The sequence below is a fragment of the Bufo bufo genome, chromosome 7 (genome assembly GCF_905171765.1).
Source record: "Bufo bufo chromosome 7, aBufBuf1.1, whole genome shotgun sequence".
In the NCBI taxonomy this organism is placed as follows: domain Eukaryota; kingdom Metazoa; phylum Chordata; class Amphibia; order Anura; family Bufonidae; genus Bufo; species Bufo bufo.
In genome coordinates this window covers 46300345-46548653 of record NC_053395.1, presented here as the reverse complement: position 1 = coordinate 46548653, position 248309 = coordinate 46300345, and the positions used below count along the sequence as shown (strand labels likewise).

General features: G+C 46.1%; 5 protein-coding genes and 1 non-coding gene across 10 annotated transcripts; 2 read left to right on the top strand and 4 right to left on the bottom strand.

Moving 5' to 3' along the window:
* Positions 1–27652: 27652 nt before the first annotated feature.
* Positions 27653–65017, bottom strand: METTL9 (methyltransferase like 9). The gene is made up of 5 exons (XM_040440459.1): positions 64704–65017; positions 58858–59048; positions 57357–57566; positions 52244–52428; positions 27653–28307 (listed from the first exon to the last, which is right to left on the bottom strand). The coding sequence occupies exons 1-5, from the start codon at positions 64860–64862 to the stop codon at positions 28105–28107; spliced, it is 948 nt and encodes a 315-aa protein (XP_040296393.1). The 5' UTR covers positions 64863–65017; the 3' UTR covers positions 27653–28104.
* Positions 32746–50101, top strand: IGSF6 (immunoglobulin superfamily member 6). 2 transcript variants are annotated; one of them, XM_040440460.1, is made up of 6 exons: positions 32746–33088; positions 37035–37361; positions 40414–40517; positions 45020–45079; positions 45389–45469; positions 49963–50101. In XM_040440460.1, exons 1-6 carry the CDS (start codon positions 32965–32967, stop codon positions 50035–50037), a joined length of 771 nt encoding a protein of 256 aa, XP_040296394.1. In that variant the 5' UTR covers positions 32746–32964; the 3' UTR covers positions 50038–50101. The 2 variants fall into 2 exon arrangements, with proteins under 2 accessions (XP_040296394.1, XP_040296396.1); XM_040440462.1 differs by having other exon boundaries at positions 32761–33088; positions 49972–50101.
* An 11322-nt stretch (positions 65018–76339) lies between the features above and the next one.
* Positions 76340–112383, bottom strand: LOC121007783 (transmembrane protein 180-like). 3 transcript variants are annotated; one of them, XM_040439985.1, is made up of 7 exons: positions 112251–112383; positions 101959–102124; positions 94457–95185; positions 93076–93230; positions 86915–86998; positions 79923–80066; positions 76340–77394 (listed from the first exon to the last, which is right to left on the bottom strand). In XM_040439985.1, exons 2-7 carry the CDS (start codon positions 102109–102111, stop codon positions 77265–77267), a joined length of 1395 nt encoding a protein of 464 aa, XP_040295919.1. In that variant the 5' UTR covers positions 102112–102124; positions 112251–112383; the 3' UTR covers positions 76340–77264. The 3 variants fall into 3 exon arrangements, with proteins under 3 accessions (XP_040295919.1, XP_040295921.1, XP_040295920.1); XM_040439987.1 differs by having other exon boundaries at positions 112224–112365; XM_040439986.1 differs by having other exon boundaries at positions 112228–112365.
* A 241-nt stretch (positions 112384–112624) lies between these two features.
* On the top strand, positions 112625–132441 carry CDR2 (cerebellar degeneration related protein 2). 2 transcript variants are annotated; one of them, XM_040439989.1, is made up of 6 exons: positions 112625–112816; positions 118007–118010; positions 124815–124927; positions 129082–129230; positions 130403–130567; positions 131315–132441. In XM_040439989.1, the coding sequence occupies exons 1-6, from the start codon at positions 112742–112744 to the stop codon at positions 132144–132146; spliced, it is 1338 nt and encodes a 445-aa protein (XP_040295923.1). In that variant the 5' UTR covers positions 112625–112741; the 3' UTR covers positions 132147–132441. The 2 variants fall into 2 exon arrangements, with proteins under 2 accessions (XP_040295923.1, XP_040295922.1); XM_040439988.1 differs by lacking the exon at positions 118007–118010 and having other exon boundaries at positions 112625–112821.
* A 6456-nt stretch (positions 132442–138897) lies between these two features.
* Positions 138898–239924, bottom strand: POLR3E (RNA polymerase III subunit E). The gene is given in 26 exon segments (XM_040440308.1): positions 138898–140721; positions 143225–143350; positions 143439–143516; positions 163838–163953; positions 163956–164235; positions 164237–164313; positions 171410–171474; positions 182090–182247; positions 182563–182622; positions 183622–183703; positions 184392–184512; positions 185622–185713; positions 186810–186854; positions 205986–206071; positions 211049–211168; positions 220609–220658; positions 220777–220884; positions 222237–222319; positions 224449–224468; positions 224470–224567; positions 224663–224686; positions 224689–224738; positions 225180–225181; positions 225273–225323; positions 225986–226084; positions 239819–239924. Coding segments are annotated over 25 exon segments (2085 nt in total). The 5' UTR covers positions 226022–226084; positions 239819–239924; the 3' UTR covers positions 138898–140664.
* A 97-nt stretch (positions 239925–240021) lies between these two features.
* On the bottom strand, positions 240022–240103 carry TRNAL-AAG. Its single transcript has one exon. It is a non-coding gene; the product is annotated as a tRNA-Leu (tRNA).
* Positions 240104–248309: the final 8206 nt, after the last annotated feature.

Here is a 248309-nt window from a genome sequence, read left to right as displayed (position 1 = left end):
GTATAAGAAAAAAAATGCAAAGTGAATTTCTTTACTGAACTTTATCTGTCGCACCTGACTTGTCTGACTTGTCTGGAAACACAGCTCTCCTTGTCCGCTGGACCGTTTGGGAATACACCGCTCCATGTGACACGTGACGAAATCAAATCTTCTCAGCGCTGAACAGGGTAATACAATATATCCATTGTACTCATTGAATACCTCAGGAACACCGCCAAATCCAGCTCCCTCTACATGGAGGTTCCTTGTCGTTTTCTTCTGCTGTACCTGTTCCCTTTCACAGGATGCACCATTTAACTGTTATACATCATATTAGCCGTTTGGGACTTTCCTGCTGGTCAGGTATATTTGTAGATGTTTGCAGAAGAGCTGTCAATGATGAGACTTATTAATAGTGGCGCGGTGTACGAATGGTGCAGCCATCAAAGCAGGTTGAACCATGGTGTGAGGAGCTTTTAGCTTCCATCGCCGTTCCCATGTGAAATTTGTGGAGGTAACATTGACCAGCCTTCAGTATGTCCAGGACTTTGTGGAACCAGTTTTACTGCCAAAAAAGACCCAGGAGATGTGGTATTCCAACAAGATAATCCCTGCTCTACACAATGTGCTCTTCAGGGTATCCAACAGCTTCTCTGGCCAGCTCCATCGCCAGAACTCTCCCTCATCGGGAATGTCTGGGACTGGATAGGGCGACAGATTTTCCATGCACAGCAGCCAACAACCACCTTGGTTGAACTATGGGTCCAAGTTGAAAAACCTTGGAATCAGATACTACAGGAGGATATCCATCTGTATGACCGTCACCATGCCAGAGTGGCTGCCTGTATCTCAGCAAGGGGAGATACCACCCAGTATTAATGTGACCCTGCCTCATCATATAGCCTGCTGCAGAACCCAAAATAAAGGGGGCACCACCTTGTGTGTGATTATTGACCAAGCACCACTAGCAGTTTATACTTTGTCAGTCTCAGCTCAATTGCATTATGTTTTCCAGTTTTTTTTCTCCAATTTCCCAAACCCAATTTGTATAATTAAATTCTATGAAACCACAATTATGGGCAGATTCCGCTCTGTTCCTGCTTTACTCTTCACCCACAATATAACTGCTCCAGTACTTGCTCTGTTCATCACATCTTATCACAACTTGTCAGATCTCTTCGAGCAGGACATCAAACCTACACGTTGACAGCACTTTGTTGTTTCTCGTTATTTCAAGGTCTCATTCTTTACAGGTCCCTTGGGAAGAGCTCAGAAATTTGAAGACGTCATAAGACTGAAGATTCTAGAAATCTTCTTATCAAAGGATTTATAAAACAGAAGAGAGGAACTCTCTGAATTCTAAGTAGATGTTATATTTTATATGGTTGGGTTGTAACTAAAAACTATGGAAAGTGTTTGGCTCTGGCAGCATAATAGTAAGTCATAGAAATTAATCAATTCTATAGTATGGGCTGTAAAGAAATTAATATAAAAGAGACTCTGTCAACTCCAAACCCCAATAAAGTACCGTAATCAGCAAATATAAATTATGGACACCTTTGGGGCAATTTTTGTATGATTGCCTTTTACTCACTTTGGGCTAAAACTAATTTTTCATTTGGTCTTTATTTAAATTTTTTAGCCATTTGTCAGATACAAATCCGCCTGTTTGCAGAGTATTACTTATAAGTCCAGTCCGCTGATGGCTCATGTGAAGCCTTATCTCTGATATCCTGACCTCATAAACACTCATTTAAGGCACATTCTTATCAGTCTGATAAGAGTTTAGCTATAATGAATGATTATGAGGTCAGGAGATCAGAGATAAGGCTTCACATGAGCCGTCGGCTGAGGAGACTGAGAAGTAATACTCTGGAAACAGACTGAAGAGAGAAGAGACAGGAAGAGTGAAGGGAGACGGCACGCGCGCACTGCGCATCCCTTCCCTTCATACATCTGATAGGCAGGGGTCCCGGGTGTCGAACCCCCGCCGATTTGATATTGATGACTGAGGATAGGTCATCATTTATTAAAAGCCTGGAAATCCCCTTTAACTCTGAGCATCAGTACAAAGTAACGCTATTTGGATGCCACATGCAATGGATGTAAGTTAACAAGTGACATTATGTTGCATCAGGTGGCATATATACTATCATGGTAGATACAATCCAATAGATAAATGAATGCATAGATACTAACCTCAGATCGTAGTCTTCCCAGCCGCAGAGAAGTGTTAGCCCAACAGATTGGAGGCTCTATAGCAGCAGAAAACCTCCACTCTCTGTATAATAAGGTCAGTGCCGTCAGCAGTGGGATCGTAATATGGGCCGGGGAAGTTATGTTCACAATACAACTCCAGATCTGATTACAGTCTGACCGTGAAATCGGATGACACAGGTGTTATTGTGGCTGCAGCGATACCTTGAGCCCACAAAGGTCCCTGTTCCTCTTGTTAGATGTTTCTGCATCGATTTATTTTCTAGCATTGTTGGATCGTTGTATATTTTAGAATTATTTTTCTGCTACCAGGGTTTGTGTTCAGGTGTTTTAAGGCTTCATCAAAGGTTTTTCTTTTCCCCTGTACTGGAATAAAATCGAATTTTGGGCAAAACTAAGGGAAAATAATTAGAGGGCAACGTAGACATCAGATTACCCCAAAAAGATCCAACTACGCTCATTGGCAAAAAAAAAACGCACCAAGGAAGAGTTATTGGAATGAAGAAACTTTCTATGTGTGAATGTAATGATGATACATGTAAATCAGGGATGCCCAACCTGCGGCCCTCCGGCTGTAGCAAAACTGCAACTCCCAACATGACCTTATATCTGTAGGCTGTCCGAGCATGCTGGGAGTTGTAGTTTTGCAACAGCTGGATGGCCGCAGATTGGGCATCCCTGATGTAAATGATAATGATTTGTTGGGCTGCTGGTAGCCTGGATACAAGATAAGATAAGTTTGGGTATGGAGGGATTCAGGTTCTGTATGGTATCCTGCGGCACATTTGCCCACAGGTGTTACAACTGGGCCTGTAGATCCTGCTCACTCACTGAAGCTGGCGTTCTAGCCGGTCCCAGGGTTGCCAACCAGAGTTTTTCTTTTTACTGGACAACTTATCCCAAAATCATGGATATTGAAAGTTTTTTTACGGACAAACTGGAAAACCATAATGAATGATGTAGATTATAAGTAATACCGTTCCTTAACTCAATTTACTGATAAGAACTCATTACCAAAAAATGATGAAAATTACCACCAAAATAATCTAGTCAAATACCACCAGCCTCAAAAAAATCGATTGTTTTTTACAGACACAGGAAAAAAATGGCCTATTTTTACAGACTATCCAGAAATTTCTGGCAACCCTGGCCGGTGCCATAAATGCGCAATACACATGCTATGTGTGGGTGAGTGTTATCCTGCTGAAAAAATGCCAGTCGGAGGCCTTGACATGAGAGGAACACATGTGGCCACAGGATGTCCTGCACATATCACTGAGCTGTCAGAGTCCCTCGTATCACTACTAGAGGTGCCCGACTGTCGTATGCGATGGCTCCCCAGATCATCACATGTCACCACATCTCAGCAAAGGCAGGATTGAATCGCTCTCCACGAGGACTACATCCTCAAACCTGACCATCATAGGAACCCAAAGAGAACCTGGAATCACTGCTAAAGATGATACGGTTCCAGTGCATAGCAGTCCAAGTTAGGCGACAGTGGCTGGTTGTCAATGGCAGGACACATAATAGCTACAATGGCACCCAAATTTCCTTTTACTAAGCGCCTGGAAATGGTTCAGGCAGAGAGAGAGGTATGAAATGAAGGTGCCACCTGTGTCTGGATGGTGAACAATGAAACTGTGGTCGCTGCTCGTACTTGTCTATCAAATCATCCTCTCTACTGGGGGTCTGTCTAGGCCATCTGGAGCCTGTTAGTTCTCCTAACAGCTAGGTCAGAATGGCCTACATGGCCAGCAATTTGTCTAGATGACCATCAGGCTTCTCTCAGTTCAATGATGTGCCCCTGTAAAAGGGAATAATAATTATTAATATTTTGAGTTAATATCAATAACTAATATTCATAAATAGGCGTGAATTGTCTATTGATAACTCCGCCTATTTATACTATAAATACAAACTACTTGTTGCTATACCTTTCTGTGAACTACGTGCAATGGATTATTACGGCGGCGACCAAATTTATAACAATAACAAGTCTGCAGTCTATTAAATCTACTATATCTATATATATTTATATCACTGGTTACATAAATATATATACATATAGACACACACCGCAATACACTCACAACACTATACAAATACACCTAACTACACTAACAAACACAATCCACTCTCAATTCCACCCCACAATCTATCAAGACATACACTTAGATACACACACTATTAGCAACACCCACCCACACCTGGCTATAAACTGTCCCTACGGGGTAACAAGGGGTTAATTACAATAGGTGGGAAATGGGAATATACCCAAGGGTATACGGTGGCAGGGTCAGGGGTTAATAATCGTATTTTCATTCTGCTTCCGTTCCGTTTTTTTGCGGACTGTATGCGGAACCATTAATTTCAATGGGTCCGCAAAAACAACGGAAGGTACTCCATGTGCATTCCATTTCCGTATTCCGTTCCGCAAAAAAAGTAGTGCATGTCCTATTATTGTCCGCAAATCACGGTCTGAGGCCCCATTCAAGTCAATGGGTCCGCAAAAAATACGGAATGCACACAGAATGCTATGCCCAGCCCATATTGCTCATGTGTTTGGTGATTAATAAGTTACTGTTTCCGTTTCCGATCCGCAAAAAAATGATCAAATACGGAAACCATACGGATATGTTTTGTGCAATAACAGAACGGAAGAGGACTTAATTAATCAGAGAAAAAAAACAACTCAGATACGGAACAACGGATCCGTGAAAAACGGACCGCAAAACAACAACGGTCGTATGCATGAGCCCTTACTTAAGGGTTAATCAGGTCCAGCCAGTGTCGGACTGGGGTACTTAGGGCCCACCAGTAAAATTTATTTTGGGGGCCCACCGTACAGATTCAAATATAATAAATAATCTAACACGTTTTTTATATGAACATAGGCTGGTTGAGGTGCTGTACATTGAATATATGTATGTAGTGCAGTAAATCCACTGTGTTATGTGCCACTTGTGCAGGGGGTGGGAGACGAGGGGCCCACCTTGCTCAGGGGCCCACCGGGGGATTCCCCTGTACCCCTGTGGGCCAGTCCGAGCCTGGGTCCAGCCCTAGCTTTAGTTAGCCAGCTCCCTTGTCTGACTCTGCGGTATGGCTGAGGCGTCTGACTTTTGTGTCTGATTTGGGATTAGCTTCCCTTCGATACAGACTTTACTTCCACTGACCATATTTCAGTGTTCTGGTCTAGACTGACCTTGCTCTCACTGAGCTAAACTCCACTCCACACCCTTGCACTTCCTGCAACCTCTTCTATATATATTTAGCACCAGCACCACCTAGGGGTGACTGGGTGTGTCTACATGTAAGGTGTAAGCAGCCTGTTAAAAGGAATTACAGCAATATACATACATGTTGCACAATGTACAAAATGCAAATACCCTTATGTATACAGAGCCCCACTACTTCTATGGAGTGGGACACTGCACCATATGCTTATCTGGGTGCCCTATTTTTTTGTCAATGAGTGATGTATTGATGGAAGTGCTCATTGCTTCTGTGTTCGGGCACTTCCTGAGAGCCACTGGGGAGTGCTGCTGAGACAAGCATAAAGTAGAGGAATAGCTGGCCCGCTCCCTTGCAAGCCGCATATATAGACAGAGGAGAGTAATTGCTGGCCGGACCGCTCCTTTGCGAGATGCATATAAAGATGCAAGGAGCCGTATGCGGCTCGCGAGCCGTGGGTTGGGCACCCCTGGTTTATGCTGAATGTCAGACTGCACACTGTGTGAATGTGTATGAAGACAGAACAGTAAAACAGATGCTAGTCACCAGCGATAGTGGATCTGACTATACGAAGCTGCCATCAGCCACGCGATCCTGCGTACACGATTGCAGCGGCTGCCATACAGTCACAAGAAGTGAGAGTGCAGCCCCCAGCAAGCGCAGCACGATCCAGACCATGCTGAAGTCCGTTCCTACCTAGACTGAGTCCACACAGAGACATTAAGCAGCCAGCAAACAGGCACACAATGCCCCCTACCCAGGCATCATCATTCAGGACCAGGTCATGAGCAAGCCGCTCTAGCAAGTCCTCAATAAAAGAAATGGCTGCTCTCACCCGTGCAGAAGCTGAGGCTGCAAAAGGAAGGTCTTCCTTTGCTGCAAAAGAGATGCAACTAAAGAAAGACACAGCATGCCTGCAAGCATCACTGCAAGAGTCACTGGAAAAGGAGAGAGCATGCCTGCAAGTGACACTGCAAGCATCACTGGAAAAGGAGAGAGCATGCCTGCAAGCGTCACTGGAAAAACTCACAGCAGAGAAAGAAGCGGCAGCCGCAATAGCCAAAGCAGAGTTCCTAGAACCCATGGAGTTCCCCGGATCCGAGAAACACAGCGAAGTACTTGGGCCAGACCTAGATCAACAAGATCCAGCACAGAGCATCTCAGAATATGTCCATCAGCATCCCAAGACAGATGACAACTATGATCCAGTATATCATCCAGCTTATACAGAGTGTCAAAGATCCTACTTTGAACCACAGTACCTCCAGCAGGACGGTATGCGACAATACTATGCTGACAACAACTACCGCCCTGCAGAACGAAAGCTACAACCTTCGCTTTGACTTAAAGGGACAACCTTTGCATCAGAACAGTATTATACAGACTTCCCTAAGTCAGAAACCCCTAAACGGTATGGTGATACACCACGAGAATTATAGGGCATGGCGAGCCTCCTTCCAGAACGCCATAAGGGACTTAGATCTTTCCTATAGTGAGGAGTTATATCTCTTGGTAAAGTGGCTTGGAAGCGAGTCTGCTGAACACGTCAAAAGAATCAGAGACATTAACATAAACTATTCGGGCAAAGGCCTAAAGATGGTGTAGGAAAGACTTGATGAGAGTCAATAGAAGCTATAGGAAATGCTTTATATAAAAGAATTGATAATTTTCCCAGAATAGTGGGTAGGGGTTATCAGAAGCTCAGGGAACTCAGTGACTTGTTAATAGAGGTACAGGTTGCTCAGGCAGAAGGAGATCTGCCAGGGCTAGCATTCCTGGACACTGCAAGAGGTGTCAACCAGATTGTCCCAAAACTCCCTTATAACCTACAGGAGAAGTGGATCACGCATGGTTCCCATTATAAACAGTTTCATAATGTACCATTTCCCCCCTTCGTGGTGTTTGTAGACTTTGTTGCTCAACAAGCAAGGATCAGAAACGATCCCAGTTTTGACTTTACATTGTCATGTCCCACTACCTCTGGTGTCAAACCTCATAAAACACCAGTGGCAGGCCACAAAACTAACGTTGCCTCCACAGGTTCTCCTTACAGGCAGTTTAAGTCTTCTCAAGAAGAGAACATACCCAAAGATCTTACCAAACAACGCCCTTGCACAAGAAACCACATTCTCTACTAAAATGCAGAGCATTCAGGGAGAATGTCTTTAGAGGACCGCAAAGAATTCCTCAAAGAAAACAACATCTGCTTCAGGTGCTGCGCTACAACATCGCAATTCGCCAGGATGTAGTAGCACAGAACACAACACTGCTTTACACCCTGGACCACTCATTCAAGTATCATCCCAAGCAGAGGAGCATGACGGAAAGCAGATAGACACCGACACAGATACCCAGGTAGAAACTCCTTAATGTACAGAGATCTGTAAAGGACTCGCAGGAGGGAAGTCCTACTAAAAAATCTGCCTTGTCAGAGTTTATCCGGTCGGTCACCGAGATAAGGCGATCAAGGTATATGCAATCTTAGATGATCAAAGCAACCGGTCTTTAGCTAAATCCACCTTCTTCAACACCTTCAACATCATAGGGCCTGGTTCTCCCTACTCCTTAAGGACATGTGCAGGTACAGTTGAGACGGTGGGGAGGAAAGCAACTGGGTACAAGGTAGAGTCCATGGATGGTCAGACCTGCTTGTCACTGCCAACCATACTGGAGTGCAATCACATACCTGACAACTGGTCTGAGATACCTACACCAGAGGTAGCAGCATACCACCCCCACCTGAGGTGTATAGCTCACCTGATACCAGAACTGGATCCAGAAGCCCTGATAGTCTTACTCCTTGGAAGAGACATACTACAAATTCATAAGGCTAGAGGACACATTAACGGTCCCAAATGCTCCATACGCCCAGAGACTTGACTTAGAATGGGTCATCATAGGAGACGTCTGTCTAGGAGGAGCACACAAGCCGACCTCATTCAACAGTATGCTCACCAACACACTTGAAAATGGACGTCCTTCCCTATTCCAGCCATGTCACAGTAGTTTCCTGATAAAAAAATTGCCACACAGCGCTCCTGTGCCTTGTCCTTTCGCAGATCGCTCCTGTGAAGACCACGCCTGCGATGGTGAGCAAGATCACTTAGGGTGCACAGTCTTCCACAGGACAAGAGATGACAACAGGGTCGCAATGTCCATAGAAGACAGGCTGTTCTTGGATATCATGGATCAAAGAATAGTAAAAGACAAGTCAAAAAGCTGGGTCACACCGTTACCGTTTAAACCCCACAGACAACGTTTACCTAACAACAAAGAACTTGTCTACAGTCGATTTATCTCCCTCAAACATAAACTTCAGAGGACACCAGAGACGAAAGAACATTTCTTTACCTTCATGGAAAGAATATTCCAGAATAACCAGCGCTTATTACCACAGCAGCATAGCCGCAAACTACACTGCACCTTTTTTATCTTTTCTTCCAAAGCGGCATTAGTCTAAAGAAGGCCATTAGGCTGAAACATATCCCCTTTTCAAACTCCACCATCCTTGTAAAAGCATATCTGGTGAGAGATCTACCTTTGTTTCAGGGACATGCTATGCAGAGCTGTTCAGCTGGTTATAATTGTTACTTAGGGAGTTATAACTGTTAGATAGGTATGCAATCCTATGTATAGGCAGCCATTTTACCATGTGCTTCAGTGTTAATGTAATGTTATAGTACATGCTATCATATGCTTTATACTTATACATGTTATTTGTATTCTTGTAGTTTTACCAAATACTCCTGTTTTACCAATCAATCAAACAATCAATCCTTTTTGCCGATCAACAATCCTGTTTTAACAATAAACAAGTTAGACTACAAAGAACAGTCCTTTTATTTGGAAGACTGGAATGGTTTATGCTGAATGTCAGACTGCACACTGTGTGAACGTGTATGAAGACAGAACAATGACAAAAAGTCAGCATCAGACTTAAGGCCCACCCTCTGTGTATGTAGGACCTTAAAGGGGTTGTCCGGGTTCAGAGCATTCACCCAGGCAGCCCCTGACTTGAGCATCGGGCATGGATGGATAGACAGATGGATGGAGAGATGGATGGATGAATGGATAAATAGATGGATGGATAGATAGATATGTAGACAGATGTTAATGAACCCCTTACGGACACATGACGTACCGGTACGGCATGTTTCCCGAGTCCTTAAGAAAACATGACGTGCCGGTACGTCATGTGTTGTTCTGATCACCGCCGCCCGGCGGGCGGTGATTGGAACAAGATGCCTGCTCAAATCATTAAGCAGGCACCTCGGCTAAATGCGCAGGGGGGTCCCCCGAGTCGGTGATCGCTGCAAACCGCAGGTCAATTCAGACCTGCGGTTTGCGGCTTTTACCTAGTGCGGCGGTGGTGCCATCGGGTCCCCATGGGGCTGTGGGGGGGACTCGATGGCATGGAAGGCAGCGCGTGAAGAGCCTGTGAGATTCAGCCCCCTGGATCTCACAGGCCCCGGAAGCTGTATGAGTAATACACACAGCCAATGCATTCCAATACAGAAGTATTGGAATGCATTGTAAAGGAATGCATTGTAAAGGAATATACTGCCAAAAGTTCAAGTCCCAAAGTGGGACAAAAAATAAAGTGAAAAAAAGGTTGAAAAATTAAGTTTTCCCCCCAAAAAATTAAAAGTTTCAAGTAAAAATAAACAAAAACGTCATTTTCCCCAAATAAAGTAAAAAAAAATTGGTAAAAAATAGGGGAAAAAAAAGTATACATATTAGGTATCGCCGCGTCCGTATCGACCGGCTCTATAAACATATCACATGACCTAACCCCTCAGATCAACACCGTAAAAAAAAAATAAAATAGTACCAATCTAACCGTCACCTCATCCCGCAAAAAATGAGCCCCTACCTGAGACAATCGCCCAAAAAATTTAAAAACTATGGCTCAGAATATGGAGACACTAAAACATCATTTGTTTTGTTTGAAAAAAGCTGTTATTGTGTAAAACTTACATAAATAAAAAAAAGGTATAAATATATGGTATCTCTGCATTCGTATCAACCGGCTCTATAAAAATATCACATGACCTAACCTCTCAGATGAACACCGTAAAAAAAACTGTGCTAAATAAACCATTTTTTGTCACCTTACATCACAAAAAGTGTAATAGCAAGCGATCAAAAAGTCATATGCACCCCCAAAATAGTGCCAATCAAACCGTCATCTCATCCCGCCAAAAATTAGACCCTACCTAAGATAATCGCCCAAAAACTGAAAAAACTATGGCTCTCAGAATATGGAGACACTAAAACATGATTGTTTCAAAAATTATATTATTGTGTAAAACTTACATAAATAAAAAAAAGTATACATATTAGGTATCGCCGTGTCCGTATCGACCGGCTCTATAAAAATATCACATGACCTAACCCCTCAGATGAACACCGTAAAAATTTTTAAATAAAAACTGTGCTAAATAAACAATTTTTGGTCACCTTACATCACAAAAAGTGTAATAGCAAGCGATCAAAAAGTCACACGCACCCCAAAATAGTGCCAATAAAACCGTCATCTCATCCCGCAAAAATCATACCCTACCCAAGGTAATCGCCCAAAAACTGAAAAAATTATGGCTCTCAGACTATGGAAACACTAAAACATGATTTTTTTTTTGCTTTAAAAATGAAATCATTGTGTAAAACTTACATAAATAAAAGAAAAGTATACATATTAGGTATCGCCGCATCCGTGACAACCTGGTCTATAAAAATATCACATGATCTAACCTGTCAGATGAATGTTGTAAATAACAAAAAATAAAAATCATATGTACCCTAAACTAGTACCAACAATACTGCCACCCTATCACGTAGTTTCTAAAATTGGGCCACTTTTTTGAAGTTTCTACTCTAGGGGTGCATCAGGGGGGCTTCAAATGGGACATGGTGTCAAAAAAACCAGTCCAGCAAAATCTGCCTTCCAAAAACCGTATGGCATTCCTTTCCTTCTGGGCCCTGCCGTGTGCCCGTACAGCTGTTTACGACCACATATGGGGTGTTTCTGTAAACTACAAAATCAGGGCCATAAATATTGAGTTTTGTTTGGCTGTTAACCCTTGCTTTGTTACTGGAAAAAATGGATTAAAATGGAAAATTTGCCCAAAAATTTAAATTCTGAAATTTCATCTCCATTTGCCAATAACTCTTGTGGAACACCTAAAGGGTTAACGGCGTTTGTAAAATCTGTTTTGAATACCTTGAAGGGTGTAGTTTCTTAGATGGGGTCACTTTTATGGAGTTTCTACTCTAGGGTTGCATCAGGGGGGCTTCAAATGGGACATGGTGTCAAAAAAAACAGTCCAGCAAAACCTGCCTTCCAAAAACCGTATGGCATTCCTTTCCTTCTGCGCCCTGCCGTGTGCCCGTACAGCGGTTTACGACCACATATGGGGTGTTTCTGTAAACTACAGAATCAGTGCCATAAATATTGAGTTTGGTTTGGCTGTTAACCCTTGCTTTGTAACCGGAAAAAAATTATTAAAATGGAAAATTTTCCAAAAAAGTGAAATTTTGAAATTGTATCTCTATTTTACATTAATTCTTGTGGAACACCTAAAGGGTTAACGACGTTTGTAAAATCTGTTTTGAATACCTTGAGGGGTGTAGTTTCTTAGATGGGGTCACTTTTATGGAGTTTCTACTCTAGGGGTGCATCAGGGGGCTTCAAATGGGACATGGTGTCAAAAAAAACAGTCTAGCAAAACCTGCCTTCCAAAAACCGTATGGCATTTCTTTCCTTCTGCGCCCTGCCGTGTGCCCGTACAGCGGTTTACGACCACATATGGGGTGTTTCTGTAAACTACAGAATCAGGGCCATAAATATTGAGTTTGGTTTGGCTGTTAACCCTTGCTTTGTAACTGGAAAAAATTATTAAAATGGAAAATCTGCCAAAAAAGTGAAATTTCTAAATTGTATCTCTATTTTCCATTAATTCTTGTGGAACACCTAAAGGGTTAACAAAGTTTGTAAAATCATTTTTGAATACCTTGAGGGGTGTAGTTTATAGAATGGGGTCATTTTTTGGTGGTTTCTATTATGTAAGCCTCGCAAAGTGACTTCAGACCTGAACTGGTCCCTAAAAATTGGGTTTTTGAAAATTTCTTAAAAATTTCAAGATTTGCTTCTAAACTTCTAACCCTTGTAACATCCCCAAAAAATAAAATATCATTCCCAAAATGATCCAAACATGAAGAAGACATATGGGGAATGTAAAGTAATAACTATTTTTGGAGGTATTACTATGTATTATAGAAGTAGAGAAATTGAAACTTGGAAATTTGCAATTTTTTACAAATTTTGGGTAAATTTGGTATTTTTATTATAAATAAAAAAAAAAAATTTTGACTTCATTTTACTAGTGTCATGAAGTACAATATGTGACGAAAAAACAATCTCAGAACGGCCTGAATAAGTCAAAGTGTTTTAAAGTTATCAGCACTTAAAGTGACACTGGTCAGATTTGCAAAAAATGGCCTGGTCCTTAAGGTGAAATAGGGCTGAGTCCTTAAGGGGTTAAATCCAGAAGGTATTTTCTAGAAATGCTATTTTAGTGCTGCAGCGTTTGCATAGTTTCATCTTATCAAAAGTCTTACAACCTTCGGCGTCATGCACACGACCGTATTTTGTTTCCGTGTCCGATCCGTTTTTTTTGCGGCTAGGATGCGGACCCATTCATTTCAATGGGTCTGCAAAAAACATGGACAGCACACCGTGTGCTTCAGTTGTGTTTCCTTGTGTCTTCCTTTTTTTTTGTCTGACAGGGGAAAAAAAAGGAAGGTTAATGAAAAGTGTAATTTTATTGCACCAAGGTCTTGTAGAAAAATACGGACATGGACGCGGACACGAATGACATACCAGTTGTGCATCTGTTTTTTTTGACGGACCCATTGACTTGAATAGAAATAATTGGGACCTCCGCTAAACTGTGAAAAATGACGGAACGGACGCGGATGCACACAACGGTCGTGTGCATGAGGCCTTAGGACTCATGCACACGACAGTGCCGTTTTTTTCGGTCCGCAAATTGCGGATCCGCAAAAAAACAGATGCTTCCGCAATTTGCGGAACGGAACAGGAGGCCCATTATAGAAATGCCTATTCTTGTCCGCAAAACGGACAAGAATAGGACATGCCTCATAATTTTTGCGGGGCCACAGAACGGAGCAACGGATGCCAACAGCGAATGGTTCCGTATACGGACCGTATACGGAATCAAAGTACGGACCGTATACGGAACGCAAAAAACATTTGTGCGCATGAGCCCTTAGGGTCCATTCACACATCTGCAAATTGCGGAACGGGTGCGGACCCATTCATTCTCTATGGGGCAGAAATGGATGCGGACAGCACACAGTGTGCTGTCCGCATCCGCATTTCCGGGGCGCGTCCCCGATCTTCCGGTCGGCGGCTCCGGAAAAAAAAAAGAACATGTCCTATTCTTGTCCGCAATTGTGGACAAGAATAGGCAGTTCTATGGGGTGCTGGCTGGGTGTATTGCGGATCCGCAATGCACTACGCACGTGTGAATGGACCCTTACACCCAGAAATCTGTTTTTTTACCAGATGGTGTTGTACATTCTTATACGCACACAGGAGACGCGCAATCATAATTAAACACAGCAAGCCAGCCGGTAAAGATCACTATTATTCTTTGTAGATTCAGAAGCGTGGTTGGAAAGAACAAACGCTCACTGATTTCTTCTTCTAGTAAACACTTTGTGCTCTGTTGACGATAATACGGCTGCCTACAACATTTACGTAAATCTCAAGTGTCTACTTTTTCCAAAGGTTCTTAAAAAAGGAAGAAAAAAACCCACAAATTGAATGATTAGTAAAAGGCTACGAAGGAAATGAGAAGGAAGAAATCTAGGCCCACATGCATCAGTATTGTTCGCATGCCATAGAACGTTTACAGATTTATACCGGAGATGTTTTTGGTTCAGTTTTGTGGCTCCTCTAGAAGCAATGATTTAAAAGTGTCGAATATTTCTGTAAAACGACAAGCAATCAGCATCTGCCTGAGGTCCCTTGGGCCCACCAGAGAAAAGCATTCTGAGGGTCCACCCTTTGTGTATTCAGGACCTTAAGGGCAGGACCTTACTGGGGATCCATATCGTCAGAGCTTGGGCCCACCAGAGGATCATCTGGGACTTTGGTGGGCCAGTTCGACGATGCAGGCAATAGCTTTCGATGGTACAGTTTCTCCTTGCGGAGATTGTCAATAGGTGTTTGGAGTCTTTCAGGCACAATGCTTCCTGGGAAAAGGTATGCAAATTAGCTCTCCTCCGTAAGAAAAAAAACTGTCTTGGCGGCAGCTACCCTAAGAATCAATGTCCGACCCATTAAAGGGGTTATTTGAGGTAAAAAAATTTAAAAAAAAAGAACGATAGAAAGGTAGAAAACTGTATAAATATAAAGAAAAAACACACCCACCTGTTGAAAGTCCTACCGTTCCAGCACCACCGTTTTCAGGTGCAGCCAATCACTGGCCTCAGCAGGGATGTATGACCACATAGCCTCAGCAGTCAAGTGCCGTATGTGCACCCGTCACCGCTGACCACATGGCCATGGATGGAACATCTTCACATTTGGTCTAACCAGAAATGGCAGGTCTCTGGAATGGCTAACTTTCAAAAACAATGTTTATCCTTATTTTTACACTGTTTTCTGTCTCTCTTTTATTTTTGTAGGTCAGACAATCCCATTAAACAACCTTGAAACAGGGTGGTGACGCAAAAAAAGCGTTACTACAAAAGGAAACTAAGTGGCTTACTTTGCTAGATACAGTGGTTCCAGGTGGTTTAAATGAGTATAATAGCTTCAAATCCTTTTTATAAGACGTGAATTTTATATATGGGCATATAAGCTTTTTATATGTGTTTCTAATTTTCATGTTCTGCTTAGATTTAAGATGGAGGGGGATTGGACGGTGTGACAACCACTAACCACGAGCAAGTCTGCCAACTGTATGACGTGAATGAAAGGGAGACACGGGTTGTGTCCTCATGATGGACCTTCATCCAGTACTATCTATGGGACTGTCATCTATTTTTAAGTGAAGAAGCATTTCTTAGAACTTTAGTGCACCAGTGGTGGGATGGTAGCGATATTTTAGGGATTTTTAGTTTTCACACGATAGAAGATATTCTTTCACCACATGATTATGGTGACAGTTGAAATCATGTTAATTTTGATGAGAGTATATTAATCATGGATGCTCTCATAAATCACCAGTCAGCACATCCTATATGGGAAAGCTGCCGCTCTTTCAGGGGTGGTTCAGTCCGCCCTTGGGTGGACAGCTGACCCATTCACGTTTATTATTTTCATGGGCGGCGCCCACCCTCCACTGGGGGCGGCGGACGGGTCGACACCCAAGACTTGGGGTCGGCTCCTCTGCTGTGGTCCACTGGGGGTGGGGTCGTCTGTATCAATTGTTATTGTATTCAGCACCTCAAAGGGGTTTAATCACTAGGTACGCTGTCCACCTGACGGGGGACTGGGCCACCCATACAGGGTGTTCCGCTCCATCTTCATCTGGACATCTGATCCTTACTCGTTTGTAGTTGGGGCGGAACTGACTTGCCACTGGCGGTTGCGGAGTGGTTGACTTCCGGTTGCGGGCGGTTGCGGGATCATGACATCATGATCAATTGACAGTTGGCATGCACAGGGTCCGTGAGAGTGCGTATGAGCGCTCAGGACCTTTGGATAGTGTAGCTTGGGCTGAAGGACCTGGGAGGCGGTCATCTGCTCATGACGTCAAGACCAGGTGACGGTTCAGCGATCATGTGGTTGGGGGATGACGCGGCCGGCGCATGCGCTGTATGGCTGCTACCCGGAAGTGCTCCAACTAGGTCGCGAATCAGGCGACTAGGAAACGCTGAAGGAGGCATCCATGCAACATGGGCGGTAGCGCGCCGGAATGCCCCCGATGCAGATGATCGTGGTTAGTGGTAATTGATCCCTCCTCTTCGGTCTATATATGCCCAATTTTGTCTTAGTCTGTATGTACCTCCTGACGAAGCCTACGTGGCGAGACACGTGTCGAGGTTGAGGCGTTTGGGGATTTGTGTCACCAGCAAACAGCAGCAATATGGGTATGTAACACCATACTCTGTGTAGGGTTGGACGGGCGGCATTAGTTATTGTGTATACCAGTCATCAATTATGTCAGTATTCTACCGTTGTCCTAATTCCAATAGAGTCTATATGTTAGAAGCTTAGACCAATAGGAAGGTAGTTGTTATTAACTGGGGAATAGCATCCTGCACCCGCAACCACTCCTGTGTCTTTAGCTTCTGCAATATTGTTGTGTGATCTGCTGTTCATGGTTACACTCACCCCCAAGTGTGATTCTCCGCATTGTTGAGCCCCATAGAGGCTCAGTCTTCATGTCCTGTCCCTTTTTGACTCTACCTGTACTGATTATGCTACTGATTTGAATAAAAATGAGATTTTTTATCATTATACTGTACATCCTCGCTCTTTTTTGGCATAATGTTTAAAGGGATTTTTAGCCAAGTAGGGAAATCTGGCTAAAATAAAATATAGGGATTTTTATCATTAGACAACTCTAAGGCTGGGTTCACACGAGCGGATGCCGTGCGTGGCATCCGCTCCGTGAAAGAGTGCCAAGACCCGATGCAGAGGCACGGAGCATTAACATGACTGATAATGCTCCGTGCCTCTCTGTGATCTCTTTACTACGAAATCACAGTGACAACTTTATCTCCCTGTGATTTCGTAGTAAAGAGGTCACAGAGAGGCACGGAGCATTATCAATCATGTTAACACTCCGTGCTTCTGCAGTCTGCATCGGGTCTTGGCTGTCATTCACGGAGCGGATGTCACGCACGGCATCCGCTCGTGTGAACCCAGCCTAAGGCCCCTTTCACACGAGCATCAATTCTGCGTTGCGTGAAAAACGCAGCATGTTCTATATTCTGCTTTTTTCACGCAGCCCTGGCCCCATAGAAGTGAATGGGGCTTCAGTGAAAAACGCATCGCATCCGGAAGCAAGTGCGGGTGCGATGCATTTTCCACTGATGGTTGCTAAGAGATGTTGTTTTTAAGCCTTCAGTTTTTTATCACGCGGGTGAAAAACGCATCAAAACACATTGCACTCGCGCGGAAAAACTGAACAACGTAACGCAATCGCAGACAAAACTGAATGGATTTGCTTGCAAAATGGTGTGAGTTTCACTGAGCGCACCCTGAACGCATCCGGAGCCAATCCGTCACACTTGTGTGAAAGGGGCCTAAAAGGAATTTTTCTGCCTTGTGGAGGAGAGCTAATATGCATGTCTTTTCTCCCAAAGAATTGTGCTTCTAAGAGTCCTTAAGGTTGCCCGTACAGAGTTCGGATTATGGCTTATTGCCGAGATGCACCTGTACTTGATGTGATTTAAGTTTCAAGTACGGGGGACAGGCTGGTAGTTAGCGGTGGTCTGTATGTGGTTATCTCAGTCGGAACGCACAGTGTATGGTCACACTAAGCCAGCTGGCAGTCTCTGTAGGAAGAAACAGTACCCTTCACAAAAGCAAAGGCTTCCTGCTCACCGATGAGGGGCAGGAATCCTCAAACAGCTGTCTACAGATGGTTAGCTCTTTTTCTTGGAGGAGCCTCTGGAATAGCTAAAAATCCCTAGTTAAAGGGGTTGGCCTGCCATTTATATTGATGACCTATCATCAGGATAGGTCATCAATATCTGATCAGTAGGGATCCGACACCCGTCCCCTGCTGATCAGCTGTTGGATGAGGAGGCGGCGCTCCATGTTAGCGTGGCTTCCTCTTCATTACACTGCGCTTGAAGTGCGGTGTAAAGGCGAGTACTCGCTACATTGACTTGAATAGAGTGAGCACTTGTAATTACACTATGGAGACAATGTGTAGTGTAATGACCAGGAAGCACCGGCTCCTCGTCCAACAGCTGATCGAAGGTTGGTGTCGGAACCCCTCTGATCAGATATTGATGACCTACCTTATAAATGGCAGGACAACCCCTTTACGTTTCAAGGCTCTTTAACCACCTCAGCCCCCAGTGCTTAAACACCCTGAAAGACCAGGCCACTTTTTACACTTCTGACCTACACTACTTTCACCGTTTATTGCTCGGTCATGCAACTTACCACCCAAATGAATTTTACCTCCTTTTCTTCTCACTAATAGAGCTTTCATTTGGTGGTATTTCATTGCTGCTGACATTTTTACTTTTTTTGTTATTAATCGAAATTTAACGATTTTTTTGCAAAAAAATGACATTTTTCACTTTCAGTTGTAAAATTTTGCAAAAAAAACTACATCCATATATAAATTTTGCTCTAAATTTATTGTTCTACATGTCTTTGATAAAAAAAAAATGTTTGGGTAAAAAAAAAATGGTTTGGGTAAAAGTTATAGCGTTTACAAACTATGGTACAAAAATGTGAATTTCCGCTTTTTGAAGCAGCTCTGACTTTCTGAGCACCTGTCATGTTTCCTGAGGTTCTACAATGGCCAGACAGTACAAACACCCCACAAATGACCCCATTTAGGAAAGTACACACCCTAAGGTATTCGCTGATGGGCATAGTGAGTTCATAGAACTTTTTATTTTTTGTCACAAGTTAGCGGAAAATTATGATATATATATATTTTTTTTCTTACAAAGTCTCATATTCCACTAACTTGTGACAAAAAATAAAAAGTTCTATGAACTCACTATGCCAATCAGCGAATACCTTGGGGTCTCTTCTTTCCAAAATGGGGTCACTTGTGGGGTAGTTATACTGCCCTGGCATTCTAGGGGCCCAAATGTGTGGTAAGGAGTTTGAAATCAAATTCTGTAAAAAATGACCTGTGAAATCCGAAAGGTGCTCTTTGGAATATGGGCCCCTTTGCCCACCTAGGCTGCAAAAAAGTGTCACACATCTGGTATCTCTGTATTCAGGAGAAGTTGAGGAATGTGGTTTGGGGTGTCTTTTTACACATACCCATGCTGGGTGAGATAAATACCTTGGTCAAATGCCAACTTTGTATAAAAAAATGGGAAAAGTTGTCTTTTGCCAAGATATTTCTCTCACCCAGCATGGGTATATGTAAAATGACACCCCAAAACACATTCCCCAGCTTCTCCTGAGTACGGAGATACCAGATGTGTGACACATTTTTGCAGCCTAGGTGGGCAAAGGGGCCCATATTCCAAAGAGCACCTTTCGGATTTCACAGGTCATTTTTTACAGAATTTGATTTCAAACTCCTTACCACATATTTGGGCCCCTAGAATGCCAGGGCAGTATAACTACCCCACAGGTGACCCCATTTTGGAAAGAAGAGACCCCAAGGTATTCGCTGATGGGCATAGTGAGTTCATGGAAGTTTTTATTTTTTGTCACAAGTTAGTGGAATATGAGACTTTGTATGAAAAAAAAAAATAAAAAAAAAATCAGCATTTTCCACTAACTTGTGACAAAAAATAAAAAAATTCTAGGAACTCGCCATGCCCCTCACGGAATACCTTGGGGTGTCTTCTTTCCAAAATGGGGTCACTTGTGGGGTAGTTATACTGCCCTGGCATTTTCCAGGGGCCCTAATGTGTGGTAAGTAGGTAAATGACCTGTGAAATCCTAAAGGTGCTCTTTGGAATATGGGCCCCTTTGCCCACCTAGGCTGCAAAAAAGTGTCACACATGTGGTATCGCCGTATTCAGGAGAAGTTGGGGAATGTGTTTTGGGGTGTCATTTTACATATACCCTTGCTGGGTGAGAGAAATATCTTGGCAAAAGACAACTTTTCCCATTTTTTTATACAAAGTTGGCATTTGACCAAGATATTTATCTCACCCAGCATGGGTATATGTAAAATGACACCCCAAAACACATTCCCCAACTTCTCCTGAGTACGGCGATACCAGATGTGTGACACTTTTTTGCAGCCTAGATGCGCAAAGGTGCCCAAATTCCTTTTAGGAGGGCATTTTTAGACATTTGGACACCAGACTTCTTCTCACGCTTTGGGGCCCCTAGAATGCCAGGGCAGTATAAATACCCCACATGTGACCCCATTTTGGAAAGAAGACACCCCAAGGTATTCAATGAGGGGCATGGCGAGTTCATAGAAATTTATTTTTTTTGGCACAAGTTAGCGGAAATTGATATTTTTAATTTTTTTCTCACAAAGTCTCCCGTTCCGCTAACTTGGGACAAAAATTTCAATCTTTCATGGACTCAATATGCCCCTCACGGAATACCTGGGGGTGTCTTCTTTCCGAAATGGGGTCACATGTGGGGTATTTATACTGCCCTGGCATTCTAGGGGCCCTAAAGCGTGAGAAGAAGTCTGGAATATAAATGTCTAAAAAATTTTACGCATTTGGATTCCGTGAGGGGTATGGTGAGTTCATGTGAGATTTTATTTTTTGACACAAGTTAGTGGAATATGAGACTTTGTAAGAAAAAAAAAAAATAATTCCGCTAACTTGGGCCAAAAAAATGTCTGGAGCCTTACAGAGGGGTGATCAATGACAGGGGGGGTGATCAATGACAGGGGGGTGATCAGGGAGTCTATATGGGGTGATAACCACAGTCATTGATCATGCCCCTGTAAGGCTTCATTCAGACGTCCGTATGCGTTTTGCGGATCCGATCCATCTATCAGTGCATCCGTAAAAATCATGCGGACATCTGAATGGAGCTTTACAGGGGGGTAATCAATGACAGGGGGGGTGATCAATGACAGGGGGGTGATCAGGGAGTCTATATGGGGTGATAACCACAGTCATTGATCATGCCCCTGTAAGGCTTCATTCAGACGTCCGGATGCGTTTTGCGGATCCGATCCATCTATCAGTGGATCCGTAAAAATCATGCGGACATCTGAATGGAGCTTTACAGGGGGGTAATCAATGACAGGGGGGTGATCAGGGAGTCTATATGGGTTGATCACTACAGTCATTGATCACGCCCGTGCAAGGCTTCATTCAGACGTCCGGATGCGTTTTGCGGATCCGATCCATCTATCAGTGGATCCGTAAAAATCATGCGGACGTCTGAATGGAGCTTTACAGGGGGTTGATCAATGACAGGGGGGTAATCAATGACAGGGGGGTAATCAATGACAGGGGGGTGATCAGGGAGTCTATATGGGGTGATCAGGGGCTAATAAGGGGTTAATAAGTGACGGGGGGGGTGTGGTGTAGTGTAGTGTAGTGGTGCTTGGTGCTACTTTACTGAGCTACCTGTGTCCTCTGGTGGTCGATCCAAACAAAGGGGACCACCAGAGGACCAGGTAGCAGGTATATTAGACGCTGTTATCAAAACAGCGTCTAATATACCTGTTAGGGGTTAAAAAAAAACACATCTCCAGCCTGCCAGCGAACGATCGCCGCTGGCAGGCTGGAGATCAACTCTCTTACCTTCCGTTCCTGTGTGCGCGCGTTCACAGGAAATCTCGTGTCTCGCGAGATGACGCATATATGCGTGACTCTGCGCAGGGCTGCCACCTCCGGAACGCGATCCTGCGTTAGGCGGTCCGGAGGTGGTTAATGGGTCAGACATTGACTCACAAGGTAGTTACTCCCAATAGGTGGAAGGATAGCTAATTTGCATGACATGCACTAGAACTTTTCACTAATTTTACCTCCATTGCATTAGGTATAACTGCATGTATTGTTATCAAAGCTCTTGGTGGTGTTCGGTGGCAGGTAATCGTTGGGAGAAAAAAATAAATAAAGTAGAAGCAACATACAAATAAATGATTTTTTCTCAACCATAAAGTTTCTGTATCTGTGTTCAGTCTTATCACGTACCGTATATAATCCTAGTGCGCCATCTGCTGACCAAGACGCTTGCTGCTTATCACAAAACATGTAAAACACATCCACAGCAGGCCATGCTCTCAAGAACTCAAAGTGTAGCTACACCAGATTTCAACATGAGTGCGAAAGATGAATTTGTGTGTGTTTTCCAAGGAATTGCTGCTATGTGTAGAGCCTGTAATGTGACATATTTTGGAATAATGACAGCCTTTCCTATAAAGGACCCCTCCCCCCTGCCGAACTAAGAACACAAGGTGCTGTGCACTGTTTACATGTCCTTATGGTCACTCTATGGATCCGCTGCATACGCTGGTAATGCAATGCCTATAGGCTAGTATTACGACAGCACAGAATTTGGTTTAGAAATTCACTTAGAATCTAAATGACAGAATTATAAAAATGCACTCGTCTGAATAAAAGTTCCCTCACACCTTTTAAAAACCTAAAGGAGGGACGATAACAGCATAGCGTGCCACGGCAAAATTGCTTTACACTAAGCCACTTCTCTAATTCCACCCTATGTCTATCTACACACGCCCAATCCTGCCTAGCCCCCTTAGTGTATGTTCTTTTAGTGCCCCCGCACAGTAGAATGCCCCTTTGATGTTAATAGAACAAAAAAGTAATACTCACCTAGCCACGTTCCCCTGATGAGCGGAGCACGTCATGCTCTTCCCAGAAGCAGGTGTGGTGCAGTAACGTCATTGCGCCTGCTGAGCTGAGTAGGAGAGCGCACAGGCTGGATACAGGCCAGGAGATAAACCTTGACCCATGCAACCTCCTCCACAGCTCAGCAGACACGATGATGTCACTGCACTGCTCCTGCTGCTGGGCAGAGCAATGGTGGAGCAAGGAGCTGAGGGCTTCCTGCGTCACAATTGTATTCAAGTGTATCTACATCCTCAGGACGCAGATACAGTTGAATTCAGGACTTGGCCATCCCAGGAGAGTGGGACAGCCGCCAAAAATCCAGGACTGTCCGACTATATCCGGGAGGGTTGACAGGTATGCCTTAGGACAAATTCACAAGGGCCAGATTTTACTTGGAGCCTGTAGACAATTTACATCCCATGCATGTGAATGAATGAAAATTGCCCGTTAACAAGGTGTCCAGATACTGGGATTCCCAGCGGCAGCGAGCAACTGTAATCCAGCAGAAAGTGTTTGATTCCCCTGCAGCGCCACCACTGGGGAAAGAAAGATTTACATTGTTCCCATTGAAATTAAAGGGGTTGTTCAGGGAAAAAAAAAAACATGGCTAACTAAGCTCCTGCCCTAATATTATACAGTCATGTGAAAAAATTAGGACACCCTTTGAAAGCATGTGGTTTTTTGTAACATTTTTAATAAATGGTTATTTCATCTCCGTTTCAACAATACAGAGAGATTAAAGTAATCCAACTAAACAAAGAAAACTGAAGAAAAGTCTTTTCAAGATCTTCTGTAAATGTCATTCTACAAAAATGCCTATTCTAACTGAGGAAAAAGATAGGACACCCTCACATGTATTCCCTCTTAAATTGGCTCAGATCTCACACAGGTATATCACACCAGGTGCACATAATTAGTAGATCGTTACTCTGCATGTTGAATGAGGCTTGCCCTATTTAAACCTCAGACATTTAGTTTGGTGTGCTCCTGACTGTTGAAGTGAGAGTGAGCACCATGGTGAGAGCAAAAGAGCTGTCAGAGGACTTCAGAAAAAAGATTGTAGCAGCCTATGAGTCTGGGAAGGGATTTAAAAAGATCTCAAAAGATTTTGAAATCAGCCATTCCACTGTCCGGAAGATAGTCTACAAGTGGAGGGCTTTCAAAACAACTGCCAACATGCCCAGGACTGGTCGCCCCAGCAAGTTCACCCCAAGAGCAGACCGCAAGATGCTAAAAGAGGTATCCAAAAACCCTAAAGTGTCATCTCGAGAACTACAGCAGGCTCTGGCTACTGTTGATGTAGAAGTACATGCCTCTACAATCAGAAAGAGACTGTACAAGTTTAACTTGCATGGGAGGTGTGCAAGGAGGAAACCTTTGCTTTCCAAGAGAAACATCGAGGCCAGACTGACATTTGCCAGCGATAAAGTTGACAAAGACCAGGACTTCTGGAATAATGTTCTTTGGACAGATGAGTCCAAAATTGAATTATTTGGACACAACAGCAGAGGACATGTTTGGCGTAAACCAAACACAGCATTCCAAGAAAAGAACCTCATACCAACTGTGAAGCATGGAGGTGGAAGTGTCATGGTTTGGGGCTGCTTTGCTGCAGCAGGACCTGGTCAGCTCACCATCATAGAATCCACGATGAATTCTACTGTGTATCAGAAGGTGCTTGAAGAACATGTGAGACCATCAGTTAGAAAATTAAAGCTGAAGCGGAACTGGACCATGCAACATGACAATGACCCAAAACATACTAGTAAATCAACCAAAGATTGGCTGAAAAAGAAGAAATGGAGAGTCCTGGGATGGCCAAGTCAAAGTCCAGATTTGAATCCCATTGAGATGCTGTGGGGTGACTTGAAAAGGGCTGTACGTGCAAGAAACCCCTCAAACATCTCACAGCTGAAAAAGTTCTGCATTGAGGAGTGGGGTAAAATTTCCTCAGACCGATGTCGAAGACTGGTAGATGGCTACAAGAACCGTCTCACTGCAGTTATTTCAGCCAAAGGAGGTAACACTCGCTATTAGGGGCAAGGGTGTCCTATCTTTTTCCTCAGTTAGAATAGGCATTTTTGTAGAATGACATTTACAGAAGATCTTGAAAAGACTTTTCTTCAGTTTTCTTTGTTTAGTCGGATTACTTTAATCTCTCTGTATTGTTGAAACGGAGATGAAATAACCATTTATTAAAAATGTTACAAAAAACCACATGCTTTCAAAGGGTGTCCTAATTTTTTCACATGACTGTATTTGAAAACAGGTATTATTCACCAGCACAATAATTATTGACCAGGAACTGATGTACAGCAGATAAATAAGCAACCCCTGCCAACCTAGTGGGCAGACTGATCTGTAAAGCTCTGACATGAACAATGTACAAAAAGATGTGAGAAGGAGAATGCATATTGCATCACACTGCATTTCCTCATATAAACTGTACGTTTTTTTTATATAAAAGGAAGTACAATGTGCAACTTCCTTATTTTTTAACACATTTTTTGATCAGTATCGGTAAAGTAAAAAAAGTGTTAAAAAGCTGAATCATAGGGATTAAAATACTGCATACTTACTGGCATCAACAGGCTGTAGTTAAAAAGAGTCTTCCGGTTATGCAAAAAATAAAATTAAAAAAATACTAGTATTGAACCTTCCAGCATATTTGCAATCTGTGACCCAAACCCTGTGTTTACATCCCACCACAAGACTCACGGTAAGTGTCAGTATCAGGTCTTTGCCTCCCCTCCAACATCCCAGATCCAAGCCTTGCCTGCAGCCTCACTAGTATTCACTTCAGTACAGTGAGTACTAATGAAGCTGTGTTGGATATGAGTTGGCAGAGTGGCCCTCTTCCAGCATATAGACTTTTACTAAAGAAATTTAACAGGTTTGAACCACAGACCATCTGTATGGCAGGCAAAAGAGTTGCCATTACACTATAGACCCGTTGGAAGGGCTGAAGTTTCTGAGCTTAAAAAGCTATTTACCTCACAGTCATAACACTAAATAAATAGTATGTTACTGAAATTAAGTCAATGGGGACGGATCCGCTTGAAGATGACACCATATGGCTCAATCTTCAAGCGGATCCGTTCCCCATTGACTTACAATGTAAAGTCTGAACGGATCCGCTCAGGCTACTTTCATACTTAGAAATTTTTCTAAGTTTTAATGCAGACGGATCCGTTCTGAACGGATTCAAACGTCTGCATTATCGGAGCGGATCCGTCTGATGAAACATCAGACGGATCCGCTCCGAACGCTAGTGTGAAAGTAAAATTGCACCATTTACCAATCACCATAAATAAAGTATTCCCTATATTGTACAGCCTAATATGATTACAGGGATACCGAACACTGTTTAGTGCTATTTTATACTAAGTATGTTACAAACATGTTAATGGATTTTGCTTCATTATTTTTAATAACAATAAATTTGCAAATAATTTTACCATAAAATAAAAAAGCTGAAAATTTCTGCCATAACTATATCTTTTTTTTTACAGGTCTCAGGGTGGTTTGAATCGCAGACCTCCTGTACAGTAAACAGCTGCCTTACCCACTCCTCTATGGAAAATCTTTGTTCTAAAGATGGGATTTTTTTATGCCTTATAGTTTAACAGTTTTTTATTTTATTTTTATATCACAAAACAGTGTTTGGTATCCCTGTAATCATAACCCATACAATACAGTCAACATACAGTATTTATGGTGATTGGTAAACAGTATGATTAAAAATGGGGAGGTGGACACACGGTCTACTGTATAGAGCACCGAAAAATTCCTGATGGCAGCTCTAGATCCAAGCCTGCTTAAAGCCCTGCTGGAAAAACCCTGCCTTAAGAGTCCAGGAGAATGAGCAGAACACACTGATGATATTATATCTACAGGACAGTGCGTTGCAAGCCTTGACATGCCTCAGATGTAAACGTGATGCCATCAGGATAAGGAACCAACACAGTGGAAAATGTGACCACGATGGAGTATAATAAAATGGGGCATTACAGATAAACAATTACCTTGTTTCCTGTCAACTGATGCTGAAAACGGCAAAACCGGAACACCCCTTTAATTTAATTGTTTCTACTTTCAGATACAAATCTCAACATTGTCACCTCTCTCAAGCATCTTAGTTAAAGAGGTTGTCCAGCTTTTAGATACCGATGACCTATCCTCTGGATATGCCATCAACATCAGAACAGATCACTAGGGGTCCAACACCCGGGAACTGAGCTACAGTAGCCCGGCAGGGCCACTACACAGTGGTGGGAGCCTTTCGCTTCCCCCTGTGCCCACTTTTTTGTTTCCGGCAATACCAAAAACAGCCGATTATGGGGGGTGCTTGGTGTCAGAAACCCAATGATCTGAAATGTAAAAAATGGTCTGGTAGGCTTAAAGGGAAGGTCAATATTGTTTTAGGACTCATGCACACGATGGTGGTTTGGGACCCAGTCACTTCAATGAGGCCGCAAAAGATATGGACATCACACCGAGTGCTGTCTGCATCCGCACGTCCGTAAAATGATAGAACATATCCTATTGTTGTCTGCATACCGGACAACAGCTGGAGGGCCGCAGGTTGAGCATCCCTACCCTAGACAATCCCTTTTAAGGGCTGTTCTAATAGTCTGCAAAATTGCAGTCGATAAATGATCAGTCCAGACCACGTTTTTCGATACTGCTGGTCCAACTGGGAACGGACATCGAGTCAGTTTCAAATCAGGAAAATAAGAGCGGCACAAACAAGAGTCTTTGGACGCTTTATTGACATAGTTAAAAAAAGACATGTGCTTTTGGCTTGTAGATCATACAGGTTTCTCACGCGGGAGAGTCTGACATCTCATGTTCGATATTTTATTGCAAGAGTTGTTGTTTTTTTCCATATTAGACATGAAAATTCTCACAAGGAACAACGTATTACATTTCATCGATGCAGCAAACGGTTGTTCTGTCACATAAAAATATGTTCACTTGCTGGAAAAAAGCTAGCACAGTTGAGTCAATTAAAAAAAGATTCCTATTGGAGATTCTGTACATGTACAAACACATACACTCACATATAAAGTTATACAGTATATACGTTCATGTACACATGGCATTGTAGGAGATACAATTTGATTTTGGCCTTGAGGGTTATTGATTTGCCTTGGGCAAGCTATTCTTCTTGGTCCACGTGGGAGAAAGACGCTCAAATTCCTACATCGGCCGGAGAACAAAAACTGCATCGTCCAAAACATAATAGTCATTGTACATGTCGCCTTCACATAAATAGGGGAGTCTGGTGAACGCCTCCACAACAAACCCTGCTTCCTGGAACACGGCAGCCAGGCTGTTCACTTGTTCCTCCCAGAAGGTCCCGTTTACTTCCATGATTTCCGATGGCTTCTCCCATTTGCCTCCTATGAATAGACATAAGGGTAATTAATTAGCATTGGGCAAGATCAATCTGCTTCTGTATCTGAGAAAAATGAAGTTGTGATATAGGCAAATGAGCCTCTAGGAGCGACAGGGGCGCTGCCATTACACCTAGAGGCTCCGCTCTCGCTGCACTTTAACGGACAATGAAAAAGTCATCACGCCTGCCTGGCCCTGTCAATCTTAGGTCTCTGCATGGACCGACCATAAGGTTGCCCTCACACATGGTGGAAATTTCCACCAGAAAATTCACAGGTGCAGATTTTTACAAAATTTGCCTTTTTTTTTTTTTTTTTGGTGTAAATCATGGTGCAAATTTTGTTGCAGTTTTCCTGTATGAGAATCTCTCTATTCAATTCAATGAAAAATTGATTCTGCTGTTCCGCCTGGATTTTGTGGCAGATTTTTCTGCAGCGTTTTTCACGGAAGAATCAATTTCCCATTGGATTGAATGTAGAGATTCTCATGCAGGAAATCCGTAACACAACATTCTTTACTCTGCGGAAAGTAAATTCAGCAGAAGAACACAACGCAGGGTCAGGTGCCGTCACCTGGATGTGAGCCTCGCTGGTCTCAATGAGCCAAAAGGATTTTAGTTGATTGTTTCGGATTGATAAATGACCCCTATGGTAAAAAAAAGTCTTGAACAGGGGTGCCCAACCTGTGGCCCTCCAGCTGTGGCAAAACTATAACTCCCAGCATGCCTGGACAGCCTACAGCAGAGCATGATGGGAGTTGTAGTTTTACAACAGCTGGAGGGCCGCAGGTTGAGCATCCCTGTTCTAGAATATATACTGATCAGACCTCTTCATTAACCTCTTCCCGACTGCCCACTGTGTATATAGTCAGGTCCATAAATATTGGGACATCAACACAATTGTAACATTTTTGGCTCTATACATCACCACAATGGATTTGAAATGAAACGAACAAGATGTGCTTTAACTGCACACTGTCAGCTTTAATTTGAGGGCATTTATATCCAAATCAGGTGAACGGTGTAGGAATTACAACAGTTTGCATATGTGCCTCCCACTTGTTAAGGAACCAAAAGTAATGGGACAATTGGCTTCTCAGCTGTTCCATGGCCAGGTGTGTGTTATTCCCTCATTATCCCAATTACAATGAGCAGATAAAAGGTCCAGAGTTCATTTCCAGTCTGCTATTTGCATTTGGAATCTGTTGCTGTCAACTCAAGATGAGATCCAAAGAGCTGTCACTATCAGTGAAGCAAGCCATCATTAGGCTGAAAAACACAACAAAACCATCAGAGAGATAGCAAAAACATTAGGCGTGGCCAAAACAACTGTTTGGAACATTCTTAAAAAGAAGGAACGCACCGGTGAGCTCAGCAACACCAAAAGACCCGGAAGACCACGGAAAACAACTGTGGTGGATGACCGAAGAATTATTTCCCTGGTGAAGAAAACACCCTTCACAACAGTTGGCCAGATCAAGAACACTCTCCAGGAGGTAGGTGTATGTGTGTCAAAGTCAACAATCAAGAGAAGACTTCACCAGAGTGAATACAGAGGATTCACCACAAAATGTAAACCATTGGTGAGCCTCAAAAACAGGAAGGGCAGATTAGAGTTTGCCAAACGACATCTAAAAAAGCCTTCACAGTTCTGGAACAACATCCTATGAACAGATAAGACCAAGATCAACTTGTACCAGAGCGATGGGAAGAGAAGAGTATGGAGAAGGAAAGGAACTGCTCATGATCCTAAGCATACCACCTCATCAGTGAAGCATGGTGGTGGTAGTGTCATGGCGTGGGCATGTATGGCTGCCAATGGAACTGGTTCTCTTGTATTTATTGAGGATGTGACTGCTGACAAAAGCAGCAGGATGAATTCTGAAGTGTTTCGGGCAATATTATCTGCTCATATTCAGCCAAATGCTTCAGAACTCATTGGACGGCTCTTCACAGTGCAGATGGACAATGACCCAAAGCATACTGCAAAAGCAACCAAAGAGTTTTTTAAGGGAAAGAAGTGGAATGTTATGCAATGGCCAAATCAAACACCTGACCTGAATCCGACTGAGCAAGTGGGAGGCACATCATGCAAACTGTTGTAATTCCTGCACCGTTCTCCTGATTTGGATGTAAATACCCTCAAATTAAAGCTGAAAGTCTGCAGTTAAAGCACATCTTGTTCGTTTCATTTCAAATCCATTGTGGTGGTGTATAGAGCCAAAAATGTTGGAATTGTATCGATGTCACAATATTTATGGACCTGACTGTACGTCCTATCTGCACATGCCTCGTGCAGGCAGCGCTGGGATTAAGGCTAGGTCTACACGACGACATTTGTCGCGCGACATTTTGTTGCACTAATGTCACGCAACAATTTTTATAATGGCAGTCTATGGTGTCGCACTGCAACATGCTGCGACGCAACAGTCGCAGAAAATCCAGTTGAGATGGATTTTTCTGCGACTGTTGCGTCGCAGTATGTTGCAGTGCGACACCATAGACTGCCATTATAAAAATTGTTGCGAGACATTAGTGCAACAAAATGTTGCGCTACAAATGTTGCAGTGTAGTTGTGCCCTATCTTTCGCGCAACTTATTGTCTTCGTGTAGACGTACCCTAAAGCTTTGTCGTCGTGTAGACGTAGCCTTCTAGCTGTGCTTTACCCGCATGACGCTGATCTTTTTATGTGAATAAAGCTGCAAAGAGTGTTCATGGTGAGTGCCGCATTCTTTTTTTCTTTCCGTTTGTAAATGCCACAGGTCTTCATGCTGAGCACCACCGTTACTCACATTTGACCAGTGCAGCACCAAATTAAATTCCACACCTTTAGCAGTGCAGACCATACTCTCTACACTTTACCTTATAAAAAAATGCGCTTCTTGACTAAGTAGTTTGTCACAAAGCGGATATATACACTCACCTAAAGAATTATTAGGAACACCTGTTCTATTTCTCATTAATGCAATTATCTAGTCAACCAATCACATGGCAGTTGCTTCAATGCATTTAGGGGGGTGGTCCTGGTCAAGACAATCTCCTGAACTCCAAACTGAATGTCAGAATGGGAAAGAAAGGTGATTTAAGCAATTTTGAGCGTGGCATGGTTGTTGGTGCCAGACGGGCCGGTCTGAGTATTTCACAATCTGCTCAGTTACTGGGATTTTCACGCACAACCATTTCTAGGGTTTACAAAGAATGGTGTGAAAAGGGAAAAACATCCAGTATGCGGCAGTCCTGTGGGCGAAAATGCCTTGTGGATGCTAGAGGTCAGAGGAGAATGGGCCGACTGATTCAAGCTGATAGAAGAGCAACGTTGACTGAAATAACCACTCGTTACAACCGAGGTATGCAGCAAAGCATTTGTGAAGCCACAAACGCACAACCTTGAGGCGGATGGGCTACAACAGCAGAAGACCCCACCGGGTACCACTCATCTCCACTACAAATAGGAAAAAGAGGCTACAATTTGCACGAGCTCACCAAAATTGGACTGTTGAAGACTGGAAAAATGTTGCCTGGTCTGATGAGTCTCGATTTCTGTTGAGACATTCAAATGGTAGAGTCAGAATTTGCCGTAAACAGAATGAGAACATGTATCCATCCTCTGATGGCTACTTCCAGCAGGATAATGCACCATGTCACAAAGCTCGAATCATTTCAAATTGGTTTCTTGAACATAACAATGAGTTCACTGTACTAAAATGGCCCCCACAGTCACCAGATCTCAACCCAATAGAGCATTTTTGGGATGTGGTGGAACGGGAGCTTCGTGCCCTGGATGTGCATCCCTCAAATCTCCATCAACTGCAAGATGCTATCCTATCAATATGGGCCAACATTTCTAAAGAATGCTATCAGCACCTTGTTGAATCAATGCCACGTAGAACTAAGGCAGTTCTCAAGGCAAAAGGGGGTCCAACACCGTATTAGTATGGTGTTCCTAATAATTCTTTAGGTGAGTGTATTTTCTTTTTTTTTTATTTGATGAAGCAGCCGAATCGAATATTACAAAACTTCGCTCATTTCTAGTACATACTAAGGGCCAGTTCACACGACTGATTTTGAAAAACACGCTTTAACAAAAATAAAATAAAATCTGCGCGGAATCCATGTGTCATTTTTCAGCATGAAATTAAAAAATGTGTGTTTTTTCGTGCGGTTTTTGACGCATCTTTTTTTCAACAAAGTGAATTTTCAGCTTGAGGTTTTTGAAGCAGATATGGACTTTTTTTTCTGCTTCCCATTCATTTCAATGGGAGATTCAGCGCGGACTCTGCCCCAAGATAGGGCACACTGCTTCTTTTTTCCACATGTAAAAAAAGTGTTGCTTCCCATTGAAATGAATGGGAGGCTGTTTTGGGGTGTTTTTTGGACCAGATTTTGAGGCAGAAACGCTCCTAAATCAGCACCAAAAACGCTGTGTGAACTGTCCCTAATAAATCCGTCTTCTCTAAACCCATTCATCGCAGTCTGCAGGTTTCTGATGCAGCAAGCTGCCACCCATAGCACCACAAAATCTACTGCACCCATATGAAAAATAAATAAATAAATGACTAAAAACTGTAGCTGAGTCGTGGAAGGGTAAAGCAAAGGACGTCAAATAGAAAAAATATATATCTGTATCGAGGAAGTTACCCAACACTATGTGCGGTCTCCGACAATGTATTGCTACCAGGGTTCAGTTCCCTTTTCAGTAAAGCAATTAACCAAGAGACAAGAAATGGACACAAACTGCTTCGGAGGATGTATTTTTCTTCAGCTCCTGCTTCTACATTATCACCGAGGTAAGTGGAATACTCTACCATCTATAAAAGATCACAGGCTCAGATTTACTAGAAGAGCAGCCTTAAAGGGAGTCTTTCACCTAATCTGAGCGTTTTAGACTGCTCAGATCAGGTTATAGACTCTTTGACCCTCATTACAATGTTACCTTTGTTTTCTGTGACCCTCGTCCAGATATTGAAAAAAACACTTTTTAAAAGTATGCAAATGAGCTTCTGAAGGTGCCCAGGGGCGGCGTTACTGGGCGATGTGCCCAGAAAAACACACCTCTTTCAGCCCTCTGGCCCGCCCTTCTGTCCTATTATTACCTCCTCCTCTGCCTCCAGCCGGCGGACGTCACGAGCGGCAAGAGAAGAAGTCAGGCTGGGAACTGGCCCGCACCTGCGCACTGCTCTTCCCATTATGGGCAGAGGAACAGCTTTTCATATTGCGCATGCGCCGGCCAACTAAAGACAGCAGACCGGCGCATGCGCAATATGAAAAGCTGTTCCTCTGCCCATAATGGGAAGAGCAGTGCGCAGGTGCGGACCAGTTCCCAGCCTGACTTCTTCTCTTGCCGCTCGTGACGTCCGCCGGCTGGAGGCAGAGGAGGAGGTAATAATAGGACAGATTTTGCAGTTTGTAGACATAATACTGCAGCAATGCCTTTTATACCAAAACTAGGTATTACTAGGTACGCTATAAATTCTATTCATTACAGCTGAGGAGAGCAGTGGCTGCACCATCAGTCATATGCAGTGAAATGGTGTCGCTTCAGTAGGGAGTAATGCTGACAAAATCTGCAATTATTTTTGCCATACAGAAACCTGCTTCAATCTACAGCATTGGACTCTGACAGCATGATGGGAGTTGTAGTTTCAGCTGGAGAGCCAAACACGTATGGCATACACTGTGTAACACCTGCCCATAGACTGTGTTCCAGGTTTTCCCTGAGGATTTCTTTCACCCTAGCATCATTTATTTTTTAACTTTTGTAGAAAATGTCCTATCCTTGTCCGCAAAACAGACAAGAATAGGACATGTTCTATTTTATTTTATTTTATTTTTTTGCGGGGCCGCGGAACGGTCGTGCGGTTGCGGACAGCGCATTGGGGTGCTGTGCGTATCTTTTGTGACCTCACTGAAATGAGTGGGTCCATGTCCGACCCACATTCCACAAACAATCATCATCAGTCCAAATGGTCAAAGTTGACAATTTTATTGGACATTTATCTAGATCGTATTGGCAGCTTTAGAAGCAGGACATTCGTCAGTACCGATTTCTTTTCTTTATCCTTGGATTTACACGGTTGAAGTACTGATTTGTGTCAGGATACAATAGATGTCCATAAAGTCACAGGCTATTATAGTGAATTCTATGGTTTGTGGGACACCCTATGTGTCCCCAATACTGCAGGACCTAATGCTAGATAGGCCCAGGCTCTCGGTCCTCAAAGCCCACCGTTCCGAGAGCAGGGGGCACATTGGAAATAATTAATCTCGCCTCTGTTTGCACAGACACAACAAATGTGTCCAGCAGGGGGCAGTATCACACAGTGATGCTACCTCCTGCTCATCAAGAGACATGCTCAAGAAGACTGGAGTAGGGGAGTATTCTATGTGGGGGGTGGGTACATGAGGATGAGGTAGGAATTTTGTATGTTGGGGCATATAACAAGCACTTTATTCGAGAGTCTTGCTGAGTATAATGTAGAGGCTTTCATTTAAACTGCCCATACACATAAGATAACTGATGGCCAAAGCGGTGGATTTTGACCCTTTCGGCTAACCATGGCTCGAAAATAATACACAAATGTTCAAAATGACTGATGAATGCTGTCTAACAAAAATGTGATGTGTGGTGTTGGATTTTTTTTTAGCTGTGGCTTGCTGGAAATACAATAGTACTGCAGTTTAGCTAGTATCCTGTAGATGGCGTCATTGAGAGGGCTCCTATGGGTGGTGCCCCTCTTCTGTATGATTCAGAGTTGGAAAGTATTAGGCCTCTTTCACACGGGCGTTGCGGAAAAATATGCGGGTGCGTTGCGGGAACACCCGCGATTTTTCCGCGCGTGTGCAAAACATTGTAATGCATTTTGCACTCGCGTGAGAAAAATCGTGCGTGTTTGGTACCCAAACCCGAACTTCTTCACAGAAGTTCGGGCTTGGGATCGGTGTTCTGTAAATAGTATTATTTTCCCTTATAACATGGTTATAAGGGAAAATAATAGCATTCTGAATACAGAATGCTAAGTAAAACAGGGCTGGAGGGGGTTAAAAAAAAATAAAAAATCATTTAACTCACCTTAATCCACTTGCACGCGATGCCGGGCATCTCCGTCTGACTCTTTTACTGTATAGGACCTGTGGAGAGCGTTAACTATAGTTTAAGGACCTGGGATGACGTCACTATGGTCATCACATGGTACGTCACATGATCTTTTACCATGGTGAATCACCATGGTAAAAGATCATGTGACGTACCATGTGATGACCGGAGTGACGTCATCCCAGGTCCTTAAACTATAGTTAATGCTCTCCACAGGTCCTATACAGTAAAAGAGTCAGACGGAGATGCCCGGCATCGCGTGCAAGTGGATTAAGGTGAGTTAAATGATTTTTTATTTTTTTTAACCCCCTCCAGCCCTGTTTTACTTAGCATTCTGTATTCAGAATGCTATTATTTTCCCTTATAACCATGTTATAAGGGAAAATAATAAGGTTCGGGTCTCCATCCCGATAGTCTCCTAGCAACCGTGCGTGAAAATCGCACCGCATCCGCACTTGCTTGCGGATGCTTGCGATTTTCACGCAACCCCATTCATTTCTATGGGGCCTGCGTTACGTGAAAAACGCACAAAGAGGAGCATGCTGCGATTTTCACGCAACGCAAAAGTGATGCGTGAAAATCACCGCTCGTGTGCACAGCCCCATAGAAATGAATGGGTCAGTATTCAGTGCGGGTGCAATGCGTTCACCTCCCGCATCGCATCCGCGCGGAATACTCGCTCGTGTGAAAGGGGCCTTAAGGTATGTGCAGTATGTGTGAGGTTGAAATCAAACCTTTGCGGAACCAAATACAAATGCAGGAAAGAACTTCATAACAAGCAATTCTGTAACATGTCAATGGTCAATGCACTTTAAACAAACTATGCATAAATCAACAGTACAAGCTAATACATATAACTTTGTAATATATCAGACCCACATGAATGCTGTAATTATTGGTAAGTTTTCTATCTCAACCGAAGTGCTTTATTCACATCAATACTACTCAGTGCTTCTCTGAAAATGTCCTATGTGGTGCTCCTGCTGCTTCCGAGAGCTCATGCACACGACTATATGCACTTTGTGGTGCGCAAATGGCGAATCCGCAAAATAAGGATGTGTTCCGTGTCGCAACTGCATTTTTTATTTTTTTTAAAGTCAATAGGTCCGCATTTGGCACTTTTGTGGAACGGACCACTAACCTGTTGAAAACAATGGGTCCACAAATAAAAATGAGGACGACACACAGACCGCATCTATATTTTGTGGACCGTAAAATGGACACGATCATGTGCATGGGGCCTTAGGGAGTAGAATCTACTGTTTTCTCCAAGAGCAGCGAATGGGGAGATATCATTACAGCTAGTCTCCATCCAATAGCTTAAGGATAATTACAGATGGAGCCTGCATATGGGAAACGGGTAAAAAATGCCATATGTAGTGTTATTCCGCACGTACACACGACAACTTATAGAAAAATGTCATCTTAAAATCTAGGTACTGTTTAATACTGGAATCCATTTTTTATTTTATTTTTACAAGCGAGGGCACCGCCACTGTAGTAAGGAACAAAAGAAGATACAATGGCTACTGGTGGGACTGGCAATTTACTAACACTTTTTGGCCTCCTTGGATTATCACATGAAAATAACGCCATGGAAGAGCCATCAGTCTCAATATCACCATTTGCTTGTCCTCTAGGTGTCAGAAGTTGTACGGTGGAAGTGAAACAGGATAAGTTTTGTGAAGCATTACTGGACCAGAAAACTGCCAATGTATCGTGCTACTATAAGACCAGCAACTGTACCGGCAATGAGAAGATATCCTGGTTTCGATATCTTGTTTCTACAGCAGAAGAACTACAATTGAAAGGAAGTCGGTTTAAAGTTTTGGATAATAAGATCACCCTGAAGATTGAGAACATCGAAATCCAGGATAGTGGAATATACGTTTGTGGCGTAGCATTTGAAAAATATTCAAACCCCACTTCAAAGGTCACAGGACCAGGAACGATACTAACAGTACGAGGTAAAACTGGACACCTGCTGCCCCTGCCATAATGGACCATATATGGTGGGTGTGTCCCACATTTATACAAGATCTACACAAATTAGATACCTAGAGATACTGAGATGGATTTGTGGATTGAGGCAAAAAGAATTCAGCCTTTTAGAGAAGCTTAGAGATGCTTCAGGTAAAGGGTGGCACTAGAGCGTCTGATTGCCAGACATTGTGGCCTCAGTAGGACCCAAGATGTGACTGTCACTTTTCTAACCCAATTATTCGAATTGGTAAACTCCAATAAGAAAAATCTTTTTATTGTTTGTGTGCTCTATAAGGGTCCATTCACACGTCCGCAAAATGGGTCCGCATCCGTTCCGCAATTTTGCGGAACAGGTGCGGAACCATTAATTTTCAATGGGGCCGGAATGTGCTGTCTGCACTTCCGGATCTGCAACAAAAAAATAATAGAACATGTCCTATTCTTGTCCGCAATTGCGGACAAGAAAAAGCATTTTCTATGAGAGTGCCGGCGATGTGCGGTCCGCAAAACACATAAGGACGTGTGAATGGACCCATAGGCATCTTTCTGGTTTGCATCAACATTCTTTACAATAATCATTTATTAAGGTCGCTGTAATTTTCTAATTTTCTTTATTATTCCGGGCTGTGGTCACATGACCATGCAGCTCTTTCCTCTTTCTTATTTCCTGTGATGTCATGTCCATGGGTGGGGCTGTGATAGGGGAGGGTCTATGTAACTAGCTGGATGGGAGGAGCTATAACCTAAATGGGTTTTGTGGCAGGGAAAGGAGAAGTGCATCATGGTTTTGGTTGGATACAGGAACAGGAAGTGCTACATACAGGATGGAAACAAACCAGTGCGATTGGTTTACATGGTGAAAATGGGTCAGGAGAGTCCAAATTGAAAAAAAATAAAAAGTACATGAGCATATGTGTTAAAAACCAGAGTAATTCCGGCAAACGCTTGGCAGCTGAAGGCATCTGTGTTGGTCCCATGTTCATATGTGCCCACATTGCTGAGAAAAATGATGTTTTAATACATGCAAATGAGACTCTAGGAGCAACGGGGGCGTGGTCGTTACACCTAGAGGCTCTGCTCTCTCTGCAACTGGCGCCCTTTCCACTTTGATTGGCAGGGCTAGGTGTGATGACGTTTTTAGTGCCTAACCCTGTCAATCAAAGTGCAGAGAGCAGTTGCAGACTCCTGTTCCTCCATTACTGGGATGAACAGGTCGTCTCTTCCCTGCTCCTTGGTGAGGGATTACCAGGGCGACTTAGGGTTTCTAGGTATCCTGAGTATGAGTCGTCCTACCATCGGGGTCTGCTCATATGATGAGGAGTCAGGGAGAGGATTAGGGATGTTGTAGTTGCAGAGAGCAGAGCCTTTAGGTGTAACGGCCACGCCCCCGTTGCTCCTAGAGGCTTATTTTGTCACGGTCGACGGTGTACGCTGTGACACTGTTGCCACACTTGCGGTTGCCCGCGGCAACGTGTTGCTGTGAGAGCATGCGGTGGCAGTGTCTCGGCCTTCTGGGCGATTGCCGTGACATGGTTGCCACGCATGCTGTTGCCGGTGGTTACGTGGTTTAGTATGCTTGTGTGTGCACTTCCCCTTTAAGTTGCAGCCTCCCTCTGTCTGGTGCTGTAAGGGTTAACTCCCTGACTGGGTGTGGTCACTTGGCTTATACCTCCTGTGGCTTCCTGGCTGGAGTCAGTGGTACTTCAGCTGTTGTTGGTGCTGGAGCTCTGCTCCAGTCCAGGGTGTTCCATCTGTCCAGTGAAGGCCACCTTTGTGGTCATCAATGTTATCCCGATGTCTCCTTCCCTTTCTGTCCCTATTTGTATGGAGTGGGTTATGTTCAGGGTGTTTGTATGTCTAGTTTGGTGTTACATGTCTGGTGGTGTTTGGTGTCATGTTTACTAGACATTCCCCTGTCTCATGTTATTGCAGCTATGGGTGTCCTGGGTTCCTGTGTGGTTTGTGTCCTTTAATGTTGGTGTGGACAGCAGCACTTGTGCACGGGTTCCAGTCAGTGTGTCTGTGGCAGGTAAGTGTGTTATTGGTTTCGCTTACCGGCCATCTCCATATGCTGTATGTGTTCCCCTCTCCTTGCAGCCTGGCCTCAGAAAGAGACTCCTGTTCCCCCATGACTGGGATGAACAGGTCATCTCTTCCCTGCTCCTTGGTGAGAGATTACCAGGGCGACTTAGGGTCTCTAGGAATCCTGAGTATGAGACGTACTACCATTGGGGTCCGCTCATATGGTGAGGAGTCAGGGAGAGGATTAGGGACGCTGTAGGAGGTGACCTGCTCCCTTATTACTCCTTTTGGCCAGGCTGATTCCCTTTTACCCTTTGACGGCGCACGGTGGGGGGGTTTCCCCCACTCCCCATCATGACAGTATGACCACAACGGCTCCTTGCTTAGAGCCTTTGGAAGAGGGTCCAGCATGTGTTGCCTGCCATTTTCTGGCGCACATGCTTATCCCCCGGAGGGAGGGTAAAGGGGAGACGCTGTTAACAGTTCGGTTCCCTGTGACAGTTGGTTGCAATTGGTGTGATCCGTCACTGGTTTGCATTTCTCCTCGTCCATTTCTCAGTGGTTCAGGTTGCTTGTGTTGCGTGCCAGATGCATTCCTTTTGTGTACTGGCTGGGGATTGCTGGCAGTGACCAGCGGGGTCCGCTCATACGATGAGGAGTCAGGGAGAGGATTAGGGACGCTGTAGGAGGTGACCTGCTCCCTTATTACTCCTTTTGGCCAGGCTGATCCCCTTTTACAGCGCACGGTGGGGGGTTTCCCCCACTCCCCGCCGTGACACATTTGCATATATGAAAGCATCATTTTTCTCAACAATGCGGGCACATATGAACATGGGACCAACACAGATGCCAAGTGCCCATGTAACAGGTCAGCCAGTGTCATAGGTACAAACCTGCTGACAGATGCCCTTCTAAGTGATCAAACATATATCCCACTTGCCTCTCACAGAGATCATTCCTGACATAAGTACAAAGAGTAAAATCTCAGTAACTGGCATCCTTCTTCCATTGCAGAAAAGCCTGATGTGGTGGTTACACCAACCAATACTGCCTTAATAGTCCTGTGTGTGCTGCTTTTTATATATTTTATAGCAGTACTTTCTTTTTACCTGTTTAAGGTAAGTCCTCACATATCCTTGATCTATAACCTATACTAATATATATAATAATTATGCACTTTTCTGCTAATGTGATTCATTGAGGTTTATGAAAGACAAATCCCCAGATCATTAGATTCAGTATATTTGGGTTAGTTACCCGGCAATCAGCTTTATAGTTTCTTATAATTTATAATAATCATTATATCCTGATGGATCTATACACAACAATGTGAAAAAGTAATATTGTAGTGTAATTCATTGCTGGGATAGAGCGGCAGCCTTCACCTCTGGAGACACACGAGGTGGATGTCATTACACATGGTTACTGGGGTGACTGATTAGAACTGTGACTGAATTAAGCATTACCCAAAAGAGAATATAGGGGGGTCAATTACTAACTGACATACACCAGTTTTCTGCGGCGCAATCTGTGACTTTTCCCCGCTCACGCCAGGTCTAAAAAAGAGGGAGTGGGGTAGAAAATGTTCTAAATCTACGCCAGCAAGAAAGCTGTGGATGTGCCGAAGTTATGTAGAGGCCGGCGCCTCTACATAACTTCTGCGAATCCACCACCAGCGCAGGGGTTATTAAGACCGGTGTCTAAAATACCGGTCTTAAAAGGGGTTCGCCGGGCTTTTAATATTGATGACAGCATGTGCACACTGCGCGCACTTTCCCTTCATATAGCTGATCGGCCTGGGTGTTGGACCACCACCAATCGGATATTGATGACCTATCTTGAGAACAGGTCATCAATAATGTTGAGCGAACTTGTGTTTTAAGTTCGGGATCGGGTTATCAAAGAATCCCGTTATGGGTTCCGAATCCCATTATGGTCCGTGGTAGCGGAATCCATAACAGGATTCTTCGATAACCCAACAACGAACTTAAAACACAAGTTCGCTCAACACTAGTCATTAAAAGAGCGGAGAATCGCTTTAATAAATGACCCCCATCGTTTTTAACACCGTAAAAGGAAGCAGGGGCGTAACTACCAAAGCGGCAGACCATGAGACTGCTATAGGGCCCAGGGCAAGAGGGGGCCCAGTCTTAGTTGGGTATATCTCCTCTTCTACTGGAGGTAAAAACTTGGTCAGGACTCTACCCTCTAAAGCAGCGGTGGGGAACCATTTTGCTGCCAAGGGCCATTTGGATATTTGTAACATCATTCGGGGGCCATACAAAATTCTCAATAAAAATTTTTTACTGCTGTATTTGGTCAAACATATAATTGACTTAGGGATAAGTTACAGAAATTGCACTTCAATTAAAATAATCTAGAGGGCTGTATTTTTGCAGCACAAAATAGCGCCTGCACTATATATATACAGTATATTACATACAATACAGGCGCCATATTGACCACACATAGCAGTCTAATTTTTAAGTTCAGAATGTTACTTATTTGACATTAATGGCAGGAAGCTAAACCCAGGGGGTCCAGAGAGGGGTTCACCCAGCTTTCACTCTCCCTGCCTCTTTCTTCGCAACTGTCCCTGCCTTTGTCCCTTTCTCAGCAAAATATCTGCCCCCACCTCCATCAGCCTGAAATCAGCCTCCTATCAGACCCCCCAGGCCTACATCAGCCTCAGATCAGACTCCCATCAGACCTCTAAGCCTCAGATTAGACCCCAATCAGACCCTTCCTAGCTTCAGATCAGACTCCCATCAGACCCCCAGCCTCAGACCAGACCCGGATCAGACGCCCAGCCTCAGATCAGCCCCCATCAGACCCCCCAGGGTCAGATCAGCCCCTATAAGACCCCCCAGCCTCAGATCAGACCTTCATAATACCCTCCCTAGCCTCAGATCAGCCCCCATCAGACCCTCCCCAGCCTCAGATCAGCCCCCATCAGCCCCCCTAGTCTCAGATCAGACCCCTATCAAACCCCAGCCTCAGATCAGACACCCCCAGCCTCAGATCAGACCCTCCCAAGCCTCAGATCAGACCCCCATCAGACCCTCCCCACCCTCCTTTAGCCTCAGATCAGCCCCAATCAGACATCAGATCAGATACTGTATTTAAGATAAACAAATAAACTTACCTCTCCAGCTCCGTACGGCGCTGCCTCTTGGCAGATTCACTTACCCTCCCTGTTCTTCTTCCTGCCGCACTATATTGTCACCTCACACCGCACAGCGTCAGGTCATAGTGCACGTCTACGTGCACTGCGTCCTGACGCTGGATGTGTCAGGACACAGTGTGGGGCTAAAAGAAGACCAGGGAAGGTGAGGACAGCCAGTGCAGTGCTGTTCTCACCTTCCTGTGCCTCCCGTATGCTAATGACCGCTTCCATAATGGAAGGGGTCATAAGCATTTTCACATTATGTTCTGGCAGGGGGCCGGGGGCCACATGAAATGATACCGTGGGCCGCATACGGCCCTCGGGCCGGAGGTTCCCCACCCCTGCTCTAAAGGAACAACTTTTAGCAAATGAGGCGGTGGAAAAATGTCCCAAGGGTCATTGAAAGGGGTTTAGGCAGAAACCCTTCTGTCCTGTGTGGGGGGGCCTGGTTAGATCCTTGCTATGGGGCCCTTACTTCTCTATGTACGCCACTGACAGGAAGCTCTATTTAAAGCAGGGATACTCAATCTGTGGCTTTCCAGTTGTTGCAAAACTACAAGTCCCAGCATGCTCTAATAGCTGTAGGCTGTCCAGGCATGCTGAGAGTTGTAGTTTTGCAACAACTGGAGGGCAGCAGGTTGGGCATCCCTGATTTAAAGCAACTGTCCAGTCATAAGCTCAAATAAGATATGTAGGGACGATTACCTGCAATTTATTTTCCTCAGATCCTGTAGCGTGGCTGCGTTTTTAGCTCCTCAACGAAACGAATCCGGACCCATTAATTCTCTATGGGGCCAGAAGAGATGCGGACAGCACACAGTGTGCTGTCCGCATCCGCATTTCCGGTCCGCGGCTCCCGAAAAAATAAAACGTTCAATTCTTGTCAGGGGAATAGGCAGTTCTATGGGGGTGCCGGCCGGGAGTATTGCGGATCCGCAATACACTACGGACGTGTGAATGGACCCTTAGTGTAGAGCTGTGATCTGTGACTACAGCTGTTACAGTGCTTTCAGGGAGTCTGAGGTAGTCTTAGACACGCCTCCTGTCACATCATTGGTCCTGCTCTGTCCCTCCCCCTACAGCTCTGCCTCCTCAGACTGGCTGATGTCTATGGCAGTCTCACCAAGTCAGTGCAAAGAGGGAAGATTTCTATTACAACAAGGGAAAAATGCTTATAATGTACAGATTACTAAATCACCAGTGAGATTGGCAAGTAACAGCTTAACATGCACTGTGGGGAATGAGCCTTAGGATGGGAGAGAATGGAGGGTCTAATTCTGATAATCCAAAGCCTTCAGAGGGTTTCTGAAGTGCTTCTACTGCTTTGCTGTAGTGAATAAAGAGGGTCTCAGGGCCAGGACCTCCAATCAATATAAACTAATACAAAAAAACTAATTGCAAAGATAGAAACACTTTAAAGGCTGTGTACACCTTTGGGGGCAATTTTTTTTTAATATTATTGCATTGTACTTATTTTGACCAAAAAAAAATATATATATAAAAAAAAAATTGGAACCACTGTCTTTGTGCAGCTAGAAGGATCTGACTTTTCACTCTGTTCCGTCAGGCAGCTCAGCTGACGGCTCCTTATCTCTGACCTTATAAACAAGTGTTTATGACCTTTTAGTAATTTAGAGATAAGGGTTTATTAGATGACCGGCCCAAACTGAAAGTAAAAAGTAATAGTCACAACAGCTCGAAACACAACACTTGGTGACCGATTGGCTCAATATTTTTAATAAAGACCAATTAAAAAAATAATTTAGCCCAAAATGAGTAAAATGCAAATCATAAAAAAAATTTTCCCCCGAAGGTGTACAATACATAGCCTTTATAAGGAGCAATTTGCGATATTAAAGGTTTTCTGAGGCTTAGATATTGATCGCAACTCCTTAGGATATGTCATCAGTACCCGATCAATAGGGGTCCGACCTCCCCACTGATTTGCTGTTTTTCACTTGATTGAGCGTTAAGATGCAGTACCCCAGTATGGCCACTACACAGAGGATGGAACCTTGTGCTTCCAGTTCCGTACACTGTATAGTTTCCGGCCCAAGTTAGCAGCAACAGCTGATCAGTGGAGGGTGCTGGGTATCAAACCTCAACCAATCTGATATTGATGACCTACCCCGAGGATAGGCCATCAATGTCTAACACCCCCAAAAAAAAACTTTTAATACTCTTTAAGGTGGATCCAAAGGGACTGTACAGCATGCATTAGAAATACATGGCTGCTTTCTTCTACAGACAGTGCAGCTCGATCCAATCCACGTAAACGGGGCAGAGCTACAATACTGCACATAGCCCATATCTCTGGAGGAGACAGCCACGTCTTTTAAAATCTCACACAACCCCTTTAAATTACTGTAAAACACGATCACTTTTTTTTTTTGTCTCATTTGCCTCTTCTCGTTTAAAAGCTAATTATTAACCAAAATTCTAAAACTTTTCTAGTCAAAATGGAAAATCCCAAAATTCATACGAAAAAAACGTGGCTTCATCGTGGAAAAAGACGTAAGTGATCACATATTTGTTCTACATAATTCAGGAATTAAAAGGGGGCTGCCTGGGCAATAACATTGTAGACTAGTGTTAAAAATTAATGAAACAAGTAAAAATAAGAAATAATAATTAGAAAGGAAAAAAAATATATAAATGTTCTCAACTCACCCCCATTGGAGGTAGAAGTAGAGACCGATAGGGAAAGGGGAAGCATCAGAACAGGGGCGGAGGAGTGATTGGAGAGGGTAGTAGGATTTTCTTTTTGTTTTTACACCAATATTTTAACATATTGTGATCTAAAATATTTCTTCCTTCTTATAGAAAACTCACCGGCCAAGAAGTGTTTTTCAGACAATTGTAGCAGAATATCACAAGAGATACGATGAGAAAATCAGAAAACAAGTAAGTCATCTACATCTAGCCTAACTACAATGACAAACACTTGGATTTGCGAAAGTTGTCCCTTTGATAAGAAGTTGTTTTATGAAGAAAATCTCTGTCCTTGTGCCCCATTAGGGCACATTGATGACTTAAGCTGCCCATACACGCAAGATAAAAGTTGGCGAAATTTTTGGCCAACAACGTATGAAAACCTAATGCAAACTATTGCTGGCGACGGCCAGTGGCAATCTGCTCTCCTAATAGGTGATCTGCTCTGTGGAAAAGCTCACCTGTGGTCGGGCAAAAATACAAGTGTATTCCATAATCAGCCAAATTCGGCCGAACATTTGCCGTATTGTAAAAGCCCAGTGTCGTCTTCTCTCTCTCACTGGCTCCGTGATCGGCCAGTTTACCATTAGTAGATACAGCTATATTTGGTGTTATCTACCAAGAATCTCATGTTTTTTTTTGAGGGCCATACACATAGGATTTATTGGAAATGCTTCCACAATAAGCTGGGTCTGCAGATAAATACTTTGGGGTTTATTTATCAAGCAGAAATACGCCTAAATTAGGTGTATTTCAGGCTCTGATTTCTCTCCGCTCACGCTACGTCTAAAAATGGTGGGCGTAGAAAAAGGTCTAAATGTAAGACAGCTTGGAAGCCGTCTTAGATCCGGCAGGGTTCAACAAAAACGCTTCCGTTACTGATAATACAACTGTCTGCATCCGTTATGAACGGATCCGGTTGTATTATCTTTAACACAGCCAAGACTGATCAGTCATTAACTCCACTGAAAGTCAATGGGGGACGGATCCGTTTTCTATTGTGGCAGAGAAAACTGATCCGTCCCCATTGACTTGCATTGTGGGTAATCAGTCTTGCTCCGCATCCCAGGACAGAAAGCAAAATACAACATGTTGCGGTTTGCTCTCCTGTCTGGGAAAGCAACTAAACGGAACGGAATGTATTTTGGAGCATTCCGTTTCGTTCAGTTCAGTTTTGTCTCCATTGACAATGAATGGGGACAAAACGGAAGTGTTTTTTTTTCCAGTACTGAGCCCTTATGACGGAACTCAATACTGGAGAACTTAAACGCTAGTGTGAAGGTACCCTTAGAAACAGCACTGGATACACTGGCACCTCTACATAACTTCAGCAGATCCACTGCTGGGTATAGGGCGTATTAAGACTGGGGTCTAAATCGCCGGTCTTAATAAATGTACCTCTTTATTTCTATGGCTTGCTTCCAGGTGCCCATCCACATAAAACAGCTTTCATTGAACGCATAATTGTCAAATATCCTGAATTCGCCAGGTGCGTCCCTAATTTCAGAGACAGTCCGGCAAATTCGGGCTGTCCCAGGTCCAAAATGGGTGTTCCTGTGTAGAGTCGGGGAGTTCCTGGGGCAAGGTTTTGAATGACCCAATTTTACCAACCTAAGTGTTGGTAAGTACGCTCTTCTGTATGGGCCGGCTTTCATCTAACATGTATGGGGATGCCCCGAGTCTCCCCAATGGTGGCGGCCTATCTTACCTAAAACAATGGATTGGACAGTTAAATCCCAACTGCCTGATCTATATACCCCCCCCCCCCCCCCCAACATCTGCATTCAGGGGACCATCATACAGATTAGATGGTCAGCTGGTCCTGCCGAAATCTGCAGGATTAGAGTGCATTCACACAACCGTACGTATTCTGCAGTCCGCTAAACACAGATCAGCAGAAAATAGGGATGTTGTCTGTGTGACATCCATGTTTCCTCCGTATTTTTGGAGGATCCATTGCAACAATGCCTATTCTTGTCTGCAAAGGGACAAGAATAGGACATGTTCTATCTTTTTTGCAAGCACGGACATACAGATGCGGACGGCACATTTTCTGCGGCCCCAATGAAATGAATGGGTATACATCCAATCCGCAAAAAAGAGGATCGGATGTGGACCAAAAGTACAGTCATGTGAATGAGGCCTTAGCCAACAATAATCTAATGTGTATGGTCAGCTTAATCCCAGGTGAACAGCTGTTCTTGTGAGAGGCAACACATTTCCCAAAGTAGTGGTCAGCACCCATAAAAAACAAAATGGCCACCATGTAATACATGGTTACAGTAGCTTATACAGAGGGAGACGCTTTTTTCCCTAGCTCTACAACCTGACAAAGCAGGGGATCTCAAGGAGAGGACAAGCTCTACGATGTCCATGTGCTGGAAGGGTGCCCACATATGATGCAGCCTGGCCGCAGGATCCACAAGTGGATTATCGCTAATTGCTGGGCTGCTCCTATAATAGCTATTAATCCACCCGTGGGTCCTGTGGCCGCACTGCACCGTGTTAGGCATCTGCTCTCACAGAAATGTCAGAACGTACAGTTAGGTCCATAAATATTGGGAAATCTACACAATTCTAAGATTTTTGGCTCTATACACCACCACCATGGATTTGAAATGAAACGAACAAGATGTCCTAACTGCAGACTGTCAGCTTTAATTTGAGGCTATTTACATCCAAATCAGGTGAACGGTGCAGGAATTACAGCAGTTTGCATATGTGCCTCCCACTTGTTAAGGGACCAAAAGTAATGGGACAGAATAATAATCATAAATCAAACTTTCACTTTTTAATACTTGGTTGCAAATCCTTTGCAGTCAATTACAGCGGGAAGTCTGGAACGCATAGACATCAGAAGACGCTGGGTCTCATCCCTGGTGATGCTCTGCCAGGCCTCTACTGCAACTGTCTTCATTTCCTGCTTGTTCTTGGGGCATTTTCCCTTCAGTTTTGTCTTCAGCAAGTGAAATGCTCAATCAGATTCAGGTCAGGTGATTGACTTGGCCATTGCATAACATTCCACTTCTTTCCCTTAAAAAAAAACTCTTTGGTTGCTTTTGCAGTATGCTTTGGGTCATTGTCCATCTGCACTGTGAAGTGCCGTCCAATGAGTTCTGAAGCATTTGGCTGAATATGAGCAGATAATATTGCCCGAAACACTTCAGAATTCATCCTGCTGCTTTTGTCAGCAGTCACATCATCAATAAATACAAGAGAACCAGTTCCATTGGCAGCCATACATGCCCACGCCATGACACTACCACCACCATGCTTCACTGATGAGGTGGTATGCTTAGGATCATGAGCAGTTCCTTTCCTTCTCCATACTCTTCTCATCACTCTGGTAGAAGGTGATCTTGGTCTCATCTGTCCACACGATGTTGTTCCAGAACTGTGAAGGCTTTTTTAGATGTCGTTTGGCAAACTCTAATCTGGCCTTCCTGTTTTTGAGGCTCACCAATGGTTTACATCTTGTGGCGAACCCTCTGTATTCACTCTGGTGAAGTCTTCTCTTGATTGTTGACTTTGACACACATACACCTACCTCCTGGAGAGTGTTCTTGATCCAGCCAACTGTTGTGAAGGGTGTTTTCTTCACCAGGGAAAGAATTCTTCGGTCATCCACCACAGTTGTTTTCCGTGGTCTTCCGAATCTTTTGGTGTTGCTGAGCTCACCGGTGCGTTCCTTCTTTTTAAGAATGTTCTAACCAGTTGTTTTGGCCACACCTAATGTTTTTGCTATCTCTCTGATGGGTTTGTTGTGTTTCAGCCTAATGATGGCTTGCTTCACTGTTAATGACAGCTCTTTGGATCTCATCTTGAGAGTTGACAGCAACAGATTCCAAATGCAAATAGCACACTTGAAATGACCTCTGGACCTTTTATCTGCTCATTGTAATTGGGATAATGAGGGAATAACACACACCTGGCCATGGAACAGCTGAGAAGCCAATTGTCCCATTACTTTTGGTCCCTTAACAAGCAGGAGGCACATATGCAAACTGTTGTAATTCCTACACCGTTCACCTGATTTGGAGGTAAATACCCTCAAATTAAAGCTGACAGTCTGCAGGTAAAGCACATCTTGTTAGTTTCATTTCAAATCCATTGTGGTGGCGTATAGAGCCAAAAATGTTAGAATTGTGTCAATATTTATGGACCTGACTGTAGCAACAGACTATGTGAGCCATGTTGGGCCAACATTTATCTAATGTCCAGCTTAAAGGGGTTGTCAGAGTGGGGGGGGGAAAATTCACCTTTCTGAGCTACTGCTGACACTCTCAACCAGGCTGCAGCTGTGACTTGCCATATACCGCATGTCACTGCTGCAGCCAGTCCATGGCACACATCTTTTGAAAATCTCCTGCCACGTACGCTAAAACATACACTAACTTAGTCTCTGTCTGGATGCCAGCTAGTTTCCTGGCAGCCTCCCCTTCCGTAGGGCCAATCCCCCACACGCATACACTGTATTGGACATTTATTAAGACCGGAGTATTACACGCGGGTCTTAATCTGCCCAACCATGGCGTATACCAAATTTTCAGACCCTGACACCAGTTTTCTTATGTACAGGGGATGATAAATGCCCCCAATGTGTTGCTCCCGTTACAGCCCAGGATGACAGGTGAGTAAATGTTCTAGTTTCCTCCAAATCTCTTACTCCTTCTTAACCAAACCAGGTCATACAGGACGACAGCATCTACCAGAACACGCAAGATTTACACTCAAGCACAAGGCAGGAATGTATTGACTAAACGGCGAGATCAGAAGACCAAAAATCTGTAAAAAGTTATTAAAATATTTTAGTAATAAAACTTTACAAACGGTAGCTGCTCAGTGACTTTGTGTGAAAAGGATTAGAAGGATCATCAAGAAAGACATGTATAAGTGCCCCCAGAATGCTATTATTGCCGCATATGTGGGAGCCAAGCTTCAGAGCCATGTAGTCAGGTTTGTAGATTATATTCCCCAATACCCCCATTTTTATTTATTCCTTAGCATCCCCGGCTTCCACATGCATTTAGAAGTTACTCACCAGGCTCTTCATACAGTGAATACTATGGAGGCAATGAATGGAGAAGTGTCTACTGTGATCGATGGGGGTGCCACATATCGGATATGATAACCTATGCTCAGAATAGGGCATCGTTATCAATAGGGATGAGTGAATTGACTTCGGAAGAAACATCCAAAGTCGATTCACATAAAACTTTGTTTGAATACTGAACGGAGTGAGGGCTCCGTACAGCATTAGAATGTATTTGTTCAGATGAGCCGAAGTTTTTACTTCGCAAAGTCTCGCAAGACCTCTGGTAATAACTTCGCTCCGTACAGTATTCAAACAAACTTTTATCCAAATAGACTTTGGATGTTTCGTCCGAAGTCGATTCGCTCATCCTTAGTAGGGATGAGCGAATTTCATGTTATGAAATTCGTTTGTGCTTCGTTTGGTGGTAAAAGCAGCATTGCGTTATGGATTCCGTTACCACGGACCATAACGCAATTCTATGACGGAATGCTTTTAGTGGCATTCCGTTATTTATTCCGTCATAATAGAAGTCTATGGCCTGCATAACTGATCCGTCCCATTTCTGTTTTGCAGTAGAGGACTCCCCTGTATGACGGAAACGGGACGGATCCGTTCTGCAGCCCATAGACTTCTATTATGACGAAATGAATAACGGAATGCCTCTAAAGGCATTCCGTTTTACATTCAGTCATAGAATTGCGTCATGGTCCGTGGTAACGGAATCAATAATGCAATGCTGCTTTTACCACCAAATGAAGCTCAAACAAATTTCAAAATATGAAAATCGCTCATCCCTAATCCCTAGTTATCAATATCTACAGACTGTAATCCCCCTTTAATGGTGGTTACATCGTTTTTTTAAAAAATGATAGAATTTCCTTGTGTTTTTAGAAGCCAACAAAAGCCCTTCCTCCTACCGCAAAGAAGAACCATGTGTGAAAGCACCCTTAAAATAGCAATACCATTTGCCACAGAAGTTTAGGTGGCATAATATTGCTGACAGGTTCCCTTAAACTGGGCAATCTGGGAAAAACGTATATGGAAATAGAGTCATACTACTGACAAACCAATCACTGGTTAGGTATGGCACAGCAGAGTAAAAGATTCAGTAATAAACCCATTTACCTACTCTCCTCCACCATATTAAAGGGGTTGTCTCATCATGGACTATGGGGGCATATCGCTAGGATATGCCCCCATTGTCTTATAGGTGCGGGTCCCACAACTATATCGAGAATGGAGCCCCGAAAGTGAAAGAGGCTCGGCTATTTCCATCAGCCCCATAGAAATGAATGAGAGCGAGGGCCATGCTTGCACGGTATGCTCCCATTCATTTCTATGGGGAGCCGGCTTGGTGGTGGCCGGACCAGAGTCCTCCAGCCACCACCTTGAGGGCTCCGTTCTCAATATAGGTCCTAGCGATATGCCTCCATTGTCTATAATTAGACAACCCCTTTAACCGGGGAATTTTATATTGATTGCCTATTCTCAAGATAGGTCATCAATATCAGATTGGAGAGGGTCCAACCCCCAGGACCCCTACCGATCAGCTGTTCAAAGAGGCCGCGGCGTTCCATGAGTGCCTAGGCCTCTTTCTAGGCCAGTGACGTCACTGTACATTGGTCACATGACCTAAGAGCAACTCAGTCCCATTCAAGTGAATGGAGCTGAGCTGCGATACCAAGGACAAACGCTATACAATGTATGGCGCCGTGCTTGGTGAGCTGTGAAGAGACCGCAGCTCTCCGGTGAGCGCAGCGGCTTCTTCAAACAGCTGATCAGCAGGGGTGCCGGGAGTTGGACCCCTATCAATCTGATATTGATGACCTGTCCTGAGGATAGGCAATCAATATCAAATTCCCGGATAACCCCTTTAACAGAAAATACCTTCCCTCACCAATGAAGATAAGGCACGTTGTGAGGCTACTTACCATTTTCTACATAAGGATGAAATGGCAGGACCAAGGCTAATATGACCCGACCTCGTGTTGGCTCAAGGACACTTCTCATTTCCTTCAGTAAGGTCACAGGCTGGTGGCAGCGATCAAGGAGGTTTAGGCAGCTAATGACATCATACTGGAAACCAGTACCCTGCCATTCGTCAATGTTAAGTACTCTAAAAATATGAAAGAAAAAAAAAGACGTTCTCATGTTAGTGGTAAAAAAAAAAATAGGAATTCGACTTACCAGTAATTCGGTTTCCAGAGATTCCCTCATGAAAGCACAACAGGAGGTTGTTCCTTTTGACCTTCTTGGGACAGAAAGCAGGGAGGTTAAAATGTCCTTCCCACCTCCACCGACCAGTGTTTTTCCAGATTACTACACCAGGATGGATGCAACCGATTTATTAAAATCATGAGAAAATCTTATATGCAATATTTACATAGTAGTTAGTAAGGGAGGGATTGTACGGGTGCTGTCATGAGGGAATCTCTGGAAACCGAATTACCGGTAAGTCTAATTCCTATTTTCCAGTTCATCCCTCATGACAGCACAACAGGAGATGTACCAAATTATAATTTAGGGGGGGGACCAAGTCTAAGGATAACATCGCTCAGATATTTATCATTAGATAAAAATACAATTTCATAGAATCAGGAATAAACCTGAGACAGAAACTTTTTGATTCTGCCAGAAAACTAAATCTTGATGACAGAATTTGTGAACCCAGTCGTATCTCTGGATGTCTCTATCTGCATCCTTGACCAACAGACCTACCTCTGTTTATAGACTTAAATGCTTAATTAGAGGAAGATTAAATTGTCTTATTAGACATCGGCCATAAAAAGGATGCCCTTTACGTCTAAATGGTAAGTACTAGGCTGCACGATATATATCGAAAAAATAATCGAATCGCGATAAATCGCCAAATGCGATTTGGCCGACCCGAAAATAATGCGATTATATATGAAGGGGCCCCGCGCACATAACTGGCTTTGTGTGTAAAGTATTTTACTACTGTCTGAAACAATCTCTCTCCTATTGATAAAATGGCCAGCCTCTGTACTCAATTTCACTATGAATGCACTGCAGCAAGCTGGCCGGCCGGCGCCTGACTGATGTCACTTAGTAACGCTCCTCCCACTTCAGGAAGCAGGAGCGTGACTAAGTGACGTCAGTCACGCGCCGGCCGGCCCGCTCGCTGCAGTAAATTCATAGTGAAAATGAGTACAGAGGCTGGCCATTTTATCAATAGGAGAGAGCTTGTTTCAGACAGTAGTAAAATACTTTACACACAAAGCCAGTTATGTGCGCAGTTTAGGACACATGAGGGGACACATAGGGCCATGAGGAGGACCAGCATAAGATGCTATGTGTGTCATAGCACACATCCCCCACATAACAGCGTCCTCCACAGATCCCCCACATAACAGCGTCCTCCACAGATCCCCCACATAACAGCATCCTGCACAGATCCCCCACATAACCGCGTCCTCCACAGATCCCCCACATAACCGCGTCCTCCACAGATCCCCCACATAACAGCGTCCTCCACAGATCCCCCACATAACAGCGTCCTCCACAGATCCCCCACATAACAGCGTCCTCCACAGATCCCCCACATAACAGCGCCCTCCACAGATCCCCCATAACAGTGCATCATCCACAGATCCCCCATAACAGTGCATCATCCACAGATCCCCCATAACTATGTCAGACCCAGCCGCGTCAGCGGCTCATATGGGAAAATCCAAGCAAATAGACCTCTAGCAAAATTCCCTTAAAATATCGCATATCTTTATCGCAATTTTTAGGGCCCTAATCACAATCGCACAAAATTCCCATATTGTGCAGCCCTAGTAAGTACCATTGCGTAAAAGCGACTTGCTCTAAAACCATTGTAACATCATATATTACCACTACACAGAGTAAAAATTTACTGTAGACCCCCATTACTGTAGACCCCCTATTGCAGTTCATTCCCAAGAGCCTAATTGTTATAATATGATAAACAACTAACTCTGGATGTCTATAAGGTATATGCAAGAAACCGAGCCAAGCTGACAGCACTAGCACACGGCAGGCATGGACATCAACCATGAGGTAACCAAACTGGACCATTAACTTCATACCGGTCCAGGACAAGCTTGGGATCCTGTACCAGGAGGTGTTGGTATGAACTCAAGGAAGAAGAAAGGAGAAAGAACCCTCCCGACTAAACCAGGCCAACCGAGAACCCACCTGCCCGCCTAGCTTCAAGGTCAGAGGCAGTCTTAAGGGTTTCACAAGATCTTTACATGGCACTAGCCAGGAGACACAGGGACTGAGGAGTGGCAAAAGGTTACAGGACCTGTGCAGCGCACATAGCCGCAGCTTATATGTGTGAACATGGCTGTAAGTGTGAATGTGGACAGAGAAATGCACAGTCTCTATTGCCGTTTTGCAGCTCCCTGGGTTGGCGTGCAGTGAGGGGAGTCTCCTTCCCAGAGGTGCCCTTGAGGTTATGGGTATTAGGTGCAATGAAGGTAGGGTCCCCAATGTTCGTGACATCAGCACCCTTAGGTGCAAATAGATAGAATAACACAGAAGAGTTTAGTTGGGCATAAGTTGACATTTACTGAAAATCACTTGTATTGAGGTAGGTATACCAATTTATTGCCATAGAAGGAATAGCTATAATCCATACAAGACGAATTCCCAGCCAGGATGGTGCTGCCTCCCAGTATAACAGGTCTGGGTAGGATCTTTACTAAGTTTCAGTGCTCTGGTCATACTCATGTTCCTTTAACTTCAGGCTGACTCATACTATCTCCAGGTGTAGAGTATACTATAGCCTATAAATCACATGGCCCGTACACATATATGTCTTGCATTCCTTGAATTACATACAATTTCCATTAATATTGTCCACATTGTCCATGGAGGAATGTGGCTCCAAATACAGCTTTGCGCTAAATTGTAGATGGTGAATAGGCACTATAGGCTACTCCACTCCCCAAATGATAGTAGAGTGCATAGATTGAACTACCGCTCATCTCCACTAGGCTTTCCCTAATCTTTCTGTCGCACTGGGTCCTTACCTGAGGTCTTTACCTTAGGACCCCTTTAGCTTTAACTTAACTTCCTTGTTACTTTTATGTGGCAGCAGGCAAGGCCCAGAGGCGCGCACACGCCAGGCGGCCCAGAGGCCATGAGGCGCGCACACGCCAGGCAGCCCAGAGGCCATGAGGCGCGCACACGCCAGGCGGCCCAGAGGCCATGAGGCGCGCACACGCCAGGCGGCCCAGAGGCATTTTTCCTAGATAAAGGATTCAAGTCAGACCTGAAAGATTTAAGTCTGCGACCTTGTCAATTGAATAAAGCCTGAAAATTTTAAATCCACATTCAGTCGTCATTAAAGAAACAGGCGATGCTACTATCGCCTGAGTTCTCATTTAGATCCACACACAGATTCTCAATTAAAGTAATTAGAACTGTTGAGGCAATCCGGCTGGTTAAACACATGCATGGTTTACTTACCAATCTTGGAGTATGTGCTGCCAAAGCAAGCACCAATAATGTCATGCAGCTTCTGCCAACACTTGCATACGGCGCGTTGGTAAGGAGAAAATAAAAGGCCCCATTCCAGCTGCTGACTGTTCCAGGCGCACTGAGGTGTGATCCTGCTGAACTCCATTAAGGAACAGCGGATCTAAGATCCATGAACCCATAGCCGTCCATAGTGAGGTAACCACCAGCTGCATTACCCACTTCATCAGGCTTAGGAGCAAGCCAGGGGACCTCCACATAAGAGGTACTGGCACGGCCACTTACAGGGTAGGAAGGATGAGGATGAACCCAACGATCGAACCCCAGGCCATCAGAGAACCCACCTATAGGCTCGGACTCTGCCAGGTGGGTTCCGGGCTGCTAAGGGACCTCTATCCCGAGAGGTGTTAGCAAGGCTATTCGAGACCTGGAAGGAGAGGCCGGACACCCTCCAATCCTAGTCCCAGCCTTAGGCCCTAAAAGTTCTTGTAGAATCTCTTCAACCCTAAAACAGGGAACCTCTCTGCGTCTGTCCCCTGTAGGGACAGGAAGAACACTGGTGGGTGGAGGTGGGAGGGACTTTAACTTCTCTGTTTCCTGTCCCAAGAAGGTCAAAGGGGAACAACCTCCTGTTGTGCTGTCATGCGAGATGAACTGGAAATATGTAATTTTCCAGGTACTGGGTGAATCCTAGGCTCCTACCGGCAGGTTTAAAGGGGCCCTACAACTTAACAACTTACTGCTGGTATGTGCAGGCCTGTTTTATATTGGAAATCACACGCTCCTAGTGCACAGAGCCCGTCCACCCATTACCAGCTAGCCTTGGGCTGCCTTCACATGCTGCAGATATTTCTGCAACTGAAAATCTGTTCCATTCGCCTGAATGGGGCTTGCAGAAATCCATGTGCTCGCCGCCCCATTCAAATGAATGGAACCGATTTTCAGTCGTGGAAATTTCTGCAACACAATCGGCTGCATGTGAAGGCTCCCATACACTTACATAGAAGGCGGCCATACATATTCAATAGATCGTTTGGCCAACAGCCATCGCTCCCAACTCCCCCATACGTGTGCGGTTCGGCCAAACATGTATATGTATTGAGTGGGGAGACATGAGAAAGCAACAGTCAGACATTTTTGTTAGCCTGATCCTTCTCTATCTGGACATCATCTGTCGGGGTAGATTCGGGAGCTCCCCATACACATTAGACCAGTGATGGCTAACCTCCGGCACTCCAGCGGTGGTAAAACTACAACTCCCATTCATTTCTATGGAGTGCTGAGAACAGCCAAGTGTACATTTAGGGAGTAGTAGTTTTACCACAGCTGGAGTGCCAAAGGCTAGCCATCACAGCATTAGACTGTCGACCAAACCCGTCATTCTCGTCAGGTTCAGCTGCCAATACACTAGTGTGTATGGGGCCTTAGGACAGCGCCAGACATGTTAGGTTAGAGGTCTCGAGGCTGGTGCTCAGAAGAGTCCCTGGGTCCCTTCATTCCAGGATTGGTAAAAGGTTTTGACTCTCTATCTCCCACTAGTGGAAAAACTGGATATAAACATGTGAAAAAAAATACCTGTACTTTTTCTTCTGAAGTTGCCATATCATAGTCTGGGACATCTCTGTGACATAAATCTCCTCAAAATGTGGACTCATAACCCTTGTCACTTCCCCGTCTCCGGCTCCTAGATCCAGTAATCTATGAGATTTCCAATCCGGCCCGACTTTGAGAAGTCTCTGGAACTGCTCTGGCGAAAAGACAAACATCGACCCCCTCCCGAGGAGCCTGAGGACAAAAGGGAGAATGGCAGACGTGGTTAGAGCTTCCCTCAAACTACAGCTTTGGATGCGTCGCTGACCCTGGTTCACAGTCATAAACCTGCCAGATCATAGTTTATAGATTACCGTAGTGGACCCCTTTTTGCTTTGGTTCACGAGGCATCCACAGCCGCAGCTTCTTTGTTACAAAAAAACAACAACCATCATCACATAAAAACCCGAAATGAGTCCAGAAGAAATGACTGACAATCAGATGCAGGCCCATCATTGTGGACACGGAGTGCTTGTTATAGGGGCTGTAGGGGATTAGAAGAACACAACTGCTTTTTCAAAAACAGCACCACGCCGGTTCACAGGCTGTGTGCGGTATTGCAGCTCAGCTCCATTAACGTCAAAGGCTCGTGGGCAGGTGTTCCGTGCCGGAGGCCGCCATGGTTTTTTTAAACTTGTACGTCATAAGTCGGATATGTAAACATGGCGGTCATTTAGAAGCTGAGCGAGCGCCATAGCCGCGGAATGCCTGCTCTTTTATACAGCAGACACCCGAAGAAATATCTGTGATCAGTGATAAGGTATATCATGGACATTTAACCCCTCAACATCAACCACGGCACCAGAGAGGTCTTTCCCTGGGAGCTATGTTCCTAGCAGCAGCTCCATAGGAACATAGTGAATCTCCCCTACACTGGTAATTCATTGCAGTTGATGAGAGAAGTGAAGTGATCTGAGGATGACATGTTAAAGCCCCCTATGGGGGAAAAGAAAAAAAAAAGTGAAAAAACTAAAGTTTTGAAAAATATAAAAATTATATATATATTCATATCACTTCCTCCTTTGGCCATATTAAAATAAAAAATATAAATCAGTAGCGCTGCTGCATCTCAAAAATGCCTTGTACTATTAAAACATACCGTAAATGCATTTAATATGTATGCAATGCAAGGTAAAAAAAATTCATTTTGCCAAAAGTTTTTTTATTTTTTATTTAACCACACGAAAAGCTATATTGCTGTAATCGTATTGACCCAGAGAATTAAAGTAATAGGTACGTTTTGTCATATAGGGAACACCGTAAAAACAAAACCCATAAATCTATGGCTGAATTGCATTTTTTTTTTCAGTGTCCCACTACATCATATGCAATATTAATTAGTGCCATTAGAAAGTGCCACTTGTCCTGCAAAAAACAAGTCCTCGTGCAACTATGTGAATGGAAAAAAACCAAAAATAAATAAATACAAATTGGGGTTAATACCAGGAAGAGTACAATGGGCTCTACTGGAGGCAATACAACTCACCCATTAATGGACGTCCTGGACATAAACATGCTGAAGACGGAGGACATGAAGGAGTGGTAGAGCTGTATAGACAACCAGCCCGACTTCTCGATGCTCCTGTTCAGGAAGGTCTGCGTTCCGTGATCCAAGAAACTCTGGACAAATATTGGTTGAAGTTCATCACTTAATTTCTCTTTGTCACACAAATACCACTGAGGAAGGAAGACAGAAGGTAAAGTATGGCGCCCGACTCCAACTTCCAACACAGCCTAGAAATAAACACATGTACTGCACCCCTGGCTCCACCAAAGATTAAAGGGGGTTTCCCATCAACAACATTTATCTAGCTGTGCAGATGATAGGTGATACATGATCACTGGGACCCCCGCCAATCACAGGAGCGAGGGGCCCCGAGCAATAGATGGCATATAGAACCTCTGCTCCATTCACTGGCGGATATAGCTGAAAGCTGTACTCCTTGACCTCAGAAGGGTGGCTTCAAAAAGTTGCAAGTTGTGTGTTTGTGACTTTTTAAATGCAACTTTTTTTTTTTTTTCTAAAACAAAAAGGGGGCACGACAAGAGTTGGAAAGGGGCACGACAAATTTATCTTCATTTACTTCAGTTTTCTGGTGCAAATGAAGCTAGAAATCGACGGCAGCTCGGAGCATGGATTGCCGGAGGATGTGCCTAATATATGACGAGGCCTGTGCAAATCTGTGAGTAAGGCTAGGTCTACACAACGACAATAAGTCACGCGACACATAGGGCACAACTACACGGCAACATATGTCACGCGACAATTTTTATAATGGTAGTCTATGGTGTCGCACTGAATGTTTGAATCTTGAATGTTTTTTTTTGCGACTGTCGTGTCCCAGTCGCAGCATGTCGCAGTGCAACACCACAGACTACCATTATAAAGACTGTTGCGCGGCATTGGTGCGACAAAATGTCGTCGTGTAGACCTAGCCTAAGGCCTCACGCACACGACCATATGTCCGATCTGCATACAATTAGCTTTTTTATTTTGTGGATCGGATGCAGACACATTAATTTCAACGGGGCCGCAAATGATGTGGAGAGCAGACCGAGTACTGTCCGCATCCGTGTAACTGTTTCACGGCCCTGCCAAAAAGATAGGGCGTGTCCTATTCTTGTCCGTTTTGCAGAGAAGAAGAACAAATTTCTAGAGGATTTTGAAAAAAAAATATAAAAAATGATGGCATGCACAAGGCTGGGATTCATGTTTTGTGGATCCACAATTTGCGGACCGCAAAACAAATATAGTAGTGTGCATGAGGCCTTTCACGCAACCATGTCCGTTCCGTGGCCTGCAAAAAAGATAGAACGTGTCCTATTCTTGTCCAGAGTAGGCATTGTTACAAAGGGTCAGCAAAAAAGGATGCAACACAGACACCATCCGTATTTACTGGATTTGCGTTTTGCGAAGCACAAAATACATATGGTTGTGTGGATGCATCCAAACATAAGAGGATTTGGTGTAAAAACGCAGAGAAATCTAAATCCATGTGGAAATTCTGTTTGTAAACCCGCACTCGTGTGCAGGTACCGCTACGTAGACTTCATCCACGCCCCATTTCTGGCCTATCCGAAGACACATACTGTACCCGACATACCCCAAAAGACTGGCAGCTGTAACTGCGGTGAAAGATGGTCCTGCAAAGTACTGACTCGGGGAGGCCGAGTACCAATGCACGCCAGACTTTGCAGATTTTTATTTATAAAAAAAATTTGAAAACCATGTATCATTTTCTTTTCACGTCGCACATATTTGCTACTTTGTGTTGGTCTGTCATATAAAATCCCAATAAAATACATTAGGTTTGTGGGTGTAACGTGCAAAAGTTCAAGGGGTGCGAATACTTTTTCAAGGCACTGTAGCCAGCCTAGGGCCGAGCAGCGAAACGGCACAGAATTGTATTATGGCGTTTATTATATACGGTATATATATCACAGAAAGGGTTGGAGTAAAATTAATTCTGTGGGGGAAGGGGCACAAACAAAGGCTATATATATATATATGTGCCGGACGACTAATATTAAGGGCTCATGCACACAAACGTATTTTCTTTCCACTTCTGTCCTGTTTTTTTTCTGGACCGTATGCGGAACCATTGACTTCAATGGGGCTGTAGAAAATACAGAAGTTCCTCCGTGTGTATTCAGTTTCCAATTCTCCGCATGGCCGTTCCGCAAAAAAGTAGTGCCTGTCCTATTATTGTCCGCAAATCACAGTCCGAGGCCCCATTCAAGTCAATGGGTCTGCAAAAAACGCACAAGGAACACATCCGTATGTCATCCGTATTTTGCGGATCCCTACTGCAGAAATGCTGTGCCCAGCCCATATTGCTCATGTGTTTGGTGATTAATAAGTTACTGTTTCTGTATACGATCTGCAAAAAAACGGATCAAATATGGAAACCATACAGATATGTTTTGTGCAATGACGGAAACGGAAGAGGACTTAAATCAGAGAGAAAAAAAAAAACTTAGATATGGAACAATGGATCAAAAAAGGACTGCAAAACAATAACGGTCGTGTGCATGAGCCCTAACCCTGTAAGATATTCACAGCGATGTAGAGATGCTACTTATTGAGACAATGAATGCTAATAAGAACGTGCCCGGAGGTGCGAGCAAGCGGCGTTCATGCCCCTTGTGGCCTGACGGTGAGAAGTGCATGTCCGTGAGGAGCAGACGGCGCCGCTCTGCCAGACAATGAGCAGGAGGAAGTCACACAATGTCCTGACGAACAATGACAAGTCACTCACTGCCGGCTGATGTCTAGTTGCCTCCTGCGTTCCATCACATCAGGTCCTCCACACCTTCTGTGATCATACATCGAGCAATGATCAGGGATGCAGACGGGCAAGTGCAAACAAAGAGGACGGGCTTGAGGCAATGGAAACTTAGACACATGAATGAAGGATCCCGGGATCCACTAAGTCTACACTCCCCCCCCCCCCCCCCCTACAGGATCTGCCAGAATAAGGCCTCACAGAACCGTATGCATTTAGCGGTCCGAAAAATCGGATCCACAAAAAATACGGATGACCTTGTGCATTCCGTTTTTTGCGGAACGGAACAGCCGGCCCCTAATAGAACAGTCCTATCCTTGTCCGTAATGCAGACAATAATAGGACAGGTTCTATTTTTTTGGCGGAACGGAAATACGGACATACGGAAACGGAATGCACACGGAGTAACTTCAGTTTTTTTTTGCTGACCCATTGAAGTAAATGGTTCCGCATACGGTCCGCAAAAAAACTGAATGGACATGGAAAGAAAATACGTTTGTGTGCATGAGCCCTAAGGGGGAATTTACAAGAGGCAGACATGTCCCGTTCGGCTTAAAGCGAACCTGTCACCATGATTTTGCGCATAGAGCTGGGGACATGGGCTGCTAGATGGCCGCTAGCTCATCTGCAGTACCCAGGTCCCACAGCTCTCCGCGCTTTTATGGTGTTAAAAAACAGTTTCGAGTGATATGCAAATTACGTGATATGAGTCCTGTAGCCGGAGAGGAGTCAAGCGGAAAGGAGCCCAGCACCGCCCCGCGTCCTCCGAATCTCCTCCTTGCCGGCTGACGTCACAGAGCTGGAGCGCCGAAATCTCGCGATGCGCGAGCTGGCGCATGCGTAGTTCGTTCCCTGTGCTGATGCCAGCACAGGGAATGAACATGATGCCGACACTGCGCATGCGCTAGCTCGCGCATCGCGAGATTTCGGCGCTCCAGCTCTGTGACATCAGCCGGCAAGGAGGAGATTCGGAGGACGCGGGGCGGTGCTGGGCTCCTTGACGCTTGACTCATCTCCGGCTACAGGACTCATATCACGTAATTTGCATATCACTCAAAACTGTTTTTTAACACAATAAAAGCGCGGAGAGCTGTGGGACCTGGGTACTGCAGATGAGCTAGTGGCCATCTAGCAGCCCATGTCCCCAGCTCTATGCGCAAAATCATGGTGACAGGTTCGCTTTAAGGCCGCAGAACGCGTAGGTGAGCGGTCCGTGGTATCCCGGCCTGACATCCTGCTGACAGCAGGAGCGCACGGCGTCATTGGAGCTATGACGCTGTGCGCTTCATGCCGCCGCACTACAGTAATACACTCATATAGATCATGCCTTTTGGACGCACATGAGCCGTTATCAGTATAATCTTGCTCAGGCTGAGGAGTATGTGTCATTTCTGCTCCTTATCAGGAGACATCAATACAAGCAGCCAACCATGGATTAAAGGGATCCCCTGCCAAAAGCACTGATATGAAACGCCTTCTGATGGATTAAAGGGGTATTCCGCTTGTTACAAGTTGTCCACGGGATAGGGGATAACTGTTAGATCGATCACCAGTACAAGGACTCCCCCCAAAAAAAAAAAAATGAATGGCACAGCAGGTCAGGCATGTGCAGTGCTGCTCCATTCATCTCTACAGGAGATCTACAGCCAGCGAGAGCTCAGATATTTCCAGAACTCCTATAGAGATGAATAGAGCAGAAGTGCGCATGCGCGACCTGCTGCGCCGTTCATTTTGGGGCTTCCCATTCAAGTGATCATGGGGGTAACCCAGCGGTAGGACCCCCCCCCCCCCCCCCCCGATCTAAGGGTACTTTCACACTAGCGTTTTCACAAATGCATTGCAAGAACGGATCGGAGGACGGATCCGGCACTAATACATTTCAATGTAAATTAATGCCGGACCCGGCATTCCGGCAACTGATCCGGAATTTTGGACAGAGAAAAAAACACTGCAGCATGCTGCGGTATTATCTCCGTCCTGAAAAGTCTAAAAGAATTCGTCCTGAATTGAAGACATCCTGAACGGATTGTTCTCCATTCAGAATGCATGGGGATATAAAACTGATCAGTTCTTTTCTGGTATAGAGCCCCTAGGACGGAACTCGGTGCCGGAAAAGAGAACTGATCAGTTTTATCCTAATGCATTCTGAATGGAGAGCAATCCGTTCAGGATGCATCAGTTCAGTCCCTCTTACATTTTTTGGCCGGAGAAAATACTGCGGCATTATTTTCCATTGAAAAGTATTAGTGCCGGATCCGGTATTAAGCGTTCCGGCAAAACGGAACCTTTAAAAATGTAAAAAAAATAAAATAATTATAAATACTGGATCCGTTCGTTTTTCCAGATGACACGGGAGAGACGGATCCGGTATTTTAATGCATTTGTCAGACGGATCCGCATCCGGATCCGTCTGACAAATGCCATTCATTTGCATCAGGATTGCGGTATCCGGCAGGCAGTTCCGGCGACGGAACTGCCTGCCGCAAGTGTGAACGTACCCCGATAGTTATCCCATATCCTGTACATAGGGGATAACTTGTAACAGGAATACCCCTTTAAGGGGCTAGAGCGCCACACAACGCACAACAGAGGCTCCTCCTCCTTGTGCTGCACAACAGCGCCACTCCTGGTCAGTGGCAGAAGTGTGTCTGTAAAGAAACAAAAAGGAAAGGCTACAGCCCATTAAAGGGGTTGTACAGGATTTAATAAACATGGGGGCTTTCTTCCAGAATGAGCGCCACCCTTGTCCATGGGATGCTCAGCGTGCTGCAATACCTGGTGCAACCTGCGGACAGGTGTGGCGCTGATTTTGGAAGAAAGCAGCCATGTTCTTCCAATCCTTGACACCCCCCTTAATACTTTGGATGGGAGGAAGTCCCCGGTAGTCAGACCCCCTCTCCATTTGCCACATGGATGAGGATCTCACAGAATGTGGCTGAATGTGGCAGACAATACACAGGCACCTATGGCCAGGCTATAGGCTGCAGCACAATGGACGTGTCCTCCCAGCACCTGTCACCCGCACCCCCCATCCCTGTGCACACACCTGGTGGCTCACTTCCCAGTAAGGGGCCTGGTTTTGGCTCAGCATGTTCATATACAGGGATCTACTCAGGTGACTCCTCAGGTACCGGCTGCTCCACATCTTCTTCACCACGGCCAGGCAGAGCACGTAGGTGAGTACCCAGCCGATGAACAGTTTCATCTGAGCAGCCTCGGCTGATGTCCTCCGGAACCGAGCCCGTCCATGGCCCACATCGGCCCGAGGAGGCGAGTGATGGGTGGGAGGAGAGCAACCGTGCTGAGAAGGAGGGGTAAACGAGACTGGAAGAGGGGAGGAACCCTAGTCATCAGTCTCCGTTTCCACACGGACGTTTTTCAGGTGATCACACCACACACAGAGACTGCAGAGGGGTCGCTCTCAGCGTCCAGGAGCCTAGCTGTACCGCTGAAGCCTCTCTCTATGGTACCTACTTCCGCTGTACACGTCTAGAATAGCTCGGATCAGGATGATGTGGAAGTCACGTGCTACGTACTCAGGGCACTGCTGGCAGGAAACGTTGTATGATAGAGTTTTGATCTAACATTTTAAAGAGGCTGTCCCACGGGAAATATTCTACAGTTTAACCAGCACCTGGATCTAAATACTTCTGTAATTAAAAATTTGGTATAGCAACTGTATAGCGCCACCTGCTGTTTCCCTTACGTCCTAACCAGTGGCACAGATGGGGTATTCCGCAAAGCCCCCTCCCCCCTCTTCTAATTACCCTTGCGGTTTTGTTTGAAGCAGTTTCTTTGTTTTTCTGGGTAAAAGCCTATTTGCTTGGATTTCCTTTCCTCCTTCCAGACTCAACAGTTAATTCTGTTTGTTTCTTGCAGCCATGTCGTCTACAGGGGACGGTGATCGGGACCCTGGCAGGAAGAATTCTGGCAAGAGACGCCATCTTCAATGCCACGACTGTCAAATTGTCCTGGAGGACAATTCTTTATTTTCTCGATGTCCGCCCTGTAGAGCTAAGGGCTCTTTCACACTTGCGGCAGGACGGATCCGACATGCTGTTCACCCTGTCGGATCCGTCCTGCCGCCGCTCCGTCCCCATTGACTAAAATGGGGGCGGAGCTAGGTGCACGCCGAAAGCCGCCGGACTAAAAAGTCGGACATGCAGGACTTTTTAGTCCGACGGCTTTCGCCATGCACCGCCGGAGCTCCGCCCCCGTCCCCATTATAGTCAATGGGGACAGAGCGGCGGTCCGGCGAAATAGCGGCAGGACGGATCCGACATGGTGAACAGCATGTCTGATCCGTCCTGCCGCAAGTGTGAAAGAGCCCTTAGCTTCTTCCCCAGAAAGAACATACGGTTCATGATGTAGTTGACTGGGTGAAGAGCTACATGGAGTCCAACATGAATCAGGTGAACTCCTCTATAGAGGAGCTGAAGCAGGCTCTTATATCTAAGCGCCAAAGACCTTCCTCTCCTCATCGGGCCATGGAGGTATCTGGGGCTCAGGATGCTAGAGGGGGATCTATCTCCTCCTCTTCCGAAGATGAGGATGGGTTTTCCTATTTCTCCCCTCCAGAGAAAGCCCAGCGGCTGCAGAGATCCATCCGGTCAAGAGACCAGGATGTTGATCAGGGCGAAGCCTCAACGTCCGCCTCTAAGTGACCCAGGGCCTTTAAAGCGGACGATTCCCTCCTGTCATTAATAAAGACTGAGTGGAAGAAACCAGAAAAAGGTCCCGTGCTGACCAAAAGATTTAAGTCTGTCTTCCCGTTAAGAGAAGATCAATTGTCCTCTTGGGGGCCAGTACCAAAGGTGGATATGGCCATTTCCAAGAGTACCATCGGACGACGGACCAAGTCTCCAGGATCCGATGGACCGCAAGGCTGATTGCGCCTTTAGGCGTACTTATTGCTGTGCATCGGCTTCTGCCTCGGTCGCAATAGCGTCCTCTGAAGTGGCGAACTAAGTTCGTGTGCATGAGCCCTTAGGCCTAGGCTGCCAAGACATCGCCATCCCGCAATGTAATTTGCAGGCTGCCAATGGGAGAGTGTAGAGAGTGTATCAGCGGAGGTGCAGCTACTTCTGTTCTACAGTAAACTGAATGTCAGGATAGGGGCTCATGCACACGACCATATGTATTTTGCACGTCTGTGCACATTCCGCATTTTGCGGAATGGAACAGCTGGCCCCTAACAGAACAGTCCTATCCTTGTCCGTTATGCGTACAATAATAGGACATGGTCTATTTTTTTTGCGGAACGGACATACTGACAGGGAATGCACATGGAGTCATTTCCGTTTTTTGCAGCCCTGTTGAAGTGAATAGTTCAACATACGGGCCGCAAAAAAAAACCTGAACGGACACGGAAACAAAATGAGTTCGTGTGCATGAGCCCTAATGCTTCTCAAGTCTATCTGATCAAGATTTTTTATCTTTTCACCGGATGGGTTTACATGAGAAGTAAGAGCACCGATCAGCGACACGTCCTACACAAGTCCGGTCTCGCCATTCCTGTGCAGAGAGATGTTGTTAGTATCTGTGCAGGAAATTATTTGCCTCCCATGAAATGTATTTATCCTCAATCCACAGCACAGGATTGTGGTAGAGGAGACTGGGATCCCCACCGATCGTGAGAATGATTGGTGCCCGAGTCTCCTCGTAGGTCAGCTAATAGTTGGATTACGACTACTGTCAATTAAAGGTAAGCTGTCACCAGGACAGACCCTCCGAAAAACGAGCCTGCAGCTGACGAGTTACCAATGAAGTCCTAGGCTACTTTCACACTTCTTGTGTGAAACTCCGGCGCGCTGTTCCGACAGACAAACTGAGAATCGTCCGGATAGAAATCACAGCATGCATCGGTTTTTTGTCCAGCCGAGTCTCTGCTTGTGTGCTGGAACAGGGTACGGGTCACCGCCGGACCCGGCTGGCGGGCATTCCGTTTGTATCTGGCAGCTCCAGATTCAGAGGATTCCGGTAGGCGGTTCTCTGCCGGAACAGCATGCCGGAATTCACAATGGAGACTGAAAGTAGCCTTAGGGCTCATGCACACGACTGTTGTCCGGTGCCCATATTGCTGCCCGCAAACAGCAGGTCCGCAATATACCGCCACCGACTGTTTGTGCACCGCATGACGGAGCCATGGGTTTTTTGTCTGTACCTCCGCACTGCAAACAAATAGAACTTGTTCTAATTTTCTTTTGCGGTGCAGACGGATCACGAACCCATTTAAGTTGAATGGGTCTGCATCCGTCTGCGCTAGCCACATGGGCCCGTAAATTGGGAACCACAATTTGTCCGTGTGCATAAACCCCTACTTATGAATGTCTTGCAAGTCATAAGTTGGCATGGTAGATTTAAACCCCACGAAAAAGCATGCTATATACAGAAGCTATCAGGGCATATCAGTATATATATATATATGAGAGAGAGAAAAATAATCGATCAGCACAGAATTTTGGATATAAAACCCCACAAATGATGCACAAAATGCTTTAATTTAAAATTTAGAGAAGATAAGACACACAGAATTGATATAATTTTTCACCAACTTTTACTGCACAATGGAGTAAGGCCTCATACACACGACCATATGTATTTTGCAAAAAAACGGATCCGCAAAAAATACAGATGACGTCCATGTGCATTCCGTATTTTGTGGAATGGAACAGCTGGCCCCTGATAGAACAATACTATCCTTGTCCGTAATGGAGACAATAATAGGACATGTTCTATTTTTTTCCGGTACGGAAATACAGACATTGAATGTAACTTCCGTTTTTCTTGCTGACCCATTGAAATGAATGGTTCCGTATACGGTCCGCAAAAAACCCTGGAACGGACACGGAAAGAATATACGTTCGTGTGTAGGAGGCCTAATACAAATGCCCAAATTACCATCCTAGACATAAAAAAAAAAAAAAAAAAAATCACTGCCCATCACAAAAAACATTAATAAACAAAATCTAAGATTTTACAGATATAGCAGCAAAGTAATACGACTACAACCCTGCCTCCAGGCTAAGTGCAAATATATAGAAGAGAATGCACTCCCTAAACCTACACACGAGATCACTATGACGCGTCTTAGGCTACGGCCACACAGTTTCTTTGGACGAGGTTATGAGGCAGAACTGCCTGCAGGATCCACCAAGAAGGAGACGTATAATTTATATTTCCAATTCCTTTAGAATCCACTTCTGGCTTTGGCTAAAAACTCTACAGGCAGATCTGCCTCATTACTGCATCCAAAAAACTGTGTGTGAACTTACCCTTACGTATAGCCACTCGGTCGGGTTTCCTGATGCAGTTTTAGAAGCAAAAATCAGGAGTGGATCATAAAGGAGAGAAAGTGTAAAGGGCAGATACGACTTCTTTTTGAATTCACACCTGGTTTTGGCTTCCAAAACTGCATCAGGAAACCTGAATGTGTCACCGTACCCTAAGGCCCCTTTCACACGGGCGAGTATTCCGCGCGGATGCGATGCGTGAGGTGAACGCATTGCACCCGCACTGAATACCGACCCATTCATTTCTATGGGGCTGTGCACGAGCGGTGATTTTCACGCATCACTTGTGCGTTGCGTGAAAATCGCAGCATGCTCTATATAGTGTGATTTTCACGCAACGCAGGCCACATAGAAATGAATGGGGTTGCGTGAAAATCGCAAGCATCCGCAAGCAAGTGCGGATGCGGTGTGATTTTCACTCATGGTTGCTAGGTGACAGTCTATTCACTGTATTATTTTCCCTTATAACATGGTTATAAGGGAAAATAATAGCATTCTGAATACAGAATGCATAGTAGGTGATTAATTGAGGGTTAAAAAAATAAATAAAAATTAACTCACCTTCTCCTCTTGTTCGCGTAGTTCCCGGTCTCTTCTTTACTTCTTAAAAGATGAAAATACCGGCTAGGACCTGTGGTGACGTCAGATCACATGCTCCAATCACATGGTCCATGTGATTGGAGCATGTGATCTGACGTCACCAAAGGTCCTTTAGCCCACAGCTCATCATTAAAGAAGTAAAGAAGAGACCGGGAACTACGCGAACAAGAGGAGAAGGTGAGTTAATTATTATTTTTTTTTTTAACCCTCAATTGATCACCTACTATACATTCTGTATTCAGAATGCTATTATTTTCCCTTATAACCATGTTATAAGGGGAAATAATACAATCTACAGAACACCGATCCCAAGCACGAACTTCTGTGAAGAAGTTGGGGTTTGGGTACCAAACATGCGTGATTTTTCTTACGCGAGTGCAAAACGCATTACAATGTTTTGCACTCGCGCGGAAAAATCGTGGGTGTTCCCGCAACGCAACCGCACATTTTCCCGCAACGCCCGTGTGAAAGGGGCCTAAGGGTACCTGCACACAATGCGAATTGGCTACGTTTCTTCTGCGTGGATTTTCATGCGAAAAAACGCAGTGTAATATGGTACAAGCAAAGTGAATGGGATCTGACCAATCTCATGCACACTTAGTTTTTACTTCTGTGCGGACATTGACCTGCCGTGCGGATTTTAAAAAACCTCAGCATTGCAACAGTTTTTGAGCATTCCGCACTTTTTGTGGAGTGATTTTCCCCCGTAGACTTTAATGGGTATGGGTTATTAACATAAACAGAAAATCCGCACCAAAAACACGAATTTGTGTGCGTTTTTTTTGCGTTTTTGTGCACACAAATCGGCACCATGCGCAGCCACCCTAAAGCCTCTTTTACACGAGCGTGATGGATTGGCTCAGGATGCGTTCAGTGAAACTCGCACCATTTTGCAAGCAAGTTTAGTCCGTTTTTTCTGCGATTGCGTTCAGTTTTTTCCGTGCGGGTGCAACGTGTTTTGATGCGTTTTTCACACGTGTGATAAAAACTGAAGGTTTACAAACAACATCTCCTAGCAACCATCAGTGAAAAACGCATCGCATCCGCACTTGCTTGCTTTACTGAAGCCCCATTCACTTCTATGGGGCCAGGGCTGCATGAAAAAAAAACGCAGAATATAGAACATGCTGCGTTTTTCACGCAACGCGGAACTGATGCGTGAAAAAAAATGCTCATGCACACAGACCCGTTGAAATAAATGGGTCAGGATTCAGTGCGGGTGCTATGCGTTTACATCACGCATTGCACCCGCGCGGAAAACTCGCTCGTGTGAAAGGGGCCTAAGGCCACCTGCACACAGGTGCAAGAACATAAGATCCGCACAAACAGCGGTTTTTGCTGTGGAATTGCTGCGCTCTTGCCGCAGATCTCACCCTTCATTGGAAAGGGTCAAATCCACAGCTAAAACCGCAAACCTAATTGACATGCTGCAGATTTTGAAATCCACACTGCAGGTCAATTTCCATACAGAAAAAAAAAATCTGTAAAAGTGTACATGAGATTTGTGTAATTTCATACACTTTCCTGATACTGTACTACGCTGCGGTTTTTCTGCACGGGAATTCGCACGTATACCGCAACGTGTGCAGGAGGCCTAAATGTGGACAACATAAGATACCATCTTACGACAGTAACCACGCGTGGAAATCTCCCCACCGCACTAGAATTCTACCTCTATCCCAACAATTATACATTCTGGTGTGCAATTATTCATAGTAAATTAAAGGGTATTCCGGATGGAAATCATCTCCTGATAGGGCATAACTGCTAGATTGGTGGGGATCACAGCAGACAGACCCCCTACTGATCACCAAAACGGGAGTCCTGTGTTTGAGTGGTGGTCGAGCATGCACGTTGGCTCTCCATTCACAGTGTCTATCTCTAGCAGTCCCATAGAAATGAATGGAGTTGCAATGTGCATGCTCGACCGCTGCGCCATTCATGTAGGACCCTTGTTTTTGTTAGGGGTCGCAGCAGTTGGGAACCCACCATTCCGTTATCCTCTATCCATTGGACAGGGTATAATTATTACTGGAATAGCCCTTTAAAGGGAACCTGTCAGTTTGTTTGTTTTTGTCCCTAAACAACCACCACGACCTGTTACTTCACATCTTTTGCATTCTAAGATATCCTAATATGTAATAGTAGGAGCAGGATTGTTAAAAAAATCCTTTTGCATTATGTAAATTACCTTTTTGAAGTCAAGGAGGTTGAGCCTGGCAGGAGAAGAGTGTCACGGATGTAGTGGGGGAGAACACCAAAAGACAACAAGAAGGAAGGGGAAAGACACTAGGCCTCACCGCCAGGGAAGGAAAAGGGTCACCACCTATAAAACCCTGCTCCTGGCCCTAACTCCTATCCGTATGGGCACCTCTCGAAGGTAGAGATACCCATACACAGGAACCTAGAAAACCCTGGTGACCCTCAGATGCCCTAAAGATAATGACAGGGCAGAGACCACCCGTTCCTTCCCTGGTGAAGGAACTAGTGTCTCACTGAGGCCTAGTAAACAACCGGGGGGGGGGGGGGGAAGAAATACAAAAACAACCAGCGGAACACTTAACTTCTGAGGATGATGGATGAACAGGACTCCAACTAGAACCACACTCCAGCTCTTCCAAAACCAAATGAAGCTATCCCAAGCAAGAAGTGATGGGTAAAGTCAGACTAAATAGGGCGAGGTAAAGGTCACATGATCCACACCTGAACAGGAGGTGTGGACATACCAGCAACACACAGACAAAGTGAAACCAAAAGAGGCTGTTAGATCACTAATGCGTAGATAATCTTTCAGACCTTCTGAGACCTGTCACAGATGTGACAGAGTCAAGGATGAGCCCCCAGCTTATTAGAAGAGGATTCATGTGCAGCTACACTCAACTTGAAGTTACATTCACACGACCGGTCCACAAAATACTGATACCGTCCGTGTTGCATCTGAAATTTTTGCGGACCTGTTAACTTCAACAGGTTCGTGGTCTGTATTTCGTGGCCAAGTATAGGACATGTTCTATCTCTCTGCAGAAGGGACATACAATGCGTAAAGCACGTGGATCATCCATGCGCTTCTTGCTCCCGTATGTCTGTTTCGCAAAAACATAGAATATGTCAGCAAAATGCGGACCACTGATGTCAATGGGTCCGCAAAAAGAATGTGGACAGCACAAGGACCGCTTCCATATTTTGCGGATCTGAGATTTGCAGATACCGCTACGTGCATGAGGCCTTGCTGTACATGCGTCATGACCAGAAGACAGTGGGCGCCGGTGTGAGATTTCAGACAGACAGACTTGAGATGACGTACCAGAGCAGAATGAGCGGGATTTGAGCATGGCCGTCCTTGACTCTTCTCCTAAGTGGCTCCACCTCCTTGACTTCAGAACGGTAAATTACATATGGCGGAACCAGGAATTAGACCCTTTTTTAATCAATCCTGCCCCTAACTAGTGATGAGTGGCAGGGGTCATATTCGAATTCGCAATATTTCGCAAATATTTTGTAGAATATTCGTCGAAAATTCGCGAATTCGAATATTCGTCATATTCTACTTTTTTTTTATTTACTCGAAAAATCGGCAAGGTAATGATCGCGTAATATGCGAATATTACGCGATTAATACAGGCATGGGTCAAAAACGAATATATAGCACTATAGAATTTAGTGCTATATATTCGTTTTTTTTTAATATTCGTCATTTTTTTCCAATCTGAACTTCAAATGAGAAAAAAATTACAACCATTAGACAAAGAAGATTATAGCACTATATTAGCTAAATTGCTCTACATTATTTTTTTTTTTCGAATATTCGCTATATTGCTATATATTCTTGTTTTAGAATATTATGAATAGTCTAAAAAACGAATACATAGCACTATATCGAATATATTAGTTTTTTAGAATATTCGTCTTTTTAAAAAAAAAAAATCTGTACAGTTGTTCCACTTCGGCATACTCCTCCCCGACAAGCGTCCCCATCACCATGGGAACGCCTGGGGGTTAGAATATACAATCGGATCTGAGTTTTCACGATCTCAGTGAGATTGTGAAAACTCGGATGCAATGGTATATTCTAACCCCCAGGCGTTCCCATGGCGACGGGGACGCTTGTCGGGGAGGAGTATGCTGAAGTAAAAAAAAAGTCGAATATTCTAAAAAACAAATATATTCGATATAGTGCTATATATTTGTTTTTTAGAATATTCGTCATTTTTCCCATCTAAAGTCATGATTCCTCCCTGCTTAAGTTGCTTGTGGGCCAATGACTCATTGGCCAAGACGCAGGGAGGAATCATGTGTTCAGATGTTAAAAAAATGACGAATATTCGATATAGCGAATATATAGCACTATATTCAAAATATTCGCAAATTCTCGAAGTTGCGTTATTTGAGATAAATATTCGTAATTCGAATATTCGCACTCAACACTACCCCTAACATTACAAAGGAGGGCACCTAGAAAGCAAAAGAGGTAAAATAAAGCTAGTGACGGTGGTTTAGGGACAAAAATCAGTTTACGGGTTTTGCTATAACTAAGGCTATGTGCGTTTCTTATGCTACCAACAGCAGTAACTATACTGGTAGTGTTTCAGGAGTCGCAGTTCATTCCGTGGAGACTGTTCTGTATGTCGGAGGGGTCCCTGCTCCCCAGCTGTAGACAGACGGTGCTGACAGAGGGACACCCTTTCCAGGAACGGTATAATGTAGTGTTCTAGTGAAAGCCGCTCCAGAACTGTAAGTTCATGGGGAAGACAGCGATTTACTAAGACAGTCATGTGGGAGCAGTGACTGGTCCTATGTCAGCTGGTAGCAGGGCTTATGGAGTTTTATCTAAATATGCACTAAGAACGTCAAATTTATTACAGCACCTCCATTTATGACCACCGTCATATAAATGCATATGTATGTATTATTACTTTATATACAATACAAAAGAAAGCCAGGTCTCTTACCCATTTCCAGGAGAACCATGGGACCATAAAAAATTGTGCTTTAATTTGCCGTGCATAGGCGTGGTAGAATCTGTGCCGCAAACCTGCACGCGCCCTAAATCTACATTTACACGACCGTGCTGCGGACCGGGCACTGGCTGTATGACCTCCACTTTGTGGTGCGCACCCATTGACTTCAATGCACTGACCCGGAAGCCCACGGAAACACACGGAAGCCCTTCCATGGGCTTCCGGCTCTGTGCCTCCTCGCACATGTCCTATCTTTTGCCGCCTCTTGTGGATCGCTGAACCATTGAAGTCAATGGGTCCGCACCACAATGCTGAGTTCACGCGGCTGGTGCCCGTTTTTTTTGCGTACCCACGGTCCACAACACAGGCATGGCGGCACCATGGCAGTGTGAATGTACCCTAGGGGCCGTTCACATGAACGTACTCCAGACGTATTGTCAGTATGCCCTACTGCCGTGAGTCATGGCCCACAAGTTTAACCGAGCTAGACTTACATCATCATAAGATGCTATGAGTCGGGTCAGCTAAACCCACGGTCGGACTGTGACGCGTACAAGTATTATTGACAGATAAAGCCTCATTCACACGTCGGTGTCGGTGCTCAAATCCGTGAGAAGGTGGTCAGTGATGCATCCGTGAAGCTGTCCGTGAAGGATCCGTGGGTCAGTTTTTTGCTGTCCGTGTTGCATCCTAAAATAATTTTGAAAGCATCTCTTCTTAATGATCCGTGAAATAAGGATGCAACACGGATGGCATCCGTGTTTTTCACGGACCCATAGAATATAATGGGCGTGAGGTAGGGATCGACCGATATTGATTTTTTAGGGCCGATACCGATAATTTGTGAACTTTCAGGCCGATAACCGATAATTTATACCGATATTCTGGGAATTTTCATTTTTGAGAAAAAAAAAATTTCCTACACAAATCTGCTGAAAATTAATATGTTTATTGTTAACGTGTATTTTTTATTTTTTTTTTGTAAATCTTTTTCATTTATACTTAATATTTTTGTGTTTTTTTTGTTGTGGTTTTGTTTTACTAACTTTTAGCCCCCTTAGGGACTAGAACCCTTGTCCTATTCACCCTGATAGATCTCTATCAGGGTGAATAGGAGCTCACACTGTCCCTGCTGCTCTGTGCTCTGTACACACAAGCAGCATGGAGCTTACCATGGCAGCCAGGGCTTCAGTAGCGTCCTGGCTGCCATGGTAACCGATCGGAGCCCCAGGATTACACTGCTGGGGCTCCGATCGGAGGAGGAGGGGAGAGGGGATCCTGTGGCCACTGCCACCAATGATTAATACTGGGTGGGGGGGCGCACTGCGCCACCAATGTTTTTACTATTGGCATGGGGGTGGGGGGCGCACTGCGCCACCAATGATTCATACTGGGGGGCTTGGGGGGTGGGGGGCGCACTGCGCCACCAATGAAGATAAGTCTCTCAGTCATTCATATACAGGAGGCGGGAGCTGGCTGCAGAATCACATAGCCGGCTCCCGACCTCTATGAGCGTTAGCTGCGATCTGCGGCACCTAAGGGGTTAACTATCGCGGACCGCAGCTATCGCTCATAGAGGTCGGGAGCCGGCTATGTGATTCTGCAGCTCCCGCCACCTGTATATGAATAAATGAAAGACTCATCTTCATTGGTGGCGCAGCGGACACAGCCCCTCCCCTTCTCTTGTCTTCTCCCCTCTCATTGGCGCGTTCTGTGTTCCCAATACGTTATCGGTATATCGGCAAAATAGATGCCGATACGGATAACGGTCAAAATCCTCAATATCGGCCGATAATATCGGTAAAAGGGATAATCGGTCGATCCCTAGCGTGAGGGATCCGGGAACACGGACCAAGATAGGACATGCATCCGTGCTGAAAACACGGACCCACGGACCGTGCTAAAACACTGATGTGTGAATACACACATTCAAATGAATGGGGACATGTGCTGTCCGCGGAGAACACGTACGTGAAACACTGACGTGCGAATGAGGCTTAATACACACAAAATACGAGATGTTTCACTATAGATAAGCCCTCAGGCATTTTCCCGGCTAAACATTACAGGGGTTTCTTTCGGCAGTCCTCTGGAAAGGCCAGCAATATCAGATCGGTGGGGGTCCGATCAGCTATTTGAAGGGGCAGCGGTACTTGTGTCAGCACTGTAGCCTCTTCAATGTTTACTTCAGTCCATGTACCTGCGCGTCCTACGTAAGGTAGCCGTGGTGAAGGCGATTGCAGCTTTGTCCCATTTAAGTGAATAGGGTGACGTTGCCAGAGCCTGCACTGCCACCAAGTAGACGGGGAGCAGGTGGACGGATGGAGGTAAACACTCAGGAGGCGGCACTGTTTGCACAAGCGCCACAGTCCATTCAAACAGCATGGTGTGCATGGGTGCTAAGAGGAGGACCCCCACAGGCCCGTGGATCGGTTACCAATATGCTGATCCCAGAAAAACCCCTTTAAATGGCCATCCATGTACTACATGGGAGCTCCAAGGTTGCTAGCTTGATTGGGAGAGGGACCCCCAACAAGCCCTTTAAATTTCATAGCTGCCTATAATAGATTTTCTGGAAAAGCGGAACAAGGAGCAGGTTCCAGGTCTGCTCCATACGTACAAAGAGCGACAGTTTTACGGTCAGAAATTCACTAAAATAAAGGTAAAGAAGGAGTCCTCCATAATTGTCAGATGTCGAATAAGGATTGACACCAACTATAAGGCACCGGTGAGAAAAGTCACTGCATATTCAGCTGCTCAGTTTGCGTTGGCCACGTGACTGGTCCGAATGGAGTATGGCTTCCATATGATAATCTGTATGACGGCTATACACAGAGGGACGATGCAGGTCAGGTAGAACATGGCGTCATGGAGGCCTAAAAACAAACTGAATTGAAAAGGTAATTTTATTTAAAAATGTGCAGACAGGTTTCCTCCAACCATTTCTGACCAATGTCATAGAAATACATACGATATCAATATAACATAGTATATACTGAATACAGAGACATTGGACAAAAACATAGCCTCCTCCCCCAGTGACGGACCGCTGTGGTCACGCGATGTGATGTCCTTATAGAAGACAAATTATTGCATACGGATCTAGGAGCCAAGTAGTACTTCAAAGGCAAGTATATTACACCATCTCACCAGCAGATGGCACCAAATCACCATTATGTGATGGCTCTAAACAGCAATCAATCATAACATTTAAAGGGGTCCTTTTATATTGTTGGCCTATCCTCAGGAGGGGTCCGACATTGGCACACCCTGCCGATCAGCCGCTTTGGAGTTTCGATGGGACTACAGCTCCATCCATTGTACGCAGCACTGCTCCCACTGAAGTGAGCCAAGATTGTAAAACCACTTAAAACATGTACGATCCCGATGCGCTATTGAAAAAGGTATGGACAGGGGCTGTCAACCTCTTTAATTAGAGAACATTAAAGGGATCTTGTAGGAAAAAAGAAATTAAGGTCTAAGGCCTCAAAACGGGTAAATAACTCTCAATAAACTTACCATAGGGATTCCTCTCCTTTCCAGTGATGCTGCTGCACGTACTGACGATACATAACCTGCCAGGATGGTCAACAGATGCCCGCAGCAGCACCGCCGCTGTACATCACACGGTGACGTGATATCGTGTATAGGAGTTCAGTGGTGCAGAAAAAGAGACAAATCTTGTGTTTCTTTAACCTTTTAGTTTTTGCGTTTACATTTTTTACTCCTTGCCTTTCTGGGGCCATAACTTAATTTTTTTTTCCGCAACAGTTTTATGGGTTTTGTTTTTATGGCGTTCCCTATACAGTAAAACTGACCAGTTACTTTCATTCTTCAGAGCACTACGATTACGGCGATACCACATATGTATAGTTTTTCTTGCGTTTCTATACTGAAAAAATAAAACCTTGGAATTTTTTTTTATTTTTGTCACAATGTTCTGACCCCTATAACCTTTTTGCAGTTATGTTTATGGCTATGTGAAGGCTCATTTTTTTGCGGGATGATCTGTACTTTTCATACCATTTTGGGGTGTGTACGACTTTGTGGTCACTTTTTATTTCATTTTTTTGTGGGAGGAGAAGCGAATTGGCCATTTTGACTTTCTTTCTGTTTCGCCATTTTCCATATGGAATAAATATTTGTATATTTTATTAGTGTGGGCATTTTCGTTCGTGGCGATGCCCATGATGTGTATTGTTTTTTATTTTTTGTTTTTTTATTTTCATTTTAGGGAAAAGGGGATGATTTTAATTTTTATACTGTATTTATTTTTACAATTTATTTTTTTTTTTTTATAGTTCCTATAGGGAACTATAACAAAATTGCTTCTCTCATAGACTCCAATGCATTAGCATTGGAGTCCATGGGGATTATACTATGTTCCTATGGAGCTCTGCCACAGGGAGAGGCTCCCTAGGAACTAATGTGCAGCAGCCTCCTGTCACGTAGGAGCTGCTGCACACACACTCCGGCTCCCCCGATCCTGCCAGCGTGCGCATTCGGGTTTTAGCGCGTACACATACCGTAGTCACATTAAATATTAGCCCATTTCTATGGTAGTCCCATAGAAGTAAACAGAGCGGTGGCTGTGCGTGCGCAGTGCTCTTTCCATTTGTTTCTATGGGACTTCTGGAAATAGCCTTTGGGGGCCCTGTTCTAGATACAGGTGCGGATTTCAGAGGTGGGACCTGCACCTATCTGACGTTGGTGGCAAAGCAATAATGTCTAAGGTGACACAACCCTTTTAAATCAATAAATGCAAAGTTGTACTCCTCCTGCTCTATAACAGGCTGCCTGCAGATCAGACTTTAAATCACCACCAAAACTGCTGAAACTTTGCAATATTCTTGTCCTACACGTGTGATCCCCATGCTGTGATAGCAATGACTGCTGTTTTGGTGTATGTATAGCAGATCCCTTGCATAGAATGGGGGACTGGACACAGCACATCAACCCCGATGGGGTCACCGCCATCTTTTTAGTGCCAAGTATATTGCAGTCCAGGATTTACCAGTTAGGCCTCTTTCACACATGAGTGAATCACAGACGCATCTATTGACTCTAATGTGTGTATTCACAAATCAGTGGGCCTGTGGAGACACCACGGAATCGCGCCCAATTTTGTCCGCGATTACGAATCGCTCACAAACATTGTAGTCCATACACAACATGGATGCCGTCTGTGTTTGGTCCGTGGTCATGGACCATTGGTAGGAGAGGCTCTGGAAACTAATTTTCAGCCTAGCAATGTCCATGGAATAAGGATGACACACGGAGGGCAAAAACGGACCCAACACAGATCCTTCAAGGATGAACCACTGGCCATCTTGTCATGGATGTCAACATGGACATGTGAATGAGGCCTTAGAATGTACATAGGCAACGCAGGCATATCAGCAGCGCGCAGCTCACCTGGGGTCCGGCTGATCCCCTTTGCTAGTTAATTGTTCATATCCATACTGATTCAGAATAATGACAACAAACATGGGTGCCAGGGACTGGGCAGGCTTTGTGAAGAGGGCATTTGTCCCAAAAACCATCGAGGATAGCGGAGACCTAAGGAAATTTAAGAAAAAAAAAAAAACAAACTGTATTCCTGTTTATGTAATAGAAAGTGATGGGTACAAAGAAAAATTAACAAACTCCTGATAAGAATACACTTTTTGTGCAGATGGTGCCTGGAGACCAGAATACTAAGCAACTTCATATTTTCTGTTCATTTAAAGGGGTTTTCCAAGATCTTTTTACTTATGACCTATCCTCTGGATAGGTCATCAACATCTGATCGGTGGGGGTCCAATGCCGGGGACCCCCTCCAATCAGCTGTTTCTGAAGGCACCGGCTCTTACAGTAGCACCGCGGCTACAATCGGTCACATGGCCTAGGGAGCAGTTCGGCCCCATAGAAGTGAATGAGGCTGAGCGCGATACCAAGCGACACTGCTACTGTGGGCAACACTGCTTCTCAAACAGCTGATCGGCAGGGGTCCCGGGTGTCGGACCCCCAGCGATCATATCCAGAGGATAGGTCATCAGTAAAATGATCTTGGAGAACCCTTTTAAATATTCGTTTACCAAAAAAAAAAACTGAAGAGGTTAAAGGGGTTGTCTCATCTGAGACAATGGGGGACATATTGCTAGGTTATGCCCCCATTGTCCAATAGGTGCGGGTCCCACCTCTGGGAAAGGAGCGGGCCAAAGTGGTGGCTGGAGGAATCCGTTCCGGCCACCACCAAGCGCTCTCCCCATAGACGTGAATGGGAGCGCACCGCGCATGACCGCATTCACTTCTATGAGCCCGACGGAAATAGCCGAGCCAGCACCCGACTATTTTCGGTGGCCTCATAGAAATGAATGGAGGGCTGCTGCGCATGCGCAGTGCAGCCTCCACCACTTTCAGGGCTCTGTTTAGGAGATAGGGGCGGATCCCAGCGATATGCCCCCATTGTCTCAGATGAGACAACCCCTTTAATATAGTCACGCTGATTTATGTGTACACAGATGGCACCAATATATGATGCAACAAAGACATAGGACTCTTCTCATGAGAATTTGGATATGGTATTGTAATGATATGATGCGGTCTGCCGGGGGTGTTCCCCTCACCATACCAACGCTGACTGGACCGCTAGTGCTGTATCGGGGACTCACTTCTGAGACCCTGCGATGCGGCTGAAAATTAGTGGCAGGCCGCAACTGGCAGACATGAAGAGGAGCTGCCCAGGGGTGGCCCTGCTATGATGTGACATTATGTAGGCAGTAAAAATCAGTGGCCGTCACCATGCGTCAGTGTCCCCGTCACATCTGGTAAACAGCAGGGCTCAATCTCCTGGAAATATGCGACTCCAATTACATTCACTGCACTTAGATCGATCATATGTCACGTCGATCGGAGCTCGTTTAACTCCTCGTCATTGCGTATGGCCAAGCAATGGTTAATTCGATCATTCCTTCACATACGGTTTTTTATTATTGCCGGCGCCACATCCCTGATTTACAGCTGGAAAACGATGATTTTAATGTTCACATAAAAGATACGATCAAAAACACATGCGCGTTCCATCGGGTGTCAGCTGACATATTTACAGGTGTCAACGATTGCCATTGAGCGTTCGAAAGCGCGATTGCCTGATCTTTGCCCATGTAAAGGGACCTTCAGAAGCGAGGTGTGCGGTCTTATGTCTGACAGAGGAGAAAAGCACTAAACCGCTTTGGGGCACATTTACGATGACCAGCGTTTTCACGCTGGTCTTCGTTTCGCCGAGTACTATCCTAATTTATAACGAGGCACGTACCGCACCCGAAATATTACGCCAGCCCCATTTTCGCCAACAGGCACACCAAACGTTTCCAGGCGTACATGTTAGTAAATTTGCCAGGGTCCCGTCCCCTATTATTATAGTCGCAAAAATAGTCGCAAGTCCCTTGAAAAATGAATTGTGTTCTACATGTGGCCAGCAGAATTTTGGAATGGAATGGAAGAACCCCAACATGGCCTCATAGGGAGGGGGGGGGTTTCACCACTGAGATGGGGTAGGGGAAAAGTGTCTGATCCTACTGCTGGGACCCCCGTTGATCAGGCGCTCTGCCACTGCATTCAGCTCTAGGGGGCTGCCGGAGATAGGCGAGCGCTTGTACTCTGCCATCTCCCACAGAGTTGAACGGAGCGGCAAATACGTATCCATGTCTGCAGCTGCGGTCAAGCAGGGTGCACGGGCCCCCATTCTCGTGACCGGTGGGGCCCCCACTGATCAGGCACTTATGCTTAAGTCGTCTTAATGGGACAACCCCTTTAAAACGGATACAAAAACTGGAAAAAGAAAGTACTCACAAAGCTTTTGCTGAGCTTTTTATATACACTGTGAAAATAGGTAAAACGGAGGAAATTTGCTGGATGTAACACAAAGCGGATGTGCCTTCGTGTTTTACTCTCTACACAGTGACCTTGGAGATGAAGAATACCAAAAGCAGTCTCGCAGGAGAGAGGGGGGAGCACCGCTGCTAGAATTCTTCACATACTTCCCAGAATTCTTAGGACAGTGTTCAAGGAGCAGAGCGGGACAATGAGGACAGGAGATGGTGGCAGTTTAGGCTTGTGGTCTGCAAATCGTGGATCTGCGAGATACACATTTTTGTCAATGGGTCAGTGATCCGCATTTTGCAGACGTATGGCGGGTCATTTTATTAAGACTGGCGTTTTAGACGCCAGTCTTTATAAAGCCCCTGCTCTAGCGGTGGATCCCCGAAGTTATGGAAAGGCACCGGCTTCCTTGCCGTCTTACACTTAGACCATTTTCTACGCCTAAACCAGGCATAGAAAATAACGAATGCCCTTCCCCACCACGCCCACTTTTTTTTAGACCGGGCGTGAGGGGGGGGGAGAAGTTGCAGATTAAGGCGCAACTAACCGTTGTGTCGCAATCTGCGCCTGAAATACACCTAAGGGTCCATTCACACGTTCGTTGTTTCTTTCCTGATCTGTTCCGTTTTTTGCGGAACAGATCTGGACCAGTTCTGTACCCATTCATTTTCAATGGGTCCTGAAAAAAAAATCAGACATTGAGCTGTCCGATTTTTTTCAGGACCCATTGAAAATGAATGGGTACAGAACTGGTCCAGATCTGTTCTGCAAAAAACGGAACAGATCAGGAAAGAAACAACGGACGTGTGAATGGACCCTAATATAGGCGTATTTCAGGTTTATAAATGACCCCCATTGTCTTTTTGCGGAACTGACATACGGATGCGGCATTCGTGTGTCCATTTCGGCAAAAGGATAAAATGTGTCCTATACTTGCCCGCAAAATGTGGACCACCCACCTACTGAAGTCAAAGGGGCCCAATATAAAATGCGGATGCAACACGGACGGTATCCATATTTTACGGATACCTGCAATTTTCGGTTGTGCGCCATTGTGACCTATGAAGAGGGCCAAGAAAGGTCTGTATATCCTTGTGGTACAAATAAATAAACTAAGATATGAATTCTGAACTGAAATCATTGGGTGACCATGTAATTCATGCAAAATAGCTCTCCTGCATAATATTTTTTTGGGGGGCGAATACATATGTATCCATAGGCCCCCATTTACCCATGGCCAAAAGTGTGTCCTATTGGGCTTGCATGCTTCCATATGTCTTTTTTTCTGCTGCATGGAATAGCCGTCGGCTGCACTGTTTGATATAGAAGCATGCAGTATAACTTTCTGGATAGGTTTTCATTTTTACAATGGGATCCTATGGGTGACGGATGTCACTGTATGTCTATACAATGGCAGTCATCGGAAGCATCCATTGAACGTATCTGTTGGTAAATTCTCCTGCCTTAGACCTCTGGGTCTGTGCGGCCGCACCACAAAAGATAGCACATGTCCTATTCTTTGCTGCATTTTGCGGATCACAGACCCATTGAAATCAATGGGTCCGCAACCGCGATGCGGAGTGCATGCGGCCAGTGTCCTTCTTTGGCGGATCAGTAGTTTGCGGTCTGCAAATCGGACGCGGTTGTATGAATGGACCCTTAAAGGGAACCTGTCGTTAAGGGCTCCTAACTGAGGGTAGCATAAACTGGTGACAGATAACCTGATCAAAATGCTGGGTCACTTTCTTGACCTGACCCAGTCATTTCGCTAAAATCTTCACTGAGCAGCTCCAGTGTGAGCCAAAAGATGGATTCCTACTTTACAGTTGTGCTGCAGATTTTTGAGGATCCTGCATAAATCATTGACATTTATTCAAGTTGTCCCTTGAAGACAACTTATCCCCTACCCACGTGATAAGTGTCTGATCGGCAGGTGTCCAACCACTGGGACTATCTCCGGCAGTCCTATACAGCTGAATGGATGGCGGACTTGCATGAGCGTCTACCGCTCCATTCACACAGTGGTCGGCCCCCCTGACGATCAGACACATAAGTTGTCTTCATGGGACAACCCAACCCCTTTAAGCAGTATTCATTTAACATGCGTCACTAGCTTAAAGGGGTCTTCAGCAAATAGCATTTTTTTTTGTTACAGTGGAAGTTAATACAAGCCACTTACTAATGTATTGTTATTATCCATATTGCTTCCTTTGCCGTCTGGAATAATTTTTCCATCACATTATACACTGCTCGTTTCCATGGTTACAGACCACCCTGCAATCCATCAGCGGTGGCCGTGCTTGCACACTATAAGAAAAAGCACCAGCCTATGTGCGCTTCCACAGTCCCGGCCACCAGAGAGGCCAATGCTTTTTCATATGGTGTGCAAGCACGACCACCACTGATGGATTGCAGGGTGGTCGTAACCATGGAAACGGGCAGTGTATAATGTGATGGAAAAATGATTCCAGCCAGCAAAGGAGGCAATATGGACAATCACAATACATTAGTAAGTGGCTTGTATTAACTTCCTCTACATGATAAATGCCACTTACTGAAGTGAGAGAAAACCCTTTAAGGCTGGTAGCAGCATCCGCACTCGGATTATTGCTAATTGCTGGGCCGCGCCTCTACTTTCTGACCGGCACCTGTCCATGCCAGTTGTTTAAAAAAAGCGTGTATAGGTGTGGCCCAGCAATTAGTAGTGAGCCGCACCGTGTATGGCCAGCCTTATGTTGGGCTACACCTAGACTTTTTGTAAAACTTTTAATTGAGCTACAGTTGTATCCGAATCAGTAAACGGACTTGTTTGCAAACTTCTGCCCTGCAATTGTCATTTGTTAAAATCAATGAAAAGTTCTACAAAAAGTGAAGGCGCAGCCCCATCTGTAGCGTCCCTTTAAACATGATGGGGTTAATCTGGATCTAGAAAAAAAACATTTGCACAGTTACACAGAGCGGCAGGTGACACTGGAGAAAAACAAAGCAGCAAGGGGACCTTGAACTTATGAAAATCGCACCGTCAGATGGCGATGCCAAAGGGATGAGCCGAGCTAAATATTTGCAGTGAAACTGCCTAAAGATAAAATAACAAGAAGGCTCCGTTCACTCTTCACTTTTGCTTTACACTGCAGGTATACATTAAGACTCTTATGACGCCAACATTTTGGCGCAGATTCCATGCAAAAAAAGGCAGAGGCAAAAAAAAAAAAAAAAAGGGACACGTCCTTTCTTGGACAGACTTGTGGTTTAGCTTCATTAAGAGGGGCTAAACTGTGAGCCGGTCTGCGGCATTCAAACTGAAAAACCGTGGCAGTAACCACTGGGCCACGTATTATCTCCTCTGTAATAAGTGGACTAACGATCTATGTTTGGGTAGCCTGAATGTGTCACAGACGGAGAGGACGGATCTCAAGGAATAACAGGTCAGATAATTATGACAAGTTTTGCAAGATGTGTCAGGTCAGCCATAACAAAGCATATCAAATAGTCGGAATCTCTCTTCCTCAATTAAAGGGATTGTGTCCCCTGGATCATTTTTTTTATTTTATAATCAAATACATAGTAACATAGTACATAAGGGCGAAAAAAGACATTTGTCCATCCAGTTCGGCCTGTTGATCCAGAGGAAGGCAAAAAACCCCTGAGGGTTTTTTTTCTTTATTTTTGTAATATCCCCTTTTCTATTATTATTTTTTTCATATTTCCCAGCACTGACCAAGAGAAGAAGCAAGTCAAGCAACCCGTAAAGCCTTATTCACCTGTCCGTGATGAGATGGTCAGTGAAGATTTCCATGAAGAATCAGGAGTTTGGTCCATGTGTCCGTTTTTTGCTCTCCATGTGTGATCTGCGTTCGACGGACACTGCACAGCTGAAAAGTAATTTTCAGGTGCATCTCCTACCAATGGTCCGTGAAACACGGATGGAGTCAGTGTTGGGTCTGTGTTTTTCACGGACCTCTAGATTATAATGAGCGTGATTGAGCCGTAAATGTGAACAAATATAAGGCGTGCTTCTGTGCTAAAAGCATGGACCGTGCTAAAACACGGATGCCTGAGTACACACATTAGAATGAATGGATTACGTGTGCTGTATGCGGAGAACATGGACAGCACACGTCTGTGAATCACAAACATGTGAATAAGGCCTAAAACAGATGCTGTCAATTTGGCCTCACCCCTCTCTCCGCAAGTTACTTGACACCTTCCCCTACCCTTGTGACTACCCAGCAGTAAACACAGCTGAAGCCACCCAAACATAGACGATCGGGTCCCCTGCCGTCCCTACTTTCCTATGCCCTGTGTGGACAGTATGTCATCTGCGTATGTGTCATGCAGAGAGACACACGACACGGATGCTATTTCACATGGCGCCTCCCTGTAGAACAAATAACTAATCAACAAACAAACAAATTTTTTTTTTAAATTAAACTACTTTTTTAAAGTATTATTAAAAAACAAAACAAAATAATAATAATAATAATAAAAAAATGCCTTCAAAGGGTTGTACACTCCATTTATTTGACACCACATGCATCACTTACTTGCGTTTGTACTTTGCAAGATCCGCATCTACAATGTCAGCCAGGGGTAGATTAAATATGCTAAATGATGCTTGAACTAACACCCTGCGGAGAAAAGAATGGAAAAATAAATGTAGCTAGATCTATAATTCAATATGAAAACATTAGACAGAAATCACCAATAAAAAAGGAATTAAAGGGAATCTGTCACCTATTTTGAGCAAATAAAACCGTTACCATAGCAATGTTCAATAAACTACCTTCATTCCTGCATGTGTCTTCTTTCTTTTATTCAACTTTTCATTTAGATGAAAAAGCAATTTTTCTGATATGCAAATTAACCTTCAAGGTGCCCATAGGGGCGTTATTCCTCTGCTCTAGTGCCCAGTCACGCCCCTCCTGCAGTGCCCAGCCCGCCTTTCTTCGAAGCCCAGCACGCCTCCTAAGAAATAAATTTACTCCCACATCCTTGCCGAACGGCGCCGCCCCCTCCGCTACGTCATGTCATTTATTCACCCCCACCATCCTTGCGTCCTCCTTTCTTGGCCTCCGAAATCTCGCGCAGCCGCAGTATGCGCCTTTACGATGCTCCGGCTCCTGAGGCAACAGCGCACTGATTACGTCACTGGGGGCTCGGCACATGCCCAGTGACACTATTGAGGCTGTTGCCCTTTAGGAGCCAGAGTATCGTACAGGCGCAAGGCAGTCAGCGATACTGCGGCTGCTGCGCGAGATTTCGGAGGCCAAGAAAGGAGGACGCAGGGATGGTGGGGTGAATAAATTACATGACGTAGCGGAGGGGGCGGCGCCGTTCGGCTCCGATGTGGGAGTAAATTAATTTATGAGGAGGCGTGCTGGGCTTGGAAGAAAGGCGGGCTGGGCACTGCGGGGGGGGGGCGTTACTGGGCACTAGAGGAGAGGAATAACGCCCCTCTGGGCACCTTGAAGGTTCATTTGCATATCAGAAAAATCGCTTTTTCATCTAAATGAAAAGTTGAATAAAAGAAAGAGGACCCTTGCTGGAATGAAGGTAGTTTAGTGAACATTGCTATGGTAACGGTTTTATAGGCTGAAAATAGGTGACAGATCCCCTTTAATAATGCTAACATGGCTGTTTTATAAAATGCAGGTTATTGCAATTAAAAATAATAATACATTGCACATTCCCTGTGTCTCCATGGTTACAGACTACAATCAAATTCTGTGTAGTCAGATCCTGCCGTCAGATCTTATACTCTCTGCCCACTGATGATAGTATAACAAAATCTGCTTAAAAGGGTTTTCTGAGATTTTTATACTAATGACTCGGGGTGAGCGAATCGAGCTTCGCATCCAAGATCCAAAGTCGATTCCTTCCTAAAACTTCGGTACAGAAGCCGAGTTCGGATTCCGGTTTTAAAATGTTTTTAAAGTTGTAGAATCGAAGCCCGAAGTTATTCATAAAAGTCTTGCGCGACTTCGGACTTAACAAATTTTGCCACGCCACAGCACATATATTTTAACGCTGTACGGAGACAGATCTCCGTACACCATTAAAACAAAGTTTAGGACTGAATCGACATCTTGGATCCAAAGCTCGATTCACTCACCCCTACTGATCAGTGGGGGTCCAACAGCGCTACGGGACAACTAATGGTCTCAACGGCGAAGCACGAGGTTTTGTTTTTGTTTTTTTATTTTAGACTGTGTCCGAAATCCATGGAAATTACTTTCCACCGCTGGACAACCCCTTTATGTATGTTCACACATGAACCCACGGTAGGAATCCAAGGCTAAAGCTTGGACTTCTCCTGTAGACGTTGCCAGCGGATCCGCATTCAGATTAGGGTCATTGTACTTCAATGGGGCTTCTCTGCGGCCTTTTGGTTCAGCCATAATGAACATGATGTGGATTTTAAAGTCCACAATGGGTTCATTACTACACAAAAAAAAATTCTGCAACACGTGAACGGGGTATAAAATATTTGATGGACTTTCATTATGTCAGGGTATTGTCTGGATTCTAATCTGCTCCTGAATGTGTGAACGTGGCCTTATAGGCATCTCTCACATAAGGGAGGACGCGGAAAAGTGAATGCGAATGATAAGCGGAATCCATCAATGTTAATTCTGTAATTGCAATATACTGAATAGGAATAGCACATGGGCATTATTCGGGTTCAGCATTTCTATGAATACAATTATACATTCCAGAGGATAAAATCATTTTTACCCAGTGGTCAGGGAGTTTATTTTGAGCAGCCACAACATTAAAAACTGTTCCAACAAGACCTAGTGGCTTGGAACATGGAACCCATGCTGGAATTAAAGGGCATCTGTCAGCAGATCTGTACCTACGACACTGGCTGACCTGTTACATGTGCGCTTGGCAGCTGAAGGCATCTGTGTTGGTCCCATGTTCATATGTGCCCGCATTGCTGAGAAAAATGACGTTTTAATATATGCAAATGAGCCTCTAGGAGCAACGGGGGTGTTACCATTACACCTAGAGGCTCTGCTCTCTCGGCAACTGGCGCACCCTCTGCTCTTTGATTGACAGAGTTAGGTAGTGAAAACATCATCACTCCTGGTCCTGTCAAACAAAGTACAGAGGGGCGGCAGTTGCAGAGAAAGCAGAGCCTGTAGGTGTAACGGCAACGCCCCCGTTGCTCCTAGAGGCTCATTTGCATATAATAAAACTTCATTTTTCTCAGCAATGCGGGCACATAGGAACATGGGACCAACACAGACGCCTTCAGCTGCCAAGCGCACATGTAACAGGTCAGCCAGTGTCGTAGGGACAAATCTGCTGACAGATGACCCCTTAAAACCAATATATGCCTGCTTAAAATATACAATGAAGTTCTGACCTAATACGTGAGGGATTATTAACTATTCTGGATTACCGGACAGTCACACAAATGTTTAAAAAACTTAAAAGGATATTTCCAGGACACGGCAAACCCTGCAAACCCAGCTTAGATACTCAGATTTTGCCTGTGCAAGAAAGATTGTAATATACTTACGGTCTCGAAGTTGCATAGATCGGACGCTCGTGAACCCGGTCACCTCAATCTCGTCAAGATCATGTCCCCCATCTGATGGATGGGGGCGTCACCTCTGCTGTGGACACAGCCAGAACTATTCCAATCCCTGGCGCATGCTCAGATGAGATGGATTCAAGAGTTTGCTCATGCACCAGGGAGAGGAATGGTTCCAGCACTGTCAACATTGGAACGGACCACCCCATCCTCCACTGGCCAGACTGGTAAAAGACATGATGTCGGCAGAAGCAGAGGAGGAGCATCATGTGCCGGGTTACTGAGCAGATGATCCAAGCTACTTTGAGACTGTAAGTATATGATAATATTTCTTCCACAGGCAAGAGATGAGTAATTAAAGGGGTTGTGCAGTGCAAAGATATTGATAACCTACATTCAGGAAGGGTCATCAATATCAGTAATTATACTGTGCCCCTTTAAAAAGCTTATCGGCTGGGGGGCTGAGAGATCTGATATGGATAACCTGTCCTGAGAATAGGTCAGCAATATCTTTGCATTGCACAACCCCTTTAAAAGGGGTCCTGGAAAATTCCTTTAATAGTAAGATTGAAGCAAGGCTTCACTTGGATATCTCTGGCAGTCAGTTCTCTTAGGGGTGAATAGAGTGGTGGTCACACATGTACACCCCCCACTCCATTCACACAGGGGACTCAGGGATCGGTGTGGGTCCCAATGGTTGGACTCCGATGATCATACATCCATCACCCATCCTGTGGAATGGGAAAAACCCTTTATGCTCCTTTCAGACGAGCAAGTTCCACACTCCAAACTTGCAGCGTGAGTAGGCGGCAGCTCCCGTCCTGACCCCCCAGCACTGCCAGGGTCACATAGCATTATATTGATTTATGATGCTATGTAACCCTAACAGTTCTGGAATGTATTGTATAACACTGACAGCATTATGCCAGTGTTATCCAATACATTCCAGAACAGTAAGGGTTACATAGCATCATGAATCAATATAATGCTATGCGACCCTGGCAGTGCTGGGAGGTCAGTACGGGAGCTGCCGCCTACTCACGCTGCAAGTTTGGAGTGTGGAACTCGCTTGTCTGAAAGGGGCCTTAGGGTGGTGTCACATGTTTTTTTTTTTTCTGGCTTTTTTGAGAAGTTTTGTGTTTGCCAGCTCTATGTGAAATCTTAAACGTAGGACAAACAAGCATTTTTTTGTAGTTAAATTTTTCACTCTTGTGGTGTGTTCACAGGGTGCTCTGGGTCTGGCAGTTTTCCTTCATTGTCTGATATTTTTTTCCCATAGACCTCCATTATTTTTTTGCAACTTTACAGAAAAGCTATTTTGTATTTTCTTTATGCTGTTCTATAATGGAGGTGCCATTGCAGGGTAATATATACTTTCCTTTAAAAAAAACAAAAAAAAAAAAACACACACTATGTAGGCAAAAACACCTAAAAAAAACCTTAAAGACGCTAAGGCAATATTCGCATCTGTGGCAAGAGGATCATGCACAAATGCCGACCTGACCCCAAAAAACGATGCCTGCAACAGTTTTTGTATGGCTGAAACCTGGCATTTATTCCAGAAAGAGGCCGAATCCCATTATAATCAATAGCGATCCAGCGGTGATCTGTCGAATATGGCACCGCCGGATCCAGTAAACTCCGCCAGGCTGTTCTCTGTCGGAAGAGCCTGTTGGAAACATTCACCGGAGATGTGAACGTGGCCTTAATAAGTCAAGGATTTTTGAGGAACCCCCCCCCTCCCAAAAAACTGAAAACTGTGTGGCGATACTCTAAACTTATTTTGTGGTCATGGTGCCTTTTCTGTGATTTATTAGTCGGTCAGGCAGCAATTACCAGAGAAATGTTAGTTTTCTGCAGAGCCAGATAATTGGGGTAAAGGAAATTACAGGGCAGACATAGGATTGATGGGGTAATAATAACAATATTCCTATAACGTGCAGGCATTAATACAGTAATGGAGACCCCAATGTACTTGATGCCTACTGTGTAGAGTGAGATCTCTGCATTAACACTTTACACCCCATAGTATAGAAATCATTCCGATGTACCCATATATTATTTCATACTCCCGGTTGGATGCACACTGGTACTTTGTTGCACCCCTGTCTTCAAGTGCAGTACCATAGATATAACTGAATTAAATTCCAACACTAGCAAGAAGCATAGCCTCTGCGCTTGCGCTGCTACTAGGAGCGGAGGCGCAGGCTTGAGAGTGTCGGGGCTGAGCGAGATGTCCAGCCCCGTCAATCGCTATGATATGCTCCTATCTCGTAAACGCAGCCGGCAAAAGTCCCGGAGGGTGCACCGCGCACGCGTGGCTGCCCTCCATTCATTTCTGTGGGGCCGCTGAAAATAGCCAAGTGCTGACTGAAAGTCCCGGAGGGCGCAGCGTGCATTTGGTGGGGAGACCCCTTCACATGAGTAGATAATGGTTTAAATTTTAAAAAAAATAATAAAACAAAAGTACCGTAATCAATTATCGATTAGTGTAAAAGCATTGACCGATCGATGGACAAGCGATAATGGATTAGTTTGTCGTTCGGTTCGCTCCCATTCACATCTATGGGGAGAGCGCTTGGTGGTGGCCGGAACCGGGGAAAACCAGGGTCCTCCAGCCAACACTTTCCCTGTTCCGTTCTCAATATAGGTGCGGTCTCACCGGTGGGACCCACCCCTATCAGACAATGGGGACATATTCTAGTGGTGTGCCCCCATTGTCTCAGATGGGAATACCCCTTTAAGAGACCATTTACACAGGCAGATAAAATGCCTCTAATAAGCACCGATCGGCGCTCATCTACTGGCATTTATATGGAAGAATAATTGTAGGGTTTGTTGCGCCTTTTTTTTTTTTTTAGAACCCCTGTAAAAAATGTAATTGTCATATGGATTTTTTTACTATACTTATTTACTCTTCTACTCCCTGATGTGTATTCAGTAGGTTCTACTACTTGTAGGCTTACAATCATGGAGAGCCGTCACTGAACGGGCTCTGAAATAACCTGGTCTTTCATTCAGTGACAATAATCCACATCTATTCAGATACAGGAATATTTATCCTTTATTAAAGGCAAATGACATCTGAGAAAAAACAGAGAGGATGAAAGCCGTGCTACACCCGACAGTGACGGAAAGCAGGAGCGGGAGCGGTTTACTTACATGTTGGTGGTGAGGAACACGGCCAGGATGTAGTAATGCAGAGGTCCTATTACCAGCATCAGAACAGCTGAAATGGCTTCTATGTAGAAGGCGTAGAGGATAACCTTATAATAACCGATACTTGACAACAGGGAGTGATTGATCAGCACGAGAAACTGAAAAGAGAAATTAAAAGTGGGATTAAAAGAGGACCTGTCCCCGCTCCTCACATCTATGTCTTAGGAAACGCTTGGATTTCTCATGAAATAATTCTGAGAAGTCTTTTTCTCATAAGGGTAGGGTCACACCTCCGTTAACTGATCCGGCAGCCGGAGCTCACCGGATCCGGCCTAGCCGAATAGCGCCGTTCACCACCGGAGCATAACGGGATCTGGCCGTTTTCCAGCATGAGTGCAAGCTTTTGGATGGACAAAAACATGCATGCTTCAGTTTCTGTACGGCCGAAACCCGGCACTGATGCCAGAAAGTGGCCGGATGCCATTACAGTCAATGGAGTCCAGAGGTAAATGGCCGGATCTGGCTAGGCTGGATCAGTGTGAACCTACCCATACCCTACGTCAGGCATCCTCAAACTGCGGCCCTCCAGCTGTTGTAAAACTACAACTCCCACAATGCCCTGCTGTAGGCTGATACCTGTAGGCTGTTCGGGCATGCTGGGAGTTGTAGTTTTGCAACAGCTGGAGGGCCGCAGTTTGAGGATGCCTGCTCTACGTTGTGATGTTCCTCTGTTAATCCTTCTACAAGTATAGGATTAAAAGGATAATTGGGTGTTACCAGTTGGGGGGGTGTGGTTACACAGTGTCAGAGTGTACAGGGACACCCCCCACTGAGGTTGTCAATTTAGTTAAAAATGTGGACTTTAAAATACAACGTAAAGGGAACCTGTTGGCTCCCCTGACATATCTGTTTTAATAAGTACCGGAATTCCCTATAAAATAACAGTATTAGATCTCTGCACTGTCCTATTCCTATGTTATTCCTCCTGGAAATGTATACATAAATTGACCGCTGGTTGTCGCCATTCAACAGGGCGTGTCCTTACACAGTCTGACACTCTTGGCATTGATCGGACATGCCTCTCTGAAAAAAAATGGCAATGCCCAGTTGTCAACGGGTTCATGCATTTCCAGAAAGAGTAACAGAGGAATGACAAAATGTTAGTTAACGGTTGCCTAATTGCTAAAACAGTCAGGAGAGATTACAATAGTTGATCGTGTGATGCTGGGAGTCAGATCCTCCTAAATTTTGATCACCTGATTTTGAGGTAAGGCCATCAATATCGAAATCATGGACAACCCCTTTAAAATCTCATTTCTAACGAAAGGGTGAGAAGTTGGTCCCAATGTCCACAAAACGTCATTTAGAACGTAGTAGAACCTACCTGTGGAAATATGAAGCCAGCGCCATACATGACGCTCCTCGCAAAGGAGGGGAGCTCATCTTTGGGAATGAGGTTATCAGCAAATATGATCATGAAGTTGCTGCAAAAAGTAGCGTGAAAAACTTGAAAAAAGTTCATGAACACAAAGAGCAGAAAGTTCCTTTGGGTCAGGATCTGTTTGGTAAGAGCCAGCACGGCGGCCCAGGAGAGGGCCGCCTCGGACTTTCCGCTGATCTCCGGTGACTTCTCCCGCTGTTCGTACTGGCTTATACCAAACACCCCGGTGTAACACATGCAGGCCGTGGACAGGACCGCCACGATGACCGTGAACGTCTGAAAGCTGGGGAAGTCCTCCATGTTGTCAGACACCAGCCCGCAGAAGAGAATGCTGGACGATCCCAGCAGTGACGCCACTTGGTTGTATTTAATGAGTTGAAGGCGATTTTCGTGCTTGGTTGAAATCTCTGCAAAGAGGGCGCACTGGGCGAGCAAAACGAAGGTAAGCAGGCCATCAAAGATACAGAGGGCGATCACGAGGTGGACGCCACTAAGCCATTCACCCTCTGAGTAATCTTTCCAGGGGAACCAAGGAAGCAGGAAAGCGAGGGCATAAAACGGAGCTCCGTATAATATGGAATGGCGGCGTATAGAGCAAAAGCCGGTTTTGGAATTATCTTGTATGTAACCAAATAAGGGGTCGTTTATGGCATTCCAGATCATAAAAACCACCTGCAGAAAATAAAAAGAGCGCAAGTAATAGACAGAAGACGTATAGAGCAGTTTTATGCCCTGCGTGCCAGTAACGCAGTAATATCACGTAAGGTTCCCTTTCTTAAAGAGGACCTCTCCCCTCTCCTGACAGGTCTCTTTTAGTAACTACTTGCATTCCCCATGTAATAACAATTCTGAAGCATCTATTCTTATGACTCTATGTTGTGCCAGTCCTTTATTATTCCTGCTAGAAGTTTATAAATGAATGACCAGCAGCTTGCAGTAAAGGTACAGCTGGGTGTTACCAGTTGGGGATGTGTCCAGGGCCGTCTTTGCCGCAGGGCAAAAGGGGCAGCTGCCCCGGGCCCAGTTGCTCCTGGGGGCCCAAGGGAGCTCCGTTTCCCGACTCCCATTCACTAATCACTAGGTTAAAACATTCGGGGCCTGGGCCCCTGATGTTTTGTCCCAGGCCCCGAATGTCCTGCCTGCCTGCTAGATACAACTGTATTGCCGTACACAGAACGGCAATACAATTGTATACACTGTCTGGGAAGAGGTGAAGGACCTGTGGTGACATCACAGGTCATGTGATCAGCAAAACAGGCTGTGATAGGATGACCTGGATGATGTCACCATCATGTGACCAGTGCAGGATTAGACCGGAGTGAAGAGGAGAAGGAGCCTAATGGTGATGTCTGTACATGAGGAGAGGTAAGTGAAGGGAGAGGCAGAGCAATGCTGGGAGTTGTAGTTATTTAACTAGGATGTATGTTAGGGCTGAAGGGAGGGATGTTATTGACATGGAACTGTGTGCTTGAGGTGGCTGGGGGAGGGAGTGATGTTATTTACATGGGACTGTATGTTGAATGTGGATGGTGGGGGGGAATGATGTTTATGTACATGGGACTTAATGTTTAGGCTACGTTCACACTTGGGTTTAGGGATCCGCTTGTGAGATCCGTTTCAAGGCTCTCACAAGCAGCCCCAAATGCATCAGTTTAACCCCAATGCATTCTGAATGGATGTGGATCCATTCAGAATGCATTCGTTCGGCTCCGTACGGCCCCCCGTTCCATTTTGGAGGCGGACCCCAAAATGCTGCAAGCAGCGTTTTTGTGTCCGCATGGCCTTGCGGAGCCAAACGGATCTGTCCTGACTTACAATGTAAGTAAATGGGGACGGGTCCCTTTGCATTGACACAAAATGGTGCAATTGTAAACGGATCCGTCCCCCATTGACTTTCAATGTAAGTCAGGACGGATCTGTATTGGGACTTAGAAATTAAAATCTAATACAAACGAATCGGTCCTGAACGGATGCATTCAGGACAGATCCGCACGAACGCAAGTGTGAAAGTAGCCTTAGGGGGTGATGTTTACATGGGATTGTGCGTTGGAGGCGGCTGGGGAGGAGGTGATGTTATTTACATGGGACTGTATGGTGGAGGGAGGATTATAACTGCAGGGGGCACTGCAGATCCAGGGGACATTATAGGTCGTCTTATTACTACTGGGGGCTCTATAGGAGGGTCTTATAGATCCACCTTTTTTCTACTAAGCGCACTATGGGGGCCTTATTACTACTGAGGGGTCTGTAGGGAGCTTTATTACCACTGGGGGAACAATAGGGGGCCTTATTTCTACTGGGGACTCTGTGAGGGTATTATTAATATGGGAGGGCTCTTCTAATAATGGGGGCATTGTTGAGGAGCATTATCACGGTTGGGGCAGTGTTACTATTGAGGGCATTCTAGAAGGGAATTACTATTAGTGGGACTATGAGGAGCACTATTACTATGGGGGGCAGTAATGTTTCTTCAGGATATTATTTGGGGGTATTGGGGGGCGGGGCAGAGGCGTAACTAAAGGCTCGTGGGCTCCGGTGCAAGAGTTCAGCTTGGGCCCCCCTTCCCTCAGTGCTTTGTGTGTCTTCTTATGCGGCTCCTGGGCCCGGTACCTCTGCACCCCCTATAGCTACACCCCTGGGGGGGGGGGGTACAGCAAGCAGCAGGATAACACTGTGGGGACTCCAGTAGGGGGATAATGATAGAATGTGAGGAAGCTAAGATGTCTGTGTGTCACACTCTGCAGAGACGAGGCGGCTGAGGGAAGTTGTCCAGACCGAGTGGAGAAGATGATGAGAGAGAAGATCTACAGAGAAGATGATGACAGAGAGGGGACGTCACCTGGAGGCCCTGGATGTGACAGGTAAGTGCTGCTGTATAGCAAGTACAGCAAAGTGCGGGGGTGGGGGGGGGGTGGGATCCAGGGGGCCCAAGTAAATTCTTGCCCAGGGTCCAATCAATATTAAAGACGGCCCTGGATGTGTCATTGCACAGTCTGACACCAGCAGCACTATTTGGACACACCCGCTACTGGTAACACCCAGCAGTACCTTTACTGCAGACTGCTGGCAATAATAATTAATTATTAGTAAACTTCTAACAGGAGTAATACAGGAACGGCACAACATAGAGCCATGAGAATAAAGGCTCCAGAATTGTTATACATGGGAATGCAAGTAGTTACTATAACTGACATGTCAGGAGAGGGGAGAGGTCCTATTTAAAGGAGTTCTCTGGTTTGGACAATCCCTACTTGCAGTAAGTGTTCAATTTCCCTGCAGCGCCACCACAGGACAAATGAAACATTACACAGCGCTCAATCAAATCAGGACAACCGTTTGCCAAAGACATATAAAACCTGAATTGTCAAATAAAAATAAAAAAATCACGATTATTCCCCCCAATACTTAAAAATTTTCTGGGAATAGACACTTGGAACACTGTAAATGTCACGGGGGGGGGGGGGGGGGGTCGGATCCAGGGGGCCCAAGTAAATTCTTGCCCAGGGTCCAATCAATATTAAAGACGGCCCTGGATGTGTCATTGCACAGTCTGACACCAGCAGCACTATTTGGACACACCCGCTACTGGTAACACCCAGCAGTACCTTTACTGCAGACTGCTGGCAATAATAATTAATTATTAGTAAACTTCTAACAGGAGTAATACAGGAACGGCACAACATAGAGCCATGAGAATAAAGGCTCCAGAATTGTTATACATGGGAATGCAAGTAGTTACTATAACTGACATGTCAGGAGAGGGGAGAGGTCCTATTTAAAGGAGTTCTCTGGTTTGGACAATCCCTACTTGCAGTAAGTGTTCAATTTCCCTGCAGCGCCACCACAGGACAAATGAAACATTACACAGCGCTCAATCAAATCAGGACAACCGTTTGCCAAAGACATATAAAACCTGAATTGTCAAATAAAAATAAAAAAATCACGATTATTCCCCCCAATACTTAAAAATTTTCTGGGAATAGACACTTGGAACACTGTAAATGTCACCCAGGACTTTACAATCACGGGCGCCTTCGTGCATTTTTAAATCAAATCATAATGTTTTGCAACAAAAAAAAAAAGAAGTATGGCAAAATTCTACATGTAGCTAAAAGTCTGATCCAAGCAGAGCCTGAGACACAAAGCACATGCAGAGATCATACATGTCACTTGCCCAATGTGTACATGCACATACCTGTGATCCGGATACCTTACGAATGACCTGATTATTGTGATGCCGGTGGACCGTGCCTACCAGCATCTACTCTTACTCAGCGGGCCCGGTAGCTGGAGTATTCACCCTTCTTGCTTCTCCACCCAGTCATCCCCCCTGCTTCTTGCAGTTCGCTCCATTAGGGCGCACGCTCTCCTTGGCTCTTAAAGGGCCAGCGCACACATGGACAAATTTGTCCCTATCCAATGGCATTGTTCCATGTGGTATATAAAGCACCTTCCTCTAGGGCAGGGACGCCCAACCTGCGGCCCTCCAGCTGTTGCAAAACTACAACTCCCAGCATGCCTGGACAGCCTACAGCTATTAGGGCATGCTGGGAGTTGTAGTTCTGCTACAGCTGGAGGGCTGCAGGTTGAGCATCCCTGCTCTAGGGGACGGTGCCTGATCTATAGGGTCCTAGCTTGTCTAATCCGGTGAAGGTGTGTGTCATTGTATTGTTCTGACCGAGAAGAAGGTCCCCAACTTCTGCCTGTTTACTGTATTGACTGCCTGCCTAAACTATATATTGACCAGGGCCACCAGTCCTGACTACCATATTGTATGAATTCTACCGGTCCTGACCTCAACTTGTCCACTGACTATGCTTTTGCCACGCAACAATGTCTCTTGACCGGCCTTGGCCAGCAGCCTCTGAACTGAGACTACTCCTAGAGGTAGCGACTTGGTGGTCCCTACAGTGAAGTCCACATCCCTGTACAGGGCTGAAAAGGTGAACACCAGGGGTCCACCTTGACAATGCCGTGGGGAGTAACCCCCAAGCCAAATCTATTCAGGGGATGATTGCATATGGAACAGCTCATGTTCCCAGTCTTTAGTAGAAACATCCCAAATCTTTCCATGCTGACCCCCTACTTAAAATCAGTTCTGCGACTAATATTGCACCAATAGTAGCTTAAAGAGGACCTTTCACCGGTCCTGACATTACCATATAAGTCCCTGGCAGCAGTGATGGCCAGTTCGCAGTGTTCGCCAACGAACACATGCGAGCTGCCATCTTGACTCACAAGTCCGGCGAGGCACAGGTAAGCCCTTACCTGTGCCGCGAGCCGGTCTGAAATCAAATGCGGTCACCGGGAGCAGGCAGTTTCGAGAACAGCCGCCGGGGGCCTTCATCGGGCTGTTCTCGGAACTGCCTGCTCCCGGTGACCGCATTTGATTTCAGACCGGCTCGCGGCACAGGCACAGGTAAGGGCTTACCTGTGCATCGCCGGACTTGTGAGTCAAGATGGCAGCCCGCATGTGTTCACTGGCCATCACTGCCTGGCACTGTAGGGCATACTGATGACATCTGATATAGATTATTTTTCTATGCGTTCACCTGCTGTGCCCCCCGTTCTGGTTTCCTGCCCTGTATGTAAATCCATTCCATCAGTACAGGGAGGAGGAGACGGCCGTGTTTCTCAAGGGGCGCAGGGGCGAATTGGTCATAGACCCTACAGGGAAATTTTTCTCTCTTACACAGATGCAGGTGCCCTCCTGAATTCAACTGCATCGACGTCCTCAGGACAGCGATACAGTTGAATATTGTGGTGCAGAGGCATTTTGTGCTGCACTGTGGTATTTGCTTCAGCTTGGGCGGTGTGTTGTTCTGAACTATGGTATTGCTGGACCTGCCTACTTCTGTTGTCCCTGCCTAATTATGTTGCCCCACATTCTATCAATTTGGTCCCACTTTTAACTTTTTTTTCCAGGGCCACTTTTAGTCCCCAGTCGGTCCTGGAAGAGGAGTTTCCTTCTCCCTGGCTGTGAGCGTCCAATCGCAGCGGAGAGAGTCACAGCCAGGGAGAAAAAAAACTCACCGACTGGACCGCGCTACAGCCAGGGAGAATCAGATGCCCCTTGAGAAATATGGCCGTCACCTCCTCCCTGTACCGATGGTATGGATTTACATGTAGGGCGGGAAACCGGAACAGGGGGCACAGCGGGGTAACGGAGCAGCACGTAGGAAAAAAAGAAGAAAAAAAAGAAAGCGATCACATTCACATGTCATCAATATGCCCTACACTGCCAGGTATTTATATGGTAATGTCAGGACCGGTGAAAGGTCCTCTTTAAAAGGGTTTTCCAAGATGTTTTTTACTGATGACCTATCTTCAGGATAGGTCATCAGTATCTGATCGGTGGGGGTCTGAAGACCCAAAACCCCCACAATCAGCTTTTTCGAGAAGGCAGCGGCATTCATGTGAGCTCCGTGGATTTCTCAGTGGTTACTAAGCACCGCGCCATACATTGTATTGCTGCTCTTGGTATCGCGCTTAGCCCCATTCACTTCTATGGGGCTGAGCTGCTCCTAGCCACGTGATGAACGTGTCGTCACTTGGCCTAGCAAAAGAGGCACCACTGCCTTCTCAAACAGCTGATTGGCAGGGGTCCCAGGTGTCGGACCCCCACTGATCAGATACTGATGATCTATCCTGAGGAGTGTTAAAGTCTTGGAAAACCCCTCTAAGTAAGACGGCTAACCTACGGCTCATATTGATGATTTCAGGTTTGGGTGTAGACACATATCTCCACACATTCATTGTTTGGTATGCTTAACAAAGGCTGAAAATTAAAGAGATTCTTCTAAAAAGCTGGACCTATGTATGCCATCACGTTCACATTGTCAGTGTTCACATATGGGCCTTAAAGGGGTTGTCCTGGATTTTGATATTGATGGCTTATCCTTGGGATAGGCCATCAATATCAGATTGGCAGGGATCCGACTCCCAGCACCTCCACTGATCATCCGGCGACGGAAGTCGGTCAGCTACCAGCTCCGTCCAATACACAATGGACTGAGCTGTTTGGTTCCGGCACCAAAGCTACAAGGTAACAGCTGATTGGCTGGGGTGTGCGGTGTAGGGCCCTGAGGATAGGCCATCAAAATACTGGACAGCCCCTTTAAGATTTCTGTTAGGCTTCTGGTATTTCTGGCAGAACTCCTGATGGAAATGTGAACAAACCAAATCAAACCACAGCCAATTCCCTCATGTTTCAAATAAAAATAAATTTGCACAGCATGCAGCGTTAGTTTTTATGGTAAAATAAGGGAAACCAGGACAGAACCTGATGGACTCCATTCTAAGACAAAGAGGTCCACCAGGTGCTGTTGGTGTCCTTCATGTCACAGATCCATCACAGCACTGAATTCTGTTTTTCTGATCCTAACGCAGATGTGAACACGGCCAAACTTCCGAAATCCTGAGCCCGATCTGGAACTGCCTGTTACCTGTGCTTGGTGAAAGGCGCCTTCCGATATCTTGTAACGGTTAAGAAACAGCTTCACGTAGTAGAAGTTAAATATGCTGTTCATCATTCCAGCACCTAATGTGGTCATGGAGTAGGCCAGGGCCGGCCTGTGGATGCCAAAGGATAACTTCATGTTCAGAGTTCACCTAAGGAAACGTAAACAGGAACAGAACTCCATGAAAACCTACTGCCAGGCGTAATAAAAAAGCATAAAAGATCAACAGAGCTTAAAAGGGAAATGTATCAAAGGCTGTACGACAGGTTTCTGGAGAACAATTGTAACATCCTGAAGTATGTCACTAAACTTCTGTTCCCCTGCTTCATAATGTTAGGTATATGCATAATGTCATCTGGTAAAAGTTTGCATAATTTCCTCTACAATGTGTATTTTCCAGGTCTGTTGCATTGTATTAATGCTGTAATATTCATGTATACCAGCAGGTGGCAGCAGTATGTAGCAGAACCAAAGCTAGTTAGTATATCTAGACTGGAATAGACCATTCCAGGCTAGCTTCCCCCTATCTGAGGAGGAGTGGAATGTTCCCACATCCTACTTCAGAGGGAGGACAGAAAGTTCTAGGCAGTGTTCCAGCCACCCCCGGTTGGGGTAGGCTGTGTGAATAGGAGCTCCCAGAAACAGGGATCCCAACTAAGGATTCAGGCCTAACCTAAGGCCCAAAGCAACATTCCCAGCCTGAGTTCCTTACCTCAGCTGGATGACCAAGAAAGCAGCAACTTCAGAACTACTAGATCTCCAGGAAGAAACCACCATTCCCTGCGAGCAGTCCTGCAAGTACAGATTCCAAATACAAGGAGAAGATAAGTACCTCCATAGCTAGTCAGGCCCAAACAAAGCAGACCATAGAGAGAGCAGAAGACAGATACCTGCCAGATTCTTAAAAGGTGTATGTACTAGATGCAGAAGATATATATAATTCCTGCCACATATTGCCAATACCTGCTGGGACCCTAGACTATTGCTGTAACATTGTATGGATCTAGAGCTGCATAAGATAACCTCAAGTAAAGACAAGTTGGACCCTATTCTCTGTGTGGAATTCCATCATTCCTCCATTACTCCTATTTACAGCACTCAATTTGTTGCATGTGAGCCAGGATACAGGAGTCCAGCCGTACTACAGGTAGGAGACACCGTTGACACAATACAGAGACAATATCCCCCTTTGGCATTCCTAACCTAGTACATGAGCTATACCATCTTGAAGGGCCCTTTTGCAGTACCTGCGCAAGCTGCAACTGGCGTCACGAACTTAGTTACACCTAAATCTGACCCACTGCATAGCAGCCCCAATGACCCAGTGTCCTGCTCGTTGCATCAAGTGGCGTCACGAACAGGATAGGATTGTATTGTGTGTCCATCCATAAACAGCAGAACCGCATCTAATTGCGCCAAAAAACGGACTTAAACCGCATGCTGCACAGTATAACAATCAGGGCTGAAGATTGTACCAAAACCGCTTAAAAAGTGACTTGTCTTACTTGCATTGCTGTGCCAAAGAGAGCGCTACAGGTGCGCTGCTGCACACAAAGTGTTAATTCGGCATTGTGGAGATTTGCCATATTCGTTCCAAGATGGTGCTGCATCTTCATGCTGAAAGACAAAGAAATCCAGAAACGCCCTCCCAGGAGCGCGAAAATGAGGAATACGCCCCCCAGAAGCGGGAAAATATGACTACACCCCCTCAGGAAAAGCGCAAAGATATCGAATATGCCCCTTCAGGAGCGGGAAGCTTGGAGAACGCCCTCTATGGACTTATCTATGATCAGGCCAGAGGTGATAAAAACTCCGCCCTCTGTGCCCCTCCTTTAGGGTTAGCAATCAGCGTGTGCCGGAGCACAGTGAAGATGGCCTATCCACGTCCCAAATGGAATGCCATGGCCATTGATGGGGAGGACGTATACCCCGCACAACCTATGGAGATCCGGTTCTCTCAGCTAATACAGAGACGCGGACCCTCAGCTCTTGCTGCCTGACAGGAGGCCGTGGATACCCCTGCGCTCCAGACCCCTGCTGCACTCTAGCCTACCTGAGCTACCAGAGATGCCTGAGTTGATCGATGAAGTCCCGGTTCCGGATAGCGGTGTTCCAGATCTGGTAATCGAATACTAGGAGGCCGTGGATCCCTCCGCTGTGTACAGTGCACCCGCGGAAGCCGACGAACCTGCCCAGATGGATGTAGACATTGTACCCGCTCCCGCAGAGGCCGTCGCTGATGTCACTCCACCAGCAAAGAAGAAGGCCGTGATCCAGATGGCGCCTGAATCCGGAGAGGACCAGCGGAGGACACTGGAACCGGCCGCCCGGCCACGACATCAGGTAGGAGCTACCCCGCTCCCTGAGGCCCAGGCCCAGTCCATGTCCGCTCCACCGCCACGTCCACAGACCCCATCACCGCCTATCAACCTGAGGCCTACCAAACCACAGCCACATACTGGTGCGGTGGAGGCGGCCAGGGATTCCACTCCACCGCCCAGCTACAGTCAACTCAGTAGCCTCAACCCAGAGGTGCCCCACGAGATCACCGCCTTTGCCCAGACGGCCTGGGAATACAAGTCGGCCGTAGAAGAATGGGTGAAGGAGGTATTAGACAGCCCCCAGTCCGGAGATCCCGTCCTGACCAGGCGTACAGGAACAGTCCTATGGTTCTCTATAGAAAGGGGCGTGGGTTTCCTCCAAGATAACCATTCGGGCACAGAAGTATTTGTAGGCCGCAGATCAGTAAAACGCCACTACTTGCCCCAGGAGAGGCACAACTTGTACATTGGGGACCAAGTTGAATACACCCCCATGCGGTCCATGCAAGGACTATTTGCAGCCGGAGTCACCCTGCTCCAGAAACCTCTCTCCCCTGCCATCACCCCAGAGACCTGGCAGGAAGATCCAGGCTCTGCGGCAAAGACCAGATGTCTGCAGGAGACCCCAGATGGCCGCCTGGTATTTAAAGAAAAAGAACAACCAGCCCCTGCACCTTTAATTCCTGATCTTTCACCGCCACCAACCCTGAGGGTAGGACAAATTAATAACTCAGTGTCACCTTCAATCCCAAGGTCCAGCCCTGCTTCGTGCCACCCTACGTGCTCCCATGGAAGCAGCCCCAGACAACTGCTCCAGCACTCCCTGAGCCATTGAAGCCAGAGGTTTTACCCCTTCCTGCACCGGCTGTGGATCCCGGTCTGCAGCAAGCAACGGCTACATTCTCCAGGTTGGCTGTCCAACCAATACCTACAGTGACAGGTAGAGGCCGCTGGCGTACCACCATCAATACTACCCTCAGCCACCAGCAGAGGCAGGAGTTACCTCTGATGAGGTTCAGCAGCTCCAGTAGTGACGAGGAGCTGGACACCTATTTGTAAGGTGTCCTCACTATCAGAAATATACCAGTGACATTGTTTGGGAGCCACGCCATGGACTGATTGCCTGACGGGTGAGGACCTGTTGGCATGTTGTGCTTTTAACCGTTTTTGTTCCAGGTTGCCATTGTTTGTCCTCATCCAGATGGTCATGTCAGTTAGGACTCCCCCCAACAGCACTTTAACCCCTTACTCCCAAATTGAAAGTTTTATCCCCTGTCTCAGGTTAGGCCTCTTTCACACTTGCGTTGTCCGGATCCGGCGTGTACTCCACTTGCCGGAATTACACTCCGGATCCGGAAAAACGCAAGTGTACTGAAAGCATTTGAAGACGGAACCGTCTTCCAAATGCTTTCAGTGTTACTATGGCACCCAGGACGCTATTAAAGTCCTGGTTGCCATAGTAGGAGCGGGGAGCGGGGGAGCGGTATACTTACAGTCCGTGCGGCTCCCCGGGCGCTCCAGAATGACGTCAGAGCGCCCCATGCGCATGGATGACGTGATCCATGTGATCACATGATCCATGCGCTTGGGGCGCCCTGACGTCACTCTGGAGCGCCCGGGGAGCCGCACGGACGGTAAGTACACTGCTCCCCCGCTCCCCGCTACACTTACCATGGCTGTCAGGACTTTAGCGTCCCGGCAGCCATGGTAACCACTCTGAAAAAGCTAAATGTCGGCTCCGGCAATGCGCCGAAACGACGTTTTAGCTTAAGGCCGGATCCGGATCAATGCCTTCCAATGGGCATTAATTCCGGATCCGGCCTTGCGGCAAGTGTTCCGGATTTTTGGCCGGAGCAAAAAGCGCAGCATGCTGCGGTATTTTCTCCGGCCAACAAACGTTCCGTACCGGAACTGAAGACATCCTGATGCATCCTGAACGGATTACTCTCCATTCAGAATGCATTAGGATAATCCTGATCAGGATTCTTCCGGCATAGAGCCCCGACGACGGAACTCTATGCCGGAAGACAATAACGCAGGTGTGAAAGAGCCCTTACTTGATAGCCTGCTGCTATTTTATGACATTTTAATCCTTTCTATTACAATTGACTTTTGCCCTGTGGATTGCAAGAGAACTTTTATCAGTTTCCAGAGGATTCTACTTCAAGCACTTCCAGGAATACGGACTCAAGTTATTGTTGAGCCTATCCTTGCACTTATAAAATTTGCACTATTTTATAAAATGTTTGCAACATAAAAGCTTGCATTTAATTGTCATGCTATTTAATAATTTATGTCATTGTAACCAGTTTACAAATGTTATGTAACGTTCAAGATATCCTGCCCATTGTGTGTATTATCTCTCCAGGATCCACAATGTGAATTTATGCACTGATCAAAATGATTGCACTTACCATTGCCCTTAACAAAAAAATGTAGCAACTTACTTAAGTGTGCCTTTTTACAGCTCTTGTTCTCTTCCCCTTTATACGGACTGTCAACATACGGACGTTGTACACCAATGGCCTACACCCGGTGATGTATACCCATAGGTACCCAGGGTAGGACCAAATGGTAAGCCCTGACAGGTCTAGTTACTTCACAGGTACCCCTGCTGCTTCGGGAATCGTTAGAAGCCCTAGGCTGCTCCTTCCCGCTTGTTTAATGTTCCGGATTGTTCCCATCCGGAGGTGTCTCATTTCCAGGAGATCCATGGGAACGTACTGCCCTCCTCCTGTGACTTGCCAGAAGACACGGAGACGATAAATACCTCCCCTTCTGAGCTTTTGCCTAAGGTAAGGCGCCTCAAACCTTAGAGCCACAACTTAGCTTCCTCTTAGACATCATAGTGATCGTGTTGCAGGGAAGGGAATACAGGATAAAGCCACCCTTTAATTTGCGGGCATTCCATTACATAATGGTGGGATTACGGAGTAAAGACACCCCCATGCTTTCTTTGATGTTTGAAGGATCCAGAACATACAAAGTCAGTCAGTAAAGGTTTTGCTTTGTGCAGTTATAGGTTACCTGGTTATACCAAGATAAGGAAACTGTGTGTTGGACACCTTATGCTAGCGGGCAGGAACCTCGAGGAAACCGTTAAATGTTTTGTCTTTGTAATGTCATTATATGTGAATTCATGCAGCACTTTGTATTAATTGGGTACCCAGAGCTCACTCCTCACCCGCCTATCTTGCGCCGAGGACGGCTTCACTTAAAGTAACGGGGTATGTAACATCCTGAAGTATGTCACTAAACTTCTGTTCCCCTGCTTCATAATGTTAGGTATATGCATAATGTCATCTGGTAAAAGTTTGCATCATTTCTTCTACAATGTGTATTTTCCAGGTCTGTTGCATTGTATTTATGCTGTAATATTCATGTACACCATCAGGTGGCAGCAGTATGTAGCAGAACCAAAGCTAGTTAGTATATCTAGACTGGAATAGACCATTCCAGGCTAACTTCCCCCTATCTGAGGAGGAGTGGAATGTTCCCACATCCTACTTCAGAGGGAGGACAGAAAGTTCTAGGCAGTGTTCCAGCCACCCCCGGTTGGGGTAGGCTGTGTGAATAGGAGCTCCCAGAAACAGGGATCCCAACCAAGGATTCAGGCCTAACCTGAGGCCCAAAGCAACATTCCCAGCCTGAGTTCCTTACCTCAGCTGGATGACCAAGAAAGCAGCAACTTCAGAACTACTAGATCTCCAGGAAGAAACCACCATTCCCTGCGAGCAGTCCTGTAAGTACAGATTCCAAATACAAGGAGAAGATAAGTTCTTCCATAGCTAGTCAGGCCCAAACAAAGCAGACCATAGACAGAGCAGAAGACAGATACCTGCCAGATTCTTAAAGGTGTATGTACTAGATGCAGAAGATATATATAATTCCTGCCACATATTGCCAATACCTGCTGGGACCCTAGACTATTGCTGTAACATTGTATGGATCTAGAGCTGCATAAGATAACCTCAAGTAAAGACAAGTTGGACCCTACTCTCTGTGTGGAATTCCATCATTCCTCCATTACTCCTATTTACAGCACTCAATTTGTTGCATGTGAGCCAGGATACAGGAGTCCAGCCGTACTACAGGTAGGAGACACCGTTGACACAATACAGAGACAATATCCCCCTCTGGCATTCCTAACCTAGTACATGAGCTATACCATCTTAAAGGGCCCTTTTACAGTACCTGCGCAAGCTGCAACTGGCGTCACAAACTTAGTTACACCTAAATCTGACCCACTGCATAGCAGCCCCAATGACCCAGTGTCCTGCTCGTTGCACAATAGTCAAATATTTTTGCAAAATCGACTTGTTTCCATTTTATGCCGCTCTCAAAAAAAGTGGATGGGGATTAGAGGGGGAGGGTACGGCCTCCCACAACCAGACGGATTCACTACAATTTATGTTCATAGCTGGCCTAGGTTTCTTTTTCTCTGCCAGTAGATGCGCCAAATTTATTTAGCGATCTGCATGTCTTAAAAAATTTGGTACGTTTTACTCCATCCTACTGGGGCGTGAAACAGCTCTCCTAAAAAATTCCCCCACAGTGTTTGATAAAAATGTATACCCGTAGCTGATATTATTTTGTCTTAGCCACATTACCTGCCTTAAAAGGAGTCTGTCACCACATTTGAGCCTATTAGACAGATCCAATAGCGTTAATAGTGCCACCCAGAAGTTTAAAACGGTACCTTTGTTGCATATACCGGAGTCTTGTTTGAGCCAAAAATGAACTTTGTAGGTTCTGTAAATGCGCCGTCTCAAGTGCCCAGGGCGGCGTCTCAATCTTCCGAGCCCAAGACCGGACCTCCCCAACGGCTCATAACCCCGCCCTCCGTGTGCCTCTGCCCGCCCGTTTACACTCCTCCTCTCTCCTGCGGCGCAGTGGAAAAGGAGAGAGGAGGAGTGTAAACGGGCGGGCAGAGGCACAAGGAGGGCGGGGTTATGAGCCGTTGGGGAGGTCCGGTCTTGGGCTCGGAAGATTGAGACGCCGCCCTGGGCACTTGAGACGGCGCATTTACAGAACCTACAAAGTTCATTTTTGGCTCAAACAGGACTCCGGTATATGCAACAAAGGTACCGTTTTAAACTTCTGGGTGGCACTATTAACGCTATTGGATCTGTCTAATAGGCTCAAATGTGGTGACAGACTCCCTTTAAAGGGGTTATGCCATAATTGATGTAAAAAATTTAAATCAGACATCATATAGTACATGAGTGGTGTGCTGCACGGCAGGGGTGGGGGGCGGCGGTGCTGGGTGCCAGTCCGCCCCAGGTGGCAGCTGTCAGGGTGGTGACCGATGCAATGAGAGATTCTATCAATGCAGATGGAGCGTTCATTGCTACAGCCGGGGAGCTGGCGGTCTTTTGGGTTACTGACCGCTCAGCTCGCCACGCTCCTTCCGTCCTCTAGTCGTCTGCTCCCTGTTTCACCATTCAGCCCTGCAGGCCCAGATTGCGCTGCCGGACTGTGTAGGAGGAGCCTGGGAATCTGCCTGTGCACTCCTCCCACACAGCGCTGCAGCGCAATCTGTGCCTGGGAGTGCTGGAGGTGATCTGTTCATCAGACCCGGGACAAGGAGAGTATGTACTGTTTTTTAAAACTTTATTAACACTGAGAGGGGCACAGACAGGTCATTACTACTGTGAAGGGGGCATAACAACTGTTACTAGGGCACAGAGAGGGATATCTACTGTCGGTGGGGCACAATAAGAGCATAACTACAGTAAGGGGGGCACAATAAGGGCATAACTACTGTGAGGAGGCACAGTGAGGGCATAACTACTGGGAGAGGGCACAAAGAGGGCATAGCTACTGTGAAGGGGGCATGACGAAAGGATAACTACTGTGAGGGGCACAATGTGGGCAAAACTACTATGAGGGGGTGCACAATGTGGGCAAAACTACTATGAGAGGGGAATAACTACTGCGAGGTGGCAAAATGTGGGCATAACTACTGTGAGGTGGCACAGTGTGGACATAACTATTGTGAGGGGGCAATATGTGGGCATAACTACTATGAGGTGGGCATAACTACTGTGAAGGGGCACAATGTGGACATAGCTACTGTGAGGGGGCAGAGTGTGGGCATAACTACTATGAGGGAGGCACAGTGTGGGCATAACTATTGTGAGGGGGCACAATGTAGACATAGCTACTGTGAGGGGGGCACAACTACTGTGAGGGGGGCAAAACTTCTGAGAGAGCGCACAATGTGGGCATTACTACTGTGAGAGGGAAAAATGAAGGCATAACAACTGTAATGGAGCACAAGGCTATTTTCGGCAGTTCTATATAAATAAATGGAGGGTGGCAGTGCGTACGGGGGTTGCCTCATCTTAGACATTGGTGGCTGCTGGTTCTGCAGCAGTGACATAACATGCATTGTTCACATGACCACTGCAGCCAATCACTGGCCTCAGAAGTCACATGTGCATGAATGGCATGTAACTGCTGAGGCCAGTGACTAGCAGCAGGGCCACATGAACAATGGACGTGTCATCATGCCTGCAGAACCACCAGGGAACGCAATAGCAGGCCACTCATAGGGAAGTTTTTTGTTTTTTAAAAAATCTGGGCAAAGTCCTTTTTTTGCATTTAGGAAGCAAATAGCCAAACCAAAACAAAAAACTAGCGCTGTAGGTCTCCGTAGCCTTTAAATGTTAAAGTGGCATTCTGATTTTACGTAAATATAACAGAATTATTCTATACTAATAAGTAAAGGTGACGCTGCTACAAAATAGTAGGTGTATCTCTCGCCAAATTTTCGGAGTTCTTGACTGGAGGGAAAACAATACAGGGAAACCGTCACCAGGACATTCACAGTTAATCCGGGCACACTGCCTTGTAGGGCTACCTCAGCTGAATGAATACATTTTAGTTGGTAAATTTGGGTCATCTAAGCCAGAAATGTCCAGCCCCGCCTGGGAACGCCCACTAATGACAGGCTTGATTTTAGAACAGGCATGCCAAAACCTGCGGCCCTCCAGCTGTCGCAAAACTACAACTCCCAGCAAGCTTGGACAGCCTACAGCTATTAGGGCATGCTGGGAGTTGTAGTTTTGCGACAGCTGGAGGGCCGCAGGTTGAGCATCCCTGTATTAGAATTTGCTGGGACTGTCTTTGCAAACCAGGGACAGTCCCTGCAAATTCAGAACAGTTGGCAACTATAGTAACGATACCTTTCCACCGCTTCATTCTGGAGAAAACCTACTTTTAATCCCTATGCAAATGAGCTGTTAAGTGCACCGAGGGCGGACCCTTGCTCTTCCTGCTTCCTCAGCCAGCCCCTCCCTCTCCTTTGTAATTGACAGGGCCAGGCAAGACACCTATTTAGGACCCTGGTGGTCCTGTCAATCCAGGAGAGGGAGGGGCTGGCAGAGGAAGCAGGAAGAGCAAGGGTGCACAGAGTGGCTTGGATCCGCCCTCAGTGCACTTAAAGGGGTTCTCCGAGCTTTTAATATTGATGACCTATCCTAGCCCGGAGAACCCCTTTAACTGCTCATTTTGCATATGGATTAAAAGTACTTTTACTGCAGATTGAAGCAATAGATCCATAAGTGAAATGTATTATTACATTCAGCCGCCCTATCCCTAGCGGGCATTGGGAACTGGTTTCATAGTGGCGGACTCCCTTTAAATCCTGGGTTACCAATCACCATTCTGACAGAATTAGTAAATCTACCCCTCTGTGTTATAAACCCTTAGCATTTTCAAGATCTGCTTGCCGTCACTGAATGTAAATTGCATCAGGAGAGGTTTTCATCCCCTTGGGCATAAACAAGTCAGGTTTCCATTCACTGACATCAAACAGGGAGCTTGATAATGGTGAGAAACTGAATGCAATCAGAGATCAGAGCTCGGCACAAGAACCGCATCACGATACTACCGCACATCCACTATCACTGTCTACACGTTCACCTACTATAGAGCATGCACAGATACTACCAGGCAGCGAGGACCAGGGCTCATGGATGACGAGGATCACACAAAGGTCAGCACAATCTCCGACCCGCCTGTTGCCCCTCGCAACCTGCACGCCTCCTGCGGCTCAGCAGCACCCAGCAGCAAAATACGGAAGTGTCAAAACAGAGATGGTGGGCGTGTTTGCAATTAACCAATCACAGGACAGCAGCGCGCCTTGACGGACAGCTGATTGGTTCGACGGTAGCCGCTGTCACTTCATCCCGCCCTTCTATTGGTTCGTTTGTAAACAACCCCTCCCACGTGTCAATGAGACGTCACACACTCCGAATGCCACGTTGCGGCGCTGTTCGGAAACGTTCGGCTTTTTCCGGAAAGAGGGAGATGGAAGCGGGAGGGGCAACTATAGAGAGTAGAGACTGAGAGCCGCTTCTTGAGCTGTCAGCATCCTCCGCCGCCGCCGCCTGCAGCAGCCTGGGGTCCCGGGGGAGCGGAGCTCTATCCGTCCTGCCATCATGTTGACCGATAGCAATGTGGAGGAGTTTGAGATCAAGGAGGATGAGCCGTGGTACGATCACCAGGACCTGCAGGCAAGGTGAGTGATCATCGGGCCAGTCCCATGTGCATCCAGCGTCTGTGATCCACCCTTCCTCCAGGACTCTGCTCATTGTCTGAGCAGTCACATTGCTGGATCTTCAAGGATCACCATGGAAAGTGCAGAACTGATGAGATGCCATTACTGCTAATTGCTGTGTTTTGTGCCTTTTATACCTTGACTTGCACTGCTGTCTCCAGATCAGCCACGATCCTTACATTTTTGTGCCTAATTTTTGGAAGCAATCAGTTATGAGCATCTGAGATCCACAGTTGAGTCAGGAATCAATTTGAAAGGGGGTGGACATGAAGGTTTGTCCTTGATTTAGGATGGATAGATTCGACATGTCTGTGTATGGATAATTTGGAACAAGTACCATAAACGCGATCATTATTTGCGATCATTGATTACCATGACATTTATAGCCAGATCATCAGATCGCACCTTCTTCGTGTGCAGAGGACTCAGAGGTTATGTTGTGTGCATTCTCCGGTGGATGTGGTGTGTTTTATGCTGTCCCTTTAAATGCCAGTGAATGTCACCCTGTGTCAGCGCCGTGGGGGAGTGTGGGTCTGATTGTCGGAACTAAGGGCCCCGTGGCGCTCTTCCGAAGGCTGCTTTCAGATCGGTGCCATACGAATGCATGTTGGCCACAGTTCCTGCTCCTCTGCGGACGAGGGGTGGCCATTGACTCCGCAGAGAAAAAACCCAGTGGGACAGACGTCATGAAGCTGGCCACCGTAATATGGGGTGTTGTGTTCTACTACTGTAGTGGTGCGTTTGTAAAAATAGTGCTCCATATGGGGATTTACAGTTATGGTGCTCCTTGTCTCACTATAGGGCTATATACTGGGAACCAAGTATCACTATATGGCGGTATATAAAAAATGATGAGCTGCATGTAAGGATAGGGGATCGCCGTCCTATTGTCGTAAAGGGGTTATTCACCCCTGGGGATCTTTTCTGCAGACCAGCCCACCACCACCACCACCAGACCCCTGTGGGTGGGAATCATACTTGCCTGGTCCCTAGTACTGGGTTCCAGCTCCTCCGCAGCACCGGTTTGACATGTATCACGTAGCGCTGCAGCCAATGATTGTGTCACCCTTGCATCATGGTTCTTGGTCATGTTATGCACGGGTGGCTCGTGTCTGCAGTGGCCATGTGACCTGCGTCAAACCGGGTGTTGACACGGGGGGACCTACGAGCGAACGTGTTAGACCCCAGCAGCGGGGACCAGGTGATCATGATTCCCAATTTTCGGTCTGGCCACTCTGGGGGGGGGGGGGGGGGGGGTCTGCAGAAAAACTCCCTAGGGCTAAACAACCCCTTTAAAGGGGTATTCCATGGTATTTTTCTCTTTAGCTCCACCTGCCACCAATGTGGCTGATGGTTTGCCGACTTCCCCCTACCTGCTGCCAAGATAGACCCACCTACTATATGGGGCGACTTTTTGATCTTTTTTTTTTTCAGGGTCACTTGTCCGTCCCTCGGTGGGTCTCATGACCCCAACAAACGATCATCCTAGATCACTAGGGGTACAGAACTAACCCCAGTAACGCTCCTCTAAAACCTGAGACGTGAAAAGTAACATGTCCCGTTAAGAAGGTTTAATGGTGAGCCTGTGCTATGCCGTATGTCTACCTAACCCAGACTATTCTATCGCACACGCTTTATTCAACTGGGAAGTTGCCCCTTCACATGGTTTGATGAAGGTATGCTAAAGCGTAAAGTCCCCCGTAATAAATCAGTCCGAGTTCCTCTCACTCCAGTAGAATGAATGAAGTGTGACCAAAGGCCGGTGTACACACAGCAATAATTGTGTGAAAGATAAGGAGCAGCGCGGGTTCGGCAACTGAGGTGAGGAAATTTCAAAATGGCGGAAAGTTTGGAAGTCCTGTACAGTTTCTGGCGCCTGCGTCGGATGGGAGCTGAGCTGCATTACACGGCGTGACAGTGGGGGTATCAGGTGTTGGACCCCCACAGATCTAAACGAAGGACTAAGGGCGAAAATACACATTGGCGTGTAATCCACAAAGGAAATCCAAGCCTGATAAGCCGCTTTCTGACGTGGATTTTGCAGTCTGCGATGCCACGGATTAGCCCCATTCACTATTGCTCGCTAACTTGCGGTTTCTGCACAGATTTCGTGTCAGGAGATGACCTAATCGCTGTAATGCGCTGTGGAATATGTTTGGCGCTATATAAATAAAGATCATCGTTATCATTCCTTGATGTGCCTTTAAAATCTATGTGCGATTCCTATCAGAAACATTGGGGCGCAGACGGTGGTGGCGTTCACGTCGATTTAGACCATGTGAACATCTCCTCTTTTCTGATCCAGACACAAAGGGGGAGATTTATCAAGCTGGTGTAAAGTAGAACTGGCTTAGTTGCCCATAGCAACCGATCAGATTCCTATTTTTATTTTGGACAGCTCCTTTGGAAAATGAAAGGTGGAATCTGATTGGTTGCTATGGGCAACTAAGCCAGTTCTACTTACACCAGTTTGATAATTACCCCCAAAATCCATATGGCTAATTGTCAGTCTCTTTTAGTAGAATGTATGGAAGTGCGCGGTCACATGTAGCAATACGAGCCAGGTTTTTTTTAATTTTATTTTTTGCCACAAAATGGGTCTGAAGTTTGGTAACAAACCCCCCCCCCCCCCTTTCGCTGCCCAAAATCCCATATGGGCACTAACTACAGAGCTTCAAATGCCCAGCTTCCAATGACACAGGCCTCATTCACACGACCGTGTCAGATTTGCGGATCTGCAAAATACAGATACCTTCCGTGTGTATTGCGCATCTTTTCTCCCCTCCTACCATTAGAAGGGTCTATTCTTTTCTGAAATACCGGCATGTTTCTATATAGACACACATATGACATCTGTTCATAGATAGAGATATATCTATCTCTCTCTAAATTTTTTAAATATATATTTTTTGTCTGCTTGAATCCACCACTAGGGGGAGCTTATTGCATATGGATATATACATCACTGCTGAACTCCACTATCTGCATAGGCTCTGATGGCTGTACCTCCGCACTGCCCTGATTTGGGGCCTGGAGCACTGCAAGTCCCTGCAAAAAAAAGGAGAAAAACTAGAGAGATTGGACACTAAGGGGAAACCTAGTTTAAAAAAAAAACAAAAAACTCTAACGATAAGAGATATTAATATCTCAGTTTTATGTAATCCTTTGTCGGTGCAGATTGTGCTGAGATCAGGTGTCTGCACCTGGGAGCAGTGGATTATGCAATAGGGGATGTGATCTGCTCCTCCGCGTGGACTCTGGGACGGACTGCTTCCACGCTGTTCACTTGGCCGATGATCAGACTGTCAGGTTAAACCATTTGATAATTTACTTTTTGTTAATTATCCGTCCATAAACATCCCAGGTGGCTGCATGAGAGCATTGCTTGTAGGGTAGAGAATCTGGCAATTAGTGGAGCGCCATAGGGCGGCACAGTGGCCCACATTTGCTAAGGAGGGTGGCCCTAGGCATTTTCAGAATGCCTAAAATTGGTCTTGGAGCCTTTTTGTTTTAGAGACCTCCACTGCACCTAGACCAAAAAAAAGGGTTGTGACTTAAATGGGTTTTTCCATCACAGACAATGGGGGCATATCGCTAGGATACACCCACATTGTCTGATAGGTGCAGGTCACACTTCTGGGACCCGCACCTACGGTGAGAGCGGGGAAGGTGGCGGAGGGTGCTCTGCGCATGCGCAGCCGCCCTCCATTCATTTCTATGGGGCCGTGGAAAATAGCCGAGGGCTGGCTCGGCTATTTGCGGCGGCCCAGTAGAAATGAATGGGAGCTGTGGGCCGCGCAAAGCGCAGTGCACTCCTGTTCACTTGTATGTGGAGAGCACTTGGCTGTGGCCAGACCCCGGGAAACCCGAAGTTCTCCAGCCACATCTCTTCCCGCTCTGTTTTCAGTGTAGCGATGTGCCCCCATTGTCTGTGATGGGAATACCCCTTAAACTGATCAGGGGGGGGGTGTGTGACTTAACTGATCAGGGGGGGTGTGTGACTTAACTGATCAGGGGGGGTGTGTGACTTAACTGATCAGGGGTGTGTGTGACTTAACTGATCAGGGGTGTGTGTGACTTAACTGATCAGGGGGGGGTGTGACTTAACTGATCAGGGGGGGGGGGTGTGACTTAACTGATCAGGGGGGGGGGGGGTGTGACTTAACTGATCAGGGGGGTGTGTGACTTAACTGATCAGGGGGGGTGTGTGACTTAACTGATCAGGGGGTGTGTGTGACTTAACTGATCAGGGGGGGGGGGGGGGTGACTTAATTGATCAGGGGGGGGGGGTGTGGTGACTTAAACTGATCAGGGGGGGTGTGTGACTTAACTGATCAGGGGGGGTGTGTGACTTAACTGAGAAAAGTGTCTATCCCTGCACCACATTGATCTTCGAGTCCATGTGATAAATCTGGTGCAGGTCTTGACAGCCTGCCTAAGCTTCCGCCATCTACAGGATTAGTAAATCCGCCCCATTGAGCCTGTACTATGGAGCTGTAGGTTCCGTTCCTTTGACCCGTGGTGTCTGGTATTGATATCTACACATCCATGCACCCGTATTACGTTCGTCCATATGGTTTTACTGCTAGCACAGATGAAGTCCACAGGTCACGCTGACTACGGAGGAGACGTCATGGCCAGAGATGAGTGAATTTCATATTTTGAAATGCGTTCACACTTCGTTTGGTGGTAAAAGGTGAATTGCGTTATGGATTCCGTTACCTCGGACCATAACGCAATTTTATAACGGAATGCCTTTAGAGCCCATAGACTTCTATTATGACGGAATGTCTCTAAAGGCATTCCGTTATGCCTTCCGTCATAGAATTGCGTTATGGTCCGTGGTAACGGAATCCATAACGCAATTCACCTTTTACCACCAAACGAAGTGTGAACGAATTTCATAAGCGCAAATTCGCTCCTCTCTAGTCTCGGCCATCACTTGGTAGACTATGACTCTACCAGGGCAGGAAGTTGCATTATCAGCTGCGTAACACCCTCTCTATGTTGCTTCAGATGCCTTTCCTTCTCTTTGTTATGTCTTTTATGCCTCTTTTGTGTATTCATACATTCCTCTAGTTGAATATTTTCCTCTGAGAATCCCAAGCACGTTGCTCATGAGCGATATCCCCACCCCGACGAATAGCAGGGTCACGTCCTTCATCTACATCCAGAAAGGATTTCTCTGCTTTCCATTGCCTTGAACTGGTCATAGAGGTGAAGATTGGAAGGAAAGTACCTTGGGATCTTATGTCTATGTGGGAACGTTTGTTGTGCATTGTGGATGGATTATTTTTCACGTCTTTCTGGAGATTGACGGGATTAGAAAAAGGATCTGATTGTCGTTTTTTATGTTCTTTTGGCTAGAAACAGCACCACCTTTGTCTATTGGACGTGTCTGGTACTGCAGTTATTCCCATTCACTTGAATATGGATAAGCTGCTATATCGTAACCGCCCACTGACAAGAGTGGCGCTGTGTCTGGGAAAGAAAAATGACCTCGTTTCCCTAATCTCAATTAGGGGTTAGAGCATGAAAAACATTTATCACCTGTCTACAGGATAGATATAGATGATAAATGTACAATCGCTAGGGCCCCCTTTATTATTAGGAGGGGGATCCTGGGCCCCCATGCTGGAGGAGTTTGTGTGGAGTGGTAGTCGCACAAGCAAGCTATATTGATGGGGCCCCCCTGTATCTCTACATGACACATTAGGGCCCCCCCCTGTCTCTCTACATGACACATTAGGGCCCCCCCCCCCTGTCTCTCTACATTACACATTAGGGCCCCCCCCTGTCTCTCTACATGACACATTAGGGCCCCCCCTGTCTCTCTACATGACACATTAGGGCCCCCCCCTGTCTCTCTACATGACACATTAGGGCCCCCCCCCCTGTCTCTCTACATGACACATTAGGGCCCCCCCTGTCTCTCTACATGACACATTAGGGCCCCCCCCTGTCTCTCTACATGACACATTAGGGCCCCCATTAGGGCCCCCCCCCCCCGTCTCTCTACATGACACATTAGGGCCCCCCCCCCCACATTAGGGCCCCTGTCACATTAGGGCCCCCCCTGTCTCTCTACATGACACATTAGGGCCCCCCCCTGTCTCCTACATGACACATTAGGGCCCCCCCACTGTCCTCTCTACATGACACATAGGGCCCCCCCCTGTCTCTCTACATCCCCCCCCCCCCCCTACATGACACGTTAGGGCCCCCCCCCCCCCCCCTGTCTCTCTACATGACACGTTAGGGCCCCCCCCGTCTCTCTACATGACACATTTTGGCAGTTGTGAATGGTGTATCTATGGTATTGAGTCAGTTTCTGAAGTGTGATGATTTGCATAGCCCCCCTCCCTCGCTGTCACGTTTGTGAATGACCCCTCTGTGTCCCGTGCAGCTGCGCCCTGCTCGCTCTGTTTAGTCACGGATGACTCTTTAATTCTCACTGCTGTGTGGAAATCCACCCTGGGTTAGCAGCTGGCATCTTGAAATGTGGCAGCGTTTTGTTTTTTTAAGGGTCATTTAGCAGTTTGCATCGGTATACAGGGCATCCTCCCTGATGAATTTATCAAGTACGTGTTAAATTCTTCCAGGTTACAAGTGCTCTGAATCCTGGATCTCATAGGCTATATGTATTGATCTGCTTGCATCGGGCCTGGAAAAAAAAGGTTGGCGGGCGGCACTGGCATACTTTACGGGTACTCAATCTCCAAGCCTGGCATTAATGAGGACCTGTCACCTCTCCTGACTTGTCAGTTTTAGTAACTACTTGCATTCCCCCTGTAATAATTCCGGAGCATTTATTTTTATGGCTCTATGTTGTGCTGTCCCTTTATTATTCCTACTAGAATTTATGAATCCATTGCTAGCAGCTTGCAGCAAAGGTACAAAGGGGTGTTACCAGTTGGGGGTATATCCACACCCGCTACAGGTAACAATATATTTGTAAACTTCTAGCAGGAATAATACAGGGGGAATGCAAGTAGTTACTAAAACAAACAAGTCAGGAGAGGGGACAGCTCAAGTTCATGGTTACAGCTCCCCCCCGCCAGTAAAAAAAATAACGTTCCATGCCCACTCACCCCCGGGAGTCAGAGCGCCCCCCTCCACTTCCTCAGCATGCCGTAACAACTAGTCATCCTCAATGTACTCGCCTTCTGCACGCTCTCACAGTGCACCCTGGGAACCTGTTGCCGGCTACTGTGTGCACCTTCCTGTGACCGTCCGGTTTAGTTGGTCCTGTCTGACTTCTACTTAGTTGGGATAGATCCATACGGAGAATTTATGTAAAAAAGGGCAAATTTTTGCACATGGCACGTTTTGCGCAATAATTTTGAACTTTTCCCCCTTATAACCGTGGCACTTTTCAGAACACTGTCGTTACGGACGGCCCCTGTGCAGCCAACAGATTCAGGCCTCATGCACACGACAGTAGTTTTAGCATCCACAAAAAAAAAAAAATATATATTGTCCATTTATTATTATTATTATTTTTTTGGCCAAGAATAGACATTTGTAACATACTGTGGGATCTGCGGAAGGGGAAAATGCGGGATGCACACGGCCGGTATCCGAAATGTGATTTGCAGACCTCAGAAACGAGTACGGTCATGTGCAGGAGGCCTTAGGATAATTTACCCCAGCTCCTGGTGCATGAACCACCCATTATGCACCACAATTGTTAAGAGGCGTGCGTATCGTAATCAAGCGTACTTTGTGCGGAAACGGCGTAATGAATTCATCGCGATGGGAGTTTTTGAAATCCGTTTACAATTTGAGTCAAAATTATGAATAACTGATCTATAAATTCCATGGACGGTTTATCCTATTCCACCAGACAAGAAAAAACATACAACTATAACCGTATCCATAATCCCAATTTACGTCGATGTCAAATTTTAAGGGTTAACCGGCGCTGATTTACTGCAGCCAGAGCGCCGGCGTAGATGTGAAGATTATTGCTTCATCCACCAGGTTGCAGAGACTTCAAGTAATAGGTGAAGGGATCTAGTGCAGAAGGTCAGAGGATTGCTCAGTGCTGGTGACGGGCAGAGTAAGTAACGCTCTGTCATTCATGTCGGGCAGGAATGTCATCACTGGTGGCGACCACTATTGTGTGACTATTGGACGTTCCATCAAAATGACAGACCTCAGGATAGAAGCTGACTGAGCCCATTAGAAGTCGTTGCAGACCATCGGACGCCACTGGGACAGATCCAGCAGAGTATTTAAGTTCTGTCCATTATAAACTAAAATGACATCCCAGTGTCGGATCCATCACACAGTGGACACAAACGGCGTATGATGGGCCCTAATTGAGTCGGGAGGCCCCCATACATATTAGATGGTTGGCAGGTTCAGCCAGTATAATGTATGGGCAGCTTTAATCTTGCACAGATAGGGCTCTATTACACCGACAGATTGTCTGACCAATCATTGGTCAGATGGCCAATTACACACCCAGATGTTTTGTTATACACACTGACTATTGGTCAGATAATGTGTTTGTCTAATACAGCCCTTAGTCAATGTAAACAGATTGACCTGGCCTGGGCTTTCCATTTAAGTCTGGGTCCTCGATCTTTGTCCTACAAACGGTTTTAAAGACTATGTACACATTTGGAGGCAATTTTTGTTTATGATTGCATTTTACTCATTTTTGGTTAAAAATCATATTTTCAATTGACCTTTATTAAAAATATTGAGCCATTCTGTTGCCAAGGGTTAACTGTTTCTCTGTGTGGCCAGTATTTTCACTTGGGTCATCTAATAAACCTTATCTTTAAATTACTAAAAGGTCATTAACACTTAAGCCACATTCTTATTGAGCTTTGAGTGTTTTTATAAGGTCTGAGAGCAAAGATAAGGAGTCAGTTTGCTCCCTAGTTGACGGAAAAGACAAAAATCCACAGGCTTCTACTGCAGCTTCTCGGCTTTGTACACAAAAAAGGACTCCATATTTTTAATAAAGACCTGTTGAAAAGGGCTCTTTTGTTTACAATCACACACTGCCGGGCGGAAGCTTCCGCCCGGCAGTGTGTTCGGTGACGTCACTGGCTGTGATGGGTGTGCTTTAGTGCTGCCCTAGCCATTTTACTGGCTAGGGCAGTGCTAAAGCCCGCCCATCAGTGCCGGTGACGTCACCAGATCTCCAAAAAATGCCGGATCTCCAAAAGCAAAGCATGGGAGCATGAACTGCTCCGATGCTCAAGTCAGGGGGGCTGCCTGGGTGAAAATGGAGGTATGTCCGGGTCCAGCTCTGAACCCGGACAACCCCTTTAAGCTTTTAGATCCCTTTCCATGGACTGACTATCGGGACGATTCTCAGGAGTCTCATTCCTGTTATTAGCACGTATAAAGGTGGCGCCGATCACCCGATGAATGCACAAATGTTTGGGTGAAATCATCACTGCTGCGCACACCAAAATGATTGCTTCTGTGTAAACAGCTATCTGCTGTCCAAAAACAATGATCCTCTATAGGGGGATCAACAACTTCTGGCACCAACTCCTAGAATCCTTCTTTCACTTCTGTGGTAGTTACATGAACAGCCAAGTAAGAGTGCATGCTGGGAGTTGTAGTTTTTATGATGGCAGCAGTGCCGAAGGTTGCCAATCCCTGCTCTATAGGAACTATTGATCACAGTAGTGATCATTCATCCCCCTACAGAGGAGATGATTGCTGCATGTAACTGCTCCTCTGATCTCCGCTCATGATCGGACAGTTATCGGAAAGGAACAACTTTTGTCTAATAAACCCAATATAACATTAAAATAAGATCAGATAAAAATTGCACACATCCGGACCATTTGTTGTGGGTTTTTTTTGGGTGGTTTTGGTGCAGATTTTCTGTACATTTTAACAACCCCATTGAAATCTTTGGGGTAAACCACATCCTTTACGGATCTGCACAAACAATTGACATGCTGTGGATTTTAAAAGCCGCACCACAAGTCAAATTCCTTGCGTTCAAAAAAACTTGCAGTGTGCGTGAGGTTTGTCAGATCTCATTAACTTTGCTGGTAACTGTATTAGGCCGTATTCACACGTCAGGGAATCACGGATATGCACTGTCCATGTTCTCCACGGAGAGCTCACGTACCTATTGATTTTAATCTGTGAATTTTCACGGTCAACAGGGCCGTGGCTACTTCACAGATCCCTCACTCCTATTATAGTTTATGGGTCCGTGAAAAAACACAGGCACAACACGGATGGCGTCCGTGGTTCACGCGGACCAAACAAGGACGCGAACATCTTCACCACTGCCATCTTGTCACTGCGGACACAAATGTATGAATGAGGCCTTAGGCTACTTTTCACACTGGCGTTTTGGCTTTCCGTTCAGGGCTCTCACCAGCGGTCCAAAACAGATCCGTTTTGCCCTAATGCATTCTGAATGGAAAAGGATCCGCTCAGAATGCATCAGTTTGCCCAGTCCGTTCAGTCACCATTCCACTTTGGTGTCCGTCTGACAAAACCTGAGCCAAAACGGATCCGTCCTGACACACAATGTAAGTCAATGGGGACGGATCCGTTTTCTATGACACAATCTGGCACAATAGAAAACCGATCCGTCCTCCATTGACTTTCAATGGTGTGAAGACGGATCCATCTTGTCTTTAACATAGATAATACAAACGGATCCGCACCAAACACGAGTGTGAAAGTAGCCTTCTGCTGTGGATGATAGAAGGGCTTTTGCGGCTTATATTCACTTCTCTCAAACCTGCCTCTGACAACTAGGGGGCGCCTCAGCAGAGAGGTGAGAATCACGGAGATGCACCTGGGCCTGGTGGCGCCTCCATTTTCGGGTCACCATAAGGTGGATGTATTGTAAATGCGCTGTAAATCCATGAATGCTGACTCCGCACAGGTGCCGTGTACACGGCGCTCCGTAATCTTGTTCTTTACAGGATATTTGCTTTTTCCAGTCTGATAATTGCTATTTGAACTCGGCCCAGATTAGGTAACAATACCGTGTGGCTTTTTACAGGGCAGTAACTTTTCAAGTAATTTTATGTTTGTTTTTGCAAACAATGGTTAAAAGCTTTTATGTTTGTAATGCCAGAATGATTTTTGTATGTGTGTGCATACATATATACTGCGCATACATATAGATAGGTATAAATATTATTTACGGTGTGTGTATATAGTACAGTAGTTTTAGGCAGGTAAGTAAGAATGCTAAGAAGTGTTAATAGTTTATTTTTATCAATTAAAGGGGTTTTCCTACTCTTTCTAGATAGGTCATCAGGATCTGATCGGTAGAGGTCCAACACCCGGGGCCCCGCCAATCAGCACTGCTTCTCCTCTGAGCGCCACAGCCTTCTCCCTGCTCACCAAGCACAGCACTGTACATTGTATAGCGGCTGCGCTTGGTATTGCACTCAGTCCCATTCACTTGAATGGGACTGGGCAGCGCCTAGGACACGAGACACATGAACTTGACCTCTCACGGCCTTGGCAAAGCTGAAAGAAGGTCACTGGGCTCACAGGAGCGCCAGTACCTTCTCAAACAGCTGATCGTTTGGGGTCCCGGGTGTTGGATCCCCACCAATCGCATACTGATGACCTATCCAGAAACCAATCGGACACTAATGATCTATCAGAGGATAGGTCTTCAGTAAAAATGTGTCAGAAAACCCCTTTAGCAAAATGCACAAAAGACAAATCTAAATCCAATCAATATTTGGTGTGACCACCCTTTTTGCCTTCAGCATCAGTTCTTCTAGGTACACTTGCAAACAATTTTTAGAAGGAACTGAGCGGGGAGGTAGTTCCAAATATCTTGAAAAACTAATCGCAGATCTTCTGCTGAAGATTTGCTCAGATCCTTCTGTCTCTTCATGTAATCTCAGACAGACTTGATGATGTTGATATCAGGGTATATATCTTGATCCTTCACGTTTCCAGTTTATATGATCTGTCATGTCCGTCTCCAGATCTACAGCTTGCAGCTGAACTTGGTAAGACATTACTGGACCGCAACACAGAACTTGAGGAGTCTCTGCAGCAGATGTATGCCACCAACCAGGAACAGATCCAGGAAATTGAGGTACAAAGCTTTTCCTGTCTCTTGCTGCTTCCCATTGTGTATTCATACTGCTGTGCAGAGATTGAGGTCACTTCAGTGTGATGTCTTCACGCTTCATATGCTTAACATGTCTGATGAGTATATATGTATTTGTTCTATCCAGAGCTGTACTCAGAATTCTGCTGCCTTCCTTTTGGCTCTCAGGAGCTCCTGTCCCAGGAGACTCTGTTGGTTGCATGTTTGGTTTGTCATGGGAGAGTCTGATATTGCCTTGTAGGAGCCAAGCTTGGCTGTAGGTTGTGCCCAGAATCTGTACATGAGGCTGGTACAATTTGGCTGCACAGAACTGTTCATTGTTGTGGCTGCATTTTGCATACAGCTCTGCAGAATGTATGGAAATTAGATGAGCACAACTTTCCATGTGAATGTGCATTGCATTGTCAATGCACCATTAGAAATTATTTTATATCTAGGACATTGCCAGTCCCTTGTACTTTCTGCCTGTCCCATAGGAAGGTGCTAATCTGAAATAGGTCATATCGAAGCACTTCAGGTTAATCCATACTTTGGAACAAATCCCCTGCCGTATGAAGCAGCTGCGGAATACCAGAGGACTGTCTGTCTAAGCTCTGTCTGTGTAATTATATTCAGAGACCTGGGGACGAGAGTATTAATAAAATGTCTAATAATCTGGACTAGATTAGAATATCAGAAATATTAAAGCAGAGCAGAATGGGAAATTAGGTTTAAAGGGCATCTGTCAGCAGATTTGTACCTATGACACTGGCTGACCTGTTACATGTGCACTTGGCAGCTGAAGGCATCTGTGTTGGTCCCATGTTCATACATGTCCGTATTGCTGAGAAAACTGATCTTTTAATAGATGCAAATGAGCCTCTAAGAGCAACGGGGGCATTGACGTTGCACCTAGAGACTCTGCTCTCTCTGTAACTGCCACCACCTCTGCACTTTGTCAGGTCCAGACAGTGTAGATGTCATCACTCCTTCTTTGCAATGGCAGAGAGAGCAGAGCCTCTAGGTGGTAACGGCAACGCCCCCGTTGCTCTTAGAGGCTCATTTGCATCTATTAAAACATCATTGTTCTCAGCAATGCGGGCACATATGAACATGGGACCAACACAGATGCCTTCAGCTGCCAAGTGCACATGTAACAGGTCAGCCAGTGTCATAGGTACAAACCTGCTGACAGATGCCCTTTAAAAAAAGATTTAAATATAGATTACTACCTATTAGGCCCAGCACATATCGGGTAAGAAGATTACCACTGCAGGTCCGGGTACGCTGGAGGGGGGGTCTGTAGAAAAGGTCCTCAGGGGGGAAACAACCGCTTTAAGATGGCAAAGTAGGTTCCTATGCTTTGGATCCTCTTCCATGAGCCTGAGTTGAAACCCGCTGTGGTGACTGGGCCCGTGCCTAGTGGCCAACAGTCCCAAATTCTTGTCACATTTGCCTCGTTTCAGGCTGAAAACAGGTGGTGCTTTCATTGAAAACCCATCCCATAAGGGGGCATTATCAAATGGATTTGGGGTGTGCCCGGGGGTAATATTTAAAGGCCCCAATTTAGTAGGAAAATTAAGCTGTAATGCTGCCGTCTGTCAGTCAGGGTCGGGCTTGTGCATAGTTGCCAACAGTCTCTCTAATTTGCTATGATTGTCCTGAATGTTGGCATCTTGGCAAATTCAACTTATTCTGGGCCAAAACTGGGTAGCGCTTAAATAAACCTCACCCAGAAGTGGGTGGCCAGGTCTGGGTGTGACGAGGCTTAAAAGGGTATTCCTATATCTGATACTGATGGCATAGCCTAGGGATGTCAGCTATGTGTGGGTCCCACTTCTGAGACCTGCACCTATCTCCAGAAGGGGGCCCCCGAAGTCAAGAGAGGGCATCCACCCTCCATTCACTGCTGTGAAAGATCCCAAAATCTCTGCGCGCACTTGCTTTTCTATTTTCAGACGTCCCATAGCAAGCTGCACATGCTCAGTTTGCTCTTCTTTTCTTTAGGGGACCCTGTTCTGGAGATGTACCTATCTGACATTGATGGCATACCCCCTTTAAATGCCCCAAATTTACAGACTGCATTGTTAGCAAGTGTAGATGTGTACAGTCGTGGCCAAAAGTTTTGAGAATGACACAAATATTAGTTTTCACAAAGTTTGCTGCTAAACTGCTTTTAGATCTTTGTTTCAGATGTTTCTGATGTAGTGAAATATAATTACACGCACTTCATACGTTTCAAAGGCTTTTATCGACAATTACATGACATTTATGCAAAGAGTCAGTATTTGCAGTGTTGGCCCTTCTTTTTCAGGACCTCTGCAATTCGACTGGGCATGCTCTCAATCAACTTCTGGGCCAATTCCGGACTGATAGCAACCCATTCTTTCATAATCACTTCTTGCAGTTTGTCCGAATTAGTGGGTTTTTGTTTGTCCACCCGCCTCTTGAGGATTGACCACAAGTTCTCAATGGGATTAAGATCTGGGGAGTTTCCAGGACATGGACCCAAAATGTCAACGTTTTGGTCCTCGAGCCACTTAGTTATCACTTTTGCATTATGGCACGGTGCTCCATCGTGCTGGAAAATGCATTGTTCTTCACCAAACTGTTGGAAGAAGTTGCTGTTGGAGGGTGTTTTGGTACCATTCTTTATTCATGGCTGTGTTTTTGGGCAAAATTGTGAGTGAGCCCACTCCCTTGGATGAGAAGCAACCCCACACATGAATGGTCTCAGGATGCTTTACTGTTGGCATGACACAGGACTGATGGTAGCGCTCACCTTTTCTTCTCCGGACAAGCCTTTTTCCAGATGCCCCAAACAATCGGAAAGAGGCTTCATCGGAGAATATGACTTTGCCCCAGTCCTCAGCAGTCCATTCACCAAACTTTCTGCAGAAGATCAATCTGTCCCTGATGTTTTTTTTGGAGAGAAGTGGCTTCTTTGCTGCCCTTCTTGACACCAGGCCATCTTCCAAAAGTCTTCACCTCACTGTGCGTGCAGATGCGCTCACACCTGCCTGCTGCCATTCCTGAGCAAGCTCTGCACTGGTGGCACTCCAATACCGCAGCTGAATCCTCTTTAGGAGACGATCCTGGCGCTTGCTGGACTTTCTTGGACGCCCTGAAGCCTTCTTAACAAGAATTGAACCTCTTTCCTTGAAGTTCTTGATGATCCTATAAATTGTTGATTGAGGTGCAATCTTAGTAGCCACAATATCCTTGCCTGTGAAGCCATTTTTATGCAATGCAATGATGGCTGCACGCGTTTCTTTGCAGGTCACCATGGTTAACAATGGAAGAACAATGATTTCAAGCATCACCCTCCTTTTAACATGTCAAGTCTGCCATTTTAACCTAATCAGCCTGACATAATGATCTCCAGCCTTGTGCTCGTCAACATTCTCACCTGAGTTAACAAGACGATTACTGAAATGATCTCAGTAGGTCCTTTAATGACAGCAATGAAATGCAGTGGAAAGGTTTTTTGGGGATTAAGTTAATTTTCATGGCAAAGAAGGACTATGCAATTCATCTGATCACTCTTCATTACATTCTGGAGTATATGCAAATTGCTATTATAAAAACTTAAGCCGCAACTTTTCCAATTTCAAATATTTATGTAATTCTCAAAACTTTTGGCCACGACTGTACATACTGGGCCTGAAACACGAACAGAGGAGATTTATCAAGACTGGTGCAAAGGAAAGTTGGCTAAGTTGCCCATAGCAACCAATCAGATTGATACTTTCATTTTCCATAGAGCACTGAAAAACAAAAGGTGGAATCTGATTGGTTGCTATGGGCAACTAAGCCAGTTTTGATAAATCTCCACCATTACAGGTTGTGTCCATAGTGGTGTAAAGTGGCCTCGTTGTCACTGAGGCCTGGTGTGTACACGGGCCTAGCTTAGGCATGAGGAGAATTTTTATCTATTGTCTTTTATTTTGAAGTAAAGAAGGCCAATTAGCTGCACATTTGTAGAGGCCTCCTGCGCTCATTCACACCCATCAGCTGGGAAGAGTCCATTAGTGTTGTCTGAAGCATTTTACTGTATTGTTGTGGTAGAAATTGTTAGATGGGTGCGTGAAATGTCAGCTTACTATAATAAAAAAGGTGCCTTTTTTTTAAACAAAATTATTTTATTTTATTCCTGCCAGTACCTGACAAAGCAGGTGGAACTTCTGAGACGCATGAACGAGCAGCACGCCAAGGTGTATGAGCAGCTGGACGTCACCGCCAGAGAGCTAGAAGATGCCAATCAGAAGCTGGTGCTGGAGAGCCGATCCTCACAGCAAAAGATTGTAAGGTAGGTGGCCTTGTGTGGACTCCTGTTCTGAACTACAACCTAAGCTGCCATATACACGAGATAACAAATGCTCAGCGGACAGCGGTCGCTCCCGATCCTCCCATACGTGGGCTGAGCATGCCTATACTCTCTCCGGCAGTCCCGTAGGGATGGAGAATGGAGTGGCAGGTCGCATGCTCAACCTAGTCTTGTGATCGGTGGGGGTCTCAGTGGTCAGCCCCCCCACCAATCTAGTAGTTAGTCCCTATCCTGTGTGATAACTTGATGTAACCAGAATATTCCTTTAACTTAGACGACCCCTTTTAAGGGCGGGTTCGCATTGGCATTATTGAATTACGTTATAGGTTCCAGAGTTATTACGGAATTCTTGGACGGAAGGCAAAACGAAAGCCTTTAAGAGGCATTCTGTTTTGCTCCGTCCTAATACATGTCTATTGGGACACATAACGGTTCTGTTATCCTGTCGACTGGACTATTTTTTTCGTTATGTATAACGGAACCCGTTATGTGCCCCCATAGACATGTATTAGGACGGAGTAACACAGAATGCCTCTTTAAAGGCTTCCGTTTTGCATTCCGTCCAAGAATTCGGTTATAATGGACCACCAAAAAACATGGAGGGTTCAGTTTCCGATACAGAGGCAAATAATGCCATAAACAAACAGTGGGCTTTTTTCTTTTGCTGTTTTTGCTGAGTGGGCTTATTCAGGCAAATATGGCACAGTATTCTTAAAATCCACAAAACTGTCTAACATTGATATTGATTGCTATCAGTATCAGATATTCAGGGGTCTAATAGCCCCCCCCTCCAAATCAGCTGTTTAGTTATAGCTCTAGAAGTTGGTTTTGGAACTTTAAGTAGGCTGTCAATTTTACCTCACAGGGTTTTTTTTTTTTTTTGCCTTCCTCTGGATCAACTTGCAGGATAACAGGCTGAGCTGGATGGACAGATGTCTTTTTTTCAGCCTTATAAACTATGTTTCTTCCTTGTACATGAACATTTCTTCCATGCAGAATAGTCATCCTATAAAATTCGTCCATCTCTAATAAGCTATTAAAATGCCAATATCTTTCTTTCTAAATACGCCCTTTTATGACCAATAATCCTTTGTGAATTGCATCTGGGGGGGGGAGGGCGATGTTCTTTGTAGTAATCCGTTTTTTCTGTTTAGTTTGACAGACACTATTGAAAGTTTACAAATTCACATTGATGATCTCCAGAAACAAATGGAAGATCTGAAGAAGCCAGGGCATGTGCGTCGTAGTCGTGAGGGATTTGACCAGTCTAGATCAACACACAGCTTCTCCTGTCTGAAGGAACTCTATGACCTGCGCAAGTAAGTTTTACACATATTGATGCGTTCAAGACATTGTGGCTGTGAGTGATAGTCTCTAACATAAAAACAAAAATGGATAAAAGTCCCTTCTGTCACTCCAATAAACTCTTTTTTTTTTTTTTGTCTCCTTAAAATCCTTATGCTGCGGTTTCTCAATATATAGGGCTATTACTCAGTTTGGTTCAGTAGTTATATAAAAAAACGGACTTTTATAATACTTACTTTTATAATACTTACCGTCCGTGCGGCTCCCCGGGCGCTTCAGAGTGACGTCAGGGCGCCCCAAGCGCATGGATCACGTGATCGCATGGATCACGTCATCCATGCGCATGGGGCGCTCTGACGTCATTCTGGAGCGCCCGGGGAGCCGCACGGACTGTAAGTATACCGCTCCCCCGGTCCCCGCTCCTACTATGGCAACCAGGACTTTAATAGCGTCCTGGGTGCCATAGTAACACTGAAAGCATTTGGAAGACGGTTCCGTCTTCAAATGCTTTCAGTACACTTGCGTTGTTACGGATCCGGCAGGCACCTCCGGCAACGGAAGTGCATGCCGGATCCCAACAACGCAAGTGTGAAAGAGGCCTTAAAGTGATATGTGCTACTCTTGGCAAGCAATGTTCTCAAGAGTGGTCACCATATTCCTTCCTTCACCTGACAGTGAAGGGATAAATGGTTTGCTTGCCTGGATCCAAGAGGTTTTTCCTGCACAAAATATTTTATAAACAGTCATTTCCATTTTTGCAGGTATTTTGTTTATGATCACGTCTTTGCCGAGAAGATCACCTCTCTGAACACGCAACCTGGTCCTCTTGAGGAGGAAAATGAGCATCTCAAGAAAACCTTGGCTGTTCTGGAGGCACAGCTCAGCCTAGAACGTAAGAAGAGGGAAACCTTAGAGGACGAATTTAATCAGGTCTTGAAAGAAAATTCAGAGTTAGAACAGATTCTTAAAGCTAGAGATTCCTATCATGCCCGAGCAGAAGAGCTGGAAGCTGAGGTGGCTGAAATGCGTCAGATATGTCGGTCAGATAGTGTATTCTCCAGCAGTGTTGAAAAGCTGATTCCAGAGTCCATCTTCATCTCATTTAAAGAGACTGCAGAAAAGGACTTGGAGTCTGAACCGGTTATACTAGAAGTAGGAAAAAAGCCTTTAAAAAGGAGCAGCAGTGAGATGGTCCTTCCCACTGCTGCTGCAGAATCCATTTGTAATGGTCATGAGGAGACCTGTATCAGGAGGACGGAGGCTGTGAAGCAAAGGGGAATTTCTCTGCTCAACGAGGTGGACTCTCAGTACAGTGCTCTTAAAGTTAAATACGAGGAGCTTCTTCAGCGCTGTGAGATGGAGGATGACTTCTTCAGTCACAAGGCTGTCCAGACCTCAAAGCTGTCCAACATGTCAGACAACTCGCCACCAAATACCCTACATTCCACCAATCACCACCCCATCTCGCCTGCGTCCCAGCCGGAGTATAAAGTTCTTTTTCAGGAAATATTTAGCTGCATAAACAAAACCAAAGAAGAGATCAGCGAGCATCGAACAAAATACAAACTTATCTCCAACTCCCAGAGCAGCTAGAATCTTCGTCTCCATGTGTTTTTCTTCTGTACCCACTACTTAAACTTAATATGTTCATATGTATATTTCCTTCTAAATTATTTTTAAGGCTTGATCATAAAGATGTCTTATGGCTACCTCATTAGCCAATTACAGTGTCCAACAAGATGACTTAGATCGGTGATAAACTGTAAGAAGTGTAATCCACTCTCAGATGTTCACCTTGTTGTATCTTACAAGCTTTAACCATCTTTGCCTACCGTGCTCACCAGGAGAAGACCTTAAAGAGTTGTCCAGGATCGGAAAAACATGGCCACTTTTTTCCAAAAATAGTACCCCCGTCTATGGGTTCTCTGGTATCTCAGCTCCATGAAAGTGAATGAGGCAGAGCTGCAGTAGCACAGATAACCCTGTGGACTCGTGTGGAGCTGTTTTTTGGAAGAAAGCATGTTTTTGTAAACCCATCAACTCCTTTTTGATATAGCTGGTCAAGTTTCTAAACTCAACCAGCAGCATTTTAGTGTGACAGCGTGTTGTCACCTTTGTATTACGTGCTTGTCTACTTTGTAGAGAAAGGCACAACATAAATGGTCTATTTTATGCATGGCAGCCGTGTAGGAGCTGAGCTGTGGAAACGTAGTTGTATGATATTTTTGGTATTATTTTTATATAAAAGCTGAGGGAGGGATGGGGCTCTATAATTGGTCCCATTCGGAGATAACCTTTCGTATCCTACTGTGATGTAGTATTCCAGAACACTAATATATTGCACTTATTTCTAGCTGTAAATCATTTCTCGTAAATGTTTGTTTTAGATATTGTTTTAATATATTTTCCATTGTTTTGTTCCCAATGTTCTTTTATGCCTCTTGCCAAAAAGCAGAGGCAGAGCTGCCATTTTGGTTGCTTAATGCAAGTGGTTTACTAAAAAGTGGTGGCAACTTACTGAAGCAAAGAGGATATTGTTCACATGTAATGGATTTCTGGAATTGTCCATTATTTAGTGCCTCTTTTTGGTAACGTTTTTTTTTCTTTTATACAAACCCGTTTCAGGTACTGAATAAAAAGCATTCCCATAGACTGTAGACACTGCTGTGAATAAAACTCAAAGTTGGGAGTACACATTAGATAGTGGTGGGCCGAATGCTTATTTGGTTGACAGCTATGCTTCCTGATCCCCTATATACATGCATGCATGCATGTATGTCTGGCTAGGTGTGCATGTGTTCTGAATGGGGAGATAGAAGCAAGCTACTGCTGGACGGCTGTGGTGGCTCCACGTGATCTCCCCGAGAGTGAAAGGATTGGGCATATTGGAACCCAACTGCCCTATTCTTCCGCCATGACATCTTGTCAGGGGAGATTCAAGAATCCCCTTTGTACATTAGATGGTCAGCTGCTCTCACCAAAATATGATAGTTTGGCCAACATTAATGTGCATTGCAAGGTACTGACCTAGATCATCAATATCAGACCAGTGGGGCTCTGACTGCCACCACCCAGCTGTTTGGGGCTGCCACAGTACCAACAGAAGACTTGTACATTGTGTCGTTTCCAGGCCCTGCATACTGAATCTCGGCTCCCATTCACGTGCATGGGAGCGGAGCGACACTGCCTCTACGTCAGTCTACAGAGCTGCCTCCCTCCAAGAGCTGATCAGTGGGGGTGTCAAGTGCTGGGCCCCCACTAATCTGATATTGATGACCGGTCATCAATTTCTGTAGCCTGGAGAAGCCCTTTATCTCTTCTGTATGTAATGACTGGAGTTTTCCCAAACTTTTCACATTAAACGACTACTTGGACTTACTCCACAGATTGTCTCCACCCTCTGTTGCACGTCTGAGCAGCCAATATCATTTTAAAGGGAAGAAAAGAAAAAGGTGGTGTGTGTGTAGGGGATGACTTTCTATACTTAACAGTAAGGGTTTATTTACACTTTGTGGTTGTGTTGCATGTTTTGTCACTTTTTTTCTATTTTTCCTTAAAGCGGTTGTCTCATTTCAGCAAATAGCATTTATTATGTAGAGGAAGTTACTACAAGGCACTTACTAATGTATTGTGATTGTCCATATTTCTTCCTTTGCTGGCTGGATTCATTTTTTCATCACATTATACACTGCTCGTTTCCATAGTTGCGACTAGAGATGAGCGAATTTCATATTTAGAAATTTGTTCACGCTTCGTTTGGTGGTAAAAGCAGAATTGCGCAATTCTATAACGGAATGTCTTTAGAGGCATTCTGTCATAATAGAATAACTGATCCGTTCCGTTATGCAGGGGAGTCCTCTCCTGCATAACGGGACAGATCCATTATGCCGGCCATAGACTTCTATTATGACGGAATGCCTCTAAAGGCATTGCGTCATAGAATTGCGTTATGGTCCGTGGTAACTAAATCCATAACGCAATTCAGCTTTTACCACCAAACGAAGCGTGAACGAATTTCAAAATATGAAATTCGCTCATCTCTAGTTCTGACCACCCTGCAATCCATCAGTGGTGGTTGTGCTTGCATACTACAGGAAAAAGTACTACCATATATGTTCTCCCATGGTCCCGGCCACCAGAGGCACCGACTGTTTTTCCTATAGTGCACAAGCACCACTGATGGATTGCAGGGTGGTCGTAATCATGGAAATGAGCAGTGTATAATGGGATGGAAAAATGAATCCAGCCAGCAAAGGAAGCAATATGGACAATCAAATACTTTAGTAAGTGGCTTATATTAACTTCCTCTACATGATAAATGCTATTTGCTAAAGTGAGACAAACCCTTTAATTTTGCTGCGATTTAGAAAAAATAATGACACAGAATTCTACATGATCCTAAAGGGTCACTCGGGGCAGAAGTAACAGTTGTTAAACCTGTTGCAGGGCCAGAGAGGGCGATGCATGGCGCAGGGGTTCAGAGAACTCCAGGTGCAGAATCCCCATCAGGCTCTACCTCTATCACTTCTGTCTGGGGCATCCCTTTGTGTCTTAATACCCTATTGTTTCCTTAGGGAAATTTTTGCAACAAAAACAAGCAAATGCTGCAAGTTTTTTTTAATTTTTTCTACTTTGTTATTATTTATTTTAACCTACTAAAACGTTTGCCTAATCGATTAATATGATATTGACTGCTCTGTATTGTGCTTTATTTGCATCAAGAGATGAAGAAAGCTGTACAGAATATGGACCACTGTAAGACCCGCTTCACGCCTCATTTTTAGTGTCAGTTTTTATGAGGCTGTTTAAGTATAATACATAGGAATAATGGACATCTCCAACCTATGGCTCCAGATGCAAAACTACAATGCGAGGGTAGAATGGCAGTTGTAGTTCAGCAAAAGCTGGAGAGCCACGGAAAAAAATTTCAGGGGAAAAGTGGCAATATTGTCTTGCAGCCACCAGCGTGCCTTTGATTTTCTAGGCTGGACTGGGGAAAGATGCACACAGGCTGATTTGACTCTTCAGAACCCGTTTCAAGATGATCGCTGTGGCCCACTACATGCAGCGGTGTGTATACCAAGGTGCTGCTCAGATGGCCATGGCAGATCTTAAAATGAGTAGATTTTATTATTTTCCATTATAACAGAAAATAGCATTCTTTAATACAGTTGGAAAATAGCATTCTGTATTAAAGAATGCTAAGTAAAATGACCATTGAGGGTTAAAAATTAAAAAAAAACTACTCACCTCATCCACTTGATCGCGCAGCCGGCATAGTCTTCTTTCTGGACCTGCGCTGACGTCATCGCAGGTCCTGAAAGAAGACTATTCTGGCTGCGAGATCAAGTGGATGAGGTGAGTAATTTTTTATTTGTTTTTAACCCTCAATGGTCATTTTACTTAGCATTCTGTATTCAAGAATGCTATTTTCCATTAGAACCATGTATAATGGAAAATTAATAAAGTAAATGGACTTTAATGGGGTCCCAGGGCTCATGCCTATTTATTCACATCATCTCCTTAGCAACCATCCTTGAAAATCGCATTGCATCTGCACTTGCTTGTGGATGCAATGCGATTTTCACGCGGCCCCATTCACTTCTATGGGGCCTGCGTTGTGTGAAAAATGCAAAATATATAACATGCTGCGATTTTCACACAACGCACAAGTGATGCGTGAAAAACATTGCTCATGTACACGGCCCTATTGAAAGGAATGGGCCAGGATTCAGTGCGGTTGCAATGCGTTCACGTCACACATTGCACCCGCGCGAAAAAACTTGCCCGTGTGAAAGGGGCCTTACACTAGCACTGAAACAGTATACTGTGCCCGAGTTATATAAATGATCCACAAAATGGATCAGATGTAGTTCAGCCTTCATAAAGCAGAATTCAACAAAAAAAGTAAGAATAAATTAGTGATCTGCTAAGCGCGTTTATGGCTAGTTCCATCGTGGGATATAATAGTTTAGGCCTATCCCATACGTAGGTGTTTCTAGGAATAATACAGTCAGGTTAATGTTGGTATGAAGGGAAGTAGCGGTGGGTGGCAAGGAGGCTTTACGGCATGTCAGGTGGAGTCAGGCATGGCAGTATTACGGTATTAATATGAAATACACAAGTTCATGCAACAAAGTATACCAGAATATAAGATGTCTAAAGAATTGTTCTAGAGTCAGCAACCTCTTGCACTCCTGCTATTGCAAAACTACTACTCCCAGCATGCTCCATACACTTCTGTGGGAGGTCTAAGACCAGCCCTAGTAAGTTTGCATGCTGGGAGTTGTAGTTTGACAACAGATGGAGTGCTGGAGGTTGCTGATCCCTGTTCTAGAAGTTGGCAGAAAGCAGTGTTACTATAGAAAGTCTATGTATGTTTATCTATTCCTAGTAGGAGGAAAAACTGCTTTATTACAAATGGTCACTTTTTGTATAGGCCGTTGAGTACGGAATTTTTATCCTTCGCTCGGTCTGATCAGCAGAATAAAGACATTCCTTACATGTTTGTGTGTTGTCTGTCATTTTACATGAGCCTCCTCCAGCACCTATCATGATTACTTAAATAGGGAGATGGAAATATAAGATGTACCAATGAAAGCCAAGTGGCATTTAAAAAAAAATTAAATATAAATCATAACCTCTACAAAAATGTTGGGGTTGCCCCAAGTTTCTCCACTATCCCACTAGCCGATTGCTGGGGGCCTGACAAGCGGTGTACTCAGATATCTCCAGAGCTCCCATAGAGAATGAACAGAGCAGTACTGCACATGCACAAATGCCGCTCCATCACAACGGGACCCCCATTCTCATGTTCCAGTGGTTAGACCGTAAGCTGTATGCTAGTTATCCAAGAGCAGGGTGGAACAAGCATGAGGTGTCTTGAGCTTCCGATGCACAGTGTCTATCAGGTAGTCGGAGAAGTGGTGCGGTCATCTTGGGCAGCAGAAGGGGAGCATGGGAATTGCAGATCTGCAGTATGGTGCCTTTCAGTGCTGGGGTCCTGGGTTCAAATCCGACCAAGGACCATATCTGCTCTCCGTGTTAGGCCTCATGCACACGACAGTAGAGCTGCTGTGTCCGCTTTATGGACTGCTTCAGCCATGTCTTATCTTTTGCCACATCTTGCATATCATGGCCCATTGAAGTCAATGGGTCTGCAGTGCACCGTGATGCGGAGTGCACAATGTTTTGCGGTCCACAAAACAGGCAGGGCGGCCCCACGGTTATGTGCATGAGTCCCTTGTGTGAGTTTCTTCTATTTTTAAAAAAAACTGGTTCGCCATGTAAGTGTTCTGTTTGCTCCCCAGTTCGTGTAAAATAAATTTTCTTGAACCGGAGGATCACTTTAAAGGGAACCTGTCACCTCTCCTCTGCTGCCCTCACTTCTGGGCTACCATACAGTACTGACAGAGTCTGTGTGCAGGCAGCCTCCACCTACACCCAAATGATGAGGGAGCCGCCCAGCAGATACTTCTCCACTTGTTTTTAAAACTTGGCTGCATTCCAATATTCTAGTGTTCAATAGTTGCAAGCTTTTGCACAAAAATCAGCAACTTTTGACATTTTCTGCCACTCGCGATAAGTTAAAAAGGCGGGTGGGCCTTGTTAAAGGGGTGCATGGTTTGCCACTAGCAGCAGTGATTGGACAACATCAAACTGTGCAGGGGCAAACCCCCCCCCCCCCCCCCCCTAACTGGTAACCCGTTGGCAACTCATAAACCGCTAGTGGGAATAATAGAGCAATGGCACAACATAGTCATAAGAATAGATGCTCCGGAATGATCATTTCATAGTTATGTGCAAAAACAGACACGGCAGATAGCACAATCAAAAGGAATTTCATTACCTCTAATCCAAATATCATTCGAACAGTAATAACTAAAGCAGACATGCAGCAAATTTGTCATGTACCAACTTTTATTACTTTGTACAATTTACAGCAATATCAAGCCTTCCTGGCTCTCCTTTAAATTCCAGTATAACAAATGTAAGGCCATTCTTTACATCTATTCCCTATCAGCAGAAGTGCAGCAGATTTCTGCACAACATTGTGTTAAAGGGAAGGAAAAAGTGTAGAATATAAATAGTTTTAGTAATTTTCCATTATTCTTGACAGTCTCCATGTTATCAAATCCTGATTCAAGATGTAGGTTTTCACATTTTATATAAATAAAGCATAATTCATGTGGAAATTGACATTTTCAAGATATTAGTTTGCTGAAGTGGATACAGTTCTATCCAGTCTCTGGACTGCAGACTGAATGAACAAAAAGTACATTAGAAAGTTGAAGTATACAGTGTTTTTTTTTTTTTAAAGAAAAACACCAGTTTTTCATGTATATTTTTGAGTTAAAGAGGATTCAAAAGGAGCAGGAAACATGAAGGAAGAACTCATACCTTTCCTTCCTGCTTAAACCACTTCTGCCTTGGGCTTAACAACTTCTGCCCCTCATATTAATGAAAGGTGGAGGTATCGGGACACAAACCCCAGCGATCAAAACTTCTGACATGTTTAAAGTTTTGTGAACCTGCACTTAGATTTTATCAATTTTTTTTATTTTGTTTTAATTGAATTTCCAACTGAAATTTATTAAAGCGGTTTTCTGGGATTTACATATTGAGTACCTATCTTTAGGATAGGTCATCGATACGAGATCGGCAGAGGTTTCCCCATGAGCGCTATGGCCTCCTTGCCGCTTACCAAGCACAGCGCTGTACATTGTATAGTGGCTGTGCTTGGTATTGCAGCTCAGCCCCATTCACTTGAATGGCGTTAAGCTGTGCCTAAGCCATGTGACTGATGAACGTGACTCCACATGGCCTAGGAAGAGTCCGAAGCACTCATGGAACGCCTCATCCTCTTTTCCACAGCTGATCAGCAGGCGTCCCGGGAGTCAGACCCCTGCCGATCTCATATTGATGACCTATCCTGAGAATAAGTCATCAATAAATCCCAGAGAACCCCTTTAAGTTCTAGATGATTGCTAGAAATGCATAAATGAATAAATAATTTAATGAATGTACAATCCTGACAGCTTTATTAACAGAAGGTAACAATTTACACAAATCCTTTCATGTAAAACAGAATTACTCAGATGATTTATTTTTTATATGCCTCCATTTTGATACCATTAGGGCTCTTTCAGACGAGCGTGTCCTGTGTGGGAATCACGCTCCGTGTCTGTACGCGATTCCCCGTTATGGACACTGCTTGTTTCTCAGAAGCGCAGGGCATTATACTGATTTATAATGCTGTGAGTCTCTGCAAGAGACACACAGCGCTATAAGTCGGTATAATGCTGTGCGCTCCTGCTTGTCTGAAACTAGCCTTAAAATGCAATTATAAAAAGAACCGGAAAAAAAAATAAGTGCACTAAAGGAGGCTCCATACACCGCATCCAACAACTGCCGCCCTGCTCCTGGCAGTCCACACACCCTACATGGGATAATTAAATTAATTTAGTACGTGAAACTTAAAAATTAGCAATCAATATAACATTCAAGTGGAAATAGGACTTAATGTGGGGGAAAACTTCAAGAAAATAAAACCAGCGGAGATCGTCCGGCCTAGTCACCTTAATTTTATTATTGTGTGCTTACCAATACACATATCACGAGGAGCCAGTGACATCACTCGGTACCTCATTCCCCAGTGATGTCACTTGTTCCATTTCTATATTGGTTTTGCCACTTCCACCGCCAGCATATGAGCCCCACAACGGCTGGTGACAGCAGGGCATCCAGTCATCACCAGGGATCCGTCACAGTTCATCCTTGATTCGGTCTCTTATTGCAATCAAATTTTTGTATTCAGATGTTGGCACGTGTGTAAACCCAAAATTCACCCATCTTTTCCTTAACTGGGTGTGCAGATTCATGTGAGGTTAGAGAACAAAAGAATTAAAAGCAAAAACGTAAAGAACTCAAAAGAGCAGCTTTCTTCCTAGAAACAGTCCCCCCCTCCACAGACCACATAGTCTACTGCGTCCCGTGCCTTTGGTAACGGTTGTGTGATGGTGCAAGGGCCCAGAAGGGCATCATCCGGAACAGACATGATCTGTGCTTACGTCACTGTGTTCTTTCATCTAGTGCCAGCTTTCTGCAATCATCAGGATTGTACTGTTCCTTTAAGATACCACATACCGCCATAGCACACGCAACAGTCCTACAAAGAGCAAAGCACAGCAAATGTCACATACATGTACAAAAAATTACGCTGAGCCAGAGTCATCGCCAAAGCATATCTTTCTGGTTATTAGAGGTAATCTTAAAATGTGTGGGCAGCACAGTGGCTCAGTGGTTGCACTACTGGGGCCCTTGCATCAAATCAGACCAGGAGCAACATCTGGAGAATCCATGCTGCCCGTTGTTTGCGTGGGTTTCCTCCTACACCCCAAATACACAGGTAGGTAGGTTGTGTGTGTTCTCGTGAAGCAGGGCCTAGCGTGTGTCTAAGGTGTAAATGCTGCGGCCGCTCCGTAACAGACCTGAGTGTAGAAAATACACAGCATTTAGGGTATCCGCACACGGGTGCAGGTTTACAAAACAGTAAATCGGCACAGATTTACGTGTGGTTTTATGTGCGTTTCCGCACCAAAACCAGATGTGTTATTTGCAGTTTCTGGTGCGGATATGATGGGGTTTTGCCACAGATCTCACCCTTCCATTGAAAAGGGTAAAATCTGCACCAAAAATTGCAAAAATTATTGACATGCTGGGGATTTAAAAAAAACTGCACAGCGGGACAATTTCCGCAAAGTGTACGTGAGATTTGTCTAGATCTGTATTATACTTCTTACTGCCTTTTTGCCAGCATGAAAATCCATGCTGAAAAACCGCATGTAATCCATATTATCTGCTTTACAGTACCAGCAAAGAGGATGAGATTTCAGAAATCACATCCACAAGATGCGGCGAAAACCCAAAATGTAAACTGAATTGTGCTGTGGATTTTCAATCTGCAGCATGTTAATTCATGCTGTGGAATTTACCTGCTGCTTTTTAACATTTGCAGTGTAATTTTGCCGCAAAAAAAGGCAATTTTTTGTCAGTGGATTTAAACCATTGCGGATTTTCCTCTGCGGATCCACCATCTGGCAGTACACCGTTTACACCGCCCGAGCATTGGGTAGATAGTCGCTAACTAGCGTTCGTACACGCATTCATCAGGTAGCAAGATCGTTTGTCCAGTCACCTAAATCAACATTTGCAGGCAGCAGATCATACGGTCTAAATAGCACTCTGCTGCTGGCAAACAATGAGTCTGTAGGGGATCACTTCTCCCTATACTGGGGAGGAGATCGCTGCAGTTAAATGTCTCCCTCACTGATGAGTAGGTGATGGCCAGGAAGGAACGCTTCCTTCCCGACAATCGTTTGCTCAGCTGAGCAGTGTAAAGGGGCCTTTAGAGTGGAAGATTAGATTGTGAGCCGCACCGAAGACAAGGACTGATGTGAATAGCGACTCACAGCGGAATATGTTGCCGATATAAGTTTAAAGCAGGCCACAGACTGCTCAAAATTGTCTGATCAGGCCTTGCCGTGGGGGCATTAATGAGTCCCCCTAATAAGCAAAAGCACAAATTCCTGCTCGAAAGCTATGTAAGCGTGAGCTTCTGCTTCAAGGGGAATGAGCTGTAATACCAGATACAACCTGTGGATAAGAGTGGTGCTGTTTCAAAGTAAAAAAATAAAAAAAAAGCCAAGACTTTTTCAAAATTCCTGACAACCCCTTTAAACAGCAGGAGTTCCCAGCATGGGTAGATGGGTCATTGTGGGTGACATACACTAGACTGTATAAGGCCTCATGCACACGACCGGTGTGTTTTGCGGTCCGCAAATTGCGGATCCGCAAAAACATGGATGGCGTCCGTGTGTGTTTTCAAATTGGCAGAAATGGCGCGGACAGCCATTAATATAACTGCCTATTCTTGTCCGGAAAACAGAGAATAATAGGACAGGTTATAAATTTAAATTTTTTTGGAGGACCACAGAACGGAGCAACGGATGCGGAAAACACGCGGAGTGCTGTCCGCATCTTTTGCGGCCCCATTGAAGTGAATGGGTCCGCATCCTAGCCGCAAATACTGCGACTCGGATGCGGACCAAAACAACGGTCGTGTGCATGAGGCCTAACAGTAATGGAAAATAACTAGGAATGAGCGGATTTCATATTCTGAAATTCGTTTTCGGTTCGTGTTGTGGTATAATGTGAATTGCGTTATGGATTCAGTTACCTTTAGGAGGCATTCCGTTATTCATGCCGTCATAATAGAAGTTTATGGCCTGAATAGCGAATCCGTCCGGTTTCCGTCATGCTGGAGTCCTCTCCTGTATAACTGAAACCAGACGGATCCGTTATGCAGCCCATAGACTTCTATTATCACGGAATGAAAAACGGAATGCCTCTAAAGGCATTGCGTTTTGGTCCGTGGTAACGGAATCCATAACGCAATTCACATTATACCACAACACGAACCGAAAACGAATTTCGAAATATGAAATTCGCTCATCCCTAAAAATAACACTGAGATGTTCATTGCGAGAGGCCTCTTGGCACCAGGAGGAGATCACTGCTGGTAAACACACACAACTGAGCCATTAAGCCAATTAATGCGGTTTGTGTGGACAGCGCTTACAAAGAGGTTTAACTCCTCTCACACTTCATACCTTCAGCACCTTGTCCAGCTGCTGCTTACTGAGGTCTTCTCCAAACTCCTGGCTCATGCGCGCTTGGATCATGTTCCTGCGCAACCTGTGGCCCTTGGAGAACATTTCCAGCAGCGTTTGTCTTTCCTGTGGCACAAACACGCAATGGTTCTCATTAGCCAGCAATGACCAGTTCATTTATCAAGAGGATCTCTGCCCATCACCCGAGACTTACCTTGTCATAAGCGTCCCCACAGGTCCAGAGTGCAAACACTTTTTGTTCCTCGGGTGTAGCAGTGCTCTGAGGAGGAAACTAGTAACAAGAATGATAATAGTCAGTGTAAATGGTCAAAAAGTTTACAAAAACTCATGTAAATCAGTCAGAATAATTATCGCCCCGAGCATTTCAGGTTCAGACGGTCATAAACATTAGAATAAGGTCGGCCAAACCTGCCCATTGTGTGTCCTCCCGACATTTCCAAGGCAGACATCGAGGAAAGGAAAATGATAGGGCAGCTGGCTTTCAACATGTCCAATCCTTTGTTGGTAAGAAAGATGAGCAGGCGCCACCGCTGTCTGGTATTGGCTTACTCCCCTCTGCCTATTGAGACCACAGGCACGGCCGGTGAACAGAGCAGGCATTTGTATTGAAGGGATGCGAGAAGTAGCTGTCGGCCCAGTGACTGTTCATCCAACAGCTATTGAAGGTGTATGGCTTTAAAGGGGTCGTGCCACAAACTACTTTTAGTAAATTTTCATCCTTGGATTTTTTTTAAAATTGACCTCATTTTCAGTTTTCTCTTATCCTCCGTGTTTAAATCCTACTTCCTGGTTTGTCATGTGACTGCCGTCCAATCATGCCTTAGGGCAGTGAGAGGTGTCCCCATATCAGTAGATCATGTGACAATAACCCCGCCCCTTGTTCTTACCAATGAGGCTTCCTATGTCCTACATTACACGGCTCCACTACAGGACGTAACCAAAAAGCTTTTTCGTTTAAAGAAAACACGTTTGTGAACGAATGATCTTAACTTGAAAGAATGTCCCCAGAAAGATCTTTCATCCATCCCCCAGTTTCATCACGTGGGTACGGGCAGTGTGAACAACTGTAATGGCCGATATGGCCTAAAGTGCGTATTCCCAGGTCTGCAAAACAGATGTTTGCTCATCCAAATTCTATCTAATGTGTATAGCTACCAAAAGTAGCACTCCGATAAAAGGTTTTATTCTCTGACCTGTTAGAAAGGTACATGATGTGAACTGTAGTAAAGGTAATTTTCTTAACGGTGACTGTATTTGTGAGTTATAACCTCCCTTCGGATCCTCAGCTGTATCATGTGATCGACACTCTGATCTCCAACTGACACAGGACAGGAAGTCAGTTACTTCTCTATGCATTCCTATAAGACTGACTTTGAGGCTCCCATAGGAATACATAGAGAAACTGGCTTCCTGTCCACACATAAGATGCTATGTTATTTGGAGAGTGTTGGTCACATGACACAGCTGAGGATCAGAGGTTAGGTTATAACTCACAAATCAAAACTCAGTCACTGGTAAGATAATTACCTTCACTACAGTTTACATCAAGTACCTTTCTAACAGGTCAGAGATTAAAAAATTTTGTGGGAGTGCTTCGGCCTCTTCCTAGACCAGTGACGTCACTTTCAACAGTCACATGGCTTAGGCGCAGCTCAGTCCCATTCAAGTGAAAGGGGCTGAGGTGCAATACCAAGCACAGCCGCTATCAAAGAGACAGTGCTGTTTTTGGTAAGCTACAGGAGGCCTCAGTGCTCACTGAAGGACAGCTGATCGTGGGGGTCCTGGGTGTCAGACCCCCGCTGATCTCATATTGATGACCTATCCTGAGGATAGGCCATCGATATGAAAATCTTGGGAAAAAGCCCTTTAACGTGCCATTAGCTGCTCGCTCACATTTCTGCCCTCATTACCTCTACCTGGCTGAAAACTCTCAGCCTCTTAAATTCAGCTCCCACACCTCGCTGAGGCTGCAGAACAATAGACTGGCAGCCGCACCCTGAGGATTTTAAGTACGATTTCCACACAGAAAACATGCGGCAAATGACAGCACAATACATGTGGATTTGGTTCTTAAAAAAAAACACAACACACATTCACATGTAGTGGAAATAAGGCCCCATTCACACAATTGTATTTTTGCTCAGCATCCAATCGTCATTTTTGCAGATCGGATGCAGAGTGCAGACCCATTCATATCAATGGGGCCGGAAAAAAATGCGGACAGCACAACATAAGAATGTTCCACGACCCCGCAAAAGAGAGAGAACATGTCCTATTCTTGTCCGTTTTGCAGAGAAGAATAGGCAATGTTACAACGGGTCTTTAAGTAAACAGATTCAACACGGACGTCATCTGTATTTTTTGCGGATCTGCATTTTGCGGACCACAAAACACATACGGTCGTGCGAATGCACCCTAAGGGCTCATGTACACAAATGTATTTGGTTTTTGTGTCCGTTTTTTTGCGACCAGTATGCGGAACCATTCACTTTAATGGCGCCGCAAGAAAATGACAATTACTCAGTGTGCATTCCGTTTCCGTATGTCCGTTCCGCAAAAAAATTAAATTATTAGTATTACGGACAAGGATAGGACAGGTCTAATAGGGGCTAGCTGTTCTGTTCCGCAAAATACGGAATGCACATGGACGTCATCCATTTTTTTTTGCTGATCTGTGTTCACATTCATATGGTCGTGTGCATTAGCCCTAAATCAGTGCAGATTTTAGATCCCGAATTTCGAGTCTGCAGCTAATTATTTTCATGGGGATTTTACACTTTAAAATGCAAAAGGTGAAATCCACCACAAAATCAGTATGTAATACACGTGGATTTTTCAGGCCACATCTACACCGACCTTCGGCCTACTTGCTGCCTGTCGAGAGATTTAACAAAAACGGCGCACAGTGGAGTAGTTGGTCATATATATAGGCTTGAGGAAATCGAGCTTCAGATCATAGATCCAAAGTCGTTGCGTTTAAAACCTTAGTTTTTAATGTCGTTGCCGTACAGTATTAAACTGTATTGGCTCCGTGCGGGCAAAGTTCGTATTGGTCCAAGTCGCACCAGACTACTGTACTCACATGTGCATACTGAAAAACAATTAAAAATAGAAATCCGAAGTGGGTTTGGTACTGGCTGGTACCTCGGAACCAAAGCCCACTTCGGATTCTTATTTTAAAATGCTTTAAAATACGCAAATATGAATACAGTAGTCTTGCGCGACTTCAAGCGATATGAACTTTGCCTACACAGAGCCAATACATTAATACTGTACGGAAATGTCATTCAAAACGAAGGTTTTGAACGAATCAACTTCGGATCTATGATCCAAAAGTCGATTTGTTCAAGCCTAGTCCTATTAGCCAAAGGGCCTTTGAAAAATGAAAACTGTAGGAAACTCCTCATCCCATATGTATTCAGCATGTCCATACAGCCACCATAAGCGAGCAGAAAGTAAAACGCTCTACGCCACCCCCCCCCATACTAAAGAGGAGCTGTCACCTCTCCTGACATGTGTCTTCTTCCATATAACTTGTGCCGTTCCTCTATTATTCCTGCTAGACATTTCATGAATGAATTGCCGTAGTGTTTTTTTGTTTTTTTTTACCAGTTGGGGATATGTCCCTACTGGACAGTGTCTGACTGGGTAGTGACAACCCCCAAATGGTAACACCCAGTTGTACATTTATCCGTAAGCTTGCAGCAGAAATAATAAAGGAATTGTACAACACCGAGTCATAAGAATAGATGCTCCAGAAGGGTTATTACGAGGGGGGCACCAGTTATTGCTAAAACAGACAAATGTCAGGAGAGGGGACAAGATTAAGGAGAGGTGACAGGATTATTAAATTCTATGGCTTTTTAAAATATTGTAATTACACGTAATTGGGAGCGGAGGGTGGGGGAGATTTCCTGTGGTTTTACGGCATTACAATGCGCATCTGTTACCTAAATCTTCATGAACATAAAGGATTAACCGGTAACACGATAAAGCAATTCTTCAGGAATCAATGAGATGTGAAGGTGACTGTTCAATGTATTCTTTTGTGTCGCTGACCTAAATAAATGCCCGGATCACAGCGGTCGCCCGGATTATCTGAGAAGGTGCGCGGTTAAAGGGAGGGACAATGAGAGCTTCTGAAAGAAACGCATTCCAGCGCTCACGTGATCCCGGATTCTGTTTCCCTTTTTATCATGGCAGGTTACCCCCTACCAGGGGCTGGTCCACTTCTCGGGCTATTCACTCTGCAGGACCGATAAACAAACAGGTGGTGTAACCCAGCACTGGACAATCCCAGGAGCCTGGCTAGTGGGGGTCATTTACAAAGACCAGCATTTTACACTGGTCTCCGTTTCCCTCCCTGCATGCAGTTGCCAGTCCGTGCGGCTTGAGTAAAAACTAATCCAGCCCCTGACTGGAGCAGCTTTCACTTCTCTTTTACCCCCGTTTCCAGGTGTAAAAGATAGTAAATGAGTCGGGGCTGAAGTCCCGGCCCCCGCCACACCTTCGTCGCTCCCTTGGTGCAATATGTTGTCGCACAGGGTCTTGGCACTCTTTTTATTCCAAAAGCTGGAGTAAAAATACTCGTAAGTGACACCCATTGTTCCTAATCTTTCCAGTGACTTTATTGAGGTCTATGACGGTTCTTATTGGCCAGCTACTAAAGTAATCAGACGCTGGGATATTAAGAGTATGCCGATATCCGCAGGAAACCATGTGTATTGCATGTCACATTGATCCTCAATGGGAATTTGTGCCTCCGTTCTTACGGCTGCGGACTTCAAAACAGCCTCGAGAAAGAACATGTGTCCGCACGCAGAATAGCCCTATCAAATGGGGCAGATCCGCTGTTATAGCCCAGTGTGAACCCTGGATTTCTGGCCCGGTTTCAGTGGCAAATACAGTGGGGGAAATAATTATTTGACCCCTCACTGATTTTGTAAGTTTGTCCAATGACAAAGAAATGAAAAGTCTCAGAACAGTATCATTTCAATGGTAGGTTTATTGTAACAGTGGCAGATAGCACATCAAAAGGAAAATCGAAAAAATAACTTTAAATAAAAGATAGCAACTGATTTGCATTTCATTGAGTGAAATAAGTATTTGAACCCTCTAACAAAAAAAGACTTAATACTTGGTGGAAAAACCCTTGTTTGCAAGCACAGAGGTCAAACGTTTCTTGTAATTGATGACCAAGTTTGCGCACATTTTAGGAGGAATGTTGGTCCACTCCTCTTTGCAGATCATCTCTAAATCCCTAAGGTTTCGAGGCTGTCTCTGTGCAACTCTGAGCTTGAGCTCCCTCCATAGGTTTTCGATTGGATTAAGGTTCGGAGACTGACTAGGCCACTCCATGACCTTAATGTGCTTCTTCTTGAGCCACTCCTTTGTTGCCTTTGCTGTATGTTTTGGGTCATTGTCGTGCTGGAACACCCATCCACGACCCATTTTCAGTTTCCTGGCAGAGGGAAGGAGGTTGTCGCTCAGGATTTCACGATACATGGCTCCGTCCATTTTCCCGTTTATGCGAATAAGTTGTCCTGTGCCCTTAGCAGAAAAACACCCCCAAAGCAAAATGTTTCCACCCCCATGCTTGACGGTGGGGACGGTGTTTTGGGGGTCATAGGCAGCATTTTTCTTCCTCCAAACACAGCGAGTTGAGTTAATGCCAAAGAGCTCTATTTTGGTCTCATCAGACCACAGCACCTTCTCCCAGTCACTCTCTGAATCATTCAGGTGTTCATTGGCAAACTTCAGACGGGCCTGCACATGTGCCTTCCTGAGCAGGGGGACCTTGCGAGCCCTGCAGGATTTTAATCCATTGCGGTGTAATGTGTTTCCAATGGTTTTCTTGGTGACTGTGGTCCCTGCTAATTTGAGGTCATTAACTAACTCCTCCCGTGTAGTTCTAGGATGCTTTTTCACCTTTCTCAGAACCATTGACACCCCACGAGGTGAGATCTTGCGTGGAGCCCCAGAGCGAGGTCGATTGATGGTCATTTTGTGCTCCTTCCATTTTCGAACAATCGCACCAACAGTTGTCACCTTCTCTCCCAGCTTCTTGCTAATGGTTTTGTAGCCCATTCCAGCCTTGTGCAGGTCTACAATTTTGTCTCTGACATCCTTGGACAGCTCTTTGGTCTTTCCCATGTTGGAGAGTTTGGAGTCTGCTTGATTGATTGATTCTGTGGACAGGTGTCTTTTATACAGGTGACTAGTTAAGACAGGTGTCCTTAAAGGGTTTCTATCACTTCGTTTCACCTATTTAGCTTTCAGACACTAGCGATCCGCTAGTGTCTGCTTTATCTAACCATCCTAATATAAGAGCTTATTGTCCTGCCGTTTAGCTAAAAAAATAACTTATATAGATATGCAAATGAGCCTCTAGGTGCTATGGGGGCGTCATTAGCACCTAGAGGCTCCGTCTACCTTAACAAACTGCCGCCGCCCAGCGCGTCCCTCCAGCCCGCCCATCTCCAGCTGAAGCGATCCTCTCCGTGCGCGTCTCTGTTCTGCGCATGCGCAGTGAATGTCTGATCGCTTCCCTGCTCAGACATCTCCACTGCGCCTGTTCCTCGGAGCACTATGACGTCATCGGCGCAGGCGCAGTGGAGATGTCTGAGCAGGGAAGCGATCAGATATTCACTGCGCATGCGCAGAATACGAGGAGCATCGCATTCCGGAGGAGATGGGCGGGCTGGAGGGACGCGCTGGGCGGCGGCAGTTTGTTAAGGTAGACGGAGCCTCTAGGTGCTAATCACGCCCCCATAGCACCTAGAGGCTCATTTGCATATCTATATAAGTTATTTTTTTAGCTAAACGGCAGGACAATAAGCTCTTATATTAGGATGGTTAGATAAAGCAGACACTAGCGGATCGCTAGTGTCTGAAAGCTAAATAGGTGAAACGAAGTGATAGAAACCCTTTAATGAGGGTGACTAATTGAGTAGAAGTGTCTAACCACTCTGTGGGAGCCAGAACTCTTAATGGTTGGTAGGGGTTCAAATACTTATTTCACTCAATGAAATGCAAATCAGTTGCTATCTTTTATTTAAAGTTATTTTTTCGATTTTCCTTTTGATGTGCTATCTGCCACTGTTACAATAAACCTACCATTGAAATGATACTGTTCTGAGACTTTTCATTTCTTTGTCATTGGACAAACTTACAAAATCAGTGAGGGGTCAAATAATTATTTCCCCCACTGTATATCACACTATTCCAACGTGTATTTCCGTGATGTGAATACACATTTAAGATGGTCATACGTTTGTTCGGCCACCAGTTATTCTCTCCAATCCACCCCCCGGACACATGCATGCTCAGCTCGGCGTTCTCATCGAGAGGCCCCTTTCAGACGAGCGAGTTCCACACATCGGACTAGCAGCGCGAGTATGTTGCAGCTCCCATACTGACGGGGAAGCATATCATTATATTGATATGATGCTATGCAACCCTTAGAGGTCTGGAATGCATTGGATAACACTGACATAATGCGGTCAGTATTATCCAATACACTCCAGAAGTGTAAGGGTTACAGCATCATAAATTAACATCATGCTACGCGATCCAGTGAGTGCTGGGAGGTCAGGACAGGAGCTGCAGCATACTCACGTTGCGAGTCCGATGCATGAAACTCGCTCATCTGAAAGGGGCCAGAGGGAGGGGAATAGATTGTGGAACCAGCATATCTGCCCTGAGAACAAAAGGACTGGGCAGCTGAAAAATTGGATTTTTTGTACTCACCGTAAAATCCTTTTCTCGTAGTAGGCATTGGGGGACACAGCACCATGGGTATATGTCCAACTACCACTAGGAGGCACTAGACACAAAAAGTGTTGGCTCCTCCCCGTTGGGCTATACCCTCTCCACAGGCACAAGGCTATTCAGTTTGTACAAAAAGCAGTAGGAGAGAGAAAAAAAGCAAGGAACCAACAACTCCCGTACCGGGAAAGATCAAGAGACCAGCCCGGAAAATCGGAAGTAAAAACATAGGGTGGGATCTGTGTCCCCCAATGCCTACTACGAGAAAAGGATTTTACGGTGAGTACAAAAAATCCAATTTTCTCGTGCATGGCATTGGGGGACACAGCACCATGGGACGTCCCAAAGCAGTCCCCGAGGGTGGGAAAAGAACAGCCATGCCACCGGTTGGGTATACAGGTGCAGGAGAACCATGTGACCCAACAGTAGAAAACACGGAATGGGCAAGAGGTTCCATAACAAGGAAGAAGCCTCAAGGAAGAATCAGAGAAGACTGTCAGCAGCCCAGGAAAAATGCCTGGAAGAAAATCCCAAATGCAAGAAGGCGGCAAAAGGGAACACCGAGCTCAGCCAAGGGCTGGAGAAAAAATTAGGACAGCACCGCGTGTTGGGACTACCTAACGCTCTAAATTGTCTCAGACCCAAAGAGCGAAAAAACCTGTGGTCAACCCCTGACAGGCCAGGGGAGAAAGGAAACAAGGAAGTACTGGAAGCCAAACGAGTGAGTGAAGCCGTAGCAAGGCTCACTGTGAAGGGAGCAGGTCTCCCCTCACCACAAGGCAGATAATGAAGTTATGCGCCCTATTTAAAAGGCGAAAACCCAAGGCTGCTAGAGGAAACCGCCAACCCTTGGAGAAGGAGGGGGTTGTAGGTAAAAGCCAGGAAAAAAGAGTAAGACCTGCGTCCCAAAAACAGGAGATGAGGCCCGAGCCTCGGAAAACAAGATATCACTGTGAAGCGTAAGACCAGAGGAAACTCTGGGCATGTGAAGCATCAGGGGAAAAAAGGAACCAGATACAGGCCCAGGAAATCTCAGCAGGACACACTGGACTGAAAGACATGGAAGTAGAAGGAGAGTACTCCAACCGCCGAAGGAGGAAAGGTTCTACAACAGGAGGAGGTCCCTCCCGAAGGAGACCATACGGCGGAATTGCAAACCGTTGTGCTAAACCACTCAATACCAGGTACTTGACGTGGGAGGATGGGAAAAGAGACACGAATCCCAAGAAGACCACAAGGCTATTGGAACCCAAAAAGGGAACAATCAACCCAGGCCCCGATCCCCCCAAAAAAACGATTGCCATGCAGAACCTGAGTGGTCAAATAAACGGGGACCAGGGACTCCAGAAGGAGTACCCGGGGTGGGCTCACAAGGAACCAGGAGCTGAACCACCAGAAGACAACGCAAGCCAGAATATCCAGGAAAGGAGAGGTGAAACTACCATAGGGGAAGGGACATTGGCCATGGACAACTACCCGTTCCAAGAACAGTGACTAGCAAACTGTATACATTGTCCCAGAGAGGACAAGTACAGCAGCTCGGGATGTACCACTAAATTGACAGACATCCATATGCATAAGGAATGCAGAAGTCGCCATGAAAAAGCCGGGTGAGACTACACAGAAATGTAGAAACCAGCCGCGACCGGCGTACTGAAAACTCCCAGGGGGGAGAAAGTACCTGACAGGTGCAAACGACGGCAAGGTCCAAGGGGACTGCCCCTCTGTCATGTAGTACAACTAAGCAGAGAATATAAGGGAATACAGAGAACACCTGGACCCAGAAGGAACTACGGGACCCTGTCCGATGCCAGAGCAACCAGCTGAAAAATTACCTACCAGGCAGGTGTGTGGCGCTCAGTGGTCCTGTCCCTGACCCGTCAGGGAGGACGTCCAGCGATGAAAAATGCTGATGACCCCAGAATGATTCCGTGTGGCGGAGGACATCCAGCGATGACCGAAAACTGCTGCAGCGGCCGATGCACACCAGCTACGTGCCCCAACAAGGTAGAAGATCCAGTGGAGATCCCTGTACTCCACCAGGAATGGGCCACTCTGTAATAGGAAACAACGCGAGTCTCCTCTATAACATGGGGTAACGCGAAGCGCAGCAAACCGTAGTACCTTATAGAGATGGCAAGAGCAACCCTAGCACAAAGGCCAACAACCACCTGGCCATGGTGTAGGGAGCATGGTTGAATGTGGACCACCCGCCAGATCAGAACAGATCAGCCATATACTGGAGCTACAATAAGTAGCACTAGACCGACAAGGTGGGGGTTGGGCTGGCCCACCCCTGCCAGATATGGTAACCATGCACATGCAGAACCAGGATGGCCTGTTGTAGACAGTGCCCTGAGAAGTACAAGGAGACCATTGAGTACGACAGAAACGGAGTGGAGATGTATGGAAGAACCAAAAGGGTGAAACCAACATCCGCAGCACAGATTAGAACCTGGGGGCAGAAAGCACCCTGTAATACAGAAACTGTATGGGCCACAGATTGCACCATAGGGCCCAGCACCTTGAGTAATACAACCACACGCTTAAAATATAGGGAAAGTGACTGCATGTCTAAGGAGAGTGGAAACATAGCCACAGAATCTGGGAATGCTACTGCATTTGGAGGGTACAGGTACTCAACCTGTAAAGTAGAAATATGGCTGCGTAGTGCAGAAAACGACCAGAAAGGTGTAATGGGTACAGCATCTGGAGATGGTAGAGGTACTACCTTTAAGATCGGAGCAATGTGGCCACATGGTGCACCCTAGAACCAGAGAGGTGCAACGGCTACCGCGTTAGCAATGGTACCTATATTCCGCCCGGGAAGGGGAAAATAGGGCCGCACGGTACCACAAAGAACAAGACAGGTGCACACTACAATCAGGTAGGTGCAATGGCCTGAAGGAGGCCCTCTATTTCGCCTGAAAAAAAGGGAAACAGGGCCGCATAGTACACCATAGAGCCAGACAGGTGTAACGGCTGCAGCATCAGAGACGGTGCAGGAACTCTACCTATGAAGGGAGTAAGATGGCCGTTTGGTGCACACTATGATGAGGTAGGTGCAATGACCACGGCAATTGGAGGAGGCCTCAATATCTCGTCCGGTAAGGGAGAGAAAATGCCACATGGTACACCATAAAGCCACACAGGAGCAACAGCTACAGCATCAGGAGATGGTGTAGGTACTCTACCTATGAAGGGACCAAGGTGGCAGCTTGGTGCCGACTAGAACCAGACAGAGGCAATTCTACGGCAATTGAAAGTGGCCTCTATATCTCGCCCGTAGGGAGAAATGTTGCCGCATAGAACACAATAGAGCCCGCCAGGGGTATTGGCTACAGCATCGGAGATGGTGTAGGTACTCTACCTAAGAAAGGGAGCAAAAAAGTCTGGGGACAGACAGGAGCAATTGCAACGGCAATTGAAGGAGGCCTGTATATCCCGCCCAGAAGGGAGAAATAGTGCCGCATGGAACACCATAGCGCCAGCCAGATGTATCGGCTACAGCATCAGGAGATGGTGTAGGTACTCTACCTAAGAAAGGAGCACAGTGGCTGGGAACAGACAGGTGCAATTGCCAAGGCAATTGAAGGCGGCCTGTGTATCTCGCCCGGAAGGGAGAAATAGTGCCGCATGGAACACCATAGAGCCAGCCAGGAGTAATGGCTTCAGCATCTGGAGTAGGTGTAGGTACTCTACCTATGAAAAGGAGCAAGGCGGATGGAAACAGACATATATAATTGCTTTTCCTTACCAACCAACAGGAGGCGCTTGCCAAGAACAGGGACCCCCGTTATGAGGTAGAGTGGCGAACACCAGCACCAGGATGGGGACCCGGTGGAAACACTCTCAAATGTGTAGAGCATAGCCCCTGGTATAGGGGAACCAGGAAGGCTTGTCAGGTACAGCCTATGGCAGTGGTGCAGGTACCCCCCTGTTAAGGAGAAGGCGTACGTACCAGAGACACCAAGTAGGTGACTCATTATGCTAAACACGGGGACGGCTGCCTTACCTGTGCGGTTGAATACCTGTGCAGTCAGGGGAGCGCCATCCGAAAATCCACTAGAGGGGATACCAACCCTGGGTAGGAGAGGTTCCTCTGTGCACGTTAGTCTTGACCTCCCAGAGGCTTCTGTATGGAGGAAGACCGCCTGATGCTCTGTTCCGAGGGAATCGGTGCAGAGGTGTCCCCCGAGGCAACGGATGGGGTGACGGGAAAGGATTCGTCACCAGCCTCAGGCCTGTCCTGGGGAGGACCCGAGGATGCCGAGGAGGGGTGGAATCCTGTTGAGACCACCCGAGGTTGTACTGTGAGCTACCCCTTGCCGGACCCGGTATCTGAGCATGCCTCATCTGCAGGGAGGACCCTGGGAGGGCATAGGTGGCCGCAATTGGATAGGTAGCGGTCCAGCGACTCCGCCAGGGATTGGGAGAGTCGGACAAGGTTCCCATGGCTATGAGAAAGAGGGAGACCATTCAGAAGGGACCTACCCAAAAGGATTTGGTCAGGGGACACAATGGGGTCTGGAAAGAGGTACTTCACACAAGCAGGGACAGGCCGACCGCATGGCAGCCTTCGTAGACAGCGGACGCACGTGAAAAGACGTGGCGATCCGAGGAGAGGCTGGGAGAGGAGACCCTCATAGAGCAGCCAGCAGAGGCTGTCATATCTGGACCCGGATGCCATGTTCCCCAAAGAGGTGCTGCAGCAGCTATAGAGGCTGCAGGAGAAATGAAGCAATTGAGGAGGGGTGGGGGGGGGGAACGACTTGAGTGATCCCTATGTACAGCATTAGCTGCCTTCACACAGTACATAGGACAATGACCTAAAGGGGGTCTGCAGTTCTTTTAAACTGAGGATCTATCCACTGGATAGATAACCCACGTTAGATCCAGTAAAGGGAGGAGAGAGATAGCCCCTCCCGAGGGCCGGGCGGGGTCTGAAAAGCCCGGGAAGCAAGGAGGAGGGGCCGGGAAGATCGCGGCCTAGCAGGCCCAAAAGCCGGGGCCTCGATTTATGAGGCGGCCGGGAATGGAGCGAGGGGGGCGGGACGAATCGCGGCCGACCGAGGGGCCTCCGGACCCACAAAACTAGGTGAGGAGGGTGGGGGGGGGCGACGCCTGGGGGTGGGCGGAACAGGGCAAACAGAGCACCTGGGAGCCGGGAACGGGCCATGGAAGATGAGGCCTAGTCCCTGCAAAAACCGGGGACTAAAGTAGCGGGGAAGGCCCAGAAGAAGCGACGCCTGGACTGTGTGGCCAGGGAGGAGAGAAAAAACCAACCAAGGGGGAAGAGAAAGGTGGAGGAAGATGGAAGCTTCTCAGGACCCCCAGCTAAGGTGGATCCCACCCCCCTGGCCACAGGAGGGAACCTAACCCTGGGGCAGGGACAGGGGAATATACTCACTATACTCACCATCTGATGTCTTCGGGCGCCGCAGGGTCACCCCTTCGGCAGACTCAACACGGGGCCGTGGGAATGCCGGCAAGCCACTGCGGATGCAGTCTGTGGGGACTGGGTGACCGGCGATGGTACAGAAGTACGCGCCCGCAGGGGGGGCAACTAAAGTGGAACACGATGGAGCCCCAGCCTGCAGCAGGTATAACGGTGGAGATCACCGAGACCTGCAGAAGAGAGAAAAAAAGAATAAAAAATAAAATAAAAAATAAACAGCAGGACCTGCAAAAAAGCAGACAGGTCTGCCTCCTACGGACTCTAGACAAAAACTGAATAGCCTTGTGCCTGTGGAGAGGGTATAGCCCAACGGGAGGAGCCAACACTTTTGTGTCTAGTGCCCTCCTAGTGTAGTTGGACATATACCCATGGTCTGTGTCCCCCAATGCCATGCACGAGAAATTCCAACATGCACACCCTTCCTTGAATCTGCTGAAAGAGGGGAATTCGGCAACATGGCCATACTCAGTAGATGGTTGGGCGGCCCTTCCCATATCAATAGACCCCCTGACAGTGTTTGACAGTAGTTTGGGCAAATCTAAATCAACTGACGTGTTCTCTGTGTCTCCTGCATGATTATGTGTCCATCTTGTGCAGTGCAGTGATTTAGACACTGGAAATAATGCAATCTGCTTATTTATCTACACCGCCCATTTGAAATTCGCACCATGTATGACTAATAACGGTGTTATACCTAAGTGCAGGATGTGAGGGGCGGGGTGCATGAAACAAGACGTTTTAGAAAGGGATGTCGAAGTATAGTCTCCCACCGAATCTGACATCATGGAATATGCAACTGCACGCTGTTGGCAGAGTGCCAACGCAGCCACCCATGAATGTGTCCACCCAGCATGCAGTGGGTCTCTCTGACTGGTCAGAACTGGGAGAAGAGTATTCCTGGACAAAATGAATCCAGTGTCATACACGACCCATATAGTTTATCCACATCCGATCCGCATATATATATATTTTTTTTTTACAGACTGGATGCAGACCTTATTCATTTCAGAGCAGCAAAATAATATGCCAGCCCACAAAAAAAAGAAAGAACATGTCCAATTCTTGTCCATTTTGCATACAAGAATAGGACATTCAACAGAAGCTAAAAAAAAAAATAAAAAATGGCGACATGAACACGGCCGGTATCTTTTGCAGATCTGCGGTTTGCGACTGCAAAACACATACGGTCGTGTGCATAAGGATCTGCGCAGTGAATCGGCTTTACCTAGGGCATGTAGGTATCACTTTAAAGGGGTTTTCCATCACAAAATTTACAGTAGAACCGCAGGACAAAAAGGTGGCTGTACACCTTAGTCCCCTGTCCACTAAACACTTGTTCGATTGACATCTATTCCTCCAAACCCCAATGCACATGGACGCTCGCTGAGTGTGCATGTGTTCTGAATGGGGAGAGGGGAATAAGCTGCAGACAGACCCTGTGATAGCAACTTATCTCCCCATGAACAAAAGGATCGGTTTCAGGTTTGGTTAAAGGCAGTGCCTCCAGACTAAAAAAATACCTAGTAGCCATTGGCTCCTGAACTGAAAAATTTAGGAGCCAAATTAAATTTTTAGTCGCCAAATCGAAACCGAATCAAAATTTTTTGTATCGTTACATCGCTAGCCGATCAGATCGGCGTAGGGTTGTTTCAATAACCAAAATTTTGATTCGGTTTCGTCACCGTAAAAAAGTATTGCGATACTCAATACCACGCAAAAAAAAAAAAAAAAAAAACACCACCAAAAAACCCCGCGTGCATTTCGCATTTTATGAAACGTTCGGCCCATAATAGAACAGTCCTATCCTATTTTTTTTGGGGGGGCGGGACAAGGTGACTAAGAAATTGCAAATCGCATGGTTTTTATTAGGGCTGCACGATAAAATCGAAAAAATAATCGAATCGCGATAATTGGCAAATGCGATATGGCGATTTGGCCGACCCGAAAATGCCACGATTATATATGAAGGGGCCCCGCGCACATAACTGGCTTTGTGTGTAAAGTATTTTACTAGTGTCTGAAACAAGCTCTCTCCTATTGATAACAGGTCCGGCCTCTGTATTCACTTTCACTATGAATGCACTGCAGCGAGCGGCAACGAGCGGGCCGGCCGGCGCGTGACTGACGTCACTTAGTCACGCTTCTGCTTCCTGAAGTGGGAGGAGCGTTACTAAGTGACGTCAGTCACGCGCCGGCCGGTCAGCTCGCTGCTGCTCGCTGTAGTGCATTCATAGTGACAGTGAATACAGAGGCTGTAAAGTAGTAAAATACTTTACACACAAAGCCAGTTATGTGCGCAGTTTAGGACACATGAGGGGACACATGAGGGGACACATAGGGGCCTAGGGCCATGAGGGGGACCAGCATAAGATGCTATATGTCTTATGCTGCCCCCCCTCATGGCCCTATGTGTCATAGCACACATCCCCCATAAACATCGACCTCCACAGATCCCCCATAACAGCGTCTCTCCACAGATCCCCCATAACAGCGTCCTCCACAGATCCCCCCATAACAGCGTCCTCCACAGATCCCCCCATAACAGCGTCCTCCACAGATCCCCCCCATAACAGCGTCCTCCACAGATCCACCCCAAAACAGCGTCCTCCACAGATCCACCCCATAACAGCGTCCTCCACAGATCCACCCCATAACACGTCTCCACAATCCCCCCATAACAGCGTCCTCCACAGATCCCCCACATAACACGTCCTCCACAGATCCCCACATAACAGCGTCCACCACAGATCCCCCACATAACAGCGTCCTCCACAGATCCCCCACAACACAGCGTCCTCCACAAGATCCCCCCAACCACAGCGTCCTCCACAGATCCCCCACATAACAGGCGTCCTCCACAGATCCCCCACATAACAGCGTCCTCCACAGATCCCCACATAACAGCGTCCTCCAGCAGATCCCCCACATAACACGTCCTCCACAGATCCCCCACATAACAGCGTCCTCCACAGATCCCCCACATAACAGCGTCCTCCACAGATCCCCCACATAACAGCGTCCTCCACAGATCCCCCACAACCAGCGTCCTCCACAGATCCCCCACATAACAGCGTCCTCCACAGATCCCCCACATAACAGCGTCCTCCACAGATCCCCCACATAACAGCGTCCTCCACAGATCCCCCACATAACAGCGTCCTCCACAGATCCCCCACATAACAGCGTCCTCCACAGATCCCCCACATAACAGCGTCCTCCACAGATCCCCCACATAACAGCGTCCTCCACAGATCCCCCACATAACAGCGTCCTCCACAGATCCCCCACAACACACGTCCTCCACAGATCCCCCACATAACAGCGTCCTCCGACAGATCCCCCACAACACAAGCGTCCCTCCACAGATCCCCCACATAACAGTGTCCTCCACAGATCCCCCACATTAACAGCGTCCTCCACAGATCCCCCCCAATACAGCGTCCTCCACAGATCCCCCACATAACAGCGTCCTCCACAGATCCCCCACATAACAGCGTCCTCCACAGATCCCCCACAACACAGCGTCCTCCACAGATCCCCCACAACACAGCGTCATCCACAGATCCCCCACATAACATTGTCCTCCACAGATCCCCCACATAACAGTGGTCCTCCACAGATCCCCCACATAACAGCGTCCTCCACAGATCCCCCACATAACAGCGTCCTCCACAGATCCCCCACATAACAGCGTCCTCCACAGATCCCCCACATAACAGCGTCCTCCACAGATCCCCCCATAACAGCGTCCTCCACAGATCCCCCACATAACAGCGTCCTCCACAGATCCCCCACAACACAGCGTCATCCACAGATCCCCCACATAACAGCGTCCTCCACAGATCCCCCACAACACAGCGTCCTCCACAGATCCCCCACAACACAGCGTCATCCACATATCCCCCACATAACAGTGTCCTCCACAGATCCCCCACATAACAGCGTCCTCCACAGATCCCCCACAACACAGCGTCATCCACAGATCCCCCACAACACAGCGTCATCCACAGATCCCCCATAACAGTGCATCATCCACAGATCCCCCATAACAGTGCATCATCCACAGATCCCCCATAACAGTGCCATCCACAGATCCCCTATAACTATGTCATACCCAGCCGTGTCCAGCGGCTCATATGGAAAATCCAAGCAAATAGACCTCTAGCATCAATTCCCTTAAAAATCGCATCGCATATCGTTATCGCAATTTTTAGGGCCCTAATCGCAATCGCACAAAATTCCCATATCGTGCAGCCCTAGTTTTTATTTATGTCTGTTACGGCGCTCACCGCATAGGAGATATTTTTTAATAATTTAATAGTTTGGACTTTTCGGACGCAGCGCTATGTAATATGTTTATTTATTTATTGTTTATATATTTTATATGTAAAATTGGGAAAGGGGGGATTTAAACTTAATATTTTGGGGTACTTTCACACTAGCATTTTTCATTTCCGGCATAGAGTTCCATCACAGGGGCACTTTACCGGAAAAGAACTGATCAGGCATATCTCCATGCATTCTGAATGGAGAGTAATCCGTTCAGGATGCATCAGGATGTCTTCAGTTCAGTCATTTTGACTGATCAGGAAAAAGATAAAACCGTAGCATGCTACGGTTTTATCTCCGGCGAAAAAAAACCTGAAGACTTGCCTGAATGCCGGATCCGGCATTTTTCCCCATAGGAATGTATTAGTTCAAAATACCGGAATCCCGGATCCCTCCTTCCGCTCTGCGCATGCGCAGACTGGTAAAAATGTGTAAAAAGATACAAGACGGATCCGTCTGTCCGCATGAGAAGCGGAGAGACGGATCCGTCCTTGCAATGCATTTGTGAGATGGATCCGCATCACAAATGCTTTCAGTCACATCCAGATCGGCGGATCCGGCAGGCAGTTCAGACGACGGAACTGCTTGCCGGATCACACTGCCGCAAGTGTGAAAGTAGCCTTAGTGTTTTTTTTTTGTTTTTTTTTACTATTAGCCCCCTTAGGGGCTGGAACCCTTGTCCTATTCACCCTTAGGCCCCTTTCACATGGGCGAGATTTCTGCGCGGGTGCAATGCGTGAGGTGAACGCATTGCACCCGCACTGAATCTGGACCCATTCTTTTCTATGGGGTTGTGCACATGAGTGGTGATTTTCACGCATCATGTGGATGAAAGTCTATTCACTGTATTATTTTCCCTTATAACCTGGTTATAAGGAAAAATAATAGAATTCTTTAATACAGAATGCATAGTAGAAGGTCAATTGAGGGTTAAAAAAAAATAATAATTATTAACTCACCTCCTCCAATTGATCGCGTAGCTGCCGGTCCTCCTGTTCTTTCTTCAGGACCTGTCAAAGGACCTCTGGTGACATCACATGGTACATCACATGAACCATCACCATAGTAATGGACCATGATATGAGCTCAGTGATGTCACCACAGGTCCTGAAGAAAGAACAGAGACCGGCAACTGCGCGATCAGTTTAGAGGAGGTGAGTTAATTTATTTTTTAACCCTCTTGGCAATGCTGTTATTATACTGGGGTGGGGGGCGCACTGCGCCACCAAGTTTTATTATACTGGGGAAGGGGGCGCACTGCGCCACCATGAAGATAACTGAGCTGTTAATACAAATACAGGAGGCGGGTGCCGGAATCAAATAGCCGGCACCCGACCTCTATGACAGCGAGCTGCGATCCGCTGCAGTTAACCCCTCAGGTACCCGCACCTGAAGGGTTAACTACCGCTGATCGCAGCTCCCTGTCATAGAGGTCGTGGGCCGCTATTGATTCCGCACCCGCCTCCTGTATTTGTATAACAAGTCGTTATCTTCATTGGTGGCGCAGTGACCACAGCCCTCCGCTCCTCCTCCTGTCTCTCTTCTTATTGGCGGCGGCAGCACAGGGGGAGGGAAAGACTCCTCCACTGCGCTGCTGAGAAGAACATCGGTGGCGGGGCAGAGAACTATGAGCTCCTGTGCCCCGCCGCTGTATTCAGAGCTGCGGCGCGGGTCTAGTTTGCAAATGGCGACAAGACTAAAAAGTCTTGTCGCCATTTGTAAATTCTAATCCATTTTGGGTCGCCATCTGGAGCCCTGGTTAAAGGGCTTGTTTACACGGGCCAACAATTAAACAGATCATCCAACGCTAACCAATGTTACTAATAGCGCTCGTTAGCAATGATCTGGCGGAGTAAATGCACTGCCGATTACCTATCTTTTGTGCAGCTCAATATCATCGTTTCCCTGTGGCAGATGGTGCTGTGTAATCACTATCTGTTGCCGGGAAAAAGCGATACAGTATGGGGAAGAGAGATGGCAAGAGATCCCTGCATGTAAATTAACCGGTCTCCTCCGCTAGCGATCAGCAGATTGTCAGGAAGGAACGCTTCCTTCCTGACAATCTGCAAGATCGTTGTCCCGTGTAAAGGGACTACGGATGAGCGAATTTCATGTTATGAAATTTGTTTGCGCTTTCGTTTGGTGGTAAAAGCAGAATTGTGGTTATGGATTCCGTTACCATGGACCATGGCGCAATTCTATGACAGAATGTCCTCTAAAGGCATTCCGTTATTCATTCCGTCATAATAGAAGTCTATGGCCTGCATAACGGATTCCGTCCAGAGAGGACTCCCCTGCATAATGGAACGGAGAGGATCCGTTATGCAGGCCATAGACTTCTATTGTGATGGAATGAATAAAGATATGCCTCTAAAGGCATTCAGTTATACATTCCGTCAAAGAATTGCGTTATGGTCCGTGGAACTGGAATCCATAACGCAATTCTGCTTTTACCACCAAACGAAGCGCAAACGAATTTCAAAATATGAAATTCGCTCTTCTCTAAAAGGGACCATAACATTCACATCTAATTTGTACAGCCACCTTAATTATTCAGTCAACAACATCTCAACAAAGACATTGGTGGAAACTTAGCCTCGTTTGCCACCAACGAGCGTTTTCTGGCATCAAAGAGCTGTAAATTGTGGTGCATTCCTCGCTTGTGCGTTTTTTTTTTTTTTTTTACTATTTTATGGCACCATGCTTGTCACTTCTACAATAGGTGGGTGCACGGCGTGACAGATATTAAGTCCTGCATATAAAATGTCTCCTGTTTACAGCCACTGGGGTGATTTTCAAAACTGACAGCAGCCAATCAGATTCCACCTTTCATTTTTCAGAGCTCCTTTGGAAATGAAAGGTGGAATCTAATTGGTTTGCTATGGGCAACTAAGGCCAGTTCTACTTTATACCAGTTTGATAAATCTCCCCTACTACGTTTACGGCAAGTTGAATATTACTGAAGCTAACCAAAAGAACGTACATCAAAACAGAGAAATCTAGAAGAAGGTTTGGCCGCCGGGGACCTGCATACTTACAGGCACCATGAGCTGCTTACAGCCAGAGCTTAAAACCGTTTCCTGCAGCATTTTGTCGGAGATGCCACTGAATAGGATATGTCCTGGAGGAAGACTGGCTAAATGAAGATTAAATATCGTTTAAGTTCGTTCATGGTCAACACATACTGTCTCCTAAATGTCGACTCCACAAACTCCAATAGTTCTTTTGCAACAGGATCTTCATCCCCGTTCATGGACTCTTCGGAGTTCCCTCGCTCGTGTACACCGTTGACCACCCCATTATTGAAGCTTTCGTAAGTAGAGGTGTCCATGCTTTCATCGTTGCTCATAGGCTCCTCTTTGATGTGGACGTCCGCCACAACAGTCACGCTGGAGGCCAGCCTGGTCTGTTCTTTCTTCCTTTGCAAGTCCCTGTCCCAACCGTGCCTGGTTCTCCTTGGCTTTGGATCTGGCTATGGTTAACACTTGGTCCCCGGTCATCACAACGGATGAAGCTGATAAACACAAAGCAAATGTAAGAGCAAAATCAAGGGATTGCTCTACAAGAAAGAATGCAGAGTACTCTTAAAGAAAAAGTGGCGGCTAAGGGCTTATTCACACCTGCGTTCTTTTCTTCCGGCATAGAGTTCCGTCGTCGGGGCTCTATGCCGGAAGAATCCTGATCAGGATTATCCCAATGCATTCTGAATAGAGAGGAATCCGTTCAGGATGCATCATGATGTCCTCAGTTCCGGAACGGAACGTTTTTGGCCGGAGAAAATACTGCAGCATGCTGCGCTTTTTGCTCCGGCCAAAAATCCTGAACACTTGCCGCAAGGCCGGATCCGGAATTAATTGCCCAGTGAAAGGCATTGATCCGGCCTTAAGCTAAACGTCGTTTCGGCGCATTGCCGGACCCGACGTTTAGCTTTTTTCTGAATGGTTACCATGGCTGCCGGGACGCTAAAGTCCTGGCAGCCATGGTAAAGTGTAGCGGGGAGCGGGGGAGCAGCATACTTACCGTCCGTGCGGCTCCCGGGGCGCTCCAGAGTGACGTCAGGGCGCCCCAAGCGCATGTATCACGTGATCGCATGGATCACGTCATCCATGCGCATGGGGCGCTCTGACGTCATTCTGGAGCGCCCCGGGAGCCGCGCGGACTGTAAGTATACCGCTCCCCCGCTCCTACTATGGCAACCAGGACTTTAATAGCGTCCTGGCTGCCATAGTAACACTGAAAGCATTTTGAAGACGGCTCCGTCTTCAAATGCTTTCAGTACACTTGCGTTTTTCCGGATCTGGCGTGTAATTCCGGCAAGTGGAGTACACACGCCGGATCCGGACAACGCAAGTGTGAAAGAGGCCTTAGAAGTGTATTTTTTGGTTTTGTTTTAATTCAAAAATATATATCCAAAATTGAAACCATAATTCTAACATACATACAAAAAAAGGGGGTATGGAAGGCATGGTCTGACCATCTATAGTCTATGAGCGGGTTTCACAACTCTACCTTGACAGTAAATGTTGGAGGAAAGATAAACTGTCTGGGCACATCGAATTTCAACAGGTCCAATCCTTTGCTCTCATTGGAGATAAGCCAGAGGGGTCTAGCAGCTTATTCTTCTCTCCCCATGGTGTAGCGGGGTCGGGAAGAATAGCGGTTGTTCAAAAGGTGCAGCTTAAAAGTAATGGTGAACGCAATACATATAAGGTCTGGTCACATCTGTATGGTGGTTTCGGTTATAAACTGTACCGGATCAGTCCCTCCAATCACACCCAACGCAACCCACTGAATTATAATGCAAAATGCCATTGTTTTGATGGGAATGACAGCGCAGCATGCCGTGCTATCTATGTGTGACGGAAGCTTCTGACACAGATGTGACCGTAGCCTCTAGCTGGATTCACATGTCCAGTTTTCAGACGTATGTCCTGGCCCGACAATGAGTTTAAAGACCCAAACTCACAGCCTTGTAGATCCCTACGATGCTGTGAATTTGAGGCAGTAAATCCGGACATGTGAATCCTTCCTAAATCATAGACACACCAAACATGAGTTAATAAAGTGAGATCACACACTGAAAAGCAAATCCTCAATTAAGCCTGCGCATATCCTCTTAACCGGTTTATAACAGGACAAAAAAATGCTGGGACAGGAAAATGATTCTATAGAAAGGAGATAAATTGCAGCACAAAAGGATATGACAGGGATCAGTAGAAGAAACCTGTAAATTTGCTGGCTTAAGTCATGTAAAAAAAACATCAGTCATCAAAGCCACACAGGATTTGCTTGTAGCTTAGGCCATAGATGAACACTAGACTGAGTTCTCACCAAAGGCTAGGGCTACACAATGAACAATTTACAACTACACAATTTATTAGCAAGTCCTAATTTAGTACTTAGTGTGTTACAAGTCACCGTGCAAAAAAACTCCCAATCCCTTTTTTTCCTTTCTGTTAATGGGAATCTGACACCATGAAAATGCAATGTAAGCTAATGGCGGCATGTTATAGAGCAAGAGGAGCTGAGCAGATTGGTATAAAGTTGTGTGGGTAAAGATTCAGTAGAACCAGTATTTTATTCATTTCATTTCCTGCTCATTCTGGGCTTTGAAGTCAAGGAGGCGGCCCTATCAGTGACTGACAGCCTTCTCTCTATGAGGAGGCGGCCCAATCAGTGACTGACAGCCTTCTCTCTATGAGGAGGAGGTCCTATCAGTGAGTGACAGCCTTCCCTCTATGAGGAGGCGGTCCTATCAGTGAGTGACAGCCTTCCCTCTATGAGGAGGCGGTCCTATCAGTGATTGACAGCCTTCCCTCTATAAGGAGGAGGTCCTATTAGTGACTGACAGCCTTCCCTCTATGAGGAGGAGGTCCTATCAGTGACTGACAGCCTTCCCTCTATGAGGAGGAGGTCCTATCAGTGACTGACAGCCTTCTCTCTATGAGGAGGAGGTCCTATCAGTGACTGACAGCCTTCCCTCTATGAGGAGGAGGTCCTATCAGTGACTGACAGCCTTCCCTCTATGAGGAGGAGGTCCCATCAGTGACTGACAGCCTTCCCTCTCTGAGGAGGCGGTCCTATCAGTGACTGACAGCCTTCCCTCTATGAGGAGGAGGTCCTCTCAGTGACTGACAGCCTTCCCTCTATGAGGAGGAGGTCCTATCAGTGACTGACAGCCTTCCTCTATGAGGAGGAGGTCCTATCAGTGACTGACAGCCTTCCCTCTATGAGGAGGAGGTCCTATCAGTGACTGACAGCCTTCCCTCTATGAGGAGGTGGTCGTATCAGTGACTGACAGCCTTCCCTCTATGAGGAGGAGGTCCTATCAGTGACTGACAGCCTTCCCTCTATGAGGAGGAGGTCCTATCAGTGACTGACAGCCTTCCCTCTATGAGGAGGAGGTCCTATCAGTGATTGACAGCCTTCCCCTCTCTGAGGAGGAGGTCCTATCAGTGACTGACAGCCTTCCCTCTCTGAGGAGGCGGTCCTATCAGTGACTGACAGCCTTCCCTCTATGAGGAGGCGGTCCTATCAGTGACTGACAGCCTTCCCTCTATGAGGAGGCGGTCCTATCAGTGACTGACAGCCTTCCCTCTATGAGGAGGCGGTCCTATCAGTGACTGACAGCCTCTATGAGGAGGTGGTCCTATCAGTGACTGACAGCCTTCCCTCTATGAGGAGGCGGTCCTATCAGTGACTGACAGCCTTCCCTCTATGAGGAGGAGGTCCTATCAGTGATTGACAGCCTTCCCTCTATGAGGAGGAGGTCCTATCAGTGATTGACAGCCTTCCCTCTATGAGAAGTCGGTTATACAGTCCTGATCAAAAGTTTAAGACCACTTGAAAAATGGCAAAAAAATCATATTTTACATTGTTGGATCTTAACAAGGTTCCAAGTAGAGCTTCAACATGCAACAAGAAGAAATAAGAGCAAGACAAAACATTTTTTGAGCATTCAATTAATTGAAAATAACGATTAAACTGAAACAGGCTGTTTTTTAGCTGATCCAAATTTTAGGACCACATGCCTTTAAAAAGGCCAAATCTGTGCAAAGATGTGGATTCATTGTCATTTTCTGTCAGGTAGTCACACGTTGTGATGGCAAAGGCAAAAAAAAAAACTCCCTTTTTGAACGTGGTCGGGTGGTTGAACTGCATAAGCAGGGTCTCTCACAGCGCGCCATCGCTGCTGAGGTGGGACGCAGTAAGACAGTCATTTGGAATTTCTTAAATGATCCTGAGGGTTATAGAACAAAAAAGTTAGGTGGAAGACCCAAAAAAATTCATCAGCACTGAGCCAGAGGATCCAATTGGCTGTCCGTCAAGACACTGGACGATCCTCAACCCAAATTAAGGCCCTTACTGGTGCTGACTGCAGCCCCAGAACCATCAGACGGCATCTGAGACTGAAGGGCTTCAAAAACAAAAAACGTCTTCAAAGACCTCGTCTCCTTGAACGCCACAGAACTGCTCGTTTGGACTTTGCAAGAGAGCACCAAACATGGGACATTCAAAGGTGGAAGAAAGTTTTATTCTCTGATGAGATAAAATTTAACCTTGATGGTCCTGATGTTTTCCAACGTTACTGGCATGAGAAGCAGATCCCACCTGAGATGTTTTCTACGCGCCACAGTGGGGGGGGCGCCATAATGGTCTGGGGTGCTTTTTCCTTCAGTGGAACAATGGAGCTTCAGGAAGTGCAGGGGCGTCAAACGGCCGCTGACTATGTCCAGATGTTGCAGAGAGCATTCCTCATGACTGAGGGCCCTCGTCTGTGTGGTAACGACTGGGTTTTTCAACAGGACAACGCTACAATACACAATGCCCGCAGGACAAGGGACTTCTTCCAGGAAAATAACATCACTCTTTTGGCCCATCCTGCATGTTCCCCTGATCTAAATCCAATTGAGAACCTTTGGGGATGGATGGCAAGGGAAGTTTACAAAAATGGACAACAGTTCCAGACAGTAGATGGCCATCGTGCGGCCGTCTTCACCACTTGGAGAAATGTTCCCACTCACCTCATGGAAACGCTTGCATCAAGCATGCCGAAACTAATTTTGGAAGTGATAAACAATAACGGCGGAGCTACTCATTACTGAGTTCATGTTGGAAGTTGGATTTCTGTTTTTGGGGGGGGGGTTTTTTTTGGAGGTGTGGTCCTAAACTTTTGATCAGCTGAAAAACAGCCTGTTTCAGTTTATTCGTTGTTTTCATAAAATTGAATGCTCAAAAAATGTTTTGTCTCACTCCCATTTCTTCTTGTTGCATGTTGAAGCTCTACTTGGAACCTTGTTTAGCCATGCTAAATATGATTTTTTTGCCATTTTTCAAGTGGTCTTAAACTTTTGATCAGGACTGTATCAGTGATTGACAGCCTTCCCTCTATGAGGAGGCGGTCCTATCAGTGATTGACAGCTATGCCTGTATACACAGTCATAGAGGGAAGGCTGTCAATCCCATGCATATATGGCTTAGCCCAGGGATGCCCAACCTGTGGCCATCCAGCTGTTGCAAAACTCCAACTCCCGGAATGCCCAGACAACCTACAGTAGGGAATGGTGGGAATTGTAGTTTTACAACAGCCGGAGGGCCGCAGGTTGAGCATCCCTGGCTTCGTCAATCAAGCTTGCTATTTCCATCTAACTTTTCAGAACCTTGTTTCCAGATTAACATTCTGAGCAAGTTCTCAAGTGTCCATACACTTTATCCCTCCCGAACCCCTATACACACGTCCATGCTCAGCACGGCCGACTCTGCATGTGGTCTCAGGTAGGGAGTGGCCAGAGGCCGCTGCCAGGTACCTCTGCCAATGGCTTATCTCCTTTGAGAACAAAAGATTGGGCATGTTGAAATCCAACAGGTCTGATCCTTCCTTCCCCTAACATTTGTGATCGTTAGAGTCAGGACACCCCCAATACACATTAGAACCTGCCAAATTTGGTGGGACTGGTCAACGTTCATCGTACATGTAGGAGCACCTTAAAGAGAAATACTAGTAATTACTTGCATTCTCCTTGTAATGACAATTCTGGAGCATCTATCTTTATGACTATGTTGTACCATTCATGTATTCCCGCTAGAAGGTAGGAATGAATTACTAGCAGTTTGCAATGAAGGTCCAGATGGGTGTTACCAGTTGGTGGTGTGTCTCTGCACAGTCTGACACTAACCATTCAGTGCTGCCAGTGTCAGACTGTGCAGAGACACACCCCCAACTGGTAGCACCCTGCTCGACCTTCATTGCAAACTGCTGGCGATTCAAAACTTCTAGCAGGAATAATAGTTATGGCACAACATACAGTCATAAGAATAAATGCATCAGAATTGCTATTACATGGGGGATGCAGGTACTTATTAAAACAGACATGTCAGGAGAGGTGATGGGTCCTCTTTAAAGGCTATGTACACCTTTGGGGGAATTTATTTTATTATTGCATTGTACTCATTTTGAGCTAAAAAAAAATCATCATCTTTATTAAAAGAAATTGAACTACTGTCATTTTGAAGCCTTGAGTTTCTCTAGTAGCAGGATCTGAATTTTCACTCTGTTCGGTCAGACAGCACAGCTGACGGCTCCCTATGGCTCAGTTCCTATCTTACCGATACTAATGTGGCTTAAATAAATGTTAATGACCTTTTAGTAATTTAGAGATAAGGTTTTTTAGATGACCGGCACAAAGTGAAAGTAATAGGATTCACACAGCTAGACACTTAAAGGGAACCTGTCACCGGGATTTTTTGTATAGACCTGAGGACATGGGTTGCTAGATCACCGCTAGCACATCTGCAATACCCAGTCCCCATAGCTCTGTGTGCTTTTATTGTGTAAAAAAAAAAAAAAAAAAAAAAAACATATGCAAATTAACCTGAGATGTGTCCTGTACGTGAGATGAGTCCAGAGTGAAGGAGCCCAGCGCCGCCCCACATCCTCAGAATCTCCTCCGTGCTCCCCGACGCCAGACAGCCAGAGCGCCGTAATCTCGCGATGCGCGAGCATGCGCATGCGCAGTTCCTTCCCTGAGGGTGATGCCAGCACAGGGAAGGAACACTATGACGACACTGTGCATGCTCTAGCTCGCGCAGTTCCTTCCCTGAGGCTGATGCCAGCACAGGGAAGGAACACTATGACGACACTGCGCATGCTCTAGCTCACGCATCGTTAGATTACGGCGCTCTGGCTGTCTGACGTCGGGGAGCAAGGAGGAGATTCTGAGGATGCGGGGCGGTGCTGGGCTCCTTCACACTGGACTCATCTCACGTACAGGACACATCTCAGAGTAATTTGCATATGGATCAAATCGTTGTTTTAACACAATAAAAGCACACAGAGCTATGGGGACTGGATATTGTGGATGGGCTGACAGAACAGCTTTTTAATAAAGACCAACTGAAAAAAAAATAATGTTTTGCCCAAAATGAGTAAAATGCAATCAGGTGTACATAGCTTTTAATGTATGTGGCATTTAGGAAACATCCGGAAAATAAAGTTTTCCCCGTATCAAAAGAGCCTGCTCATCAGGTGCAGCTAAGAGATGGTGGTAAACATCCATTTAGGATCTATATATCCAAAGGAAAAACCTTTAAGTGACACTTTGTATAATTACCTGAAGACATATCTGTCTTTTTAGACATCAGATCTTCCTTTGACAAGCTAAACACCTTCTCTAACCTGCAAAAGAAATAGATGTCAAAATGTAAATTAAAACCAGTCCAGCTTCTACAGGACCTCTATATGGTCAGAAAAAAATACCACCGGCCTTTGGCTTTGAAAATTGTTATATACATCTGCAGGGCCAGATCCATTTTGTATGTTGGATCTCAGGACCTACCACTGCTGGCATTGTCAACATCATACTTTTTGATCACGTACACAATTTATATTACATTGTATAAATGTAGAAACTATGTAACAACCCTCCTAATAATAGTGAACAATTTTCTACACGGTACTAATCTGCGGTGAAATTCTATATAGAATACAGGAAGAGGAAAACGGAATTGGCAGACCCAGCCTATGGATCCCACTGACTAATGGGGACAGATGAGCTTCCATCATGGATCCATTATTAGAGCAGTTAAAGGGACTGAATGATGGGTAAAAGCAGAACAGCTTCCATTTCTACACTCCATTGATAAAAAATAAAAAAAATAAAAAAGGAGAAAAAACTGCTCCGTTCCATCACTAACTGAGCAAAAATGATGCTCAAAAGAACCCATTGAATCAAACGGGGATTTAAGCGGACGTGTTTTTGTTCCATTTGTCGGCTCCTGGCTGATGGAATAGAATAACGAAAATTCAATGCACATGTTAACGCAGCCTAAGCATGTTGATAAGAACACTCATTTATAACTAAAAGCACCCCCAGTTTACTAGTATTAGTAAAGCAACAGTGTAAATTATAATGGAGCTCCTTAATGGGGACCTGTCATGTGGATATTTGATTATAATCTAACTAATTATATACAATCATGAACTACTAAAAAGTGCCTTAGATGTATTCACTTACTGGTGGGACAGATGGTTACCTCATAATATACACACAAAGATGCCGCATGCTAATGAGCCGATTTGAGTCCATCGTTTATTTAATTAACAGCTATAGCCACTCCCCTGCCCACCTGCTGCTGATTCATATGGAAAATAACTATCATTCAGCAGCAGGTGGGCGGGGAGAGTCAGGAGCTCATGAATATTCATAACTCATCATTATCAGCTGGAGCTTTTCAATACAAGATGTTGGCAGATTGACTGGGTCAATTAAAGAAAGTGACCCAGCATTTTGCTAAGAGAATCAGTCACTTATTTATGTTGCCCTTAGTTAGGACACCATAAAACTGGTGACAGGATCCCTTTAACCCCTTAAGGACTCAGCCCCTTTTCACCTTAAGGACCAGGCCATTTTTTGCATATCTGACCAGTGTCACTTTAAGTGCTGATAACTTTAAAATGCTTTGACTTATCCAGGCCATTCTGAGATCGTTTTCTCGTCACATATTGTACTTCATGACAATGGTAAAATGAAGTTAAAAAAAATCATTTTTATTTATAAAAAAAAATACCAAAATTTACCAAAAAAAAAAAAAAAATTGCAAATTTCTAAGTTTCAATTTCTCTACTTCTATAATACATGGTAATACCTCCAAAAATAGTTATTACTTTACATTCCTCATATGTCTACTTCATGTTTGGATCATTTTGGAAATGATATTTTATTTTTTGGGGATGTTACAAGGCTTAGAAGTTTAGAAGCAAATCTTGAAATTTTTCAGAAATTTTCAAAAACCCAATTTTTAGGGACCAGTTCAGGTCTGAAGTCACTTTGCGAGGCTTACATAATAGAAACCACCCAAAAATGACCCCATTCTATAAACTACACCCCTCAAGGTATTCAAAACTGATTTATAAACTTGGTTAACCCTTTAGGTGTTCCACAAGAATTAATGGAAAATAGAGATACAATTAAAAAATTTTACTTTTTTGGCAGATTTTCCATTTTAATAATTTTTTTCCGGTTACAAAGCAAGGGTTAACAGCCAAACCAAACTCAATATTTATGGCCCTGATTCTGTCGTTTACAGAAACACCCCATATGTGGTCGTAAACCGCTGTACGGGCACACGGCAGGGCGCAGAAGGAAAGGAATGCCATACGGTTTTTGGAAGGCAGATTTTGCTGGACTGGTTTTTTTGACACCATGTCCCATTTGAAGCCCCCCTGATTCACCCCTAGAGTAGAAACTCCAAAAAAGTGGCCCCATTTTAGAAACTACGGGATAGGGTGGCAGTATTGTTGGTACTAGTTTAGGGTAAATATGATTTTTGGTTGCCCTATATTACACTTTTTGTGAGGCAAGGTAACAAGAAATAGCTGTTTTGGCACAGTTTGTATTTTTTGTTATTTACAACATTCATCTGACAGGTTAGATCATGTGATATTTTTATAGACCAGGTTGTCACGGATGCGGCGATACATAAATAAATAAAAAGTAATGTATACTTTTTAATGTATAAATAGGTAAGTTTTACACAATAATATAATTTTTGAAACAAAAAAATAATAATCATGTTTTAGTGTCTCCATATTCTGAGAGCCATAGTTTTTTCAGTTTTTGGGCGATTATCTTAGGTAGGGTCTCATTTTTTGCGGGATGTAATGACAATTTGATTGGCACTATTTTGGGGTGCATATGACTTTTTGATCGCTTGCTATTACACTTTTTGGGATGTAAGGTGACAAAAAAATAGTTAATTTAGCACAGTTTTTATTTTTTACGGTGTTCATCTGAGAGCTTAGGTCATGTGATATTTTTATAGAGCCGGTCGATACGAACGCGGCGATACCAAATATGTATACTTTTTTTTTATTTATGTAAGTTTTACACAATAACAGCTTTTTTCAAACAAACAAAATGATGTTTTAGTGTCTCCATATTCTGAGCCATAGTTTATTTTATTTTTTTGGGCGATTGTCTCAGGTAGGGGCTCATTTTTTGCGGGATGAGGCGACTGTTAGATTGGGACTATTTTGGTGGGCAAACGCCTTTTTGATCGCTTGCTGTTGTACTTTTTGTGGTGTAAGGCGACAAAGAAATTGTTTATTTAGCACAGTTTTTATTTTTTACGGTGTTCATCTGAGGGGTTAGGTCATGTGATATGTTTATAGAGTCGGTCGATACGGACGCGGCGATACCTAATATGTATACTCCCCCCCCTATTTTCTACCATTTTTTTTTTACTTTATTTGGGGAAAATTAAGATTTTGTTTATTTTTACTTGAAACTTTAAATTTTTTGGGGAAAACTTTATTTTTTCAACTTTTCTTTCACTTTATTTTTTGTCCCACTTTGGGACTTGAACTTTGGGGGGTATATTCCTTTACAATGCATTCCAATACTTCTGTATTGGAATGCATTGGCTGTATGAGAAATACTGTGTATATTACTCATACAGCTTCCGGGGCCTGTGAGATCCAGGGGGCTGGATCTCACAGGCTCTTCACCGGAAGGCAGCGCAGATGCCTCAGGAAGGCATCGCGCTGCCTTCCATGCCATCGGGTCCCCCCCCACAGCCCCATGGGGACCCGATGGCACTGCTGCCGCACCATAAAAAGCCGCAAACTGCAGGTCTGAATTGACCTGCGGTTTGCGGCGACCGAGCAGGCACCTTGTTCCGATCACCGCCCGCCGGGCGGCGGTGATCGGAACAACACACGACGTACCGGTACGTCATGTGTCCTTAAGGACTCGGGAAACATGCCGTACCGGTATGTCATGTGTCCGTAAGGGATTAAAGTTCCTTTCTGCGCAGGTGCAACGCATGAAGTGAATGCATAGCACCCACATTAAATCCTGATCCATTCATTTAATTTTCCATGCATCATTTCTGCGTTGTGTGAGAATCGCAGCATGTTGTATATTCTGCGTTTTTCACGCAGCCAAGCCCCCATAAAAGTGAATGGGGCTTCAGTGAAAAACACATTGCATCCAGATGTAATCCAGATGCAATGCGTTTTTCACTGATTGTTGCTAGGAGATGTTTGTAAATCTTTAGGTTTTTTCACGCGCGTTAAAAACACATCAAAACTGATTGCACCCGCACGGAAAAAAACGGAAACACTGAACACTATTGTAGAAAAAACTGACTGAACTTGCTTGCGAAATGGTGCGAGTTTCACAGAACGCACCCTGAGCCAATCCGTATCGTTTGTGTGAAAGAGGCCTTAAGAGGGGAAACCTAGCAGTCTTCTAAATGAGTCACAGAAATTGTAGATCCCACTGGCTCGACTCACCAATGATTACCAAAATGAAGGACATGTAGATATTTACACAGCAATGTTTCAAGACCAGGGATCTATAGAAAAACACTCTTAGGCCTCATGCACACGTCAGTGTTTGGTCAGTGATTTCCATCTGTGATTGTGAGCCAAAACCAGGTGCGGATCTAAACACAGAACAGGAGCAGATCTTTCCAATATACCTCATGTCTGTATAGTCTCCAATCCAGGGTTTGGCTCACAATCACTGATGGAAATCACTGATGTGCCTTACACTAAAGATTGGGAAGCTGTGGGGGGATCCCCCAAGAAGCTTCTGTTGAGGAAGGGTTGAGACGTATGTATATGTATTATATATACACAGACACGTGCATGCATGTATAATATATATGCATACATTAATAGCCACCTTGTAGGATGATGTGCGCAGATGTGCCCAACATCTGCGCACATCTGCCCCTAGTGGTCCACAGGGACTCATTGTGGCCCCTGTGGGAAATATGTGGCCCCTAATAGGTATATAATAGGGCTGCACGATATGGGAATTTTGTGCGATTGAGATTAGGGCCCTAAAAATTGCGATAACGATATGCGATACGATATTTTAAGGGAATTGTGCTAGAGGTCTATTTGCTTGGATTTTCCCATATGAGCCGCTGACGCAGCTGGGTATGACATAGTTGTGGGGGATCTGTGGATGGCGCCGTTATGTGGGGGATCTGTGGAGGGCGCCGTTATGTGGGGGATCTGTGGAGGGCGCCGTTATGTGGGGGGATCTGTGGAGGGCGCCGTTATGTGGGGGGATCTGTGGAGGGCGCCGTTATGTGGGGGGATCTGTGGAGGGCGCCGTTATGTGGGGGGATCTGTGGAGGGCGCCGTTATGTGGGGGGATCTGTGGAGGGCGCCGTTATGTGGGGGGATCTGTGGAGGGCGCCGTTATGTGGGGGGATCTGTGGAGGGCGCCGTTATGTGGGGGGATCTGTGGAGGGCGCCGTTATGTGGGGGATCTGTGGAGGGCGCCGTTATGTGGGGGATCTGTGGAGGGCGCCGTTATGTGGGGGATCTGTGGAGGACGCCGTTATGTGGGGGATCTGTGGAGGACGCCGTTATGTGGGGGATCTGTGGAGGACGCCGTTATGTGGGGGATCTGTGGAGGACACTGTTATGGGGGATCTGTGGAGGACACTGTTATGGGGGATCTGTGGAGGACACTGTTATGGGGGATCTGTGGAGGACACTGTTATGGGGGATCTGTGGAGGACACTGTTATGGGGGATCTGTGGAGGACACTGTTATGGGGGATCTGTGGAGGACACTGTTATGGGGGATCGGGAAACATGCCGTACCGGTATGTCATGTGTCCGTAAGGGATTAAAGTTCCTTTCTGCGCAGGTGCAACGCATGAAGTGAATGCATAGCACCCACATTAAATCCTGATCCATTCATTTAATTTTCCATGCATCATTTCTGCGTTGTGTGAGAATCGCAGCATGTTCTATATTCTGCGTTTTTCACGCAGCCAAGCCCCCATAAAAGTGAATGGGGCTTCAGTGAAAAACACATTGCATCCAGATGTAATCCAGATGCAATGCGTTTTTCACTGATTGTTGCTAGGAGATGTTTGTAAATCTTCAGGTTTTTTCACGCGCGTGAAAAACACATCAAAACTGATTGCACCCGCACGGAAAAAAACTGAAACACTGAACACTATTGTAGACAAAACTGACTGAACTTGCTTGCGAAATGGTGCGAGTTTCACAGAACGCACCCTGAGCCAATCCGTATCGTTTGTGTGAAAGAGGCCTTAAGAGGGGAAACCTAGCAGTCTTCTAAATGAGTCACAGAAATTGTAGATCCCACTGGCTCGACTCACCAATGATTACCAAAATGAAGGACATGTAGATATTTACACAGCAATGTTTCAAGACCAGGGATCTATAGAAAAACACTCTTAGGCCTCATGCACACGTCAGTGTTTGGTCAGTGATTTCCATCTGTGATTGTGAGCAAAAACCAGGTGCGGATCTAAACACAGAACAGGAGCAGATCTTTCCAATATACCTCATGTCTGTATAGTCTCCAATCCAGGGTTTGGCTCACAATCACTGATGGAAATCACTGATGTGCCTTACACTAAAGATTGGGAATGTTATGTGGGGGATCTGTGGAGGGCGCCGTTATGTGGGGGGATCTGTGGAGGGCGCCGTTATGTGGGGGGATCTGTGGAGGGCGCCGTTATGGGGGGGGGATCTGTGGAGGGCGCCGTTATGTGGGGGGGATCTGTGGAGGGCGCCGTTATGTGGGGGGGATCTGTGGAGGGCGCCGTTATGTGGGGGGGATCTGTGGAGGACGCCGTTATGTGGGGGGATCTGTGGAGGGCGCCGTTATGTGGGGGGGATCTGTGGAGGGCGCCGTTATGTGGGGGGGATCTGTGGAGGACGCTGTTATGGGGGATCTGTGGAGGACGCTGTTATGGGGGATCTGTGGAGGACACTGTTATGGGGGATCTGTGGAGGACGCTGTTATGGGGGATCTGTGGAGGACACTGTTATGGGGGATCTGTGGAGGACACTGTTATGGGGGATCTGTGGAGGACACTGTTATGGGGGATCTGTGGAGGACACTGTTATGGGGGATCTGTGGAGGACACTGTTATGGGGGATCTGTGGAGGACACTGTTATGGGGGATCTGTGGAGGACACTGTTATGGGGGATCTGTGGAGGACACTGTTATGGGGGATCTGTGGAGGACACTGTTATGGGGGATCTGTGGAGGACACTGTTATGGGGGATCTGTGGAGGACACTGTTATGGGGGATCTGTGGAGGACACTGTTATGGGGGATCTGTGGAGGACACTGTTATGGGGGATCTGTGGAGGACACTGTTATGGGGGATCTGTGGAGGACACTGTTATGGGGGATCTGTGGAGGACACTGTTATGGGGGATCTGTGGAGGACACTGTTATGGGGGATCTGTGGAGGACACTGTTATGGGGGATCTGTGGAGGACACTGTTATGGGGGATCTGTGGAGGACACTGTTATGGGGGATCTGTGGAGGACACTGTTATGGGGGATCTGTGGAGGACACTGTTATGGGGGATCTGTGGAGGACACTGTTATGGGGGATCTGTGGAGGACACTGTTATGGGGGATCTGTGGAGGACACTGTTATGGGGGATCTGTGGAGGACACTGTTATGGGGGATCTGTGGAGGACACTGTTATGGGGGATCTGTGGAGGACACTGTTATGGGGGATCTGTGGAGGACACTGTTATGGGGGATCTGTGGAGGACACTGTTATGGGGGATCTGTGGAGGACACTGTTATGGGGGATCTGTGGAGGACACTGTTATGGGGGATCTGTGGAGGACACTGTTATGGGGGATCTGTGGAGGACACTGTTATGGGGGATCTGTGGAGGACACTGTTATGGGGGATCTGTGGAGGACACTGTTATGGGGGATCTGTGGAGGACACTGTTATGGGGGATCTGTGGAGGACACTGTTATGGGGGATCTGTGGAGGACACTGTTATGGGGGATCTGTGGAGGACACTGTTATGGGGGATCTGTGGAGGACACTGTTATGGGGGATCTGTGGAGGACACTGTTATGGGGGATCTGTGGAGGACACTGTTATGGGGGATCTGTGGAGGACACTGTTATGGGGGATCTGTGGAGGACACTGTTATGGGGGATCTGTGGAGGACACTGTTATGGGGGATCTGTGGAGGACACTGTTATGGGGGATCTGTGGAGGACACTGTTATGGGGGATCTGTGGAGGACACTGTTATGGGGGATCTGTGGAGGACACTGTTATGGGGGATCTGTGGAGGACACTGTTATGGGGGATCTGTGGAGGACACTGTTATGGGGGATCTGTGGAGGACACTGTTATGGGGGATCTGTGGAGGACACTGTTATGGGGGATCTGTGGAGGACACTGTTATGGGGGATCTGTGGAGGACACTGTTATGGGGGATCTGTGGAGGACACTGTTATGGGGGATCTGTGGAGGACACTGTTATGGGGGATCTGTGGAGGACACTGTTATGGGGGATCTGTGGAGGACACTGTTATGGGGGATCTGTGGAGGACACTGTTATGGGGGATCTGTGGAGGACACTGTTATGGGGGATCTGTGGAGGACACTGTTATGGGGGATCTGTGGAGGACACTGTTATGGGGGATCTGTGGAGGACACTGTTATGGGGGATCTGTGGAGGACACTGTTATGGGGGATCTGTGGAGGACACTGTTATGGGGGATCTGTGGAGGACACTGTTATGGGGGATCTGTGGAGGACACTGTTATGGGGGATCTGTGGAGGACACTGTTATGGGGGATCTGTGGAGGACACTGTTATGGGGGATCTGTGGAGGACACTGTTATGGGGGATCTGTGGAGGACACTGTTATGGGGGATCTGTGGAGGACACTGTTATGGGGGATCTGTGGAGGACACTGTTATGGGGGATCTGTGGAGGACACTGTTATGGGGGATCTGTGGAGGACACTGTTATGGGGAATCTGTGGAGGACACTTATGGGGAATCTGTGGAGGACACTGTTATGGGGGACCTGTGGATGGCACTGTTATAGGGGATGTGTGCTATGACACATGGGGCCACGAGGGGGGCCAGCATAAGACACACATATAGCATCTTATGCTGGTCCCCCTCATGGCCCTATGTGTCCCCTCATGTGTCCTAAACTGCGCACATAACTCTCCTATTCATAAAATGGCCAGCCTCTGTACTTTCACCATGAATGCACTGCAGAGAGCGGCAGCGAGCGAGCCGGCCGGCGCGTGACTGACGTCACTGTCACGCTCCTCCCACTTAATTCAGGAAGAAGGAGCGCTCGCTGCAGTGCATTCATCGTGAAAGTAAGTACAGAGGCTGGCCATTTTATCAATAGGACAGAGGACATTTTATCAATAGGGGCCCCTTCATATATAATCGCAGCATTTTCGGGTCGGCCGAATCGCCATATCGCATTTACCAATTATCGCGATTCGATTATTTTTGCGATATATCGTGCAGCCCTAGTAAATATAATATATATCCCCAATATCAGTGTATACATGTGTATGAATGTGCCCCAAGCATCTATATACATGTATATTATATATTATGTCCCCTGGTTCACCTGAAGCCAGATGTATCAGTGTGAATGTGCCCTAAGCATTCACACTGATGCCATCTGGCTAATTGCATCAGAATGACTGGACAAAAGTCCGGTCATCCTGTATGCTTCAAAGAGCTCCGATTCAATAGAATCGGAGTCCTTTGTAGTAAGTATCTCCAGCTCTGCTGGAGATATTCATGCATAATAGGAAGAGGGGAGAAACCTCCCCTCCTTCTATTATGCGCATTCCGGCAGCGCGATTACTATCGCGCTGTCCGGAATGCAAAGTGCTGCAGGCGGGAGATCAAAGACTTCTCCCGCCTGTCAGCAAGTGGCGCGGCCCTGCTGTGCGCGTGCAGGGACGCGCGGGCTGGCGCGGTGACGTCATATCACCGCGCCGGCCCACGTTTCTTTGCCCGTGGCGCGCGCACAGCACAGCGCATGCGCCGCGGCTCGGGAGTGCGGGCTGCGGGATATAAATATCCGGCAGCCCTGCACTGGAGGGAGAAGAGCCGAGCCACCCCCACAAGAAGACCACCCCTGGAAAACGAGCATGCTGGGCATACCCCTGGAAGGCTGAGTATCACCCCACTATGAACCCTTACCTACCCTGTCCCACCAACGTACCCCTACTTGTCCTCTCCCTGTAGGAGCATCCCTGCTCCCTATTACCCCTGAACCACCAATCCCCCTGCCCTGTCCCGATGCTAACCCTTTCCTGGGTTAACCCCTGCATCGCCACCAGACCCCGGCTGCTGAACACTGCATAAACCCCTTCCCTCTAACCCGTGCCTACATGCCCTTAACCCTGTAGGAGCATCCCTGCTCCCTATAACCCTGTATATGTGGCCTGCATATACCCTTGCAGCGCCACCGTTAACCCTTCGGTTATAGGGATTGCTTAGAGCCAGGTGGGTTGGGCTGTGATTGTGTGTGTGTGTGTGTAATAGTTAGTTTGTGGGTGGACCTTGGGATTGTGTAGTGTAGTTTAGTGCTGTATTGTTAGAGCTGTATTGTTAGTGCTTTGCGTGTGTTGCGTTGTGTTAATAAATATTGTGTATTGTTTGTATTATACCTACTGAGTAACGTGTGGTTACTAGCGATAGTTAGTTTAGTAAGGTGCATGCAGCTAGTATAGTGATTAGCGTAAAGGCAAAGTATAGTGAAAGTATTGTGTTATTTATATAGAGGTATAAATAGGCGGTCATCGGTAGACGGCTCCTCCTATTTATGAATATTAATTATTGATATTTACATAAATATTGGTGATTAATATTCCCCCTTTACAGTTTCCCTAATGTAAAAAGAAAGAAATTGCCACTGCTATACAGCATTTGAACCCTGTATGTGCCACTTCTATTTTCATGCTGCACTTACTTGGACTGTATACCCTTCCATAGCATAGACTGTCTCTGGACCACATCTGGATGCTTCTTCATAAAATCTTCATCGAAAGGCAGCATGAACTCCCAGCCTTTGTTAATTCTAGGTGTGGCCATCTGGTCTAGGAAGTCCTTCACGTCTTCTTGGCAGAGCTAGGGAAAAAAAGAGAAGACTCCCAATCGATGTTCATAGCAGTATTACTGCACATATTATACCAACAGAAAGCTTATTCACTCAAGTGCTGGGTACACTGATTACATGAAGAGTATGTCCGATTGGCACATGAAGAGCAAATGGGCCTTACACGCTGGGCACTTTTGCTGGCAGTGGAGTCACTAGGGTTATGGTATTCAGCCAGACCAGCTCAAGTCAATGCATGCTGCCTATACTTTTACTAGGAGCTCACATTGGTGGGACTACACCCTTCATATCTATTCCACCTAAAAGAACATTTCTAGCATTCATACCTTTGTCACCGTGGCCACCTCTTTCCTCACCACCCAGCGATCTTGTGTGAACTTCCACATCTAAGAAAGACAAAACCATTAGTGACAATGCTTTAATTTAAAGACGGGAAATGCTACCATTTCTATTGTCCTTCCAGTTTCCATTGAAATGAAAGACACTGCAAATACATCATTGGTAGTAATCAGACAACATCTATATTGATTTTTATATAATTTGCTTTGGAAAAACTGCTGATAAGATACTGTTAATTCAAGGGAATGATAATCAATTAGCAAATGCACACCTTAATGTTCTATATGCAGATATATAAGGCAATAAAGGCCCCTTTACACAGGCAGATTACTGGGCCATTATTGAGTATGAACGCTCGTTCCCAGTAATTGTCCTGTGTAATGTGTCAACAATCAACCCATGAATTCACAAACGCTCATTCATCAGGTGATCGCATCTTTCCTGTGGCGCCTTAAATCGTCATTTGTCGGCAGCACATCGCCCTGTGTTCAGGGATGTGCTGCCAGCAAACAATAATTCTGTAAGGGACCATACAGAGGAGGCGACTGCTGCACATAAATGCAGCCATCACCTCCACTCAATGATCAGGCATTTATAAAGAGTGTTTGGTCAATTGCCAATAACTGTCTGTGCATCACCCTGTGTAACCCCACTCACTCAGCGGGACCTGTGGAGGGAAGCATAGTTACATGTGCTCCGACGCTCCGTTCCAGCTCCATGGGCCCAACACTGCCTTCACTGTGCTTCGGTCTTCGCATGTAAACTTACAGAGTCCCGTGTGCTGCTGCAGCCAATGACTGGCCACAGCAGTGACATGTCCCCAAACAGCACATCACTGCTGAGTCAAGCGCTGCTTGGTGACACATCCGGCTGCAACAGCACATGACCCTAGTCAATGCTGGAAGTTTACATGCAGGGACTGAAGAATAGCTGAGACAGCGGAGGATCCACGGAGCAAGAGCCAAGCATCTGGAAGCAGGTAAGTATGCTGCCTCGCAGTGGGGTATTAAAAAAAAAACTTGGCATTCTGTACTGTTTATACTTACAACAAAATCTCTTCCTCGACACAAAACCTCAGCAGACACCCCACTGTGCGGACTGGATGACTCTTTTGGATACAGCACATCACTGGAGACAAAGCAAATCACAAATCATACATTTTTCCACTGCGGTTAAGAAAAGCAAGACAGATCGTTGCTTCGGACAGAAAGGGCACCATTTTCTCCTAAAGAGAAAAAAAGAGTGTCCATTCCAAAAGGCAGACAAGGTTTCATTAAACTAGCATAGCAAAGTTCTACAGTTCCAACATGATTATTACTAATAACTAAGGGGTTCTTTTAGGATAATTTATATATATATATACACACACTATGCTATTAATCACTGATAACACCTCTATATGTACAGCTATCAGTGACTGACAGCCCTCTGTATACACACTTACATAGAGAATAATTTCAATCACTGATAATAACCCCCCCCCCCCCACCCGTGACTGACAGCTATCTCTGTATATACAATTACACAGAGAATGCTATCAATCACTAATAACACCTCCCTGTGTACAGCTATCAGCCACCTCTGTATACACACTTACACAGGGGATGCTATCAATCACTTCCTGTATAAAAATGAACTCAGAAAGAGCAGAGATTTAAACATATAACTGACAAGTTTTACTGAATCTTTTCCCACGAAATACATAAACCTGCTCAGCTCCTCCTGCTCTATAACATGCTGTCTGAAGATTGCACTGCATTTTGTGGTGACAAATCCTCTTTAGGACACAGTTTGCAGTAAACTATTTAGTGCTCACCTCTTAACCACCCAATTTCCTTGAACCAACATCGCCACCTGCTGTATACACCGCAGAACTGCAATAGATTCTGTTCCTGCTGCCATTAGGCCCATGAGATTTGCAAATGGTATTACCTTAACTGCAAGGAACAATATGAACATATTAGAAAATGTATTAAAAAAATGCTACACCGGTGGTGCCACACAGGTTTTTTTTTTTTTACTTTTCTTTTTTAGGCAAAAATGCCGGCTCCATGCAATGAGTTACATTTTTGGGTTAGTGATGTTAAAATTGCAGTATGCTTTGGCTGTGACTTTTTCCTCTCATTTTCTGTCATTTTTGTCCTACCAAAGGTTTCCTTTAGCCCTACTTGTATGTGTATTGTGTTTTAATTGCGTTTTTGCATGTTTTTTTCCTTTACCAATGCATTTCTTGTAGTTCTCTACAAATCAATTGACACTGCAAACCTATGTGGCAGCATCTTTAAGCTATAAAATTCATGCTTTTTTTCCCCCACAAGCTTTTATTTTGGTGCCATTTTTATTTTTGTCATGCATTTAAAAAAAAAAAAATATTAAATAAATAAATAAAAATTCCATGCTGTGAAAAAAAAGCATGTTCTGTATAGGTCATCAGTATCTGATTGGTGGGGGGCCAACACCCAGGACCCCCACCAATCAGAAGCAGCGCCTCGGCCTTCTCACGACTTTTTCTAGGCCAGTGACAAACACGTTCATTGGTCAAGTGGCCTAAGAGCAGCTCAGCCCCATTCACAGCCGCTATACAATGTACGGCGCTGTGCTTGGCGAGCACGGAGAAGGCTGCGGCGCTCACAGGCACACTGGTGCCTTCTCAATAAGCTAATAGGCGGAAGTTCCAGGTGTCGGACCCCCACCGATCAGATACCGATGACCTATCCTGAGGATCGGTCATCTGTTATAAAATCTTGGAAAATCATTTTAAAAGGGGTATTTCAGGATTTGAATATTGATGGCCTATCCTCAGGAAGTAGTGATCAAAGCCGGGAGTAGTACTGCAGCTCCAGCTTTTTTTATTCTTTTTAACAAGCATTTATTTTGGTGGCATTTTTCTGCTCACATTTTTGCCATGCCTTTTTTTCAGGCATTTTTCCCATGGACAAAGTTATGGAAAATGCCTGGTTTAATAGGGCTGACCATGCTGACAGATGCTTTTTTAACAGAAGTGATAGCTGTAGGTTTACGGTTTATCACGCTTTGTAGGACATACCATTTTTCATCAAGATCTTGATCTGATCAGCCAGCGGCAGAGTCCTCAGTTGAGCCATTGACAGCACGTTGCTTGGAGCTACCGGCTTTTCACTGTTCAAGAAAAAAATTACTCATATCAAAATAATTTTTCAATCCTGTCCTATTAAAGTTAATGGACTCTAGACTGGAAGAGGTACGCAATTTTTCTGAGTAAAGTATCGAGGATCTAAAGCTGCAATAGAGACTAGGTTAAAGTGCATGGATGATTGCCACAAATCTGATTTTTAAAAGGTAGGTATTTTAAAATTTACAGGAAGGAATGAAAATCATTGTTGTGATGTACATAACAGATATTATAATAGGTACAACTGCATTGGGCAGCAGATTTTTATCATATGCCTTATGGCCAGCTTAAAGGGGTTGTCCCACGAAAAATATTCTACAGTTTTCAAACCAGCACCTGGATCTGAATACTTTTGTAATTGCATGCAATTAAAAATTTCGCATAGACATTGAGCTATTTAATAAAATGTATCTGTATAGCGCCACCTGCTGTTTTTTTTTTTTTTCTTTGCCCTGCTCACTGAGATGGCCGCACATGCTCAGTTTAATCTTTCAACTGCCTCCTGAGCTGTGATAGGGAGAGCATGGACACTCCCCCTGAGCTGTGATAGGGAGAGCATGGACACTCCTCCTGAGCTGTGATAGGGAGAGCATGGACACTCCCCCTGAGCTGTGATAGGGAGAGCATGGACACTCCCCCTGAGCTGTGATAGGGAGAGCATGGACACTCCTCCTGAGCTGTGATAGGGAGAGCATGGACACTCCTCCTGAGCTGTGATAGGGAGAGCATGGACACTCCTCCTGAGCTGTGATAGGGAGAGAATGGACACTCCCCCTGAACTGCAGAAGAAAAGACACGCCCCTTGAGCTGCCAGCTTGATATAAATCCAGCAGAGCAATGAATGGGGAGATCTCTGGACCCATGTGAGGTACAGGGCTGGTTCTAGCTTTGTTAGAAAGAGATTGTCATGTAGTATATGATGTCTGATTTTCATTTTTTACATTAGTCGTGGGAGAACCCCCCTTTAAGAATTTGAGCACAATTCCAGGTTTCATCCTGATCACGTTGAGACGAAAATAAATTAGAAATCCAGCAGTCAGGCGCCCAACAAAAAAAAACATTGAAATATAAGAAAGTACTTACGTTTCTTCCTCAACATTAGGAGGCATCAGCATCTGTAGGTATTCACTGAAATACAAGAAAGATTATACTGCGATTATACAATCGTCCGGTTGGCTACACAGGGCATGAACCTGTGCAAGTTCGCCTGACTGGTGGGGGTGCTGGGAGTCCAAACTCAAGATTTAAATAGTCACTGGAGGAGAATTATCAAACTGGTGTAAAGTAGAACTGGCTTAGTTGCCCATAGCAACCAATCAGATTCCACCTTTTATTTTCCAAAGGCACTCTGAAAAATGAAAGGTGGAATCTGATTGGTTGCGATGGGCAGCTAAGCCAGTTCTACTTTACACTAGTTTGAGAAATCTCCCCCACTGTCTTTTTAAAGAAACTTTGCATAAATCAATAGTACAGGGGAATATAAGAAACTTTGACATATTTCATCAGAGAAAAATGCTTATTCCCCCTCCCAAATTAACATTCTCTGCTGCATCAGTCTTGAGACACTATGGGGTGCAGAGAAACACAGACATGCTGCTCTTAGAAGGCTATGATGTGGGCCGGAGCCTGACCACATAGCGCAATGGACGCTTGTTAGAGCGCTCCTCCATCACAGGCCTGTGTTACTGCTATATACACTGCTCATCTCACTCCAAGATGGTGAAGATGGGTAAAGACAAGGCCAGAGATAAAAGAGAACCTGGGAGATCGGACCGCAGCAGTACAGACATGGAGAGATTTCTTAAAGCAGCTGCCTCTCCCGGCGCTTACGCGCGCAAGATGGCGCGGAGGGGAAGAGAGAACACTTAGTGGACTCAGACGCAGATGGCCTGTCTGACTCGACAGTAGCCAGCGTGACAAGGAACCACACGCAAGTCTCTCGGCGGTTCTTAAAACAAGCTTTGTCTCAAGCCATAATGTGCGGCCTACTCAGCTACCTAGACATGGCTGCACTACTGAAGGTTGCTAGAGAGAAAGAGGATCTGCAATTTGATGGTGAGCGCATTCTTCTATTTCAAGACATAGCTCCCTCGACCTTATACAAAAGATGGCTGCTACGTCCTATTACAGACCACTTGAAGGCCAACCATGTAGCTTTCAGGTGGCTTTTTCCCTTCGGCCTTACATTCACTAAAAGCAGGAAACTGATGGCCCAACCATGGTTTATTCAAGCAGGAGTGGTAATGTATACCGCCATTAAAGTACTTACCTCTCAGCTGCATAAGAGGACGTCTACCAACATGCCATCAGCTATGTCACCCTTTACGTAATGGACAGACACTATAATTAGCCTTCCATGATTCTACCAGGTGCCTTTTACTAGAATTGCTTAGTCTAATAGTCCTGGTTTTGTGGTTTGCTATGTTCACCCTTTAGTACTATCTGTTATTTCCATGTTGAACAAATACCTCAATTTAGTTTACTTTTAATGACGCAGGCCCCGTGAGTTCTTATGTGAGGCCTACATGTTTGTTAGAACTCATATTCACCTGTCACCCCCTTCAGTTAGACGGGTAATATTGCTAGCAGGTGCTGTGATAGACCTCATAGTGCTTCTTATGCTAATGAAAACTGCATTGCACAGGAGGTTTATTATACCACCACACCTACTTGTATTTACTATATATAGATTTTCATTTTGTTTCTATTTCTTTTCTTTTCTATCCTTTCCCACCTTCACTCGTCCTATCCCACCCTCCCTCCTTCATGCGGCACGTCTCCGGACCATTTGCATTAAGATGTTCACAGATTACTGTTCTAAATGGCTCAGATTAAATGTACAACTTACAATGCGAGAGGCATGAACACGCCGCAAAAAAGATCTGTTATGTCGCCTATTGAGTAAATCCAAGACAGATATATTCTTTTTTCAGGAAATGCATTTTAAGGGTCCATTCACACGTCTGCAAAATAGGTCCCACTCATTTTCAATGACAGTGTGCTGTCCGCATGCGCACTTCTGTTCCGCGGCCCCACAAAAAACTAGAACATGTCCTATTCTTGTCCGCAGCCACGGACAAGAAAAGGCATTTCTATTATAGTGCCGGCCATGTGCGGTCCACAAAATGCGGAACGCACTTGGCCGTAGTCCGTGTTTTGTGGATCCGCAATTTGCGGACCGTAAAACAGTTGCAGACATGTAAATGGACCCTAAAGCAGGACGCATACCATCTCTACCACAAGCATACTTTAGAATGTGGTTCCATAGTTCTGCCAACGCCTCAAGAGGGGCGAGTGTTGCTATATCTAAAAATGTACCCTTCACCCATATTCTCACACAATCTGCCCCTGAGGGACGCTTTATTTTTGTTAAGGGTAAAATAGGAGTGGATGTTGTTACGCTTGCAAGTCTATATGCACCCAACAGAGGCTGAAGACTACACTGGCTAAGCTACATCAGTTCGCGGAAGGTATACGTATAGCGGGAGGAAGGTGACATCAACATTGCCCTTTCACCTACTCTTGACACCTCCTCCGGTACTTCCATACACTCAGGTATCTCTAGGTAGAATACACAGAACATTAATGGATGCATGCTTAGTCTACTTTCACACTGGCGTTTTGGCTTTCCGTTTGTGAGATCCGTTCAGGGCTCTCACAAGCGGTCCAAAACGGATCAGTTTTGCCCTAATGCATTCTGAATGGAAAAGGATCCGCTCAGAATGCATCAGTTTGCCTCCGATCCGTCTCCATTCCGTTCTGACACACAATGTAAGTCAATGGGGACGGATCCGTTTTCACTGACAATAGAAAATGGATCTGTCTCCCACCGACTTTGAATGGAGTTCATGACGGATCCGTCTTGGCTATGTTACAGATAATACAAATGGATCAGTTCATGACGGATGCATGTGGTTGTATTATTGTAACGGATCCGTTTTTGCAGATCCATGACAGATCCGCCCAAAACGCGAGAGTAAAAGTAGCCTTAACTGATGAATGGCGACTCCTATACCCAACTACCAAAGACTATACATTTTTCTCTAATGTGCACAACACATTTCAGAGACTGGATTACATATCAGACCATGCACCAGTGAATATATCCTTATGCTTTCGAAATATGCCAGCTAGAACATGGCCCTGGCGCCTGAATGAGACACTGCTGGATAGGGAGGTAGACTTGCAGGCAATGCAACAGAAGCTCACTCTTTTCTATAAAGAGAAAGAGCCCAGGGACACTTCTACCATAACAGTATGGGAGACTCATAAGGCTGTGATTAGTGTTGAGCGAACTTCTGTTTTAAGTTCGGCGTCTAAAGTTCGGCTTCCGGTTAGCGAAGAATCCCGATATGGATTCCGAATTCCGTTGGGGTCCGTGGTAGCGGAATCAATAATGGCCGATTATTGATTCCGCTACCACGGACCCCAACGGAATTCGGAATCCATATCGGGATTCTTCGCTAACCGGAAGCCGAACTTTAGACGCCGAACTTAAAACAGAAGTTCGCTCAACACTAGCTGTTATGAGAGGGAAACTGATTTCCCTGGGAAGTAAATTGAAAAAAGAAAGGCAAAAGCTACTGAACTCTCTGCTTTCTCAGATAGCCACAACTGAAGCTCTCCACAAGAGGTCTAAGGGCCGTTTCACACGAGCGAGTCCATTGCGGGAATCGCGCTCCGTGTGCGAGTGTGATCCTCCGCTCTGGACTTGCAGGAGTGCACGGCATTATCATGATTTATAATACTATGTGTCTCTGCATGGCCTTTTTTCCACAGAATCATAGTGACATAAAGCTGTCAGTATGATTCTGTAGAAATAAGGTCAAGCAGAGGCACATAGCATTATAAAAGGAGACTTTTGTATTACTTACCAGTAAAGTCTCTTTCTCGCTCTTCCTTGGGGGACACAGGAAACCATGGGTATAGCTCTGCTCCCTAGGAGGCGTGACACTAAGCGAAAGCTGTAAGCCCCTCCTCCATCAGCTATACCCTTCAGCCTGGAGAAGAGACTGCCAGTTGCGTGTCCAAGTAGTGAAAGATAACCACCAACCGGAAAAAGAACTGTCGAGCCCCAACGGGGGCAACCAAGCCGGAACCACAACTGTAACCCAATGAAGGGCGGGTGCTGTGTCCCCCAAGGAAGAGCGAGAAAGAGACTTTACTGGTAAGTAATACAAAAGTCTCCTTTTCTCGCCCATATTCCTTGGGGGACACAGGAAACCATGGGACGTTCCAGAGCAGTCCCAGAAGGGAGGGACCAGAACAAACTCAACCAACGCCAGAGGCATCAATCAACTGCCGCCTGCAACACCAGACGGCCTAAAGCAGCGTCAGCCGACGCATGAGTATGCACCCTGTAGAACTTGGTGAAGGTGTGCAAGGAGGACCAAGTGGCCGCCTTGCAAATCTGCTCCGAAGAAGCCCGATTTCTCTGAGCCCAGGAAGCCCCGACCGCTCTAGTGGAGTGAGCGGTAACACCAAGGGGAGGAATCCTGCCCTTGGCGAGATAAGCCTCAGTAACAGCCATCTTGACAAAACGAGCGATAGCAACTTTGGATGCCGCCATCCCTCTGCGCGACCCTTCCGGGACCACGAAGAGCGAGTCAGTATGCCTGAAAGATCTGGTTACTTCCAGGTAAATCCTGAGCGCCCTGACAACGTCCAGGCGATGAAGCTTCCTCTCCCGCGGATGGGAAGGGGAAGGACACAAAGAGGGGAGAACGATGTCCTCGTTCAGATGAAAGGCGGAGACCACCTTAGGAAGGAAGGAAGGGACCGGACGAAGAACCACCTTGTCCTGGTGGAACACTAGGAAAGGTTCCAGACAGGAGAGTGCAGCCAATTCGGACACCCTCCGAAGAGAGGTGATGGCTACAAGGAAAATAACCTTGCAGGACAGAAGTCGCAAGGAAACCGTCCGCAGAGGCTCGAAAGGAGAAGCCTGGAGCGCTGAGAGAACCAGGTTCAGGTCCCAGGGCGGTACCGGAGGGCGATACGGGGGAACCGCGTGAGCCACGCCCTGAAGGAAGGTCTTGACAGGACCAAGGGGGGCCAGTGGGCGCTGAAACAAAATGGACAGCGCAGATACCTGACCCTTCAAAGAACTAAGGCCTAGACCTTGGGCCAGTCCGCTCTGCAGGAAGGACAAAACGGTGGGGAGAGAAAAGCGGAGCGGAGGAATCCCCAGATCGGTACAGAACCCCAAAAAAGTCCTCCAGGTCCTATAATAGATCCTAGAAGAGGACGGCTTACGGGCGCGGATCATGGTGCGGACGACATCCGCAGAAAAACCCCTACGTGTCAGGACGGTGGTCTCAACAACCACGCCGTCAAACGTAGGGACCCTAAACGCGGGTGGAAGATCGGTCCCTGAGAGAGAAGATCTTCCCTGGCGGGCAGTGGCCAGGGCGCGTCTGCCAGGAGCAGCATGAGGTCGGCATACCAAGACCGGCGGGGCCAGTCCGGAGCGACCAGAATCACCGAGACGCCTTCCGCCGCGATCTTCCGAAGGACCTTGGGCAGGAGAGGGATGGGAGGGAATATGTATGGGCGCGCGAAGCCTCGCCAAGGAAGAACGAGGGCGTCGGCTCCGCAAGCTCCCGGATCCCTGGCCCTGGACAGATAGGCGGGGACCTTGTGATTGAATTTTGAGGCCATGAGGTCCACGTCCGGAATGCCCCAACGAAGGCAAATGGCCTCGAATACCTCCGGGTGAAGAGACCACTCGCCGGGGTCGACGGTGGTGCGACTGAGGAAGTCCGCCGCCCAATTGTCCACCCCTGGAATAAAAATTGCAGATAGGGCCGGGACGTGGGCTTCCGCCCAACGGAGAATGCTGGTGACCTCCCGCATCGCTGCAGCGCTGCGAGTGCCCCCCTGGTGGTTTATGTACGCCACGGCCGTGGCGTTGTCTGATTGTACACGAACTGGATGACCCTTCAGCAGATGAGTCCAGTGTCGTAGAGACAGAAGGGCCGCTCTCAGTTCCAGGACATTGATCGAGAGTTTGGACTCCGATGGAGACCAAATGCCCTGGACGGATCGGGGAGGAAACACGCCTCCCCAGCCCGAGAGACTGGCATCGGTTGTAACCACCAACCAGTTGAGTGGCAGAAAGGACCTGCCCAGAAGAGGGGACTGTAACCACCAGCGGAGAGATGACCGCACCGGAGGCGACAGATGGAAGGGATGATCCAGAGACTGCGGCGATTTGTCCCAGGAGGAGAGGATCGCCCGTTGGAGAGGGCGGGAGTGAAACTGCGCAAATGGGATCGCCTCGAAGCAGGCAACCATCTGCCCCAATACCCGCATGCAGAAGCGGAAGGACGGTCGACGGTGGAGAAGGAGACCCCGAACCGCCCCACGGAGGATCAGACGTTTTTCCGAGGGAAGACGTACCTCCGCCGTTCCCGTGTCTAAAAGCATTCCCAGGAAGACGAGTTGTCTGGAGGGGGGAAGGGAGGACTTGGGGAAGTTGATGACCCAACCAAACCTCGCCAGAGTCTCTAGAGTGAGATCCACGCTGGCAACCGCTTGAGAAAGGGACGGAGCCTTGATGAGGATATCGTCCAAGTACGGTAGCAGAAAAACACCCCTGGAACGGAGTAAGGCTAAAACCGGGGCCAGGACCTTGGTGAACACCCGGGGGGCTGTTGCCAGTCCAAAGGGAAGGGCGACAAATTGGAAGTGGAGATCCCCCACGGCGAATCGAAGGAAGCGATGGTGACACTGGGCTACCGGAACATGGAGGTAGGCATCCTGTATATCGATGGAAGACATGAAATCTCCCTGCTCCAGGGAAGCCACCGCGGAGCGGAGGGACTCCATCCGAAACCGTCGAAGGAGGAGAAAACGGTTGAGCTTTTTGAGGTCCAAAATGGGCCGCACCGAACCTCCCTTCTTGGGAACTACAAAGAGGTTCGAGTAGAACCCTTGGAATCTTTCCTCTAGAGGAACGGGGGTAATCACCCCCCTGTCCAGTAAAGCTTGAACGGCCGCGGAGAACGCGGCCGCGTCTTTCGGGTCTCGCGTGGGGCGGGAGCGAAAGAACCGATCCGGAGGGAAGGATGCAAATTCGATTTTGTATCCGGAGGACACAATTTCGAGGGCCCAGGCGTCGGAGACGTGAGCCATCCAGACGTCCTTGAAAAGGAGGAGCCGGCCCCCCACCCGGGTGGGTGGGGGCGCGCCTTCAAGCAGAGGACTGTTTTGCTGCGGGTGTGCGGGCAGCCTGCGGCTTGCGCCAGGAGGGCTGCGCCCGAAAAAACGGCTTCCTACGCTTGTCCTGGGGAGGAGCCGAAGCGGCAGCTGTGGTGGGAGCCCCAGAGGCCCTGCGGGAGGACCGAAAACGAGACGCACCAGGGCGTCCGCGGGGGGCGCCCCTGGCTTGGGGTTGAGGAAGATGGGTGCTTTTACCACCCGTGGCCTCTGAAATAAGTTCGTCTAAGCGGACCCCGAAAAGGCGGGAACCCGCAAACGGTAGCCCCGCCAAGGAACGTTTGGAGGCAGCGTCCGCTTTCCAGACCTTCAGCCAGAGCTCCCTCCTGACGGCAACTGCCAGGGCGGAGGAGCGCGCAATAAGGGCTCCCGCATCAAGGGAGGCCTCACAGACAAAATTCCCGGCCCGAATAATAAGCTGGGCCAAGGAACGTAGGTCCTGGATGGGGATGTCCGAGTCCAACTCCTGTTCCAGCTGCGTACCCCAAGCAGAGATTGCTTTCCCTGCCCAAGCAGAGGCAAAAACCGGTCTGAGGGCAGAACCGGAGGCAGCAAAAATGCCCTTGGACAGGGTCTCCATGCGACGGTCCTCCGCTGACTGAAGAGAGGACCCGTCGGGAACAGGGATGGCCGTGTTCTTTGACAGCCGGGCCACAGGGGGGTCTACCTTGGGTGGGGAAGACCAGGTGGCCACGACATCGGCTGGAAAAGGATAGCAAATGTCCAGCTTCTTTGGGTTGACAAAACGGGCGTCCGGGCGAGCCCAAGCCTTAGACACCACGGAGGAGAAATCAGAGTGGATTGGAAAGACTTTTGAGGCCTGCCTGGGTCTGATAAAGGAGACGCTAGCTGCGTCCGAGCTAGGGGGGTCATCCTGCACCTTAAAGGTGTCACGTATATCAGAGATGAGTTGAGCCATCGCTGAGGCTAGCTTGGACGGCAGGGCCGAGTCCATTTCCAAATCTGAAGCCGCCAATTCACCTTCAGAGAGCGAATCCTTTGGAGAGGAGAGGCTCGTCTGGGTGCGCACGCGTGGCGGGGAGAGGGAGGCATCCGAGGAGGAGGCTCGCTCTACTCTAATACGCTTCTGAGAGTGCCTAGCTCGGGAGGGGTCACTAGGAGAGGATGAACCCGCTGCAGCGGCAGAAGCAGTGGACCCGGAGGGCGCGACAGTCAGAGTGGCGTCCTGCGGGGTAGGTGGCCTGTCTATTAGGCGGCCCACGACATGAGTGAGGCTTTCCACGGCCTGGGACAGGGATCTAGCCCAGTCAGGCGGGTCAGAGGAAGCAGGGAGCGACACAGCGGGCGACTGAGGCTGCGGTGGAGCTCGGCATGCAGTACAGTGCGGATCAGACTGCCCCCGGGGAAAGGGTTCCCTACAAGCGGTACAGGCATGGTACCATGGCTTGGCGGCTGCAGAAGGGTCTGACATGGTGGAAAGATGTTGCACTTTAAAGCAACAGTACTGTGGCACGGAGGGGGTTAAACAGTCCTACCAGACCCGATGATACAAGCGGCAGCTGTAAGGGGAACAGACTGAGGAGGCTGTGGAGGAGAGGCAGCAGCACGGAGCTGAAAGGCTTCAGGATCGCACGGCAGAGAGATGAACCCGGAAGTAGCGGAGCGCAGCAGCACGGAGCTGAATGTGTAAGGAAGCTCCGCCCCCCCTCTGCCGCGCTGAAGCCGAAGCAGAGCCGCGCGCGCGCGGCAAAATGATTTTAACCCCCAAGGATGTTGAAGTGCCGGCCATGACATGGCGCCGTTCATGCCAGGAGAACGGCTCCCACCGCGCCTAGATGTAGCAGACGGCTTGCAAGTCTGCAGCCGTCCCCTGTAAGGCAGCGTTCTAGGACTTGCCCAGATAGACTGCCCTCCAACTATGCCCGGTAACGTCCCGATATGCGGGGGGGGGGGGGGGGGGGGGGGGCGGGGGGGGGGGCGGGGGGGGGTTTGCAGTGGTCATGTAACAGTGGCCATGTTGGTAGCAGCGGTGGGAGGGAGGAAGGGGAGGCTGGAGCAGCCACTCTCACCATACGCTGTCTTCGCCCTCAGTCCATCCAGCGGGGTCGCCCCTTCAGCTCCTGGCACCGCGGTGGCAGGAAGCCGGGGGAGGGACTTGGCGTGCGGGCGACCCTGAGCTGGCGGGACGCAGGGGAGCGAGGCTGCCCTGGTCCACCTTGTCTTCTGTGGGGGAGGCGGCAGTGCGGAATTACCGGCACTGGCGCAACTCAACCCCGGGAGAAACAGAGGGGTCTAATGCGCCTCTGTTGTCCCTGTAGGTAGAAAAAAACCGAGTTAAAAACAACAAATACGTAAAAAATAAAAATCATAGGATAACAACCCTGCATAAGCAGGGGGTGTCTTGCCTCCTTGGACACTAAGCAAAAAACTGGCAGTCTCTTCTCCAGGCTGAAGGGTATAGCTGATGGAGGAGGGGCTTACAGCTTTCGCTTAGTGTCACGCCTCCTAGGGAGCAGAGCTATACCCATGGTTTCCTGTGTCCCCCAAGGAATATGGGCGAGAAATCATGATAATGCCGTACGCTCCTGCAAGTCCAGAGCGGAGGATCACACTCGCACACGGAGCGCGATTCCCGCAATGGACCCGCTCGTGTGAAACAGCCCTAAAGTTTTGCAGACACATCAGGAGCTGACCCCTCTGAGAAGGCAATTCAGAGACTTGCTCAATACACAATCAGCCAAGTCTTACCAATATTCTAAATTTAGATTCTATGCACACAGAGACAAGGGCACAAAACTTATGTCTCGACTTCATACAGTCAAGTAGGCAAGCTCGGGGTTGTAGGGATATGAAAACCACTGATATCGCAGCAGCTTTTCAGGAATTCTACGCCCAGCTTTTGTGGCTTGAGGGATGAGGGAGATCCAATGGAACAGGATTCTTGTGGGACTATTGATGGCTTCCTAGATCCCTGCTTCTTAGGACAATCACCCCTGAAGACTGTTCACTTTTGCTTCAACCGGTCACGGAAGATGAGTTCGCCAAGGTCATAAAGTCAATGCCCTTAGGCAAAAGCCCGGGTCCAGGTGGCTTCCCGGTGGGCTATTATAGGAAATTCTTGCCCACTCTTCTCCCTCAGATTACAGAATGGGATAGGTCTCTAATGTCAGGTGCCACCCTACATCCTCAGGCTCTAGAAGCAGTGGTTACTATACTACCCAAAGAGGGGAAAGATCCAGAGCAATGTGGGAGTTACAGAGCCATATCGCTCTTAAATGTTAATGTCAAAATTTGGGCGAAACTTCTTGCTTCTAGACTGAGCTGTCTTCTACCCAAACTTGTTCATCCCGAGCAAGCGGGTTTGTTCCGGGAAGGGAGGGAAACCATAACTAGGGAGTCTGTCACCAGCATTTCACTTTTTTAACCCTTCCCACAGCTCCCTAGCATGCTTACAGTTAATAAAAACGTTACCTCTGGCATCAATCCTGGACTTATAGAACCCTCAAAAACAATCTTTATAAGATATGCAAATGAGGGCTCGCAAGTGCCCATTCCTTGTACGGCATCACAGTAACTATTGCGCATGCGTCGGCTAACGACGCCAATTTTTGCGTCGTTAGCCGGCGCATGCGCAATAGTTACTGTGATGCCATACAAAAAATGGGCATCGCAGTGCGCATGCGCCGGCGCGGGATATCAGCAGCATAACAAGTTAGTACAAAGGCGGTCAGAGGGAAAGGATGGGCGGGCAGAGGGTAGAAAGGGGCGGGGGGAGGCAATGAGAAGGCTGAGCAAGAAGGGCACCTAAGAGAGTAACGCCGCCCTGGGCACTTGCGAGCCCTCATTTGCATATCTTATAAAGATCGTTTTTGAGGGTTCTATAAGTCCAGGATTGATGCCAGAGGTAACGTTTTTATTAACTGTAAGCATGCTAGGGAGCTGTGGGAAGGGTTAAAAAAGTGAAATGCTGGTGACAGACTCCCTTTAATGCCATTTCCTATGCTGGGGTGACTAAACAGTCATTGGTCCTCATTAGCGTTGACGCAGAAAAGGTCTTTGACAGAGTCAGCTGGGTTTTTATGCCAAAGGCTCTTTTAAGATTTGGAATCCCTGCTTCCTTTGTCAACGCAATAATGCCACTATATAGATCTCCTAGTGCAAGAGTCAGAGTGAATGGTACCCTCTCCTTCATTTCCTATTAAAAATGGGACGAGACAGGGATGCCCCCTGTCCCCCACCCTTTTTGTCCTGGTAATGGAGATGCTATTACAAGCCATTATAGAACATCCCCAAATACAGGGACTTCATTTACCTAGTCAATTACCCGCTTACCATACGGCTGCCTTTGCAGATGATCTACTCATCTTCATTACTAATCCTTCACGTGCCTTTCCTCCCCTGCTAGATCTTTTCACGACCTTTGGAACTCTCTCCAATTTCAAAATAAATTACACTAAAATCAGAGGCACTTAATATAACAGCTCCAGCCTCGGTAGTGTCTAAACTGCGATCAGCTACCCCCTTTAAGTGGCAAACTTCGCGCCTCACCTACCTGGGCATTGAGATCACCTCGGACCTCACGAAGGTCTTCCATATCAACTATCCACCGCTGATACGGGAGATTCAACCCTATTTGAAATCTCTCCAAATCCCCTGTGTCTCCTGGATGGGTCGCAAGAACTTGCTCAAGACCATCATAATGCCCAAGTTACTTTATGTCCTACAAATGCTGCTGATACCCATGCATTTTTTTTTAGACAGATTGTTTACTTTTGCTAATTTCTTATGGAACAAAAAAAAAGCATGCTTAGCATATAGCAGACTTGAGTTGAGGAAGGAGCATGGTGGCTTTGTTCTCCCTGATCCACTGACCTATTATAGAGCAGTTCATCTAAAACGATGGCTTCAATTAACCCCTTAAGGACTCAGCCCTATTTCACCTTAAGGACTTGGCCATTTTTTGCAAATCTGACCAGTGTCACTTTAAGTGCTCATAACTTTAAAACGCTTTGACTTATCCAGGCCGTTCTGAGATTGTTTTTTCGTCACATATTGTACTTCATGACACTGGTAAAATGAAGTCAAAAAAATTATTTGTTTTGCATAAAAAAATACCTAATTTACCCAAAATTTGGAAAAATTAGCAAATTTCAAAGTTTCAGTTTCTCTACTTCTGTAATACATAGTAATACACCCAAAAATTGTGATGACTTTACATTCCCCATATGTCTACTTCATGTTTGAATTATTTTGGGAATGATATTTAATTTTTTGGGGATGTTACAAGGCTTAGAAGTTTAGAAGCAAATCTTGAAATTTTTCAGAAATTTACAAAAACCTAATTTTTAGGGACCACTACAGGCTTACATAATAGAAACCGCCCAAAAATGACCCCATTCTATAACATACACCCCTCAAGGTATTCAAAACTGATTTTATAAACTTTGTTAACCCTTTAGGTGTTGCACAAGAGTTATTGGCAAATGGGGATGAAATTTGAGAATTTCATTTTTTTGCCAAATTTTCCATTTTAACCCATTTTTTCCCACTAACAAAGCAAGGGTTAACAGCCAAACAAGACTATCTTTATTGCCCTGACTCTGCCGTTTACAAAAACACCCCATATGTGGCCGTAAACTACTGTACGGCCACACAGTAGAGCGTAGAGTGAAAGGTGCGCCGTATGGTTTTTGGAAGCCAGATTTTGCTGGACTGGTTTTTTGACACCATGTCCCATTTGAAGCCCCCCTGATGCACCCCTAGAGTAGAAACTCCAAAAAAGTGACCCCATTTTAGAAACTACGGGATAGGGTGGCATTTTTTTTGTTACTTGTTTAGGGTACATATGATTTTCGGTTGCTCTATATTACACTTTTAGTGCGGCAAGGTAACAAGAAAAAGCTTTTTTGGCACGTTTTTTATTTTTTGTTATTTACAACATTCATCTGACAGGTTAGATCATGTGGTAATTTTATAGAGCAGGTTGTCACGGACGCGGTGATACCTAATATGTATACAATTTTTTTTATTTATGTAAGTTTTATACAATGACTTCATTTTTAAAACCCCAAAAAAATTTTTTGTGTCTCCATACTGGGGTGCATATGACTTTTTGATCGCTTGTTATTACACTTTTTGTGACGTAAGATGACAAAAAATTGCTTTTTTTACACCATTTTTATTTTTATTTTTTTACGGTGGTCATCTGAGGGGCTAGGTCATGTGATATTTTTATAGAGCCGGTCGATACGGACGCGGAGATACCAAATATGCATACTTTATTTTTATTTATGTAAGTTTTACACAATGATTTCATTTTTGAAACAAAAAAAAAAAATCATGTTTTAGTGTTTCCATAGTCTAAGAGCCATCGTTTTTTCAGTTTTTCGGCGATTATCTTGGGTAGGGTATGATTTTTGCGGGATGAGATGACGGTTTTATTGGTACTATTTTGGCGTACATGCGACTTTTTTGATCACTTATTACCTTTTTTGGGAAGTAAGGTGGGCAAAATTTCAATTTTCTCATAGTTTTTATTTTTATTTTTTTATAGCGTTCGCCGTGCGGCGAAAGTAACATGACCGTTTTATAAATCAGGTCGTTACGGACGCGGCAATACCTAATATGTGTAGTTTATTTTTTTTTATTTTTTTTTATTCAGTGATAAATGTTTTTTTTTTTTTTCCTTAACTTTTTTGCACTTTTTTTTACATTTTTTTGACCCAGACCCACTTGGTTCTTGAAGATCCAGTGGGTCTGATGTCTGTATAATACAGTACAGAACACTATATAGGGTTCTGTACTGTATTTTACTTACACTGAACAGATCTATGCTTTTAGCATAGATCTGTTCAGCACCATGGACAGCAGGACGCCTGAGAAGGCGTCCTGTTGCCATGGGAACCTTCCCCGTCTGCCACAACTTCGCAGACGGGGAAGGGTGAGCACGGGGCTGCGGGGGGCTGTCGGGGGGCTCTCTCCCTCTCCATCGGGGGGCTGCAAAGGCACAGCAGCCCCCCCGATGGGAGAGGGAGGGAGCTCCCTGACCGATGACAGCTAACCTTTTCCATACCGCGGTCCGTACGGACCGCGGTATGGAAAGGGTTAAACGGCTGACATCTGCACAGATGTCAGCCGTTTATACCAGGGTGTCAGCAATGTGCTGACACCCTGGTATAACCACTAGAAGCCAACAAATTTTCAAGGGGAGGCGGGCGGGGGATCGCGATCCCGCCTGCCGCACCGCCTGCCACCCGCACCGCCTGCGACACCCCCAAATCGGCATTTTGGGCATTTTAAAAGTTTCTGATCAGAAACTGCAGAAATCGCAGCAAACCGCAGGTCTGAATTGACCTGCGGTTTGCAGCGATCGCCGACACGGGGGGGGTCACATGACCCCCCTGGCGTTGTGACAGGATGCCGGCTGAATGATTTCAGCCGGCATCCCGTTGCGATTAACCCCCGCGGCGCCAGAATGCCTATTTAAAGTTAGGACGTACCGGTACGCCCTGAGTCCTTAAGGGGTTAAAAGGTTTCTACCACCTCATTTGGACCTAATTAGCTGTCAGACACTAGCGATTGGCTAGTGTCTGCTCTACCTAACCATGCTATTCTAAGACCTTTGTGTGCAGCCGTTACACTAAAAAACCTACTTTTATTGCTATGCAAATGAGCCTCTAGGTGCTCGTCCCTCCAGCCCGCCCATTTCTAGATTGCCAGCCTCCATCTCATCCATCGGCCTTATTCTCGTGCCTGCGCAGTGTGCGTCTGTATTCGGCGCAGGCGCAGTGACTGTCTGACCGGCCGGGCGTCGTCTGTTTGGGAGCGGTCTTAGATACTTAACTACAGTTGCAATCTGTCTCGGCCTCTACATGTAACCCCCTTCTTAGGCTACATGCACACGACCGTATGTGTTTTGCGGTCTGCAAAAAATAACAAAAAACGGATGACATCCGTATGCCATTCAGTTTTTTTTGCGGATCCATTGTAACAATGCCTAAAACGGACAAGAATAGGACACGTTCTATTTTTTTTTTTTGCGGGGCTACAGAACGGACATACTGATGTGGACAGAACACTGTGTGCTGTCCGCTTTTTTTGCAGACCCATTGAAATGAATGGGTCAGCATCCTGTCCTCAAAAAAAACGGAACGGACACGGAAACAAACAACGTTCATGTGAATGTAGCCTTAAAGGGACTATGTCAGTGATACGAACCACTACTAGAGATCAAGACAATAGTAATGAAAATAGAATGGGCACTCATATATCCAGTTCGCAAGGTAGGCAAAGCGACTCAAGCAATGTATTAGTAATATATCAATTTATTAATTTATTATGACAGTGTAAAAGCGGATGGATAGCGATAATATTACCACCATACGCAATGGGTAATGATACCTAACCAGAGCTGTGTCCCCAATTCGAAATGGTTAAAACTCACATAAAATATAATAAAATAGCATATATTTATCCACTGTTATAGCTAATAGAAGCTGGAAATCCAGTCCGGCATGGATAAAAGAACTAATATATTTCTGTTATCTAGAACAGTGGCGCAACAGATATATCTCCAGAAAATAAATGAATAAATAAATATAAAAATAAAAGGTGAATATCAATATTGGTAGTGATAGTGCATGGTATAAAACATTAACATATAGTGCATATAGTGAAATACCTGTAAGATAAATCTATTAAATAAATGAATATATATAGTGCACAATTAATTGGTGAATATATATAATAAGTCTCTGGAGAATCAGCATTAATAAATGAGTTGTTGCATCCCACTGATGGTTGTGTTCCTAGAAAAAAGTCTTTTAGCATTGGAGCATAAGGCCTGGGAATCGGCTTAGTCCGCGCAATTTCCCAGGGGTATAATCGATTTCAACAGAGTCAACCGCGGCAAACGCGGCAAGATAATTAAGCAGCAATACAAATGTATCCACAGTAATGCGCCGATTCATGTGCAGCAGCACCAGATTACTCACGTACAGTCCTGCTCTCACCGTGGCGTCCCACGTGGTACAGATCAGGGGTGAACTTGCCTTTAGGTAGCGCAATCAAAGTCTGCTAGGTTTGTCTACTAGCAATGATATGTCCACCCGACTGTGAACGGGAGTGCTTCGTTGTATCACACTGCAAAGCTGCGTCAGGTTTCTCTGATTAGAATGGGTGTTCCACCTGTCTGGGTCAGTACTGGTGGTGAGGATCTCACCCGTCAATCACTGTAATGTGTCCAAAGAAACCCGCAGTTCAGTTGCTCCTGGAAACCGCAATAGAGTTGGCCTTTAGCCACTGAGGAAGAAGGCAGCTAGCCTTCGAAACGCGTCTGGTGAGGAGCAATTGGACCTGATGAAATACCGGCTTTAATTCTTATTATACATTGGACTGAGAAAGCGCTTTCTAAAAGGACAACTCTATTGCGGTTTCCAGGAGCAACTGAACTGCGGGTTTCTTTGGACACATTACAGTGATTGACGGGTGAGATCCTAACCACCAGTACTGACCCAGACAGGTGGAACACCCATTCTAATCAGAGAAACCTGACGCAGCTTTGCAGTGTGATACAACGAAGCACTCCCGTTCACAGTCGGGTGGACATATCATTGCTAGTAGACAAACCTAGCAGACTTTGATTGCGCTACCTAAAGGCAAGTTCACCCCGGATCTGTACCACATGGGACGCCACGGTGAGAGCAGGACTGTACGTGAGTAATCTGGTGCTGCTGCACATGAATCGGCGCATTACTGTGGATACATTTGTATTGCTGCTTAATTATCTTGCCGCGGTTGACTCTGTTGAAATCGATTATACCCCTGGGAAATTGCGCGGACTAAGCCGATTCCCAGGCCTTATGCTCCAATACTAAAAGACTGTTTTCTAGGAACACAACCATCAGTGGGATGCAACAACTCATTTATTAATGCTGATTCTCCAGAGACTTATTATATATATTCACCAATTAATTGTGCACTATATATATTCATTTATTTAATATATTTATCTTACAGGTATTTCACTATATGCACTATATGTTAATGTTTTATACCATGCACTATCACTACCAATATTGATATTCACCTTTTATTTTTATATTTATTTATTTATTTATTTTCTGGGAGATATATCTGTTGCGCCACTGTTCTAGATAACAGAAATATATTAGTTCTTTTATCCATGCCGGACTGGATTTCCAGCTTCTATTAGCTATAACAGTGGATAAATATATGCTATTTTATTATATTTTATGTGAGTTTTAACCATTTCGAATTGGGGACACAGCTCTGGTTAGGTATCATTACCCATTGCGTATGGTGGTAATATTATCGCTATCCATCCGCTTTTACACTGTCATAATAAATTAATAAATTGATATATTACTAATACATTGCTTGAGTCGCTTTGCCTACCTTGCGAACTGGATATATGAGTGCCCATTCTATTTTCATTACTATTGTTTTTTTGGTGATTGGGTACAACATCTGTTTGGCGCACCTGGCCATCTTAAATCGGAGGTGAGCCGTCCTTCACCCCTTGTTTCACTAGAGATCAAGACACCCTGGGCTCTCAGTCTCCTCTTCTGCCGGCTCAGCTGGTCCCGTTCCTCACACGCCCATCAGTTAGACAACCATCCCCAATCTGGAACAGGTTCAAGGGTCAGACTTTGGCGACCTTTCTGGAGGATTTAGTGGAGCCCGATGGTGTGCCCCAAACCAGAGCATTAGCATCCCTCACCACAATATTTCTGCCTTATCCAGGAAGTTAATCTTCCTGCAAGGTGCTAACACAGAGTAAGGTGGGAGTAGGAGACCACACTTGGTTTGAAAAACTACTCATTCAATATAACCTTCCCCGTAAGCCGATTTCTAGACTGTATAACTCTCTTCTAACCAACTAAAGCAGAGGGACTCCAGCATATGTTTCTAAATGGTCAGAGGAACTTGCTAGGTCCTTCTCCGAGACCAAAAGATTGCGCATTCACCTGGGTTCTCGTGGCTTTTCTAGATGTGTGAGAATTCAGGAACACTCAAAGTGATGACACACTGGTATAATACTCCTAAACAAATGTATCTACTGGGCTTACAGTCATCGGATATGTGCTGGAGATGCGAGGACAGGGAGGGCACATTGAGTCACATCTTTTGGTTCTGCCCAAAGATTTCGGGTTACTGGGAAGAGGTAACGAAAGAGGTCAATCTGATTACCTCAGCAAATGTTAAGCTAACTCTTGAGTCAATCCTGTTATAGTTTCCAAACGATACCTGGCGCCCAGCTAAAAATGACCTAGCCACCCATCTACTACAAGCGGCAAGGATATTTATTCCACTTAAATGGCTTAGTAAAGAACCCCCCACATTACAGCAATGGGTTGATAAAGTAGATCACATCTACCGTCTTGAAGAGTTGGCGGGGTGGGAAAGCAAGAATCACTAGGGATATATGAAACTTTGGGGACCCTGGACACAATACCGTGCTTTAGGACTTAGTAAGGTGCCATAGTTCTTGCCACAGATTTATATGACCACCTAGTGGAGAATTGCTGGCCGCAAGGCCCCCTACCCATCCCTCCCCACCCACCCACCCACCCTTTACTTCTCTTATCTTACCATTATTTCTGTGTTTACATATGTTTTTGGCTAATCTTATGATCTGCATAACTGAATTCAATGATAGCGATCTGACTCTCACTCTCTATGTCAGAGAGAATGATAACATCTCTCATAGTGGGTCGGATGCATTACCTTTCTTTGTATTTGCAATTTTGAGATATTTGTGAATTAATATATACGTTGTTAATCCAAATGTACAATTTTGCTGATTAATAAAAATAAATTTGAAAGAAGTCTATGAGGAGGGTAACAGGAGTGAGCTGCTAAAGGGAGAAGAAGGCATTTTTCTCTGATGAGATATATTACTAAGTTTCTATTCACATGGACTACCGATTTATGCAAAGCTAGTAAAAGGGAGAAGCTTTCTCTGATGAGATATATTACAAAGTTTCTACTCACATGTACTACTGATTAATGCAAAGTTTGTTGAAAGTAAATTCCCAGAAAAATATGGAAACATACCTGGTGGATTTCATTAATTCCTGGTTTTCAGTCATTGTCTGATTTTGGCAAAGCAAATATTGTCTTTCATGTTCTGATCGACTGTCCTAAAAAAAACAATAATGTGTTATTGATCAAACATTTTTTAGGGCTCCCAAAATTTTTAATTCTCCTCAGTGTTGAAAGGAGTTGCAAAGGATTAGAAAAACATAGCTACTTTCTTCCAAAAACAGTGCATCATCCGGCCACAGTTTACGTGGGATATTGCATCTCATTCACACCAATACAGCTGAGCTACAATACCAGACAACACATGGATAGACATGGTCTGTTTAGAAAGAAAGCGGTCATGTTTTCAAAATTGTGGACAACCTCTTTAAAGTGGTTGTCTCATCCCAGACAATGGATGGGGGCATATCGCAAGGGTATGCTCCCATTGTCTTATAGGGGCGGGTCCCATCGCTGGGACCCGTACTATATCGGGAGCAGAGCCCCGCAAGGTGGTAGCTGGAGGACTCCGGTTCAGCCACCACCAAGTGCGCTCCCCATAGAAGTAATGACCGGCCACCGCTCCCATTCACTTCTATGGGGCCGACGGAAACAGCCGAGCCAGCGCTTGATTTTTTTCGGCAGCCCCATAGAAAATGAATGTAGGGCGGCTGCGCATGCACAGCGAGCCCTCCAAAACTTTCGGGGCTCCGTTCTCAATATAGGAGCGAGTCCTAGCGATGGGACTAGTACCTATAAGACAATGGGGGTATATCCTAGCGATATGGACCCATTGAATGTGATGAGACAACCCCTTTAAGGTGTAACCTTTATGTGACGCTAGCAAAAAACGAGATTTTTGTATAACTTACCAGTAAAATCTCTTTCTCGCTCTTTCCTTGGGGGGACACAGAAGACCTTGGGTATAGCTCATCTCTATAGGAGGCGTGACACTAAGTGAAAACTGTTAAGCCCCTCCTCCACAGCTATACCCTCAGCCTGGAGAGAGAGACTGCCAGTTGCGTGTCCAAGTAGTGAGAAAAGGCAAAGTCCAACAAGGAACCAACAAGCCAACTACCCAACGGGTAACAAAAACTCGGAAACCGTGCAGAGAAAACAATGAATGGGTGGGTGCTGTGTCCCCCAAGGAAAGAGCGAGAAAGAGATTTTACTGGTAAGTTATACAAAAATCTCGTTTTCTCGCCCAGTTTCCTTGGGGGACACAGAAGACCTTGGGACGTTCAAAAGCAGTCCAAAAGGGGGAGGGACCACAGCACCAAGGTGAAGCACCCGAAAGGCATCAATGAACCGCCGCCTGCAGACCCAGGCGGGCCAAGGCAGCGTCTCCCAAAGCCAGAGTATGCACCCTGTAGAACTCGGTAAGGCGTGAAAGGAAGACCTGTGGCCGCCTTGCCCAAATGCATGGCCGAAGCCCAATGCCTCCGGCCCAGGAGGCCCCGACCACTCTGGTGAAATGAACGGTGACACCAAAGACAGAATCCTGCCCTTGGTGCGGTAACCTCAGCAATAGCCAATCTGATAAAGTGGAGGAAAACCACCCTGGAGTCCGTCAACCCTATGCACGGACCTCCTGGAAACCCAAGAGGCCGAACGTCGACAAGAGTCGGAGATCTCCAAGTAAAAAGGCCCAAACAACGTCCAAATCGGTGAAGTGTTGAAGCGAAAGGCAAACACCACCTTCAGAAGGAAGGAAGGAAGAAACGGGATGTAGAACAGCTCTGTCCTGGGAAAGGACAGAACGCTCGTAACAAAAAGGGGCCATTCAGGCACCAGTCAGAGACACGACTGATACGGAAACACAACCGTACAGGACAGAAGGGGTAGAGAGAACTTCTGTAACGGCTCCAAGGACAAGATTGGAGCGCCGAGAGCTCAGTATATAGTCCCCAGGGCGGTACCGAAGGACAGTACAGAGGAACCAAAGAGCCACTCCGAGGAAGAAGGTCTTGACAGGCCCAGAGGGCCGGGGAACGCTGGAAGAGGAAGAACAGCGCTGACACTTGACACCTCAAGTAAAGGAGTCCCAGTCCCAGGTCCAGGCCCGACTGGAAAAAAGACAGAACCATGGGGAGAGAAATTCAGAGTGGGGAATGCACAGCTTCCCACAGAACCCCAGACAAAAAACCCTAAGTCTTACGACAGATCCTGGACGAAACACAGCCAGGAGCGGACAGTAGCGAACCCGCTGGAGTCGCCTGGCAAGCGGGCGAAAACCCAATGTGATCAGGCGCAGACCAGTAACACGGGCAGAAGGGTCGACAAAACTGGTCCTGTCGGCCCTCGAGCAACGTTGTCCCGTATCCACCCGAGTGGGGGAGCAGAAGGACAGACGGAAAGGAACCAAAGGATCAGCCAGATGCCAGGACAAGACAGGCTAAAGTCCATGCTGATGTAGCCACGTTGTACAGTCCCGGTGTGGGAGATCAAAGGACAATCTGGACCGAAAGGTAGTCCCCCCCAAGTTACCGAGAAGATAAGTCTACAGCAGGACCATTGTCTTAGAATGGACCACCCAATCTGCACTCAGCGGGAGGACAGAACGCGGTAGACTCGATAAATAGGCACACAGCTAATACAGCCAGTGTGAACAAGGGAGACAGTACGAGGCCAAAAGGAACACCGGAACCATCCACATGAACAACCATGCTCTCCCCAGAGGGGAGGATAGTGAAAGAACAGCCTCTGAAGTCCTGGCGGGGCAGAAGCCACATTGGAGTGATCTGTACCGAGCGGGAGCCAAACAGAGCCGGCGAGATAAGGTAGTCGAGACAGAGGCCGGCATAACACCCTCCAACCGAAAGGAGGAGGAGTGGGCAACAGGGAAGCCATAGGACAGCTCAAAAGAAGAACCCCGCTACACTGTGAGACGCCCGGTTCACCGCCTCGCAGAAGGCGAATACCCTGAAGAACCCAAGGCGGAGGTCCTCCGGACCTGGGTAATCGAGCACCCAAGAGAAGTTGGGTGACCTTCCCGAGAAGAGCGGCCCGAACCTGATAGCAGATCAGACTGAAGCGTAGAGGCACCAAGAGGAAGGACTCATACCACACTGCATCCGAAGAGGAGGAAATTGCAGCAGGCAAGGGAACCGCAGTCCTGCCAGAGCCAACGAAGAATTCGAGGGGCGCTGCAGATAACAGCACTCTCGACCATGTGACCACTAGCGCAGGGAAGCAATGCCGCGGAAGGACGAATGGGCACGCATCTAGGACCCACGAACACTCCCTGGGACTGAAAGGCCAACTAAATGAATGAGTACCACCCGGCTCGGTGCAGCAGAGAGCAATAGAGCCTGTCCGGGTCAGGTGGACAGAATGAACTCCTTAGAGACGAGTGCAAGGCTTGCGGCAAGCATCGTATCCCAAGAAAACAAAAGTATGCCGCAGGAAGCAGGTGAGGCATACGTACGAGCAGCCCCGTAAGCAGTGAGAAGGCCAACCCACCTACAGGAGGAGAAGGCATACACGGCCGAAACAACGCACAAAAACGTCCGCTCACTGCAAAAAGGTTACTCAGCGAAAAAGGGGGCTCGCCATAGAGTGCCACAGCATGTACGGAATTGCAAAGTGCAACCTGAAAGGGAGTTATGCACAAGTCTAGTATAGCATGCGATGGAACGCAATCAGTCCGCCCCGAAAGGGGGGAAATTGTCCTGGCAAACTGTAGTCGGTAAGAGTGCAAAGGCCCGTCCCAAAAGGGAGTGATGCCTAAGGCCGTACCTACTTCAGAGAAGCAGGACATACCCTATAATCCAGCAGGAACGCAGGAGGTCCACCTAGTGAAAGGGGAACATGCACAGGGTTATCCTAGCATTAAGTGAGTGTGCAATAATATACCCAACACTGAACTCAGCGAGAGTGCAACTACTCTGCCAATGAAGGGGGACATGTACAAGTCCAGCACAGCCATACAAGGACAGCCGTGAATCTCATGAGCGTGCCTAAATTCTGCCCATGGAATGAGGGGTGGTCACGCACAAGGCCAGCACCGTATCCAATGGAAGTGCAAGCGTTCCACCCATGTTAGAGGGCCATTCTCATGGCCAGCAGGAAAAGGAAGGGAGGCAGGGAGCAGATTGTCGCTCTGCGGCACCCCAGGGGCCAGCCTAGATCCAGCATCCAGAGGCCCAGTATGGGGGGTCAGGCACGCAGGAGACCAGGGTGGGGGGGGACGGGGGACGTAGGGCTGGAGAAGCCACTCTCTCACCATAGCCGTCTTCACCCTCGGTCCATTCCAGCAGGGTCGCCCCTTCAGCTACTGGCACCGTAGTGGCAGGACGCTGGAAGAGGGACTTGGCGTGCGGGTGACCCTTGCGCTGGCGGGATGTAGGGGAGCTGGGCTGCCCTGATCCACCTTGCCTTCTGTGGGGGAGGCAGCAGTGCGGGTGACCGACACTGGCGCAGCTCAACCCCGGGAGAACAGAGAGGTCTAGTGCGTCTCTGTTGTCCCTGATGGTCTGGAACAAAAAGAAAAGAAAAAAAGTAAAAATCAAAATTTAAACCAGGAGAAAACAGCCCTGCAGAGCAGGGAGTGTCTTGCCTCCTTGGACACTAAGCAAAAACTGGCAGTCTCTCTCTCTCCAGGCTGAGGGTATAGCTGTGGAGGAGGGGCTTAACAGCTTTCACTTAGTGTCACGCCTCCTATGGAGATGAGCTATACCCAAGGTCTTCTGTGTCCCCCAAGGAAACTGGGCGAGAAAAAAAAGTTAAACCATCAGCAGCAGAAATGCGATACCTTTTCTTAATATGCAAATTAGGCCTCTGGTGCAAAGAGGGCATCACCATTGCTCCTGCTGCTCCCAAGCTCTGCTTCTTTCTGTGGACAGCCCCTCCCTCACTGCTTTGATTGACAGGGCCATGCAGTAATAAAGCAGTGAGGGAGGGGCTGGCCACAGAATTGAGCGGAGCTTGGGTGCAACAGTGACCTAATTTGCATATTAAGAAAAAGCAGCACAAGTCGGGAGCCTCGGATCATCACAAGAAAAACAGGATTTCAATCAGGTGAACCACTATGCAAACAATTTGATATGGAGGTCTCTGGTGACAGATTCCCTGTAAGATTTCCCATGGATCCTCACCTTAATCCCAGAGTAGTGAAGATGCACCCAGGACTCCTCAGCTTGTTTCTTTTGCAAAAACTCATAGGACTGCGCCCTCCTCTGCTTGGCCTGCTCACTTTCTGGGCGGGAAAAACGTACCTGCAAGGAGATAAGATGACATTTACAAAAAAAACTGATGACTAAGGGTGGGTTCACATCCCGGTTCTGCCATCCGTTTGACGTAAACATCGTAAGAATATTTTTTTTTTACAAAAGCGTAGCACACCACGTTTCTGTATCCTGCAGAGTCTGGTTAAAAAAAAGTATTATTTTTTTTTTAACAATGGAACTCTATGGTGAAGGATGGCATTAGTCTGAGGCATCCGTTATCGTATACGTTTTTTGTATACGCTAAACGGATAGCAAAAACATGATGTGAACCCAGCCTAAGCATGTCACAGGGGCCTCTTGAAAGAGACAAGAATAACCCCAGGAATTAGTGTTTCTTAAACCTCATGCACATGACCGTTGAGTGTTTTGCGGTCCGCAAATCGCGGATCCGCAAAACACACATGGCGTTCGTGTGCGTTCCGCAATTCGCGGAACGGCACGGACAGCCTTTAATATAACTGCCTATTCTTGTCCGCAAAGCGCGGACAAGAATAGGACAGGTTATATTTTTTTTTGCAGACCACAGAACGGAACAACGGATGCCGACAGCACACGGAGTGCTGTCCACATCTTTTGCGGCCCCATTGAAGTAAATGGGTCCGCATGCGAACCGCCAAAACTGCGGCTCGGATGCGGACCAAAACAACGGCCGTGTGCATGAGGCCTTAGGAGAATAGGCATAAAATCAGCATTACGTGCAGGGCAATAGGACAATGCACACATCCTCAAATACAGTCTAAACGAATGCAAATCAACCTCAAATGTAATCCCCTTTGTCCTTACAATTAATGCAGACCTATATAGTTTGATCTACTAGGTCTTTAATAAAGACGGTGAATGTAGTCATGCTGCGGCTCACGTATTGCCACAACCAGAACATTGAAGTTGTCAGAAATTCAAACCTGTTTTATTTCTGCCTGACAACATTAAAGGGGTCGGCCACTTTTGGCCAATGTGTATGTAAGATATCTATATATTGCACTACTAATAAAGCCTTTGTGAATATTCTGTGCCATTTGCAATATTTTACAAGCCATGTCCTCTGGTTGGGCAGATCTTCTGTGCTGTCCGCATAGAGGTCCTGTCCGTAAGAAGGCCACTGATGGAAGGTCACGTGAGCCTCCTCCATTCAAACACATTACACCTGCACTAAACTCTCAAAAGTGCAAGTACATATGACAGCAGTGTAATTGAGTGGAGGAGTCTGAGTGACTCGTCTGGTCACATGACCCTGCACATCAGCAGCCATATTGTGGACAGGACCTCCACGTGGACACCACAGAAGGGAGCATACCTTATGAAATAGAAATGGGGCAGAATGACAAAAAAGGCTATATTAGGGTCCATTCACACGTCCGCAAAATGGGTCCGCATCTGTTCCGCAATTTTGCAGAACGGGTACAGACCCATTAATTTTCAATAGGGCCGGAATGTGCTGTCCGCATCCACATTTGCGGATCCGCACTTCTGCATCCGTGCTTCCATTTCCGCAAAAAAATAGAACATGTCCTATTCTTGTCCGCAATTGCGGACAAGATTAGGCATTTTCTATTATAGTGCCAGTGATGTGCGGTCCGCAAATTGCGGAATGCACATTGCCAGTGTCCGTGTTTTACGGATCCGCAATTTGCGGATCCGCAAAACACTTACGGACGTGTGAATGGACCCTTAGTAAGGCCTCATGCACACGAACGTTGTTTTGGTCCACATCCGAGCCACAGTTTTTGCGGCTTGGATACGGACCTATTCACTTCAATGGGGCCACAAAAGATGTGGTCAGCACTCAGTGTGCTGTCCACATCCGTTGCTCCTTTCCGTGGTCCGCAAAAAAAAAAATATATAACCTGTCCAATTCTTGTCCGTTTTGCGGACAAGAATAGGCAGTTATATCAATGACTGTCCGTGCCGTTCCAAAAATTGCGGAACGAACACCATCCGTGTTTTGCAGATCCGCAATTTGTGGACCGCAAAACACACAACGGTCGTGTGCATGAGGCCTAAGTGTCATATGGACATGTTACAAACACACTGATTAGCCGTAACCAGAAAGTGGCCAACTCCTTTAAGTACCATTAGGTGTGACTGGCTGCATGACATCTGCAACCTTAAAGGGGTTCTGCACTTTGTTTAAACTGATGATCTATCCTCTGGATAGATCATCAGCATCTGATCGGCAGGACCCCCGCCGATCAGCTGTTTGAGAAGGCAGCGGCGCTCCAGCAGCGCCGCGGCCTTCTCACTGTTTGGCCTCATGCACACGACCGTTGTTGTATTCCGTTCCGCAAAATGGGGTTCCGTTGTTCCGTGATCCATTTTTGTTCCCATGTGTCTTCCTTTATTTTTGGAGGACCACCAGACATAAAGGAATGTAAAAAAAAGTCTAAGACAGGTTAGCCATACAAATGATAGGAAAAAAAACAGACGCGTTTTTTAGCGGTCCCATTGACTTGAATGGGTCCGCGAACCGTTTTCCGCGGAAATAATAGGACAGGTTATATTTTTTTGACGGACTGGAACCACGGACGCGGATGGCAAACGGTGCACTATCCGCATTTTTAACGGCTCCATAGAAATGAATGGGTCTGCACCTGAAACGCTAAAATCGGCGGAACGGATGCGGAAGCAAACAACGGTTGTGTGCATGAGGCCTTTACCGCAGGCCCAGTGACGTCACGACTAGTATCAATGGCCTGGGCGCGGCTAAGCTTTGTTCACTTGAATGGAGCTTAGCCTTGCCTAGGCAAGTTGATACTAGGCGCTGCAGCCTTCTCAAACAGCTGAGCGGCGGGGGTCCTGGGTGTCAGACCTCCGCCGATCAGATGCTGATGATCTATCCAGAGGATAGATCATCAGTTTAAACAAAGTGCAGAACTCCTTTGAAGGCGTTCTCCAAGATTATATTTTTTTTTTCTGGAGAACGCCTTCAAAAGGAGTTCTGCACTTTGTTTAAACTGATGATCTATCCTCTGGATAGGTCATCAGTATCTGATCGGTGGGGGTCTGACACCCAGGACCACCGCCGACAGGCTGTTTGAGAAGGCACTGGCGCTTGCAGTAGAAACGCAGCCTTCTTTCAGCTTTCCCTATGCTGAGTGACGTCATGTTCATTGGTCAAATGGTGTAGGAATAGCTCGGACCCATTGGAGTGAATGAGGCTAAGCGCCATACCAAGCACAACCGCTATAAAATGCACGGCACTGTGCTTGGCCGCAGCGTTACTGCAAATCTAGCTTCATTTTCAAATAGCTCATCGTGGGGGTCCTGGGTGTCAGACCCCCACTGATCAGATACTGATGACCTACACAGATTAAAGGTCAACAGTAAAAAGGAGACTTTTGTATTACTTACCAGTAAAGTCTCTTTCTCGCTCTTCCTTGGGGGACACAGGAAACCATGGGTATAGCTCTGCTCCCTAGGAGGCGTGACACTAAGTGAAAGCTGTAAGCCCCTCCTCCATCAGCTATACCCTTCAGCCTGGAGAAGAGACTGCCAGTTGCGTGTCCAAGTAGTGAAAGATAACCACCAACCGGAAAAAAGAACTGTCGAGCCCCAACGGGGGCAACCAAGCCGGAACCACAACTGTAACCCAAATGAAGGGCGGGTGCTGTGTCCCCCAAGGAAGAGCGAGAAAGAGACTTTACTGGTAAGTAATACAAAAGTCTCCTTTTCTCGCCCATATTCCTTGGGGGACACAGGAAACCATGGGACGTTCCAGAGCAGTCCCAGAAGGGAGGGACCAGAACAAACTAGACCAACACCAGAGGCATCAATCAACTGCCGCCTGCAACACCAGACGGCCTAAAGCAGCGTCAGCCGACGCATGAGTATGCACCCTGTAGAACTTGGTGAAGGTGTGCAAGGAGGACCAAGTGGCCGCCTTGCAAATCTGCTCCGTAGAAGCCCGATTCCTCTGAGCCCAGGAAGCCCCGACCGCTCTAGTGGAGTGAGCGGTAACACCGAGGGGCGGAACCTTGCCCTTGGCGAGATAAGCCTCAGTAACAGCCATCTTGACAAAACGGGCGATAGCAACTTTGGATGCCGCCATCCCTCTGCGCGACCCCTCCGGAACCACAAAGAGCGAGTCAGTACGCCTGAAAGAGCTGGTTACCTCCAGGTAAACCTTGAGCGCCCTGACAACGTCCAGGCGATGAAGCTTCCTCTCCCGCGGGTGGGAAGGGGAAGGACACAAAGAGGGGAGAACGATGTCCTCGTTCAGATGAAAGGCGGAGACCACCTTAGGAAGGAAGGAAGGGACCGGACGAAGAACTACCTTGTCCTGGTGGAACACTAGGAAAGGTTCCAGATAGGAGAGTGCAGCCAATTCGGACACCCTCCGAAGAGAGGTGACGGCTACAAGGAAAATAACCTTGCAGGACAGAAGTCGCAAGGAAACCGTCCGCAGAGGCTCGAAAGGAGAAGCCTGGAGCGCTGAGAGAACCAGGTTCAGGTCCCAGGGCGGTACCGGAGGGCGGTACGGGGGAACCGCGTGAGCCACGCCCTGAAGGAAGGTCTTGACAGGACCAAGGGGGGCCAGTGGGCGCTGAAACAAAATGGACAGCGCAGACACCTGACCCTTCAAAGAACTAAGGCCCAGACCTTGGGCAAGTCCGCTCTGCAGGAAGGACAAAACGGTGGGAAGAGAAAAGCGGAGCGGAGGAATCCCCAGATCGGCACAGAACCCCAAATAGGTCCTCCAGGTCCTATAATAGATCCTAGAAGAGGACGGCTTACGGGCGCGGATCATGGTGCGGACGACGTCCGCAGAAAAACCCCTACGTGTCAGGACGGTGGTCTCAACAACCACGCCGTCAAACGTAGGGACCTTAAACGCGGGTGGAAGATTGGTCCCTGAGAGAGAAGATTTTCCCTGGCGGGCAGCGGCCAGGGCGCGTCTGCCAGGAGCAGCATGAGGTCGGCATACCAAGACCGGCGGGGCCAGTCCGGAGCGACCAGAATCACCGAGACGCCTTCCGCCGCGATCTTCCGAAGGACCTTGGGCAGGAGTGGGATGGGAGGGAATATGTATGGACGCGCGAAGCCTCGCCAAGGAAGAACGAGGGCGTCGGCTCCGCAGGCTCCCGGATCCCTGGCCCTGGACAGATAGGCGGGGACCTTGTGATTGAATTTGGAGGCCATGAGGTCCACGTCCGGTATGCCCCAACGAAGGCAAATGGCCTCGAACACCTGCGGGTGAAGAGACCACTCGCCGGGGTCGACGGTGGTGCGACTGAGGAAGTCCGCCGCCCAATTGTCCACCCCTGGAATAAAAATTGCAGATAGGGCCGGGACGTGGGCTTCCGCCCAACGGAGAATGCTGGTGACCTCCCGCATTGCTGCAACGCTGCGAGTGCCCCCCTGGTGGTTTATGTACGCCACGGCCGTGGCGTTGTCCGATTGCACACGAACTGGATGACCCTTCAGCAGATGAGTCCAGTGTCGCAGAGACAGAAGGGCCGCTCTCAGCTCCAGGACATTGATCGAGAGTTTGGACTCCGATGGAGACCAAATGCCCTGGACGGATCGGGGAGGAAACACGCCTTCCCAGCCCAAGAGACTGGCATCGGTTGTAACCACCAACCAGTTGAGCGGCAGAAAGGACCTGCCCAGAAGAGGGGACTGCAACCACCAGCGGAGAGATGACCGCACCGGAGGCGATAGATGGAAGGGATGATCCAGAGACTCCGGCGATTTGTCCCAGGAGGAGAGGATCGCCCGTTGGAGAGGGCGGGAGTGAAACTGCGCAAATGGGATCGCCTCGAAGCAGGCAACCATCTGCCCCAAGACCCGCATGCAGAAGCGGAAGGACGGTCGACGGTGGAGAAGGAGACCCCGAATCGCCCGACGGAGGGTCAGTCGTTTTTCCGAGGGAAGACGTACCTCCGCCGCTTCCGTGTCTAAAAGCATTCCCAGGAAGACCAGTTGTCTGGCGGGGAGGAAGGGAGGACTTGGGGAAGTTGATGACCCAACCGAATCTCGCCAGAGTCTCTAGAGTGAGATCCACGCTGGCAACCGCTTGGGAAAGGGACGGAGCCTTGATGAGGATATCGTCCAAGTACGGTAGCAGAAAAACACCCCTGGAACGGAGTAAGGCCAAAACCGGGGCCAGGACTTTGGTGAACACCCGGGGGGCTGTTGCCAGCCCAAAGGGAAGGGCGACAAACTGGAAGTGGAGGTCCCCCACGGCAAATCGGAGGAAGCGATGGTGACACCGGGCTACCGGAACATGGAGGTAGGCATCCTGTATATCGATGGAAGACATGAAATCTCCCTGCTCCAGGGAAGCCACCGCGGAACGGAGGGACTCCATCCGAAACCGTCGAAGGAGGAGAAAACGGTTTGAGCTTTTTGAGGTCCAAAATGGGCCGCACCGAACCTCCCTTCTTGGGAACTACAAAGAGGTTCGAATAGAACCCTTGGAACCTTTCCTCTAGAGGAACGGGGGTAATCACCCCCCTGTCCAGTAAGGCTTGAACAGCCGCGGAGAACGCAGGCCGCGCTTTTCGGGTCCCGCGGGGGGCGGGAGCGAAAGAACCGATCTGGAGGGAAGGACGCAAATTCGATTTTGTATCCTGAGGACACAATTTCGAGAGCCCAGGCGTCGGAGACGTGAGCCATCCAGATGTCCCTGAAAAGGAGGAGCCGGCCCCCCACCCGGGTGGGTGGGGGCGCGCCTTCAGGCAGAGGACTGCTTTGCTGCGGGTGTGCGGGCAGCCTGCGGCCTGCGCCAAGAGGGCTGCGCCCGAAAAAAACGGCTTCCTACGCTTATCCTGGGGAGGGGCCGAAGCGGCAGCTGCGGGGGGAGCCCCAGAGGTCCTGCGGGAGGACCGAAAACGAGACGCACCGGGGCGTCCGCGGGGGGCGCCCCTGGCTTGGGGTTGAGGAAGATGGGTGCTTTTACCACCCGTGGCCTCCGAAAAAAGCTCGTCTAGGCGGACCCCGAAAAGGCGGGAACCCGCAAACGGTAGCCCCGCCAAGGAACGTTTGGAGGCAGCGTCCGCTTTCCAAACCTTCAGCCAGAGCTCCCTCCTGACGGAAACCGCCAGGGCGGAGGAGCGTGCTATAAGGGCTCCCGCATCAAGGGAGGCCTCACAAACAAAATTCCGGCCCGAATAATAAGCTGGGCCAAGGAACGTAGGTACTGGATGGGGACGTCCGAGTCCAACTCCTGTTCCAGCTGCGCACCCCAAGCAGAGATTGCTTTACCTGCCCAAGCAGAGGCAAAAACCGGTCTGAGAGCAGAACCGGAGGCAGCAAAAATGCCCTTGGAAAGGGTCTCCATGCGACGGTCCTCCGCTGACTGAAGAGAGGACCAGTCGGGAACAGGGATGGCCGTGTTCTTTGACAGACGGGCCACAGGGGGGTCCACCTTGGGTGGGGAAGACCATGTGGCCACGACATCGGCTGGAAAGGGATAGCAAATGTCCAGCTTCTTGGGATTGACAAAACGGGGGGTCCGGGCGAGCCCAAGCCTTAGACACCACGGAGGAGAAATCAGAGTGGATTGGAAAGACTTTTGAGGCCTGCCTGGGTCTGATAAAGGAGACGCTAGCTGCGTCAGAGCTAGGGGGGTCATCTTGCACCTTAAAGGTGTCACGAATATCCGAGATGAGTTGACCCATCGCTGAGGCTAGCTTGGACGGCAGGGCCGAGTCCATTTCCAAATCTGAAACCGCCAATTCACCTTCAGAGAGCGAATCCTTTGGAGAGGAGAGGCTCGTCTGAGTGCGCACGCGTGGCGGGGAGAGGGAGGCATCCGAGGAGGAGGCTCGCTCTACTCTAAGACGCTTCTGAGAGTGCCTAGCTCGGGAGGGGTCACTAAGAAGAGGTGAACCCACTGCAGCGGCAGAAGCGGTGGACCCGGAGGGCGCGACAGTAAGAGTGGCGTCCTGCGGGGTAGGTGGCCTGTCTATTAGGCGGCCCACGACATGAGTGAGGCTTTCCACGGCCTGGGACAGGGATCTAGCCCAGTCAGGCGGGTCAGAGGAAGCAGGGAGCGACACAGCGGGCGACTGAGGCTGCGGGTGGAGCTCGGCATGCAGTACAGTGCGGATCAGACTGCCCCCGGGGAAAGGGTTCCCTACAAGCAGTACAGGCATGGTACCAAGGCTTGGCGGCTGCAGAAGGGTCTGACATGGTGGAAAAAATGTTGCCTTAAAGTGGGAGACCCCAGGGCAAAAGGAACGGGGATTATACCAAACAACAGTACTGGTGGCACGGAGGGGGTTAACAGTCCTACCAGACCCGGATGATGCAAGCGGCAGCAGCAAGGGGAGCAGACTGAAGGAGGCTGTGGAGGAGAGGCAGCAGGCACGGGGATGAATAGCTTCAGGATCGGACGCAGAGAGGATTCCACGCAGCACTATGCGATGTGGAGCCCGACGAAACCGGAAGTAGCGGAGCGCTGTGAAGCTCCGCCCACTCCTTGCCGCGCTGTAAGAGACGCAGAGCGCGCTCGCGCGGCAAAATGATTTAACCCCCGAGGTGGATGAGTGCCGGCCAGATGAAATGGCGCCGTTCGCGCCAAGAAAAACTCCCGCCAGATAAAGTCCCCCCCAAATGATAGCCGGTAAGGTTGCCGGTACGAAATGCCCATGGGGGGGGGGGGGATGTAGCAGCGGTGGGAGGAAGGAAGGGGAGGCTGGAGCAGCCACTCTCACCATACGCTGTCTTCGCCCTCAATCCATCAAGCAGGGTCGCCCCTTCAGCTACTGGCACTGCAGTGGCAGGAAGCCGGGGGAGGGACTTGGCATGCGGGCGACCCTTGAGCTGGCGGGACGCAGGGGAGCGAGGCTGCCCTGGTCCACCTTGTCTTCTGTGGGGGAGGCGGCAGTGCGGAATTACCGGCACTGGCGCAACTCAACCCCGGGAGAAACAGAGGGGTCTAATGCGCCTCTGTTGTCCCTGTAAGTAGAAAAAAATCGAATTAAAACAACAAAAAACGCAAAAATAAAAATTATAGGAAAACAACCCTGCATAAGCAGGGGGTGTCTTGCCTCCTTGGACACTAAGCAAAAACTGGTAGTCTCTCTCTCCAGGCTGAAGGGTATAGCTGATGGAGGAGGGGCTTACAGCTTTCACTTATGTCACGCCTCCTAGGGAGCAGAGCTATACCCATGGTTTCCTGTGTCCCCCAAGGAATATGGGTGATAAAATCTTTTAATGTCGCACAGCCACAAGTCGCCATGTAGCCCTAGCCTAAAGGGGGTTATCCAGAGGTGACCACTATGGCCAGTGTTCTTCCGCAGCATCACATCTGTACTGAGAAGGATCTCAAGGTCGAAACTTGTGTAGGAGCGGGGGGATCGGCAAAGTGTTTTTTTTTCCTAAAGCATTCTGAGCGGTTCTTAAAATACACAAATGGCCAGACAACCCCTTAATACACGGACAGTGAATACAGTATAGGACAAGAGTTACCATGTCAGACTTACAGTTACTTGCTTGACGTCATCCTCACCTTCGTCCTGAGAGGAATCACCAGCTAATAAATGCAAGACATAACGATAAGGCATTTTTAGAACTCAGCACGTGACCAAATCTATGTTTTTTTTCACACAAAATACTATAGCCCTACACACAGTAGCATTACTATTACCTACCATCATTTGCAGCTTCTCGCTCTCGATATTTGGTATCTGCTTTGTCTAAGTAAGTGAAACTGGGCCGCAGCTGCAAAAGCCCATGCAGAGGCGTTACATGAATTTCACCTGAATTAAAGAGAAAAATAAATATTTCAGTAAAGACCAAGAGAACTGGCCATCCGTTACAATATTCTTCTTAGAGGGATATTCTGGTTACATTAAGTTATTCCCTATCCACAGGATAGGGGGTAACTATTAGACTAGTGGGGGTCCTTCCGCTCAGATAGCCCTCTGCTATTTCCAGAATTCCAATAGAAAATTAAAGGAGCATGCCCAACCTTCCTCTCTGTTCACTGCAGGTGGTAAGGGCCCCCCCGTACTTGTGATCAATGGGGGGTGCCACCAGCAGGACCCTCATCGATCTAATAGTTATCCCCCATCATGTGGATAGTGGATAACAATGTAACCAGTATACCCCTTTAAAGGGGTTTTCCCCATCTCAGATAATGGGGGCATATCGCTAGGGACCCACACCTACATCGTGAACGGAGCCCCGAAAGTTGTGGAGGCCACACTGCATCCACGCAGCCGCCCTCCAATCACTTCTATGAGGTGGCTCGGCTATTTCCGTCGGGCCCATACAAGTGAATGGAAGTGGAGGCCGGTCATGCGCGGCGCGCTCCCATTCACTTCTATGGGGAGATCGCTTGGTGGTGGCCAGAGCCGGGGAAAACCTGGTGTCCTCCAGCCACCACTTTCCCCGCTCTGTTCTCGATATAGGTGCGGGTCCCAGTGGTGGGATTGCATTTACATTAATCACTCCTTCTGTATGTGGACGAACAATCACTGCTGCGATTGTTCATCCCCATACAATTTACTGTTTGCTGGCAGCATATCCCTGTTTACGCACTAAATTTAAAGGCCACCTAAAACATGTTTCTTGGACTGTTATCTGCTGTAATAAACGATTAGTCCTGCAGATAAGGAGTCCAAATCAATAGTTTATTTTTCTACTGCTCCCCATTCCCCCACTGTTTAAAGCTGCACTGAAATACATGGTCAGGACTGCTGTGCATGCGCACAGGAATCCTCTCCAATGTGTTGTAATGGCACAGTGTATTTCAGAACAGCTTTGAAAGTTCACGTACAGGGGGCAGAACGAATATAAAAATAAAAAAAAGCAATCTGGACCTTTTCTGAAGTACTACTCATCTGTTACTGCAGATAATAGTCCAGAATTGTGGTGACACAAATTACCCTTAAAGGGCTCAGCCACTTTTTACTAAATGGATAGGCCACCGCTAGCTGATCTGTGGGGGTCCGACACCCTCCATCACCGCCGATCAGCTGGCTGGTAATAGCTCTGGGGCCAGAAGACGACTGGTCCGTCAACTTTGTAGGGGTCTGAGCTCGTCAATGTGGCGTTGCCCCCGCTGACTTCAAGGGATTCTCCACCACCTGGAGATGAACAAACATACCTTTTCGATAAAATGCAACCGCATAGCGAGAGGTGTTGCTTGCAGCTTGTATGGAAGAGAATGTCTGCTTGTCCATAAGTTTTCTAGAATTATATGAATACAATAATCAGACACACACAAAACAACAGAATTACTTAAAGGGGTTTTCCAACTGGATTTTTCCACAGGTACAACAGGCTCAGGTGGAAATTAAAAAAAAAAGTCTGGAAAACCCCTTTAACATACAGTACATAGTTTATAATTGTTCTATATAGGAGATTGGGGAGCAGAAATCTTTCCCGTTACCAGTGCAAGGTAATCTCACAGGAGTCATAGAGAATGCAAGCAACACCGCATCTGTAACACCAAAGCACTTCAGTCTCCAATCTCTCCTAAAATGCAATTTAGGCTTCCTGCCACACGGCCGTTTTTTTTTCCCGTTTACTGGCCGTTTTTTGCGTTCCGTATACGGACCATTTATTTCAATGGTTCCGCAAAAAAAAACGGAATGTACTCCGTATGCATTCCGTATTTCCGTTTTAACATAGAACATGTCCTACTATTGCCCGCAAATCACGGTCCGTGGCTCCATTCAAGTCAATGGGTCCGCAAAAAAAACGGAACACATACGAAAATGCATCCGTATGTCTTCCGTTTCAGTTCCGTTTTTTGCTGAACCATCTATTGAAAATGTTATGCCCAGCCCAATTTTATCTATGTAATACTGTATACTGTATATGCCATACGGGAAAAACGGAACAGAAACGGAAACACAAAACGGAACAACGGATCCTTGAAAAACGGACCGCAAAACACTGAAAAAGCCATACGGTCGTGTGCAATAGGCCTTAGAAAGTGAAAAGTAATACCCCCTAGTATTGTTTAGAGCAGCGGTCCCCAAACCGCCGGCCGCGGGCCCCAGGACCTGGAGATGGTTTGCCGGGCTGCGGCAATCAGGGCAGTCTCTACCTCTGTACTAATGAAGCGCTTCCATTATGGGGGCTCATGGCTGACACTTGGGGGGGGGCTCATGGCTGACACTTGGGGGGGGCTCATGGCTGACATTGGGGGCTGATAGATGGTCTGACCTAGAGGTGTAATGAAAAATATTTTTTTCTTATTGTTATCCTCTAAACCTAGGTGCATCTTATAGGGCGAAAAATACGGTACAGTGCAGCAGAGACCATAGTCAGTTTATATAGTCGTTATATAGTGTTATATATTTTAATATGCACCTTGTGTTGTGTTATGCGCGTGACATCAGCAAGCCCCCGCCCCCCCTAAGCCCCACCCCAGAGCCCCCCCCACTCGGTCCCTGGAAAAATTGTCTTGCATGAAACTGGTCCTTGGTGCAAAAAAGGTTGGGGACCACTGGTTTAGAGGGTATGAACAATGTCCAGAAGGAAAAAATGATGACATCATCCAGAATGATGAGGAAGGTGAAGTGTATTATCAAAGTTATCCCCTTTAAAATGTAGCTGTGCCCCTGCGGCTACTTTCCTGTGCGTCATTTTGGCTGTTCCACCCCATACATTAAATTTAAAGGGGAAGTAAGCATAAACAGGCTGGAAGGTCCACCTAAATTCCCACGTTCGCATGTGAGATTAAAAGTCATCAAAGGGGTTGTCTCCTTACGACAACTTATTCCCTATGCATTGGGTAAGGGATTAAGTGTATAAATCGGCTGCAGAGGGCCCCTGCTGATAACAGGAACAGTGGCCTGAGCTCCCGATGTGAATGGAGTGCAGACACATTTTCATGGCCACTGCTCCCTTCAACTATGTGACGTGTACAAGTGTTCTATAGAGCTGAATGGAGCAGCAGCGCACATAGTCTGCGCTCCATTTAAACAGCGGGAGCACGGGCCCCCATTCTGATGATGGGTTGGGCATCAGCCGTCGACCCCTGCCTTTCTCGTGGGCTGCTCCTGCAGTATCCAGCATGGCCACACTCATATGGAGGTAGTTGTGTCAGAAGAAACACAAACAGTGGCGTGTCCTCCTTCTGCACAGCTAGCCCTTCGTTCTGCTGGTTGTACAGGTCCTAGGGATTAACATATGGCATCAATTAAAAATCCTGAAAAACCTCTTTAGGCCTCCAAAAAGAGACGCAGTCATTATCTGTCAGTAGGCAGCATAGTCATCACTGAGCAAGCAAGACCATGAAGGCAGCTATAGAGGCTGCACAAGCGTTTTATACACATCGATTCTATCTATGTAGAGTATTTACTTACGTGGAGTAAGTGCTGGTCTCATTCATTGCAGGTGCCATCAACATTCAATGCGATCTGTTCGCCTTTACTACGACAGTAATTGGGACTCATTGTATTAATGGCCATGTCAAGCTCCACCTGAAGGTAAACACAGAAGTCCCGTCTGTCAAATGTCGCAAAAGAGACTGAAGCTTAAAGAAAATTCATCTGTTTATCCCCCACCCCCTACCCTACCTTTGCAGCTTTGGTTTGATCCTCGTGAGAGATGTGGGACACCCTCATAGCTCATCATTGATGGTCGTATTGGGATACTTGGGGGGAGGAAAGAAATAAAAATGTTTATCCAATGTAAACCACAGAAAAAATGGATACGATGACTGCCTCATTCTGTAAGCAGGATTACAATACAAACTGGAGTACCCGGAGGAAACCCCCGCAAATACCGGAGAACATACAAACTCCATGCAGATGTTGTCCTTGTCGGATTTGAACCCAGGACCCCAGCGCTGCAAGGCACCAGTGCTATATATATTTTTTTTTGGGTCAGCTGTGTAGTAAAGCTGTGTTTGTCAGGGTGTGTATGCAGCAGTGTTATGTGTGTAAGTTACTGATATTGGCTGCTCAACTTCATTTAAACCACCAGGGAAGCTTTAATAGGCTGTTGTCTAAACCTGATGGGGCGGGTCTTATGGTCCGGTGCGTCTTATAAAACGGAAAACGCAGTACAAGTTTTCACTATACACAATAACTACTACTGGATTATAGAAGATGCGATTATGAACAGATGGCTGCATAGAGAAGCACGATGAAACAGATTTATCTTTTCTGCTCGGCCATCGGCATACCTGGAATAAGTACAGCTTCTCTGCCAGGCTTTTGGCCAGATAAACATCAAGCTGAAATACAGAAGAAACCCGCATTAGTGAGTGCAGTTAAGGGTCCATTCACACGTCCGCAAATGGGTCCGCATCCGTTCGCAATATCGTGATTGGGTGCGGACCCTTCATTCTCTATGGGGCAGGAATGGATGCGGAGAGCACACCATGTGTTCTCCGCATCCGCATTTCGGAGCGCGACCCCGAACTTCCGGGCCGCGGCTCCGCAAAAAAATAGAACATGTCCTATTCTTGTCTGCAATTGCGGACAAGAATAGGCAGTTCTATGGGGGGTGCCGGCCGGGTGTATTGCGGATCCGCAATACACTACGGACGTGTGAAAGGACGCTTATTGTGGGGAATAATACTGCTGCATTGACACAAAAGCTTCATCTTCTTAGAAAACATCTCTGGGCACCGGCTGCTAATTCCCTACACAAAGTGTGAGCGCTCTATAAAGTGGCGGAGCCTCCTCTGGCGCTCTCTGGTGCAGGCAGGCCACAAATGTCACTGGCGAGGAAAACCAATCTTAACATTTCATTTTTATATAATAAGCATAAAAGATGTATGTGTGCATGGGACGCTGTTCATACGCAGGCACACCTATAGTCATAGATATACAGTAGCTGTGACGGCAGGGGTGCAGCCGAAATGTAATAAGCTTTACAATATGTTGTGGTTACCTCCTGTATAATTGGGTCATCATCTTCATTTTCCATACTACCGTTCAGATACACACCCACGCCCTGTACTCCGCTCACCTCAGGACACAACAGTAGAGCCTATGGATACAGAACAAACAGATCACATCTGACCGGCTATATATATACAGTGAGCGACACCTACAGGGGGGGTCCAGCGGGTCTGGACCCCCCCTAGAACAACCAACCGAATTTTTTTTTTTTAATCCTTCAGGGCCGCACCGCCGATCACCACAGGCGGCGCGGCCCTGGATGTAATTGCGGCGGCGGCGGTGGTGGGGGGGGCCGGGGGGGGGGGCAGTAGGAGTAATAGGAGATGAGCACTTCCATTGTGGAAGCGCTAATCTCCATATCTAATCCATCTGTATCGCCGTCCTTAGGACAGCGATACAGATGCCTGTGCTGTGCTGCGGCAGGGGAGGGAGAGGCGTGTCCCTCCCCTGTTCTTCTGATAGGCCGCAGGCACTAATGCCTGCAGCCTGTCAGAGGCCGGCTCAGGCGAGATGACGTCATCATCACGCGCCTGAGCCGGGCAGCACACAGCAGAGCAGGGACACAGGCCGGAAGAGCCTGCATCGCATCGCTGCTGATGGAGGTAAGTATCAGTGTATTTTTTATTTTATTTTTGTTGTTTTGTTTTTTTTGGAGGGGTTGAGCTGGCACTATGGGGGCACTAAAGGGGAGACTAAAGGGGAGAACGGCACTCTGGGGCATCTGGTGGTACTTTTTTTTTTAGGTGGCACTTCTTACTGGCACATTATGGGGGGGGGGGGGGAGAGGAGCACTATGGGGGCTCTAAAGGGGCTTTTTTTTACACATTATGGGAGAACGGCACAAGGGGGCATTATTTGGGGGGGTGGGGGCGGGGGTTGGGGCTTGGGGGTTTTTTTTCACCATGGGGAGAGGAGCACTATGGGGGCTCTAAGGGGAGGGCTTTTTTTACACATTAGGGGAGAACGCACAAGGGGCATTATTTGGGGCACCATGGGGGAGAGGAGCACTATGGGGGCTCTAAGGGGCTTTTTTTTTTTACACATTATGGGGGGCACTATAGGGGAGAACGGCACTATGGGGCATCTGGTGGCACTATAGGGGCATTATTTGGGGGGCACCATGGGGGGGAGGGGCACTATGGGGGCTCTAAAGGGGCTTTTTTTTTTTTACACATTATGGGGGGCACTATAGGGGAGAACGGCACTATGGGGCATCTGGTGGCACTATAGGGGCATTATTTGGGGGCACCATGGGGAGAGCACTGGGGGTCTAAAGGGGCTTTTTTTTTATTGGCACTACAGGGAGAACAGCAATGGGGCATCTGTGGCACTATGGGGCATTATTTGGCACTATGGGAAGTGGGGGTACTAAAGGGTTTTTTTCTTGGCACATGGCATTATGGCATGGCACTAAGGGCATTTTTACTGGCACATATGGGAGGCACATAGGGAGGGCACTATGGAGGAGTGGAGCACTATTGGGGCATATGGTGGAACTTTATGGGGCGGCACCATGGGGAGAGGAGCACTATGGGGCATCTGGGGGTCTAAAGGGGCTTTTTTTTAAATTGACATATTATGGGGGCACTATAGGGGAGAATGGCACTATGGGGCATCTGGTTGCAGTTAGGGGCATTATTTGGGGGCACTAAGGGGAAGTGGGGGCTCTAAAGGGGCCTTTATTCTTATTGGCACATTATGGGGGCATTATGGCATCTGGTGTCACTAAGGGGGCATTTTTTTACTGGCACATTATGGTAGGCACTATAGGGAGAGGAGCACTATGGGGAGTGGAGCACTATTGGGGCATATGGTGGCACTTAGAAGAGGCATTTTTTACTGGCATATTATGGGGACACTATGGGGAAGGGAAGGAGCACTATGAGGAATTTACTGGGGCACTATATAGGGGTATTTTATACTGGCATACATTATGGGGACATTAGCTCAACAGCGGGCACTAAGCGGGGGTATTTCATGTACTGTCATATTGTAGGGAGAATTATTAGTACTAGGAGGTATTATGCGGAGCTTTGCTAATACTGGGAGGCTATGAGGAACATGATTACTAGTATGGGCACTATAGGGGCATTATTACTACTAAGTGTGCTCTGGCAGAGAATTATTTCTATTTTGGGAGCCCTGTTATTTTGGGGGGCACCCTGCCACAGTATCAGATTAGCACAATAATTTTTGGGGGACATTATCTTTATACTATTAGTGTCTGGGCGCAGTTATTTTTTTAGAGCACTGTGTGCCAATAATTGTTGAGGGGGGCACTATCTGTGTGGTAGTAGTATTTCCAGGGGGACTGTTTCTGTAGTATAGTATTGGGGGCACAGCGGGCACAGTATTGGGGTGGCAGGAAAGGGTGTTCATAAGATGTGAAGATGATGGAAATGTGGGAAACTAATGTCTGTTTGTTAATCTCTGCAGAGATGGGAGATGGCTGAAAAATCATCATGGCGGTCTGGTCTGAATGGAGAAGATGAGGAAAGAGAACGTCTACAACAAAGGTGACATCACTGGATGTAAGAGGTATGGGGCGCTATGTAGGAGAGGAGATGCTCCGGCTCCTCCCCCTGCCATTTGCAGAAGGAGGATTCAGAGCTGGGTGAGGACGGTCAAGGGGGGCAGCAGGCCACGGACGGGTGGCAGATGGTGGGGGGAAACCACAGGCAATGAGCAGGATCTGGGGAGGGAGAAGAGCGGAGGAGCGTCCTGGCTGTAGCTTGTTATATAAGCAGGCAGTGCAGCCAGGACAGACCCCCCTCTCCGTATGATGTGTAGAGGCCTCAACTATAGAATGTCAGCTGTACAGTGTTTGTTGGGAGTGGCCTATTATATGTAGGAGGGGCTTTTAATAATGGGCGGGGCCAAAAAATTTGCTTCGCGCGCCGCATTGTTATTTTCATACGGGCCTTTTAGAATCGCCAAGTAAAAGAATCCTCACAACACACTACACCCTTTCCCTGCATTTTTAAATATAAAGGGGGCTTTGAAAAATTCAATTAGCATAGCGCACTACACATGCCGCTTTTTTTTGCCTATCGGACCCCCCCTAAAGAAAATTCCTGGGTGCTCCCCTGTATATATATATATATATATATACATATATATATATATACATATATACACACACACACATTTGCAAACGCACAATGCAACAGTACACCGAATATAAATCTTACTATAATATATTAGGAGATGCTCAGCAATCATATTTTGATCTAAATCATTTGTGCCCATCCACCACGGCATGGTGACCTTTTTTAGATGGGACTCCACTCTATAAGAACTCAGCTCCTTGTGCCAACAGGCCTCACATGAATTCAGGGAAAGTAGGATCCAGCTATGTACTGCACTGATTAAAAACAGCCTTGGGAGGGGGCGTGGCTTGCCGCGGACAGGAAGAGACGTGTGGTGAGGGAGCTCTGTCCACTTGACCCTGCATCCACCACCATCCTGTCAGGAAACTGCCCTATACTGCCACAAATCCCTCATTTTGGAAGGCTTTAACCTGCCAGCTGCGATTTGACCCTACCTGGAGCTCTCTAGGTGCCGGTGAACCGGAGATGTGATCGGGGCCTAGTTAACAGGCGGCACCCGGATCTAACACACAGGCCGGGACATAGATTTTACATACCTCCCAGCGAATAACTACAGGGAGAGGTAAAGACCGGAGCTTCCCTGGATGGGATCCCGCTGCAAATAAGAAGCCTGCGCAGTGTGGAGTGAGAGTCCCGTTGTGCCGAACGTTAGCAGCGCGTGGCAGAGCCGCCTGAAGTACGGCGCCATCTTAACAGGGAGCATCTCCGGTGGAGGATTAGAGACCTACTCTGCATTGATCGGAGCTGAGGCCCTCTGAGGTGAAAGGAGGCCTGCTGTTCATTGCCCCTCAGACTTTGCATATTGAAGGTACTGTGTCTTTTCAATTCATACTAGAGGACCCAGCGCCATTAAAGGTGAAGTGCCACTAGCACATAAAGCATCTGGTCTCCCCAGTTATCTCTGGATCGATTTACTGTGAGGACTGAGTCCTAATGTTTTCAAATGTCCCTCCTTTTACCTGTTGAGAGGGGGTCTATCTATCCTACGTATTAGAGCCATAGGCTCAATGTTTTCAGATCATTAATTATGATCTATCCTGTCTGGACACCTTTATAGCTTATGTGAGGAAATGCAGCACGCAAAGGCATAGCATCTTTAAGTGATTTCTCCAGCTTCTAAAGGACTTAAACCACCTATCTTGCAATGGTTAAATACGGCCAACCTGTTTCTAGGGATCCTAACATGCCTCAGAAAACTCCGCATGGCAAAGGCAATATAGAGAAATTTATTACAAAAGCGTCTGCAAATGCTGAAACATCTGCTCATGTGAATCAACCTTTATCCTTAAGTGACACACTGCAGGATGAACCACAAGCTGCAGCACAGACGGATCTCCCTTTATCAAGGGACTTTTTTCAGCAAACCCTTACCAATGCTCTGTCGCCTCTAGCACAGAATTTACAAGAAATTAAACAAGACCTACGCCATATTGGTCACCGTGTGGATAGTTTAGAGGACACCACAGCAGAACTCTGCAATCATTCCAGAGAAGTTGCCACTCATTTTCAAACATGTCAAGATCATCTGAACCAGATATACATCCAAATGGAGGACCAAGATAATCGTAATAGGCGCAATAATTTAAGAATCCGTGGCCTTCCTGAAACGTATACTGCAGAATCTCTACTTTCAACGGTGAAACAGATTGCCATATCTTTATTAGGAGACCACTACCCCCTCTCCATTGAAATTGAGAGAGCACACAGAGCACTAAGACCAAGACCTAACCCTAATGATCCCCCCAGGGACATTATTTATAGATTTCTGGACTTCAGAGTCAAGGAAGATATGCTGGGGAAGGCTAGGGTATCCCCCTCTTGGTCTTTTGAAGATCACCAACTTGTGCTATTCCAAGACCTTGCCCCTACAACTCTGCACAAAAGGAAACAACTGAAACCTCTCACAGATTTGCTGTGAAATAGGAAAATATTATACCGCTGGATGTTCCCGTTTGGACTCTCTACCACGGTGGCGGGGAAAAGATTCTCTATCCGTCGATATGAGGACCTTACGGAACTTTTATCAGCACTGGGAGACCCCATGATCTCCATTGAAGATTGGTGCAGTGTCCAAAATCTACAGGCTTTTCCAGTAATACCAGCCCCGATCCCGTGGTCCACTGCACAAGCTGGCAGGCATGGGAAAAGTAATAAAATAAAGAATGATCGGTTGTCCCCTAAACAACCCGATGAGGAGATAACATGAATATTTTCTAATATAAAAATTTTCTTATGATGTGGGAACTCTCATGTATCCTAAACTGGGACATCTACGTCCTTCTATTCTATATTCGATCTTTCATTAACCCTTACATAAACTGCCTAATATTCCTTCTTTTCTGTCTATAAAGTGGGCTGGAATGGGTAACACTTCTACTGTTGTAGTTGCTATGCCAAATCTATTATCTTTTCTGAATACTCTAACCTCAAAATCACTTATGGTTCTTATAAACTAAGGTGATCCTGTCAGGATCTTTCTGTTTAATTTGAAAACCTTTGCGCTCCTGAAAACTCATGGGCGCTTTCCTTTGGTTTTTGTACCAATATAGGCATGTTTGCCTAGTTTCACTTTGTGATCTCGTTAACTTCTGTTGTTTCTTCCAGAATCAATGTGATCCCGAATCTGCTGTGTCCATCTCGCCGTCTGAAATCCGCCGTTCTCTTCAGTTTAACGCTAAGTACTCACTTGTCCCCACAAACCCACAATGGTACTACACCTAATGTCTATAAATGTAAAGGGGCTAAATTCCCCCTACAAGCGCTCTGCACTGTGGAATGATGCGAATAAGACTAAGTGTGATATAGTGCTAGCTCAAGAAACTCATTTGCTGACCAAAGATGTTGGTAAGTGTTCAAATAGGCACTACCCGCATCTTTATTTTGCATCAGCAGAAGCTAAAAAAGCTGGGGTTCTTATAGGAGTTAGGCGTTCGGTCCAATTTAAAGCACATCAAACTATTATTGATCAGGCGGGACAATATATTATTCTCCTTTGCTCTATCAATCATGCTGAATACACCATAGCTAATGTCTATGTACCTAATTCTCACCAAATTTCTTTCCTTACGAGGTTCTTTAAGAAGTTGCTGAATTTTGCCAGGGGTTCCATCATTCTAGGAGGGGATTTTAACTTGCCCATTGATCCTTTGATGGATTGTTCCAAGAAAACGGGGGGTCATCGGCCTGCGTTGGGTAAGCTTCTCAAAACTACTCCCCTACATGATATATGGAGGTACCAACATGCGACAGAAAGGGATTATACCTTTATGTCCCAGGTTCATATCTCCCAATCTAGAATCGACTATTTCCTTATTTCCAAAGACCTTCTTCATAAAACCTCTCACACAGCAATAGGTAATATTACATGGTCTGATCATGCTCCAATCTACCTACACATCTCAGATAATTATCCTAATCCTAACCCACCGCTTTGGCGCCTTAACTCATTTTTGCTGAGGGATGAGAATCGGCACCAAATATTCTCTAAAGCTTTGGACGAATATTTTGTTCTTAATGATACGCCAGATATTAGTGTCTCCACATTATGGTGCGCCCATAAAAGTTTCATGAGAGGCCTTTTCATTCAGACTGCGTCCAAACTTAAAAAGCAAAGAGATAAACGGATGCAAGATATTTTAGCTCAAATAGTGGAGGCAGAAATGCGATTTAAGGAGACACCTACAGATACACTATCAGCCCAAATCACAGACTTGCGCTTTCAATTACGCTCTCTCTTGCTTTGCAAATTTGAAAAGGCCCTAACCAGGTCAAAGGCAAAATGGTATCACTTAGGAGATAGAGCCGGAGCTATGCTAGCCCGCAGGCTGAAAAAAAGGGAAGTAGCCTCCCGTATAGACTCAATGAAGCAAAATAATGGAAAGATCTTTTTCTATGACAAGGTGAATGCAGTGAGAATGGATGATATATATAGAATATTGGATGGTGGCAGGTGTGTGGGGCATTTATAGAAGCCTGATAGTGAGGGGGTTACCTGGAACTAGAATGTGGCTGTATGGGAAGATTGATGATGGACTAGGATGTTATATGGAACATCGCTGATTGGAATTAGATGATGGTAGATGGCTTATTTAAGAGTAATGTGGTGCCGACACCCCGAGAGTGATGACTAAGGAAGATGTTTTAGGAGTGTGTCCTGCCTTAAAGGGATTAGGGAGGGGGGGGGGGGGGGGGAGGTATGGGTTTATTTGTTTAGGATGGATAATTGTACTCACATTGAAGATACTTTTGATACCAGAGGCTATATGTGGATTTATGCCATGTCCTATGTAGATATGTGTAATAGAATGTATATATTATATACTATATATGACAGATAATGTATACATCTGTGGTCTACAAAATATCATGTTAATGTGATAAAATAAGACTGGAAAATGTTAATAAAGAAATATCTGATTTAAAAAAAAAAAATAATGGAAAGATGACTACACACACGATTGATATTGCGGATGCGTTTGCGGATTACTATAGTCCTAAAATCAGTATCTCTCCCAAGTATTGCCTCCCAAGATTTGGAATTACTCAATGCCCCCTTTTCAGAACGAGAAGTAGATATAGCTATTAAATCACTAAAACTGCACAAAGCTCCAGGCCCAGATGGCTTTTCGGGGGACTATTATAAATCCTTTAAAGTAAACTTGTTACCATACATTACGCGGCTTTTTAATACATTTCTGCTTCCGGGTGCTATACCCAAAGAGATGTTATGTGCTATTATCACAACAATCCCTAAACCAGGGAAACCTCATGATACTCCAGCAAATTTCCGACCCATATCTTTATTAAATAATGACTTAAAATTATTCTCTAAACTACTGGCCCTAAGGTTACAGCCCCTTCTTCCTAAATTAGTGTCCACTGACCAAGTTGGTTTCATCCCTGGCCGCCAATGTAGGGATGGAACTCGTAGAGTAATTGATCTGCTCCAAATAGCGGATTCCTCCAGTGCACCCACAATATTTATATCGCTTGACGCTGAAAAAGCTTTCGATAGGGTGCACTGGGGGTTTCTGACGGAGGTGTTAAATCATTTTGGGTTCCGGGGACCTATTCTATCGGCTATCTTAAATCTATATTCTCTGCCATCAGCTCGAGTTTTAGCATCTGGCTTTTATTCCAAAAGCTTTGATATAACGAACGGTACCAGACAAGGCTGCCCGTTGTCACCGTTGGTTTTTGCGCTAGTGATGGAGCCCCTGCAGAAAGAATCTGCTTGGACCCAGGTATTTTAGGTATACATGTGGGTAATGCATCACACAAAATAGGATTGTACGCAGATGATGTCCTGTTATCACTTACGAACCCAGAGATATCTCTCCTAAACGTTATGAAAGTCTTAAATGAATATGCTCTAGCCTCCTTCTATAAACTTAATGTTACAAAATCGCATATTCTCCCATTTGCGATCCAAGAACCCCTCAAAAGGGAAATTCTGGCGAGGGCTCCATTTCAGTGGGCAGAGGATGGCATAGTTTACCTGGGCATACTATTAACACCTCGTATACAAAATTTGGTGAGAAGCAATCTCGACTCCCTGAGAAAAGAATTACTAACAGACTATGCCGAGTATTCTAAACTGTTTATGTCATGGCTGGCCAGAATTAATGCGGTCAAAATGATGATTCTTCCTAAGATCCTCTATAAACTTAGATGTATTCCTCTTATCATTCCACAAAAAATATTAAAACTATTGCAGTCGGACCTTATAAAATTTATATGGGGTAACAAAGCACCTAGGGTGGACCGTCGAGCCCTATACCCAAAACTGAGAGAAGGGGGCCTTGGAGTCCCGGACCTCATTCGTTATTATAAGGCGAACCTCATTGAGCAGACTAAAGAGTGGTGGGCGCCTTCCTCGCTACAGAGATGGCATGAATTAGAATCCACCTACACAAAACTGGGTTCTCTCCCAGGCTTTCTTGCCGCCCTTTCCCTAGAAGCGCCTAAATCTACACCCCCTCTCTTGACTATGCAAGCGGCAGTTTGGACCTGGTCCAATTATATAGAGAAAGGGTTGCTTTTCACACCTAAGAGATCTGAGATCCCACTGGTTGCGCTTACATATGGGGTCCCTGATCTCTCCTTAGATAAATGGGAGAAGGCAGGTATCACACGTCTGGATCAGTTGTATGAAGGTGATACTATGAAAACATTTGAGTCCTTACATCAGAATTATGGTATACCTAACACTTGTTTCTATCAGTACCTACAAGTTAGGCATATGCTGCACAGAACGAGACTTCCCATTATTTCATTGAATAAAACGACCCCTTTTGGTAAATACTTTACTGGTACGACAGGTCAGGGGAAAGGCCTTGCTACTGCATATCATGCACTGGACCCTACTTTAGAAACAAAGCTTAACTTTATGGTGAAATGGGAAGAAGAATTTGAAAGCTCTTGGTCGGTCGGGGAGTGGAGGGATGCTTTCCACTGGACGATAGCTACTGCCAAATGTATTAATCACATTGAACAAAATAGGAAAATACAACTTAGATGGTACTTGACGCCGGCCCGCATAGCACACATGGATCCTGAATATAGTTCAAACTGCTGGAGGAATTGTGGGGAAAAGGGAAGCTTATCACATATGTGGTGGTCATGCCCTATTATTCTCCCTTTTTGGAGGAAGATTTTTGACCTTATCTCGACAGTGGCGGGCTTCCAGATCCCCCTCGACCCTCCATTAGCTGTGCTATCCATCGGAATAGGAGATGTACCTCACTCCCATAGACCGGTTATGATGGGCATTCTCTCAGCTGCAAGGAAGCTTATTGCAACCTCATGGAAGCTGCCCATTACTCCTCAGGTGCCTGATGTGATCTCACTAGTTAACCAGTATATGCAACATGAATATATATATGCAGATTCTTACTCTGAACGCTTAAGGGCTCACAAAAGATGGGAATTGTGGAGCTCATGCCCGTTTGCAGTTAAGATTCACTCTGTAGCTCTGTAGGGACTAATACTGTGGTATACATACATGGCGGGAGAGAGCGGTGGATGGAGGACGGTGGATGGATTACGGTATAGGGTAAGCATATATAGCGGTACACTAAAGTATAGAATAAAATATATCTTAGAAATGGATCACAAGTTCTGGATTCAATCTATTAGTCTTGTTCTTGAATTGACTATGTTACAATTTGTTGTATATGTCATCAATATGCTTAACATATATTAAGTGATAGTTGCTGGATTATACAAGTGACATTTATTAGCTGGTATTCTTTTGTTGGCTTAAATATGTAACATCACAATATAAATGTCAAAGTTGTACTTGCAAATCTTAACATTGTTCTGGCTTATGCAAATGACATATTTACTGTCTGATTTTCTTATGTTGAAAAATCAATAAAAATTGAAAGTTTTAAAAAAAGAAAAAACAGCCTTGGGAAAGATGGGTGGGAGCCGGGAGGGTGCAGATCTAAATGATGGTATGATATGATATGGACAGCCTTGTCTGGAGAGGCATCAGCGCTGGCTGGTGGACACAGCACCACTGAAGACCTAAAGAGACACAGGTACAACAATCTCACCCTAACAGACCCCCACCGATCCCTTTGATGAATTTAGCTCACCTTACCCCACCATGCACAGTCATTGAGGCAGTAAAGCCTCTGACTCACTGACTCTCCAGACTCTCCCGGGCTCTGGCAGGACAGGGATCACAGACGCTGGGCCACTCTGAGAAAGTTTTATAAGGGAAAATTGCTCACGGTGGCAAAAACCACATGTATTAGCACGTTTACATGTGGTGGTGCACACCGCGGCAATCCTTAGAAAAAATTGTTTGGTGGGGGGGGGGAAACCTTGAGGATCTTCACCGATAAGCAAAATGAAAAGTCTGTGGTGCGTGCCAAATCCCCTATCATAGCGGCTGAGGGTGGTGGCGTGTCGAGCGGCAAAATCACATTGGTTTACCGCAGTTGTTCGGCAAGTACAGATACATGTACGCCACTTGTACTTGCTGAGAAACCACGGCCATTCACAGTAAACCTGCAGTTTATGGCAGTGTGGCACCCTAACCCCCCTTCCCTATCGAAACCCAGCCGCATTGTCGATAGCACCAGGTATGCCCACACCTGGCGGCACCTGGATCTGAAGCTCAGTCCATTTCACCTGATACAAAAAGGCACCCCCCCCCCATACGGTCAGACTTTACCAGTAAGCCTGCATTCTGCTGATCGGCCAGGGAAGACGCAAATGAATTTTCTGATATGGAATCCATGACCGAGAAATGATCATAACGGGTAGCGCCCCCTGCTGTTTCTCCCTCTAGTGCATCGAGAGGTGGACTGACATGCTCAGTAGTTCCTCCTCTCTTCCCCTCCCCTCAGCGCAACTGTAATTCTCACAAGCGGCCCCGGAGTCACCACACATCGATAATGGTTGTGGGGTCAGTCACATATATAGCCCATAGAGCTGCAGTATATATAGCTATGTGTATATATACAGCCCATAGAGCTGCAGTATATATAGCTATGTGTATATATACAGTCCATAGAGCTGCAGTATATATAGCTATGTGTATATATACAGTCCATAGAGCTGCAGTATATATATAGCTATGTGTATATATACAGTCCATAGAGCTGCAGCATATATATAGCTATGTGTATATATACAGTCCACAGAGCTGCAGTATATATATAGCTATGTGTATATATACAGTCCACAGAGCTGCAGTATATATATAGCTATGTGTATATATACAGTCCATAGAGCTGCAGCATATATATAGCTATGTGTATATATACAGTCCACAGAGCTGCAGTATATATATATATATATATATATATATATAGCTATGTGTATATATACAGTCCACAGAGCTGCAGTATATATATAGCTATGTGTATATATACAGTCCATAGAGCTGCAGTATATATATAGCTATGTGTATATATACAGTCCACAGAGCTGCAGTATATATATAGCTATGTGTATATATACAGTCCATAGAGCTGCAGTATATATACAGTCCATAGAGCTGCAGTATATATACAGTCCATAGAGCTGCAGTATATATACAGTCCATAGAGATGCAGTATATATACAGTCCATAGAGCTGCAGTATATATATAGCTATGTGTATATATACAGTCCACAGAGCTGCAGTATATATATAGCTATGTGTATATATACAGTCCATAGAGCTGCAGTATATATACAGTCCATAGAGCTGCAGTATATATACAGTCCATAGAGCTGCAGTATATATACAGTCCATAGAGCTGCAGTATATATATAGCTATGTGTATATATACAGTCCACAGAGCTGCAGTATATATATAGCTATGTGTATATATACAGTCCATAGAGCTGCAGTATATATAGCTATGTGTATATATACAGTCCACAGAGCTGCAGTATATATATAGCTATGTGTATATATACAGTCCATAGAGCTGCAGTATATATATAGCTATGTGTATATATACAGTCCATAGAGCTGCAGTATATATATAGCTATGTGTATATATACCAGTCCATAGAGCTGCCAGTATATATATAGCTATGTGTATATATACAGTCCATAGAGCTGCAGTATATTTATAGCTATGTGTATATATACTGTCCATAGAGCTGCAGTATATATATAGCTATGTGTATATACAGTCCATAGAGCTGCAGTATATATAGCTATGTGTATATATACAGTCCATAGAGCTGCAGTATATATATAGCTAGTGTATATATACAGTCCATAGTGCTGCAGTATATATATAGCTATGTGTATATATACAGTCCATAGAGCTGCAGTATGTATATATATATATATATATATATATAGCTATGTGTATATATACAGTCCACAGAGCTGCAGTATATATAGCTATGTGTATATATACAGTCCATAGAGCTGCAGTATATATATAGCTATGTGTATATATACAGTCCATAGAGCTGCCAGTATATATATAGCTATGTGTATATATACAGTCCATAGAGCTGCAGTATATATATAGATATGTGTATATATACAGTCCACAGAGCTGCAGTATATATATAGCTATGTGTATATATACAGTCCATAGAGGCTGCAATATATTTATAGCTATGTGTATATATACAAGTCATAGAGCTGCAGTATATATATAGCTATGTGTATATATACAGTCCACAGAGCTGCAGTATATATATTATATATATATATTATATATAGCTATGGGTGTATATATACAGTCCACAGAGCGTGAGTATTATATAGTATATATAGGCTATGTGTATATATACCAGTCCATAGAGCTGCAGTATAATATAGCTATGTGTATATATACAGCCCATAGAGCTGCAGTATATATATAGCTATGTGTATCTATACAGTCCACAGAGGCTCTGTATATATAGTATTTATAGCTATGTGTATATATACAGGTTCCAATAGAGCTGCGTATATATATAAAGCTATGTGTATATAACAGCCCATAGAGCTGCAGGGTTATATATATAGCTCTGTGTATATATACAGTCCACAGAGCTTCAGTATATATAGCTATGTGTATATCTCATCCTCAGGGATGATGTAATAAGAGTATAATCACACTGGAGAAGTTCCCAGCTCTGGGCTGATGGCTCCGGTCACCACATACCCCAGGCTCGGCCGGTGCAGCACCAGGGGGTAAGTGACCTCCCTCACCTCACAGCCCCCGGCCATCTCCGGCCCCGCCACGTCGCCCCCGGCCTACCTGCCGCACACGACTCCCAGCAGTCGTCCCGGCGTCTGAGTTGTTACCCGGCCAGACCTCAGGCAGCAGCCATACTGATTGCAAAGCAGACACGTGGGGAGCGGCTCCTCTTACCCACAATGCACTGAGCGGTGTGCCTAGTGACAGGGTCAGCAGGTGGCGCTGTCACCACTTCCAACTAGAGAAAAGCATAAAAAGCTTCCTGGCAGCGGTGGGATTCGAACCCACGCCCCCGAAGAGACTGGAGCCTTAATCCAGCGCCTTAGACCGCTCGGCCACGCTACCTTCATGCCTACAGAGTCTGGTGCTGTATTAGACATCCACGAAAACAAGGTGGTGTGACAGTTCACGAGGAGTTTCTTTTACATTTGTAGTGAGAAAGTGACTAAAGAACAGCAGTTGTCCACACAAAAATCTAATCTATAACATTTATTGCATTGCTTGTCTGTATGGCCACATGCAAATTACGTATGGATCTGCATAAATTCACAGCAAGATATGTTCAGGGTTAGGCCTCATGCACACGACCGTATGCATTTTGCGATCCTCAAAAAATACAGATGACGTCCGTGTGCATTCCTTATTTTGCGGAATGGAACAGCTGGCCCCTAATAGAACAGTCCTATCCTTGTCCGTATTGCGGACAATAATAGGACATGTTCTATTTTTTTGCGGAACTGAAATACAGACATACGTGTTTTTTTTTAGGTCCCATTGAAATGAATGGTTCCGTATATGATCCGTAAAAAAACGTAACGGACACGGAAAGAAAATACGTTCATGAGGCCTTAGGTTAGGTTCACGCTGAGTGTTTTGGGCTAGGGTTATGGTCCTCACTAAAAATGTTTGCACAACTTCCTCATTGATTTCAATGGGAATCTGCATGTTAATCAACACAGCGCTGTTTTTTCTCTACATGCCATATTAAAAACAGCACAGCGGGAAAAAAGAAGTGCCCTGTCCGTTCTCGAAAATTAACTCCATTTTATTTTTTATTTTTAGTCTAACGTTTATTCTTATTTTCATATGGACCTGTAGGTGCGGTCTTCTTACCCTTTATCTTTATTTCAATTCACATATATATACATTTATTTATTATTTTTACGTGTCTCTCATTTTGTTATATATATTTATATAACTTCTCATCTCAGTCTACTGCTTTTTTCTTCTCGATTCCTGCTTTAAAATGCCCCGATTTTTTTCACTACAAAACTGAGTACCAGCAACACATGACACTCATTCTCCTGCAGGCATATATATATATATATATATATATATATATATATATATAAAAAATTACTTGCCGCACATACCCGAATATCGCATACCAGAAAACGGATGCTGCTGAGATCCAAAACATTTAACACTAACTCCGCCCAAGCCATGCTCACACAATAACAACCTTAGACTACTTTCACACTTGCGGCAGTGTGATCCGGCGGGCAGTTCCGTCGTCGGAACTGCCCGCCGGATCCGCCGATCTGCCGCTGACTGAAAGCATTTGTGAGACGGATCCGGGTGCGGATCCATCTCACAAATGCATTGCAAGGACGGATCCGTCTGTCCGCTTGTCATGCGGACCGACGGATCCGTCTTGTACATTTTTCTCATTTTTACCGATCTGCGCATGCGCAGACCGGAACGACGGATCCGGCATTCCGGTATTTTGAATGCCGGATCCGGCGCTAATACATTTCTATGGGAAAAAATGCCGGATCCGGCGTTCAGGCAAGTCTTCAGTTTTTTTCGCCGGAGAGAAAACCGTAGCATGCTGCGGTTTTATCTTTTGCCTGATCAGTCAAAACGACTGAACTGAAGACATCCTGATGCATCCTGAACGGATTACACTCCATTCAGAATGCATGGGGATAAAACTGATCAGTTATTTTCCGGTATAGAGCCCCTGTGACGGAAATCTGTGACGGAAATCTATGCCGGAAAAGAACAACGCAAGTGTGAAAGTAGCCGAGGGAGCGCGTCATAACGCAACACACCGCCCACAAACACCGGAGCTCAAGCATAGAGATACCGCTATGAGAGCATAACTTCGCCCATGAAGCGCGTCACCAATACCCCTCCCACAAGTGAAACGTCAGCAAGGACCGCCCACACAGCATCGAGCCGGCACTAAGCATATCTTCTATATGCAAACAAGGCTGAACACGTGCGTCCACGCCCCCGTTCCCTCCCCCCCCCCCACGCCCCTCGAGGCCGGAATTATCGTGCCCAAACAGACAGAATAAAAAGACAATAAACACACCCACAATGTACAGACATATTGTCCTGATGAAGGGGGCAGTCCGCCCCTGAAACGCGTAGACTAATACAAATAAAGATCCATTTTTATTTACCTACCTGAGTCCTGTCTTCTGCAGCAGCGCCGCTTCAAAATAAGGTTCATTTTTTCAATCTATCCACAGTTTTTTCTCCACATGCCATTTTAAAAACAGCACAGCGGGGAAAAAAGAAGTGCCCTGTCCGTTCTTGAAAATTAACTCCACTGAAAATGACCAGGGATTAACATCTTGGCCACAATCAGAACCGTGTTAGAAGACGTTCACACGATTTTACAGCAGAATTCCACTCCAAAATGCAGCTGTAAAATCCGTCATGTGAATGTCCCATGAAAGGAAAAAAATAAGTAAAAAACCTAATGTGGATTCTGAATCAGGCTTTTTACCCCACCCACACTGAATTTGACCACACATTATCTCATTTAGGCCTCTTTCACACTGGCGTGTGCGCCCCGTTGCCATATTGCGGCCCACAAAATGCGGGCCGCAATACACGAGCACAGTCCGTGGGGCAGCCTCAGCGCGGACCCATTCACTTGAATGGGTCCGCGATCCGGCCGTTCCGCAAAAAGATAGGACATGTTCTAGCTTTTTGCGGAACGGAAGTACAGGACGAAACCCCACGGAAGCACTTCGTAGCGCTTCCGTAGGGTTCTGTTCCGCACCATTCCGCATCTCTGGATTTGCGGACCCATTGAAGTGAAAAAAAAAAGTAAAATTTTCCATTTTAGAATTTATATTTTTCACTCCCTGCCTTCCGCAGCCATAATGTTTTTATTTTTCCATTCACATAGCCTTATAAGGGCTTGTTCTTGGCGGAACAAGTTGCAGATTCTAATAGCACCATTTAATTTTGTATACAATGTAGTGGGAAGATGGGAAAAAATCCAAATGGGGGGAAGTGCAATTCCGCCAGTTTTATGGGTTTTTGTCTTGACATCATTCGCTATGTGGTAAAACTGACCAGTTAGCTCCATCCTATGGATCAGTATGATTACAGCGATACCACATTTAGGCCTCTTTCACATGAGCATTACGGATTCTCTCAGGGTCTGTTTTTTCCACGCAGTGCAGTCAGTTTTTGATGCGTTTTTCAAAAAAACGGAAGAACAACAATCTACATCTCCTAGCGATCAGTGAAAAACGCATTGTATCCGGATGCAATCCGTTTTTTTTCACTGAAGCCCCATTCACTTCTATGAAACCAGAGCTCGTGAAAAACGCAGAATATAGAACGTGCTGCGATTTTTCCTGAACTCAGAAACGATGCGTGAAAACAACGCTCATGTGCACAGACCCATTGAAATGAATGGGTCATGATTCAGTCCGGATGGTATGCGTTTGCTTTACACTTTGCACCCGGACGGAAAACTCGCTCATGTAAAAGAAGCCCTATGGTACCTGCACACAGTGTGGTACAGATTTGTGAGGCAGAAAATCTGCAAGAAATTTGAACCAAAACCGCAAAAAAAAGTATATAAATCCACATTGCATACTGCAGTTTTGGTACTTTTTTTTTGTGCAGTATTTATGTGTTTTTTGTTGCGGATTTTCTATTTATGTTAACAACCCCATTGAAGTTTATGGAACAATCACTGTACAGAAGGTGCGGAATCGCACAGGCAATTGACATGCTGCAGATTTTAAAATCTGCACAACAGGTAAATTTCCACAACTAAGAAAAAAGCAAAGTGTACATGAGATTAGTCAAATCTCATTCACTTTGCTGGTAATGTATTACGGTGCAATTTGTCTGGATGAAAATCTGCATCAGCCTTAGGCCTCTTTCACATGAGCATATTGAAATCCGTCAGTATTCCGGCTCTGGATTACTGATGATATAACATCAGGATTTCCACATGTATTCTTTCCTCCCTGCATTTTTGATGCACTCCCATAGACTGTAATGTGTGTATTTGGAAACAAGCACAAAACTCAGACATGCCGCAGAGTTCAAATACTGACGGAAATTATACGCCCAATAGCTCTATTCATTAACATTAGCGTTAACATTGTTTTTGACAACAAATATACCAGGATAGCTGACATATACAGGGAGTGCAGAATTATTAGGCAAGTTGTATTTTTGAGGATTAATTTTATTATTGAACAACAACCATGTTCTCAATGAACCCAAAAAACTCATTAATATCAAAGCTGAATATTTTTGGAAGTAGTTTTTAGTTTGTTTTTAGTTTTAGCTATTTTAGGGGGATATCTGTGTGTGCAGGTGACTATTACTGTGCATAATTATTAGGCAACTTAACAAAAAACAAATATATACCCATTTCAATTATTTATTTTTACCAGTGAAACCAATATAACATTTCAACATTAACAAATATACATTTCTGACATTCAAAAACAAAACAAAAACAAATCAGTGACCAATATAGCCACCTTTCTTTGCAAGGACACTCAAAAGCCTGCCATCCATGGATTCTGTCAGTGTTTTGATCTGTTCACCATCAACATTGCGTGCAGCAGCAACCACAGCCTCCCAGACACTGTTCAGAGAGGTGTACTGTTTTCCCTCCTTGTAAATCTCACATTTGATGATGGACCACAGGTTCTCAATAGGGTTCAGATCAGGTGAACAAGGAGGCCATGTCATTAGATTTTCTTCTTTTATACCCTTTCTTGCCAGCCATGCTGTGGAGTATTTGGACGAGTGTGATGGAGCATTGTCCTGCATGAAAATCATGTTTTTCTTGAAGGATGCAGACTTCTTCCTGTACCACTGCTTGAAGAAGGTGTCTTCCAGAAACTGGCAGTAGGACTGGGAGTTGAGCTTGACTCCATCCTCAACCCGAAAAGACCCCACAAGCTCATCTTTGATGATACCAGCCCAAAGCAGTACTCCACCTCCACCTTGCTGGCGTCTGAGTCGGACTGGAGCTCTCTGCCCTTTACCAATCCAGCCACGGGCCCATCCATCTGGCCCATCAAGACTCACTCTCATTTCATCAGTCCATAAAACCTTAGAAAAATCAGTCTTGAGATATTTCTTGGCCCAGTCTTGACGTTTCAGCTTGTGTGTCTTGTTCAGTGGTGGTCGCCTTTCAGCCTTTCTTACCTTGGCCATGTCTCTGAGTATTGCACACCTTGTGCTTTTGGGCACTCCAGTGATGTTGCAGCTCTGAAATATGGCCAAACTGGTGGCAAGTGGCATCTTGGCAGCTGCACGTTTGACTTTTCTCAGTTCATGGGCAGTTATTTTGCGCCTTGGTTTTTCCACACGCTTCTTGCGACCCTGTTGACTATTTTGAATGAAACGCTTGATTGTTCGATGATCACGCTTCAGAAGCTTTGCAATTTTAAGAGTGCTGCATCCCTCTGCAAGATATCTCACTATTTTTGACTTTTCTGAGCCTGTCAAGTCCTTCTTTTGACCCATTTTGCCAAAGGAAAGGAAGTTGCCTAATAGTTATGCACACCTAATATAGGGTGTTGATGTCATTAGACCACACCCCTTCTCATTACAGAGATGCACATCACCTAATATGCTTAATTGGTAGTAGGCTTTCGAGCCTATACAGCTTGGAGTAAGACAACATGCATAAAGAGGATGATGTGGTCAAAATACTCATTTGCCTAATAATTCTGTACACAGTGTACAGTACAGACCAAAAGTTTGGACACACCTTCTCATTCAAAGAGTTTTCTTTATTTTCATGACTATGAAGGCATCAAAACTATGAATTAACACATGTGGAATTATATACATAACAAACAAGTGTGAAACAACTGAAAATATGTCATATTCTAGGTTCTTCAAAGTAGCCACCCTTTGCTTTGATTACTGCTTTGCACACTCTTGGCATTCTCTTGATGAGCTTCCAGATGTAGTCCCCTGAAATGGTCTTCCAACAGTCTTGAAGGAGTTCCCAGAGATGCTTAGCACTTGTTGGCCCTTTTGCCTTCACTCTGCAGTCCAGCTCACCCCAAACCATCTCGATTGGGTTCAGGTCCAGGGACTGTGGAGGTCAGGTCATCTGGCGCAGCACCCCATCACTCTCCTTCATGGTCAAATAGCCCTTACTTTCAAAGTTTTCCCAATTTTTCGGGTGACTGACTGACCTTCATTTCTTAACCGTCTCCGGACCGCCTAACGCAGGATCGTGTTCCGGAGGCGGCAGCTCTGCGCAGAGCCATGCATATATGCGTCATCTCGCGAGACGCGAGATTTCCTGTGAACGTGCGCGCACAGGATCGGAAGGTAAGCGAGTGGATCTCCAGCCTGCCAGCGGCGAGCGTTCGCTGGCAGGCTGGAGATGTGATTTTTTTTAACCCCTAACAGGTATATTAGATGCTGTTTTGATAACAGAGTCTAATATACCTGCTACCTGGTCCTCTGGTGGTCCCTTTTGCTTGGATCGTCCACCAGAGGACATAGGCAGCTCAGTAATAAGTAGCACCAAACACCACTACACTACACCCCCCCCCCTGTCACTTGCTAACCCCTGATCACCCCATATAGACTCCCTGATCACCCCCCTGTCATTGATCACCCCCCTGTAAGGCTCCATTCAGACTTTTTTTTGGCCCAACTTAGAGGAAATTGTTTTTTTTGTTTTACAAAGTCTCATATTCTACTAACTTGTGTCAAAAAATAAAATCTCACATGAACTCACCATACCCCTCACGGAATCCAAATGCGTAAATTTTTTTAGACATTTATATTCCAGACTTCTTCTCACGCTTTAGGGCCCCTAAAATGCCAGGGCAGTATAACTACCCCACATGTGACCCCATTTCGGAAAGAAGACACCCCAATGTATTCCGTGAGGGGCATATTGAGTCCATGAAAGATTGAAATTTTTGTCCCAAGTTAGCGGAAAGGGAGACTTTGTGGGAAAAAACAAATTAAAATCAATTTCCGCTAACTTGTGCCAAAAAAAATAAAATTCTATGAACTCGCCATGCCCCTCATTGAATACCTTGGGGTGTCTTCTTTCCAAAATGGGGTCACATGTGGGGTATTTATACTGCCCTGGCATTTTAGGGGCCCTAAAGCATGAGAAGACTGGGATCCAAATGTCTAAAAATGCCCTCCTAAAAGGAATGTGGGCCCCTTTGCGCATCTAGGCTGCAAAAAAGTGTCACACATCTGGTATCGCCGTACTCAGGAGAAGTTGGGGAATGTGTTTTGGGGTGTCATTTTACATATACCCATGCTGGGTGAGAGAAATATCTCGGTCAAATGCCAACTTTGTATAAAAAAAATGGGAAAAGTTGTCTTTTGCCGAGATATTTATCTCACCCAGCATGGGTATATGTAAAATGACACCCCAAAACACATTCCCCAACTTCTCCTGAGTACAGCGATACCACATGTGTGACACTTTTCTGCAGCCTAGGTGGGCAAAGGGGCCCACATTCCAAAGAGCACCTTTAGGATTTCACAGGTTATTTTTTACACATTTTGATTTCAAACTACTTACCACACATTAGGGCCCCTAGAATGCCAGGGCAGTATAACTACCCCACAAGTGACCCCATTTTGGAAAAAAGACACCCCAAGGTATTCCGTGAGGGGCATGGCGAGTTCCTAGAATTTTTTATTTTTTGTCACAAGTTAGCGGAAAATGATTTATTTTTTTTTTATTTTTTTCTTACAAAAGTAAGATTTTGATTTTTTTCTTACATATTCCACTAACTTGTGACAAAAAATAAAAACTTCCATGAACTCACTATGCCCATCACGAAATACCTTGGGGTGTCTTCTTTCCAAAATGGGGTCATTTGTGGGGTAGTTATACTGCCCTGGCATTTTAGGGGCCCAAATGCGTGCGAAGTAGTTTGAAATCAAAATCTGTAAAAAATGGCCGGTGCAATCCGAAAGGTGCTCTTTGGAATGTGGGCCCCTTTGCCCACCTAGGCTGCAAAAAAGTGTCACACAAGTGGTATTGCCGTACTCAGGAGAAGTTGGGCAATGTGTTTTGGGGTGTCATTTTACATATACCCATGCTGGGTGAGAGAAATATCTTGGTCAAATGCCAACTTTGTATAAAAAAAATGGGAAAAGTTGTCTTTTGCCAAGATATTTCTCTCACCCAGCATGGGTATATGTAAAATGACACCCCAAAACACATTGCCCAACTTCTCCTGAGTACGGCAATACCAGATGTGTCCCATCTGAACTCTATCTACCTTTGACCCGGTAACGTATATTTTGTTTACTACTCGTGATATTA

Excerpts from the sequence above, each read along its gene's own strand:
- IGSF6 (XM_040440460.1), top strand. The coding sequence starts at position 32,965 with ATGTATTGCTACCAGGGTTCAGTTCCCTTTTCAGTAAAGCAATTAACC. Across the intron at positions 40,518-45,019 it reads TTTCTTTTTACCTGTTTAAG|TCAAAATGGAAAATCCCAAA; the intron begins GTAAGTCCTCAC and ends AAACTTTTCTAG. Across the intron at positions 45,470-49,962 it reads ATGAGAAAATCAGAAAACAA|GTCATACAGGACGACAGCAT; the intron begins GTAAGTCATCTA and ends TAACCAAACCAG.
- METTL9 (XM_040440459.1), bottom strand. The coding sequence starts at position 64,862 with ATGAAACTGTTCATCGGCTGGGTACTCACCTACGTGCTCTGCCTGGCC. Across the intron at positions 57,567-58,857 it reads TCCAGGACGTCCATTAATGG|GCTCCTCGGGAGGGGGTCGA; the intron begins GTGAGTTGTATT and ends TTTTGTCCTCAG. Across the intron at positions 52,429-57,356 it reads CTTCAGAAGAAAAAGTACAG|AGTACTTAACATTGACGAAT; the intron begins GTATTTTTTTTC and ends TCATATTTTTAG.
- LOC121007783 (XM_040439985.1), bottom strand. The coding sequence starts at position 102,111 with ATGAAGTTATCCTTTGGCATCCACAGGCCGGCCCTGGCCTACTCCATG. Across the intron at positions 93,231-94,456 it reads CTGGCTTCATATTTCCACAG|TTTCTCGTGCTGATCAATCA; the intron begins GTAGGTTCTACT and ends TTCTCTTTTCAG. Across the intron at positions 86,999-93,075 it reads GTGTTCCTCACCACCAACAT|GGTGTTAGTTCAAGCATCAT; the intron begins GTAAGTAAACCG and ends TTTTCTCCGCAG.
- CDR2 (XM_040439989.1), top strand. The coding sequence starts at position 112,742 with ATGTTGACCGATAGCAATGTGGAGGAGTTTGAGATCAAGGAGGATGAG. Across the intron at positions 124,928-129,081 it reads AACAGATCCAGGAAATTGAG|TACCTGACAAAGCAGGTGGA; the intron begins GTACAAAGCTTT and ends TATTCCTGCCAG. Across the intron at positions 130,568-131,314 it reads GAACTCTATGACCTGCGCAA|GTATTTTGTTTATGATCACG; the intron begins GTAAGTTTTACA and ends CCATTTTTGCAG.